The sequence below is a fragment of the Pinus tabuliformis genome, chromosome 4_2 (genome assembly GCF_031772625.1).
Source record: "Pinus tabuliformis cultivar Carrire ecotype Pingquan chromosome 4_2, CPIR1, whole genome shotgun sequence".
Lineage (NCBI taxonomy): Eukaryota > Viridiplantae > Streptophyta > Pinopsida > Pinales > Pinaceae > Pinus > Pinus tabuliformis.
Window position 1 is genome coordinate 953,733,747 of NC_142304.1, and position 288,358 is coordinate 954,022,104.

A 288,358-nucleotide genomic window follows, 5' to 3' on the forward strand; every position below is an offset into this window, starting at 1 on the left:
ATTTCGTGTTGTGGGCTTGCCTGCAACGGGTCGCTTTCTATCGACATCAGCACATTATCTAGAGAGATGACTTAGAAATCGTCAGTACCTTGAAGTCTGCATGCATCAATGGCAGGTTTCTCGCCTTTGACGACAGTTTACATCATTGACTTTCGATCGAAGGATTCCGTGACATGTTCGACATCAACCCATTCATTCGCATCTCATGGATTGTACTGGGTACTTTGAGAACCATTGACATCACTGGTGGTCTCTCTCACACTTGTTAACAGTTTACATCATTGACTGGTAATCAAGTGGTTTCTACCATGTTCGACATCAACTCATTTATTCACATGGATAGAATCGTACCAATTCGGGAAGTAGAAATGAAGACCCTGGATCTAGTTTCCACCATCCAGGCTGCGAGGAGTTTTGTATTCATTATATAGTAGACTAATCATAAACAGATGGCTGCGTCCATACTGTGTCTACATGTGTCTATGATTGTGATGTACTACAAAATCATTCCTGTATCAGAGCAGTAGTTAGATTGTTAGTTAAAGTTTTCAATCTGAGTATGGGAATGCCTACCTCAGCGATGATATCATCTTATATATGTATTTTGTGTTGAATATTTGCAGGTTCTGACCGGGCTCTCCACAAGATAATCCTTGAAATGATAAAGTACTTCACCCTTCCTAGATGATATAAAACCCTAATCTACTACAGGCTTCGCACTTTAGGGGGCAATCTGTTACACTAAAAAATGTCACCATGACTATTTGTAGTTAGTATGGCTCCATCAACTGTCATACTATCCTCCTTGGCAAGTCTCATGCCTCTGCTTTTCATGTCAAACTCCAAGAAAGAGAGAAAAGTCATTTAACTTCAATTATCTCTGGGTACGTAGTTTCTCTCAGCCTTACCTGCGTGTACGCAACCCAAGTTCACAATACCTGCGTACTTGTACGCTCTGTATGTAAAGGGGTGGGTGCGTACCCCTATAAAGGTCAAAAGGTGCGAGTTTCATCTTAAAAAAGTTACTTGTGGTCAAATCTAGAGCATTCTAGAAGATGGTTTGACGTGTATTGAGCGCCTCCGGATGGTTCATGCACCCCAAAGAAAGAGGAACTTATCCCATGAAGAGGGGAGCTATCCCATTGAAAGAGGGGCTTATCCCATTCATGGTCGACCTGATTAACTTCCTCCACAGCACTATAAATACATGCATTGGGCCAGAGGGAGGGGAGGTTGAAAGCTGAACATTCCTAAGGGTAGATGCTGCTGGAATTAGGACTTCCTTGTAGAAGCTTGTGAGGAGAGATTCCCATCCTTTCTTGTTTCATTTGGAAGTGGGTGAGCTGATCAAAGTAAAGGAGAACTCTTGTTGGACCCTGGGAGGGACCTGCACAACACCAAGGCTCAGGTTGTAATGGTTTCTTTTGTTTCCTATTAATACAAATAAGTCCATTCTTCTCAACAATTTGTTATTTATGAGTTGTTTCATATACTCCTTGGTCTGTATGTTAAATATGTTTTATTTTATGAGATATTCAGGTGCTATTTAATCGTTTGATTGTTAGTGAATGAAGGTTTCGAAGAGAAGGAGGAGCTCATCCGGATCGACAAGGCTGGACTACTACAACAACGTTGGACTACAGGTAGGATCTAAACACTTGATTTCTTATATGGTAAATGCATATTTAGAGAAGGATTGTTCTTAATTGTCTTGTTTGTCACTAGAAAGCCTTAAGCTTCTAGGGAGGTTGGTTTTGTCCGCAAAATCGACTCTTTCCGCATGACAAGGCTCAAGCACTAGGTGGTGCATACGAATAGTAAGGAGATGGAGAAACATTAGGGTAGACAAGTGGAGCAACAATTGGCCCTAATATCTGTTGATGCAGATGGGGATATGCATATGAAGTGTTGGGACCTCGATAAGAGTTTCCATGTGAAAGATTAGGGTGGGGATAGGTGTAAGATGAACTGTTGCCCCTTGGGGTTGACCATAAATCATTGGATATGGAGCATATGGTTGATATTGAGGGTGTGAAATTGATCCGACAATACCATCTGTGGAATGAGATACCCCCGATGAAGTAGCATCACCAAGCTGAGGTAGATCGAGAATGACAGTATAAACATATACTGATTGGGTGTAGATCAGGTCATATTTCAAAGCTACTTGGAGTGCATCTTCCTTAGACTAGGTGAAGTGAGAAGCAACATATTTAATAATGGGGGCCAAAAGTGATATAAAGAACTAATCCATAGAGATATGATCTTTGAATTTAAGAGTTTTACATATGATCCTCCTTCTACACCATTCTTGAAGATGGTCAAATAGGTGGGTGGCAGAAGTTTAATAGAAAGAGGTCAAGAGTTTGGTACTAGTGTCATATCGGATAGGTAATTGGAAATATGATAGAAAATATTTGGCTAGAGTCACGAAGGTGGTATGGGAGGCATGCAGTTAGTCCACAAACCATTTGGTAATAGCTCTAGTAAGGGTGCATTGGAATAAACGAAGATGAATGGAGTCTTCAATGATGGAATTGGATGAACAACACATATGGAATGAGCGAACATGATTTGTGGGATCTTCTCGAAGATTACCTTTGAACTTGGGTATGTTAGAAGGAATCTTGGTAGGTATGGTAGGCCAATGGGGGTTATGGAGAAGAGGGTTGTTGATGAGCTGGCTGAAATTAGGGAGGCTAAAACCAGCCATAAAAGGAAGAAATGGAGTAGGAGTGACCATACCGGTGGAGGTCCTACTTATGGGATTATGCGGGATACAACCTAGGTTTCCCGTACCCACGTTGGTTCCTAACATGGGGACATCACACGATTGGGAAGATGTGAAATCAAAGGAAGAACTGGACGAATCAGTAGAAGCATAGCTAGAATGGGGACTCGATGGGGGACTGGGAGGATGAACTCTAACTCGACAGGGAGGAGTAGTATGTCCTAACAAAAGTTGGGGGTGAAGGCCTCGAGTTCTCCGCGAAAAATTCCTAGGGGGAGAAATGATGTCAAGACAATGATGACTCTAAGGAATAAAGAGTTATAGGAGAAAAAGAGTAACAAACAACAAGAAAACACCTAGTTTAGTGGTGCCGAGTGTAAACTAACTATATTAATATGCTACTCTAATACAAACAAGAACTTCCTATCAAAGAAAAATACCTCTAGCCTATAGGTGGTCCAAATCCCCAAACAATTCTAAATGTACTATTTTATATGGCCTTCCAACAAACTTTTTAGTTGTTAAAGAGAGAATCCATACAGGCTGGTAGAATTTTTATTGTTAATGGAAAACCTGTGAGCAATTTAAGAAACCGACGTTTCGAACTAGCTAGGTGAGTCCATCATCAGGGCAATGAGAAACTTTTTAGTTGATGAAATATCATCCTCGCAAGAAGGGTTGTCCAAAGAAAGGTAGGGTAGAGAACCAATTTCTGCCCATAATCAGTCCTATAGGGTGTTTTCTTAAGATTGGTCACTACGGTTACCTTTGTCCCATGGTGGTGGTCGTTTCTTGAGCTTCTTGGTGATAAGCCGCTACATGGAACTCCCTGCCATGTGTTGGGTAGCCCCAAGGAGAATGATCGCACAATGACCTAGCCCAACCCCCTCTGAATCAAGTTTCTAATGCGTTCCCGATTTGAACCATGGGATGGTAAAGGATTTTAAGCTCCCTAATATGTCAACTTCTATGTCTCAATGTAAATGATTGATGGGTGTTATTGGAAGCCTATCCCACTGATCCTGTGCCTAAAATATACAGATTGTTTGGCCCTAATGCCTAAGTGGGCATAATCTATGTGTGTTAAATTATTAAGGTGTAGTGTTTCAAGTCTAGGCTTGGTGGTGTGTTATAGCATCATTCAGCACTCCTGTAGTTCTGATGCTCTAATATAGCCTTGGGAAACCTTTCCCATTCAAACTTGAACATTTATTAAAAAAAAAAATTTCAATTCCATACGCGACTCTGTCATTTAAAAAATGCAAACACATGCAGGTACCATAATATAGAACCTATGTACATAATTTAAAATATGAAAAACTAAAAATATATCCTATTTTTCTAGTGGAGTTTACAAGTTTCAACGAAATCCCACCTCCAGGAGCCAGAGGCCTAACTCAATCAACTGATTTCTAGTGTTATTTATACACCTCATGAGAAGCCATAATCATGGAAGGAGATAGGATATCGACATTAAAGTCATTTTTGTACCTAGATCAATTTTGATTTTCCCTCTACCTCTTGCACTCCCAGTCATAGGAGCCCCTTGTTTCCTACCATAGATGCTCATGTTCCATTATATGGCATCCTTTTTCACATTCTTGAGAGGTTATCTTTGAGGCTTAGGGTGGACAGATCTAGAGGAACATTTCGTTGGTTCCATGGTCAAATCAGGTTTTATCCTTCCACTACTATTTGTTGATATCAATAAAGAAGCTTTGTCTTGTTCCTGATATGTTATGATATCATGCTTTTTATGATTCATGTGTAATATATCATGATTTATATGTTTATACCAGATGATATAACATGTTTATTATGTTCTCACTTTGAAATACTCACTATATATATGCTTCTCTGAATTGTGTTACAGGTTTGATCACTTTGGACGAAGCAGAGGGTTTGGACCCTAGTGGATCAACATCAAACGTAGGACGGGTACTCTTCTCAAACCCAACTTTAGTGGTTTACATATGTTTCTTGCTTGAATGTATACTTCTTGTTGATATTCTGCCTTCGATATGTTGAGGTTGTTAACCCTTACCTTAGGGAATTTTTTCCTGCCAACACGGTGTTAACCAAGCTCATGTTCGCTTAGGGTGTGAGTGTGTGAAAATGATGTGTCAAGTGGATGAATTAATTGAGGCTTTTTTATGATGCAATGTGTTCCAAAACCTAGCATACTCAAGGGATTTGAAGGCGGAAAGGAAAAAACCAAACTCTATAGGGAGAAAAGGTTAAATAATCCAATCCAAAAGTGGTGTAAAATAATGGATCAGACCTTGAAAACTAGTGGCTGAAAATGTTGAAACTCTAGACTCCTGACTTAGCCAATCTCTATCTAAAAAGGTTGATGTGTACTATAAAACCTAGGGGGATTTCTCCTTCCTCAAAGAGAAAAAATAAGAGAATATAGGCCTAGGGGAGTCTCAGAAGGATATAAGAAACCCTTCCTGATCCACACACAACACTCTTAGAAATTTTAAGAAAATCTTGAAAAAATCCAAAACGTAGTTATTGACCTACAAATATTGCAGAACACATATATTTTGCCAAAAAGTGTGCTCTTAGACGTAGATTTGGGGCTAAAAGGTGTCTTTTACTCTTGGTAATCTTGGTTGGCATGTCTCACAAATATTTTCCCATCTCCTGCTCAGCTGGTACTTGTGACATGTAGAAAGACCCAGAAAACTACCAGAATTCGAAAATTTGATAGAAAAAGAAAAGAAAGCTATAAATAGAAATTGAGATGTTATAAATAGCTGCAAAAAACCCTCAAATTCACTGAAACTATAGTCATCTTGGAACTAAGTTACTTCCCCATTAGAGTCACCATTTGTTAGTAAGAAAATTCTTAGCATGTCTACCAAAAATACTTCACTTAAGCCACTAGTGACAAGTGACCCTAACAACAATACGTGGTTTCTTCGCTTCAAATTTGCAATAATAAAATGGGAAAAACCTGCATTAAAAAGATATATGTGATCCATAATAGCAAACAACAATAGAAATCTAATGTAATAACCCAATATGGAAATACATTTAAATGAATAATAATCTTTATTAATAACATCTAGTGAAGGAGATCTACAAAAGGGTCTACAAATCCCCCTTCATGGGATGGGTCCTTGATGTACTTGATGCTTCAGTGATCGATCCTCTCTCTCAATATGTGAAAAACCCAAAAAAGTATTTAGAACTCTAGTGGGAGCTCGAATGCAAGAAGACAATAACGGTGATGATAATAATGATCATGGTTAAGAATGAATGGAAAACCATCTTATTTATAACAAAGTATTAGGTTGATCTCAAAAATGGAATATAATAAATAATATTAACCAAATCAAGATCTAACCATTAGGAATACTTTATTATATTTTTTGGAGAGGAAAAAGATATTCAAAATGGAAAAATATCTTTATTTAGCAATAATTAACAAATAAAATGATTTATTAACTATTTTGCGAGGATTAAGAATGGTGTGAAATTGAAATAATTATTAAATAATGATTTAACAATATTTCAATAATAGAGTTAAGGAATAATAAATAAATAGTGCTTACTAAATTATTCTTAGGTGATTTAGTCAAAATGTGATGAGGAATAATTATCAAACAATGATTTAATAATTATTCCTAGAAAAAATTAAATAAATCATTATTTATTCAATTATTCTTATGGGTTTTTTTCAATTTTAATAAGAAGTAATTTAATAAAAATGGTTTACTAAATTATTTCACATGGTGAAATTGATTTTACTATGGTAAAGTTAATCCTACATGGTGTATTTCGATCCACCTAGTTAGAAATGGCTAGATGATCTTTTTCTGGTGATAACACTTTAGATTCCTTGTTTCACCCTATGGAAAGAATAACTGGTGGGTGGAGGTGGTTTACTTATGGATTCACTGTCTCTGTTAATTATATTGAGTAGTTGGTGGGAGGAGGTTTTTTAGCTTCTAGAGTCCTTATTTCAACTAGTACAATTGGTTGTATCCCTTGAGCAATCCTCCTCAATCTCTAGAATTTGCATGGGGGTGATTGACTACAAGAAAGGACATAGTGTAGACCAATCTAAGGTTGGGTGTAGTGTCATAGTCATAATCTCAGTTGCGAGACTTATTTTATCATATAATTGTTTCCTTGTGCTCTTGTACATCCAAATGTTATGCCTATGTCAAGGGGTTGATCCAATGCCCTGTTAATGTTATTTCTTATGTGAATGGACAATGCTATATCATGTTCTCATGAATGCTATGTATATGGCTAACATGTTCTTCAATGGCTAATTAATGCTCAAAAAATGTTGTTTTTGCTATGTGTTTTCATGGAAGAATGGGCGAATTCTAGTATGTGATATTGAGCTTATTTTATGCTAATTTCCAATTCATAACGACATATGATTTTTTGAGTTGATATGTGTTGGTAGATGGCATGAATGGTCTGAGTTGAAAAAATGACTAAATCATTATCTTAAATAATTTTTTATTTAAATCTAATATGAAATCAGTTGTATGTTGGGCCTTGGAAACATTGTATTAAGTTGAGGAAGGATAACTTACAGATGAGCTACAACGTTGTTTATTTAATTTATACATATATGCCAGCATAGGAGGAAGCATAGGAGAGATAGAAATAGTGTGACATATAATTATATATGTTTGCAAGTGAATATATGTATGTATGATAAAGGGGCTTCCCTTGTTAAGTGCAGGAGGAAGTACCAAAGGCTTGAAATAGGCTGTAGTAAGGTGTGTGTGTGTGTGTGAGGCTAGGGGGGTGGGGTGGTAAGGGCACTGGAAAATTTAACATTTTGGAGGAAAAGGGCCTTGAGCCTTGTTACGCCATACAACCAAGCACTACAACCAGGTGTTAAGGGCCCTTGGCACTTATGTAAATTGATGGCAAAGGATGATCATTTAATGGATGACAAGGATCTAATATCGGAAGCCACCCCATTTCCATGTCAATATGGGGGTGGGGTGGGGGAAGGGGGTTTGTGTTTTAATCATGACCATTGGAGCATAAGATTGCATCAAGGTTGTTGGTCAGGCGGAATAGAACCATGAGTAGGAATATGATAGTAGATCCCCCTACCAAGTCAATAAGGGGAAGGGGGGTTTGTGTTTATATATGAAATCTGGATACAATGTTGGGAATAGGATCCCCCAAGGACAGTTTTGGGGCTAAAAGCCCATGTTTTGGGTCAAGTTTTATAATAAAGTTATAAAGTCTCCGCATTTTGTGGTCACAGAGCGCGAAGGTGTCATGAGTCATAAAGGGTTGTCCACTCTTATTTTGTAAAGTGTAAAGTCGGCTGTAAAGATATACCCATTCTCCGCAGACCATGGGATTGTATAAAAAGAGCTAAGTAAGTAAGCTCTAAGTAGTTGTAGAGAAGTAAGAAGTCTTGAGCAATAAGGAGGAAGTCTTTAGAAGTCTAAGTTTCAGGTCTTAGCGTAGTTAGAGGCTCTGTAGCTAAGTGTGCAGAGGCCTAGGGTGGAACTTTGCAGTTGAGTGCGTGGGCCCCTGCAACTGTGTGCGCAGGGCAGATATATTCTGTAATTATCTAAAGATATCAATAAAGAGAAGCATTCTACAAATTCTATGTCTTTGTTTCCTATTAATTCATTATTGTCATATTGTGTATGAATTTCATTTACAATGCTTATGTAATGTGTGAAGGTATGTAATTATGTTGGTTAATTGAATGCAAGTAAGAATATCTGATTACGCAATGCTAACAATGATCGTTTAATAATATAAGCAAGACACTTAAGATAATTTGGGAATTTGCACAATACGCTACCCTAGCAGTGCCAAAGTACCTGAACCATAGATTAGGGTTGCGCGAAGGTCAATCACACCCTTTCACGGATGTACCAAAGGACGGAATAAAGGGCTAGAGAGACTAGGTCCTAGGACTTGGGGACCTACGCGAAAGTTAGAATAGAAGGAATAAACCAACATCATGACCATCTCAGGGTGCAGAAACTTGGTTTCAGCCTCCCCCCATACTGCTTCGGGTGAGACTTCAGTCCGCGCTCCGTGGGCTAATGCCGAAAGGGTGAGTAGTGTAGGGATTTGTTTGGCTAACTAACACTAAATCTGGGTCAAGCCCCATGTAGCCAACAAATGGTTCCGTTGTTGGGACCGGGATCTTCTTAAGAGATGTGTGATGTCGTATCATTGGAATCCAACTAAGAAAGAGATTGGAGACTAGTTGGATAGGAAGATCCATGAATTCGTGGCACAAGAGAACATAAATCTACGACTGATAAAGGAACAATGGCTGGACAGGTACCTATATATAGAAATCCATGAGATATTTTTCTGTTCCTTTCCAGTTGAGCTATACGAGTGGATCGTGAAGCTAGTGGATAACCAAGGAAGGTGGAGACTTGACAATCCTATTGTCTAAACCCCAGAGTTAGTACAGAGATTGGAAGCCTTTGAGGATAAGATCACCCGCGTTGTCGACCATTGGCTCGATTTCATCATAGGAGGATTTGTGACTAAGGTCATGGTTGATACCTTAGTTAGCTATAGCGAGGTGGAGCGACGCTTTTTGAAAGGTCTGCGAGGTAAGTACCTGAAGTACTTTAACACCTAGATTAAGATGTTATTGTTTGAAAAAAGGGTTATGCAGCTACCTTGATGTTTAGAGCTACGAAGTGGAAAGACTTATACGAATGGAGGAAGAAAGAGTCTTGAATATAGTCCATTGATTTCACCTCCATTAGGTGCCAAAGAGGGAATAGCACAGGCTTCTCTGTGAAGTTCTATTCAGTTAATAAGACAAGGATTCCTGCGATTGCCACCTCCACCCACACCACCCCTAACTTCACCACCATCACCTGCAACTTCACCCATACCACCACCACCTCCACTGTAGTTCAGCATCACAAACACAATGAAGCAACCACAGGGGCTTCACTTAATGAACCTTTGACATAGCACGTGCGTTCACGCCATATTAAACAATACCCTTAATTTGACTACATATTGGAAAATACCTCTAAAAATCACATTAATTAATCCCCTACCAATACAAACCCAATACACCTTCCCAATTTAAAAAACCCCTACTTCACTAGGTATTGCAGGTATCCATTTTTTCATTAACATTTTTTATACCCCTTTATATTTTTTCATTAACTTTGAGCTCCATTTTTTATACCTACCAATATAAAAACCCTTTACCCCCTATTATATGCTCAATGTATTATGTCATTTTTTCATCAATATATATCCCCCAATATGAATGCACGTGGTATAGTATTGCTCCCGCAGTGAAGCCCCCATGGAAGCAACCTTTGTTTAAAGGCTTGGGAAATGAGGACCCAGACCAGTTCTAGTTCATCGTGAAAGTTGTGTGGGAAGCTCGAGGCATCATGGATGATCACATGAAAAAGGCAACATTGGTTAGTGCTTTGCAGGATCGCGTGCTAACCTGTTACATCAAGTACTCTAATGATAACCGAAATGTTGGGGTGGTGGACATCCAAACTGCACTGAATAAAGAGTTCAATAGGCCTAAATATGAGGCACAGTCGATTTTAAGGTTCAAGGAAATCACGATGAAACTGGGAGAGACACCTTGGGAATTAGATCAAAGGTTGAAGTGTAAAATCTGCAAAGGTAATATGAACTTAATAGATGGAGAGTACTGTGAATGGTTCGTGGCTTCGCTCCTGCCACACCTAAGGGCCGCGCTATCACAACAGAAGTTAACGACTTAGGCAGAGGCCTTAGAGATTGCAATGGGACTGCATGAAACACCGATGGAAGATCCAAATTTGGGGGTTCAGTAGATCCTTGTGTAGTTGCAAAATCTTTGCCTTGAAATGCAAATCTTGGAGCAAGACAGGACAATTCGACCCGAGGTGTGCAAAGAGGTATGGTGCCTAAAATGCAAGGGTCAGGGGCATGACAAAGACCATTTCTCAGTCTTTATGAACTATATTGCACAAGGGGGACCAATGCCTTTGAGGCTGAAGGCCCAAGCAAGACCGAGCGCGAGGCCTACGTTGTGGTGCGCTATATGTCAGGTAGGAGGAAAACATACGACGAATAATTGTCATTTGCTACAGAATTTTGTACAGACACCGCAACAAGTGTTCTACAACTTCTGTAGGTCAGTAGGGCATGATGAGTGCAACTGAAAATGTTATGAATTTAAGATGGATAGAACACATGCCTATAGGGTTTAGGTAGAAACACGCCCCCCTGACCAGAGTACAAGGATGGCACGAACAGGCTTTCAAGGGCATGGACAAGCTCAAGGTGGGGGAGTACCTGGCAGAGGTTAGGGACATCTAATATACTACAATTATGGAGGACCAGGACACTACGCCTGTGATCACACTAGCCCAACGTGTCCATCGTGCAAATATTGCACTTTGTTTGATCATGAAATGGAGGACTATCCTACGCTGATAGTAAAGATACACGATAAAGGGGCACTGCCACCTCAGCCGACTCAGAACATACAGATGATGAGGTCTGAGCCTTCCGAAGAGGATCCAAATGTGAATATAGTACTCTTGAGTGGAATTGTAACAGGGGATGATAAAGGAAAGCAACCCGAAGACAGCGCATGGGTTCGCAAAGCTCCAATGAAGGAGGTTGAATTTGATTTGGAGTGCATGCGCAAAACGTTCATGGAAGCAAAGAAGAGCTTCGTTGAGGCCTCCACCTCAGGAAGCAAGGATATGCTTGATCAAGAAATGGACCCTTCTATGCTTACAACCTTCCTAGAGACCTGCATGAAGTTGATGCATGATAGCAAGGCCGTGAAGGGATTCCAGGAGCTTATAAATAGATCCGCCAGAAAAACCCCAGGTGAACCACACATGGTATGAAAGAGTGGTAAGCATAAAACAAGGATAGGACAAGGGATGAGACAGACCACACAGATAGGAGAGTATGAAATGGATCAGGTTATTTTGGATCTGGGGTTAGACGCGAACGTCCTACCGAAGTAGACTTGCGAACGTATGGGAAGACCTACGGTACAGTTGATCCAAGTGGATGCTGGTGGCCACCCACCTATCCCATTTGGACCTCCACAACTATCCCCTTCAGTTTTTCAGTTTCCTTAATTATAGTGCAGTTTACTATTTTTAGCAGTTTTTCGGGTCCTAAACTTCCGGAGTCATTTTGAGTCCCTAAACGATGTTTTTTGGGAAATCTACTGCCAGTGAGTTTTCTATCAAAAAATCATTTTTCTGTCATAGTCCTTAGAGATATCTTTTCAATGGGCTATCATGCACGTCAAATGGAGATAATATGACCAATTCGCGACCCCGAGAAGTTGGCCGTCCAACTCACCCCAACGGGGCCCACAAACTCTTGGTGTTACATCTCCTCGGGTTAGGGTTTTTGTTGTTTATGGTTTTCTCTTATTGTTCAATAATAAAAAGGCCCTTGAGCCTCATTGTAAGACAGTTCAGAGGCATGTAGCTGCCACATCGCTTCTCAGAGATAAGCTACCATCTCCCTAGCTGGTTTATTTCCCTTTTTGTTTGTAAGCATATTTTAATATTTTACAGTAATGAAATGAAGTATTATTTCCGCTACGTATTTGTCTTTATGGTTATCTCTATATTTTATTGCGTTCCTATTTAAGTTCGAATCAATGGTATCAGAGTGGTCTGCTTTTTCTCTTTTTTTCTTTGCATTTCCCCAACGAGGTCGGGATATAAGGAGTTAGGGCTTGAACTGGTCGAACCTTTGCAAGACCAACCTCGCAAATCTCGACGACCTCCCATGGCGGATGAGAAGAAAGATGAGGGGGTGGGAGATCCTATCAAAATCTTGCTCGAAGAAGCCCTCGAGCAGCAAAGGAATGCGATGATGGATAGCTTTGCGCAGATCCTTCAGCGGCTACCCAGAGGCGACGCATCTGCTTCCAACAACTACTCTGGAAATGCCACACCCTTTAAGGTACAAGTTAATTTTGAAATCCCCATCTTTGAGGGTCAAATAGACGCAGATGCCATAGATAAATGGTTAAATCTACTACATGGGTATTTTTCTGTTCATGAATTTTCAAGTCAGGAAAAGATTGTTTTCACTCTTCTCAAAGCAGCCCCCCACGTCAAAGACTGGTGGGAAACCTACTGCGAGCAGAAGGATGAAAGTACAGGCTCACTGTTTTCAGCCGCACCCACTTGGAATGACTTCCAGGATGCCATCAAGGAGCAGTACTACCCTATCAAAAGCTATGAGGACAAATACATCAAATGGACCACACTGCAGCAGGGACGAGACCAAGATGTGCCGGAGTTCACAAAAATTTTTCATGCCCTTCGCACACAATTGGGTATCAAAGATTCTGAGCTGCATCTGGTACTCAAATACCATGGCTGCCTACACAGATACATCCAGGAAGAGATGGAGTTCTTGAACATCTCCTCACTCGGCACAGCATATGGATATGCTGTCAAAATCGAGCAAAAGTTCAAACAGAAGAAGCGAGACTTTGGATCTGCAAATCTGAAGCCCAAAGGACAAAGCCAAGGTGGGGTGACCCAAGACAACCCCTCAAAACCGCAAGAAAAGAACACCACCACAAAGTTGAAGAAGGACACAAGAAAGTGGTGTGAGTTCCACAAGAGTCCCACTCATAACACAAGTGAGTGTTGGACCAAGCAGTCGCTGGTGGCCGAGTTGAAGGCTTCTGAATCAGATGCATGTTCTGACCCTGAGCCAGAACCTAACAAGGGGAATGGAAAAGGGAAGCAGATCATTGATGCAGAGCCCAGCGCCACTGTTGCCACCGCCAAGATCCAGAAAAATGAACCCAAAGATCCAGAGGAGGGGGAACATCTTTTCCACTCACAGATGTGGGTGAAGGGTTCGCCGCTGCAATTCATTGTCGACAGTGGTAGCCAAAAGAACCTCATTTCAGCAGAGGTCATGAAGCGGTTGGGCCTACCAACTACACCACACCCACACCCATACAGTATCGAGTGGCTTCACGAAGGACGAGATCTCAAAGTTCGCCAGCAGTGCCGCCTTCCCTACAGCATCAAACCCTTCACAAATGAGGTATTGTGTGATGTTACACCTTTGGATGTTTGTGACGTATTATTAGGCCATCCATACTTGTGGAGGCGACATGATGTGTATGAGTCAAGGCCTCGTGCTGTCATTATTTCTTTGAATAATTCATTATATAGGATACTAGAGGTAGCTCCACCTACCACCACCTCTTTGATCACTGTTAAGAAAGGCAACAAGCTCATCTCACAGACTAGGAAATTTATTTTCTGTCTGGTTCGCTCCCAAAGTAAGGGGAAGATCATTGCTATATCCATGACCCCTGCGAAGGGTTCCTCCACACAGCAGTAGCAACAGAGGGATACAATCATGACAGAACACAGGAAAAACTTCTCCTTACCCAGAGGGGTACCACACAAGTTTCAGGTGGGCGACAAAGTTTGTTTACATCTGCAGAGAGAGCGCCTTACCAGAACCCATCAAAAACGCAGACCACTTCGACATGGTCCTTACACCAGTAACAAGGCTACTGGAAACAATGCTTTAAGGCACAACATTCCTCCATTCCTTCGCTTGCACCGAGTGTTCAATGTGGACCATCGCCGACCATGCCTCCCACTAGTTCTGGACACATCAAAGATTGCAGAACAGCTCACCAGAGACCCAGCTCACCAGAAGCTTCCTCATCTCAGGGAGGAACTCAATGCAATGGGGACCATTGCTTCCTAAGGGGGGAGGAATGATCCAGGTGGATGTTGGCAGCCAGCCACCTATCCCATCTGGACCCCCACAACTATCCCTTTCATTTTTTCAGTTTCCTTAATTACAGCGCAATTTACTATTTTTAGCAGTTTTTTGGGTCCTAAACTTCCGAAGCCGTTTTGAGGCCCTAAACGACGTTGTTTGGGAAATCTACCGCCAATGATTTTTCTATAAAAAAAACGTCTTTTTCGTCGTATTCCTCAGAGAGATCTTTCCAACGGGATATCATGCACGTCAAACGGAGATAATATGAGCAATTCGCGACCCCAGGAAGTTGGTTGTCCAACTCACCCCAACGGGGCCCACAAACTCTTGGTGTTACATCTCCTCGGGTTAGGATTTTGGTTGTTTAGGGTTTTCTCTTATTGTTCAATAATAAAAATGCCCTTGAGCCTCATTTTAAGATAGTTCAGAGGCATGTAGCCACCACATCTCTTCTCAGAGATAAGCTACCATCGCCCTAGTTGGTTTATTTCCATTTCTGTTTGTAAGCATATTTTAGTATTTTACAGTAATGAAATGAAGTATTATTTCCGCCAGATATCTGTCTTTATGGTTATCTCCATATTTTATTGCGTTCCTACTTAATATTGGATCAACAGTGATCTCTAATTCAGTTAAGGATGGAAAATCAACAAAAGATCATCCCCATGGGGCGGCTGCAAGGGTTAATTGTAGATATTGAAGGTGCGAGCACGTTGGTTGACTTCGAAGTAATATAAATTATGGATGATAGCAACCCCTACCCTGCACTCCTTGGCATTGATTGGGCTACTGATATGAATGGGGTAATCAACATAAAGAAGCGAAAGATAATATTTGAGAAGAAACCGCTCTGTGTAATAGTACCCCTAGATCTTGTTGAAGGATCACTCTTGTTGGGTCGTTAATATGCCATTATTATTATCACTTTTCAACACTTATCCCACCCATTTCCACTATTCTTCATCATATCATTTGTTATAATTTATCATTTAAATCCATTTTATAAATGATTTATGCTCTTATGAATGAATATTATCTATTCTCCTTTATTTCTAATAAATTAATGATTATGCATTATTTTATCAATGATAGTTCTAATAAGTTGGTTATAACATTATTCACCATTTTTAGCCTCCAAGGTAACTTCCAGATTGAAGAATTGATTTTTAAATCTGCCAACTCAGAAATTCGCTGGTTTAATGAGTGATAGTTTTGCGGTTGAGATTCTGAGCAAATGAAGACGAATTTGAGAAATCCGGAACATGGGTTTTGTCCAGAACGGGCCCAATTAACTTTAATGAAGAACGTTTTGCCCAAATTCGGCTTGTACAGAGAGAAACGTAGGGTTCTTTGAGCACGATTTTCTCAGATTTGCTGTTGCGGCCGTCCTCCAAATCTCAGCTGCAAACCCAAATTCGTCTTGCTTTTGTTGAGAGATGAAAGGAAATATATTTTCTTGTTGATCATCTGGTTAGAATCAACCCAAATTTGTAAAAGAAATCATGTTGTAATTATCTATGTTATAACTGCTCTCTGATCTTTCTCTATTTAAATGAAAACAAAGATCAGAGAGGGGGAGACTTCAGGATGACTTTGGGGATTCGAATGATGGCGAATTGATGATTTGAATTAGAGATTCAGAAGCAAGGATTCATGATAGGATAGGAGGAAGGAAGGATTGTTTTATGTTGTAAGTCTCAAAGCTTCAACTATTGTAATGATTTCACTATTTAATGATTAATACATAATTTGGGCGTTGCTGTTCACTCTTTTCCTTCTGAAGTAACCCAGCAGCGTCCGCTGGCGGCTAAGGGCCCAGCCTCTGGTGGAGTACGCTGCTGCTGCTACTGTATATTATATTCTTTTGTTTTATGCGTGGTTTGCTTATCAGTTTTATTTGGTAATCTGATATGTTATATTATTTTACATCACAGCTCCGTTACATTTGATTTACTGAGTAATATTATTTCTGAAGACAGAACCGTTATATTAACTTTGCAACGCATTGCTGTTTCTTTAAATGCTGATATAAATGGTTTTTACAGGATACCGTTGCTATTCAATTATGGAATGACTGTGTTGTAACATTTGACCATTGGTATTATTGAATTCATCTTAGAAATTATATTTCCTTGCGATTGTTGAATCTATGAACGTTGCTGTTACATTCTAAAAGACAATCGTATTATTTATAACTAAGACTGACAAGTGGATTACCAAGATCAGATTACTATATTAGCGTGTTGCGTGTATATATGATTGATCCCTGCTGTTCCATAAAGTATATTCCATCCAGTTTGCTTGAGGAGTGAAGAGTGTTATTTCATAGCAGAGTGTGAGTAAGTTGGTTTTGACTCGCGAGATTTAGTTCTTTTGATTGCTGTTTCATTTACTGCTGTTCTATTTCCTTTTGCTACTTCATTTTACTTGCTGCCATTCCATTTACTTGCAATTGCTGCTTTGGTGTGAGAGAAGGTCTAAGGCTGTAGTGAGTCAGCAAGTCGCTGCTTAGCTCCCAGATCTTTGGTCCATGCTCTAATTTCCTTTCCATCAATTTCTAGAGGAATGAGTTATTGCTACTATATCCTCGATTGATGGTTGTTTGAATGAATGATTTAGTTTAGAACATTTCAGTTTCTTGCTGTTCCAATTAGATTTTGTTTCCAGCTTTCATTTACTTTTGTAGCTTTTAAGTACTATACTGCAAAACATTACTCTTGAGTAAATAGCCGCCTCAGACTGAGTACACTCTTGGAATAAAAAGTCGTCCCTGGGTTGATAATTAATGTGAAGGTAATTAGAGGTGAAAAAGACCCTTTTTATCGCTCCACAACTCTATACTGAACCAGTCCATGATTATGAGAGTGATGACGATTTGGATTGTATATATAAGGTAACAATGTGAGACCAAGATTAGGTAAATCCAACAGTGGTTGGACAAATTACATGGGATCACGAGAGTTCCTGCACCTTGGACTCTGATGAAGAATTAGAGCGCTGGCAGAATCGGTTACATGAAGTAACCACGCTAAGTTGTAACATGATGACTCGATCACTGCGCTGTGTCATTAGAGGTAAGAAATATGCCCACTTATGATGGCCTAAATGATGTAGATGTATTTTTGGACGCATTTGAGAGGGAGGTACCAGAAAAATAGTGTTTCCAAGCTTTCTACTGGGCACTGCGCGCTATGCCCGCAAGGTGGTGGGGTACACATAAGGGTATCTTTGATGATTGGAGTAAGTGTAGGAGGATGATGAGAACATGCTTTGGGAACCTGAAGATACGAATAACGGACAAGTATGACGGGAAGTATGATCCGCACGCACATTTGGCCAATGGGCCGAGGCTTATGGACCGAAGCCCCAGCCTGAATGGGTGCACTTGTTCTGTCACAACTTGGATGTCATCCCGATAAACTAGTACTTGGAAACAGAGCTCCGCCATAGTATAGGTGAATGGGATATTCTGCGCAAAGGATTCATAATGACATTCAGCTTTGATGACGGGTTTGACTGTCGAAATTTATGGAAGAACCTGTTATTGTTTTGAAACCAACATTTCGGACTAACTAAGTGAGTCCATCATTAGGTCTATCAAATGCAGGTTTGAGAAGAGAGAGCGTGGATGCTTGGAGCAATTAATAGTTGATCGTTAATGGTTTAACGATAATAATATTATTATTGGCTTCTCTTTTCTTTTTTTTAATAATTTATTAATAAAAATTATATGTAATTGATGTTATATATGTGTGTTGTTTAATGATGAGTTTTAATGTTTTTATTTATTTAATTTAATTAATTTATTTATTTACTTCTTTAATTAATTAATTAATTTAATTATTTAATTTAATTATTTAATTAATTAATTAAATCTAATTAATTAAATTTATTTATTTATTTATTTTAATGTTTAATTTAGGTTATTATATGTCGGTTATTTTTAATTTTATTTATTAATGTTTAATGTAGGTTTATATATGTGGGTTATTTTTAACACTATGTAGGTTGATTTATGTAGGTTATTATTAGGTGAGAGTATTAAAAAGAGTGAACTAGAAAATGATTCTTGTTATAGGATTAGGATAGTATTAATGTTAATATATGTGTTACACAAAAATATCGTCACCATGATTATTTGCAGTCAGTATGGGTCTATCATCACTTGTACTGTCCTCCTAAGCAAGTCTAAGACCTCAGCTCTTCAAATCAAGCTTTGGAAATGGGAGAAAGACATTAGAAATAAATGTAACTCTGGTTCCGCACTTTCTCTCATGGTCACCTGCGGTCCCGCACATTCTGTGTACAAAAGCTGCGTACCTACCCGCTCTGTTCCTAACGGTGCAGGTGCGGACCCCTGTGAAAGTCAAAAGGCGCAATTTTTATCTTAAAAAAATCACTTTGGGTTAATTCTAGAGTTTTCTAGAAGGAATTTTGACGTGGATTGTTCGCTCTGAGGTGGTTCATGCATCCCAAAAGAGAAGGAGCTAATCCCTTGACTAAAGGAGCTATCCCTTTGAAGGAGGGCTTTATCCCTTTGAAGGAGGACTTAGTAACTTCCCTCCATTGCACTATAAATACAGGCATTGGGGTGAGGACTAGGGAGGTTAGAAGCTGAACATTTTGAGGGTAAATGCTGGTGAAATTGAGACTCTTTGGTTGAGCTTGAGAGGAGAGATCACATACCTCTTGGTTCTATTGGAGAGTGAGTGAAACTTGTCAAAGTAGAGGAGACATCTTGTTGGACCCTGGGAGGAGCTTGTACAGCGTCAAGGCAAAGGTTGTAAGGTTCTTCTTCTGTTGAATTAATACAATCAAACTCATTTTTCTCAACAAGTATCTTATGTTATTTGTTTCATGGACTCCTTGACTATCATGTTAAATATGTTTCATGTAATTAGTTTTTCAATTGGTTTTTCAGGTGCTATTTAATTTGTTTGCCTTGTTTGTGTTTGCAGATTCGCGAAGAGGAGCTCATTTGGATCAAAAGAGCGAGGGCACCACAAGCTTGCATTGGAACGAGGTAGGCCCTAAAAACCTTTGTTTGCTATTGTTAATTGAAGCATATTTAGAGAAAGATAGTGTCTGGTTGGCTTGCTTGTCGTTAGGTCTTCTTTAGATTCTAGGAAGGTCTATCTTGTCCGCAAGATCGACTCATTCCGCGCGACAGAATGGCGACCATGCTGGGGATCAAACCCAGAATCTACAAAAATATCGTCACCATGATTATTTGCAGTCAGTATGGGTCTATCATCACTTGTACTGTCCTCCTAAGCAAGTCTAAGACCTCAGCTCTTCAAATCAAGCTTTGGAAATGGGAGAAAGACATTAGAAATCAATATAATTCTGGTTCCGTACTTTCTCTCATGGTCACCTGCGGTCCCGCACTTTCTGTGTACAAATGCTGCGTACCTACCCGCTCTGTTAATAACGGTGCAGGTACAGACCCCTGTGAAAGTCAGAAGGCGCAATTTTTATCTTAAAAAACTCACTTTGGTTTAATTCTAGAGTTTTCTAGAAGGAATTTTGACGTGGATTGTTCGCTCTGAGGTGGTTCATGCATCCCAAAAGAGAAGGAGCTAATCCCTCGACTAAAGGAGCTATCCCTTTGAAGGAGGGCTTTATCCCTTTGAAAGAGGACTTAGTAACTTCCCTCCATTGCACTATAAATACAGGCATTGGGGTGAGGACTAGGGAGGTTAGAAGCTAAACATTTTGAGGGTAAATGCTGGTGAAATTGAGACTCTTTGGTTGAGCTTGATAGGAGAGATCACATACCTCTTGGTTCTATTGGAGAGTGAGTGAAACTAGTCAAAGTAGAGGAGACATCTTGTTGGACCCTGGGAGGAGCTTGTACAGCGTCAAGGCAAAGGTTGTAAGGTTCTTCTTCTTTTGAATTAATACAATCAAACTCATTTTTCTCAAAAAGTATCTTATGTTATTTGTTTCATGGACTCCTTGACTTTCATGTTAAATATGTTTCATGCAATTAATTTTTCAATTGGTTTTTCAGGTGCTATTTAATTTGTTTGCGTTGTTTGTGTTTGCAGATTCGCAAAGAGGAGCTCATTTGGATCAAAAGAGCGAGGGCATCCACAAGCTTCCGTTGGACCAAGGTAGGCCCTAAAAACCTTTGTTTTCTATTGTTAATTGAAGCATATTAAGAGAAAGATAGTGTCTGGTTGGCTTGCTTGTCGTTAGGTCTTCTTTAGATTCTAGGAAGGTCTATCTTGTCCGCAAGATCGACTCATTCCGCGCGACAGAATGGCGACCATACTGGGGATCGAACCCAGAATCTACAAAAATATCGTCACCATGATTATTTGTAGTCAGTATGGGTCTATCATCACTTGTACTGTCCTCCTAAGCAAGTCTAAGACCTCAGCTCTTCAAATCAAGCTTTGGAAATGGGAGAAAGACATTAGAAATCAATGTAACTCTGGTTCCACACTTTCTCTCATGGTCACCTGCGGTCCCACACTTTCTATGTACAAAAGTTGCGTACCTACCCTCTCTGTTCCTAACGGTGCAGGTGCGAACCCTTGTGAAAGTCAAAAGGCGCAATTTTTATCTTAAAAAACTCACTTTGGGTTGATTCTAGAGTTTTCTAGAAGGAATTTTGACGTGGATTGTCCACCTTGAGGTGGTTCATGCATCCCAAAAGAGAAGGAGCTAATCCCTTGACTAAAGGATCTATCCCTTTGAAGGAGGGCTTTATCCCTTTGAAGGAGGACTTAGTAACTTCCCTCCATTGCACTATAAATACAGGCATTGGTGTGAGGAATAGGGAGGTTAGAAGCTGAACTTTTTGAGGGTAAATGCTGGTGAAATTGAGACTCTTTGGTTGAGCTTGAGAGGAGAGATCACATACCTCTTGGTTCTATTGGAGAGTGAGTGAAACTTGTCAAAGTAGAGGAGACATCTTGTTGGACCCTGGGAGGAGCTTGTACAGCGTCAAGGCAAAGGTTGTAAGGTTCTTCTTCTTTTGAATTAATACAATCAAACTCATTTTTCTCAACAAGTATCTTATGTTATTTGTTTCATGGACTCCTTGACTTTCATGTTAAATATGTTTCATGCAATTAGTTTTTCAATTGGTTTTTCAGGTGCTATTTAATTTGTTTGCCTTGTTTGTGTTTGCAGATTCGCGAAGAGGAGCTCATTTGGATCGAAAGAGCGAGGGCATCCACAAGCTTGCGTTGGACCAAAGGTAGGCCCTAAAAACCTTTGTTTGCTATTGTTAATTGAAGCATATTTAGAGAAAGATAGTGTCTGGTTGGCTTGCTTGTCGTTAGGTCTTCTTTAGATTCTAGGAAGGTCTATCTTGTCCGCAAGATCGACTCATTCCGCGCGACAGAATGGCGACCATACTGGGGACTTGATTGTTTTCTTTGTCTATACTTTGACTTGAGAAACTGTATTTTCTGTTTCTATTTTTGACTTGATGATTGTGGGATTGGCAGTATTTAGTTAATTTTGAGTTATTTTTTATTTTTCATAGTTTTGGGAGAGGTACGCACCCTCTGAGTTAAGCACAGTGCGTACTTGTACGCACTTTTGCTTTGTGCATAGAGCGTAGATGCACCTGTGTAAACAGGTTGCCTGCATACCCTGTCAAAAATTTGAAGAATTTCAAATTTTCCTCTTTTTTATCAGTTTAGGATTTGTTCATAAGTTTTAGCCATTGCCCAGACCTGCTTGTTCCCTGTCAAAAACTTTCCTTGGTTTAATTTCATTAGCATTAGGGTTTTAGGTGGAATTCCTAGGAATTTTGCTTGTCGGGTTTGTTTTTCGTTTTCGTTGTGTAGTGGCTCTGAGCTTAGAAGCCCTAGGGACCTCAGATTACCTTGGTGTCTACTGGTCTTCTTGTGAGTCTGACCATTTATGAAATCTCCCATTGTTGAGGAATTCGCTTTGAGTTTTCTCATTTCAAAATTTCGAAAAGCTTGTAGTTGAAAGTTTGGAATTTTCATTTTTACAAAAAGAAAACGAAAGATTGGTTGTTTTTTGACTAATTGTGATTCTGCATAAATTAGTCCTTAGCTCACATTTAGCTAAGTAAAACATCCTCAAAAAGACTTTTAGTAGGCTTTAACTTCAAGTAGCTTTTTATAGTTTGTAGCTCTCAAAGTTAGTCATTTTCATTAGTTTTGAGTGTCTTTTTTACAAAATATAAAAAAAATCTCTTTTGGAAAGTTTGTCTTTTGTAGTGATTGTTTGTTTTGAAAAGAAAAGGGAAATTTGTGTGAAATAGCTAGTTGTCTCGTTTTGAGTGCTTTGGAAAGAAAAATCTCTTCTTTTAATTTGTTTAATTGAGAAAGATTTGTGTTTACAAAGTAGTTGCATTTCTCAAACTCTTTCTTAAGTTTAGAAGTTCATCGAAGAGAAAAGATTGTTTAAATCATCCTAGGTGCATCTTTTTAGTGATTTCGAGTCGAGTCTTTACACCATGAGTTTCATCTCCGCCACCTCTTGACTTAAATAACAACCACTAAAATTAACGCTTAAAGTAAAATTCATCTAGTAACATTTTATTTCTAGGGCTCTGATACACCAACTTAGCTTAGGCTAGTGTCTTGGAGTAGGAGAGTAATTAACTCTCCAAGACAGTAAAAACAAACAAGTAGCTGTATCTTGTGGTAGGAAGAAATCCAATTGTTTCATTTATGCTCTGGGAAAGCTCCTCTTAAAGGAGAAGCACGAGATCGTGTCCGAACCAGTGTGGGAATCAATCCTTCCTCATTGGGAACGACACCAGATATTCACATATTAAAAATGATAAACCTCGGATTAACCATTGTCGAGGAGCCTGGGGTCACTTGTTGGTAAACCTTGGATTATGTCAAGGAGCCTTCAAGGGGATTGAGCTTGCTACTCTTCCCTTGCGTGCGTATCGGATCGTAGACTGTTCCCCCCGGTGTATTTGTCTCATTTGGTAGCCTTAGTGACCATGAAGATCCCACTGTACCTGGAGCAGACGTCGGCTAGACTCACTTGGATTTTCTGGGGGGTTCACTTCACTCGAGACGGTTAAAGTGGAGGAACTTGGTCCAGTCTATTCATTAAGTAGGTTGCTGGGGTAACTGTTCCAACCACCATTTCTGTACTGGATTCTGCGACGTTGGATTTCATCACCAACTAGTGTTTTCGGTCCGGAAAGATACTGTTTGTGTGTGTTTGATCTCTAGATTCTTTAGGCGTGTGATTCAAATTTGTTTGGTTCTTTAGAGACTTTAGGTGTTTTTCATTGAGATTTTACTTTGTTTACGTGTGAAGTAGTTAAAAGTTTTTAACTGTGGCTGAATTACCGAGACAGTCCCGTAGACTTCGGGGCCAGTCTCCTGAGTTTGTAGCCGTGGCTGATTTACTGAGGAAGTCCCGTAGACTTCGGGGCCGACCTCCTGAAGAATTCCCGAGCCATCTTGAAGGCTTGAAAGTCCTCGTAACTCCTAGTAGCAGTAAAGTTGGGTCACCTGAAGAGGGAGAGTCTTCGTTGGTTGTACATCCTGATTACCAAACTCTAGAAACAGGTTATAATCCTGAAGCTATTTCGGTTTCCGAACTTGCTGGTAGCGTTTCATCTACTAGTGATATACATGAAGAACCTGAGATATCTGAACCTGTTACTCCAACATCGGGGTTTGTCTCTCCAACTTCTAGTGGTCCTAATTCGCCTAGGGTAGAAAGAGTAATCACCAAAAATCTTCCTTCTGGTTTGATAGCTATTGAAGAACTTGCTCTGGAAGAAGAAGTAGGCATCCCTATCCCTGAAAATCAACCTGTTATTGATCTAAGGGAGCGTGAATCAGTTTTTTACAGTCCATCTAGGAGTACTACTTGGTATCTTTCTTTGATTAATTATTTGGAAAACTTAGTGTTAAGTTTTTCACCACCTCGTACTCCTTATCATCCTAGAGGTTTTTATACTCCTGTAAATATGTCAGGTCAGTCATCCATGTTTATTCAATCGCCTAAATCGTTTTTGTACGGCAGTCCTTCTGTTCCCTCTGGGTATCAGTCACTTTCTGGTACTTTTTCGGGAGCATCTCCTCAACCCATTGAACAAGGGTTATTCACTGGAAGCAATGGTGCAAAGCCATTGAGCGTAGAAGACATTCTTATGATGTCAGGTTCTATTCCCAATTCTCAACCTCAAGATGGCCAGTTACCGCCTGGGGGGCAGCCTCAATTAATGCCTGGGGGACAACCTCAAGGTACACAATTTACATCTGGGGGGCAACCTCAAGGACAGTACGTGCCTACGGTACAATACGTTCCTCAAGGTCAACCCCAGACTCAATATGTACTCCAAGGTCAACCCCAGTATCAATTTATACCTCAAGGTCAACCCCAGTATCAGTACGTGCCTCAGGGATATCTACCCCAGGGTCAGTACTCGAACCAAGGTTTCCAACCACCCCAAGGTCAATCTTATGTTCAAGGGACAGGAAATGTACCTTTCAATTATCAAACCTACCCTCAACCCGGTTATGGTCCTCAATATTCTCAACCTGTTATGGGTCAGTACCCCGGAATGAACATAGTGTGGGATCCATCGCAAACTCAACAGGTGTTGCAGCCAGGTGTACAGTTGTCATCTCAAACTGGACAACCCTTAGTTTCTGGTTCACCCCAGCAACTAGTCCAGTCTAACATTCAAACTTCTGTACCTTCGGTAGTTTCATAGTCTGGGCCTACTGCGCCTCGTACTCCATCTCAAGCGACTGCTGCAACTACCGCAACATCTGCTCCATCTACCCCACCTACTTCTGGAGTATCGACAGCTCTGGTTTCTACTGTTTCTGTATCTACTCCTCAGACATATTTACCACCATCTGGATCCACCATTCAAACTACGGTTCAGATGCCTGTAGGACAACCTGGTTTAAGTATGGTTGTCACCAGTCAACCTCAATTCACCTATCAACCATACCAGGGACAGTACCAATTTGGTTCTGCTGTCCAGCAGCCAGTTTATCAGTATCAACCGTATCCTGGGTACACTTATCAACAACCTCAGCAACCCCAGTACGGTCCGGTTAATCTTGGTTTTCCAGGAGGATACAATATCCCGAACGTGATTCCTATTCCTAGTTATCCTGGATATCCTCCTCCTGGGGCTGGTCTCATGACCCAAAGTTTTAGGGATCCTAATCGGCAGTTACCATTTATCGCAACTTTGGACTTACCAGACTTGTCGCGCCTAACGAATGATCCGATTAATTATCTTCCGTTTTGGACACCAATGCCGAATAAGTTGCCCAGTGACATTCCCAAGTTCGAAGGTAAATCTGGAGAGGACCCGTCGAATCCATCACAGATGATTCAATCTGTCTTAGACTTTTCCAGTGCACTCTGATTGGTCTCGCGGCCAAGTGGTACATTGAGTTACCACGAGGCACTTTTTATAATTTTAGTCAGTTAGCTACCTCATTTTTAACTCATTTCCAGTTGCCAGTCCGATATGACAATGGCACAGAATTGTTAACTTCACTAAAACAATCGACATCCACGTATATTTCAGATCATATTCATGAGTGGAGACGTCGACGACGTCTAGTGAAGGTATTCATTCCGGATCAAATCTTGGCTGAGTGGTTTGTAAAATCTTTGTTGCCAAGGATCACTGAAGATGTTGCTAAAGCTGGAGTTGTTACTGAGGAGCAAGTCATTGCTCAAGCACAGTACCTTGACTTGGTCTATACTTAGTCAGGTACGTTACATGAAAAGATCCCTGATCTTCCCAAGTCAAATCAAATCACTGCAGCTCCTTCGGGATCTCATGTCACTGACGGTATGATCGGTACGGTTAACACTAAAAGTAAGAAGAAGTCTTCCAAGAATTCTTCTCCTATCATAACCTTGCCTGATTCCCCGATAGGAGATTCTTCTGCAGAGGTTTCCGCCGATGTTCTTGTTGTAGAATCATCTACAGCTAAATCAAAATCTGGCGGGAAGAAGAAAGGGAAGAAGAAGAATAAAACGGACAAAAGTTCAAAGGAGAAACCTGAAAAGGCGGAATCCAATGATGAAAAGTGCAAACCTCGTTATCCGTGTCTCATTTGTGACGAAGAACATTTCACAAGAGACTACCCTCATCAAGCAGAGGTTGCGAAGATCGTCAAAGGTTCCCAAACTCCTGCTATTTTGAAGGATCCATTTCCAAATCAAGATAGCAAGATGATAGGTTCTTCCTCGAGTGCCAATGAAGAACCCATATTGATGATGTCCCATGTAAGGATTGCGACTCGATCGCAAGATTATGGCAGTAAAAGTCCTGTTGATGGCAAAGAAGCAGAATCTTATCATTCTAATCCATCAACCTCAGCTCCCGGTTCCGATCCACTACAGATCGAGAAACCTAATCCAGACTTAGTAATCAAACCGCCTGCCAAGGGTGTACTTCGAAGGTCAGCTTTCAATCCACATGCGAGAGTGGCTCAGAATTATAACATTGTTGAGGATTTAGCTGTTTCACCTTCAACAATGTCGGCTTTGGAAGTGCTGCAATCATGCCCAGCACAACGCAAATTACTTTTGTCGGCTATAGGAGCTGTTGATGTTCAGGACCCAAACCTAATAATATTTGATCTAGAAAATAGTACATCGTGTTTGCCTCATCAAATGGCTTTCCAGATTCTAGTGATAGTAAAAAATAGGCCTATTCATCGGACTGTAATTGATGAGGGAGCCTCAACGTGTATTATGTCGATACAGTGTTGGAGATCGCTTGGTTCTCCTTCACTAAATCAATCCCCGACGATTCTTAAGGCCTTTGATGGCCGTGGGTTTCATCCTTTTGGCATTCTACAGGATTTGCCTATAGGGGTTGAAGGAAAAACTGTTAGTCTAGATGTGGAGGTGGTTGATGCCCCTTTAGACTACAACCTTCTCTTGGGTCGAAGTTGGTCTTACACTATGACAGCGGTCATTTCATCGGTCTTTAGAGTCATAAAATTTCCACATAATGGAAAGATCGTAACAATAGACCAGCTGGCTTACTTTTCATCTGACCCAGCCTCTTCGGAGAGTATTCAACATGTTGGTAAAACGACTATCCCATATAAGGATGTTGGAGTAGGATTAGTTAAAGATGCCGGTTTACTGGAAACTTTTCCTTTTCCTCCAATCAACGCATCATCTTCATTTGCCACTATTCATATGATTACATCAGACATTATTTTTTATGACGATCCTTGGATCGTTCCTTCTGAATCTGAAATAGACTCATTTGGTAATTCCATGCCTTTGAGTCCATATGAAATGGCCTATGAAGTTGTGCAGTCTTTTGCCGACCCGTGTTCAACCGAAAATGACTTAATGAATGTGGTCCATGAGGAATCACTTTTCACATCAACCTCGGATTTAACTACGTTTTCTGAACTTGTTCACTCTGATGAGCAAATTTGTGAAATCCTATGTGTAGATGATTTACCATGGGAAGCTCTCCATCACAGATCTTCATTTTTACCTGAGGATGATCGTTTTGAAAATAATTTCTCATCAATCTTTACGACCGAGTATGTCAAGGAACCTCAGAATCCAATGAAACATCCCGATTCAGAGTTAAATTTGGGAAACATCTCTCGAACTATTCCCATTGACATTTCGGTTAAGCCCGGAATTGTTGAGAACATTCATATAGGTGCCTCGTGTACAGATGACAAAATCCAATTATATAAGGCCCTATTTCAAGAATTCCGCGACGTGTTTGCCTGGTCCTATGAGGAAATGCCAGGAATTGATCCCGCAATTGTTGTTCATGAGATCAAGACTTACCCGGACGCTAAACCCATCCGTCAACGTTTGCGTCAGATTCACCCACAAAAAGCTGTTACAATTAAAGCAGAAGTTGAAAAACTGTTGAAAGCAGGTTTCATTTATCCGATCCCGTTAACGGATTGGGTATCGAATATTGTTCTGGTTAACAAAAAACAGGGAACAATAAGAATATGCATCGACTATAGGGACATTAATCGAGCTTGTCCAAAGGACAACTACCCAACTCCTTATATCGATCAAATCATTGATGATTGTGCCGGCAGCGAGATATTTTCCTTTATGGACGGTTTTTCTGGATACAATCAAATCAACATTCTACCTGCCGATCAACCAAAAATGGCTTTTATTTGTCCATGGGGGACATTTTCTTATTGCAAATTACCTTTTGGGCTTAAGAATGCCGGAGCAACTTTTCAGAGGGCGATGTCTTATGCGTTTCATGACATCAAGCACATTGTGCAACCTTATCTCGATGACTTGCCTGCTCATTCACTACATCGATCTGATCACCTCGTCCACTTACGAGCAATATTTATGAGGTGTAGGCATTATCGTATTCGGTTGAACCCACACAAATGTGTCTTTTGTATAGAAATGGGTTGATTGCTGGGATTTGCAGTTTCGAAAACCGGCATTCGCGTTGATCCCTCGAAGGTCGAAGCTATTATCAATTTGCCTCCTCCTTCGAGTCTTTGCCAACTCCAAAGTTTGCAGGGGAAAGCAAACTTTTTACGACGATTCATTCCTAACTACGCTGAGGTTACAAAGGGTTTTACATGATTGTTGAAACAAAATACTCAATTTTCTTGGGATGAGATAGCTCAGAAATCTTTTGATGCACTCAAACACGCGTTGACCCATGCACCGTTGTTGCATCCTCCCAACTATAACCAGGATTACTTTTTGTATCTCGTCGCATCCCATTCCACCATTGGAATGGTCTTAGTTCAGGAAGATGAATTCGGAACGGAACATGTGATATATTACCTTAGTCGAACGTTAAATCCAACTGAGCTAAAATACTCACATGTGGAGACATTGGCATTGGCAGCCGTTCAAGTTGTCCAACGTTTTTGTCACTACATTTTACTACGTAAAACTACAGTCATTTTGGATTGCAACCCTATGATCTACATTTTGACCAAACAATTTCTAGGGGGAAAGTACTCTAAATGGATCGTTATCCTGCAGGAGTTCGATTTGGAATTTGAGAAATCCAAGTCTAAGAAATCTTTAGTTTTCGCGGAGTTAATGTGTGACTTCCCGCGTACTGACACGGAAACTGTGGCGGAGGAGCCCATTGCGGACGAATCCTTGTTTCTAATCAGTACTTTGGATCCGTGGTATGGGGATATCATCGTCTATCTCCAGACCCAATCCTTTCGGCCAGAAATTTCAAGGTCGGAACGTCGAAAAATTCGGTTCCACTCCCAACAATTCAAAATTATTGGAGATACTCTTTATCGTCGTGGGGCGGACTCTATTTTTCGACGTTGCTTAACTCACGAAGAAGCTGAAAGGGTTCTAAATGACTGTCACTCTGGGGCATGTGGCGGTCATATGTCTGGGTATGCCACAACCCAAAAGATATTGCGCGCTAGCTATTTCTGGCCGTCCTTGCTTTAAGATTGTATTACTATGGTCCGAAAATGCCACAACTGTCAAGTGTTTGATCGAAAGATGCGCGCTCCACCTGCTCCTCTCCACCCTATAATTGCCATTGGTCCTTTTGCTAAATGGGGTATCGATTTTATTACATGTAACCCTCACTCGGCCGAGGGGCATGCGTATATCATCCTAGCGGTAGATTATTTTACTAAGTGGGCCGAGGCGATGCCTACATTCGAAGCAGACGGCAAGACAGCTGCAATTTTCATGTTCAATCATATAATTGCTAGGTTTGGTGTCCCGCAAGCGATAATCACTGATCATGGGCGCCATTTTCGAAACGTTATGATGACAGAACTTACAGGCCAGCTTGGCTTGCGTCACGATAGCTCAACTCCTTATTATCCACAAGCTAACGGTCTGGTTGAGTCCATCAACAAAGTTTTAGTTATCATGATCCGACGAATCATTGGCATTCATCGGTCGAATTGGCACAACATGCTATTTTCAGCGCTTTGGGCGTACCGAACCTCAGTGAAAACATCAACAGGGTTCACTCCTTTCCAACTAGTTTATGGTTTGGAAGCTGTGCTACCCATTGAATGCGAAATCCCGTCACTGCAAATGGCCATCGAGTTACTTCCAGCTACTTCCGAAGAGGAAAAGCGTTTGTTATACTTAGCTCAATTAGATGAGAATCGACGTAATGTTGCATTGGCAATCGAGACTCACGCAAAACGTATGAAAGCTCAGTATGATCGAAATGTGACCCCTCGAAATTTTTCGGAAGGAGACCTAGTGTTATTGTATGATCAAGCTAACGATAAGTTAGGTGCTGGAAAATTCGTTCCTATGTGGCATGGGCCCTATGTTGTCAAGCGAAAGCTAGCCAAAGGGGCTTATGAATTGGTAGACTTTGATGGGGACTCTTTGGGTAAACCCAGAAATGGCCTTTACTTGAAGAGGTACTATGCTTAAAAGAATGGGTATGGAGATTTTTAGTTAGGTTAGTTTTTCTTTCTAGCAAGTGTGTTTTAGTTTAAAAAGTGTGCTTAGCTTAGAGAGTGTTTTTCATCATTATTCTGGCTTATCTTGGTTTTACTCTTGATATTGCAGATGTCGATGCCTCTTCAAACATACATTGGATTTGCTGATTGTGCTTGTCGTAGTACACAGAACATTTCTTCCGCAGCTTGGGTTAACTATTCACCCTCTGACGAGTTAGTTTCTATGCATGGGGTAAGCCTCGGTCAAACAACAAACAACATTGCCGAGTATAGTGCAGTGATTGAGTTATTATCTGAATCTATTTCATTTGGGATTCGGAGTTTGATAGTGAGGTTAGATTCTGAACTCGTTGTATTACAGCTTAATAGAGTGTATGCCATTAGAAATCCAGTGTTACTGAGATTATTTTTGAGAGTGCGTCTCTTGGAACGTGAGTTTGATTACATTGAATATCAGCATATTCCAAGGTCTTTAAATACATTAGCAGATGCAATTGCTTCTCGAATGTTAAGTAGACATTTGCAATAATCATACATGTAAATTTAAAAACATTTCATCACACATGTTTAACAAGATAAGCTGGCAATAGTGATATATATATAGGAGTGTGTCAAAAAATACATCGTCTTCGATCATAGGTTGAAAAACACCTTATGATCGACAAAAATGATAAGTACAAAAAACAAAAATGTCACATGTGCCCACAAAAGGCGATCATCCTATCACTGGTGATGATCTCTATAAGAAACCACTGCCCGAGCCACCTTACAAAGGAACCTCCTAAAAGGTCCCGGGACTCCAATCACATAGCGCTGAAGTCAACGAGGAATGTCGTCGATAGTAGTCTCAGGAATATCTCCTATCAAGTGCTCAAGATGACTCTCCAACTCGGCCAAAACCTCTACTGATTCGTCCTGTGGGGCTGGCGCGGGTGCAACTGGTTGCCTCCTCTCGAAAGGCCGGAGAGCGGCTGGTCGCTGTGGACCCACATCTGCATTTGAAATTTTTACTATCAGTTTTGAGACGATGAAAAATATAAAAAAAAAATTAAATAGGGAAAGTTGAAAAGGATTTTACCTGACTCGTCCCACTGCTCTCCTGGTGGAAGAACCATGTCTGGGTCACCACGGAAATCTATCCCAGCGTAAGGGAAGTCCTGAATGCAAAAAACCTGGTTTTCCAACCATTGGAAATACTCAGGTTTGAACCGAGCAACCTCTGTCCTCTCGTCCGGGTGACGGGCCATGACTGCAACCCATCGCATCAGTTTGGGCTCTCGAGGAAGCCCAGCTCCAACAGTAAGATGCTGTGGGATCAGCATAGGAACCCTCTCCAGGCCAAAACTCACGACCAAAGCCCCATGACCAAAGGTATTTAGTCGTCCGTTCTTGGCCCAGGTTAGTTGGCCTTTCACATTGGCCAGCACAGCATTGCACCAGTTGAAGATGGTGCCCTGAAAGCAATCAACTGCCATACGCATCTGGGATCTGGTGGAAACATGTAATGCGGCAGCTCCGCAAAGTCTGGTGACAGTAAATGCAATCACCATGAGCTCAGGACGGGATATGGTCTTTATGTCTATCCCTTTGTCTTTAGCCTGGCTGTGGCAGTACTCTAGCCGGAGGCTATCGACAGACTGGCCACCTGGCCTAGTCCCGAATAGAGTCAAGTCCTCGCCTCTCTTAGGCAAACCAGTCAAGAAATAAATGTCCTCCAGCTCGATTTCGAGCTGGTGTCCGCCAATGAAAAAGCACTGGTCCTGTACGCTCCACCTGTCAACCAGCCACTGTAAGAAATCTACCTGAGCCCTCATGCCAGGAATGGTCCAGAACTTGTACAGTCCGCATGCCCTCAAAGCATCAAGTGAAGGCTGATGATTCCATGCGGCGGTATCCACGTCCTCATGCTCCTGTTCTCGCCAATCTAGCATGATATATTCTCTACATCAAGTATAAATATTAATTAGATTGCTAGAAAACTTTTTGATTGGTCCATTTTTGAGGAATTTTAGGTTCAAAACCCTTGCTGCGGGGTACGCACCCTCCACGTTAGACACAGTGCGTGGGTTCGCACTTTGTCTACACGGAAGGCGCGGACCCCGAGCTTTTTCCCAATGGAGAAAAAGTCGGGGTCCGCGGGTCCACAATGGTAAACCTGCGGACCCCCGCACGCGGGTTTTGCGCCTAAAAACTCTCCCAAAAAAAAAATGAGGGGCTAAATAAAAAAACTAAATGGTTGAAAATGAAGAGTAAGGTGATGTGGATTACCTGGAGAAGACGGCGGTCGATTCTGACGGTTGGATTTTCCACAATCTTCACAGGAAGTTTTCTAAGCAAAAGCATTATTTTCTCACCCAAACTCAAACGGTAAAAATGAATTGACAAAAGCCCTTTTTATAAGTTTTTTGAGTAAATAAAACGCAAATTTGTTTATGTTTCACTTTGAAAAGGTATTTTGCAACGCTTTTATCCATTTCAAATAGGTATGAGTAATGTTTGTGTCTTTGTGCAGAATACAGGATTATTCAGGCGAAATCTATCATTTTCAACGAAAAACAAGTAGAGTCATCTTTAAGCTCTTTTCTGACTCCTAAAACATGAAAAGATTGCCGAGCGTTTCTTTTACACTCGTTAAAATGGAATTAAAAGACGGTCCACTTACAGCTCTTTTCTGGCCGTAAAAAACATGAAAAGATTGCCGGATTTTTGTCGTTTCAAATTCGATATTGGTTATGAAACGATGTGTCGTTGATCGCTTTTTTACTTTTTCGGGTTAGTGACACTAATAACGAAAAGTACTCCTTGGTCGTAAAATATCAAGCGGTTCTCTCAAGTATTATTTTATACTTTTTCGGACTTGGGAGACACAAATTTACGAAAAAGGTCAACCCTAGAGTTTTCTTAAGTTTTTTCAGACTCTCTAAAATTGAAAAATGCCGAGTTTCTCCTATACTGGACTCGTTAAAATTTCACAGTAAAGGACCTGTTCAATTACAAACAGGAACAAACCACTCCTTCTTAGGGTTCGAATTTAAACTAAGTTGGACTCATCCGAAGGATGAGCTTATAATCAAGAAAATGTTATCCTCCTCGAGCTTTTCAAAAATAAAGAGGTACTTGCCAGAAATGGTGGGGGAAAAGAGAGAAAAATGAGTCTGTTTGTCATACTTTGTAACCCCTCTTGAACACGACACTCTATTCACCTGGGTTGGGAAATCTTTTGCCTAACAGTTGATCAAACCACATTGAAAGTCTTCAGCCGGTTTCTGGGTATTAACTTTGGGTCAATTGTCACCAAGCCATCTGTCGTGTTGTTATGTGTTCAAGAGGTCACTGCCAATAAGCCATTCATTTGAAAAATATCTGTCATCCATCTTGACCATCCCTGAGTCAGTCCTTGCAACAAAATTTCTTCAACTTCATCTATGATTTCGTGTTGTGGGCTTGCCTGCAACTGATCGCTTTCTATCGACTTCAGCTCATTATCTAGAAAGATGATCTAGTGATCATCAGTACCTTGGGATCTGCATGCCTCAATGGCAGGTTTCTCGCCTTTGACGATGGTTTACATCATTGACTTTCGATCAAAGGATTCCATGATATGTTCAACATCAACACATTTACTCACATCTCATGGATTGTACTGGGTACTTTGAGAACCATTGACATCACTGGTGGTTTCTCTCACACTTGTTAGCAGTTTATATCATTGACTAGTAATCAAGTGGTTTCTACCATGTTCGACATCAACACATTTATTCGCATGGATAGAATCGTACTGTTTCGGGAAGTAGAAATGAAGACCCTGGATCTAGTTTCCATCATCCAAGCTGCGAGGAATTTTGTACTCATTATGTTGTGGACTATTCATAAAAGATGGTTGCATCCATACTGTGTTCACACGAGTCTATACTTATGATGTTTTACAAGATCATTCCTATATCAGAGCAGTAGATAGGTTTCTAGTTAGTTTTGATCTGAGTATGGGAATGCCTGCCTCAGCAATGATATGATCTCATATATATATATATCTTGCATTGAATGTTTTTACAGGTTCCGACCGGGCTCTCCACAAGATAATCCTCGAAATTATAAAGTACTTCACTCTTCCTATATGATAAATGAAATCCTCATTTACTACAGACTTCGCACTTTAGGGGGCAATCTGTTACACAAAAATATCGTCACCATGATTATTTGCAGTCAGTATGGGTCTATCATCACTTGTACTGTCCTCCTAAGCAAGTCTAAGACCTTAGCTCTTCAAATCAAGCTTTGGAAATGGGAGAAAGACATTAGAAATCAATGTAACTCTGGTTCCGCACTTTCTCTCATGGTCACATGCGGTCCCGCACTTTCTGTGTACAAAAGCTGTGTACCTACCCGCTCTGTTCCTAACGGTGCAGGTGCGGGCCCCTGTGAAAGTCAAAAGGCGCAATTTTTATCTTAAAAAACTCACTTTGGGTTAATTCTAGAGTTTTCTAGAAGGAATTTTGACATGGATTGTTTGCTCTGATGTGGTTCATGCATCCCAAAAGAGAAGGAGCTAATCCCTTGACTAAAGGAGCTATCCCTTTGAAGGAGGACTTAGTAACTTCCCTCCATTGCACTATAAATACAGGCATTGGGGTGAGGACTAGGGAGGTTAGAAGCTAAACATTTTGAGGGTAAATGCTGGTGAAATTGAGACTCTTTGGTTGAGCTTGAGAGGAGAGATCACATACCTCTTGGTTCTATTGGAGAGTGAGTGAAACTCGTCAAAGTAGAGGAGACATCTTGTTGGACCCTGGGAGGAGCTTGTACAGCATCAAGGAAAAGGTTGTAAGGTTCTTCTTCTTTTGAATTAATACAATCAAACTCATTTTTCTGAACAAGTATCTTATGTTATTTGTTTCATGGACTCCTTGACTTTCATGTTAAATATGTTTCATGCAATTAGTTTTTCAATTGGTTTTTCAGGTGCTATTTAATTTGTTTGCCTTGTTTGTGTTTGCAGATTCGCGAAGAGGAGCTCATTTGGATCAAAAGAGCAAGGGCATCCACAAGCTTGCGTTGGACCAAGGTAGGCCCTAAAAACCTTTGTTTGCTATTGTTAATTGAAGCATATTTAGAGAAAGATAGTGTCTGGTTGGCTTGCTTGTCGTTAGGTCTTCTTTAGATTCTAGGAAGGTCTATCTTGTCCGCAAGATCGACTCATTCCACGCGACAATATGAATGATTAAAATAATTAATTATATTTTATTTAGTTCTCAGCAAGGGTTTCCATGAACTACTTAGTTTAAGACCATCATCTCTGTTCATGTTGTTTGATGATTTCTCTATTTCAGTGGCTTCTTTCACCCTTCTTTTTAGATAATGGTCTTCTTTGTGAATTAATTTACCATGTTCCATGCAAATGTAGTGTGAGGAGGAATGTATAGTTCTTGACTGTATTGATGAGGTGCTACAAGAAGTGAAAGAAACAATATTTAGGATAACACAGGATCCTTTGGACCTGATTCAACCCGATTGGACTACTTAGCTGAGTCACACACTGGAATGCTATAATGTAACCACTGAAGAAGAAGATGAGGATCCACGAAAGATTAACATCCCTGAAACAGAAGATCATTGTGAGGTTGAGGGACTGCAGATTGAGAATGTTGATATAACTGTGCCACTAAAAACGAAACAGGTAAATATTGGTATGGAGGCAGAGCCCAAATTCACGAAGATTGGAGATTACTTGGATGACGCAATAGTGGATAAGGTCACTAAATTACTCCGTGAATACCAGGATTTTTTCCCTACCAAGTTTATGGATCTAAAAGGGATAATAGGAGACTTGGGTGTTATGACGATCACGTTGAAGCCCGAAACGAAACCAATTAAGCAAAGACCTTACTGTCTCAATCCGAAGTATAAGGAGAAGGTCCGCTTAGAGCTAAACAAGATGCTTGTGGCAGGCATCATTGAGACCGTAGAGGAATCTGATTGGATAACCCAATGGTGGTACATGAAAAGAAGTAGAAGGATGAAATAAGGATATGCATAGATCTCAAGAAGTTGAATGATTCTTGTGTACATGATCCTTTCCCGAATCTGTTCACTAATGAAGGCTTGGACAATGTAGCTGGCTAGGAAGCATATTCCTTCACTGATGGGTTCTCTGGGTACCATGAAGTAAAAATCATGCTGAAGGATAGGAGTAAAGTGACCTTCATGACTAAGTGGGGATGCTTTTAGTACACTGTAATGCCTTTCGAATTGAAGAATGTGCTTGTGATTTTTTCGCGCTTAGTCATTTTTGTGTTCAAGGAATTTATTCACAAGTTTCTGGAAGTGTACTTTGGTGACTGGACTGTGTTTAGGCTGGTGAAATGCTATTTGGAAAGTTTGCACCTAATGCTAGATACATGTCGAAGATACCAAATCGCGCTCAATCTGAAGAAATTCCTATTTTATGTTCCTTTTGGGACCCTGCTGGGTCATGTGGTTTGTAGATAGGGACTGATGGTAGATCTTGCAAAGATCGCAGTGATACTTAATTTAGAAGCACTGAGGAGTGTGAAACAGATGCATGATACACTAGGACATAATTGATATTATAGAAAGTTTATTAAGGGCTATGCCCAGAGCACCACGCCTATGGAGAAGTTGTTGAAAAAGGATGTCACATTCTGCTGGAATGAGGACTGTAAGAAAAGCTTGGATGTATTGAAAAAAAAGATGGTCACCTCACTAATTTTAGTCTTCCCGGATTGGAAGAAGGAGTTTCATGTACATGTCGACGTGTCATGTATAGTGCTAGGAGCAGTACTAACATAGGCTGGTGGAGGAGACTTGGACCATCCTATCGCATTTGTAAGCAGAAGGTTATCCAAGGCGGAGAAGAACTATTCCACCACCGAGCGCGAAGGGTTAGCCATGGTATACGTGCTCTTGAAGTTCTGACACTATTTGTTGGGTGGCACTTTAAGATGTATATGGATCATTCCACATTGAAATACCTGGTGAATAAGCTTGTGTTGGGGGGACGAATTTGCAGGTGGTTGTTATTGTTCCAGGAGTATGATTTTGAAGTAATTGTGAAGCCTGGATGACTAAATGCAGGACCAGACCATTTGTCATGCATCGAAACAGGGGGAGAGTCCACTAATTTGGAAGAGGGATTGCCTGACATGCAACTATTTGCAGTGCGTGTCGCAGATGGTCATTTTGAAGATATCATACACTTCCTAATGATAGGAACTGCCCCGAAAGGATACACCGTCTAGCAGAAGGAGTTAGTTGTGCACGCATCACACTTTTCTATGATTGCTGGGCATATGTACAAAATGGGGTCTCATGAAATATTGCAATGATTTGTACCAGAGTTGGAAAGGAGCAGTATCCTCACGGATGGTCATGGGGTGCTAAGGGAGGAAATTATGCAGGGAGAGTGACCGCACAGAAGATTCTATGCGCAAGGTTGTGGTAGCCAACCCTCCATCAAGATTCAAAAGATTACTGCAAAGAATGAGATGTGTTTCAAAGGACTGGTAAGCTGTCATGGAGGAATGAGTTTCCTCTAAATCCATAGATGATGTTACAACCCTTTGAGAAATGGGCGATAGATTTTGTGGGACCCATTCATCCCCAAGGAAAGAAGACAAGAGTGAGGTACATTATCACTGCAACGAAGTATTTGACTCGATGGGTGGAGGCAAAGCCTATGAATGATTACACAGGCATGACTACTGCAAAGTTCTATTGAGAATGCAACAAGATGATGGAGCTTAGTGGAAAGAAGTCGCCTTCACTAAGTGGGCCCGCAGGCTATTTTTGGCGCAAAGTCTATTTTTAGACTATGTCTATTTTTAGACATATGGATCATGGTCTATGAGTTGCAGTATGATATTTGTGGATGATTTGTCATGTTGGTAAAAATAGATGGACTTCTATTTTTAGACATATGGGCAGCTTTCTATTTTTAGACTGCCAGGCTAAAAATAGAACAGTTGAATATTATTGTCTCATAATAATATTTGGACTATAAACATTATCTTATCCTCTTGGAGCACTTTAGTTTGAGCTATAGATGTGGCACATGCAGCTTTCAGAAGGAAATATGCTTTCTTTGTGGGTCAGTTGAGCTATTCCATGCAGGACTTTAGTTAGAACTCATGTAGTCGAGTTTCGGTGGAGTTGATTGTGGAGTTGATGGAGTTGTGTTTAGTTTGACTTGGTTGAACTAGTTGTATTTTAGTCTAACAAAAGAATACAATAGTGATGAGTTATGTGAATTAAATATTAATTAATTCACTAATTATTAACTCATAAATCAACTGAAGAATACATCATTTAAGTCAGTGCATGTACAGTTCAGTGGAGACAGGTGTTAGAGGTTGAGATTTCTATCAGTTGTGACTATAGATGTGACTATAGTTGTGCATGAGATTTGCACATGCATGGATGGAGACTTCCCATGAGGCTTGCGTAGTATAACCAAAGGAATTCGATTTCACAGAGCGATTGATTCTCTTGCAGGATTGCGCTGTGGAGGCAGGCAAACAGTGGAGAAGATTTGAGGTTTCAGATCTGAGCTAGTTTGTGTGTAACAGGTGGAGATAGTACTGAGTACTTATGAGGAGCATTGTACTATGTATTGTTACATGTTCTCTATCATTATAATATACAGATAGTGTGGGGTTTTCAGCTGTATGCTTTCCGCGGGTTACATACTGTGTTAATGTGCGCATGTGATTGATGTTTCATTGTTTTTAATGCTGCTAAATTGATGATCAACGTAGAGGAGATTATGTATTGTGCATGTATTCCGCAATAGTGTATAATCGGGATAATCTCTGTGAATAAGTGATTAATTATTCAAAATTTCTACATGGTATCAGAGCTATTGATCATCAGATCTACTATTCAGAAAGTGTTTACATTTTATTTCTTCAGGCAGAGTCTGTAATCGGGCCAGGTAGCCTCTGGATTCATCCTTCCTTTGGAAGGTGAGATATCCGGTAAAAGCCCATACAGTCAATCTCTGTACGAGAAATACTTTATTCTCACGAATTTTAGATCAGAGGCGGTTGAGTTTGGAGCTGGTGGAATTCGAATTTGCAGCAGTGTTTTCTTGGTGTCAACGTGGCAATGTCTTTCAACGGATTGTGATTGGAGTATGCTCTTGAGGGCAGCTCGAACTATATTGCATGGAAGGACAGGATGGAGGCAATGTTAGATGATAATGGGCTAAAGGAGTTCATAGAGGCTGAGGTCCCAAAGCCTACTGATACTGTGCAAGTTGATGCTTGGCAAAAGAAGATATCAAAGTGTCGAAGGATTCTGTTGGAGGGCGTGAAGGATCACATTGTGTCCAGCCTGCATGGAAAGGCTTCTCCATACTTGATGTCGAAAGCGTTGACAGATCTATTCCAAAGCAAGAGCGATCAGAAGAAGCTGGCGCTCAAGGATAAACTCAGAAACATTAAATTCGAGAAGGGAGATAGTATGCCCAAGTATCTCACGAAGTACACTCAGTGCAGGGATGAGCTGGGAAGTGTGGGGGTGACTATCGATGATGAGGACTTGGTGAGCTTGGCTCTCCTTGGTCTTTCGAAGAGTTGGCACTCCTATTAGGACTCTATCAATGGTCAGGGGAAATTGCCAGGATGGGAGAGACTTTGATCAGATCTTGTGCAGGAGGAGATAAGGCGGAATACCAGGGACGGATCTTCATCAAAGGAAATTGATGAAGAAAATTGCGCTTTGGCTGCCAAAGCAAAGAAGGGGAAGAACAAGGAAGCTTCTCAGTCTAGTGCGAAAGGCAAGAAACAGGACTTGTCCAAGGTGAAGTGCTTTCGCTGTCACCAGCATGCACACTATGCCACTAATTGTCCGCAGAAGAAGAAGAACAAGCAAGCTGCTGGATCTACAGCAGGAGAGGCTCTAGCCTCGCAGTTTGAGCTTGATTTTTCATTGATCGCATGCTTGGTTTCAAGTGTGATGGGATCGGTATGGTTCTTGGACAATGGTGCATCTTTTCACATGACAGGAGATCGAGATTTGTTTCCTGATCTGGAGGAGAAAGATCTTGGAGTGCACATCGAGATGGGCGATGATGGTAGATACAGTGCGACCGGTATCAGTACCATTTCCTTTGAGAGGGAGTCTGGTAGACCCTTCGTATTGAAGGAAGTGACACATGTTCCGGGATTGAAGAAGAATCTTATCTCTGTGGCGATGTTAGAAGACAAGGGATATGATGTTGTTTTCAGCGAGGGAAAGGCTTTCCTACGCAGTAAGACAACTAGAGAAACCCGGAAGATAGGGGTTCGAGTGAGGAACCTTTATCAGTTGCATGTAGATGGCTATGCAGCAATGGCATGCAAGGCAAAAGGATTGGTGAGCCGGGATGATGGTGAGCTATGGCACAGGAGATTGGGTCACCTTCACCATGGAGCCTTGAAGATATTGCAGTAGATCACTACTGGGCTTCCTAAAGGCACTCTTGCGCAGTCAAATCAGTGCAAGGGGAGTACTTTGGGAAAGTTTGTGAAAGCCACCTTTCACGAGAAGGATAGTTGTGCCACGACAATCCTTGAGAGAATTCACACAGACGTGTGTGGACCTTTCTCAGTAGCTTCGACAGAAAAACACAGGTATTATGTGATCTTTGTTGATGATTTCTCTCGAAAGTGCTGGATCTTCTTCATGTAGAAGAAGAGCGAGACATACTCAAAGTTCTGTGAGTTCAAAGCACTGGTTGAGAAGGAGTCGGGGAAGAAGGTGAAGGCTCTTAGGAGCGACAATGGTGGTGAATACATCTCTAGCGAGTTCAAATACTTTTGCAGTGCAGAAGGGATTCGAAGAGAGCTCATAGCTCCCCATAACCAATAGCAGAACGGGGTTGTTGAGCGGAAGAACAAAACGATCGTGGGTGCTGCATGGGTGATGTTGCATGATCAGGGCCTACCCCTTCACTTATGGGAGGAAGCATGCAATACTGCAGTATATGTGCAGAACCATTGTCCTCATAGGATACTTGGCATGGATACACCCGAGAGGCTTATTCTAGTAAGAAGCCTGATCTTTCTCATTTGAGGATTTTTGGTGCTAACGTTTACATGCATGTGACGAAGGATGCCAGGAAGAAGTTGGAGCCGACCGCAGAGGTTGGGATTTTTGTGGGGTACACTGATACGCCCCACAACTATCGTGTGTATTTTCTAGACAGTGGCAAGACTGTTGTGCGACGGGATATAAAATTTTAGGAGGAGAAAGCCATGAAGTGTTCGCCTGAGAGGGAGCCACACTTGCATGCAAATGAGGAGCTATTAGTTCCTAAGGATGAGCTCCAAGACGTGGATCAGCCACAGGACGAAGTTCATGGAGTGGAAGAGACCACTCATGCAGTGCCAACCATCAGAGGGAAAAAGCGCTTGACAAAAGTTGAGCGACTGGGTCAAGATGCAGAGAAGGTTGTAGGACCACTTACAGCGCAACCCAGGCAGAGACAGTCACCTGATCGATACACTAGATACATGGCTCTTGTAAGAAACTGTGTTGTGACTGAGCTATCCTCTTTCAAGGAAGCTGTGGAGGATCCCGCATGGGTAGATGCCATGGTGGAAGAGTATGATTCGATTGTCAGAAACAGTGCATGGGAGATTGTCCCAAGACCTGAAGGGAAATCAGTGGTGGGTTCGAGATGGATCTACAAAGTTAAGTAGGCAGCTGATGGGAGTGTGCAGAAGTACAAGGCAAGATTTGTTGCTTGAGGCTTTTCATAGATAGAGGAGATCGATTATGAGGAGACCTTTGCACCTGTCGAAAGGTATTATTCCATAAGGATGATTCTTTCTCTTTCAATATAGATGGGGTGGCACATTCATCAGATGGATGTGAAGACTACGTTCCTCAATGGAGTCATTAAGGAGGAGGTGTACATTGAGCAGCCCGAAGGTTTCGAGATCTTCAACAGTGAGTCACATGTGTGCAAGCTCAAGAGAGCGCTGTATGGGTTGAAACAAGCACCACGTGCTTGGTACACACGGATAGACAACTATTTCACCGAACTTGGATTCTCCAAGAGTGAGGCGGATCCTAACCTATACCAGATTGTGGTGGACGGTAAGTTGCTTATCATTGTACTTTATGTAGATGATTTGATTCTAACAAGTGATGAGTTGTTGATACTTTCATGCAAGGATGATCTTGCTAAGGAGTTTGAGATGAAGGACTTGGGCCTCCTTCATTATTTCCTGGGATTGGAAATCTGGCAGCGAAGTGATGGACTATTTGTTTCTCAGGGTAAGTATGCTAGGGAGATACTGGAGAAGTTGAACATGCATGGCTGCAAGCCTGTTGATACTCCTCTTCCTAGAGGTTGGAGGAAGGAGGATGCCACTTCAGCAGAAGAAGTGGATGCCACTGTTTATCGACAGTTGGTGGGGTCGCTTATGTATCTGGTCAATACACGACCTGATATATGCTATGCTGTTAACCGGCTTTCACAAGTTATGGTTAAGCCAACCAAGCTCTTCTGGAAGGCAGGAAAGCATGTATTGCGTTATCCCAGAGGCACATCGGGATATGGATTGTGGTACAGACAGGAGGATGAGGTGAAGCTATGTGGCTTCATGGATGCAGATTGGGCAGGGAGCCCAACGGATAGAAAGAGCACATCAAGAGGGGTCTTCAGTATTGGGTCGATAGCAGTTTATTGGTACAGTAGGAAGCAAAGATCCGTGGCACTCAGTTCAGCAGAGGTTGAGTATATGGCAGCAAGTTTGGCTGCATGCGAGGCTATATGGATGAGGAAGATCCTGGTCGGGTTGTTTGGTTCTCACTTGGAGCCTACAGTGATTTATTGTGATAACCAGAGTTGCATTAAACTCTCGGCTAATCCAGTATTTCATGATAGATCTAAGCACATTGACATCAGGTACCATCATATCAGAGATTGTGTGTAGCAAAGAATCATGTTACTTGCATACATTCCAACGGAGGATCAGGATGCTGATATCTTGACGAAGGCGCTCACTAGGAGAAAATTTGAATACCTGATCCAGGTGGATGTTGGTGGCCACCCACCTATCCCATTTGGACCCCCACAATTGTCTCTTTCAGCTTTTTCAGTTTCCTAAATTGTAGCACAGTTTACTATTTTTAGCAGTTTTTTTGGGTCCTGAACTTCCAGAGCCGTTTTGAGGCCCTAAACGACGTTTTTTTGGAAATCTGGGGCAACATGGGTCCATGGACCCATGTTGCCTCCCAAAGTGGTAGTACTCGGATAGATCTTTCTAACGAGCTATCGTACATGTCAAACGGAGATCGTATGCCAAAGTTACGACCCCGTGAAATTGATGTACCAATTTACCCAACGGGGCCCACAATTTGGCGTTTCATCTTCTGGGGTTAGGTTTCGGGATGTGAAGGGTTTTCCATTGTTTCTCAACAATAAATAGGCCTTCGAGCCTCATTGTAACACAGTTCGGAACAATTCAGAGGCATGTAGCCGCCACATCTCTTCTCAGAGATAAGCTACCATCGCCCTAGCTGGTTTCTTTCCATTTCTATTTGTAAGCATATTTCAGTATTTTCCATTAATGAAATGAAGTATTATTTCCGCTGCATCTTTGTGTTTATGGTTATCTCTATATTTTGTTGCGTTCCTGTTTAAATCCGGATCAGTGGTATCAGAGCGGTTTGCTTTTTCTCTATTTTTCTTTGCATGTCCCCAACGAGGTCGGGATATAAGGAGTTAGGGCTTGAACTAGTCGAACCTTTGCAAGACCAGCCTCGCAAATCCCGACGGCCTCCCATGGCGGATGAGAAGAAAGATGAGGGAGCAGGAGATCCTATCAAAATCTTGCTCGAAGAAGCCCTCGAGCGACAAAGGAACGCGATGATGGATAGCTTTGCGCAGATTCTTCAGCGGCTACCTAGAGGCGATGCATCGGCTTCCAACAGCGACTCTGGAAATGCCACACCCTTCAAGGTACAAGTTAATTTTGAAATCCCCATATTCGAGGGTCAAATAGACGCAGATGCCATAGATAAATGGTTAAATCTGCTAGATGGGTATTTTTTTGTTCATGAATTTTCAAATCGGGAAAAGATTGTTTTCACTCTTCTCAAAGCAGCCCCCCACGTCAAGGACTGGTGGGAAACCTACTGTGAGCAGAAGGATGAAAGTACAGGCTCACTATTTTCAGCCGCACCCACTTGGAATGACTTCCGGGATGCCATCAAGGAGCAGCACTACCCTGTCGGAAGCTATGAGGACAAATACATCAAATGGACCACACTGCGGCAGGGACGAGACCAAGATGTGCCGGAGTTCACAAACATTTTTCATACCCTTCGCACACAGTTGGGTATCAAAGATTTTGAGCTGCATCTGGTACTCAAATACCGCGGCTGCCTACACAGATACATTCAGGAAGAGATGGGGTTCTTGAACATCTCCTCACTCGGCACAGCATATCGATACGCTGTCAAAATCGAGCAAAAGTTCAAACAGAAGAAGCAAAACTTTGGATCTGCAAATCCAAAGCCCAAAGGACAAAGCCAAGGCGGGGTGACCCAAGACAACCCATCGAAGCCGCAAGAAAAGAACAACACCATGAAGCCGAAGAAGGACAAAGGGAAGTGGTGTGAGTTCCACAAGAGTCCCACTCATAACACAAGTGAGTGTCGGACCAGGCAGTCGCTGGTGGCTGAATTGAAGGCTTTCGAATCAGATGCATGTTTCGACCCTGAGCCAGAACCTGACAAGGGGAATGGCAAAGGGAAGCAGATCATTGATGCGGATCCCAATGCCACTGTTGCCACCGCCAAGATCCAGAAAGATGAGCCCGAACATCCAGAGGAAGGGGAGCGTCTTTTCCACTCACAGATGTGGGTGAAGGGTTCACCGCTACAATTCATTGTCGACAGTGGCAGCCAAAAGAACCTCATTTCAGCAGAGGTCGTGAAGCGGTTGGGCCTACCGACTACACCACACCCACAGCCGTACAGTATCGGGTGGCTTCATGAAGGACGAGATCTCAAAGTTTGCCAGCAGTGCCGCCTTCCCTACAGCATCAAGCCCTTCACATACGAGGTATTATGTGATGTGACACCTCTGGATGTTTGTGATGTATTATTAGGCCAGCCATACTTGTGGAGGCGACATGCTGTGTATGAGTCTAGGCCTCGTGCTGTCATTATTTCTTTGAATAATTCATTATACAGGATACCGGAGGTAGCCCCACCTTCCGCCACATCTTTGATCACTACCAAGCAAGGTAGCAAGCTCATATCATAGACTAGGAAATTCATCTTTCTGGTTCACTCCCAAAATAAGGGGAAGATCGTTGCTACATCCATGACCCCTACAAAGGGTTCCTCCATGCAGCAGCAGCAGCAAAGGGATACAGTCATGACAAAACACAGGAACAACTTCTCCTCACCCACATGGGTACCACACAAGTTTCAGGTGGGCAACAAAGTCTGGTTGCATCAACAGAAAGAACGCCTTACTAGAACCCATCAGAAGCTCAGACCACTTCGACATGGTCCTTACAGTAGTACCAAGGCTATGGGGAACAATGCTTTGCAGCACATCATTTCTCCATTCCTTCGCCTGCACCAAATATTCAATGTGGACCATCGTCGACCATGCTTCCCACCATCACTAGACACATCAGAGATTGCAGGACAAGTTCAGCAGATGGAGGAACTCAACGCAATGGGGACCATTGCTTCCTAAGGGGGGAGGAATGATCCAGGTGGATGTTGGTGGCCACCCACCTATCCCATTTGGACCCCCACAACTGTCTCTTTCAGCTTTTTCAGTTTCCTAAATTATAGCACAGTTTACTATTTCTAGCAGTTTTTTTGGGTCCTAAACTTCCAGAGCCGTTTTGAGGCCCTAAACGACGTTTTTTTGGAAATCTGGGGCAACATGGGTCCATCGACCCATGTTACCTCCCAAAGTGGTAGTACTCGGATAGATCTTTCTAACGAGCTATCGTACACGTCAAACGGAGATCGTATGCCAAAGTTACGACCCCGGGAAATTGATGTACCAATTTACCCAACGGGGCCCACAATTTGGCGTTTCATCTTCTGGGGTTAGGTTTCGGGATGTGAAGGGTTTTCCATTGTTTCTCAACAATAAATAGGCCTTCGAGCCTCATTGTAACACAGTTCGGAACAGTTCAGAGGCATGTAGCCGCCACATCTCTTCTCAGAGATAAGCTACCATCGCCCTAGCTGGTTTCTTTCCATTTCTGTTTGTAAGCATATTTCAGTATTTTCCATTAATGAAATGAAGTATTATTTCCGCTGCATCTTTGTGTTTATGGTTATCTCTATATTTTGTTGCGTTCCTGTTTAAATCTGGATCAATACCACCGAGGTAGGATAGGGGTTGCTAATAATCCATATGTTGTTGAGAGGGAGTGTTGAGAATGCAACAAGATGATGGAGCTTAGTGGAAAGAAGTCGCCTTCACTAAGTGGGCACGCAAGCTATTTTTGGTGCAAAGTCTATTTTTAGACTATGTCTATTTTTAGACATATGGATCATGGTCTATGAGTTGCAGTATGCTATTTGTGGATGATTGGTCATGTTGGTAAAAATAGATGGACTTCTATTTCTAGACATATGGGAAGGTTTCTATTTTTAGACTGCCAGGCTAAAAATAGAACAGTCGAATATTATTGTCTCATAATAATATTTGGACTATAAACATTATCATATCCTCTTGGAGCACTTCAGTTTGAGCTACAGATGTGGCACATGTAGCTGTCAGAAGGAAATACGCTTTCTTTGTGGGTCAGTTGAGCTATTGCATGCAGGACTTCAGTTAGAACTCATGTGGTTGAGTTTCGATGGAGTTGATTGTGGAGTTGATGGAGTTGTGTTCAGTTTGACTTGGTTGAACTAGTTGTATTTTAGTCTAACAAAAGAATACACTAGTGACGAGTTGTATGAATTAAATATTAATTAATTCACTAATTATTAACTCATAAAGAAACTGAAGAATACATCAGTTAACTCAGTGCATGTACAGTTCAATGGAGACAGGTGTTAGAGGTTGAGATTGCTATCAGTTGTGACTATATATGTGACTATAGTTGTGCATGAGATTTGCACATGCATGGATGGAGATTGCCCATGAGGCTTGTGTAGTATAACACAAGGAATTTGATTTCACAGAGTGATTTATTCTCTTGCAGGATTGCGCAGTGGAGGCAGGAAAACAGTGGAGAATATTTGAGGCTTTAGATCTGAGCTAGTTTGTGTGTAACAGGTGGAGATAGTACTGAGTACTTGTGAGGAGTATTGTACTATGTATTGTTACATTTTCTCTATCATTATAATATACAGATAGTGTGGGGTTTTCAGCTGTATGATTTCCCCGGGTTACATACTGTGTTAATGTGCGCATGCGATTGATGTTTCATTGTTTTTAATGCTGCTAAATTGATGATCAACATAGAGGAGATTATTTATTGTGCATGTATTCCGCAATAGTGTATAATCGGGATAATCTCTGTGAATAAGTGATTAATTATTCAAAATTTCTACAAGTTCCTCTTTGACTGTGTACTGACGTGATTTGGGTGTCCAAATATTTTGATGGGTGATTGTGGTACGCACTTTTTGAATGAGAAGATCAACGTGCTGATGGAGGAATTTCAGGTATATCACCAAACGAGCATGCCTTATCACCCAAAAGCTATTGGGACAATGGAAGCATTCAATAAAGTGCTAGAAAATGTGTTGACCAAAGTTTGTAATGCTCAGTGAAGTGATTGGGACCTGCACATACCCGTAGTACTATGGGCCTATCAGATGACATGCAAGACGTTGACTAGACAGACAACCTTTAGGCTTGTATGTGGTGTTTAATAAATGATGCCCATGGAATACATTGTGCCTAGTCTACACATAGCATCACTCACGAGTATGATGGATCACGAAGCCCTAGAAGCAAGGCTCACACAACTAGATGAGCTTGAGGAAGAAATATTTCTAGCTAGATTTCATCAATAGTTCCAAAAGCAGTGCGAAAAAGAATGGCATGATTGGCACATTAAGTTGTGCACCTTTAAGGTAAATGACCTAGTTTTGTTATATGACAAGAAGTTTGATAAATTGCCAGGGATGATATTGTCTTCGAAGGACCGCACTTGGCGCAGGTTCTGTTGTTAAAACTCGAAGACTGGGACTTGGCTGACCATGAGAAGTTCCCACACTTCAAAACTGAGAAAATGATGTGCCGCATTATTGATACAACCACCAGGATGACCGCATTGGAGCTGCGGAGGTGGCTCAGAGGAGTGGACAAGGCAAGTCTGCTCAACTTGTTATGGGTACCGCAGTCCCGATTATAGTCTTGATCATCAATCAACTGCTATGCTTGGTGCATGATGGGTGTCTATGGTTGGAAGAGCCAATACCCATCACCGACAAATTGATCCATAGGATCACAAAGTTTCCCTACACATGAGAAAATTTGGCCATGATATTTGGCAGAAAAGGTGGTGAGTAGGCCCTTGCAGAGGCCATGAAGGATACGTTTAAGCTAGTGAAGAAGTCTCGTGGATATGCCATATATAGCATCAGTGACCCTACTGTAAAGGTGGCTACGCAGATTCTAGTAGCCAAGATGATGAGGAAGTGTCATGCCTATGAGGTGCCGATGCTTGTCGTCACGCTCGCACCCAAATGTGCCAAAGGACTCCAGTTCAATTGGGCAGAATATCTCCATGGTGAGTTCCTTACGAACTACTGCAAGGCACATGAGCTCAGAAAGATGTTCCACTATGCATGGCTCTTGCTGTCTATTGTGTTGGTAACATGGGAGCTGCAAGAGGACAATGATTTCCCTTCGGTCCCGTGAAATCTACCAGAAGCAGTGAAGTAAACTTCTCTATGGGTGACCAAGGATGAGTAGCGCATCAAGGACAGCAAGATATTCAAGATCTTGATGGAGATGAACATCCGCATGGCCTACGGTGTTTGCTAACCTATAGGGCTACGTGGAGTTTAAGGAATACTTTCACCATGTGTCGTCAGGGCATGGAAGGACCCTGCATAGACATGATATGACTTGCCTTACCTAGCAACGGATGATGTCATTGATGCAGTACTTAATCACTAGCCGGCCAATTGGCGCACTAGATCAGACTTGGTGGTGGGAGGGAGCAAGTCCATCACACAATGCAAGAAGGAGGATGCGAAGCTCAAGATGATGCAACTGGCTGAAAAGAGAAAGAAGGAGGCTACTGACAAGGCCCAAGCGCAGTGCAATTTTTCTCAGTAGACGGAGAATAAAACAGGTGGAACAAAGCGGGGCTCTGACAAAGGCGCGAAGTCGCCTTCACCCAAGACAGAAGAAGAGATAGATGAGCAGACAGAGCAGCACGGTGTGGACCCACAAGCGACATCCGCCCGCATCAAGCATCCATGGGAACAAGAGAAAGGAGGGTCAAAGAAGAAGTCCAAGGCCACTAAGACATCGTTGGACCTAATCACCCTCACAGAGGGCAACTTGAACGACATTGGAGACATGGTGTGAGATATCATCGTGGAGGCCCTATAACAGTTTGAGCAGCAGGAGCAACTAGTATTGGGAGCTATCTATACAGGTCTGTAGGAGCTGCAGACTCATGCGTCAAAGACTAGCACAGTGTCCACCAGACTTGCTATCGACACTTCAGAAGTTGCCGCGATGCTGCGCGCGAAGGCCTATAGCACGATAGTGCTGCCTGATGGAGCATTGACCACGGAGAATGAAGCTCACAAGCCCACTGTCAGTGCCCTCAAGGGAGTAAGGTTGAATCTGGTTGCGCTCCATAGTGAGACGCTCCACCTATTGCAGGATGGAGTGATTGCGGAGCTCAGGTCCCATGAGCACTGTGCTCTACAGGTGATCAATGAGAAGCAAATTAATAATGAGTAGATCACACTACAGCAAGACTCTACCATCACTGACATGATCGAGGTGACCGTCCAAAAATATCGTATACTTCAAGTCATGGAGGAGTCATGCTGAATGGCCCCAGAGTTCGCCATTCCAGAGGGAGAACCAGTCAAAGTGCACATCTGGAAGTTGGCTATAGGGGTGAATGATGCTCGTAAAAAATTGGCAAGGGTTCAATTGGAGTTGAACCACCAAATCACTAAATCACTGTTGAATGCCCAACATTCAACTCTGCCAAACATAAAGGAGCAACATGCAACCGCTGTCACAGAGGCAATAGTGGTAGTTGACAGTGCAGTAGCAAACTGCACACAACTCTTTGAACAGTAATTCGATGTCCTAACGAGCTTGTAGGAGGACCCTAATGTGTAGTGACTAGAGACAAAAGCATGCAAGCTGCAGCAGCGCTATGATGTGGTCAAAGGCACAATTCGAACCATCGCGCTCACACGAAGACTGGAAAAGTTGCAAGAGGCCAAGTAGCTAAAAGAACAGGTGAATGCAGCACAACACAAGGAAGTAGTGTTGAAGGTGCGACTTAAGCCCTCGCTAGATGAGGCTTATGCAGTTACAACCTCTATTGAAGGAAAGCTTGCGACTCTGTAAGAAACTCAGCAAAATCTTCAAGCTGACAGTTCAGGAGCAGTGACCGAGCAGATGGTTGAAGAATTGAAGCAGGTGGTCGCACAGTGCACTGCCAAGGTTGTGGTCATATAGGTCGAGCTAGGAGGTCTTCGTGCTAAGATCTTCACGCCTGTAGAGTGACTTCAGGGCGAGTCACGATGTTTGTGTTAGGGGAAGGTTGGGAACAAGACCACCCAAGGATAGTTTTGGAGCTAAAAGCCCATGTTTTGGGTCAAGTATTGTAATAAAGTTGTAAGGTCTCCTCATTTTGTGGTCACAGAGCACGGTGTCATGAGTCATAAAGGGTTGTCCACCTTTATTTTGTAAAGTGTAAAGTCAGTTGTAAATATCTACCCATGGTCCGCGGACCATGAGATTGTATAAAAAGATCTAAGTAAGCTTTAAGTAGTTGTAGAGACTTAAGAAGTCTTGAGCGATAAGGAGGAAGTCTTTAGAAGTCTAAGTTTTAGGTCTTAGCGTAGTTAGAAGCTCTACAACTAAGTGCGCAGAGGCCTAGGGTGGAAGTCCGTAGCTGAGTCCACAGACCCCTGCAGCTGTGTGCACAAGGTGGATAGAGTCTATAATCATCTGAAGATATCAATAAAGAGAAGCATTCTACAAATTATGTGTCTTTGTTTCCTGTTAATGCATCTTGTCGTATTGTGTATGAATTTCATTTAGAATGCTTATGTAATGTGCAAAGGTATGTAATTATGTTGGGTGAACTCAAGCAAGAATATATGATTACGTGGCGTGAACCATGATCATTTAATAAGACAAGTAAGACAGTTAAGATAATTTTGGAATCTTCAGAATACGCTACCCTAGCAGCATGACAGTACCTGAACTGCAAGTTAGGGATGCACGAAGGTCAATCAAACCCCTTCGTGGAGGTGTCGAAGGGCATAATAAAGGGATAGACAGATAGAGCCCTAGGACTTCGGGACTGTTGGGTTGTGTTATATTCTTTCCACGACTATCCCACATAGTTAATTGGGGGTTAGAGGGGGGGAGGTCACAGGGGGTTTGAGGTGTACCCATAACCCCACTCTATGGACCCTATGTTAGGATGGGCAGACCCACCTATGGGTTTATGCATGATTTTCGCACATGTTTTTCGGACACGAAGGTTTCGTTCCATGCCATTGGACACGATGGTTTACAGTCCATGGTATTGGATGCTTTGGCATGTATAAATATGTATTGTAACATTGAAAGGAATATAGTGAAAAATCAAGCTGGTAGTCCTGATTTTGGGATCCAGGGGAAAGTCTCTATGTATATGTGTTTTATGTGTTATTCTCTCGCATTATTTATTTTCTGTGTTTTAGAATTCGTATGCAGGTAATTTCAGTACCGGGTTAAAACCTACATTTCGTATCAGAGACATTTTGGCTTCAAGGGGACGCCTTTGTTGCTAAGGGGTTTCACTCGGGCCTGTGGTAGACCCTATTCAGTGGGAGATCTGCGAGATCAATTCTGTTGGTGAAAGAAGATGGAAAGCATTGGAAAGATAGAGATCGAGAAATTTAATGGTCAGAGTTTTGAGTTGTGGAAACTCAAGATGGAGGATCTGTTGGTGGATAAAGATAAATGGATCGCGGTAGATCCGGGTGCTAAACCAATGGATGTGTCTGATGAAAAATGGAAGAAGTGGGATTGGAAGGCAAAGAGCACAATACGATTGTGTGTCTATACGAGGATGGTCCCAAAACAGAAACAAAATTAAGTTATCGAGTGGGAGATCTAAATCTAGAGGGAGATCTAAATCTCTAGGAAAACCTGTAAAGGTGGTGTGCTGGAAATGCGGAAAGGAAGGGCACTAAAAAAGGCACTGTAAATCTAAAGCTCCTGACAAAGGAAAGGTATTTGATGATGCTCCTTTTGCAGAGGCGAAAACCACCTCAGATGAAGGTGGGGATATGTACTTGGCTTCTTCAAGTACACATGTAGATCATGAGGCATGGTTGATTAACTCAGGTCCATAATTTCACTTCACTGCCCATAGAGAGTGGTTTTGTCAGTATGAGAAATATGATGGTGGTGATGTCTTCTTAGGGGATGATAGGAAGGCTAGAATCATTGGCTGTGGAAAAGTAAAGTTGAAATAGGAAGGTGGAAGGGTTAGAACACTTCTAGGTGTTCTGCATATTCCTGCATTGGCTAGAAATTTGATTTTTGTAAGCAAGTTGGATGATGCAGGTGTAAAAATAGTGTTTGAGAAGGATACCTGCAAGATGGTTTGAGGAGCATTGGTGTTGATGCAAGGAGTTCAAATTGGAACTCTGTACAAGCTGCAAGGTAGCACTGTTATTGATGGGTGCAATAGCTCTGTGGTTCCCAAAAGTGGAGCAGAAAATCTAGTGGTCTCTGGAGAGAAGACTATGTTGTGGCATCAAAGGCTTGGACATATTGGAGGGCATTCAAATACTTCATGGTAAAGGTATGGTAGAAGGTATGAGTAATAGCTCTCTGGATTTTGATTTTTGTGAAAATTGTGTATATGGGAAGCAGAATCGAGTGAGTTTCCCTTCTGGTAGTAAGAGCGAAAAACATATTTTAGAGCTTGTGCATAGTGATGTGTTTGGACCTGTGAAGGTTCCATCACTGGGTAATTCTATGTACTATGTATCATTTATAGATGAATTCTCAAGGAATACATGGATGTATTTCCTTAAGAAGAAACCTGAAGTCTTTGACAAGTTTAAAGAATTTAAGGCTCTCGTGGAAAATCAGACAGAGAAGAAGATAAAGGTATTGAGAACAGATAATGGTGGAGAGTTTTGCAGCAAGGAATTTGAAGAATTATGTAAGAAGTGTGGCATATCATGACAGAAGACTACTCCATATAGACCTCAGCAAAATGGAGTTGCAGAAAGAATGAACAAGACATTGATGGAAAGGGCAAGAAGCATGCTCAGTGGTGCTGGGTTAGGACAGGAATTTTGGGCAGAGGCAGTGGATACTACATGTTACCTGGTTAATAGGTCACCTTCATCAGCGTTGGAGGGAAAGACTCCACAAGAGGTATGGACTGGTAAGAAACCCTCTCTTTCACATCTGAGGGTATTTATATGTGACGCATATGTACATGTTCCAAAGGAGAAATGAACCAAGTTGGATATTAAATCTGAAAGTGCATCCTTATTGGGTATAAGGATGGTTTAAAGGGTTATAAGCTTTAGAACCCAGTAACAAGCGAGGTTGTGTACAGCGGAGATGTGGTGTTCATAGAGGTGAAAGATGTTATTAAACATGAAGTCTAACCAAAGGAACCAGAGAAGATAGAGTTTGAGATAAAGGAGGAAGAATCAGACTCTACATCAGAGGAGGAATTAGAAGATGAAAAGAAACAAACTTCGAGTTTGAGAAGATTAGTTCAAGAAAGAAGGCAGCCAGAAAGATATAGTCCATCCGCTTTCTGTTTAAATTTTTCTTTATTGATTATTGATGATGATCTGAGAACCGTGAAGGAAGCAGTAGATTCAGAGGATGGAAAACTCTGGAAAGAGGCCATGGTTGATGAAATGGTATCTTTGTGCAAAAATGAGGCTTGGGATCTGGTGGAGTTGCCGGCTGGAAGGAAACCCATTGGCAGCAAATGGGTGTTCAAGAAGAAGACAAATGCAGAAGGAAAGTTGGAGAAATACAAAGCTCTGTTGGTAGCAAAAGGTTATTCCGAGGTGTTGGGAATTGATTTTGGTGATATTTTCTCTCCTATTTCTCAGGTAACTTCTATTATATTACTTTTATCTATTGTTGTTGCTTTTGATTTTGTGGTAGAACAGATGGATGTGAAGATAGCATTTCTTCACGGGGATCTGGAAGAACAAATCTACATGAAGCAACCTTAAGACTTTGTGGTGAAAGGTAAGAAAGAACTGCTATGCAAGTTAAATAAGTCTCTGTATGGGTTAAAATAGTCACCAAGGATGTGGTATTAGAAATTTGATACTTTTATACAGGGACTTGGCTTCACTAGAAGCAAAGCAGATCACTGTGTGTATTTTAAATTAATTGGTGACAGTGTTATTTATCCGGTCTTGTACGTGGATGATATGTTGCTGGTTGGAAATGACAAAGAAATTATCCAGGATTTGAAGACCCAATTGTTTTCTAAATTTTACATGAATGATCTTCGTGCTGCAAACTATATTTTGGGCATGGAAATTAAAAGAGATCAAGTAAAGAGGAAGCCCTGGTTAAACCAGAGGAAGTATGTTGAGACAATATTGTAGAGGTTTAATATGGAGGATAGTAAACCGGTGAAGGTTCCTATTCCTATAGGTGTGAGGTTATCTGCTGAACAGTGTCCCAAGGCACAAGGAGAGGAAGAGGACATGTCCCGTGTTCCATATGCAAGTGCAATTGGTAGCCCGATGTATGCAATGGTCTGTACTAGACTAGACATTGCACACGCAGTGGGAGTATTGAGCAGGTTTATGTCAAAACCAGTGAAGGAGCATTGAACAATAGTGAAGCGGGTTTTCAGATATTTTTGTGGAACTAGTGATTATGGTTTCTGCTACCAAGTGTAGATTTTAACCGCGTACAAAAATTACTTGCATACAAATTCTAAAACACGGAAAATATACAATGCGAGAGAATAACACATAAAACACACATACACAGAGATTTTCCCTTGGATCCCAAAACCTAGACTACCAGCTTGATTTTTCATTATGTTCCTTTCAATGTTACATTACATATTTATACATGCCGAAGCATCCAATACCATGGACCAAAAACCATCGCGTCCAAAACCATGGACCAAAAACCATCGCATCCAAAAAACATGTGTGAAAATCATGCACAAAACCATAGGTGGGTCCACCCAACCTAACGTAGGGTCCAAAACCAAAATTTTGCAGGGCACTACCTCAGACCCCATAAAGTGGGGTTACGGGTACACCTCAAACCCCCTGTGACCCTCCTTGCTACACAATCGGTGCAACGAAGGGGGGGCTCCGCCCCCCCTCTAAACCCCCAGTTAACTACATGGGCTAGTTGTGGAAATAATATAACATAACCCAACATTCTCATACTTGTTGTTTTATTTCCATAGGGGGCCAAAAACGAGCTTAGTCATTTTTCCAGCCTTGGAATGCCCATTGTTTCTCTACACCAAGAGAAATTTTTAGAGCTCACAGATTTTGGCAATCCATCTGCAGTATTCTTCAAAGTGTCAACCTTTACCAGCAACACCTTTTTGTCTTCTATCATATCGCTCACAAAGTGATACTGAACATCAATGTGCTTTGTATTTGAATGGTATACAGGGTTCTTTGCCAAGAAAATTTCACTTTGGCTGTCATAGTCTATCCTTATAGCTTCCTGTACTAACCCCATACTTGAACACAATCTCTGCAACCAAACTGCTTCCTTTCTTGCATGAGTGGCTGCCATGTATTCTACCTCTATAGTTGATAGTGCCACTACAGATTATTTCTTACTCATCCAACTGACTAAGCCTCCAAATAGGTTAAACACATACCCACTTGTAGATCTTCTCTGATCTAGATCTCCAGCCCAGTCTGCATCAACAAAGCCAAGAATATCCAACACTCTGTCCAATCCTGGTCTTCCTTGGTAGAACAAACCATAATCACCAGTCCCATGCAAATACCTGAAAACCTGCTTCACTGTTGTCCAGTGCTCCTTCCCTGCTTTTGACATAAACCTGCTCAATACTCCCACTCCATGTGCAATGTTTGGTCTGGTACAGACCATTACATACATCAGGCTACCGACTGCACTTGCATATGGAACACGTGACATGTCCTCTTCCTCTTCTTGTGTTTTGGGACACTGTTCAACAAATAGCATCACACCTATAGGAATAGGAACCTTCACCGGTTTACTATCCTGCATGTTAAACCTCTATAGTGTTGTCTCAACATACTTCCTCTGGTTTAACCAGAGCTTCCTCTTTGCCTGACCTCTTTTAATTTCCATGCCCAAAATATAGTTTGCAACACCAAGATCTTTCATGTCGAATTTGGAGGACAATTGGGTCTTCAAATCCTGGATAGTTTCTTTGTCATTTCCAACCAACAACATATCATACACGTACAAGACCAGATAAATAAAACGTCACCAATTAATTTAAAATACACACAGTGATCTACTTTGCTTTTGGTGAAGCCAAGTCCCCATATAAATGTATCAAATTTCTGATACCACATCCTTGGTGACTGTTTTAACCCATACAGAGACTTCTTTAACTTGTATACTAGTTCTTTCTTACCCTTCACCGCAAAGCCTTCAGGTTGCTTCATGTATATTTCCTCTTCCAGATCCACGTGAAGAAATGTTGTCTTCACATCCATCTGTTCTACCTCAAAATCAAAAGTAGCAACAACAGAAAAAAGTAATCTAATAGAAGTTACCTTGGCAACAGGAGAAAAAATATCACCAAAATCAATTCCCGGCACTTGGGAATAACCTTTTGCTACCATCCAAGCTTTGTATTTCTCCACCTTTCCTTCTGCATTTGTCTTCTTCTTGAACACCCATTTGCTGCCAATGGGTTTCCTTCCAGCTGGCAACTCCACCAGATCCCAAGCCTCATTTTTGTGCAAAGACGCCATTTCATCAACCATGGCCTCTTTCCAGAGTTTGCCATCCCCTGAATCTACTGCTTCCTTCACAGTTCTGGGATCATCATCAGTAATAGATAAAGAAAAATTTGAATAGAAAGTAGATGCACTATACCTCTCTAGCAGCCCTCTTTCTCAAACTGATCTTCTCACACCCAGAGTTTATGGCTCTTCATCTTCTGATTCCTCCTCTGCTGTAGAGTCTGATTCTTCCTCCTTTAGTTCAAACTCTATCCTCAGGTTCCTTTAGTTGGACTTCATGTTTAATAACATCTTTCACCTCTCTAAACACCACATCTCAGCTATACACAACCTTCCTTGTTACTGGGTTCCAAAGTTTATAACCCTTTAAACCATCGTTATACCCAATAAAGATGCACTTTTCTCCAACTTGGTTCGTTTCTCCTTTGGAACGTGTACATATGCATCACATCCAAATACCCTCAGATGTGAAAGAGATGGTTTCTTAGCAGTCCATACTTCTTGTGGAGTCTTATCCTCCAACAATGATGAAGGTGACCTGTTGACCACGTAACATGTAGTATCTACCGCCTCTGCCCAGAATTCCTGTCGTAACTCGGCACCACTGAGCATGCTTCTTTCCATTTCCATCAACATCTTGTTCATTCTTTCTGCAACTCCATTTTTCTAAGGTGTATATGGAGTATTCTTCTGTCGTGTTATACCACACTTCTTATAGAATTCTTCAAATTCCTTGCAGCAAAATTATCCACCATTATCTGTCCTCAGCACCTTTATCTTCTTCTCTATTTGGTTCTCCACCAGAGCCTTAAATTTTTTAAACTTGTCAAAGACTTCAGATTTATTCTTAAGGAAATATATCCATGTATTCCTTGAGAAGTAATCTATAAATGATACATAGTACACAGACTTACCCAGTGATGGAACCTTCACAGGTCCAAACACATCACTATGCACAAGCTCTAATATCTGTTTCACCCTCTTACTACTAGAGGGGAAACTCACCTGATTCTGCTTCCCGTATACACAATTTTCACAGAAATCAAAATCTAGAGAGATATTACTCATACCTTCTACCATACCTTTACCATGAAGTATTTTAAGACCCTTCTCTCCAATATGTCCAAGCCTTTGATGCCACAACATGGTCTTCCCTCTAGAGACCACTAGATTTTCCGCTCCACTTTCAGGAACCATGAAACTGTTGCACCCATCAACAACAGTGCTACCTTGTAGCTTGTATAGAGTTCCAATCTGAACTCCCTGCATCAATACCAGTGCTCCCTGAACCATCTTGCAGGTATCCTTCTCGAACACTATTTTTACACCTGCATCATCCAACTTGCTTATAGAAATCAGATTTCTAGCTAATGCAGGAATATGTAGAACACCTGGAAGCGATCTAACCATTCCACCTTGCAACTTCAACTTTACTTTTCCACGACCAACGATTCTAGCCTTCCTGTCATCCCCCAAGAAGACATCACCACCATCATAGTTCTCATACTCACAGAACCACCCTCTATGGGGAGTGAAGTGAAAGGATGCATCTGAGTCAATCAACCATGCCTCATGATCTACATGTGTACTTGAAGAAGCCAAGTACACATCCCCACCTTCATCTGAGGTGGTTTTCACCTCTATAGAGGACCCTCATTAGATCCCTTTCCTTTGTCAGGAGCTTTAGATTTACAGTCCCTTTTGAAGTGGCCTTCCTTTCCGCATTTCCAGCTCACCACCTTTACAGGTTTTCCTGGAGATTTAGATCTCCCTCTAGATTTAGATCTCCCGCTCGATGACTTATTTTTGTTTCTGTTCTGGGACCGTCCTCATACAGATAAGACATCACCATTTTGGCTCTCCATATTTTTCTGTCTCATCTCCTTCATCAGTATGGCTTAGACTATTTCATCAAACTGCAAGGCAATTGCATTGCTACCTATTGCAATAACCAGACTACCCCACGAATCTAGTAGAGAACACAACAAACTAATGCACTTATCTTCATCTAAAATTTTAATGTCAACAGATGCTAACTGACTTACCATAGTATTAAATGCGTTCAGATGCTCTATCACCGAGTCTCCATCTTTCATCCTCAGGTTATACAACTTTTTCCACAGGAATAGTTTATTCACCAGAGACTTAGATTGGTACAAAGTCCCTAACTTGTCCTACAAATCCTTCGCCATAGCTTCCCCTAATACATTCAACAATACTGAATCTGAGACACACAATCGTATTGTGCTCTTTGCCTTCCGATCCAACTTCTTCCATTCTTCATCAGGCACTCCCGTTGGTTTAGTAACCAGATCTACTGCGATCCACTGATCTTTATCCACCAATAGATCCTCCATCTTGAGTTTCCACAACTCAAAAATCTGACCATTAAATTTCTCGATCTTTCTCTTTCCATTGCTTGCATATTCTTTCACCACCAGAATCGATCTCGCAGATCTCCCACTGAGTAGGGTCTACCACAGGCCCGAGCGAAACCCCTCAACAACAAAGGCGTCCCCTTGAAGCCAAAACAACTCTGATACTAAATGTAGGTTCTAACCCCATACAGAAATTACCTGCATATGAATTCTAAAACACAGAAAATAAACAATGCGATAGCATAACACATAAAACACATATACATAGAGATTTTCCCCTGGATCCCAAAACCAGGACTACCGGCTTGATTTTTCATTATGTTCCTTTTAATGTTACAATACATATTTATACATGTTGAAGCATCCAATACTATGGACCAAAAACCATCACGTCCAAAACCATGGATCAAAAAACATTGCGTCCAAAAAACATGTGCGAAAATCATGCACAAAACCATAGGTGGGTCCGCCCAACCAAACATATGGTTCAAAACCAAAATTTTCTAGGGCGCTCCCCGGACCCCATAATGTGGGGTCACGGGTACACCTCAAACTCCCTATTACCCCCTCCCCCTGCTACACAATCAGCGCAACGAAGGGGGGGCTTCGCCCCCCTCTAACCCACTGGTTAACTATGTGGGCTAGTCATGGAAAGAATATAACACAACCCAACACCAAGGAAGACCAGGATTGGACAGAGTGTTGGATATTCGTGGGTTTGTTGATGCAGACTAGGCTGGAGATCTAGATCAGAGAAGATCTATAGGCAGGTATGTGTTTAACCTATTTAGAGGTGCAGTCAGTTGGATGAGTAAGAAACAATCTGTAGTGGCACTATCAACTATAGAGGCAGAATACATGGTAGCCACTCATGCAAGTAATGAAGTAGTTTGGTTGTAGAGATTGTGTTCAAGTATGGGGTTAGTACAAGGAGTTATAAGGATAGACTATGATAGCCAAAGTGCAATTTTCTTGGCAAAGAACCCTGCCTATCATTCAAAGAAAAAGCAAATTGATGTTCAGTATCACATTGTGAGGGATATGATAGAAGACAAAAAGGTGTTGCTGGTAAAGGTAGACACTTTGAAGAATACTACAGATGCATTGACAAAATTTGTGAGCTCTGAGAAGTTCTCTTGGTGTAGAGAGACAATGGGTGTTTTAGGGCTAAAAAATGACTAAGCTCTCTTGTGGCCCCCTGTGGAAAGAAAACAACAAGTGGGAGAATGTTGGGTTGTGTTATATTCTTTCCACGACTAGCCCACGTAGTTAATCGGGGGTTAGCGGGGGGGAGGTCATAGGGGGTTTGAGGTGTACCCGTAACCCCACTCTATGGGGTCCGAGGCAGAGCCCCAAAAAATTTTGGTTTTGGACCCTATGTTAGGATGGGCGGGCCCACCTATGGTTTTATGCATGATTTTCGCACATGTTTTTTGGACACGATGGTTTTCGGTCCATAGCATTGGACGCGATGGTTTTCGGTCCATGGTATTAGATGCTTCGGCATGTATAAATATGTATTGTAACATTGAAAGGAATATAATGAAAAATCAAGCTGGTAGTCCCGATTTTGGGATCTAGGGGAAAATCTCTGTGTATATGTGTTTTATGTGTTATTCTCTCGCAATGTTTATTTTCTGTGTTTTAGAATTCGTATGCAGGTAATTTCTATATGGGATTAAAACCTACATTGACTTGCGTGAAAGCTGGAAGAGAAGGAATAAACCGACATCACGACCATCTTAGGCTACAGAAACTTGGTTCCAACATCCCCCTATACTGCTTCGGGTGAGACTTCAGTCCACGCTCTGTGCACTGATGCCGAGAGGGCCATTAGTGTAGGGATTTGTTTGGCTAACTAATGTTGAACCTCGGTCAGCCTCCACATAGCTAACATACAGTCAAGCCTCAATGGTAATCAAATGGAGTCCAAGCAATTTCACTGAGTTTATTATAAGGGAGAACATGTTATTTGAAAGGGTTGAGGGGCTGGTGGGGTTGTCATGGATTTCATGGCATATGACATGGCATGGAGGGTGATGTGGTGCCATGATGGCATGACATGTGGCACCCAAGTCTGGAGTATGTAACATCAACCCAACCTAATGTTAGGAGAATGAATCCAAGAGGGGTGGAAATCAGATGTGTAACCCCCCTCATCCATACATCAAGGGGTCCACACATGTCGTTAATGTGGGTCAGATAAAACTCCGCCGTTGATCATGAGGTGCAGAACGAAGCATCAAATCCTCGAATATGCAATCCCATCTCCCCCATGATGTCACGAGGGGAAGGGGGGGTCACATATTGCAATCCTTGTTGTATATCTCCTTCATTGAGCGAGCATCATCCATCGAACAAAGTGGAAAGTACATTGTATAAAAAAATATAAATATATAGTTTACGGAGCCCCGAAAAAGGCTATTGTTGAATAGGTAGGAGCCACTAGATAATGATGTAGCCATGCCACATGGTGGTCTGGTAGGGTCATGAGTTAGCCAAGATATATATATATATATATATATATATATATATATATATAGTTATATATTACGGCATAGTATGGAAGCCTTGTGGTGGGTGATGTGACATGAACGGGTCGAAACATGTTAGTAGAAATTCCATGTAAGACCTAGGAAGGTGACTTAGAAGTGAAATAAGCATCCATGTGGTTGTTGGGCACTAAGTTGTACCTAAAAAATCAACTTAAACCTCTACACATTAAATTGTCAACCTAGGATTTCGTCTTTTTATTGCAAGGTTGTCCACACAGTTGGTGCAAGGGTAGTGTTGAGATTATCTTGATCTAAGTGAAACTAATAATAAGCAAATACTAAGTAATGAAAGGAACAACAAAAGCTATAGTGAAAGACTACTTACTTTATACCTCTAAACTACAATCAAACAGATAATAGAAATAAAGTATTAAGTTCCTATTCAGAATTCACAAAGCAATTCAAGTTGTTTCCTAGAGAATGATAAATTTGATAAAGGAACTAAAATGCATCTATAAGAAAAACACTAGGTCTTTGAAGATAAAAATTCACACTTGCTATGGAAAAGAATAACAAAAGATGATGTTGTGAAGGAAATCTCGTTTAACACTATTGGCTACAATTGCTTGTAAATAGTAATAGTAAATCTAGAAAACATTGATTTAATCTAAGAAATGATTAATCATTCAAAAGTTGAAAGTAATATGAAAAATAATACAAAGGAAGAAAATATTCATCCCATGAATGGGTTCACTATCACTGGAATTTAACTGCCTTGTAGTTAACCCAATGCACTAGCTTAAAATTGAATCGTTGAAATCTCTATTAACATGCAACAACAAATTACAAGATAAGTCTATAAAAACTCAAGACAATCTATTTCTCTAGTCTCGTTTCACAATTAATAGGGACAATTAACTACCTTACTGGAGCTTAATCCCACTTTAATATTACAAACTAATCCTAAATTCGAAATGGTAAAACTATCTTGAGAATTGGGAGATTCTCGAGATGCTTAATTCAAGCAATGAAATCTGCAAAGTCTTCCAAATGGTAAGTCATGATCCTCTTTTCAATTGTCTCATGTGTATAAGACGTTGATCCACGGTTAGCAGGTCACAAATAGATTGAATGGTTTCTTCATGGCTCGACCTTCCTCATCTATTCAAGGAGAAACAAACCACATTCGATATTTCCTATCCAAATATTGACCCAAATCATGAGTTAATGACATCTTCAAGATTCAAATTGATTCACTACAGAGGTGAAAAAAAAACAGTTATTAAATCCTTTCTATAACTCTTTAGCATTCAAATTATTATTATCTATGCTAGAAAGGTTTTAAAAAATAACTATAAATGAAATAAGGTGAAGAATTATACCAATTCTGAGGCCCAACATCACCCCCAAGCTTCCCTTTTTCATGGCGTCATGTAGATAGATGGTTGACATGAAGTAAGTTTTATAGAGTAAATTGGGTAGGGATATTCTTGGTAGTATAGGGATCAAATGAAGATAATCCCATACTCTGCTTATTGGAACTTGGAAATTTATGGAATTGAAGGGTTCTCTGTTCTTAATTTCATTAGGTGACATTTTCCATCTCTATTTATCAGCTCGTAAAGCTTCCACTCTAATATCCCCAAGATATTCCAATACTTACTGTAAGACATTGTTATGGATAGGTGCCAAGACAACAACAACGCCAAGATTCTCCATAAGATTCTTATCTTTAACTAGTGTACACAGAGGGATTTTTGTCTCTCCTCTCACCCAAAGGTTAAGGCCATTTTCTCTTTGTTGGAATGTATTATAATCTTTGGAAAAATTTATTGGATTTTTGGAAAATGAAATAAGTGCTTGAAGTTGTATATCTCCAATGAAAGGAATAGGGTTTTCATCTATTTGTTCCTCCAAAATGAAATTGTGCATATACAAGCCACACAAGAAATTATTTTTTATATCATCTTGTTGATGGAAAGAATTAACAAATTCAGAAATGCTATTGAATTCATAAGACTATCTAGACCAGATAGACTTGATGTTGACGATAAAATATCATTCCTGTTATCACTCTAAAATTTCCCTAGGGTTGTCAAGTTGTGTTTAGAGAAATAATAGAGGTAACCAGAAACCTACTTTTGAGGTCAGGATCTAGCCTTCCTAATGCTTAGAGAGGGCTTTCTCTTAATGATTTAACTTTTATGGATTAATTGATTTTAGCTAATTATTTAAACTTGGTTGGGTATTGATTTGATTTGGTGGTGGAATCACTGATTTCGATGGATAGATAAATGTCTATTTACCATTGGACCATGGAGTCCAAAATTCAAGAAAACAAGATTGAATCAAGTTCTAAAGATAGTGTTCATAGGGCAAGGTAGCTGAGTAAATTCGGATCTTTTAGGCTAGATGGTAGAGTGGTTTTCCAATCGGGGTCAGGGAGCAGTTAACGATTCCTCAAACTGGATAATGAGGGAAATGAAAGAGGTCAATCGAAACTAGGTAGAATTGAAGAATTCCCTACTGTGGATATTAGAAGAAAACATCAAAATGAATAACTATTCAAGACAGAGTGTACTTAAACAAATTTTGTAGTAACATTCCAGTTATTTCATTCAAATTGGAAAACATGTAAGTATGTGAAATACTTAATAAAATAACAATTTAACAAATGAAAGATACTTCACTAAAGTGGCCCAACACATGAATCTTGTAATGCAATGCCCTTATTACTCAGTCCAGTCTACTGACTTGAAAATGTTAGAATAAACCCTTACATTTTAGATCAATACAAGTATAGAAATGTTAAACAATCCACACTAAATACTTCGAGTTGTGAAGTATTTATATAAAAATTATTGCAAAATATCCTAAAACTGATTTAGGAATTATTCAAGGAAAATGAAATATCTTCATGCAAGAAGATAGAGACAGATATGTAACTGATGTGAGTTGTCCCTCTTTTATTGATTGCTGTTGGCTTTTCTTTGATATTATGTTGATTTTTCTCTCTTGCTATTTGCTTTCTCACTTACTCTCTTTTATACTGCCTTTCACTGATACTCTTTCATCTTTAAACTCTGTTACTGCCCTATTTTTGCTTTAACCTTGATTACTCTTTTACATGTTTTACTTTTAATATTCATAGTAAATCATTCAACTTTTCCCAAGACTATGCATCTGGTAATTTAATATTTACCATTATTCTATAGACTTCATCAGTTTCTTTGTATTTTGCAAAAGTAGGCTTGTTTATAAAGAGATGGTTTACCTCATGCTAGAGGTAAAAGAGGTTCTCAAAAGTTTGATAGAGAACTTTTACTTTATGAATCCCTTTCATGGAGGAATTGTTGGCTTGTTCCTTTGCCACTTCTCTAATTTTCTTATCATAGTCTTCATGTGCCATCAACCTATCATTAATCACCAATGGATTAGGTAGACCTTTCTGCCTCAAAGCATCAAATTTGACCATGAACCTAGCTATTGCTAGCTCCATTTTTTGGCACTTCTCCTCAAGCTATATCATCAGATTCCTTTTGGTGATTACCTTCTTTACCTCTAGTATGGTCTCAGTTCTATCAGCTATTCCAAGCTCCTGCAATTCATACTTGTTCTTTGAGTTAAGGAACTGGATTATTCTTGAGGCTTCTTCTGGCTTATTCCCAAGTTCGGCTCTTACCCTTTGAATTGCCTCACCAGCTTCTTTGACCAAATCATTCTACTCAAATATCACCTATATAGATGGCCAAATATCATTGATTGAGTCAATGATATTGGCCCATAAAAGTTGTTTTGCTTGGGCTAGTGGCTCTTTCAGTGTCAATTCTTTCTCTAACTTCTGTATCCTTTCATTCAATCTGTTTGACTTCTATGTTTCATTCTTATGCATGATTTGAGCTAGTTTCTTTTCATCCTTTAGACTTTTTATTTGTTCTTTAAGTCTATTTATTTCATTTGATCGGTTTACTTGCTTCATCACTAGGATGAGTTGCTACTATTGTTGAACCTATTGCTAACGTAGTTGCTGATGCAGTGGGAAGTGTTGTAGCTACTTGAGCTACTATGGCCACTGAAGCTGCCAAAGTAGAAGGAACTGCTATAGTAATTGTAGGAATAGCAATGATAGTAGCTACTTCCATGCTGGTCTATTTCTCCTGCACTAACTTATCCATCTCATTCTCCATTTGTTTTAATTGAGCATTTAACTGAAGAATGAGGTCCATCAACTCATCCTTTTGGCTTTGATTCTCTTAGAACTTCCTTGGTTCGTGGATGTTCAAAAGGAGGCAATTTTAGTTGCTTCTTCAATCCAACAATGTCTTCATTCTTATTTTTTATGAGCTTTTCTGTTACCTTGATGTCATTTGGATTATATCCAATCTCAATGACCAATTCTTCTAGTGATTTAATGATGTTATCCTTTGCTTGTGAGGATGCCTTCTCTAGTTTAAACTTTGCTATGATATTCTCTAGAAAATTTTGAAGTTTTTGTATACGCATAGCTTTGTTGGTCATTGTTGAGTATATCATTTCTCCTACTTGCTTATGAAACTCATTGTGATCTATAGGATGAATATTCTTGGCCAAGACTTCAAATTCTATATTTTTGTAATTTGCTGATGACTTAGGATGTTGTACTATAGGCTACAAAAAGGTCATCTACATCTTCCCTGTTTTAAGATCAAAATTTGAAAGTAACCTATTCTGATCACTAGGAGTCTGTTTGAAATATTGGGCATAGGTTTCAGCTTTCAATGCTTCATTTCTCAACATCATTTCTTTATAATTTTCCTTTATATCTTTTTATTTATCGATTGGTTTGCTTGATGATGAGACTTCAATGCTATGCTACTTTTGAATAATTTGAGTATTAGAGGTTGAAGGATGATGAGTTTCCTCTGAAACTGTTGGAGCTATATTCTCTTTAACCATTGTATCTGTACCAATGATCTCAAGTGTATCAACTGTCTCTTCTTGCTCATTTACAGGATTTAGCTTGGGCTTCTTCCTATACATAATTTCAAATCTGTCATCTGTTATATCCTTGTCTGAGCAAGAACCTTCTTCTCTAGTCCTTTTTTCATTTCCATCCTGTAGGGATGGAGTATGCAAAATGGAACTAGTATCCATCTGTTTCTCCATATTTATTAAGCTGTTTTCCAACCACTCTGACTGGTTGGCATATTTTTCAATCGCTGGCTTGGAATCATGCATAAAAGGGCTCAATTTAAACTTGAATCTCATTTTGTTTATGACACCTAAAGGATCATACTGCCATTTGAAACTATTATTGAACTTCATTTCTTGTAAACATTTTTCTGCTTCTTCTCCAGCCTCCCTATTATTGTAGATAAAAGGACCAACCTGGTTTTTTATTTTAAATTGTGTTTTCTTCCTGGCTAATAGAAAATTCACATCATCTGAGTTTATGATGTTCCTGATATACTCTAATGCAAATATCATCATTGTGAGTGTCAGGCTAGAGGCAACGTATACAGGCCAGAGGGCGCAGAGGCAGGAGTTACAGCTAATTTTAGGGACTGGGACCTGAGCTCTGATACCATGTCAGGCCAGGGTAACTCCAGAAATTAATGAGCGCAAGAAAGAACTGATAATTTTATTCATTAGCCAACTATTATTTATACATACATAAAACGGATCAGTTCATCTTCTAGATGACTGTCCAGTTCACCCATCCGTTTCGGATTAGGTGTCAACAGTGAGATATTTGGACAGCTTATAGGGAGTGAGTTGGCATCCATATACCCTAATTTCAGCGTGGTTCTAGTATAAATACCAGTTTCCTATTCTACTATGTTTGGACAACCCTAAAACTTTCTTTATCTCATCACTAATCCTCGGTTGATTTCTATTGCTTAGCATGTTAACCACTAGGTGAACAAATGAATCAATGAGCTCCTTGTAGCTGAAAACAATGGAATATTTTTGGACTAAGGGTGTCCAAAAGATAATAGATCTAGGATTTCCCTTAGTGTCCATCTTTTGAATGTTAACTGGAAACCTGTTTGATTCGAAATATAGGAAAATATTGAACAATACTGAAGAGTATTTGAATACTCTTTCATCTTGTAATCTGATCAATTAATCATGGAATCTGCCTGCTAAGAACTGGGCAAAATTGAAAACTGTAGCTGGAGGCTTTCCTAGGCACAAAATAAAAAGGAAAGAAAGTATAGGCTCATCTACATGTTCATCAGTGGTATATGCTAGAATATAAGACAACATGGTTACAATTTATCTATCCCTCTCAGAGAAAATGGTGGCAAAGTATGGAGGACTATTTGTAGGAATATGAGCCTCTTTTAGGATGAAAGTCTGAAAAATTTGAGATCTCTTGGGATGATCCAACTTTAAGTACAGATCAAGTAGGTTTTCAATAGAAAATGGGGTTTCATTAGGCTTTAGCTGGATCTGCAACATTTCATTTATTAACTCTGCAGTGATTGTGAACAAGATTTGCTGGTTAGGAGAGACTATGGCTCTTTGACTTGGGATATAGCAGAGTTGGCATAGGTGGATGATTTCAGGGAACTGGTATACCTGTGGGAATAAGTATTTGGGTAAATTTGATTCCCATAGATGAATGTCATCATTCTGGTTTAGGAATTTATATTTACTCCAACAGTGGAGTTTTAATAGATGGCTAGGGGAGGTTGTGTCTTTGATCTGGAAATCTCTATTAGCCAATGGTAGGTGGTAAATATCTAGGTGAGGGGTTTGCAGGGGTTTTGCATTCAGAATGCTTTGGGAAGCCATAGTTTTGTTTATTTTATTGAATTAATCACTTTATGGCTTAAGGAGTAGGGTTAGGACCTCTGGAATAGTGTGAAAGGTGAATACAGTCTATAGAAAAGGGTTTTTTTTTTTATGAACAGTGGCTTTGGTAAGGATTTTAATTGGTTTAATTGATTAACCGTTTTTTTATGCAAAACTTTAAGTACAAGCCTTCTGTTACTTTCAGAATACCTGGAAAATGAAGATTTGGTATGAAGACAGGTTCTATGGGGGCAACAGAGGCTTTGTGAGGCTTCAATGGTCTTTATGCTGCTTCAAATCAGAGTCTACAGTGTCTTCTAGTTGTAAATGGGTTAAAAATGTTGAATAGAGTTTTTGGGCTTTAGAATTGGTCGGCAGAGGTTCTTTGCAACAGAATAAGAGTAAAATAATGGAAAGGGTGGTTTTTTGGTTTTAAAACAACAATGGTTAACCTTTTGGTGTGGGATTAAGTTTGAATAGTAGGCGGTTTAGCTTACGCGAGGAGGCGGTATTATGGTTCATCGCACTGCTTTTGAGTGGTAGGTGGTATTTTTTCCGAGGACACGATATAACATGGGGCCACCACATAGAAAAAAGGTGGGTGGGGAAAACCGCGAATCTCGCGTGCTTTTGAGATATTAACAATCAGATTTGGGAGCACGGGATATGGGACATGAGCCATTGGATTTGGAGGTGGGTGATCGGAGGGTTATCGTGTGGCGGAGTTGTGAGGGATGAGTCGGGGTGTTGATTAGTGGGGCCCGGGGATAAATGATGCAGTGGGTATTAAATTAGAAGTGTGGACCATGGGTTATATGGTAGGAGTTATAACCCATGTGCTAAGGTTTTTAGGGATCAGCGATATAATATAGTGGGAGGGTGAAATATATAAAGCGGGACTATAGGCTAGGATAATATAAAGGGTTTGGGGAATACGAGAGCGGGTGTTAGAAAAAAAATTTAGGATAAGTTAAAAGGGTATTGGGGAGGGTTTTTCAATGGGCCCTGATACTTTTTAACTTTTTACACTTAGGATAAGGGGGTTTTAGTGGGTTTATAAGGGAAAAATGAGATGTAATAAGGGAAAAGGTAAAATGAAGGGGAAGGGATATTTTTTACGAGGGGAAATGAAGAGGGAAGGGTCCTTTGGAATCAAGAAGGGGAAAAAGTATTAGGGAATGAAATGTAATGAAGAGGTAATGAAAGGAAATTAATAATTTAGACATGTAAGGGGTTTAGTGAAATGAGAGGAAATTAGTGAATGAGATTTAGTATTTAGGACTAAAATTATATAGAACTTTTAGGGTAAATATCCAAATTAATATACAAATTTTTGTGAATGTCTTCCTTCTTTGATAATTCCTCCTGCACATGAAACATAGGATTAAGCATGATGAAGGTGCATTTGAGCTAGCAACCTTATGCATTCCAAAACCTCTTTTACATAACATTTATTTACCCTAGCATTTTCACTTCATTAATTGGGTGCATTTGAGCTTGCTGACCCTTTATTTCTTTTTCTTTGATAAGAAAACTATCTAATTCTAATCTTATAACTTCCAATGGCTCAGTTTGAATTGATGAGCTCATTATTATTCTCTACCTAACTACTGATCTACCAAGATTAAATAATCTGGCTAAATCTTTATTCTCTATCTATCAGCATGAAATTTAAAGCATGAATGAATCAAGATTAAACTATTTAACCATCATGGATTGTGGCATTTTTGACAAGCTGCACACAATCTTATTTTTGCAAGGCAAAGTAAAAAGTAGTGGCATTTGAATTTGCATCACTTTCAGAATCTATTTTTTTATCTCTTTTTGGTGGGGCTCATATTTTATTTTCTTTTTTGATCCTTTTCTTTTAGTCCTTGATTTTTATTTTAGGACTTACGCTCTTTACATTTTTTATTTTTAATATGGGAAAACATTTCGTAGAAAGCAAAAGTATGTAAAATATTACAAAACGAATCATAGCCAATTCAAAATTATGAATCCTATTATTGTAGGACCCTAATAGTGGCTCCACATGGGGATGGCATTTCTTAGTGAAATGTCAAGAACTTTAAGATCAGTAGCCTTTGAAACTTTGACTGTGCTTGCCTTGTAACTGATTCTCTATGATCTGCATTATTCATACATATGATGTTGCACCTTTCAAATCTTAGGGCCTTCTCTTCAAGCTTCAACCTCAAAAGATAATCATCCAATCCAATATAAACTTTGCAATGTTATGTACAATGAGAAAAGTAAACAAATGAACTAATGTTAATCTGGGGAAAGGTAATGCTTCAACATTCTACCATTGACTGGTCCACCTGGTAGATCTGTTCCATCTAATTGCTTCGATAAAAATTCATTGTTACCTCTGTAACTATAAATGATATAAGGGCCTTGCCATAGGAAATCAAATTTACCATGTTTACCCTTTTCTTCTCTTCTAGAATCCCATTTGAGTACTTTGTCACCTATGTAAAAATCATCATCTTTAGTTTTCTTATCAAAAATCTTTTTGATTTTATCTTGAATCACTTGGGATTTGACATAGACTTCTTCCCTGGTTTGCTACAAATGTATTGTCTGATTTATCCTTCTTTGGATACCATTAGATTCTACCTGCAGTTCTTGAATCAATTTCATCACTGGTACTCCGAAAGAGGATGGAAAAACAACATCCATTCCATATACTAGTTGATAAGGAGATGTACCAATGGACTTTTTTGTAGTGAGTTTGTTTGCCCATAAGGCATTAACCAACTTTTTGTTCCAGGTCTTCTTATTGTCTTCTAACACTTTCTTGATGATATTAATAGGGCTTTCGTTTGAGGATTCTAAAAGCCCATTGCTTTGAGGGTAATAGGTAGTGGAATGGCCAAGGGTAATGTGATATCTGTTACAAAAGTCTACTGTCTTCTTAGATTTGAAAGCGGTTGCATTATCTGTAATGAGCTTTTGTGGACATCCAAATCTTGAAAGGATAGTGTTTTCAACGAATGAGATGATGACAGAATCAGTGGCTTGTCTAGAAGGGATGACTTCTATTCATTTAGTAAAGTAATTAGTGGCTGTCAAAATCCATTTATGTTGGGTTGAGGAAGATGGGTGAATTTCACCAATGAAGTCTAGACCCCATTGCTGAAATGGAATTTCTCTGGAGATGGGTTTGATGGGTAATGGTAAGAGTTTCTTGTTTCCTTCAAATATTTGGCATTTGTGACAGGAGGTCACATATTTTCTAACATCTGCAAAAAGGGTGGTTCAGTAAAAACCTGCCCTTAAAATCTTATCAACAGTTGTTTTCTAGTATAGGTGTCCTCCACAATCTCCTACATGAAATTCTTGCATGACTTTGTCAGCTTCATCTTTTAATAAACAATTTAACAAAATGCCACCATTATCTTTCCAAAATAAAACATTGTTTATGATACAATATTTCATTGATTTCATTTTCAAGAATCTACCTTTAGTTCTGGATAAACTAGGAGGAACTTGTAAATTTAGTAAAACAAATATGATATTTGTATACCAAGGTGAATCTAAAAAATCTTCACTAATCTGTGGAGTCGGCATCTCTTCCTGATCATCTAGAGCACCAATGAAATTTATATCTAAGGCATGATAGTTTGATTTAGCCATGAGTTTAGCTAAACCTTGGCCTTTGATTTGTTTTGTGGGATTTATTTCAATATCATATTCCAAAATATTGGCAATCCATTTACGTCTCTTTCCATCAGGCCCATTTTGTGTTAGAATGTACTTTACTACTGAATTTGGAACATACACAATAATGTGTGAGTATAAAATGTACACTCTGAAATCCTTTATGGCTTTTACTAAAGCAACAACTTGTTTTTCCATTATCATATACTTTAGTGTAGCATCTCTCAAAGATTTGCTGAAAAATGCAATAGGTTGGTCATAACCCTGATCATTCCTTTGCAACAACACTGTTGCAATGGTGTGTTCTGAAGCAAAAGAAAAAATTATAAAATATTTTTTGAAATCAGTACTTATGAGGATAGTTGTTTTAGTAAGGGTTTCTTTGATTGCCTCAAAAGACTTCTTAGCCTCTACTGTCCACTTCAGTGTTGAATCTTTCTTTAACATGTTATTTAATTCTCTGATTAGTTCTTCTAAGTTAGAAATGACTCTTCTAAGAAAATTTATTTTACCTAAGAATGATTGCAATTCTTTAATGTTCCTAGGGTGACTGATGTTCAGGATTGCTTCTATTCTAGCTGGATCAATTATAATGCCCTCTTTTGAAATTATGTTTCCTAAGAGTTTACCTTCTTCTAGCCCAAAGAGTGTCTTTTTGGGATTTAAAGAAATGCCAAATTTTCTACATTTAATAAATGCTCTTCTTAAATGATCTAGATGTTCATTATCTGATTTGGAAAAAGTTGTGATATCATCTTGATAAACAACTAAAAAGTCGTCGATTTCTTTTTCAAAAGCTATGTCCATTGCTCTTTGGAATGTTTCTCCAGCATTCATCAATCCGAAGGACATTTTCAAATACACGAAAGTACCCCAGGGAGTGGTAAATGTAGTCTTTGGTTGATCCTCTAGTTGAACTAAGATTTGTTTGTATCCAGAAAAATCCATCAAGTAATGAGATTCTAGATGACCCTATCACCCTTTGGAGAATGTGGTCATTTTAGGGAGGGGATAGTTATCCTTTAGTGATACTTTGTTCAAGTTTCTGAAATCAACACAGAGTCTGATTTCTCATGTTTTATTTCTAGTGGTGACTAAATTAGAGACCCAATCTGAATATCTAATTGGTGCTATGATTTGTGACTCATACATCTCTTTTACTTCTTTTTCAATCAATGACATAAGAACTGGATTAATCCTCCTAAGCTTTTGTTTAAAGGGTTTCTGATCTTCTTTGATGGGTATTTTATGTTGAATAATGCTAGTGTCATAAGATTTGAGCTCTTCATAACTCCAGGAAAATGCATCTTGAAATTCTTTAAACAGACTTATGTATTTTAGCTTTTCAGTTGGAGGTAATTCTTTGGATAATTTAATAAGCTTAGGCTTTTCTTATGTTCCTAGGTTGCATTCTTCTATGTCTGATCTTAGAGGCTCCATTTTTGGTTTTCTAGCTACAACATTTGAATCAAACAAATCTGCTAATGGGATTAATCCCTTAGGAAAAAAGTTATTTTTAAGGTTTAAAATCTCAGAATCATCATTGACTATTTCTTCTATTTCTACTTTTTCTAAGTTATCTACTTCTACTTTAGTGAATTTAGTGGGTTTATTTACATCTACAACATTTATATCTATCTCACTATCTATGATGTCATCTATTGTACAATCAGTATCTATGTTACAGTTTTGGAATTCTCCCTCAACATTCATAAAATCATAGATTTGAGAATCTTGTGAAAAAATATGCCAATATTTCAGATTATCAGGTATAACAGGCCCATGTCTTACCTCTGCAATGTACTAGTGATTGGGCTGGAAAGGTAATGTGCAAGTGCTAGCAAAAGTAGCCAAACTTTGAGCTTGCATGTTTTGTTTACTAGGAATAACAACAAAATCAATTTCAAGAAGTTCTTTAATAAAATATAGAACAATTTCTCTGTATTGGCTGTCTGGGATTATTCACAGAATACTCCCATTTAATTTGTTTTATGATCAATTCCGAGTCTCCCATGATAGAAACTCTCTTGGCTCCAAGGTTTCTTACAATTTGAAATCCTAAGATTAAAGCTTCATACTCTTCCATGTTGTTTGTGCAGTTAAATTTTAATCTAAAGGCATGGCCTTCAGAATGATTACTTTACATGTTATGAATCCAAACTCTTGCACCTGCTCCTAATCTATTTACTAAACCATCAAAGTCTAGGTGCCACCTAGATTTATGAAATATATTGTCACTGTCAGGTTCTTTATGTTCTTGTTTTACAATTGTGTTATTGTCTTTTTCATTGTCTGAGTTACATAAAATGAAAGAATCCATATTAGAATGTACATAATAAATAGGATAGTTGTGCGGTTTATCTATACTACTGACCATGTATTTCATTAAATTTTCTCTATAAAGCTTTTTGGTCTGACTAAATACTGAAATTGTGGCATAAGACATGTCTAACTGTAGATATCCATGCAATTTTACTCCCCATGAGTGAGATAATAACATTCCATACTTTGGAGGGATATCAACAAATACAATATCCATGACAATACTCTTACCTGTGTATTGAACTAGAGTGACACAAGTCTTTTATTAGGCCCAGGCATTTAAATTTATTTGAATCAAAAGATAAAATATATTTGTATGGTCTGGTTATATCTAAATCCAATGTTTCCATGATTTCTTTAGGCATTAATTTGTGAGATGCTCCCAAATCTAACATAGCATTGTGTAAGATTTGATCACCAATAGTCAAGCTAATGTAAAATGGAGGGACACCACTTCTTTCATGTTTTCCATTTACCTCAAGACCAAATATTAACTCTGGTTGGTCATCATTTAGATTAATAGAGTCTTCTCCTTCATCTACATTCAGTGTTTCAGTGATTTTGGCTTTGTAGGAATCATTTTTTATCAATTCTATTAAAGGAACTAATATTTTCAATTTGGCAATTTCAGTTTGGATATTAAATGGACTCTGTGTTTTTCCTAACTGAATGATTTCTTGCTTGGAAATTGGAGTTTCTGTAGCCTTTTCTTTCTTAGATTCAGTTGGTAATTCAGTTTCTATTTGGGTGTCCACTATTTTACTATTTTCAATTTTTTGATTTGGAATAGTTTGGGAAGTAGTTGAAATCTGAATAGCATTTGAAGCTTGAGTATTAGTTGATTTTTGGACATATTTTGAAGTTTTAAGAGTAGCCGATTTTTGAATATTAGCTAAAGTTTTAACAACAGTATCTGTAATGTCTACAATTTTTGGACTAGCTGCAATCTTTGGAGTGAAAGTTTTTTGGGTTTCCCTAGAGAGAATTTGCATTACTTTGGTTGCAAGAGCTCCCATTGTTTTCTTAGTCTGAGTTTGGACAATTTTATTAGTAGGGGCTTCTGTTTTTTTCTTACTCATAAGGTTATATTGTTTATGAACTTCATTAATGGAAAATTCATAACCTTGTTTATAATCAAAGGACTCTCCAGATTGTAACTGTAATTGTTGTAACATGCATAATTCTTGTTCTTCTTGGGTGAGAAAAATAGTATTACCATCATTTATTCCCATTAAGTTAATCTAAGTGTCTTCATCTTCTTCATTTTGGTGAGAAATTTCAGCATAGCTTTCTTGGAAAGGTGGTCTAATCTGTTGATCAGGTGACCCTTCTCTAGAATTACCAATATTGGGATTTTTCCTAAAGTTTGGATTTCTTATTTGAGGACCTTGTTGTTGATTATCCCATTGTGGTTTTATTTCCATAATTTCTAATATATCCACTAACTTTTCTAAACTTTTAGCCAAAGTATCTATCTTAACATCTGAAGTGGATGATTCTTCTTTAATGATAACTCTCCTCTCATTCCTCATTCTAGCTCTTTTAGCCAACAAGTTAGCTTCTACACTAACTGCATCACTCTGCATCTATTCTAAGGTTGGAGGGTTTCTTTCTCTCAATTCATAAGACATATCAGTTTCAAAACCATCAAGAAATTTGATTAGTGCCAAGTTTAGTGGAGGTTTTATATCTTTAGGGATTACATTATAAATATTTTTAAACCTACTACAATAGTCTTGAACTGATTCATTAGGAGCTCTTCTGATGTTTTCATATTTAGACAATATTTGTAAAGTATTTTTCTTTCTTTCCCATCTATTGATAAAAAATCTATGGAAAATACTTAAATCAACAATATGGTCAGCAGGTAAAGATTTAAACCATTTCTTAACATCTCCTACTAGTGTTTGTGCAAATAATCTCATTTGTACATCTTCTTCGTCAATTTCATGTAATTCAAAATAATCATTCATTTTTTTTACATGTTTTTGTGCAGTATATTGACCAGTACAATAAAACTGAAATATTTTACTCTGGTAGTCTTGGGGCATGGCATGTACTTGAGCTGGCAAGGTCAAAGGAGCATATTTGGTAGCCATGGCTAAGATTCTAGCTTGGCTAGGAGGTAAAGTGGTAGTGCTTGAAGATGAACTTGAAGGGCTTACAGATGAGCTTGAAGTGCTAGAAAATGTAGTAGAAGTGCTAGAAGATGAACTTGAAGTATTTGAAGATGGAAATAAATCAAATTGAAGATCAAATGATAAATCAAATTGAAGATCCTCTAAGTTTGATAACTCTTTAGGAAGTGAATTTTCTTTGGTTAGCTAACTAATGCTTTCTTGACTTTCTACTTTATTGTCTTTTCTTAAGATTTTGTTTGGATTATCAACAATTATTGTAGGGTTTGGATCTGGATGTGCCCTGGTATAGCATGTTCTTTTGGAAGCCAAAATTTTAAATTTTTTAATTTTTTAAGGAAACCTTAGACAACCCTAAAATGGCCTTAAGGTGAAAAGATGAGACTTAGGATTTCCTTTAATGTTTATTAAATTGAGGATTGATTCCCCAGTATGGTCCCCATTATGTTATCACTCTAAAATTTCCCTAGGGTTTTCATGTTGTGTTTAAAGAAATAATAGAGGTAAACACAAACCTACTTTTGAGATCAGGAAATAGCCTTCCTAATGCTCAGAGAGGGCTCTCTCTTAATGAATTAACTTTGTTGGATTAATTGATTTTATGCTAGTTATTTAAACTTGGTTGGGTTTTGATTTGATTTGGCAGTGGAATCACTGGTTTAGATGGATAGATAAATGTCTTTTTACCATTGGGCCATGGAGTCCAAATGTCAAGTAAATAGGACTAAATCAAGTTCTAATGATAGTGTTCACAGTGCAAGGTATCTGAGTAAATTCAAATCTTTTAGGTTGGATGGTAGAGTGGTTTCTCAATTGGGGTCAAGGAGTAGTTAAGGATTCCTTAAACCGGATAATAAGGGAAATGAAAGAGGTCAATTGAAACTAGGGAGCAATGAAGAATTCCCTACTTTGGATATCAGAAGAAAACATCAAAATGAATAATTGTTCAATATAGAGTCTACTTAAACAAATTTTGTAGTAACATTCCAGTTATTTCATTCAAATTGGAAAATATGTAAGTATGTGAAATACTTAAGAAAATAACAATTTAACAAATGAAATATACTTCACTAAAGTGGCCCAGCACATGAATCCTATAATGCAATGCCTTTATTACTCATTCCAGTCTGTTGACTTGAAAATGTTACAATAAACCCTCAGGTTTTAGACCAATACAACTACAGAAATGTTTAGCAATCCACACCCACTACTTCAAGTTATGAAGTATTTATCAAAAAATTATTACAAAATATCCTAAAACTAATTTAGGAATTATTCAAGGAAAATGAAATATCTTCATGCAAGAAGATAGAGACAGATATGTAATTGATGTGAGTTCCCCTCTTTTATTGCTTGTTGTTGGCTTTTCTTTAATACTGTGATGCTTTTTCTCTCTTGTTGTTTTCTTTCTCACTGATTGTCTCTTATACTGCCTTTCACTAATAATCTTTCATCTTTAAACTCTGTAACTTCCCTGTTTCTGTTTTAAAATTGATTTCTCTTTTACCTGTTTTACTTTTAATATTCATAGTAAATCATTCAACCTTTCCCAAGATTGTGCATATGGTAATTAAATATTTACCATTCTTCTGTAGACCATTAGTTTCTGTGTATTTTGTAAAAGTAGGCTTGTTTGTAAAGAGATGTTTTACCTCATGCTGGAGGTAAAACAGGTTCTCAAAAGTATGACAGAGCACCTTTTCTGTAGGAATCCCTTTCATGGAGGAATTGTTGGCTTCTTCCTTTGCCACTTCTCTAATTTTCTTATCGTAGTCTTCATGTGCCATCAACCTATCATTAATCACCAATGGATTAGGCAGACCTTTCTGCATCAAAGCATCAAATTTTACCATGAACCTGGCTATTGCTAGCTCCATTGTTTGACACTTCTCCTCAATCTGTATCATCAGATTCCTTTTGGTGATTACCTTCTTTACCTCTAGTATGGTCTTAGTTTTTTCACCTATTCCAAGCTCCTGCAACTCATACTTGTTCTTTGAGTTAAGGAACTGTATTATTCTTGAAGCTTCTTCTAGCTTATTCCCAAGTCTGGCTCTTAGCCTTTGAATGGCCTCACCAGCTTCTTTGACCAAATCATTCTGCTCAAATATCACCTATATAAATGGCCAAATATCATTGATTGAGTCAATGATATTGGCCCATAAAAGTTGTTTTGTTTGGGCTAGTGGCTCTTTCAGTGTCAATTCTTTCTCTAACTTCTCTATCCTTTCATTCAATCTGTTTGACTTCTGTGTTTCATTCTTATGCATGATTTGAGCCAATTTACTTTCATCCTCTAGACTTTTTATTTGTTCTTTAAGTCTATTTATTTCATTTGTTTGCATGGACATATATTCCATGGATTTGATCAGTTTACTTACTTCATCACTAGGATGAACTACTATTGTTGTTGAACATGTTGCTGATTTAGTCGTTGATGCAGTGGGAAGTGCTTTAGCTACTGGAGCTGTTGTGGCCACTAAAGCTACCAAGGTAGAAGGAAATGTTGTAGTAACTGTAGGAATAGCAGTGGCAGTAGCTGCTTCCATGTTGGCCTGTTTCTCCTACACTAACTTATCCATCTCATTCTCCATTTCCTTTAATTGAGCATTTAACTGAAGAATGAGGTCCATCATCTCATCTTTCTGGCATTGATTCTCTTAAAAATTCCTTTTTCTATGGATGTTTAGAAGGAGGCAATTTTAGTTGCTCCTTCATTGCAGTAATGTCTTCATTCTTTTTTTTTTATGAGATTTTCTACTCCCTTGATTTCATTTGGATTATATCCAATCTCAATGACCAATTCTTCTAGTGATTTAATTTGGTTATCCTTTTCTTGTGATGATGCCTTCTCTAGTTTAAGCTGCGCTCTGATATTCTGTAGAGAATTTTGAAATTTTTGTACATGCAAAGCTTTGTTGGTCATTGTTGAGTATATCATTTCTCTTGCTTGCTTATGAAACTCAATTTGATCTATAGGATGAACATTCTTGGACAAAACTTCAAATTCTGTCTTTTTGTAATCTATTGATGACTTATGATGCTATACTGTGGGATGCAGCAAGGTCATCTGCATCTTCCTTGTTTTAAGGTCAAAAGCTAAAAGTAACCTATTATGATAACTAGGAGTCTGTTTGAAATATTGGGCATAGGTTTCAGTGTTCAATGCTTCATTTCTCAACTTGATTTCTTTATACTTTTCCTTTATATATTTTTATTTATCCATTGGTTTGCTTGACGATGAGACTTCAATGCCATGCTGCTTTTGGATAATTTGATTATTAGAGGTTGAAGGCTAATGAGTTTCCTTTGAAACTATTGGAGTTGTATTCTCTTTAACCACTGTATTTGTACCAATGATCTCAAGTGTATCAATTATCTCTTCTTGCTCATTTACAATATTTACCTTGGGCTTCTTCCTATACATAATTTCAAATCTGTGATCTGTTGTATCCTTGTCTGAGGAAGAAGATTCTTCTCTAGTCCTTTTTGCATTTCTATCCTATAGGACTAGAGTATGTAGAATGGAACTAGTATCCATCTATTTCTCCATATCTATCAAGGTGTTTTCCAACCACTCTAATTGGTTGGCATATTTTTCAATCTCTGGCTTTGACTCATGCATAAAAGGGCTCAATTTAGACTTGAGTCTCAGTTTGTTTATGACACCTAAAGGATCATACTTCCATTTGAAACTATTACTGAACTTCATTTCCTGTAAACATTTTTTTGCTTCTTCTCCAGCCTCCCTATTATTGTAGATAAAAGGACCAAGCTGGTTTTTAATTTTAAACTGTGTTTTCTTCCTGGCTAATAGAAAATTCACATCATATGATTTTATGATCTGCCTAATATAATATAATGAAAATATCCTCATAGGGAGATATTTGGGTAGCTTATAGGGAGTGAGATGGCATCCATATACCATAATTTCAGTGTGGTTTTTGTATAAATACCGGTCTCCTATGCTACTGTGTTTGGACAACTGTAAAACTTTCTTTATCTCATCACTGATCCTGGGTTGATTGCTACTACATAGCATGTTAACCAATGGGTGAAAAAATGAATCAATGAGATCCTTGTAGTTGAAAATAGTGGAATATTTTTGGATTAAGAGTGTCCAAAAGATAATAGATCTAGGATTGCCCTTAGTGTCCAGCTTTTGAATGTTAACTAGAATTCTGTCTGATTGGAAATATAGGGACATATGGAACAATACTGAAGAGTATTTGAATACTCTTTCATCTCACAATCTGGTCAATTGATCTTGGATTATGTCTATTAAGAACTGGGCAAAATTGAAAACTTTAATTGGAGGTTTTCCTGGGTAAAAAAATAGAAAGGAAAGCAAGTATAGGCTCATCTACATGTTCATCATTGGTATATCCTAGAATACAAGACAACATGGTTACAATCTATCTTTCCCTCTCATAGAAAATGGTGGTAGATTATAGAGGACTATCTGTAAGAATATGAGCCTCTTCTAGGATGAAAGTTTGAAAATTTTGAGATCTCTTGGGATGATCGAACTTTAAGTATAGATCAAGTAGGTTTTCAATAGAAAATGGGGTTTCAATAGGCTTTGGATGGATCTGCAACATTTCATTTATTGACTCTACAGTGATTGTGAACAAGATTTTCTGGTTAGGAGAGACTATGGCTCTTTGACTTGGCATATATCAGAGTTGGAATAGGTGGATGATTTTAGGGAACTGGTATACCTGTGGGAACAAGTATTTGAGTAAATTTGATTCCCATAGATGAATGTCATCATTCTGGTTTAGGAATTTGTCTTTACTCTAGCACTGGAATTTTAATAGATGGCTAGGGGAGGCTGTGTCTTTGATCTGGAAATCTCTATCGGCCAGTGGGAGGTGGTCAATATCTAGGTAAGGGGTTTGTAGGGGTTGTGCATTCAGAATGCTTTGGGAAGCCATAGTTTATTTTATTTTATTGAATTATTCATTATATGGCTTAAGGATTAGGGTTAATACCTCCAGAATAGTGTAAAATGTGAATACAGTCTATAGAAAAGGGCTTTTGTTATGCACAGTGGCTTTGGTAAGGCTTTTAATTGGTCTAATTGATTAACCCTTTTTTTAATTTTTGTGAAAAACTTTAAGTACGGGTCTTCTGATACTTCTAGAATACCTAGAAAATCAAGATTTGGTATGCAAACAGGTTCTTTAGGTGCATACGAGGATTTCTGAGGCTTCAATGGTCTTTATGCTGCTTCAAATCAGAGATTGTAGTGTCTTCTGGTTGGAAATGGGTTAAAACAATTGAGCAGCATTTCTGGGCTTTGGAGTTGGTCCACAGAGGTTCTTTGCAACAAAATAACAATAAAAGAATGGAAAGGGTGACTTTTTGGTTTTTAACCAACAATGGTTAAACTTTGGGTGCGGGATTAAGTTTGAATAGTAGGTGGTTTCAACTTACGCGAGGAGGCGGTATTATGGTTCATCGCACCGCTTTTGAGTGGTAGGTGGTATTTCTTTCGAGGATGTGATATAATGTGGGGCTGCCACGTAGGAAAAAGGTGGATAGGGAAAACCCTGAATCTCGTGTGCTTTTGAGATATTAACAATCGAATTTGGGAGCACGTGATATGAGACACGGGCCGTTGGATCTGGAGGTGGGTGATTGGAGGGTTATCGCATGGTGGAGTTGTGAGGGATGAGTCGAGGTGTTGATTAGCAGGGCCTAGAGATAAGTGATGTGGAGGTATTAAAATACAAGTTCGGACCATGGGTTATACAGTGAGGGTTATAGCACATGTGCCAATGTTTTTAGGGATCAGAGATGTAATATAGTGGTAGGGTGAAATATATAAAGCGGGACTATATGTTAGGATAATATAAAGGGTTTGGGGAATACGAGAGCGGGTGTTAGAAAAACATTTGGGATAAGTTAAAAGGGTGTCAAGGATGGTTTTTCAATGGGGCCCGATAAATTTTAACTTTTTAAACTTAGGATAAGAGGGTTTTACCGGGTTTATAAGGGAAAAATGAGATGAAATAACGGAAAAGGTAAAATGAAGGGGAAGGGATATTTTTTACAAGGGGAAATGAAGAGGGAAGGGTCCTTTGGAATCAAGAAGGGGAAAATATATTAGGGAATGAAAAGTAATGAAGGTGTAATGAAAGGAAATTAATAATTTAGACATGTAAGGGGTTTAGTGAAATGAGAGGAAATTAGTGAATGAGCTTTAGTATTCAGGCCTAAAATTGCATAGAACTTTTAGGGTAAATACCCAAAGTAATATACAACTTTTTGTGAATGTCTTCTTTCTTTGATAATACCTCGTACACATGAAACATAGGATTAAGCATGATGAAGGTGCATTTGAGCTAGCAACCTTATGCATTCCAAAACGTCTTTTACCTACCCTTTATTTACCCTAGCACTTTCTCTTCATTAATTGGGTGCATTTGAGCTTGCTAACCCTTTATTTATTTTTCTTTGATAAGCAAACTATCTAATTCTAGTCTTATAACTTCCAATGGCTCAGATTAAACTGATGAGCTCATTATTATTCTCTACCTAACTACTAATCTGCCAAGATTAAACAGTCTGGCTAGATCTTTCTTCTCTACCTATCAGGATGAAATTTAAAGCATGAATGAATCCAGATTAAAATATTTGACCATCATGGATTGTGGCATTTTTGACAAGCTGCACACAATATTGTTTTTGCAAGGCAAAGTAAAAGGTAGTGGCATTTGAACTTGCATCACTTTCAGAATCTATTTTTTATCTCTTTTTGGTGGGGTCCATATTTTATTTTCTTTTTTGATCCTTTTCTCTTAGTCCTTCCATTTTTCTTTTAGGACTTACCCTCTTTACATTTCTTATTTTTAATATGGGAAAACATTTTGCAGAAAGAAAAATTATGTACAATATTACAAAACTAATCATAGCCAATTCAAAATTATGAATCCTATTATTATAGGACCCTAATAGTTCCAATAAAAACAGAGCATAGTTTTTGGTTGGGCATCTACAAGAGAGGGCATCAAAGTAGATAGAAAAAACCTGCTTTGTCTGTTCAAGGTATTTCTCAAGCTAGCATTTTACAATCTTCACCCTCTTTTTTGTTGCTCTTAATTTAGCATAGATTTCATCTTCAGTGATCTTCAATGCTTTGAATTTCTACAACAATTCCTAATGCTCCTTTTGGGGCACCACCTCTCTTCGATATCGTGTCAAAGTTTCCTGTTGTTCTTCCAGATTCTTGTTTAAAACCTGAATGGTGGCATCTACAATTAGGGGAGTGTAAGGAGGTACAGGCTCTGTTTGTGTGCTTTTCGCAATAAAAATTGATAATTTTCTTTGACTACTCACCTAAACAGTGATCACTTTAATGCTTGATACATATGGGTTGGTATGTGTTCCTATGGTAACAACAAGAATTTCTTATGTCTGAGTTCCTGTGGAGAGAACAAAGTTTTTGGTTTGAGTCTCAACTATTTAGGTTTCTTTCTTTTCTTTGTTGTACCTCTGAGCCTTTTTGTTTCTTAACCACTTCGTTAGTTGTTGTACGTTTCTTTGTAGTTTCCTATTTTCTCTTTTTGGCAACTTTGCTTCGTGATTTATTTTCGTTCTTTTTCCAACAAGATTTTTGGTCTGGACATCTAAAGAAGAGGGAGAAACAGTGATAATCTCGTGCCTTTTAGTCACTACTTCCTCTGCTAAGGTAGTAATTTTAGGTTCTGTAAGGCCCTCATTAGATTGTGACATACTAGAAAAATCAATATTAATCCCCTGTTCCACATAAGATTGTAGAGTTGTTTCTTCTCGGGAAGAACAGGGTCCAATGATGGCTACAGTGGAGTCTATAGAATGGTCTTGAATAGGGGTATCTTCAGGGTCTACTGAGGACTCTAGAATGATAATAGCTGCTGAATTGGAAGGAGAAATAGGAGAATTGGGTGGAAAGGTTTGTTCTGGTGGATTTTCTGAACAACCTGTAGCTTCCTCAAAATTTACAGAACTTAAAAGGGTTCCTAGTCCTTCCAATACTTGGGCTATTTCCATTTCATGTGCTTGGGGGGAACCTTCTTGGTGAGTTTCCTATATGTCAGGAAGTCTCTAGGATTCACTTTCTTCCATTGGATGTAAAATAGGATCTGTGGGACTCATTGTCTTGGTTATTCTGACTGACCTTCTTTGTTTAGTAGGTAAAGAGACCAGAAGGGAAGCCACTCTCTTTTCTTCCCTGGTTAGATGTTTTGGAGCTGAGGTCTGGGCCTATTCTTGTGTAGTTTCTTCCCCTTCCATGTTGGCCTCCTCATTCTCTACTAACCACTAAGGTTCTTCAGTAGGTATTCCAATTTCTGGTGACCTGAGTGTTTCCCACAAATTTCTCTTAGCGTAGGTGTTATAGACATTTTTGTGCCTTACAGCTATAAGCATGAAATGTCCATAAACCAAGGGATCCTAAGTCCCTAAAAGTGTTGTTCCAGCTCCTAAAGAAACAAGGTCAACAAATTACAGCTTCTCCCAAAAGTTCTCCACCAGAAACTGCTCAGAACTAGTCAAATCAGGATCATTTCAACTGCTCCACTAGCTAGCTGCGTTGCAAAGCACCCAAGTACACTGGCTAGGTTCATTGCAATGCACTTGAATGCACTACCAGGGTTCGTTGAGCAGGAAATGACAAGTGGCAGAGTCATTCCACGAGGTGGAGAGACAATGGAAGCTTCCAGAATCTTCTCCAATGACACTTGCCTCACTGAATTCGACCAGTGATGAGTAAGAGGCTCTCAGTCTCCAAGTGGAAGCAAGAACTGACAGAGAGAAGCCACTAATCAATTCATGAGCTGACTCATCCTCTTTGCATACATCTATATATGGATCCCTCACTAAGAGATCCAGAGGCTAGAATTTTGTACATTGCAGAGAATTTCTGTTGGTTTTGAGATAGATATCAGAGTATTGGGTGATTTATGCTTTGTTGGAGGTGAAGAGGGGATTCTATGCTGGGAGGTTGATGCTGGATCAGGAATCATTGGTTGTAACTCCTCCTGGATCTTCTTGTTTTATCAATAAAACTATTTGAGTTTCTCCTACATGCTTGTATATCACTGATGTTTGTTATATTTGTATGTTTAGCTTAAATCTGATCCTAAGCTTTTTATGAACATAAATCCATGTCTTTGTGTAGTTTCCTTCTTCTGTGATCTTGCAGGAACTTGGTGATGCTGGGCAAGTAAGGGAGCAGGTAGCTGGAAGCTGTCAAAGAGAAAAAGGATTGGATCAAAGGACTAGCGCAAGACACAGGTTGGTTCATCCTATTCCTCTTCGTTTATAGTTCATAAAGGAGAATACAAGAGTAGTTTTCCCTGTTTGTTTCTGAGGTCTCTGTCACAACCCAGTGGGATAGGGTCGTTCTGAATAGACACTTTTCCCGATAACAAAATGGCGACTCTGCTGGGGATCGTGTCTAGTTAGTTTGTTTGTGCTTCTCTGATTGTTTGTTTCATAAACTTAGAAGTAGCGAATCGAACTGCATTTGCCATTTACAAATGCAAAGTAGACATCTGCTACTTCAATCCACTCACTGGATCTGTTTGTGATCTGAACAGTTGATTCACAAATGATCTGATTACCCTTTGTGATAGCTCTTAAACCTCTTTTAAATCAGGCCTCTAATTGTGCATTGTTGATTTCTTTTACTCGGCCAAAGACCATAGATTAAACTGCAAACCGTGACCCAGAACCCGGAGAGAATTCTCGTTTCTGCTCCAGCGCAGGCTCTGTGAAGAGACTCTGCATTTCAATGTAGTTCCCAAGCGGGCTACCTGCGTTGGAATTCAGTTTCTCTGTGTAGCAGGTGCGTTGATCAGCTTAGCCCTGTCTAGCTGAGGTTCTTTGCTCACTTTTTCCAGTTTTGCCTTTGATTTTTGCAGCCTGTGATCAGTGTGTGTGTCTGTTTAAAAGCCCCTTTTCTTTGCCTTAATTCCACCTCAGTTGTATAAAAGAAACTGTATTTGTTTTTGTGTGTTTGTTACGTCATTTACAGTTTCCCATTGCAAAAGTAAACTAGTCATACTGTTGTCCTTGGATTTAGATCTGTCGTAAGTGTCGATTTTGATCTTAGAAGAAAGTTTATTTGCTGTTGACAATTGATTATGCTTTTACTTTTGCATTTGGCTTGAATTTGTGAATTTCTAGTGTCGAAACAAGTGTTTATTTCAAAATCATAAAGTGTCGTAATCATCTCTACCTTTTGATTTCGAAAAGAAGCTTGTTTGTGTTTTTCACTTGAAATCGAATTCAAATTTGTACAACAACTTTCTTTTTAGGCATCAATATTAAGAAAGTGAAAAACAAATACATGCACATGTGCATTTGCATATTGACAGTCTGTTTGGCTTGATTTAGGAAAAGTGCATTTACAGTGTGCTCTTTGCTCTTTGAGAAAAGATTGTGTCTTTCTTTTCCCCTTGTAGCTAGGATTTTCATTGCTGAAAAGAGATAAAAGCTTGCTTATCATCTTTAGATTGCATTTTAGGAATTACATCTACATCTCGTGGTGAACCCAAAAGGCAAACTTCATAAGAAAGATCAACCTAAAATAAATTCAATGAACTTAACAACGCTTTGTAACTTAACGCACAACATTTAGAGGTCTAGGCTAGAGACGTATTCCGGCGTCGTAAAGCCTGGTAACTGTTGTCCTCACTGATGGTTGGGTGATTCCTCCACTTTGAGACGATAAGTGCCAGTACGGACTTGTGCTCTCACGTACCGTCGAGTATATATTGGGAGACCCCTATAGGCATAAAACCTTTATCCATAGGAAGCCGTGTCGGCCGCCCTACTGATCGCAATGCACCGAACACAGCATTCGGGAAGATTGACTGCGCACCCTAAAAAGTGTTTTGTAGTTTTGCGATTGGTTTGGTACTCCCTCCACCTAGACCTCCAGAGCAGTCCCTTTCGTTCCTTTTCAGACTCCTTAACGGAAAAGGTCCATCTGAGCACTTGTCACTTCAGGCTCATTAAAAATCGAAGGAGACTAGAGTCATCTTTTGTTTTTTCTCGACTCTTTAAAACTGAAAAAACAAGTTGTGTCAAAGCGTGTTAAAATTTATTTTAAGCGGAACATTCATACCCTTTTCCTACGTTGATTTTTGGGTTGAGAAAATGGAGCCTACCAACCAAGGAATTCCCCTTGGTGGAAATCCTAGTCCCTTCTCCTCTTGGGGAGATGTTGGTGCGCCCCATATGGCCACGTTGTCGCTTCCAAGACTGACAATTGGCTTGCCAGTATGGCTCTTCTCAACCAATGTCGTTCAGAACACCACTATTCCTGAACAATCGAATCAGCAATTAGACGAGTCCAGAGTTACCCACCAGCCTTCTACTTCCTCTAATTCTTCCTCTCCTCCTTCCTCTTCGCTTGATGGGACTGGTAAAGCTAAAAGCCAAGTTCCTAAGGAGAAGAAGGAAAAGAAGAAGAAAGAGAAAAAGAAGAAGGAGCCAAAGGCGAATGGGGGAAAACAAGCGTCATCTAACGAAAATCCACACACAACACCGACTAGGCCTAAATCGCCATGTGTCATTTGCAGAGGAGACCACTTTCACAGAGATTGTCCTTGCATCCCCCGGATACTAAGGGACTGGTCTCCTCGTCTACATAATCCGGTGTCATCAACCTCTGGAGATCATGTTGAAAGCACATCGTCAACTAGTGAAAGTGAAGCCCCAGGACAAAAAGGGAAAGCTAGATTTCCCTGTAAACTGTGCGAAGGCGACCATGCCCTCCACCGTTGTCCCTTCTTAGACGAAGCTAAAAGAGTTTTGGATGATCGTCTGGTTTCACCGTTACGACTTCCTCCTGGATATAGAAAACTCTTGCCGAGTCCGTCACTAGTTGAGAACCCAGCTGGCCTGCTCAGGTGGTCGGCTGAAGCACCTATCATTGAAGACAAACCAACTGAATCCATACCAGACAAAAGTCAAAAGGTCGAGGTGGCAGTTGACCCGGTCTTGCCTTCAGAGGTTTTATCTTCGGATGATACAGTCATTGAAGAGAATAAGGATGACACCGTCCAAATTCTCTTCATCAACACAGACTCCGACGAACATGGGGGCAATCCACCCATTCCTTTACCGCAGGAAGGAAGTTCGTCAGAGCCATACCCGGCCGTCTACTCGGTCCCACCTCCAAGCAACCTAGTTGTATCCTTCGACTGGAATGAACTAGGCAGACCCCGTTTGCCAGCAAGCATACCATTCCGAATTATCGTTCAAATATATAGAATGGTCATGGCTGGACCATCATTGATGAGGGGGCTTCTATGAGTATCCTTTACTCTATTGCTTGGAAAGTGCTTGGTTCACCATCGCTGTTGCCTAAAATGAGAAATCTGACAGGCTTTGATAAAGGAACCAGTCGACCTTTAGGGATCCTTCCCGATGTGCCCATAACATTGAGAGGGAAGACAGTTCGCATGAACGTCATGGTCGTTCAAGGACCCTTGGATTATAACCTACTCCTTGGAAGAGACTATATTTATTGCATGGGAGCCATCGTCTCCTCACTCTTTAGAGTAATGTTTTTTCCGCACGAAGGAAGAGTGGTCAAGCTCATGGACCAGCTTTCATTTCCCAGATCATGCATAGCAAATAGTCATATACCGTCCCTAAATGGTCTCTTCACACAAGAAATGTCTCAATTCCCAGTCCGTCCTCCCGATGAGCGTGAGTAATTCGGAGGGATATTACTGAAACCCAGGGGGCATGCGTCCTGGTCTGCTTTGGCAGGAAAACTTCGGGTATAGGGTAGGTTTCCGCGGGAGAATATGACTAGTCTGTACCCCGTCCGTCGGTGGAAGAGGGGTTATTCTAGAATAAGATTCTCTTGTCAAAGTTATGTGACTTGACAGACGGAGTCACTCGCCTTTGTCTATCTCGGTAGACATCGCCAAAGAAGTGTTTTGTTTGCACCGCGAATAGAACAATCTTTGGGTAACCTGTAAGAAGTAGGCCTCTCCTCATAGAACAAATGTTTTGTCTGCAAATTGAGGGGTAACTTTGAAACTCTGTTTTATACCTGGGGGCATGCAAACCTTTTGGCATGCAAGCAAGGGGTGGCTATTTATTTTTAAAACTTTTAGGACCTCTAACCCTTTAAACTCGTAGGACTAGTCGTCACCAAACTTGCATAAAGAAAGGATGTGGGGCAAAAATCTAAAAGTTTCCGTTTTTATATGAGACATTCTTATCATATGACTGGATTAATCGAGCAGTTTTAGCACATAGTTCAAGCTCATTAAAAAATAAACATAAGACCAAGCAAATGTTTCCACCCGCGTTTAAGCTCGTTAAAAAATGAACTATCCCCCCCGGTAAATAACCACCGTGAATGAAGCATTTTCAGCCATTAAAGCGTTGGTCGTGTTTGCACCGTCACCTCCACTTTTCCATTGGCCGATCATTCACCTCCATTTGATTGTTTACCCATTTTGAGGAACAGCTGCGAAGAGTGATTTCACTAGCCATCCTTGTGACATTGCCGTGATTGGAAAATTCCAAACCTTACCTGGAATCAGCTGCTATCCTTTTTATCACTCGTTCCTCAAAAGACGAGTCTTCTTTAAGCTCTTTTCATCTGACTCGTAAAATATGAAAAGAGTGTCGAGTTTTGGCCTTCCAGCTCGTTAAAGCGACAGGAAGTGCTATCCCTCCTTTAGATTTTAATCTTTTTGGACCTGAGGGATTATTGCACAAAAAGATCGAGCGCTTGTTTTGTTCGGCTCATTAAAACTATCGAAAACTCATCCCTTCTGTATTGTTTTATACTTTTTCGGACTTAAGGGATTAGATGACGAAAAAGGAACTTTGGAGTTACCTTTACATACCTTTCCAGACTCTCTAAAAATGAAAAGGACTGAGTTATCTTTGTCGTTAGACTCGTTAAAAAGATTAATAGCGACAAACTTGTCTTTAGGCGAGAACGAGTTTCACTATCACTAGGCTCGTTAAAACATAGCGATGGGTTTGCTCGAAGGGAAAATTATAGAACAAGCATATGTTATCCTCCTCAAGCTTGACAAAAATAAAGAGGTACTGGTCAACAATGACTGGGGAAAAATTGGGAAGAAAACTCAAAGAAACTTTATTGGTAGCAAGTCGCTCTTGAACATGACACTTCCGCTCCGTGCCAGAGTCAGGTTGGGTTGTTTCATTCACCGGTCACATCACCATGGTCACACCATACCATCCACATTTGGGGTAAATGCTACCAGTCCATCACATAAGTGTCACCGACATGTTCAAGAGAAGTCATCCAAAGAAGTCACCCGTGTCCCATCCACTACCATACATTATACTTCATTCTTTCATGACCGCCACCCTGAACCGTATATCACCAGATCGTTTTCACTTCCATCAAAATCATTTGCTCCGTTCCATGTCATTGATGTGGAATTCATTAAGGCCCTCCTTTTATGGATTGCTTCTTGTCGACATCAGCTCATTATCCAAGAAGTTGATCTAGGAACAACCCCTTCAGTACTTTGAAGCTTGCATGCCTCAATGGCAAGTTTCTCACTTCCGGCGACAAGTATACATCAATGACCTTCGACCGAAAGATTTTGCGTGGTGTTCGACGCCAAGTACTTTATTCACACCACGTGAATTGTACTGCAGTACCTTGAGGGTCATTATCATTATCGGTGATTCCTCTCGCGCTTGTTAACAGTTTACATCATTGACTGGTAATCAAGCGATGTCTTTCCATGTTCGACTTCAAAACATTTCTCACATGGATCGACTTGTACTTCGAGTGAAGATCGGACGAGATTGAAGACCCTGGATCTAGTTTCATCCATCCGGGCTGCGATATATATTCAGGAAAAATAAAGACATTGAAATGTACAACATTGCAGCACAGATGATCATCCTACCAAAAGGATGATGACTTCATCAGAATCATTAGTCTACCATCAGACGATTGTCTGTCCTATATACATGAAAATGAATTTATAAAGTTGAGCATGGGAATGCCCGCCTCAGCTAGATCATGAAAACAGTATGAAGATAATGTATTGTATTGTATCTTATTACAGGTCTCCTCCCAGCATTAGAAGAACTTTGGATCCTCCTAATAAAGCATTTCACCCGATAAATGACCTCATACTTTAGGGGGAAACTATTGTAGACATTTTTGTGCCTTACAGCTATAAGCATGAAATGTCCATAAACCAAGGGATCCTAAGTCCATAAAAGTGTTGTTCCATCTCCTAAATAAACAAGGTCAACAAATTACAGCTTCTCCCAGAAGTTCTCCACCAGAAACCGCTCAGAACTAGTCAAATCAGGATCATTTCAACTGCTCCATTAGCTAGTTGCGTTGCAAAGCACCCAAGTACACTGGCTAGGTGCGTTGCAACGCACTTGAATGCACTACCAGGGTGCGTTGAGTAGGAAATGACAAGTGGCAGAGTCATTCCACGAGGTGGAGAGACAATGGAAGCTTCCAGAATCTTCTCCAATGACACTTGCCTCACTGAATTCGACCAGTGATGAGTAAGAGGCTCTCAGTCTCCAAGTGGAAGCAAGAACTGACAGAGAGAAGCCACTAATCAATTCATGAGCTGACTCATCCTCTTTGCATACATCTATAGATGGATCCCTCACCAAGAGATCCAGAGGCTGGAATTTTGTACATTGCAGAGAATTGCTGTTGGTTTTGAGATAGATATCAGAGTATTGGGTGATTTATGCTTTGTTGGAGGTGAAGAGGGGATTCTATGCTGGGAGGTTGATGCTGGATCAGGAATCATCGGTTGTAACTCCTCCTAGATCTTCTTGTTTTATCAATAAAACTATTTGAGTTTCTCCTACATGCTTGTATATCACTGTTGTTTGTTATATTTGTATGTTTAGCTTAAATCTGATCCTAAGCTTTTTATGAACATAAATTCATGTCTTTGTGTAGTTTCCTTCTTCTGTGATCTTGCAAGAACTTGGTGACACTGGGCAAGTAAGGGAGCAGGTAGCTGGAAGCTGTCAAAGAGAAAAAGGATTGGATCAAAGGACTAGTGCAAGACATAGGTTGGTTCATCCTATTCCTCTTCGTTTATAGTTCATAAAGGAGAATACAAGAGTAGTTTTCCCTGTTTGTTTCTGAGGTCTCTGTCACAACCCAGTGGGATAGGGTCGTTCTGAATAGACACTTTTCCCAATAAAAGTAGGTGTACTTGGTTCAATTCTCTGACGGCTATTAGTTTTAGGATACTATGGCGGATTACCATCAAATATTGGTCTTTGGAATTTTTAAATATTACAACAGTCTCATGCAGAAGTGAATTTAAAAGGTAAGGTAAGTTTAGAGTTACCTTTTTCTTTAGTGCTGCCATCAACTTCAAGTGTCGAGGTTTGACCATGTCATATTGTCTACCATAGGTGATGTATCGTTACACAACACCTACCATTTCCTTCTAGGGTTTTTGGAAATGAAGCAGGGTTATACCCCTTACCTTTCCTAATCAATTCTTCTCTAGGGTCTGTGAAAAAAAATGTTGCGCTCTGTAATGGAGTATGTTTGTCAACCCACTTTTCACCTTCCATAGGAAGGCCTATGACTTCTGACAGGATTGCTTCATTGAACTGCACTTGCTTTCCCTTAACTATGGTTATCCCATTGCTAAAATTCTATGTGAATTCCAGAGCAATCGCATTGTCAAATCCCTGCAATCGGGAAAAATATTTTGTCCATCCCACCCAGTCCAAAACACTTTGTGCATGTTCAGAAACTCTCAATTGGGTTGGTTTGCTATGAATTGAATGACCACCCATCTCGGTTGTTTCTCAAGAAGTGATTTGGAGTTGCGTTCAACAGATTTTAGCAGGTAACAAGTGCAAGGAGTAACAATGTTCAACAATTACAAGTAACAAAAGACTTCCATGAATACAAGTGTTAATAAATAAAAATAATAGTTCCTACGATGGTTTAAACATCTTATCATATGTGTGGTTCTTCACCCCCCTAATGAAATTAAAGGTCGACCACAACCTTCAATCATGTGGTGGATGGCGGAAATAATTAACCAGATAGAAACAAATTAAATGCCATAATGGATGACCGTCAAAACATGAAAATAACAATGGAGACATGTGACGTGATTATAGGGTGCATTGAATGCTAAGATATGCTAACGTGACTAAATCTTCATGAGAATCAAAGCATGGGGATAGAATTAAAGCTCCAATCATGGCTAAGACATATTTGCACCAAAATATTACCAAAAGAAAGAAGTTAAAGATAGACTTGGAAACTTTTTAGAATTGCATTCCTGATATATGAAATTTAGAATAAATGATTGTTCACACATACTCGACATTACCACCTTTTTGATGTAATAAATTTCCATAATGGCTTGATGATCCTCCTTTATTATTGGAAAGGGAAGACAAGATAAAAAAGTGTTTATAAGGTGATTTCAGATATACTCCAATACCACAGGCATGGCCTCTGCTGCCAGTAGGCGTCCATAGCCTCGACAGGGTTTCCTTTTACCCCATTGATATGTCAGTGTTCCATTCTACTAAAAATGATTTATAACTTAATTTGTTGATTATCGGAAAAAGGTGAATGTATTGGTGTGGTGACTAGTTAGTAACAATGCCATTCACTAGATCTTAATGAGACAAGCAAATTGGCCTGTGATGATATCTCTTGTCCTTCAAGCCAAGTGTCGAAGGCCATTACCCTGGCTTCGTGACCAGAATGGTAATGTCACCTTATTAAGTCTTATGATCATGGTAGGTTGGCTCGTGATCAGACACCCTATCTTTTTTGTATAATTCTCTTCTTTAATTTGATTTGTTGGTAGTTTTTTCATTTCGTTATGATAAGAGATTAGTGAATGGGATGGCTAATCAACTCTTTAAGAGTTTAGGATGGCATAGAAAGTATTGTAATAATTATCCTTTTACTTTGTTATTTGCTTCCGAATTTTTTTTTTCAAGGAGATCACAGGACTATAAGGAAGATAAAAAAATCCTTTGGTGGTAATTGAAGAGATATATTATGAATAGTTTATATATTTACAATATCAATATTGTTAAGTTTTGATGAAGTTGAGAAGTCAAGTAAAATTTTCTCATATGGTAACGATTGGGACAACATAATTTTGTCACCATGATATCATAAAAGTGCTTCCAAATTGGAATAATTTCACCAGAAAAGTGTTTACCACTGAGAAAATAACAATAATAATGGAATGACAGTTGTGACTTAAGGGAACAACAACTGTGTCCAAGGGGAGCAACAATGGCTTCTTAAAGGAAAAAACACCGAAGGAACAACAACTGTGACCAAAGGAATAACAAATGTAATAAAAGGGAACAACAAGTTGCGATGAAAGGGATAAACAAGATGTGATGAAAGGGAACAAAGAATGCAACTAAGGGAACAACAATAAAGAAACAGTAGTTGAAACCAAAGTAACAACAACTGTGATAAAATGGAACATCAAGCTGTGGTGAAAGGGAATGACAACTACAACTAACAGAACAATAGTGAAGGAACAACAACTGTGACCAAAGGAACAATATCTATGATGAAAGGGAACAACATGCTATACGATGAAAGGGAACATTGACAACAAATAAGGGAACAACAATGAAGGAACAACAACTATGACCAAAGGAACAACAATTGTGATGAAAATAATAACAAACACTCCCCCTTATTTCATTACTATTACTATTATTATTATTATTTTTTATTTTTTTAACAAAACATAAATTTCATGAAAATATATACATTATGTACAAAATGAAAGGAATTTTGAAAAAAAAAATCAGCTAGATGTAGCTGCAAGGTTACCTCCCCAATCAGCTACGATCTGCAAATTGGAATCATTGCTTATCTGATGGAAAAAAATACTCTCGTGTAAGGAACTAATGATATAGGTGGAGTTGATGTCCATTAGCAAGAAAATAGATGCTAGAACCATCAATGGTAGTCAAGGTCACTGTACCATTGTCATAAACTTTGGTAATCTCATATGTTCCTAACCATCTCATCTGAAGTTTTCCTGGAAAGTCTCGAAACCTAGAATCGTAAAATAGCGCCCTGCCACATTTTTCAAAATTTTTTTTTTTAATAAGAAAATAATGCCATTTGGCCCTTCGCTCTTGAATCACATTTGTAGGTTACTGGGCCAATAAGCACATGTCATCCAGTTCATTAAGTTGTTGTAAACATTGTTTCTCTGCTTCTGTGAAATCCAATCCAACTTCTCTTGCATCCCTGAGAGTATAAATCTCAAATTCAATAGGAAAAATGGGATCCTTACCAAAAATAAGGTGGTATAGTGAATAGCGAGTAGTATTACGCCACGTTGTTCGATAGGCCCATAAGGCCTCAGGAAGTTTAACTGCCTAGTTCTAGCGGTTCGCAGATATTGTTTTTTGCCAAAATTGCCTCTAGAACCTTATTGGTACTTTCCACTTATCCATTTTCTTGAGGATGGTAAGGAGAAGTGACTTTGTGCTTAATGTGGTACTTTTGTAAAGTAGCAGAAATTTTATGAGCAGTGAATTGTGACCCCCCATATGTTATTATTTCTCTAGGCAGTCTGTATTGCATAAATAGTTCAAATAAGAAACTAATGACCGCTTCTTCTGTAGCTTTTAGAAGAGCTACTACTTCCACCCATTTAGTCACATAGTCTGTACAAACTAGGATGTATGCCTTCTGATTTGATGGTGGGTTAAAGGGGCCCACAAAATCCAATTCCCATCTTTCAAAGGGTTCTATTACAAATTGTTTCTATAGGGGCATCTCATCAGCTTGAGTAGGATGGCCCATTCTCTAACACATATCACAACTCCAGACATACTTTTTTCATCCTTGAATATCGTGGGCCAATAGTAGCCCATTTGTAGAAATCTATGCCTAGTCCGACGATAAAAAAAATGTCCACCATAGGGTTCATTATGACAGGACCTAAGAATGTTGTAAATATCATCTTCTTTGATGCATATGTAGATCTGAAAGTCATGTCCTGTATGAAATAGGTAACCATCTGTTATCACCAAAATAGGACCCTGATAGGCTGCTGATCAGACTATCTCAGTGTAACTATTTCAAACCAATCTTTTAGCTAAGGCTTAACCTCCTCAGCCTGAGACGGCTCTCTCAAGGGTTAATGATATTGATTAATGATAATATAGATGGCTAACTCTATCTTGTTTTTGTGTGTTTGTAGGTTGAAAAGATGAAGGCTTCTTACCATTGGGCTATGGAGTCAACAAGTCAATAAATTCAGTGGCAAGGTTTCTTGACATGAAAGCTGAGACAAATAAGGTTCTTAAACAAATACAATTCACTCAATAACATAGGTCAAAAGAGTCATTCCATTACTAAAGGAAGTCAGAGCATAGGGTTATGAATTTTGAGTAATAGTAATGAAATCTACTGCTGATGGTTCAAACGTGGTTTATGTTAGTGTCAGTCTTTCCAGCCTTCCTCCAGTGATCAAATATGCTCTTACAAAGTGATTTTGAAGTGTCAAGGTCAAATTTTGTCATTTCAGTGAGGCTTCAAGCAAAATTTGGTCATTAGGCATTAGGTCTAGGGTTTGCTTTCACACTTTTCAAAGTTGTCCAAATGTCAGTCCATGTCATCATTCAGCTGAGCCTATCATCATTCAGAGGGTTGCTATCATCATATTAGGTTCCATTGGGTCATGTTACACCTTATTCATGCTTCAGTTGTGCCTAGGCAAGGTCATTTCCCTCTCCTAGGGTTTTGAAGGCAATTTCTCTTGGACGGTCAAATCATCGGCAAAACTTGTATCTTGATGTTCATACACCTTCCCCTATCCTTAAAGTACCTTATCAAACACTTCCCATCCCTTAGATCCGCCAAATTCCTCATTTTTGCACAAACCCTAGTTTCTAGCTACAACCTGGCAATTTTCTAGGTTTGGCCTGTGTTTTGCCCTTTTGGACCCCTTCCCCTCACTCAATCTCTGAGATTCCACTTTCCCCTGCTTCCTAACATCCCTCCCCACTACCAAAAATTTCCCCAAGAATTTAGAAGCCTCTTATCCCCTTCATTTCGCTTCATTTCGACAAAATTCCTTGTTTCACACATCGGGACAAGTCGCACTCAAATGATGTTCCAGAGAAATCAAAGATGAATTTTGGAAAACTGAGAGAGGTTTTTGTCCAAAACATGCCAAGGAAGAAAAACATCCTTCACTTTTTTGCACAGGTGTCATGGTTTTAAATAAATGTCAAAAATACCGGCGCGAACGAAGGTGCTCCAAGGACGGTTGGCCAAAGCACAAAAACGAAGGAAAACGCCCGATCCACTCCAAATTTTGGCCAAAGCCTCTTTGACTGAGAATGGTACTTGATTGGGGACTCCCAGCCCAAATTTCAAGAAATTTGGAGAAAATTTTGTCATTTGTGAATTTTTTATGTCAAACACAGGTTTTCTCCATTAACGGGTCTCACCCCCCGCGCGACCCTTCATCATGGCAACTCCATTTTGCAAAAACTCAGCATTTCCAGATTTTGCATGAGAGGTTACATATGCTCATCAATGGACTTGAGATTTTATGAAGTTTTAGGCCTCCAGAAAGTCAAAAAACAAGCAAAAAATGACTTTCTGCCACATTTTTGAGTTGCAGAAAGCAGACTTGGGAGATTGCAATTTTGATAGGGCAAATGAACTCCAAATTCAAAAATTCCAGTTGGGTTGGAAAGTAGACTCACAGACCATTCCAACACGCCTACTCTTGCAAAATTTTGACACCTGAAAGTGCCCCAAAAGTGGCTCCAAAGGCGCGCGACCCGTCAGGCAGATTTTTCCAAAATGCACTGTACAGCTCAGAAAAACGTAGTTTGACCAAGTTTGACTTTTTGGGGTGAATTATGATTCTCTTTGATGTAATTATTGTACTTTTAAGACAATTTTACTCTTATGTAACACTTCTAGAAGATTCATTCATGAAAAGGCTAAATATTAAATGAATGAATTGGTTTCCTAGCTTATAGAGGCAAGTTGTTTTGGCTGCCTAGTTTGTAGTGCTTAGTTTAGAAGTGGTTGAAACAGCTCCTAGGATAGTGAGCTCGACCCATGGAGGCAGGGAAAGAGGTTATATCATCTATATTATCTACTTCCTTGCTCATTTTCATGGTTGGACTCTTGAGGGAGAAGCTATCATTGTATTATTTCACTGTATCTTTGCAATTTTTGGCTAAGGAAGACCAGGGTTTTGCAGTCCTCTTTGGGATTCTTGTGGACTCATGTGTTGATGGTGTGTTTCTCAATGTACTTGTAAGTGTGTTATGTAAATCATTTCCTTTCTTTTACTTCTGCACATTAAACAAATGAAGTGTTAAAGTAAGAATTCATGTCTGCCATGCTCTGCTTTTAAGTTTGTTTAATTTCAATGTTTTCTACTGTCTAAGGGGAATTCAAAGTTATTGTTTGCTCTCCTTGGCTCCTCACCTGTCATTCCTGATCATCCACCTCAATCAAAGGCATCAATACTGTCTCCTACATCGCCCCAAAGAACCCCCTGCAGAAACTGTGTCCAATCCCCGCACCCAAAATTGCCATCTCCTCAATTTTCCACCAAAAACCCTAAAAACCCCAAATCAACCCTTTTGATCAGTTTACTAGCCTAAAATTAGTGTTACCTTATTGGTCATCTCATCCATTGAAGATTTTACCGAGATAGACCGGTGAGAGCCCTCTCCTGCCCCGTAGGGCTAGCTACGAGGCTAAGTGGTTTGATGTGGCCTTGAGGTTTACCTTTCTCAGCCCGAGGTGAAATTTCAAGCGCTAACATAGTGGCGACCATACTGGGGAGAACAAACTTGTCTATGGATTGATGTGTTTGTTTCATAAGTCTTAAACGGAGCCTGAATTTATGCCAGGTATCCTTCGAAAACGCTCTTGTTTTACATCAGCGTTAGTAGATAAACGCTGCTTCAGTCAATCTCCGTGAGCTTGTGAATACAACACTTCATTTGCATTTTACGCCCAGTACATGTATCAAGTTCAGATCTGATTGTTGATGGTGGACACGATCAGACACTGACAAGGCTGAAATCATTCACCTAGCGACTCTTTTCACTGAAGAATCCAGCAACTTGTGCTTCATGGTGACTTCACTGTAGAGAGATCAGTAGCTTTGAGATTTTCAAGATGGATCAGATCGCAAGACGATATGCTCCCTTGAGCCGAGATCACATTCCAGGTTTTCCAAATAAAATTCCGAAGGTAGATTGGTCAAGGAATTTGCGTATATTTAACGATGATGGTAGGAAGGACGCTGCTCTACATCTGGTTAGATTTCACATGCATATTCGCAAATTCAAGGTCGATTTTCCTGAAGATTGCTTGATGAAGATATTCTTGGCCACTCTGGAAGGTGAAGCCCAATCATGGTATGAAAGTTTGCCGCCTGCTTGTATTTATTGTTTAAAGGATTTTCATGCTATTTTCATTGAAAGATATAAGGACTCTTATCCATCATTGAATTTAGTTCAAGACTGTTGCAAGCATGCCTATAGTTTTATTGAAATCCTTGAGAAGTTTTATGAAGATGATAATTTCATGGATGAAGAGATCATGGAAGCCTTGTATGAAAAGCCATTTCAGCAGCACATAGAAATCTTAGAGGATACTTGTCAAGATCAGCAGGTTGAAGATGGCCATATGGCTGTAATTGATGAAAGAGAAGAGCTTGTTTCAGATCTGCCCACAGAAGAAGACAGCGTGCAAGGTAGCCAAGATTCAATTTTAGAATGTAATGCAGTCAACTCAGCTATTTCAGATCAAAATTCAGATCATGGTGACCAAGAATACCTTGTGTTGAATCCTATAAAGAAGAACTCGACTGTTGAGATCAGCTGGCATGAAGAAAATGAAGTCACAAATCTAAGTGCTCCCACCTCACCGGAACTAGATCTTCATGAGGAGGTCATTCAGTCAGCTCATGAACAACAAGGTAAGATCTTTGCTCAAGCAAGTGAAAAAGTTTTTCTGCATGAATTTGTGGTAGACGATATAAATGATGATCTTGTGTTTCAAGGACCATCTGAAGTTTCTTCTCTTATGATTGATGAATGTAATAAGGAACATGATAACCTGGCCCTCATGTCATATACAAATGACCTACAGCACATTCACACCACAGAAGATCAAAACATTCAAGATTTCCTTTCAGATTCTTCATATGTTTCATGTGCTAAAATGTCTTTCCAAGAAGAGATCTGTTCATCCATTTGTTCAGAGTTTTTTGAAGCCCATGAGCGTACTTTTACTGAAGCACATGAGGAAGGCAGATCAGAAATTGAAACAAAGGACACCTTGATCTTTCAGCAGGAGGTGGCAATGGCAAATCTTCATTTTTTTTACGATCCTCTAGCAAGTTTGTTGCAGCCAGTAGTGAAAGTGTTTATTACAGTGTTTTGTTGCAGCCATGGTCAACTATGTTTTTGGATGCCCAGTGATAGGTTTGTACTGTTGACCAGAAGATCTAATCAGGAGAATCAATCAAGAAGGCATCTGCTTGATTGGTTGCATTGGCATTTTGATATAGTTTGATGTATATTGTCTTGTAAGAAACATAGGCGGTTATGTAATGCCATCAAGTTTTAAATTTTAAGTTCAGGTCTTGAGTTAGTTTGTTAGAGTCAAATTTTTCCATCATTTCAATTTGTCATCGAGTCGGTTTGAGTCAAGTTTCGGTTAAGTTTCAGTTAAGTTTCAGTCACTTTTTAGTCAAGTTTTCATTCAATAAATGTGTTAAAGGTTTTGTGTTCTCCGTTCAAAATAATGACTCCATTGCCCAATGATTGTAAGGCACTGGTCTGCTCTCCCAGAGGTCTAAGGTTCTTGGCACCTCCAAGGAGCTACCATCCCCATTGGAGCCAATGTTAGTGTCAGTCTTTCCAGCCTTCCTCCAGTGGTCAAATATGCTCTTACAAAGTGATTTTGAAGTGTCAAGGTCAAATTTTGTCATTTCAGTGAGTCTTCAAGCAAAATTTGGTCACTAGGCATTAGGTCTAGGGTTTGCTTTCACACTTTTCAAAGTTGTCCAAATGTCAGTCCATGTCATCATTCAGCTGAGCCTATCATCATTCATAGGGTTTCTATCATCATATTAGGTTCCATTGGGTCATGTTACACCTTATTCATGCTTCAGTTGTGCCTAGGCAAGGTCATTTCCCTCTCCTAGGGTTTTGAAGGCAATTTCTCTTGGACGGTCAAATCATTAGCAAAACTTGTATCCTGATGTTCATACACCTTCCCATATCCTTAAAGTACCTTATCAAACACTTCCCATCCCTTAGATCCGCCAAATTCCTCATTTTTGCACAAACCCTAGTTTCTAGCTACAACCTGGCAATTTTCTAGGTTTGGCCTGTGTTTTGCCCTTTTGGACCCCTTCCCCTCACTCAATCTCTGAGATTCCACTTTCCCCTACTTCCTAACATCCCTCCCCACTACCAAAAATTTCCCCAAGAATTTAGATGCCTCTTATCCCCTTCATTTCGCTTCATTTCGACAAAATTCCTTGTTTCACACATCGGGACAAGTCGCACTCAAATGATGTTCCAGAGAAATCAAAGATGAGTTTTGGAAAACTGAGAGAGGTTTTTGTCCAAAACATGCCAAGGAAGAAAAACATCCTTCACTTTCTGCACAAGTGTCATGGTTTTAAAGAAATGTCAAAAATACCGGCGAGAACGAAGGTGCTCCAAGGACGGTTGGCCAAAGCACAAAAACGAAGGAAATCGCCCGATCCACTCCAAATTTTGGCCAAAGCCTCTTTGACTGAGCATGGTACTTGATTGGGGACTCCCAGCCCAAATTTCAAGAAATTTGGAGAAAATTTTGTCATTTGTGAATTTTTTATGTCAAACACAGGTTTTCTCCATTAACGGGTCTCACCCCCCGCGCGACCCTTCATCATGGCAACTCCATTTTGCAAAAACTCAACATTTCCAGATCTTTCATGAGAAGTTACATATGCTCATCAATGGACTTGAGATTTTATGAAGTTTTAGGCCTCCAGAAAGTCAAAAAACAAGCAAAAAATGACTTTCTGCCACATTTTTGAGTTGCAGAAAGCAGTCTTGGGAGATTGCAATTTTGACAGGGCAAATGAACTCTAAATTCAAAAATTCCAGTTGGTTTGGAAGGTAGACTCACAAACCTTTCCAACAAGCCTACTCTTTCCCAATTGGGACACCTTAAAGTGCCCCAAAAGTGGCTCCAAAGGCGCGCGACCCGTCAGGCAGGGGCGCGCAACCCGTCAGGCAGATTTTTCCAAAATGCATTGTACAGCTCAGAAAAACGCAGTTTGACCCAGTTTGACTTTTTGGGTGAATTATGATTGTCTTTGATGTAATTATTGTACTTTTAAGACACTTTTACTCTTATGTAACACTTCTAGAAGATTCATTCATGAAAAGGCTAAATATTAAATGAATGAATTGGTTTCCTAGCTTATAGAGGCAAGTTGTTTTGACTGCCTAGTTTGTAGTGCTTAGTTTAGAAGTGGTTGAAACAACTCCTAGGATAGTGAGCTAGACCCATGGAGGCAGGGAAAGAGGTTAGATCATCTATATTATGTACTTTCTTGCTCATTTTCATGGTTGGACTCTTGAGGGAGAAGCTATCATTGTATTATTTCACTGTATCTCTGCAATTTTTGGCTAAGGAAGACCAGGGTTTTGCAGTCCTCTTTGGGATTCTTGTGGACTCATGTGTTTATGGTGTGTTTCTCAATGTACTTGTAAGTGTGTTATGTAAATCATTTCCTTTCTTTTACTTCTGCACATTAAACAAATGAAGTGTTAAAGTAAGAATTCATGTCTTCCATGCTCTGCTTTTAAGTTTGTTTAATTTCAATGTTTTCTACTGTCTAAGGGGAATTCAAAGTTATTGTTTGCTCTCCTTGGCTCCTCACCTGTCATTCCTGATCATCCACCTCAATCAAAGGCATCAATACTGTCTCCTACCTCGCCCCAAAGAACCCCCTGCAGAAACTGTGTCCAATCCCCGCACCCAAAATTGCCATCTCCTCAATTTGCCACCAAAAACCCTAAAAACCCCAAATCAACCCTTTTGATTAGTTTACTAGCCTAAAATCAGTGTTACCTTATTGGTCATCTCATCCATTGAAGATTTTACCGAGATAGATCGGAGAGAGCCCTCTCCTGCCCCGTAGGGCTAGCTACGAGGCTAAGTGGTTTGATGTGGCCTTGAGGTTTACCTTTCTCAGCCTGAGGTGAAATTTCAAGCGCTAACATAGTGGCGACCATACTGGGGAGAACAAACTTGTCTGTGGATTGATGTGTTTGTTTCATAAGTCTTAGACGGAGCCTGAAGTTATGCCAGGTAGCCTTCGAAAACGCTCTTGTTTTACATCAGCGTTAGTAGATAAACGCTGCTTCAGTCAATCTCCGTGAGCTTGTGAATACAACACTTCATTTTCATTTTACCCCCAGTACATGTATCAAGTTCAGATCTGATTGTTGATGGTGGACACGATCAGACACTGACAAGGCTGAAATCATTCACCTAGCGACTCTTTTCACTGAAGAATCCAACAACTTGTGCTTCATGGTGACTTCACTGCAGAGAGATCAGTAGCTTTGAGATTTTCAAGATGGATCGGATCGCAAGAAGATATGCTCCCTTGAGCCGAGATCACATTCCAGGTTTTCCAAATAAAATTCCGAAGGTAGATTGGTCAAGGAATTTGCGTATATTTAACGATGATGGTAGGAAGGACGCTGCTCTATATCTGGTTAGATTTCACATGCATATTCGCAAATTCAAGGTCGATTTTCCTGAAGATTGCTTGATGAAGATATTCTTGGCCACTCTAGAAGGTGAAGCCCAATCATGGTATGAAAGTTTATCGCCTGCTTGTATTTATTATTTAAAGGATTTTCATGCTATGTTCATTGAAAGATATAAGGACTCTTATCCATCATTGAATTTAGTTCAAGACTGTTGCAAGCATGCCTATAGTTTTATTGAAAGCATTGAGAAGTTTTATGAAGATGATAATTTCATGGATGAAGAGATCATGGAAGCCCTGTAAGAAAAGCTGTTTCAGCAGCACATAGAAATCTTAGAGGATACTTGTCAAGATCAGCAGGTTGAAGATGGCCATATGGCTGTAATTGATGAAAGAGAAGAGCTTGTTTCAGATCTGCCCACAGAAGAAGACAGCGTGCAAGGTAGCCAAGATTCAATTTTAGAATGTAATGCAGTCAACTCAGCTATTTCAGATTAAAATTCAGATCATGGTGACCAAGAATACCTTGTGTTGAATCCTATAAAGAAGAACTCGACTGTTGAGATCAGCTGGCATGAAGAAAATGAAGTCACAAATCTAAGTGCTCCCACCTCACTGGAACTAGATCTTCATGAGGAGGTCATTCAGTCAGCTCATGAACAACAAGGTGAGATCTTTGCTCAAGCAAGTGAAAAAGTTTTTCTGCATGAATTTGTGGTAGACGATATAAATGATCATCTTGTGTTTCAAGTACCATCTGAAGTTTCTTCTCTTATGATTGATGAATGTAATAAGGAACATGATAACCTGGCCCTCATGTCATATACAAATGACCTACAGCACATTCACACCACAGAAGATCAAAACATTCAGGATTTCCTTTCAGATTCTTCATATGTTTCATGTGCTGAAATGTCTTTCCAAGAAGAGATCTGTTCATCCATTTGTTCAGAGTTTTTTGAAGCCCATCAGCATAATTTTACTGAAGCACATGAGGAAGGCAGATTAGAAATTGAAACAAAGGACACCTTGATCTTTCAGCAGGAGGTGGCAATGGCAAATCTTCATGTTTTTTACGATCCTCTAGCAAGTTTATTGCAGCCAACAGTGAAAGTGTTTATTATAGTGTTTTGTTGCAGCCATGGTCAACTATGTTTTTGGATGCCCAGTGATAGGTTTGTACTGTTGACCAGAAGATCTAATCAGGACAATAAATCAAGAAGGCATCTGCTTGATTGGTTGCATTGGCATTTTGATATAGTTTGATGTATATTGTCTTGTAAGAAACATAGGCGGTTATGTACTGCCATCAAGTTTTAAATTTTAAGTTCAGGTCTTGAGTTAGTTTGTTAGAGTCAAGTTTTTCCATTATTTCAATTTGTCATCGAGTCGGTTTGAGTCAAGTTTCAGTGAAGTTTCAGTCACTTTTTAGTCAAGTTTTCATTCAATAAATGTGTTAAAGGTTTTGTGTTCTCCGTTCAAAATAATGACTCCATTGCCCAATGATTGTAAGGCACTAGTCTGCTCTCCCAGAGGTCTAAGGTTCTTGGCACCTCCAAGGAGCTACCATCCCCATTGGAGCCAATGTTAGTGTCAGTCTTTCCAGCCTTCCTCCAGTGATCAAATATGCTCTTACAAAGTGATTTTGAAGTGTCAAGGTCAAATTTTGTCATTTCAGTGAGTCTTCAAGCAAAATTTGGTCACTAGGCATTAGGTCTAGGGTTTGCTTTCACACTTTTCAAAGTTGTCCAAATGTCAGTCCATGTCATCATTCAGCTGAGCCTATCATCATTCATAGGGTTTCTATCATCATATTAGGTTCCATTGGGTCATGTTACACCTTATTCATGCTTCAGTTGTGCCTAGGCAAGGTCATTTCCCTCTCCTAGGGTTTTGAAGGCAATTTCTCTTGGACGGTCAAATCATCGGCAAAACTTCTATCCTGATGTTCATACACCTTCCCCTATCCTTAAAGTACCTTATCAAACACTTCCCATCCCTTAGATCTGCCAAATTCCTCATTTTTGCACAAACCCTAGTTTCTAGCTACAACCTGGCAATTTTCTAGGTTTGGCCTGTGTTTTGCCCTTTTGGACCCCTTCCCCTCACTCAATCTCTGACATTCCACTTTCCCCTGCTTCCTAACGTCCCTCCCCACTACGAAAAATTTCCCCAAGAATTTAGAAGCCTCTTATCCCCTTCATTTCGCTTCATTTCGACAAAATTTCTTGTTTCACACATCGGGACAAGTCGCACTCAAATGATGTTCCAGAGCAATCAAAGATGAATTTTGGAAAACTGAGAGAGGTTTTTGTCCACAACATGCCAAGGAAGCAACACCTCCTTCACTTCTTTCACAGGTGTCATGGTTTTAAAGAAATGTCAAAAATACCGGCGAGAACGAAGGTGCTCCAAGGACGGTTGGCCAAAGCACAAAAACGAAGGAAAACGCCCGATCCACTCCAAATTTTGGTAAAAGCCTCTTTGACTGAGCATGGTACTTGATTGGGGACTCCCAGCCCAAATTTCAAGAAATTTGGAGAAAATTTTGTCATTTGTGAATTTTTTATGTCAAACACAGGTTTTCTCCATTAACGGGTCTCACCCCCTGCGCGACCCTTCATCATGGCAACTCCATTTTGCAAAAACTCAGCATTTCCAGATTTTTCATGAGAGGTTACATATGCTCATCAATGGACTTGAGATTTTATGAAGTTTTAGGCCTCCAGAAAGTCAAAAAACAAGCAAAAAATGACTTTCTGCCACATTTTTGAGTTGCAGAAATCAGTCTTGGAAGATTGCAACTTTGACAGGGCAAATGAACTCCAAATTCAAAAATTCCAGTTGGGTTGGAAATTAGACTCACAGACCTTTTCAACAAGCCTACTCTTGCCCAATTTGGACACCCGAAAGTGCCCCAAAAGTTGCTCCAAAGGCGCGCGACCCGTCAGGCAGGGGCGCGCGACCCGTCAGGCAGATTTTTCCAAAATGCACTGTACAGCTCAGAAAAACGCAGTTTGACCCAGTTTGACTTTTTGGGGTGAATTATGATTCTCTTTGATGTAATTATTGTACTTTTAAGACACTTTTACTCTTATGTAACACTTCTAGAAGATTCATTCATGAAAAGGCTAAATATTAAATGAATGAATTGGTTTCCTAGCTTATAGAGGCAAGTTGTTTTGACTGCCTAGTTTGTAGTGCTTAGTTTAGAAGTGGTTGAAACAGCTCCTAGGATAGTGAGCTCGACCGATGGAGGCAGGGAAAGAGGTTAGATCATATATATTATCTACTTTCTTGCTCATTTTCATGGTTGGACTCTTGAGGGAGAAGCTATCATTGTATTATTTCACTGTATCTCTGCAATTTTTGGCTAAGGAAGACCAGGGTTTTGCAGTCCTCTTTGGGATTCTTGTGGACTCATGTGTTGATGGTGTGTTTCTCAATGTACTTGTAAGTGTGTTATGTAAATCATTTCCTTTCTTTTACTTCTGCACATTAAACAAATGAAGTGTTAAAGTAAGAATTCATGTCTGCCATGCTCTGCTTTTAAGTTTGTTTAATTTCAATGTTTTCTACTGTCTAAGGGGAATTCAAAGTTATTGTTTTCTCTCCTTGGCTCCTCACCTGTCATTCCTGATCATCCACCTCAATCAAAGGCATCAATACTATCTCCTACCTCGCCCCAAAGAACCCCCTGCAGAAACTGTGTCCAATCCCCGCACCCAAAATTGCCATCTCCTCAATTTGCCACCAAAAACCCTAAAAACCCCAAATCAACCCTTTTGATCAGTTTACTAGCCTAAAATCAGTGTTACCTTATTGGTCATCTCATCCATTGAAGATTTTACCGAGATAGACCGGAGAGAGCCCTCTCCTGCCCCGTAGGGCTAGCTACGAGGCTAAGTGGTTTGATGTGGCCTTGAGGTTTACCTTTCTAAGCCTGAGGTGAAATTTCAAGCGCTAACATACTGGCGACCATACTGGGGAGAACAAACTTGTCTGTGGATTGATGTGTTTGTTTCATAAGTCTTAGACGGAGCCTGAAGTTATGCCAGGTAGCCTTCGAAAACGCTCTTGTTTTACATCAGCGTTAGTAGATAAACGCTGCTTCAGTCAATCTCCGTGAGCTTGTGAATACAACACTTCATTTGCATTTTACCCCCAGTACATGTATCAAGTTCAGATCTGATTGTTGATGGTCGACACGGTCAGACACTGACAAGGCTGAAATCATTCACCTAGCGACTCTTTTCACTGAAGAATCCAGCAACTTGTGCTTCATGGTGACTTCACTGCAGAGAGATCAGTAGCTTTGAGATTTTCAAGATGGATCGGATCGCAAGAAGATATGCTCCCTTGAGCTGAGATCACATTCTAGGTTTTCCAAATAAAATTTCGAAGGTAGATTGGTCAAGGAATTTGCGTATATTTAACGATGATGGTAGGAAGGACGCTACTCTACATCTGGTTAGATTTCACATGCATATTCGCAAATTTAAGGTCGATTTTCCTAAAGATTGCTTGATGAAGATATTCTTGGCCACTCTGGAAGGTGAAGCCCAATCATGGTATGAAAGTTTGTCGCCTGCTTGTATTTATTGTTTAAAGGATTTTCATGCTATGTTCATTGAAAGATATAAGGACTCTTATCCATCATTGAATTTAGTTCAAGACTGTTGCAAGCATGCCTATAGTTTTATTGAAAGCCTTGAGAAGTTTTATGAAGATGATAATTTCATGGATGAAGAGATCATGGAAGCCCTGTATGAAAAGCCGTTTCAACAGCACATAGAAATCTTAGAGGATACTTGTCAAGATCAGCAGGTTGAAGATGGCCATATGGTTGTAATTGATGAAAGAGAAGAGCTTGTTTCAGATCTGCCCACAGAAGAAGACAACGTGCAAGGTAGCCAAGATTCAATTTTAGAATGTAATGCAGTCAACTCAGCTATTTCAGATCAAAATTCAGATCATGGTGACCAAGAATACCTTGTGTTGAATCCTATAAAGAAGAACTCGACTATTGAGATCAGCTGGCATGAAGAAAACGAAGTCACAAATCTAAGTGCTCCCACCTCACCGGAACTAGATCTCGATGAGGAGGTCATTCAGTCAGCTCATGAACAACAAGGTGAGATCTTTGCTCAAGCAAGTGAAAAAGTTTTTCTGCATGAATTTGTGGTAGACGATATAAATGATCATCTTGTGTTTCAAGGACCATCTGAAGTTTCTTCTCTTATGATTGATGAATGTAATAAGGAACATGATAACCTGGCCTCATGTCATATACAAATGACCTACAACACATTCACACCACAGAAGATCAAAACATTCAGGATTTCCTTTCAGATTCTTCATATGTTTCATGTGCTTAAATGTCTTTCCAAGAAGAGATCTGTTCATCCATTTGTTCAGAGTTTTTTGAAGCCCATGAGCGTACTTTTACTGAAGCACATGAGGAAGGCAGATCAGAAATTGAAACAAAGGACACCTTGATCTTTCAGCAGGAGGTGGCAATGGCAAATCTTCATGTTTTTTACGATCCTCTAGCAAGTTTGTTGCAGCCAGCAGTGAAAGTGTTTATTACAGTGTTTTGTTGCAGCCATGGTCAACTATGTTTTTGGATGCCCAGTGATAGGTTTGTACTGTTGACCAGAAGATCTAATCAGGAGAATCAATCAAGAAGGCATCTGCTTGATTGGTTGCATTGGCATTTTGATATAGTTTGATGTATATTATTGTCTTGTAAGAAACATAGGCGGTTATGTACTGCCATCAAGTTTTAAATTTTAAGTTCAGGTCTTGAGTTAGTTTGTTAGAGTCAAGTTTTTCCATCATTTCAATTTGTCATCGAGTCGGTTTGAGTCAAGTTTCAGTTAAATTTCAGTCACTTTTTAGTCAAGTTTTCATTCAATAAATGTGTTAAAGGTTTTGTGTTCTCCGTTCAAAATAATGACTCCATTGCCCAATGATTGTAAGGCACTGGTCTGCTCTCCCAGAGGTCTAAGGTTCTTGGCACCTCCAAGGAGCTACCATCCCCATTGGAGCCAATGTTAGTGTCAGTCTTTCCAGCCTTCCTCCAGTGATCAAATATGCTCTTACAAAGTGATTTTGAAGTGTCAAGGTCAAATTTTGTCATTTCAGTGAGTCTTCAAGCAAAATTTGGTCACTAGGCATTAGGTCTAGGGTTTGCTTTCACACTTTTCAAAGTTGTCCAAATGTCAGTCCATGTCATCATTCAGCTGATCCTATCATCATTCAGAGGGTTGCTATCATCATATTAGGTTCCATTGGGTCATGTTACACCTTATTCATGCTTCAGTTGTGCCTAGGCAAGGTCATTTCCCTCTCCTAGGGTTTTGAAGGCAATTTCTCTTGGACAGTCAAATCATCGGCAAAACTTGTATCCTGATGTTCATACACCTTCCCCTATCCTTAAAGTACCTTATCAAACGCTTCCCATCCCTTAGATCCGCCAAATTCCTCATTTTTGCACAAACCCTAGTTTCTAGCTACAACCTGGCAATTTTCTAGGTTTGGCCTGTGTTTTGCCCTTTTGGACCCCTTCCCCTCACTCAATCTCTGAGATTACACTTTCCCCTGCTTCCTAACATCCCTCCCAAGTACCAAAAATTTCCCCAAGAATTTAGAGGCCTCTTATCCCCTTCATTTCGCTTCATTTCGACAAAATTCCTTGTTTCACACATCGGGACAAGTCGCACTCAAATGATGTTCCAGAGCAATAAAAGATGAATTTTGTAAAACTGAGAGAGGTGTTTGTCCAAAACATGCCAAGGAAGAAACATCTCCTTCACTTTTTGCACAGGTGTCATGGTTTTAAATAAATGTCAAAAATACCGGCGAGAACGAAGGTGCTCCAAGGACGGTTGGCCAAAGCACAAAAACGAAGGAAAATGCCCGATCCACTCCAAATTTTGGCCAAAGCCTCTTTGACTGAGCATGGTACTTGATTGGGGACTCCCAGCCCAAATTTCAAGAAATTTGGAGAAAATTTTGTCATTTGTGAATTTTTTATGTCAAACACAGGTTTTCTCCATTAACGGGTCTCACCCCCCGCGCGACCCTTCATCATGGCAACTCCATTTTGCAAAAACTCAGCATTTCCAGATTTTTCATGAGAATTTACATATTCTCATCAATGGACTTGATATTTTATGAAGTTTTAGGCCTCCAGAAAGTCAAAAAACAAGCAAAAAATGACTTTCTGCCACATTTTTGAGTTGCAGAAAGCAGTCTTGGAGATTGCAATTTTGACAGCGCAAATGAACTCCAAATTCAAAAATTCCAGTTGGGTTGGAAATTAGACTCACAGACCTTTCCAACAAGCATACTCTTGGCCAATTTGGACACCTGCAAGTGCCCCAAAAGTGGCTCCAAATGCGCGCGATCCATCAGGCAGGGGCGCGCGACCCGTCAGGCAGATTTTTCCAAAATGCACTGTACAGCTCAAAAAAACGCAGTTTGACCCAGTTTGACTTTTTGGGGTGAGTTATGATTCTCTTTGATGTAATTATTGTACTTTTAAGACACTTTTACTCTTATGTAACACTTCTAGAAGATTCATTCATGAAAAGGCTAAATATTAAATGAATGAATTGGTTTCCTAGCTTATAGAGGCAAGTTGTTTTGACTGCCTGGTTTGTAGTGCTTAGTTTAGAAGTGGTTGAAACAGCTCCTAGGATAGTGAGCTAGACCCATGGAGGCAGGGAAAGAGGTTAGATCATCTATATTATGTACTTTCTTGCTCATTTTCATGGTTGGACTCTTGAGGGAGAAGCTATCATTGTATTATTTCACTGTATCTCTGCAATTTTTGGCTAAGGAAGACCAGGGTTTTGCAGTCCTCTTTGGGATTCTTGTGGACTCATGTGTTGATGGTGTGTTTCTCAATGTACTTGTAAGTGTGTTATGTAAATCATTTCCTTTCTTTTACTTCTGCACATTAAACAAATGAAGTGTTAAAGTAAGAATTCATGCCTGCCATGCTCTGCTTTTAAGTTTGTTTAATTTCAATGTTTTCTACTGTCTAAGGGGAATTCAAAGTTATTGTTTGCGCTCCTTTGCTCCTCACCTGTCATTCCTGATCATCCACCTCAATCAAAGGCATCAATACTGTCTCCTACCTCGCCCCAAAGAACCCCATGCAGAAACTGTGTCCAATCCCCGCACCCAAAATTGCCATCTCCTCAATTTGCCACCAAAAGCCCTAAAAACCCCAAATCAACCCTTTTAATCAGTTTACTAGCCTAAAATCAGTGTTACCTTATTGGTCATCTCATCCATTGAAGATTTTTCCGAGATAGACCGGAGAGAGCCCTCTCCTGCCCCGTAGGGCTAGCTACGAGGCTAAGTGGTTTGATGTGGCCTTGAGGTTTACCTTTCTCAGCCTGAGGTGAAATTTCAAGTGCTAACAGTTTACTCACATGATTCAGAAAAAACACAGTCATCTCATTACTAAAGGAAGTCAGATCATAAGATTATGAATTCTGAGTAATAGCAATGAGATCTACTGCTCAACACAATCATTCCATTGCTAAAAGAAATCAGAGCACATGGTTGTGAATTATGAATAATAACAATGTAATCTAGTGTTGGTGGTTCAAAGATAAAACATAGTCATATTATTGTTAAAGGAAGTCAGAGCATTAGATAATGAATTCTAAGTATTAACAATAAGATCTACTACAAGTAATTAAACTATCATATAGATCAAGAAATTATTAAACCCTATCTAAACTTAGTTTTGTTCAAGAAAACCTCTCTGTATTACTCATTGTATTCCTTCACATAAAGTAGAAGCTGGGCCAAAATGTCTCCAACCCTTTGCTAATTCGACCTCTTGCTTCGTGTATAGCTTTAAAACCTTGGATTCTATGATCCCCCATCAGAGGAATTTGAATTTTTCAGACCAGGATATAACTCCTCAAAACAAAAACTCTCTATACATTATTCATTCAGTTTGTTCATTGTTATATACAAGAGGGTGTGACTGTTCGGTTCATCTTCCGACTCTCTGTCTTCTCTATTATTTATTTACATTTACATTAATTATAGTTGTTCACCCAATCCTTAAGATTAGGTGTCAACATTCCCCCCTTAATCTGAAGGAGTGTTGGTGAGTCCAAGCATCATTCTGAATCTTTCAAGCTTTTCCCTTCCAAGTGCTTTGGTGAAGATGTCTGCAATTTGCTCATTTGTAGAACAATGGCGGAGATGAATTGTTTTGGCCTCAACATGATGTTGAATCAGATGATATTTAGTATTTATGTGCTTTGTTCGATCATGGAACTTTGGGTTTTTGGCCAACTTTATTGCAAATGTATTGTCAATCATGAGTGGAGTTGATTGCACTTGTTTTACCTGCAAATCTTCGAGAATTTTCCTGAGCCACACAATTTCTTTTGTTGCTTCAACCGCTGCCATGTATTCTTCCTCTGTTGTGGAATCTGCTGAGACTAATTGTTTGTGTGATCTCCAGGAGACAGCTCCTGATCCAAGACTCATAGCACAGCCGGAAGTAGATACCCCTGTTTCTTTATCTCCATCGAAGTCTGAATCAGAGTATCCAATCAAGCTGAAGTCACCCAGCTGTGTATACTTAATTCCAAAGTCTTGAGTTCCCTTCAAGTACCTTAGAACGCTTTTTGCAGTGGACCAATGTCACTCACAAGGCTTTTGCATAAATCTGGAGAGGATTCCAACAACAAATGAGATGTCTGGTCTGGTAGTAATTAGGGAGTTGAGACTTCCTACAGGCAGTCTATACTTTGTTGCATCCTCAAATTCTTTTCCTTCAATGGATGTGAGATTTAAGTTTTTTTTCCATTGGAGTAGTCAGAGGATTGCATTCATTCATGCCAAAAATGTTCAACATATCTCCAATGTACTTCTTTTGAGAAAGGAATATGGACTTTGGATGTTGAGTTACTTCAATACCAAGATAGTAATGAACATAGCCCAAATTAGTCATTTCAAAACCTTTATTCAATTCCTTCTTTATGGATGGAATGTAGCTTTCATTGTTCCTTTTCATCAAAATATCATCTACATATGCCATAAGATATACAACTATTTTGCCAGCCTTCTTTACAAACAAAGTTGCATCATCAAGATCATAATGTTTGAAATTGAGTTTCAGAAGATGCTTAGTTAATTTTTCATACCAGGCTCGTGGTGCTTGTTTGAGGCCATACAAGGATTTCACAAGTTTGCATACTTTATGTTCATGTCCTTTCACAACAAATCCTTTAGGCTGGGACATAAAAACGTTCTCTTTTAGATCTTCATTCAAGAAAGCAGTTTTTACATCCATTTGATGGACTTTCCAACCATTCTGAGCTGCTAGGGCAAATAGTGTCCAGATGGTAGCCCATTTTGTTGTGGGGGAAAAAGACTCCTCATAATCGACCCCTTCCTTCTGTGCAAAACCTTTTGCCACAAGTCTGGCTTTGTGCTTGTCAAGTGAGCCATCAGCTTTATACTTGTTTTTGTAGACCCACTTGCAACCAATTGTTTTGGTTCTCAATGGAGGATCAACAAGCTTCTAAGTTCCACTATTTATCAGGGCATCATACTCTTTTTGCATTGCTTCTTTCCATTCGTCATGAGAATCAGCTTCTTTGAAGGAAGTTGGTCCAAAATCTGTAGACAAATTTAATTCACAATCATAAGAAACATCCATATCAACAGGTGAATCAGAGTCATCTACATTATCTCCATTTTTTCTGATTTGAATTTCTGGTTCCTATCTTTCCAACCTCATCAGTATGAACACTTTCAAGTGTATTTGTCAGCCACTTTGGAGGACCTTTCTCAGATGGTGCAGGCTGCTCCGTTGACTAAGTTGGGACTGAATCAAGATTGAGTCTCCCAATTCTGTCAATCACATCACTTAAAGCATCATTTGTTGTTAGAGATTCATGCAGGGGAGAGAGTGCCTCTGAAGAAGATTCCACAGGTTGATCTAGTATAGGAATCTCCCCTTCAAGATGTGGAATCTGATTATCAAATTCTTGAAATGATTTTTCAGTTGTGAATCTATCCAAGTGATCAAGTTGCCTTTCAACAACATTCTCAGTTTTGGATGATTCAAGAAAGATTACATCTCTAGATACCACAAACTTTTTGTTAGTTTCATCATAGAGACGGTATGCTTTGGAGGTGTTTGAATACCCCAGGAAGATACATTTACGACTTCTTGCACCAAGTTTGTTTCTATGTACCTTTGGTATCAAGGCATAACAGGTGGAACCAAAGACACTGAGATGCTTTACCGAAGGAATGTTCCCGTACCACATTTCATAAGGAGTCTTGTTTCTAATAGCATTAGATGGACATCTATTCTTTATATAGACAGCACATAGAACAACATCAGCCCAAAACATTACTTTTACATTTTTGAAGAAGAGCATGGAGCGTACCATATTTAAGATTTTCCTATTCATTCTTTTAGCTACTCCATTCTGTTGGGGATTATAAGGCACAGTTGTTTGATGTTTGATCCCATGTTGGCGAAGATAGTTTTCAAATTCATTTGAAGTGTATTCTTTTCCATTATCAGTGTGAATAGAGCCAATATGAGATTGTGCATCATTTTCAATCCATGCATGAAAGTTCTTGAATGTTTGAAAAGCATCAGATTTGTTCTTCAATAAATATACCCAACACATTTTGGTGTAGTCATCAATAAATGTCATCATATATTTATTTCCATTTGCAGAAGAGATAGGCATTGGACCACATAAATCTGAATGAATGAGTTGAAGTTTTCTATGTGCTCTGGAATATGAATCATGAAAGGGTTGTTTTCTATGCTTTCCTAGAATACAACCATCACATTGCTTAAGTTTCCTAGGAATTGTAGGCAATCAAGCAACACCATTTTTCTTCAACAAGTGGAGGCTATCATAGTTCAAATGTCCAAATCTAGCATGCCATAATAAACTTCATGGAAGTGTACCTTCTTCATAATGAGAATTGTATGAAAAATGTTGTGCACGAGCAAAGGTACCTTGCAGCTGGAGGAGCCTTTCTTCTTCCATCCCCCTCATGACAAGTGAGTGGTCAGATGATTTTCTCACCTCAAGCTTGCCATCAAACATGTGAATGGAGTGACCTTGCTGACGGATGTGGACTAAGGATAGCAAGTTTCTCCTCAGCTGTGGGAGATATAGAACATGATGCAGAAGAAAGTCTGGAAGACCAGGAAATTTAAGCCTGATTGTGCCAAGCCCTGATGGCTTGAGTTTTGATTGATCTGCAAAGTATACTACTCCAACATTATCAGTGAATTCTTCAAAAAATATATTTTCTATGAGTCATGTGGCAAGTTGCTCCTAAGTCAAGCAACTAATCATTTTTCTAAGAAGCAAGTGAAGCATTAAATAAGTCTTCAATTACTCCAATATTACATTGTGCCACAACATAATGAGCTGATTCAGGTGCTTTACCTTTGTTTGTGTCATTAGTTTTACCTTCCTGTTGGTTTCTTTGCTACTCAATTTTATCCCAAGGTATCTTGCATGTGGAGGCATCATGTGATCCATTTCGTTTACATCGTATGCAGTGCAAATATAACTTTTCTCCTTGAGAGTGTATACCTCTGAAATATCTTCCTCTTCCTCTTCGACCACCTCTTCCTCTAGAAGAGTCTTCAGCAGGATTCTTTTCTTTATGAGCAAGTCACACAACCTCTTCAGAAGATTCAGGGGTTGTCTTCTTTTCGAAAGCTTTCTCTCTTTTAGCAAATTTTTTCATAAGAAAGTCAAAGGTAATATCTTTGAGATTTCCATTTGCTTGCAATGACTCAAGATAATTAGAGTAAGTAGGATAAAATGCCTTGAGAAAAGAAATCAGAGGAATATCCATTTCAACCTTAATGGCTTTAATATCATGCATTATTGATTTTACTTCAGATTCCAAAGAAAGAGGATCATTATTTTGTAATTCAAGGGTGAAGAGTTTAATCATGACTTGAACAATTTCAAGTGTAAAGTGTGAGTCATAAAGTTCCTTCAACTTTTATAATGCTTCAAATGCAGTTGAAAATGGTTTGATGTGTTGACTCACCTCTTCACTTACAGATGCAACAATCAATGCATATGCTTTGCTATTTTTGTTCTCCCAGATGGCGAGTTCTTTATCAGAGGTAGGTTCAATTGGATCCTTGTCTCCTTCTTCAACACACACTCCTTTCCAAAACTCATTAAAAATGAGAGTGTGTTGGAGTTTCCTCGACCATTCAGGATAATTTTCTTTTCTGGTGAGAGTTATTCCCACAATAGATATGATTGCATGCATATCGAACAACATAATACTTTAGCATTCAACGTTCAACTGAATACTGGAGTCAGAGTCTGACTGTAACTGTCTATGGCAGTATTGAACAGTGGATGGTGAGTGACGGATGAGCAGAGGATGAATGACGGATGAGTGGAGAAATAATTCAGAGGAGTACCGTTGATGGTGGAAGATCAACAGTTATCAGAGTCGAAGATCAACGGTTATCGGAGTCGAAGATCGACGGTTATCGGGGGTGAAGAAGTCCAATCATTAACGATTATCGGAGAGTGGTTTTAGGGCGATGGGTGAAATATCATGCGGGCTCAAGGAAGTAAGTGGTTTAAAGTAGGGAGCATGTGATTCCATAGAGCGGCGAACATGTGGATCAGAGGAGTGAGAAGAAATCGCTTATATCGCACGTGAAACGGTCGAGCATGTTGGTCGTGCGATATTGATGTGGGCCATTAGATATGAGGTCAAGAGATCTATGGTCGAGGTTGATCGGAAGGAGAGAGAAAAAGGTGTGCATATCGGGTGGGTAACCACTATGCAACTAATGCACTCGATATCACTGTCAGCTATTGGATCTGAGGTTGGAGATCAACGATCGAGAATGAGCCCGTAAAACCTTAGGAATTGTGTCCGAGTGGGGTCCGGTAAATGCATCAAGCGATAGGAAAAGAATGGTGAATTGGTGAAATATGGTGAATATGTCAAATGATGGTAAAATATGGTAAAAGTATAAACAATTGCATGTTGTTCTTCAAACGAAAGGGCAACAACAGAGAAAATCACGCTATTACAACATTATTCAACACAACAACAAAGTATTCAAATGATGAGCATTCGCAGAGATCTGACAAAGATGTCAGCCTGCAAGAGATGCGAAACAGAGAGTGAAGGAGTTAGAAATTTAAAAGGGAGGCCAAAAATGGTACCTGCTCTGATACCATGTCAAACGAAGACATAACTCCTCAAAACAAAAACTCTCTATATATTATTCATTCACTTTGTTCATTGTTATATACAAGAGGGAGTGACTGTTCAGTACATCTCCCGACTCTCTGTCTTCTCTATTATTTATTTACATTTACATTAATTACAGTTGTTCACCCAATCCTTAAGATTAGGTGTCAACAGAATTCCTATCCTAGAAACCTATTCTAACCATAAAACAAGCTTATTAATTACAAAATGACAACTTGACTGTCTTTGAAGAGTCCTAATTCAAGTAGGACGAAAACTCATAAATATACTTCTAACAACCTTATCTAGTCTTGAATTAATCCTTTGCCACCTGCAACCTCATGAGGTTGAATTTGGTGATGTCTCTAGCCTTGTTATGAACCCTGCTGTTCCATGACCTAACTGCCCTGAAAACCAGGAAATCTGTTTTATGCAATTATGACTCTACCTTTATTGATGATCTTCAAACCTTTTTGCTGGAAATTTTGAATTTTTGAGACAATTGGTATGTGTTATCACTTCCATAGAACCGTTCCCTTCCACTGCTTTGTTCATCTCTATTGTAGCTGACCTTCAGACTTTGTTAGTTGAATTTCAAAATCTTCAATTTGCCTCTTCAGCCCTGAAAAATAGGTGTTGAGATAGAGATTTTATCTCCTTATCCAAAATGTATTTTGAGAAACTGAAGGAGGATTTTAGAAACCATTCTGTCTTGAACAAAAACCTCTCTTGGTTTTTTGCAATACCTCTCCTACTTCCGAGAAACTATATTTGAACATCATGTATAAAATTGGAAAATTCTTATTTCTGAAAATATGGCTTCAAATAAAGCCTTCTATCTCCCAACGGGTAAAACGTATGAAAAACATGAAATAGGTTATTATAGCTGGCGATTTTATGAAGATAAAACACCTTCATAATTCTAAAACACTCTTTCATGTGGCTAGAAACTGATCTTGAAAACGACTGCTAAAACTAGAAAACAAAGTTCCTCTCAGTAGTTTCGTAGCGCAAGTTAAACCATCAATTTCTCCCACCTCATACTAAATTTGAAGAAAATGAAAGAGGTTTTTGTATTTATGTATGTTAGGAATAAAAAATTCTTTCACTTTTAGGAAATGAGTTTTCAATTGCTCAGGAATACCCTTGGAAGATGACTGCTAAAAACAAGGAGACAGAGTTCCTCCTTTCTAGGGTTTCATCCTTATGCTTGTCTTTGAATCCTTCTGCTAACAAAATTGACCCCTTAAGACATGTGACATGTGTTCTATCATCCTTGGAACCGTGCTCTTCTACCTGTACAAAAAAATGAAGCCCCTGAAGGAGCATAAAGAAGGTTGATTTGGCCGCGCTACGAAACTGTCTGCTGTTTTCGTAGTGCAGAATTTTTCCTTTGTACATATCTTTTAACCCTTTAGTTTTTCCTTCCTTGAGTCTTAAATTTTCATTGGTGATCTCCTCACACCCTCCAGTAGCATCATCCTCCAAAAAACGAATTGTTTCTTCCCTTTGAAATTTTAGCAAAATACCAGAACTGCACCTACCACAGTTTCGTAGTGCATCTAGTGTAAATTCAGGGTTTTGCACTACGAAAACGACTAGACAGTTTCGTAGCGCGTTTTTTTTTTTTTTTTAAATGGCTAAACACATGACTTTCAAAACATGATATGGGCCCCATAAAGTGTGAAACAAGGTTGTTGAACTTTATTTGATGATGGAAATTAGACTATAACCCTATGACTTAGACTCTAGAAACATAAAAATGACTTAATCCCTATCTAACACTATGACTTAGGAACAAATGTAAACTGTCCAAGTTTAGAGAATTTTTTGGGTGATAAAAATGGCTCTACTAGGGATAGTGTGCCCCAATGGTACACTAAGAATTGGTAGCTCCAGTGCTGCTGTCCATCCTTCAGAATAAAACTCTGAAATTCTGCCCAATTTGCTCCCCAAACTTTAATGATTTCTGCAAGGACTCAAACTGCAACTGTTAAAAAAAATGCTCAGTCAACCTACCTTGAGCTTATTCACACACTCCTACCTACCCTATTAGCTGCAATCTCCATTTGTAGCTCAAGGAACATAAAACTTCCAATGAAGCCAGTCATTGATCTAATCTGACACTTGAATCTCTTGGTTGTGCTTGAAGCAAAAATAAACATGATACTAAAATAACCAAGGCAGCATGAGATATATCTGATCTTCATAATGGAAATATAGTTGGAAATCTGGACTATAGAACTTTTCCATGTAGCCAGCTATAGGATCAAAAAACACATGGTAAGTTTGATGTTTCTTGTGATATTCCACAGCTTTCGACAACTCACCAATACTTTGATCATCTACATAAGGATTCAGATGTGTGCTCTCAAACTGCTCCTCAAATTGATTTTCAAAAATAATATATTCTTCCTAAATCTCGAGAGAGAAAGGAAGCAACACCCTCTCTTTGTATTTTGCCATAGTAAGCTTTTGAAAATTATAATCATGATCATGAAGAATATATGATTGAATTTGACCTTGTAAATCTTCAATGTCTTTCTCAATGTTCTTAGCAACTTCATCCAAAAATTTCATCTTATCGTCTGTCTTGCACTCAAATGATTTTAGATAAGAAGACAAGGACAAAGAAAAATTTTCATCTATTTCTTCATTAATATGATCATCAATCCATTGTTTGAAACCATGAATTGAAGGAGAGTTTGCCACCAACTCTGTTCTGTCTATCCATTCCTCCAAAAACATAAGCCAAAATTTTGCAAATGACATAATAGATTTGACACGAAAGCTTTCAATCCACTGTTTACATTTCCCTTGAAATGAATCATAAAACAACATAATGCAAACATCCTCATGTTTGACTCTAAGAAGCTTGGTAAATCACAGAAATCTGATATATGCTTCAAAGTTAAACTCAAATCTTCTCCATTGAATTTTGGACCATTCCTTGAAAAATATGTATCCTTGGGAAAATGATTTGGGAAACCATGAATTTCTGAAAAATTTATACATGCATACCTTGAAACAAGAATGGAAGCATCTAAGCTCTTCATAAGTTCAGTATAATCACCATAAATCTATGAAATTTGAATTCTTCAACAATGGAGTCGCCGAGGTAGTTTTGCTGCCTCAAATAGATTCTTGAGCTCTCGCTACCTTCAGAAGTTCAGCTTCTTGATTTTTGGAATGAGTAATCTTCAGACTCTCGGCAGACACACCAAAATGTTATCACAAAATATGGACCGTGATAGGCTTCTGATCAAACTATCTTAGTGTAACTATTTCAAACCAATCTTTTAGCTAAGGCTTAGCCTCCTCAACCTGAGAGGGCTCTCTCAAGGGTTAATGATATTGATTAATGATAATATAGATGGCTAACTCTATCTTGGTTTTGTGTGTTTGTAGGTTGAAAAGGTGAAGGCTTGCTACCATTGGGCTCTGGAGTCAACAAGTCAATAAATTCACTCACATGAAAGCTGAGACAAATAAGGTTCTTAAACAAAGACAATTCACTCAATAACATAGGTCAAAAGAGTCATTCCATTACTAAAGGAAGTTAGAGCATAGGGTTATGAATTCTGAGTAATAGTAATGAAATCTACTACTAACAGTTTAAAGGTGGTTTACTCACAAGATTCAGAAAAGACACAGTGATCTCATTACTAAAGGAAGTCAAAGCATAGGATTATGAATTCTGAGTAATAGCAATGAGATCTACTACTCAACACAATCATTCCATTACTAAAAGAAATCAGAGCACATGGTTGTGAATTCTAAATAATAGCAATGTAATCTAGTGTTGGTGGTTCAAAGATAATACACAGTCCTCTTATTGTTAAAGGAAGTTAGAGCATTATATTATGAATTCTAAGTATTAACAATAAGATCTACTACAAGTGATTAAAATAATATATATAGATCAAGAAAGGATTAAACCCTATCTAAACTCAGTTTTGTTTAAGAAAACCTCTCTGTATTACTGATTGTATTCCTTCACATAAAGCAGCAGTTGGGCCAAAAAGTCTCCAACCTCTTTGATAATTTGACTTCTTGCTTCATATATAGGTTTAAAACCTTGGATTCTATGATCCCCCATCAGAGGAATTCCAATTCCTATCCTAGACACCTATTCTAACAATAAAAAAGGCTTATTAATTACAAAATGATAGCCTGACTGTCTTTGAAGAGTCCTGATAAAAGTAGGACTAAAACTCCTAAATATAATTCTAACAACCTTATCTAGTATACAATTAATCCTTTTCAACCTTCATCCTCATGAGGTTGAATTTGGTGATGTCTCCAGCCTTGTTATGGACCCTGCTGTTCCATGACCTAACTGCCCTGAAAACCAGGAAATCTGTTTTCTGCAATTATGACTTTACCTTTATTGATGATCTTCAAACCTTTTTGCTGGAAATTTAAACTTTTTGAGACAAGTGACATGTGTTATCACTTCCATAGAACCGTTCCCTTCCACTACTTTGTTCATATCTGCTGTAGCTAACCTTTAGTCTCTATTAGTTGAATTTCAAAATCTTCAATTTGCCTCTTCAGCCCTTAACAAATAGGTGTTGAGAAAGACCTCTTATCTCCTTATGCAAAATGTATTTTGAGAAACTAAAGGAGGCTTTTGGAAACCATGTTGTCTTGAACAAAAGCCTCTCTTCTTTTTTTCAATACCTCTCCTACTGCCTAGAAACTATCTTTGAACATCATCTATAAAACTGGAAAATTCTAATTTCTGAAAATATGTCTTCAAATAAAGCCTTGTATCTCCCAACTGGTAACACTTGTGAAAAAATTGAGATAGGTTAATGTATCTAGAGATGTTATGAAGAGAAATATCCTTCCAAATTTCAAAATTATTTTGCATGTGGCTAGAAACAGATCTTGAAACAGACTGCTAAAACCAGAAAATAGAGTTCCTCTCAGCAGTTTCGTAGCGCAAGTTAAACCATCAATTTCTCCCACCTCATATTGAATTTGAAGAAACTAAAATAATTTTTTTTAGTTCAGTATGTTAGGAATTAAAACCTCTTTCACTTTTCAGAAATGACTTTTCAATTGCTCAGGAATCCTGTTGGAAGTTGACTGCTAAAAACAAGGAGACAAAGTTCCTCCTTCTTATGGTTTCATCCTTATGCTTGTCTTCGAATCCTTCTACTAACAAAATTGACCCCTTAAGACATGTGACATGTGTTCAATCATCCATAGAACCTTGCTTGTCCACCTGTACAAAAAAAGCCAAGCCCATGAAGGAGCATAAAGAAGGTTGATTTCGCTGCGCTACGAAAATGTCTGTTGTTTTCGTAGCGCTGAATTTTGCCTTTGTACATATCTTTTAACCCTTTATTTTTTCCTGCCTTGAGTCTTAAATTTTCATTGGTGATCTCTTCACACCCTCCAGTAGCATCATCCTCCAAAAACCATCTATTTCTTCCCTTTGAAATTTTAGCAAAATACCAAAACTACACCTGTAGCAATTTCGTAGCGCATCTAGTCTAAATTCAGGGTTTTGCACTATGAAAATGACTAGACAGTTTCGTAGTGCGTTTATTTTTTTAAAAAATGGCCAAACACATGACTTTCAAAACATGATATGGGACCCATAAAGTGTAAAACAAGGTTGTTGAACTTTATTTGATGATGGAAATGAGACTGTAACCCTATGACGTAGACTCTATAAACATAAAAATGACTTAACCCCTATCTAACACTATGACTTGGGAACAAATGTAAACTCTCCAAGTTTAGAGAATTTTTTGGGTGATAACACCATCTATCGAAGAGAATCATGCACTGCACTAAACAATAAGTTTCCTATCCCGGGGTGGCAAATGTGCTGGTAGTTTTCTTACTGCCAGGTAATTGGCCCAATCAACATACTAGGGTGTCTTGATTATGAAAAATAGGTGTTCATCTAGAAATTGATCTTCCATTGGTAAAGGATCAAATATTTTAGGTACATTAATCATAAAATATGCAAAGAGATTTTCCTTTCCTAGGCGATCCTTTATAGTAATGTCGAACTCCTGCAATAACAACAACCATTGAGTTATTCGACCATTGGTAATAGGTTTATTAGCTAGATATCTAATGGTAGAATGATCAGTATATAGGAAGACTAGATATCCCATTATATAGTGATAAAATTTATTAATAGAATACACAACAACTAAAAACTATTTTTTCGTCACTATATAATTTAGCTCTGTCGGTGTAAGATTATTGCTAATATAATAAATGGAATAATGCTTTTTGTCTTCTTATTGTCCTAGGACAACTCTTATCTCTATGTTTGGTGCATTTGATTAAATGTGGAAGTGTAAATTCTAGTTTGGCCCTCTTAACACGAGGGCTGTTGAGACCAACTTTTTAAGTTCTGCAAAATCAAGATCGCATTTTCAGTCCATTCGAATTCAACATTTCCTATAAAAAGATACAGTGGTACTCCTATATTTGAAAATTTTCCTATAAATATGCGATAATAACCGGTATAGCCAAACAAACTACGTAACTCAGTTCGTGTATGAGGAGTAGGAAATGTAAGAATTACCTCAATCTTTACTAGATCCACTTGAATACCTATAGAATAAATGTAATATCATAGAACTACACCTTAGGTCATCATCGTATGACATTTTTAATGGCTAAGGCATAATCTGGTAGCAATACATCATTCAAGAACCTTTTCTAAATTCTATAAGGCCTAGTCAAACTCATTACCGTATGGAGTAAAATCATCCATGTACAACTCAAGTCCCTCACTAATTAAATCAAAAAAGATAGACAAAATTTTCCTCTGGAAGGTGCCTGGTGCATTGCACAACCCAAATGGTAAAACTCTATATGCAAATGTTCCCCAAGGGCAGGTAAATGTGGTCTTATCCTGATCTTTGAGAGAAATTTGAATTTGATTATAACCACTAAAATCATCCAGAAAGGAGAAAAATTTCTTCCCAACAAGAGTGTCAAGGACCTGATCTACAAATGGAAGGGGGAAATGGTCTTTTTACATAGCCTTGTTCAATTCTCTATAGTCCACACAAATTCTCCATTTACCATTTTTCTTAGGGACAACAACTAATGGTGAAACCCACTGGCTGTCTGAAATAGGATATATAAAATTAACATCTAGGAGATTTTGCAACTCTTGTTTTACTACATCCCTAAGGTGTGGATTTAATCTTCTTTGAGGCTTTCGAATAGCACGAGCATCTTTTTCTATATAAATGTGATAGGTACATAGTTGTGGATCAATTCCCTTCATGTCAAAATATTCCCAAGAAAAAGCCTATTTATATTTCTAGAGAATCTAAATTAACTTTTTACGTTGTTGATCATCTAGATCGGCATTAATATTCAAAGTTTTACCAAGTTCAATTTTGATGGGAATGCTATTATGGACAACAGTCGTAGGTATATGGTCATTATTCAAAACCTCTAGTGGATCTTCCTGGGCCTCATTATCAAGCATGGCTTTTAGCATTTGACATGTTGGATTCCCAATAATAGAAGGTTTGTTAATAAAGCCATTAATTATATCGTTCTTAGTTTGGATTTTAAATACAAGGGATTGATATAAGGTAAGAGGAGAGCACAAGTTTTCATCCTGATATTTTGGTGGAAATAATTGTTAATTTTTTATAGGTCGGATGGGTTTAGCAGGTGGGTATAAGACAAGATTTTATAATGTAGCTAATTTTGTAATTTTCATATTCCCTATCCAACATCCTATATATGTGTCTGTAGTTTCCAGCCATGATCTCCCTAATATCAATGGATGCCCATCCAGTCTATTTTTGGGATTGATAACTAGAAATTCCATTGGGTACTCCCAAAAATCTATAGAAACAATAACCTCTTCTAGGCTGCTCTCTGGTTTGACTACCAATTTGTCAGCTAGTTCCAACATAGCGGAATTTAGTTTTAAGGCTATGATCCCAAGGATACCATAGGTTTCTACAGTCAATATGTTTATAGCAACTCCTAAGTCCACCAGGGTATTTGGGAAATTGCGACCCTGAATTTGAATAGTGACTACTAGATTCCCAGGGTCATCATATTTGATAGTTATCTATTTCCCTAAGATAAGGTCAGAGAGTGTCCCTAAGACATGCACTATAGGAGGGTCTTTGGGTTTCCTCCTAGGATTTTTGACACACAATTCTTTAATCATTTTAGCATAAATTAGAACATCTCGTATATGTTGGAGAAGTGGGATTTTTATGCATAAAATTTTAATTCCCCTACGAGATCAAAATAAAAATAAACTAGTGGTTTAATACTTGTGAGTCTTTTGGGGAATGGAGGAGCAGAAACTATTTAGTCAAAACATCAGGTGCCTCTGTTTCAAAAATGACTGAAGTCGGAGAAATACATTCTCCTAAGGGATGCTCTTCTATGGGGTTTTCATTATATTCCTGTTATTGATCGAATTTATTATCTTCTAGAAAGATAACTCATCCAGATCTCATCTGCAACTCATTACATTCAAGAGGGTTGTATTCATGATTTGAACTTTCAACGATCTCCAAATATTGGACAAGCCTATTGTTCGGATTGGGATTCGGCTGAGAAGGTAATTAAGGACGCAGTGGAGGTTGAGGATTTGGGGGCAATTGAAATGGAGCTTGTAATGGTGGCTGTGACTAGGGTAGCATTCTAACAGATGGGTTGACTAGTCCCGTAGCACACTGCCAATTTACAGGCCACATTGGTCCACGTGCAGATGAATTTGTCCATTGTGAAGGATATGGATTGTTTGCTGGATTTGGCATGAAGGTGTAGAATATTATTGATTTGGACACATAAGTCTAGTAAATGGCTTACCTTCCTAGGGTGGTGCAGAGTCTGATCTAACATTACCAACTGGCATGAAAATTTGATCTAGGAATCTGCTTTTGATCATATTGTCCAGAATAAAATAGAGAAGGGTCCTACATCATAATTGAAGGGTGAGTCTACCATTTTTTTCACTTTTTCATAAGATATGTTGGCTCTAGATCTTCCTCAGCTTCTTTGAATACAACTTTTAATCTAAGGAGTGAGGGACATCGCTCTGTCAAATGATCTTTAGTGAAAATAACACATGTTTCAATCATATCCAATGGACACTCTCTACGGTTGTGATTACTCTGATAACAAGGACAGAAAATAGCCAAATCTTGCTCTACTTCACCTTATTTTATCTTGGCCTATATGAAATCCAACTGTGTAGTCAATGTTATGAAAATATCAGTTTTAATATCTGCTCAAGTTACACCTCCACCTGCAGTCATGTTTGTCCTACTGAGAGGATCTCGAATTCCAAATCTAGTTCGTGTACTTCCTCGCGAGCACCTAATACATAGTTTAATAATATCATCATAATATTCCTTGGAAATATCACCTTTCCCCATTAAATTAAGTGTCTCTATCCACTCATCTTTCATTCCCTTAATTAAAGCAATTTTCAATACTTCTTTGGGTAAAGTGGTGTAAGGTGATCTTTGCAAGTTATATTGAAATATTTCAATGTATTCTTCTAAAGTCTCCATATTTTTCCATCATTTTAAAAATTTCCTCTCTTAAGTCCCTAGATCGTCAATAATAATAATTTTTCATTTCATCCCATGAATTTATAGTACCGCCTCCTAGTCCCATAAACCAACATAGAGCTACTCCCTTCAAGGTAGAAGGAAACAATTTTAGTTTTTATGGGTCAATGGTATAATCATAACCTCGACATAGGACATCGAACTCAAACAAGAATGCATCAGGGTCTTCAGAGGTCATTCCATGAAAATTTGGGATATTTTGTAATGAAATGGCTTTCATTGGTGCACTGGCTAGTGGATTGACGATAGGGTATTCTATGGTTGAGGTTTGCATTTGTGGTGCTGCCTTTTCCATTTGGTTAAAAATCAGCTAGTAGTCTTCAAGAATTCCGTGATCAGGAGGTACTATCTATGTTACGGAAATTTTTGTGCCTAACAGCATTAAGCATGAAATGTCCATAATCCAAGGGATCCAAAGTCCCTAAATGAGTTGTTCCTACCCCTAAAGGAACAAGGTCAACAAAAGACAGCTTCTCCCAGAAGTTCTCCACCAAAAACAACTCAGAAATGGTCAAATCAGGATCAATTCAGTAGCTCCACTAGCTGTCTGCGCTGAAATGCAAAGTCTGCACTAGCTACTTGCACTGCAACGCAGGTAGAAGCACTACCAGGGTGTGCTGAGCGGGAATTGACAAATGGCAAGTTCATTCAACGAGGTGGAAAGACCCTGGAAGCTTCCAGAATCTTCCTCAATGACACTTGCCCCAATAAATTTGACCAAGTGATGAGTAAGAGGTTCTCAACCTCCAAGTGGAAACAAGAACTGACAGTGAGAAGCCACAAGTCAAAACATGAGCTGACTCATCCTCTCTGCTCACATCTATATATGGATCTCTCACCCAGAGGTTCAGGAGGCTGGAATTTTGTATTTGCAGAGAATTGTTGTTGGTTTGAGATTGAGATTAGTACATTGGGTGATTTATGCTTTGTTGGAGGAGAGGAAGGGATTCTTTTGCTGGGAGGTAGATGCTGGATCGGGACTCACTTGGTTGTATCTCCTCTTGAACCTTGTTTATCATATCAATAAAGCTACTTGAGTCTCTCCTATATGCTTGTATTTCAATGATGTTTTGTTATATTTGCATATTTAGTTTATATCTAATCCTAAACTAGTTATGAATGTGAATCTATATCTCTCGTGTAGTCTTCTGCTCTTGTGATCTTGAAGGAACCGTGTGAAGCTGGACCAGTGAAAGGGCAGGTAGCGGGAAGCGAATAAAAGAGAGAGAGAGATTGGATCGACAAACTAGCGGAAGACACCGGTTAGTTACATCCTTCTTTCTCTATTTGCATCTCATAAAGAAGAGTACTCAGATAGCTTTCCTTGTTTGTTGCTAAGGCACTATCACCTCTTAGAGTGGGATAGGGGCATTCCGAGTTGGATACTTTTCCCAACAACAAATTGGCGACTCCACTGGGGAAAGTATCTTGTTAGTTTATTTGTGTTTCTATTGCTATTCATTTCATAAACTCAAGAGTGCCGAATCGAACTGCATTTGCTATTTACAAATGCAAAGTAGAGATCAGCTACTCTAGCCCTCTCACTGGGCCTGTTTATGATCTGAGAAGCTGATCCACAAGTGCTCTAACAGCCCTTTGTGATAGATCTTAGTCCTCCTATAAATCATCCTCCTAATTGTACCTAATTGATAGCTTTTATCCGGCCAAAAACTGTAGATCAAACTGCAAACCGTAACCCAGAACCCAGAAACAACTCTCATTTCTGCTTCAGCGCAGACTCTGTGAAGAGGTTCTGCATTTCAACGCAGGTCCCGTGAAGGCTACCTGCGCTGAATGTCAAATCCTCTGTGTTAGGAGTGCGCTGATCAGTCTTTGCCTTGTGCAGCTGTGGTTCCCTGCTTCCTTTTGCTCAGTTTCATCTCTGTTTTTTGCAGCCTGTTATCAATCAGTGTACCTATCTGAAACCCCTTTTCTTTGCCTCAATTCCACCTCAGTTATATAAAGAAACTGTATTTGTTCTTTGTGTATTTGTTACATCATTTGCAGTTTCCCATTACAAAAGTAAACTAGTCATACTGTCGCCCCTAGATCCAGACCTGTCGTAAGTGTCGTTTTGATCTTAGGAGTGAGTTTGTTTGCTGTTCACAGTTGATCTAGCTTTTACTTTTGTCTTTTGGTTTGAATTTATGCATTTCAAAGTGTCGAAACAAGTAAATCATAAAGTGTCGTAATCGTCTTTTTGATTTTGAAAAGGAACTTGTTTGTGTTTTCACTTGAAATCGAATTCAAATTTATATAGCAGCTTTCTTTTTAGGCATCAATATTAAGAAAGTGAAAACAAATACATGCATATGTGCATTTTCATTTTGACAGTTTGTATGTTGATTTAGGGAAAAGTGCATTACTGTGTGCTCTATGCTCTTTGAGAAAAGATGGTGTCTTTCTTTTCCCTTTGTAGCTAGGATTTTCATTGTTGAAAAGATATAAAAGCTTGCTTATCATCTTTAGACTGCATTTAGGAATTGTATCATACATCTCGTGGTGATCCAAAAAGGCAAAATTCTAAGAAAGATCAACCTAAAATAAATTGAATGAACTTAACAACGCTTTATAACATAACGCACAACATAGAGGTCTAGGCTAGAGACGTGTTCCGGCGTCGTAAAACCTGGTTACTGGTCGCCTCACTGATGGTTGGGTGATTCCTCCTGAGAGACGACAAGTGCCAGTACGGATTGTGCTCCCACGTACCGTCGCGTATATATTGGGAGACCCCTATAGGAATACGACCTTTATCCATAGGAAGCCGTGTCGGCCGCCCTACTGATCGCAATGCACTGAACACAGCATTCAGGAAGATTGACCGCCCGTACCCTAAAAAGTATTCTGCGGTTTTGCAAGAAGTTTGGCACACCCTCTACCTAGAACTCCAGAGCAGTTCCTTTTGGCCTTTTTCAGACTCTATAACGGAAAAAGTCCATCCGAGCATTTGTCACTTCAGGCTCGTTAAAACATCAAAGGAGACTAGAGTCATCTTTAGCTTTTTCTCGACTCTTTAAAATTGAAAAAGCAAGTTGTGTCTAAGCGTCGTTAAAATTTATTTTAAACGGAACAATCACCCCTTTTTCCTGCATTGGTCTTTAGGTTGAGAAAGATGGAGCCCACCAACCAAGGAATTCCCCTTGGTGGAAATCCTAGTCCCTTCTCCTCTTGGGGAGATGTTGGTGCGCCCCATATGGCCACATTGTCGCTTCCAGGACTGACAATTGGCCTGCCGGTCTGGCTCTTCTCAACCAATGTCGTTCAGAACACCACTATTCCTGAACAGTCGAATCAACAATTAGACGAGTCCAGAATTTCCCACCAACCTTCTACTTCCTATAATTCTTCCTCTCTTCCTTCCTCTTCGCGTGACGGAACTGGTAAAACTAAAAACCAAGTTCCTAAGGAGAAGAAGGAAAAGAAGAAGAAAGAGAAAAAGAAGAAGGAGCCAAAGGCAAATAAGGGAAAACAAGTGTCGTCTGATGAAAATCCACACACAGCACTGACCAGGCCTAAATCGCCATGTGTCATCTGCAAGGGAGACCACTTCCACAGAGATTGTCCTTGCATCCCTCGGATACTAAGGGACTCCCCGTTTGCACAATACGGTGTCATCAACCTCTGATAGCCATGTTGAAAGTACACCGTCAACTAGCGAAAGTGAAGTTCCAGGACAGAAAGGGAGGGCTAGACCTCCCTGTAGACTGTGCGAAGGCAACCATGCCCTCCACCGTTGTCCCTTCTTAGACGAGGCTAAAAGAGTCTTGGAAGATCATCTGGTTTCACCGCTACGACTTCCTCCTGGATATAAAAAACTCTTCCCAAGTCCTTTGTTAGTTGAAAATCCAGCTGGCCTGCTCAAGTGGTCAGCTGAAGCGTCTATCATTGAGGATAAACCGACTGAATCCATACCCGACGAAAGTCAAAAGGTCAAGACGGCAGTTGACCCGGTCTTGCCTTCAGAGGATTTATCTTCCAATGATACAGTCATTGAAGAGGATAAGGATGACACCATCCAGATTCTTTTCATCAACACAGACTCCGACGAACATGGGGGCAATGCACCCATTCCTTTATCGCAGGAAGGAAGTTCGTCAGAGCGATATCCGGCCGTCTATTCGGTCCCACCACCAAGCAACCTAGTTGTGTCCTTCGACTGGAACCAACTAGGCAGACCCCGGTTGCCAGCCAGCATACCATTCAGAATTATCGTTCAAATATATAGAATGGTAATGGCTGGCACCATCATTGATGAGGGGGCATCTGTGAGTATCCTTTCCTCTATTGCTTGGAAAGCGCTTGGTTCGCCAATGCTTTTGCCTGAAATGAGAAATCTGACAGGTTTCGATAAAGGAACCAGTCGACCTTTAGGGATCCTCCCCAATGTGCCTATCACATTGAAAGGGAAGACCGTTCAAATGAACGTGGTGGTCGTTCAAGGACACGTGGATTATAACCTACTCCTTGGACGAGACTATATATATTGCATGGGAGCCATCGTCTCCTCACTCTTTAGAGTAATGTGTTTTCCGCACGAAGGAAGAGTGGTCAAGCTCGTGGACCAGCTTTCATTTCCCGGATCACGCATCGCAAATAGTCATATACCATCCCTAAATGGTCTCTTCATGCAAGAAATGTCTCAACCCATGGTCCGTCCTCCCGATGAGTGCGAGTGATTCGGAAGGATATGACTGGAACCCAGGGGGCATGCGTCCTGGTCTGCTTGGGCAGGAAAACTTTGGGTGTAGAGTAGGTTTCCGTGGGAGAATATGACTAGTCTGTACCCTGTCCGTGATTGGAAGAGGGGTTGTTCTAGAATAATATTCTTTTGTCAAAGTTATGTGTTTGGCACTCGTTGTCACTCACCTTTGTTTATCTCGGTAAGCATCGCCGAAGAAGTGTTTTGTTCGCTGCATTGATAAAACAATCTTTGGGTAACCTGAAAGAGGTAGGCCTCTCTCGGTAAAACAAATGTTTTGGCGGAAAATGAAGTAGGGGTAACCTTGAAATCATACTTTATACCTGGGGGCATGCAAACCTTTTGGAGTGCAAGCAAAGAGCGGTTATTTATCTGTTTTTTGGATTAGTCGTTTCCTAACTTGCATAAAGAAAGGAATCCAGAGCAAAGCTTTGTAAGGCGCAAGCTCCATAAAAAATGGAATCTTGAATGAGATATTCTTATCTTATGACTGGAATCGAGCAGTTTTAGCGTATAGTTCATGCTCGTTAAAAAATAAACATAAAATTGAGCAGTTTTAACACATAGTTCATGCTCATTAAAAAATAAACATAAGATCGAGCAAGTGTTTCAATCTGCGTTTAAGCTCATTAAAAAATGAACTTCCCGGTAAATAACCACTGCGAATGTAGGGTTATCAGCCATTAAATCCTTGGTCGTGTTTGCACCGTCACCTCCACTTTTCCATTGGCCGATCATTCACCTCCATTTGATTGTTTACCCATTTTGAGGAACAGCTGCGAAGAGTGATCTCACTTAGCCGTCCTTGTGACACTGCCGTGATTGGAAAATTCCAACCGTTACCTGGAATCAACTGCTGCCTGTCTCATCACTCGTTCCTCAAAAGACGAGTCTTCTTTAAGCTCTTTTCATCTGACTCGTAAAATATGAAAAGATTGCAGAGTTTTGGCCTTCCAGCTCGTTAAAGCAACCGGAAGTGCTATCCCTCCTCTAGATTTTAATCTTTTTGGACCTGAGGGATTATTGCACAAAAAGATCGAGCACTTGTTTTGTTCGGCTCGTTAAAACTATCGAAAATCCATCCCTTCTGTATTGTTTTATACTTTTTCGGACTTAAGGGATTAGATGACGAAAAAGGAACTTTGGAGTTATCTTTACGTACCTTTTTAGACTCTCTAAAAATGAAAAGGGACCGAGTTATTTTTATCGTTAAACTCGTTAAAAAACATTAATAGCGACAAACTTGTCTTTAGACGAGAATGAGTTTCACTATCGCTAGGCTCGTTAAAACATAGCGATGGGTTTGCCCGAAGGGAAAATTATAGAACAAGCATATGTTATCCTCCTCAAGCTTGACAAAAATAAAGAGGTACTGGTCAGAAATGACTGGGGAAAAATTGGGAGAAACTCAAAGAACTTTTATTGGTAGCAAGTCGCTCTTGAACATGACACTTCCATTCCGTGCCTGAGTCGGGTTGGGTTGTTTCATTCACCGGTCACATCGCCATGGTTTCACCAATACCATCCACCTTTGGGGTAAATGCTACCAATCCATCACACAAGTGTCGCCGACATGTTCAAGAGAAGTCATCCAGAGAAGTCAACAGTGTCCCATCCACTACCATACATTATCCTTCATCCTTTCATGACCGCCACCCTGAACCATATATCATCAGATCGTTTTCACCTCCATAAAAATCATTTGCTCCGTTCCGTGTCATTGATGTGGGATACATTAAGGCCCTCCTTTGACGGATCGCTTCTTGTCGACATCAGCTCATTATCCAAGAAGTTGATCTAGGAACACCCCCTTCAGTACTTTGAAGCTTGCATGCCTCAATGGTAAGTTTCTCACTTCCGGCGACAGGTATACATCAATGACCTTCGACCGAAAGATTTTGCGTGGTGTTTGACGCCAAGTCCTTTATTCACACCACGTGAATTGTACTACAGTACCTTGAGGGTCATTATCATTATCGGTGATTCCTCTCGCGCTTGTTAACAATTTACATCATTGACTGGTAATCAAGCGATGTCTTTCCATGTTCGACTTCAGAACATTTCTCACATGGATCGACTTGTACTTAGAGTGAAGATCGAACGAGATTGAAGACCCCGGATCTAGTTTCATCCATCCGGGCTGCGATATATATTCAGGAAAAATAAAGACATTGACATGTACAGCATTGCAGCAGATAATCATCCTACCAAAAGGATGATGATTTCATCAAAATCATCAGTCTACCATCAGACGATTGTCTGTTCTATGTACAGAAAAATGAATTTATAAAGCTGAGCATGGGAATGCCCGCCTCAGCTAGATTATGAAAGCAGTATGAAAAATAATGTATTGTATTGTATCTTATTACAGGTCTCCTCCCAGCATCAGAAGAACTTAGGATCCTCCTAATAAAGCATTTCACCCGATAAACGGCCTCATACTTTAGGGGGTAACTGTTACAGACATTTTTGTGCCTTACAGCATTAAGCATGAAATGTCCATAATCCAAGGGATCCAAAGTCCCTAAATGAGTTGTTCCTACCCCTAAAGGAACAAGGTCAACAAAAGACAGCTTCTCCCAGAAGTTCTCCACCAAAAACAACTCAGAAATGGTCAAATCAAGATCAATTCAGTAGCTCCACTAGCTGTCTGCGCTGAAATGCAAAGTCTTCACTGGCTACTTGCACTGCAATGCAGGTAGAAGCACTACTAGGGTGCGCTGAGCGGGAATTGACAAATGGCAAGTTCATTCAATGAGGTGGAAAGACCCTGGAAGCTTCCAGAATCTTCCTCAATGACACTTGCCCCAATAAATTCGACCAAGTGATGAGTAAGAGGTTCTCAACCTCCAAGTGGAAACAAGAACTGATAGTGAGAAGCCATAAGTCAAAACATGAGCTGACTCATCCTCTCTACTCACATCTATATATGGATCTCTCACCCAGAGGTTCAGGAGGCTGGAATTTTGTATTTGCAGAGAATTGCTGTTGGTTTGAGATTGAGATTAGTACATTGGGTGATTTATGCTTTGTTGGAGGAGAGGAAGGGATTCTTTTGCTGGGAGGTAGATGCTGGATCGGGACTCACTTGGTTGTATCTCCTCTTGAACCTTGTTTATCATATCAATAAAGCTACTTGAGTCTCTCCTATATGCTTGTATTTCAATGATGTTTTGTTATATTTGCATATTTAGTTTATATCTGATCCTAAACTAGTTATGAATGTGAATCTATATCTCTCGTGTAGTCTTCTGCTCTTGTGATCTTGCAGGAACCGTGTGAAGCTGGACCAATGAAAGGGCAGGCAGCGGGAAGTGAACAAAAGAGAGAGAGAGATTGGATCGACAAAGTAGCGGAAGACACCGGTTAGTTACATCCTTCTTTCTCTATTTGCATCTCATAAAGAAGAGTACTCAGATAGCTTTCCTTGTTTGTTGCTAAGGCACTATCACCTCTTAGAGTGGGATAGGGGCATTCCGAGTTGGATACTTTTCCCAACAACAATCTAGGAAGGAGGAATTTGGCTAATGTTCAGCCCTTGAATGGGTCTCACAACACTATTTAAGTAAGGGATTTCACGTAATTTCCCTGCAACAAAGGTTGCAAGAGTTTCAGGTTCCGAAAATTATGGGTTTGATTCACTTTTTTCACCTTCACCCTCTTCTAAATTATAAGAATTACCCTCTAATTTACTAGAATGACTGAGGTGTCTAATGGGTATACATTGAAAACTTCTTTCAGGTCATTCAGTCTTATCGTGAATCTCAGCATAAGCTACAGTAGATGATCCTGCCACTCAAGGGGAAATAGTAGAGACCTTCTTGGATATTGTTCGGCGACCTACTGAAGCTTGAGATTAAGGTTTCCAAATGATTTCATCTATGAAGGTAGCTCTTCTAAGGAAAAATAGACCTTGTGTTTTTGTGGTTTTTGAAATGGGTTTTGAATCTATAACTTCTTGATTTACTGTCCTATGATTTTTCCTAGTCATGCACATTAAACAATTGTAAAAGTATCGGTTGAGGGTAGGAACTAGCACAAGATTTTTACTTAGTGCATGCGTAGATTTGTACCTTCCATATTTAATACCAAATCCCATAGGGATACATTTAAAAAATTATTTGACAACCTCCCCAAGAACTCCAAAATGTTTGTCACTAAGTTGTTCCTATAGAATCAACATAAACCTCTACACATTAAATTGTCAAATTGGGATTTTTTCTTTTTATTGCGGGGTTGTTTGCACAGTTGGTGTAAGGGAAGTGTTGAGATTATATTAGTCTAAGTGAAACTAATAAGAAGAAAAGACTGTGAAATGAAAGGAACAAAAAAATCTTTACTAAAATAATACTTGATTTCTACCTCTAAACTACAATCAAACTGATAACAAAAATAAATTGTTAAGTTCCTATTCAGAAATCATAGAGAAATTCAAGTTGTTTCCTAGGGAATGATAACTGTGATAAAGGAACTGAAATGAATCTATCAGAAAAATGCTAAGTCTTTGAAGCTAACAATTCACACTTTTTGCGGAAAACAATAACAAAAGATAATGTTGTAAAGGAAATCTCGTTTAACATTATTCGCTACAATTGCTTGTAAACAGTAACAGTAAATCTAGAAAATAATGATTTAATATAAGAAACAATTAATCATTCAAAATCTGGAAGAAAGATGCAATAATAATACATAGGAAGAAAGTATTCATGTTAGGACTGGGCCCATGGTCACTAGAATTTAACCACCTTGTAGTTAACTCAATGCACTAGATTAAAATTGAATCATTGAAATCTCCATTAACATGCAACAGTAAATTACAAGAGAAGTCTGTAAAAACTCAAGACAATCTATTTCTCGAGTCTCGTTTTATAATTAATAGGGAAAATTAACTACCTTACTGGAGTTTAATCCTACTTTTATATTACAAAATAATCCTAAATTCGAAATGGTAAAGCTATCCTGAGAATTGGGAGATTCTCAGGATGCTTAATTCAAGTTGTGAAATCTGCAACGTCTTCCTTAGAATAATAGGCCATGATCCTCTTTTCAACTGTATTCTGTGTATAAGATGTTGACCTATGGTTAGGAGGTCACAAATAGATCGAATTATTTCTTCATGGCTCAACCTTCTTCAACTATTCAAGGAATACCAATTAGCATTAGATATTTCCTGTCCAAATATCAACCCAAATTGTGAGTTAATGACATATTCAAGATTCAAATTGATTCACTAATGAGGTAAAATAACAAAACATGTATTAACTCCTTTTTAGAAATCTTTAGCATTCAAATTATTATAATCTATGCTTGAAAGGTTTGGAAAAATAACTATAAACTAAGGAAATAAGGTGAAGAATTATACAAACTCCAAGGCCCAACATCACTCCCAAGCTTACCTTTTTGCATGACTCATGCAAAGAGATGGTTGACATGAAGTAAGGTTAGAGAGTAAGTTGGGTAAGGATGCTCTTTGTAGTGTCTGAATCCATTCCTACTTCTGACTTCCTGGAATGCTACAAACTTACCTACTTTTGTTAGCTCATACTCAACTTTATAGTCATCTAGAGGGTACCAAATTATAGGGCATTGTACCTACATCCAAGCTAGTTGGGGCCCTCTTCTAGGACCAAATGAACATAATCCCATACCCTGCTTATTGCAGCTTGGAAATTCCTGAAACTGAAGGGTTCTTTGTTCTTAATTTCATTAGATGACATTTTCCATCTCTATTTAGCAGCTCGTAAATCTTCCACTCTAATATCCCCAAGATATTCCAACCTTGATTGTAAGACATTGTTATGGATAGGTGCCAAGGTAACAACAACGTCAGGATGCTCCATAAGCCTCTTGTGTTTAACAAGTGTATGCAAAGGGATTTTTTGCTCTCCTCTAACCCAAAGGTCAAGGCCATTTTCTCTTCATTGGAATGTGTTATAAGCTTTAGACCACTTTTTTTTATTTCTAGAAAATGAAATAAATGCTTGAAATTGTACATCTCCAATGAAAGGAACAAGGTTTTTGTCTATTTGTTCCTCCAAAAGGAAATTGTGCATATACAATTCACACAAGAATTATTTGTGTTATCATCTTGTTGATGGAAAGAATTAACAAAATCAGAAAAACTATTGAATTCATAAGGCTGGTCAAACTAGATAGCCTTGATCTTGAGAAAAAGATATCGTTCCAATAAAAACAGAGAATATTTTTTGGCTAGGCATCTACACAACGAGGCATCATTGTATATAGAACATACTTCTTTGTCTATTCAAGGGCTTTCTCAAGCTATCCTTTTACAGTCTTCACCCTCTTTTCTGTTGCTCTTAATTTAGCATAGGTTTCATCTTCAATGATTGTCAATGCTTTGAATTTCTACAACAGTTCCTGATGCTCCTTTTGGGGCACCACCTCTCTTTGATATTGTGTCAAATTTTCCATCTTCTTGTTTAAAACCAAAATGGTGGCATCTACTATTACAGGAGTGTAAGGAGGTACAAGCTCTATCTGTGTGCTTTTGTCAATAAAAACTGATAATTTTGTTTGAGTACTCACCTCAACAGTCATCACATTAATGCTTAATACATCTGGGTTAGTCTGTGTTCTTGTGGTAACTGCAAGAGTTTATTTTGTCTGAATCCTTGTGGAGACACCAAAGTTTTTGGTTTGAGTCTCAAATTTTGATCCGTACTTAAACAGGAATGCAACAAATTACAGAGATAACCATAAACATAGATATGCAACGGAAATAATACTTCATTTCATTAATGTAAAATACTGAAATATGCTTACAAATAGTAATGGAAATAAACCAGCTAGGGCGATGGTAGGTTATCTCTGAGAAGAGATGTGGTGGCTACATGCCTCTAAACTGTGTTACAATGAGGCACGAAGGCCTATTTATTTTTTAGAAATAATGGAAAACCCTTAACATTCCAAAACCTAACCCTAGAAGATGAAATGCCAAACTGTGGGCCCCGTTTGGGTAAATTGGTACATCAACTTCGCGGGGCCGTAACTTTGGCATACGATCTCTGTTTGATGCGTACAATAGCTTGCTAGAAAGATCTATCCGAGAACTACCACTTTGGGAAGGGAAACATGGTGCAGGGACCCATGTTTCCCCTAGATTTCCCAAAAAACGTCGCTTAGGGCCTCAAAATGGCTCCGGAAGTTCAGGACCCGAAAAACTGCTAAAAATAGTAAGTCGTGCTACAATTAAGGAAACTAAAAATGTTGAGAGAAACAATGGTGGGGGTCCAGGTGGACTTGGTAGGTGGCCACCAAGATCCACCTCGTTCATTCCTGCCCCCTTAGGAAGCAATGGTCCCCATTGCGTTGAGTTCCTCCATGAGATGAGGAAACTTTTGTTGAACTTGGTCCCTGGTGAGCCACTTGCCGTGGTGAAGGAGTTGTCCTGCTTTGACAACTCGATACAGCTGGATATTCTATTGGCGAGTGTTCTTGATCTGTGTGTCCATGATCTGATCAGTTGCAACTTGTCCCATGCAATCTGGATTTAATTTTGTGGGTGTGAGTTGTTCTGCAATGTCGGATGTGTCTAGCAATGGTGGAAAGTATGGCCGAAGGCGGTCCACATTGAACACAGAGTGCAGGCCAAGGAATGGGGGAATGTTGAGCTCAAATGCATTGTCTCCCATAGCCTTAGTAATGGTTTAAGGACCATGTTGGAGTGGTCTCAGTTTCCGATAGGCTCCAATAAGACATTCTTTCTTCAAATGCAACCAGACTTTGTCGCCCACCTGAAACTTGTGTGGCACCCGATGTTGATCATGCCGCTGCTTGTACTTGGCATTTGATTTCTCCAGAATGTCACGGACCTACTGGTGAATATGTTGGATCTGCTCAATGAAGCTGGTTGCCTTTTTTGTTTCGAACTGGACATGAGTCGAATCTATGTGAGTAGCAACAAGTGCCATGGCCACAGCAATGGGGCATAGTGGCTAGAATCCCAAGCCGACCTGAAAAGGGTTATGGCCAGTCGAGCTGTGAAGAGCTCGGTTGTAGCTGTACTGAACATAGGGGAGGCTCTCGTCCCATGTGCATGGATTCTTTGAGTTATACATGCGCAGAATGTGCACAATCATCCTATTGACAACCTCTGTCTAGCCATCAGTTTGAGGATGGAAGGCTATGGACTTAGTGAGTTTGGTGTCCAGCATTGACCAGAGACTGGACCAAAACGTACAAAGGAACCGATTGTCCCAATCTGAGATGATAGACTATGGGATCCCAAAGTGCACCCACACTCGTTCAAAGAAGAGTTTAGCAGTGGCTTCTACTATGATATTCTTCCTGCAAGCCACCATAATGGGCATCTTCGAGAACCTGTCGACGACCACAAAAACATAGTCATTTCCATGCTTAGTGGAAGGAGGGCCTGACATGTAATCCATGGAGATGGATTCCCAAGGTCGACTAGGGGTCAGTAGCAGGGCATAGAGGCCTTGCTTCTTGATGGTCAGTTTGGCAATGGCACAGGCAGTACATGATCTGATGTACTTCCCAACATCCTGTCGAAGATTCGGCCAATAGAAATACTTTTGCAGTACTGCCACCATTTTCTTGACCCTGAAATGCCCAGCAGCCCAACTATAGTGTGCTTCCCAAATCATCTTGGCTCACTCGCTTGAAGGAACACAAAGGTGACTCAGGTAGCATAATAGGGCATGCTGGAGGTGAAAATCTAGAACATGCCGACCCTCTAAGAGTGTCTGGTATGTGTGGCTGAATTCTAGGTTGCTTTTGTAGAGAAGTGGCCAATTAGAAGTCTCATACCCACAACAGTTGAGCACAGTGGTTATCCCCATGATCGGTTGTCGACTGAGGCAATCTGCAACATTATTGGTGTTGCGCTTCTTATACTTGATATTCAAATGGAACTGTTGCAGGTATGTTGACCACTTCTGATGGCGATCATTCTGCACTTTCACTTGGGTCTGTATGAACTGTAGGGGTCGGTGGTCTGTGTGGATGACTGTTTCCTTCCCCAAAATGTAATGCTTCCATTGTCGACAGGCCTGCACAATGGAATACATCTCTTTATCATAAGTGGGATACTTCCGGACTGTGTCTGAAAGTGTTTCACTGTGATATGCCACTTGATGCCCATGTTGAGTAAGGATTGCCCCAATAGCATAGTCAGAGGCATCTCTCTCGACCTCAAATGGTTGTTGTAAATCTGGTAACGCGAGCACTGGTGCCATGCAGAGACAATCTTTCAACTCTATGAATGCCTTCTGTTTAGATTCAGACCAAAAGAATTTTTCTTTCGCTCCTCCCTTGGTGACTTGACTCAAGGGCCAAGTGATATGGGAAAACCCCAACACGAACTTGCGGTAGAAGTTGGCAAGACCTAGAAGGCTGCAGAGCTCTATCAGAGTGGTTGGAGATGGCCAATCTTGAATGACTTGGATCTTGGCTGGATCCACATGCACCCCCTGTTCATCAATAATGTATCCTAGATACTGAACCTAGGTCATGCCAAAAGTGCATTTCTCCAAATTGGCACATAGCTTGTGTTTCCTCAGTGTTTGGAGAACCTGTCAGATGTGGTGGAGGTGCTCTTCCCAACTCTGGTTGAAGATAAGAATGTCATCCAAGTATACCACTACAAATGAGTTGGTGAATGGCCACAAGATGTCATCCATTAGCCTCATGAAGGTTGCAGGAGCATTCGTCAATCTGAAACGCATAACCAACCATTCGAAAAGGCCCTCCTTGGCTTTGAAGGCAGTCTTCCACACATCAAAGGGTTCGATTGGTACCTAGTGATATCCTGACTTCAGATTGATCTTGCTAAAATATTTCGCCCCCTTTAGTTGGTCCAGGAGGTCATCAATCCGCAAGATCGGGTACCTATTACAGACAATGATCTTGTTCAGTGCCCAATAGTCAATACAGAGTCTCCAAGTCCCATCCTTCTTCTGTACCAACACGATCGGGCTCCCACAAGGTGATGAACTTGGACAGATGTGACCTTTCTGTAGTAGCTCCTGAATCTGCCTCTTGATTTCATCATTCTCCAGAACGAAGTGCCAATAAATTAGTCCATTGGGTAGCGGTGCACTTGGGGTCAGATCGATGGAGTGCTTGACCTGACAGAGCAGAGGAACCCCTGTGGGGGAGGTGAAGACATCCTCGTACTCCTCCATGACCTTGTCCATCTATAGTTTTCGTATAGAGGGGCCTTGTCTAGAGGCTGTGGCTACCATCTTCTTCTTTCCTTGAGGGCGTATCATCAAGAAAACAAATTTCCTGGTTTTGGAAATGAGCTTACTACATTGTTTTGTAGTAACCAAAGAGATGGTGGTAGGCGGTGCTACGTCTGGTATCCTGTACAACTTATTTCCCAATGTAATAATAATAGCACGGGGCCTTGATTCATACATAGCATGTCACTTCCACAAGTATGGTTGTCCTAATAATACATCACAAACTTCAAGGGGAGCAATGTCACACAATACCTCATCTGTGAAGGGCTTGATGTTGTATGGAAGGTGACACTACTAGCTCACGCGAAGATCCCGTCCTTGGTGAAGCCACCCAATGGTGTACGGTTGTGGATGTGTTGTGGTCGGTAAGCCCAACCGCTTCATGACCTCTGCCGAAATGAGGTTCTTTTGGCTCTCGCTATTGACAATGAACTGTAGCGGGGAGCCCTTTACCCACATCTAGGAGTGGAAGAGATGCTCCTCCTCCTCTGGATCTTCGGGTTCATTTTTCTGGATCTTGGTGGTAGCAACAGTGGCATTGGGATCCGCATCAATGATCTACTTCCCTTTTTCATTCCCCTTGTTGGGTTCTGAGTCAGAGTTGGAACATGCATCTGATTCTGAAGCCTTTAGCTCAGCCACCACTGACTGCTTGGCCCGACACTCACTTGTGTTGTGAGTGGAGCTCTTATGGAACTCACACCATTTTCCTGTGTCCTTTTTTGGCTCCACGGCGCTGTTCTTTGCTTGTAGCTTTGGCAGGTTTTCTTTGGATACCCTGCCTTAGCTTTGTCCTTTATTCTGTGGTTTAGGGGAACCTTTCCCTTGCTTTGGATTCGCAGATTCAAAGTCTCGCTTCTTTTGTTTAAACATCTGCTCGACCTTGACGAAATATCGGTATGCTGTGCTGAGCGAGGAGATGTTCAGGAATTCTATTTCTTCTTGGATGTACTTGTGCAGGCAACCACGGTATTTGAGTATCAAATGCTGCTTCGTATCCTTGATACCCAACTTTGCGCGAATGGTATGGAAAAGATTGGTGAACTCCGGCACGTCTTGGTCCCTTCCTGCCGCAACATGGTCCACTTTATGTATTCATCCTCATAGCTTCCGACAGGGTAGTACTGCTCCTTGATGGCATCCCGGAATGAATTCCAGGTGAGTGCGGCTAAAAATAGTGAGCTCGTACTTTCATCCTTCTGCTCACAGTAGGTTTCACACCAGTCCTTGACATGGGGGGCTACTTTGAGAAGAGCGAAAACAATCTTTTCCCGACTCAAAAATTCATGAACATAAAAATAACCCTCTAGCAGATTTAACCATTTATCTACGGCATCTGCGTCTATCTGACCCTCAAATATGGGGATTTCAAATTTAACTTGTACCTTAAAGGGCGTGGCATTTCCAGAGTAGCTGCTAGAAGCCGATGTATCGCTTCTGGGTAGCCACTGAAGGATCTGGGAAAAGTTGTCCATCGTCGCATTCCGTTGTCACTCAAGGGCTTCTTCGAGCAAGATTTTGATAGGATCTCCTGCCCCCTCATCCTTCTTCTCATCCACCATGGGAGGCTGTCGAGATTTTCGAGGCTCGTCTTGCAAAGGTTCGACCAGTTCAAGCCCTAACTCCTTATATCCTGACCTCGTTGGGGACATGCAAAGAAAAACAGAGAAAAAAAGTAGACCGCTCTGATACCACTGATCCGAACTTAAACAAGAATGCACAAATTACAGAGATAACCATAAACACAGATATGCATCAGAAATAATACTTCATTTCATTAATGTAAAATACTAAAATATTCTTACAAACAGTAATGGAAATAAACCGGCTAGGGTGATGGTAGCTTATCTATGAGAAGAGATGTGGTGGCTACATGCCTCTAAATTGTGTTACAATGAGGCTCGAAGGCCTGTTTATTGTTGAGAAACAATGGAAAACCCTTAACTTTCCAAAACCTAACCCTAGAAGATGAAACGCCAAACTGTGGGCCCCGTTTGGGTAAATTGGTACATCAACTTCCTGGGGTCGTAACTTTGGCATACGATCTCCATTTGACGCGTACAATAGCTCGTTAGAAAGACATATCCGAGCACTACCTTTTTGGGAAGGGTAATAGTGGTCCATGGACCCACGTTGCCCCCAGATTTCCCAAAAAATGTCGTTTAGGGCCTCAAAACGGCTCCGGAAGTTCAGGACCCAAAAAACTGCTAAAAATAGTAAGTTGTGCTACAATTAAGGAAACTGAAAATGTTGAGAGAAACAATGGTAGGGTTCCAAGTGAACTTGGTAGGTGGCCACCAAGATCCACCTGGATCAAATTTTCTAGTTTCTTTCTTTTCTTCGTGGTACCTCTGAACCTTGTTGTTTCTTAACCACTTCTTGAGTTGCTGCACTTTTCTTTGTAGTTTCCTATTTTCTCTTTTTAGCGACTCTTCTTCTTTACTGATTTTCATTCTTCCTTTTCCAACAAGAATTTTTGTTCGAACATCCGAAGAAGAGGGAGCGGTGGAAATAATATCAGGCCTTTCAATCACTACTTCCTCGGCTGAGGTAGTAATTACAGGTTATGTATAGCTCTCATTAGACTGGGGTATACTAGAAAAATCAACATTAATCCCTTATCCCACAGGATATTGTAAAGTTGTTTCTTCTCAAGAAAAACAAGGTTCCATGATGGTTGCAATGGAGTCTACAAAATTCTCTTGAAGAGGGGTATCTTCAAGGTCTCCCAAGGACTCAAAAATGAAAGTAGCTATTGAATTGGAAGGAGAAATAAGAGAATTGGGTGGCAGGGTTTGTTCTGGTGGATTTTCTGAACAACCCATGAATTCCTCGAAATTTATAGAACTTAAAAGGGTTCCTAGTCCTTCCAATACTTGGGCTATTTCCATTTCATGTGCTTGGGGGGAACCTTCTTGGTGAGTTTCTTGTATGTTAGGAAGTCTCTGGGATTCACTTTCTTCCATTGGTTGTACAATAGGATCTGTGGGACTCACTGTCTTGGCTATTCTAACCTACCTTCTTCGTTTAGTAGGTAAGGATACCATAAGGGAAGTCGCTCTCTTTTTTCCCTTATTAGTCATTGCGGAGCTGAGGTCTGGGCCTGTTTGTGTGTAGTTTATTCCCCTACCATGTTGGCATACTCATCCACTACTAGCCGCTTAGGTTCTTCTGTAGGTATTCCAATTTCCGATGGGACCTTAGAGTTTCCCTCAATTTATTTCCAACATAGGTGCACTTGGCTTAGGTCTCTTACAACTATTAGTTTTATGAGAATATGGTGGCTTATCACCAAAGATTAGTCTTTGTTTTAATTAAATCTTACAACAGTCTTGTGCAAAAGCGAATTCAAAAAGTAAGGTAGGTTTAGAGTTACTTTTTTCTTTAGTGTCACCATCAACTTCAAGTGTCGAGGTCTAACCACATCATATTGGTCGTCGTAGGTGATGTATATTTGCACAACTCTTGCTAGTTCCTTCCAGAGTTCTAGAAATAAAGCAGGCTTATACCCCTTACCTTTCCTAATCAATTCTTGTTGAGGGCCTGGGAAAAACAATGCTACACTCTATAATAGAGTATGTTTGTCAACCCACATTTTTCATTCCATAGGAAGGTATCTCACTTTTGATAGGATTGCTTCATGGACCTGCACTTGCCCACCCTTAACTATGGTCATCCCATTGCTCAAATTTTGTGCTAATTGCAGAGCAATCACATTGTCAAATCCCTACAATCGAGAAAAACATTATGTCTAGTCCACCTGATCCAAAATATTGTGTTCCTATTTGGAAAATCTCAATTGGATTGGTTTGGTGCGAATTGAAGGACCACCCATATCAGTTGTTTCTCAAGAAGTGATTTGGAGTTGCATTCAACAAAGTTTAGCAAGTAACAAGTGCAAGGAGTAACAATATTCAGCAATTACAAGTAACATAAGAGTTCAATGAATATAAGAGTTAACACATACAAAATAGAGTTACTATGATGGTTTAAATGTCTTATCATATGTGTGGTTCTTCACCACCCTAATGAAATTAAAGGTCGACCATGACCTTCAATCATGTGGTGGATGACAGACATAATTAACTAGATAGAAATAAATTAAATGCCATAATGGACGACCATCAAAACATGAAAATAGAAATGGAGACATGTGACATGATTATAGGGTGCATTGAATGTTGAGATGCGCTAATGTGACTAAATCTTTGTGAGAATCAAAGCACAAGGATATAATTAAAGCTCTGATCATGGCTAAGACATATTTGCACCAAAATATTACCAAAAGAGAGAGGTTAAAGATAGACTTTCCAACCTTTTAGAATTGCATTCCTGATATATGAAATTTAGAATAAATTATTGTTCACACATACTCAACATTACCACATTTTTGATGTAATAAATTTCCATAATGGCTCGATGATCCTCCTTTATTATTGGAAAGGGAAGACAAGATAGCAAAGTGTTTATAAGGTGATTTCATATATACTCCAATACCATAGGCATGGCCTCTACTACTAATAGGCATCCATAGCCTCGACAAGGTTTCCTTTTACCCCGTTGATATGCTAGTATCCCATTCTACTAAAAAGGATTCATAACTTAATTTTTTGATTATCAACAAAAGGCCATTGTTCTGGCATGGTGACCAGCTAGTAACAATTCCATTCACTAGATCTTAATGAGACGAACAAGTTAGCTCGTGATGAGACCTCTTGTCCTTCAACCCAAGTGTCAAAGGCCATTACCCTAGCTTGGTGACCAAAATGGTAATGTCGCCTTATTAAGTCCTATGATCATGGTAGGTCAGCTCATGATGAGACCTCCTATCCTTTTGGTACAATTTTCTTCTTTAATTTGATTTATTAGTAGTTTTCTCATTTTTTATGATAAGAGATTAGTGAATGGGGTGGCTCATCAACTCTTTAAGAGTTAGGGATGGCATAAAAAGTATTGTAATAATTATCCTTTTAGTTTGCTATTTTCTTCCCAAAATTTTATTTGTCAAGGAGATCATAGGACTATAAGGAAGAAAAAAAACTCCTCTAGTGGTAATTGAAGAGATATATTATGAACAGTTTATGTATTTACAATATCAGGATTGTTAAGTTTTGATGAATTTGAGAAGTCAAGTAAAATATTCTCTTATGGTAATCATTGGGACGACATAATTTTGTCACCATGATATCAGAAAAGTGCTTCAAAATCAATATAATTTCACCAAAAAATGGTTACAACTAAGAAAATGAGAATCATAAGGGAACGAAAACCGTGACTTAAGGGAACAACAACTATGTCCAAAGGGAACAATAGTTACGGAACAACAACTGTGATGAAAAGAACAACAACCGTTTGTCCTTATTTCATTATTATTATTATTATTATTTTAGCGAAACATAAATTTCATGAAAATATATACATTATGTACAAAATGAAAGGAGTTTTGAAAAAAATTCAGCTAGATGTAGCTGCGGGGTTACCTCCCCAATCAGCTACGATCTGCAAATTGGAATCATTTCTTATTTGATGGAAAAAGGACTCTTATGTAAGAAACTAATAATATAAGAAAAGTTGATGTCCATTAGCAAGAAAAGAGATGCCAAAACCATCAATGGTAGTCAAGGTCATTGTATCATTGTCATAGACTTCAGTAATCTCATATGGTCTTAACCATCTCATCTAAAGTTTTCTTGGAAAATCTTGAAACCTGGAATCGTACAACAATGCCCAGTCACCTTTCTAAATTTTTTTCTTTTTAATAAGGTGATCATGCCATTTGTCCCTTTTCTGTTGAATAACAGTTGTACGTTGTAGGGCCAATAGGCACATCTCATCTAGTTCATTAAGTTGTTGTAAATGTTGTTTCTATGCTTCTGTGAAATCCAATCCAACTTCTCTTGTAGCCTTGAGAGTCTTAATCTCAAATTCAATAGGAAAAATGGGCTCCTTACCAAAAACAAGGTGGTATGGTGAATAGCCAGTAGTATTATGCCACGTTGTTCGATAGGCCCATAAGGCCTTAGGAAGTTTAACTGCTTAGTTATAGTGGTTCACAGATATATTTTTTGCCAAAATTGCCTCCAAAACCTTATTGGTACTTTCCACCTGTCCATTTTCTTGAGGATGGTAAGGAGAAGTGACTCTGTGCTTAATGTGGTACTTCTGTAAAGTAGAAATTTTTTTATGAGCAGTGAATTGTGACCCCCCATATGTTATTATTTCTCTAGGCAGTCTGTATCATACAAACATCTCAAATAAGAAACTAATCACTGCTTCTTTTGTAGCTTTCAGAAGATATATTGCTTCCACCCATTTAGTCACATAGTTTGTACAAACTAGGATGTCCACATTCTGATTTGATGGTGGGTTAAAGGGGCCCACGAAATCTAATGCCCATCTTTCAAAAGGTTCTATTGCAAATTGCGACTATAGGGGCATCTCATCAGCTTGGGTGGGTGATCAGATATTGATCCAAGACCTTAATGATAACTCAAATTTCAAAGTGTTCGAAAGAGTGTCGAACCTAAGCGACCAGATAGATCTCGTCCCTAATTCCGGCACCATGAGTGGTTCGAAAAACCGATACCATATAAAGGAGTAATTGCATTTTGGAAAAGTCTAGTAAACTACAATTTATGGACATTTGACCAAGATTAAGTGCTAAACCTTTCCTTAAGTGCCTTTCTTAAAAGTGTGAATTAAAGCATGTGGGTAGTATATGGAAAGTGGAAACTAGTATCTCGCATGCCCTAAAGGTGGGAAGTGGTATTCCAAAATCTCCCTGGATGAAAATCTCTATGAAGATGAGTTCCTCAACTTCTTTGTACTATTCCATTGGCTTCAGAAGGTTCCAATTAGCCTAGCTAGCCTTTTGTTTCCTTCTCTCTCTCTCTCTCTGGCTCTAACTCTGGATGAAAACTACTCCTGGAGTGCATTTAATCAATATCCCGTAGGGATACTCCACCAAATTTGGTGAACTTCACCTAAATCCAGTTAATCTTAGCACGTCCACCTAATTTTAGCTGCTCCACCAAGCTAACCATCGGAGGTAGCCATTATAATAACTTTCTAGCACATATATGGAGCGATTAATCCTCAGTGGTTAGGGATAAGGCTGGCGATCGTATTAATCGACAATCATGTGGGACTATTTACTTAGCAGAATCTCCACCATTTTTCAATCCCTTTCGATCCTTCTTTGACTTTCCCTTTTATCAAGCACTTCAATCTGTGCCATTGATCTCACTTCTCCAAATGCAACGGATATCACATTGTCCGCTTACCAACTAACCTGGACAATCTCCACCATCAATCTGTCCCATCCAATCCAATGATTATTGCATCACCTACTCGCCAACTAGCTTGGCCGACCACCACCATAGATGTGACCCATCTAATCAAATGGCTATCACACAATCTTGCATGAAAACTTGCACGACCTATATCAGGTCGAAAGCGCGTGAGAAAAGAATTTTTCCCTTGCTATGTGTCACCCGCTAAGGGTAATCGTGTGAAATTTAGGAATATCACTTCCCACCTTTAGGGCACGCGAGATACCAGTTTCCACTTTTCGAATACTACCCATGTGCTTAATTCACACTTTTAAGAAAGGCGCTTAAGGAAAGGTTTAGCGCTTAATCTTGGTCAAATGTCCATAAATTACAGTTTACTCGACTTTTTCAAATTGCGGTAACTCCTTCATACAGTATCAGTTTTTTAACCGTTCATCGCACTGGAATCAGGAAGATGATATCTATCTGGTCTCTCAAGTTTGACACTCTTTCGAATACTTTCAAATTTGAGCTATCATTAAGGTCCCAGATCAATATCTGATCACTCCTCCCCATTAGGAATCCTTTGGACCCCAAAAGGCTGATATATTGATTTATACAGTAGATGAGAGTACAATACCCTCTTCTTTTTAGCCTCCATACACTTGCCTTGCATGGCTAGTGCCTTTGAACCAAAAATCGAAGGTAGTCAACACTTCCCTTCCTGGATGCGCTTATCCTCCTGTTAAAAACTATCTTCCTTGAACTCATTCAGAATTTCTATTGAGAAGTTTACAAAAGGTAGATAAACATCACTTCCTTGATCATCGACCCAAGGTGGCTCAAACAAACATGAGATTACATCATAAATTCATCCATACTCAACTAAAATTTTCTTATGTAACAATGAAAGCATATTTTACTGGGTCAAGAAGTCAAACCACTTCTTACAAAGCCACTTCTATGGTGACTTTTGTTGCTGCAAGTCTTCTTCTGACATCTTGTCAAAAACAACATAATGCAAGAAAAACAACTTGACAGCATAAATTCACATCATGTGAATCATCATGTTCGACTAAATCACAAGCCCACAAAAGCATAACTTTTCAAACAACTGACTCTCCAAGTCAAGCATGTACAAAAAGAACTTGACGATTCTTTTTCAAAGTAGAAATAATTCCACCTCTTGTGAAACACTTCATCATTATCTCCCATTTTCAATCCTGGAGACAAAGTCAACTTTTCCAATTCGTTATGACATTGCATGCATGTTTAAGCAAAGCAATCGACCATCAAGTCAATTATACATGCATGTTCAAATACAATGAAATCATGAACATTCATTTGTTCATACATACCATTCTCATTCATGTATTCCATTATTCAACTTTCACTCAAGAACAATCATAAGTGCAAGATCCTCAATCAAATGTACATGTACTTACAAAGCTGAAATGAACATAAATTTGCTACAATAAAGCAAGTCTCATACTCAACATTTTCATTCAACTTTTTGGTAAAACCCTGCAACTTGCATTCCATTGGCAAAGAAATGTATCAAATTAAAATACATGCAACCTTAATTGGATAAGAACTCTAACCATTTCTTACCAATCCACATCAAATGTGCTTCCTTTATCTACACATTGACATCAACATGTGAATCATCCTGAAACACATCAATTATCGAAACTTCATTTCCATTCTTGCCATTCTCTTTTTCCACCTTCTTCAAATTTCGTGGAAGCATTGTTGGATCCAAAATCCAACACTTTTCAGCAATATGTCCTTGCTTATGGCAATAAGTGAAACACATATTCGTCCTATTTACAACATAATTTTCAATGTCCAATGGACCTTTCGCTTCTTGCCTCCTTTTATTCAAAAGTTTCCTGTATGTGGCCATTTTCTTCCAGCATCTAGAAACACTATGGCTAACCAAACCACAAAAGGAACATGCAATTTTTTTCCAATGCTTATGTGGAAATTTACCATGTTTAACATAATCAAAAGAAATGTTATTGAAATCAGATTTATACCTTCCTCTTTCACCTTTGCTGCCTTCATGAGAAGGTGAATCGAATGAAGAAGTGGCTCCCTTCGGAACACCATCTATCTCTTCAATGATTTTAGAGCTTTCACAACTCTCTTGTTCGAGTGCATGCTTATGAACACCTTCTTCTTGCAAAGTATGTTTCAAATAATTGCATTCCCTATGAATACAATCTTTACAAGCTTGAGGTAGAGAACCTAAAATGAAACTCCTTCTAGGAACTGTTTCAATTGTCCTCATGGCTGCTTTGGAACTTTCTCCATAAGATTGTCCATAGCCAAGACCCCGATACTTAGGCCTTTCCTCAACCATTATTGGCTCAACTATGCCTTGTGCATGTTTTCCCAATCCTTTTCCTTCATAGCCCATTTTTGACATCAACTTGGACCTTATACCTCTTGTATGTTTTTCAAAAGAACCAACATAAACATTGTTAGAGGAAATTGAAGACAAACTAAGATTGTTTACCTCTTCTTCAAACTGATGCTTGACTAAGACTTCTTTGGAAACAAGGAGCTATGTCTCCAACTCATGCATCCTTTCTAGGTTCATATTTGCAATATGAAGTTGGCTCTCCATTTCCTGTAATTTTTCAAAAAGCAAATGCTTCTCTTCCTTCATGGAATTCAACTACTCTCGAATTTTGGTGCTCTTCCTTTCATCTTCATACATTTGTTTCACCATATCCATCATGATGGACAAGTCCTGCTTCATGTCTTCATCAAAGAATCTTATGAAGGGGAGGATTTTGAAAACTCACTTGTAGAAGTTGTGATTATAGAAATGAACAAAATAACTTCAACAAAGTTCACAAAGCTTTCAAAGAACTAATGGTTGTAGAGTCAAACTCTTATTCAAGCAGGGTTTTGCAAACAAACCCTCTTGTGCTTCAAGGGTTTCCTTGAGGTCCTTTGGGTAAGGAGAATGCCTTCAACCCTTGTTCCTTCTTGTCCTTTCCCAGACTTAGCTATCAGTAGCTTTCTCTTCACCTTTGAAAACTTAAACAATAGTCAGTTTACAAACAGTGAAACAGTAAAATCCTTTGTACTGTTTAAACACATTTCAAGTCAAACAAGCAACCTCTTGCTCTGTCAATCAAGAAACTTATTGATATGTCAATCAAGCAACTAGCTGTGATACCACCTAATCTGAATGGGGGTTTGACAACTTGTTATGCTTACAAGAACCTCCCACTCAAAGATTGACAAATAAATGATCTAGCTTATATATGACATTTGCGGAATTAAATACTTCAAACATGTGTATGTTGTTTGTTTTTAACTATTTAAATGATTTAAGTCCATTTTTGTCAGCTACTATTAAAAAAATATAACAGCAATATAATGCAACAAATAAACAACCACACATAGCAACAAATTTAATCTAGGAGTACACCCAAATACTGTGGGCCACGTCTCCTTGAGCTTTTGTCATCTTGACTTGGCCCTTTGGGATTATGGCAAAGTTTCTTTTACAAGTTCCACACTTAACTCTAAAGGTTACTAAACTGAACCAATGGGCTTAGAATACCATCTATATCCCTGTCATGGCTGTCATCACTCTGCAAACAAATTTAGGCTCCCTTAGACTTGATTCCTTCATACGGTATCAGTTTTTTGAATTGTTCGTGGTGTCGGAATCAGGAAGATGAGATCTATCCAATCACTCAGGTTCGACACTCTTTCGAACAATATGAAATTTGAGCTATCATTAATGGTCTAGTTTAGTATCTGATTAGGTGTATGTTTTCTTTTAAATACTTGAAATAGGTGGATAAATACTTGAAATAGTCGTATGTTTTCTTTTAAATTTTTAAGTGCATTAAGTCCATTTTTTTTTGCTAATATAAAACACATATAATAGTCATATAATGCGGCAAATAAACATCAACACATAACAACAAATTTAATCTAGGAGTTACCTCATATATTTGTTTAACTGAGTGGGAGGTTCTTGTTAGCATAAGAAGTTATCAAACCCCCATTTCAGATTAGTGGGATGACCCATTCTCTAAAAGCTATCATATCTCTGAACATACTTCTTTGCATACTTGAATATCATGGGAAAATAATAACCCATCTAGAGTACTTTATGTCCAGTCCTAAGATCAGGGAAATGTCCACCATAGGATTCATCATGACAGGCCCTGAGAATGTCATAAATCTTGTCTTCTCTAATGCATCTATAGATCTGAAAGTCAAACCCTATATGAAATAGGTAACCATCTATCCAGGAGAATCATGCATTGCACTGAACAATAAGTTTCCTATCCTAGGGTGGAAAATGTGCTGGAAATTTTCTTGTTGCCAGGTAATTGACCACATCAGCATACCAGGGTGTCTTGATTGTTATGGAAAGCATGTTTTCATATATAAATTGATCTTCCACTTGTAAAGGATCGATTGTTTTAGGTACTCTAGATAGAAAATTTGTAACGAGAATTTCCTTTTCTTGGTGATCCTTTATAGTAATGTCGAACTCCTACAATAGAAGAAACCATCAAGTTATTCGGCCATTGGTAATAGGTTTATTAGCTAGATATCTAATGGAAGAATGATCATTATACAAGAATATTGGATATCCCATTATATAGTGACGAAATTTATTAATAGAATACACAACAACTAAAAACTCTTTTTTTGTCACTGTATAATTTAGCTCTATCGGTGTAATATTCTTGCTGATATAATAAATGGCATAAGGCTTTTTGTCTTCTTCCTATCCAAGGACAACTCCTATCGTTGTGTTTGATGCATCTGATGAAATGTGGAAGGGTAAATTCCAGTTTGGCCCTCTTAACACAGGGGTTGTTGAGACCAACTTTTTAAGTTCTGCAAAAGAAACATCACATATGTCAGTCCATTTGAATTCAACATTTCCTATCAAAACATATAGTGGTGTTGCTATCTTTGAAACAAATTCTATAAATATGCGATAATAACTAGCATATCCAAGGAAACTGCGTACCTTAGTTGGTGGATGAGGAGTAGGCAACGTAAGGATTAACTCCATCTTTGTTGGATACACTTGAATACCTATAGAAGAAATGTGTTGTCCCATAACTACACCTTCGGTTAACATCATATGACATTTTTCATGGCTATGGCATAATCTGGTAGAAATGCATCGTTCAAGAATGTTTTTTAAATTTTGTAAGGCCTGGTCAAACTCGTTACCATATGGAGAAAAATCATCCATGGCAACTCAATTCCTTCACTAATTAAATCAGAAAAGATACTTAGAATTTCCCTCTCGAAGGTGCCTGGTGCAATGCACAACGCAAATGGTAAAAATCTATATGCAAACGTTCCCCACGAGAAGGTAAATGTGGTGTTATCGTGGTCTTCAGGAGTCATTTGAATTTGATTATAACCACTAACCCATCCAGAAAGGAGCAAAATGTATTCCCAACAAGAGTGTCAAGGACCTGAACTACAAATGGAAGGGGGAAATGATCGTTTTATGTAGCCTTGATCAATTCTCTATAGTCCACACAAATTCTTCATTGATTGTTTTTCTTAGCGACGACAGCTAATGGTGAAACCCACTAGCTATCTGAAATAGGATATATAAAATTAACATCTAAGAGCTTTTGTAACTCTTGCTTTACTACATCCCTAAGGTGTGGATTTAATCTTCTCTAAGGATGTTGAATAGCATGGACATCCTTTTCTATATAAATGTGATGGTACATAGTTGTGGATCGATGGTCTTCATGTCAGAATATTCCCAAGAAAAAGCCTGCTTATATTTCTAGAGAATTTGAATTAACTTTTTATGTTGTTGATCATCCAGATTGACATTAATATTCAAAGTTTTACCAGGTTCAATTTTGATGGGAATGCTATTATGGATAATGGTCATAGGTATATGGTCATTATTCAAAACCTCTAGTGGATCTTCTCGGGCCTCATTATCAAGCATGGATTTTAGCATTTGACATGTTGGATTCCCAACAGTAGAAGGTTTGTTAATAAATCCATTAATTATATCATCCTCAGTTTGGCTTTTAAATGCAAGGGCTTCATCCAAGGTAAGAGGAGAACACTATTTTTCCTCCTGATATTTGTACATAAATAATTAGCAATTTTAAATAGGTAGGTTGGGTTTAGTAGGTGGGTATAAGACAAGATTTTTGACAGTAGTTCCTTTTGTAATTGTCATATTCCTTGTCCGACATCCTATATATGCATCTGTAGTTGCCATCCATGGTCTCCCTAATATCAGAGGATGCCCATCCAGTCTATTTCTAGGATTGATAACCAGAAAGTCCACTGGGTACTCCCACGAATCTACAGAAACGATAAAATCTTCCAGAGTGCCCTCTAGTTTGTCTACCGATATGTCAGTTAGTTACAACATAGTGGAAGTTGGTTTTAAAGTTGTGATCCCAAGGAACAATGTAAACTTTGAAACAGGAACTATAAAATCAAAATGGGATCTCTAGCTAAAAAATCCCCCAAAACCATGAAAAATCAACTCGAAAATGATAATTGTTGATGCTGGAATAACACTTTTTTTTCTAGTGTAAATTTTCAACGTTTTTTAAAAATGGCAATAAAAACCCTTTTTTTGGGCAAAATTTGTCCAAAAAACAACCTGAAAGCAAAAAGTGTTGATGTGTTCATGTTGAAATAACGTCTATTTTTCTTTTAAGGATAATTTTTCAACATTTTTATATAATGTCGTAAAAGTTTTTTATTTATTTATTTTTTTTTTTTTTTTTTTTTATCTATTAGACTAACCTAAGTACCTAGGGAGATTTGAACCGGTGACTTGTCGCAAGGAGTGCCTTAACAGTGCACCCATTCACCGTCAATCCAAAGCCCCACGGGCTTATGTCGTAAAAGATTTTATCATGGCTCTGAAAAACATTTAATTTTCAAAAGAATAATGAAACATAAATTTAAAAATTAAAACAATGAAAAAAAACAAAAAAAAAGGTTAAAAAAATTAATAAAAAGTAGATATAAATATTTAATTAAAAAAACATAGAATTAAAAAAATGACAAAAAAAATCAAATATATGAAAAAGAAATTAAAACAAAACAAAACAAAATTAACCCAAAAAAGATAAAAAAAATTAAATCATAAAAATGTTTAAAAGGAAAAACAAAATTAGCCTACAAAAGATAAAAATTAAAAATTAAAAAATATAAAAAAAATATAAAGGAATAAATAATAACAAAAACTTATTTTCAAAAAACACGATGAAAGAAAAAAAAATAATGAAAGAAACACAATTAAAATATAAATATAAATATATATATATATATATATATATATATATATATATATATATATATATATATATATATATATATATATAATGCATCAGTGGACAATTAAAGGAAAAAAATACACATTTATAAAAACTAGTAAAAAAAAAAAATTAACTTGAAAATAAAGAAATCATTGAAAAAACATTAATTTTTTTTTTATGAAAATACATTATAAAAAATAAATAAATTTTAATATATAAACAAAATTATAAAAACAAACAAGTTATTAAAATACTAAAGAGAAAAAAGATAAAAACAACAAAAGAAAAATATACAATAAATGATAATTAGTATAAAAGAAGATATATTAAAAAAAAAGTGTCATCTTCGGGCCCTTGGGCTGGCTCAATCTGATTCTGAGAATCAGATTGAGCTCGCCCAGGGTCACCCCCCCCCGCCAAAAGCCCCTGGGCAAGGCTCCTGTCTGATCCTGAGAATCAGACGAGAGCCCCACCTAAGGGACCGGGCGGGTGCGATCCTGAGCGGGCTCAATCCAATTCCAAGGATCGGATGAGTCCCTCACCCGATTCTCAGAATCGGATAGAGCCCAACAAAAAGCCCAAACAAACCTAATTTTTTTAATGTTTTTTAATTTTTTATTGTATATATATATATATATAGATAATAATGTTTATTTTTATTTTATTTTTTACATATATGATTTAATTATTTTCACATTTATTTGGTTTTTTATTATAAATATATATATTTTTTTAAATTGCTTTTTTTTTTCAACATTTTTATATTTATATAACTTTTTTTTTCTTGTTTTCAATTTATAATTTTTTTTTTGCATTGTTATTTTTTTATTTTTAATGGTTATTATTATTATTATTATTATTATTATTTGTGTAAGATTTTTATTGTTTTTTTAAATTCTATGTCAAATTTTTAATTTTTTCTTTTGCTTGAAATATGTGTTTTTTTTTATTATTTTTTTTTTTCAAATTTCATCATTTTTTAGATAAAATTCATAAAATTTGTTATTTCTCCTAATTTTTTATTCAAGTTTTCTGTAATTTATTTTCATTTAATGTGGATTTTTAATGAAAATGTCCTAAATACATATTTTTTTAGTTATATCTATATGCAAAATGTGTATTTCTGTTGAGTTTTTTAAATCATTATTTTTTAGTCACAATTATTTTTTGTGTATTGAAATATGAATTAACGATACATAAATATGAAAAAAATTATAATCTCAAAATATTTATTTATTTATTTTTTTAAACTTTGCAAAAACAATAAATTTTCATTATAAGAAGATAGTGAAAAGGAAAACAAAAAACAAAAAAATGAAAACCCTTAAAAACCAAATTTCTAAGGATGAAAAACATGAAGAGGAATAAGAGAATTTGAAAAATGGTTAAATAATCAACATTTAAAAAAATAGTCCACACGTAATACATTAGAAAATTTAAAGTGTTAAAATAAGTCCTCTGAAGAAAGGGGTTGATGTCGCATCAACACTTTTCAAAATGAATATGAAAATCATTGAAATTTAAAAACAATTGTTCATACTTGATACATAAGAAAATTTAAATTGTCAAATTTTTTTTCAAAAATAATATATATGTATTCTGCATCAACACTTTTCAAAATCGGTTGTTTTCTTTCTACCTCAAAAGAATCAGTAATCCTATTAGTTCCCCGTTTCAAAGTTTACATTTTTAAGGATACCACATGTTTCTACAATCAATATGTTTATAGGAGCTCCTAATTCCACTAGGGTATTTGGGAAATTGCGACCCTGAATTTGAATAATGACTACTAGATTATAAGGGTCATCATACTTGACAAGTATCAATTTCCCTAAGATAAGGTCAAAGAGTATCCCTAAGACGCGGACTTTAGGAGGGTCTTACCGTTTCATCCTAGGCTTTTTGACACACAATTCTTTAATCATTTTAGCATAAATTGGAACATCTCGTATATCCTAGAGGAGTGGGATTTTTATGCATAAATTTTTTAATTCCCCTACAAGATCAAAATCAGAATAGACTGGTGGTTTAATCACTGTGATGCTTTCAGGGAATGGACAAGCATCAATTGTAGTTTTAATGGGGTCTTATTGTTTAGTCAACACATCAGGTTCCTATGTTTCAGAAACAGCTACAGTCAGAGCAATACGTTCTGCTAAAGGCTAATCCTCAATTGGGTTTTCATTATATTTTTGTTCTTGACTTAATTTATTATCTTTTGGTTAGATAACTCATCCAAATATCATATGCAACTCATTACATTCAAGAGGGTTGGATTCACGATCCAAACTTTCAATGATCTCCAAATATTGGACAAGCCTATTGTTTGGATTGGGATTTGGCTGAGCAGGTAATTGAGGACGTAGTGGAGGTTGAGGATTTGGGGGCAATTGAAATGGAGCTTGAAATGGTGGTTGTGACTAGGGTAGCATTCTAACATATGGGTTGATTGGTCCCGCAAGACGCTGCCAATTTTGAGGCCACATTGGTCCTTGTGTAGATGAATTTTCCCACTGTGAAGGATATGGATTGTTTTCTAGATTTTTCCATGAAGGTGTAGAATATTGTTGATTTGGCCACACATATCTAGTGAATGGTTGATTTGCCTAGGGCAGTGCAAAGCATGCCTTAGATTGCCAAATGGGATTAAAATATTGTTGGCCTTGCCATGTTGATTCAGGAATCCACTGTTGAGCATATTGTCCAGAATAAAATAGAGAAGGGTCATGCATCATACCTGAACATCGAGTCTATTATTATCGACGTTGTGCCATAAGATACACTTGCTCTGGATCTTCCTCAGCTTCATTAAAAACAACTTTTAATCTAGGGAGTCAGGGACGTCACTCTGTCAAATGTGTTGGCATTATGATATAGGTATTGTCCTTGATGGCCACTCACTCAGAGGTCAGTTCAGATTTAAAGGAAACTCACATTGTAACAGGTCAATTCAGAGGTAACAGAGAGGTAATGGGGCATTGGTACAGAAGAACAGGAAGTTGGAACAAAGGTTTATTGATCAGAATCAAGAAGTTGAAGGAAGAGGATGTTTTAAGATAGTTTAAGTTGTATACGTAGGTTCACCTTGTCAAAGCGGCGTATATGCACAGGTTCACTGAACAAAAAGAGCATATATGTATGCACGCACTTTGACAAGAGGAAAAGCACGTATGGGTTGGAAAATCAAGGAAATTCAAGATTAAATAATACTAATGATAAATACCATGGTATTAGCCTACAATATTAATTAGAATAATGACAATTTGATCTCGTCCAAGAATACCACAGGTTCTGAGTATTGTTTTAGTCCGAGGTATTAAGAAAGGCCAAAAACTATATGAGGAGAAGATCAAAGCGCCAAGTGTGTAAGTGAAATGGTTTCTCAGGAATACTTCTATCTCAAGTATACTTTATGTTGCAGGGGCTATGATTATGATATGATCTGAAATATTTTGTGCACCTTGAATTCAATGTTGGATCAGGATTGTGAGACCTGAAATGACTTATCATTGAATGATATGATATTGGTTGGGCTAGATCTGATTGCTTACACATGTTTTATTCTTTAAATGCCATGTTCTAGGTATGTCTGAAATTTGGAATAAAATCGAAGTTGTAAGTTAGTATTTGCAGATATATATGTTGGTTTTCCTTAGTAAAGGTGCATATACACGTTGGTTCATAGCTTCCAAGTAGCGTATAAAAAAGAAAATCCTGCTATTCAGAAATGACCGATCTATCTGATCAATGTTGTTGGTTTACTGCTGCCTATCAATGATGTCTTCTTAGATATGAAAGTAGAACTTAATGCATAAGGAGATTGAGTCTAATTGATTGATTGATTAAGTGAGAAGGGTGATCTTTGTTGCTAACTGTCTAGATCTTTGTAATTTGATAGTAGATGTTCAAAATATTACTTGTTGGTACAGATTTGATTAAGAAGTTATTATGTTTTAGTAGTTTTTGAGGTATACGTAGGTTTTGTTAAAGGAAGTAGCATATACATGCAGGTTACATTTATTAAAGTAGTGTATGCATTTTGATGTATGAGTTTTGAGGTTGCAACTGGTTCTGAATGATGATGCAAGTATCTTGGTTCAACATAGCGTTCTTGTGACAATGATTTTACTGTTCAGATTGACTGATTATTGGTTGATGCAGTTATTATTATAGAGTTTGAGCTCCAAAGTTTTTGATGGGTCCAATACGACAATTTGATGAAGTGAGGCCTTCATATTGTGTTGTTGTGTACCAAGAGCATCTAGTCTGAAAATTTATGAAAAGTGGTCCCTAGAGGAAGAGCGAAGGTCGTAGACTTCTGTAGGCTGGCGCCTATGTTCTAGTAAACATATCAGCTAGTACAAGAGCTAGGAGGTTGTATCTTCCTTCTAGTAGAAACTAGAGAATGCGAGAAGGTTGTAGCCTTCTACAAGTGGGTGACTGTGTACTGGTATGGTTATGCACCAGTACAAGATTATAAACATATTTTCTTTATATTAAGAAGAAGAGAAAGATGACAGCATCAGGTGGTTTTTCTCCCGCAGTGGGTTTCCACCTTAAATCTTGGTGTTCATGTGTGTTTCTTATGTGTGATGGTTTATTATGTTATTATTGCACATAGTTACTGTATAATAAAGTACCGATGCAATGATTAAGGATCAACATATGATGAATTAATTAAATCATAATTTCTATGGGTATACACTAATTTATTTAATCATAGTTGCATGCACACACAAGTTCACTTCACTGATGTAGCTTATATAAATCTGATTGGGAAATTAAAAATTATTGAATTGTAAATATTGATTTCTTGCCCCCCTCTCAGTACTATTTCCAACAATTGGTATCAGAGCAGGTCCTTTAGAAGAAGCTTGATCACTTGAAGGGAGATCTTTCAGGATGAAAAATCACGAAGGCATGGGATCTACTAGACCACCAATCCTCAATGGGAACAACTTGGTATACTAGAAAATAAGAACCAGAGCCTATCTTCAAACGCTTGGATCTGATGTTTGTGAAATTGTGGAAGGACGATACCAATTTCCAGCAGCAATACCTACAGATACAACAGGTAAGAAATTATATGAAAGCAATTCCAAAGTAGTCAATACTTTATTGGGAAGTCTGTCTGAATCATAATTCGTCAAATTCATGCAGCACAAGACAACCAAAGAGATATGGGACAAAATCATTCAGAGCTACAAAGGAGACTCCTAGGTAAAACATGCTAAACTCGAAACTCTCAGAATTCAGTATGAAACTCTTAAGATTCATAGTGATGAAAGTATTGCTAGCTACTTTTTATGTGTAGATGAGATTGTTAATTGTATGAAAAATGTGGGTGAAGAGATAAAGGAGGCTACTTTAGTAGAGAAAATTTTGAGATCTTTGTCTTCTATATTTGAGTCAAAAGTATGTGCCATAGAAGAAAAGTAGGATCTTCAATCTATTCTTGTTGTTCAACTTCATGGAATCCTAACTGCCTTTGAAATGACGAAAGGAAGTCCATCAGATATGAGAGAAGCCACTTTCAAAGATTCAGTAAAGGGAAAAGAAAAGGAAAAGCACAATGAATCGGGATATATTTCAGAACAAGAAGATGAGGTAAACTTTGTCAAGAAGATTCAATGGGGTTCTGAAAGATTTAGAGGTAAGCTACCATTCAAATGCTTTGCTTGTGGTATATTTGGCCATTATGTTGCAAAATGTCCTCATAAAGATAATCATGAAAAAGGAAAGGAATCTGCAAAAGGAAATAGAAAAAAATTTATTAATAGAAGAAGTTACTATATTCATGAAGATAGTGATGGATTATCTAAGAGTGATGAATATGAAACTGAATAAGATTATAAACTACTCATGGCTTATGACAATGATGATTTTTTGGATGCCTTAGAAGAGGAAGACTTTTCTCAAGAAATCACTAAACTCAAAATCTACTTGGAAGAAAAGAATATGATCATAGACATGTTGACACATCAACTCACTAAAAGAGAAAAGCACAATGAAAAACTAGAATGTGAATTTGTGGGTCTAAGAAAAGAACTTGAGAAGAAAAAATCTCTTAATCTTAGATTTGCTAAAGGATCAAAAAATTTAAATGAAATCATCAAGGTTCAACATTCTCCTCTTATAAAGACTGGTATTGGATATACTGAAGAATCATCCCAATCACAAAATCCTTCAGCCTCCACCAGAAGCTATCTTGATGTAACAAAGACCAATGAACATTGTGTCAACCATCAACAAAAGCCTAAAATTACTCATCCGGTAAATCATGCTCAATTTACTCCAAGAATGAACATCAATAGAAGCATCAACCAAAAGGTAAACAATACCAAAATATTCTATGATCACAAAAACATCTTCAATGGAAATGATTTTCATGCCATAACTTTGGGCATAAGGTTGCTTAATGTGTTGCTTACAAAACTATCATGACTAGAGACACATGAAATCAAAGGAGTGTAATAGGAATCAAGAAAATTTCTTATAATAACTTTTCTCCTCTTGAAGATGAAATTGAATGTTCATTTTGTAATAACTTTGGTCATGAAGAATCTGAATTTAGGAGAAAATTTCGGCCAACACTTCAGAAGGAGAAAACATCATAAAATTCCAAAGTATGGAGAAAGATAGAATTTCAATGAGAAATATGTGGCATAGCTTTGTTTGCACAAGGACAAGAAAATTAGTGCTACATTGACAACGGATGCTATAAACACATGACAGGTGATAAAGAGAAACTTCATTCTTATAATTCTTTAGAAAAGGAAAATAATGTCTCCTTTGGAAATGACAGACCAATTGCATTAAAGGTAAAGGTTCAGTTTATTTCAAAGAAAAGGTTAAAGCTGGAAATGTCACGTATGTTGATGGTTTAAAACATAACTTGTTGAGTGTCAGTAAAATGTGTGATCAAGGAAATGAAGTTGTGTTTTGATCAAATGGATGTGTGGTTCATGAGCTTGATACAGGAAAGACCATAATCAGAGGTACAAGAACTCCAAGAAATCTATACATACTAAAAGGAGGACAAAAACAATGAAATCTAAGAAAAATAGATGAAAATTGGTTATCAAATAGAAGATTGGGGCATATAAGCTTTTTTTAAATAAGAAAAGCATGTAGGCTCAGGGTGGTTCGTGATCTTCAAGATATCAGCATCCTAGAAAATGTTGGAAATAATACTGAGAGGGGAGGGGGGGTGAATCAGTATTATCAGATCAGTAAAACCTTTCAACTTTCATACTCAGAAACATATACGCTACTTCAGTGTACCAAAACCGCGTGTATACGCGCTTTCTCCAAAGGCAACCCGCGTGCAGATCCAGAAATAATTACTTATACCTTCGCTGTCAGATCCGACCCTTGCCAAGTGTCCCGAACAGATAACTCGCAATACTAGATCTTCTCACTTCGTCAGACACACCTTGCTTACCTGCCTTTGCCTAATGATCTTCTCCTTATATAGCCTTAGGCCCTTCACAATACCACGGTCCAAAACCATAGTAACACAATACCATCAACTTCAAAACTAGGGATCGACACGTCCGTCGAGACACCATGATCCAAAACCATAGGCACAACTTCCAAGGACTAACCTCCACGGACCAAAGGTACGTTTTCACATGTACGCGCTTTTACTGAAGCCAACCTGCGTGTATACGCTGATTTTCCTTAATGAACCTGCGTATATCTCTTTCTTGTCCTGTTGTACTAAGATCTGTCCTCTGATTAAGTTGCCATCACTTGTACCTTGTTTTGAGTGAGTTGCCATCAAGGACAACACTTGTATCATAATGCCAACAATCTCCCCCTTTGGACTTGATGGCAACCACCACACCAAGTCACTCTCCCCCTTTGACATCAAGGGCAAAGGGCGGACCAAGATATTCTCTTCTTTGGCATACCTTCTGCTGTCCATACTCCCCCTGAGTACATGCTGAAGTTTCTGATTTGGCTCCCCTTTGTATATGCCAAGTTGTATCAATCCATCCATGCTCCCCCTGAGCAGATGCAGGTTCTAAGACCAGCAATAACTATCATAAATGATCTGTACCATACGCATAAGCTTGCAATACCATTCCTTTGATCAAACAACAAGATGTATCATTTAGTTTCATCAGCAACTTCTAACCATAATGCCAACAATGAACTATTTGAAGTATATGCTCCCCCTGAGCGTGAGCCAACCATGACTGAACCATTTCCTAAGTCTGTTCTTCTGCCCTTTATGCTCCCCCTGAGCTTGAGCCAACCATGACTGAACCATTTCCTGGGTCTGTTCTGCTGCCCTTTCTACATATACGCGACTTTGCAGCCTGTAACTCGCGTATATACGCGACTTTTCTTCATTATATCAGCGTATGCAAGATGGAATACTGAAATTCATCACTTTCAGATTCCCCTGTGTCTGTTATGTCAGCTGACTGAGTTATGCCACACCTTTCTGTCTCTGTCTTCTTCAATTCCTGGAACTGTGATGATGTATGGTCCTGTTGTTTTGAATTTTGAAATCTGCTCCTGCATTCCCTTGCTTTATGCCCATATTTTTTGCATGTATAACATCTTAAATATTTCATGTTCCTTCTATCGCAATCAATTGCTTTGTGTCCATATGCATTGCAGGCAAAGCAATATCCTCTGAAATACCTGGGATGCGATGATCTTTTGTAATGGTCTTGAACCATTCTACTTCTACATCTGGCTGCAACATGTCCAAGATTATGACATACATAACATTCAACATTATTCAGTGGAGGAAATAATCGTCTATCACGTCCATAGTTAGGAGTAAAGGATCTTCCTTGAGGAATTTCTTTCCTTGGTTGTTCCTTGTTGAGCATTTCAGATTTCTCATTAGAGTTTCTTGCCTCACCTTGTGAACTAGATTCACCTTCAACATATTCATGAAAACCAAGACCAGTTTTGATAGCAGGAGACCTTTGACTATTAAGAATATCATCCAAGACTTTAGTACTATCTTGAAATCGTAAAAGCTTATCCTTTTCTTCTAGTTTACCTTTCAAGATATTTACCTCAACTTGATGTTGTTCTTCCTTTTCCAGATACTGATTCCTTAGGTCTTCTTCAGCTTTTCTTCCTTCTTCCACTTGTCACTTTAGTTTGATGACTTCATGTTCTTGATCTTCAAGAGCTTCTCTGTTCTGTTCTCTTGATTTTTTAAGATCTTCTTTTAGAGAGAGGATCTTTGATTCAAGTCTCTGAATTGTTATGCTCTGCTCCTTTACTATATCCTGCAATTGCTCTCTTTCTGGATTAGCCATTCTGATGGATCTTTTCCTTCAAGCGATTAAGCTTCCTCTGAAGGACCTGCTCTGATACCAATTGTTGGAAATAATACTGAGAGGGGGGGGGGGTGAATCAGTATTATCAGATCAGTAAAACCTTTCAAATTTCATACTCAGAAACATATACGCTACTTCAGTGTACCAAAACCGCGTGTATACGCGCTTTCTCCAAAGGCAACCCGCTTGCAGATCCAGAAATAATTACTTATACCTTCGCTGTCAGATCCGACCCTTGCCAAGCGTCCCGAACAGATAACCCGCAATACTAGATCTTCTCACTTCGTCAGACACACCTTGCTTACCTGCCTTTGCCTAATGATCTTCTCCTTATATAGCCTTAGGCCCTTCACAATACCACGGTCCAAAACCATAGTAACACAATACCATCAACTTCAAAACTAGGGATCGACACGTCTGTTGAGACACCATGATCCAAAACCATAGGCACAACTTCCAAGGACTAATCGCCACGGACCAAAGGTACGTTTTCACATGTACGCGCTTTTACTGAAGCCAACCTGTGTGTATACACTGATTTTCCTTAATGAACCTGCGTATATCTCTTTCTTGTCCTGCTGTACTAAGATCTGTCCTCTGATTAAGTTGCCATCACTTGTACCTGCTTCTGAGTGAGTTGCCATCAAGGACAACACTTGTATCATAATGCCAACAGAAAATACGATTTGTCAAGTCAGTAAGAAAACCAGACTTCATTTCAATGAAAAACAAGGATTAGCAAGTAAGCCTCTTGAAATCATCCATACTCATTTGTGTAGACCAACAAGGAAAAAGTCATCTCGTGGAGAAGAATACTTTATTTTATTCTCTGATGATTTTTCTAGAATGTGTTGGATAGGTCTAATAAAGCATAAAGATGAAGCATTTGAAAAGTTTAAAGCCTTCATATATTTAGTTGAAAATGAATAAGATCAAAGAATAAAATGTCTCAAATCTGATCGAGGGGAAGAATTCATATCAGATGAATTCTTTAATTTTTGTGAACATGGAATAAAAAGGCAGTTCTTTATTTCTAGAAATCCTCAACAAAATGGCGTAGTGGAAAGAATGAACTGAGCAATTCAATAAATGGCATGAGCTATAATTGATGAATCTGGAGCTCCTGCCACCTTCTGGGGTGACGCTGCATTTGCTGCCATGACTATTCTCAACAAAGCTAATGTTCGGGTAAATAGTGATCAAACTCCATATGAAATATGGTATGGTAAGCCTCCTACTGTAAAACACTTTAGATTTTTTGGAAGCAAATGTTTCATTAAAAACACTGATGACAAACTTGGTAAGTTTGAACCCAGAACAGATGAAGCAATTCTTCTTGGTCAGTCATCTAGAAGTAAAGGATATAAATGTTATAATAAGAGACTTCGAAAAATTGTTGAAAGAATTGATGTAGTAATTGATGAAGCATGCAGAAATCTGAAACAGATGAAATCAACAAAGGAAGATGACAATGAGGAAGACAGTAAATTCTTTCTCGTATCAAATCAAAATGATATAGAGGGATAAACAAATGAAGCATTAGAAGAAGATATAACTGACAGGGAAAAGACTCCATCCAGGTATGTTCAAAAGAATCATCTAGAATCTCAAATTCTAGGAGAGAAAGGGTCTGGAGTACAGACAAGAAGAACTCTTACATGAAATTCCAGTTACTTAGCATTACTATCATCCATAGAACCACAAAATTTTAATGAGGCTAGAAAAGATGAATGTTGGGTCAAGGCCATGGATGAAGAAATTGACCAAATTGAAAAGAATGATACTTGGGAATTAGTTCCTAGACCTCATGATAAAAATGCTATAGGAACAAAATGGATATCTAAGAATAAGTTGAGTGAAAATGGAGAGGTTATTAGAAACAAAACAAGACTAGTTTGTAAAGGGTATGCTCAACAAGAAGGTATAGACTTTGAGGAAACATTTGCACCTATTGCCAGACTTGAAGCCTTACAAATGTTTCTTGCTCTTTCAAGTTTTAAAAAATTCAAAATATATCAAATGGATGTAAAATCATCTTTTCTTAATGGAGATTTAGAAGAAGTTTATATTGAGCAACCAGAAGGATTCATTCTAGGAAATGATGTAAAACTTGTATGCAAGCTCAAAAAGGCTATATATGGTTTGAAACAAACTCCAAGGACCTGGCATTATTGTCTTGACAAATATGTACAAAAAAAAGCTTTCACAAAAGGATCTGCAAACAACAACTTATACACATAGATTGAGAATGATAAACTGCTAATTATTGTTGTTTATGTTGATGATATCATCTTTGGTAGCAATGAAGAATCTATGAGTCAGAACATTGCTTCGGTTATGCAGCAAGAATTTGAAATGTCCTTACTTGGTGAACTTATTTTCTTGGTCTACAAGTAAAACAAACCAAAGATGGTATTTTTCTTTCACAAACTAAATATCTCAAGCAGATTCTGAAGAAGTATGGAATGGAAGATTCTAAACCAGTATGTACTCCAATGATAATAGGATGCAATCTTAGTTCTAACGATGAATCACCTACAATGAATCAACCATCATGCAAATCTATGCTTGGAAGTCTACTTTATCTAATAGTTACCATACCTCATATCATGCATGCAGTAGGAATTATTGGGAGGTTCCAAGCAAAAACAAAGGAATCACATCTTCAGGTTATAAAAAGAATATTCAAATATCTTCAAGGAACTCATGACTTTGGTCTATGGTATCCTAAATATACATATCTCACTCTTCATGCATATATAGATGCAGATTAGGCAGGAAATGTTGATGATCGAAAAAGCACTATTGGAGGTGCATTCTACATGGGATCAGGGTTAGTGTCCTAATTCAGCAAGAAACAAAGTTTGGTTGCCTTATCTACAGTTGAAGTAGAATATGTGGTTTTTGCATCTTGCCACATAGAACTACTTTGGATGATGCAAAAATTGCAAGATATTCAAATCACATGTGTTCCACCAATCTCCATTCTATGTGATAATACAAGTGCCATCAGTATTTCAAAAAATATAGTCATGCACTCCAAGACCAAGAACATGTCCATTAAGTACCATTTCTATCAGAACAAGTTCTTGAACAAAAGGTTAAATTGGAGTATGTTCCCTCCAAAGAATAGGTTGTTGATATATTCACAAAATTGCTTCCTAGAGAAACATTTGAATGTCTCAAGCAAATGCTGGGAGTAGTTTTTGCATCATCCTGTTGTTAAATCCAATTTTTAGGAGAAGGTTCCTATACACGGGTTTCATGAAGGACAGTTGCGTATATACATGAGTTTCAGTGACTGCAGAAGTGCATATCTTTTTCTGATACAAAAACAGTGGGTGAGGCTCTGATATGGGTGCTTAGTCTCACATTGATGATTACAGTCTACTCATATTCTTTATTCATTGATTTTTACTTGACTGATGAAGATGCCTTGATGAATGATTTGTTGACAATGCACAAGTAGCATAGGTTCGGGGGGAGAATTAGCCTTCACAAAACATTCTGCATTATTGGAATTATGGTTGTTGATTTTAGCTATGGTTTCAGATATTCATATCAACTGTTGCATAGGTCATGTAGAGATCTAGGGTGTAATATGTCTCCTTATGTATATTTTTGAATGAGTCCTATTGGAAATATGATGTGATTTGTATCCTCACTATGCATGGGAAGGATGATGTAATAATTGCTATATTTCAGTCATGTACAAACAATTGGTATATCCCCACTTGGTTGGGTGGATGAGTGAAATTTGGTGTATCCCCACTTGGTCTGGTGATTGATGTAAGTATGAGTCATTGGTCTTAGGGAGTTCATACTCACTTAGTTGAGTTATATAGTCATGTTATTCTTTTGAAAAATATCTCTGCAGACTTTGCATGTACTCAAGGGGAGCATGGACAACATAGTGTATCTCAAAGGGGGAGAATCTCTTGGTCCACCCTTTTTCCCTTGATGTCAAAGGGGTAGAGTATTTTTGGTGTTGCTTGATATCTCTAACAGTTTCTATAGCTTGCGGTAATCAACACCAATATGGTTTCCATCAAGTCCAAAGGGGGAAATTGTTGGCATTATGATACAGGTATTGTCCTTGATGGAAACTCACTCACAGATCAGTTCAAATTTAAAGGCAACTCACATTGTAAAAGGTTAATTTAGAGGTAACATGGCATTGGTACAAAAGAACAAGAAGTTGGAACAAAGGTCTATTGATCAGAATCAAGAAGTTGAAGGAAGATGATGTTTTAAGATATTTTAAGATGTATATGAAGGTTCACCTTGTCACAACGGCGTATACATGTAGGTTCATAGAACAAAAAGAGCGTATACATATGCATGAACTTTCACATGAGGAAATGCGCGTATGGGTTGTAAAATAAAAGAATTTCAATATTAAAGAATACCAAGGGTCAATACTATGGTATTAGCCCACAATATTGAGCGGAGTAACAACTATTTGATCCCATCCAAGAATACCACAGGTTCTAAGCATTGTTTTGGTCCGAGGTATTGAGAAATGCCAAAAACTATATAAGGAGGAGAAGATCAAAGGGCCAAGTGTGCAAGTGAAATGGTTTCTTAGGAATACTTCTATCTAAAGTATATTTTATGTTGCAGGGGCTATGATTATGATATGATCTGAAATATTTTGTGCACCTTGAATTCAATGTTGGATCAAGATCATGAGACTTGAAATGACTTATCATTGAATGATCTTATATTGGTTGGGATAGATTCGGTTGCTTACACATGTTTTATTCTTTAAATGTCATGATCTGGGTATGTCTGAAGTCTGGTTCATAGCTTTCAAGTAGCATATACAAATGAAAATCTTGTTATTTAGAAATAACTGATCTATCTAGTTAGTGTTGTTGGTTTATTGTTCTCTGTCAATGATGTCTTCTTAGATCTGAAAGTAGAACTGAATGCATAAGGAGATTGAGTCTGATTGATTGATTAATTAAGTGAGAAGGGTGATATTTGTTGTTGACTATCTAGATATTAGTAATTTTATAGTAGATGTTCAGAATATTACTGGTTGGTACATATTTGATTCAGAATTTTTTAAGTTTCGGTAGTTTTGGCGCTATACATAGTTTTGGTTAAAGGAAGTAGAGTATACATTCAAGTTGGGTTCATTAATGTAGCAAATGCATTCTGATGTATGATTCTTGAGATTGGAGCTAGTTCTAAATGATGATGTAGGTTTTTGGGTTCAACAGAGTGTTCTGGTGACAGTGATCTAACTATTCAGATTGACTAATTATTGGTTGATGCAGTTATTATTATAGAGTTTGAGCTTCAAAGTTTTTGACGGGTCTAGTATGAAAATTTGATGAAACGAGGCCTTCATATTGTGTTGTTGTGTACCAAGAGCATCTAGTCTGAAAATTTATGAAACATGGTCCGTATAGGAAGAGAGAAGGTCATAACCTTTTTTAGGCTATTGCCTATGTTCTAGTAAACATATCATCTAGTACAAGAGCTAGGGGGTTGTAGCTCCCTTCCAGTAGAAGTTGGAGAATGAGAGAATGTTATAGCCTTCTGCAGATGGGTGCCTACGTATTAGTATGAGTCTACACCAGTACAAGATTGTAAATAGATTTTCTTTATATTAAAAGGAAGACAGAGATGACCTCACCAGGTGTTTTTTCTCTCGTATTGGCTTTCCACCTTAAATCTTGGTTTTCATGTGTGATTCTTGTGTTTTATGGTTTATTATGTTATTACTGCACATAGTTACTATATAATAAAGTACTGATGCACTGATTAAAGATCAACACATGATGAATTAACTAAATCATAAGTTCTCTAGGTATACGCTTGTTTCTTTAATCACAGTTCTGTGCACACACAAGTTCACTTCACTGAAGTAGCTTATATAAATCTGATTGGGAAATGAAAAAATATTGAATTGTAAATACTGATTCATCCCCCCTATCAATATTATTTCCAACAAAAATGATCTTTAATGAAAATAGCACATGTTTCAATTATATCCAATGGACACTCTCTCTGGTTGTGCTTCTTCCAACAACGAGGACAAAAAATAGCCAAATATTTCTCTTCTTCGGCCTGTTTTTTCTTGACGTGTAGCAAATCCAAGTTAATTTTTATTTTTCTCAAAATATAAGTTTTTAAATCTTCTAAAATATCATCGATCTCTGCTCGAGTTACACCTCCGCCTGCAGTCATGTTGGTCTTGCTAAGATGATTTCGAATTCTAGATCTAGTTCTTGTACTTCCTCACGAGCCACAAGCACTTGGTACACAGTTGAATAATATTATCATAATCTTCCTTGGAAATATCACCTTTCCCCATTAAATTAAGTGTCTCTATCCACTCATCTTTCATGCCCTTAATTAAAGAAATTTTCAATACTTCTTTGGGTAAAGTGGTGTAAGGTGATCTTTGCAAGTTATATTGAAATATTTCAACATATTCTTATAAAGTCTCACCATCTTAAGTCCCTAGATCAGAAATAATCCTAATATTTGGTAAAAAAAACATTTTTCATTTCATCCCATGAATTAATAGTACCACCTCCTAATCCCATAAACCAACAATTTCAGTTTTTGTGGGTCAGTGGTATAATTATAACCTTGGTATAGGACATTGAACTCAAACAAGAATGCATCAAGGTCTTTGGAATTCATTCCATGAAAATTTTGGATATTTTGTAATGGAATGGCTTTCATTGGTGCATTGGCTAGTGGATCGACTATAGGGTATTCTATGGTCGAGGTTTGTGTTTGTGGTGTTGCATTCACCATTTGGTAAAAAATCTGCCAGTAGCCTTCAGGGATTCTGTGATCAAGAGGTACTATCTGAGTAGGAGGAACTTGGTTAATGTTCATCCCTTGAATGGGTCTTATAGAAATATTTAAGTTAGAGATTTGAGGTGCTTTCCCTGCAACAGGGGTTGCAAGAGGTTCAGGCTAGGAAATTTGTGGGTCTGCTTCACTTGTTTCACCTTCCCCCTCTTTTAAATTACAAGAATTCCCCTCAAATTTACTAGAATAATTGAGGTGTCTAATGGTTATATCTTGAAAAATTCATTAATATCCTTTATAACTATTGTGAATCTTAGCATGAGCTGCAGTAGATGATCCTTCCACTCAAGGGAAATAGTAGAGCCCTTCCCTGATATTGTTCGAGGACCTACCGATGCTTGAGATTCATATTTCTGAATGATTTTTTCTATGAAGGTCATTCTTCCAAGGCCAGAATGACCTTGAATTTTGGTGCTTTTTGAAATGGGTTTTGAATCTATAATTTCCTTATCTACTATCCTGTGCTTTTTCCTAGTCGTGAACACTAAACAATTCTAAAAGTATCGGCTGAGGGTAGGCATGGGCACAAGATTTTTACTTGGTGTGTGCGTAGGTTCTTACCTTCCATATTTCATTTGAAATCCCATAGGGATACATCTAAACATTTCTTTGACAACCTCCCCAGTAATGACACCAAAATGTTGGGCACTAAGTTGTTCCTAAAGAATCAACTTAAACTTCTACACACTAAATTATCAACCTGGGATTTCGTATTTTTATTGCAAGGTTGGTCGCATAGTTGGTGCAAGGGTAGTGTTGATATTATATTAACCTAAGTGAAACTAATAAGAAGCAAATACTAAGAAATTAGATGAACAACAAAAGCTTTACTGAAAGAATGTTGACTTTCTACCTCTAAACTAGAATCAAACTGATACCAGAAATAAATTGTTAAGTTCTTATTCATAAAATCGTACAAAAATTCAATTTGTTTCCTAGGAAACGATAACAATGATGAAGGAACTAAAATGAACCTATTAGAAAAACACTAAGTCTTTGAAGCTAACAATTCACACTTGTTGCAGAAAACAATAACAAAAGATAATGTTGTAAAGGAAATCTCGTTTAACATTATTCACTACAATTTATTGTAAACAGTGACAGTAAATCTCGCAAAACTGTGATTTAATCTAAGAAACGATTAATCATTCAAAAGCAGAAAGTGAGATGCAATAATAATACATTGGTAGAAAATATTCATCCTAGGACTAGGCCCATGATTACTGGAATTTAATTGCCTTGTAGTTAACTCAATGCACTAGCTTAAAACGAAATCACTGAAATCTCCATTAACATGCAACAGTGCATTACAAGAGAAGCCTGTAAAAACTCAGGACAATTTGTTTCTTCCATCTCATTTCACAATTAACTAGGACAATTAACTACCTTAATAGAGTTTAATCCTACTTTTATATTACAAAATAATCCTAAATTCTAAATTGTAAAGTTATCCTAAGAATCAAGAGATTCTCAGGATGCTTAATTCAAGTAGTGGAATCTATAACATCTTCCTTAGAATAGCAGGTCATGATCGTCTTTTCAAACATCTTATTCACATAAGGTGTTGATCCACAGTTAACAAGTCACAAATAGATTGAATGATTTCCTCATGGCTTCACCTTCCTTAGCTATTCAAGGAACAACAATCAACATCAAATATTTCCTGTCCAAATATCGACCCAAATCATGAGTTAATGACATCTTCAAGATTCAAATCAATTCACTAATGAGGTAAAATATTAAAACAATTACTAACTCCTTTCTAGAACCATTTAGCATTCAAATATTATATTATATGTTCGAAAGGTTTGAAAAGCTAACTATAAACTAAGGAAATAAGGTGAATAATTATACCAATTCCAAGGCCCAACAGTGGGGACCATGTGGGTACTAAGTGGGAGGCCAAGATGACTTGGCAACATTTAGTAGGAAAATATTCAAATAGTCATAACTTGAAACCCATGGACCAAATTGAGGAAAATTTTATATCATTGGAAAGGTCTCAATGAGACAAACACAATGGTTCTTTCGAATTCTTGTTTTGAAAAAGTTGAAAAGAGTGAAAATTTCAGACCTTCTCTACATAAGTTGTACCTTAGAGGCCGAATCAACATATTAACCATATCCTTCCATCCCTAGTGTGGCCTATGGGTGTAAGGGGGTGTTTTATAGAGTGGTATCAGAGCCAAGTTCAATTGTGGACCTTTGGAGATCAAATGAGGCCTTAGAGTAGTGTGATAAATCTTAAAACCTTATGTTGTGTGGGTTGATGTTTTGTGCTAATTGGTGCATTTGCATTGTGATACATGCATATAGCATAGTACCGATGATTTTATATGCTTCTATTGATATTGATGTACTAACTTGAAGTGTATTGTTTTAGCTAGCCTTACACCAGTAGATCCTCAATAATAAGTGAAGGTGATGACTAGGTTATGCATTTGAATTTTTCTTAATCTAATAGTTGTGTGTGTGTGTGTGTGTGATAGCACATAAGAAGACACTAACAGATAAAAGAAATGAGGACTAATATGGTGCATTACAACACTGATAGGTCACAACATGGTTATGAGAGGAAGAATCGGGGGGAAAGAAAGGAGACCAAGGTTCTCTTAACTATATGGATACACATAGAAGCTTAAGGGATAAAATAAGGAGTTTCAAGGATGGAAATGAAAGGATTGTCAAGGAACAAGAGAGGAAATCAAAGGTGAATGTAGTCATACTACAAACCATCGCAAAATTATAGAGGAAAAATAAGCATGAGTTGGGGGCCAACCATAGAGCCAAGTAGAGTTCCACAGAACAAGAAGAAAAGACTAATGGAGCAAATGAAAGAAAATACAAGAAAATGCATAGGTTTTCAGTGAGGACATCATAAGAGGAGATACTCAATTAGATACCTCGGAAAAGAGGACAAACCACAATGAGCAACGATCTAGTAATGTTCATAGACATTGTTTGGTAATTTAATTGACATTAAATTACTACATAAATTATTGATCAAGGCTTGTAAACTGATGAAGTCCTTATCGTTTAAGAAATTCCTAAACCAAATTGAGATATATTTATGTACATATTCTACTTAGAATTTATTAAAACAACTATCACTCTTGCATAAAGTAAATATGTCACACTTAAGAGAAATGAAATCAAAATTATTGCACTTGCTTAAGATAAATAACACACTTTACTTGAAGGAAACATCACACTTGCTTGAAAAAAATATCACACTTTTCTTGAAATAAATATCACACTTGCAAAATGAAACTAAAATTATCACATTTGCTCAAAACGAAGATCGCACTTGCAGAAATAAAGCTACTCTAAAATAGAAGACTAAATAATCAAACCCAAATTACATTGAATAGAAAAGAAAATTAATCTAAAATTTCACACTTAATACAAATCGAAATCTTCTTCACTCAAATGTAACTTAACTCGGATGTAACTCAAACTATACTACAAATCCTAAATCTATCCACACTCTGTCATACTACTTTCCTTGTGCATAAGAGATCTCGGCTCACTCATTCATCCTACAGTAAAATGATTAAACAAATCCTACTTCAAACTCAGTCCTAAACATTCATTCAAAATCGAAATTGGATAGTCAGATGGACTAATTAAACACTATATAAAATGAAACAACATGACTTCTTCAAAGAATTGTATACATTCTTTGAGATAACGCACATCAAGGGTATGAAACCAGAAAGAGTTTTTATAACTATAAAAATGGGTTCAAAAATAATATTTAGGTATTTCTTTTATCATGCTGAGAGGTAGATTTATAACCTCTATCAATAACTGTTTTGGAGCTTTTACGAGCCTATCTACTCGAATGAGACTAAAAATAACATAAGGAGATAATATGACATGATTTTCTCATGATTTTCTATCAGAGAAGCAAATCATGAGGCTAAATATATTCTTCCATTAATTTCCTCACCCGCCTGCTTCAACTTTGGCTCCTTCTTCGTTGGTTGACTTTTGTGTTGACTGGGCTTATACAGTGTTCTTATCATCCATCTAAGTCATGAAGATAGGTAAAAATCGTTATGCTAGCTAGTATCCACCAGTCCATATGTCTCATTCCTCGACTGGAGTTCTAGAACCCATCGAAGGTTTAACTATGCTATAGAATCAATCATTGGCCGCAGAATTGGTGCAATTCAGTAGCTTATGCCAATATTGAGTTAAATAATAAGGAACAATGAAACCTATGAAATAAAATATGTTTAATTACCTATAATTTCCGTGAACCTTGTAAAATTATGCTCAATTAGAGTTATTAGAGTAAAAAAGGAGTATGGCGTGTAAGAAGGTCGTCCAAAAGAGACAATTTTGGGCTTCAACATTTCCCCACATAGAAGACATTGCAAGTCCTCATGCACAAAATTTCAAAATTTGTAATCCTTCTTTGTTACTAAGCTTCTTCAAAGGCCTGAGCAAGAACATCTAACTTAGTTCTTCATGCTTTCCTAATATTGACTCCTACCATCTTTGGTTCCTTCATCAAGATCCTATTCTGCAAACTTATGACCTTTTTCTTAAGAATTTTTTTTTAGCCTTCAATTTCTTATTTTTCTCATACCATAAGCCAAGATGTTACAAGATGTTACAATTTTTAGTTCTCTTGACTTCATTTTTTACCTTTAGTCTTTCATGTTCTGGCTTCAAATGTTTATTTAATACCTCCAATTCATATATTTCCTGCATAAGATTGTTTACAATTTGGGGTTCTTCTGGAGGATCAAAATGAATTCCTTCACTTAAAATTTATTCTCGGTTCAAGGATGATTCAACAATGTTTCTTTTATCTCTTTCTTCCATAGATTCTATGTAGTTTTATATTTCTTGCTGGACATGATCAATTTCTGGAGTTCTCCTAGCTAGACTTGCAACTGGTGATGGAACTCTCAGTTCCTCTTCTTCTTCTTAATTGATTAATTCTAGATATTGTTGAGACTGTGCATGTATTGGTTGGTTAAGCCTTGCATTTATTCATATAGTTGATGGTGATTTTTTAGTATTGCGAGGACGCTTTTTAACCTTTTCTTATTCTATTTCTCCTTTTGATGTACTTTCACTTTTATTGCTAGTTGTCTTTATTCTAACATTTTTCTGCTTAAGAGTTTCCAACACACTTACAAGAGGGACTTCATCATCAAAATACTAATCTTGTTCTTTTTACTGTGTAAGTGAGTTTTCCTTAGGGTTTTAGGGAAACTTGCTTCTACTCTTTCTGGTTTTATTACTACACTCTTCTTGTTCAACTTCTTTGAAATGAATTCTTATTAGAAAATCTTCCTAGTTTTCCCTTTTTCTTTTAAGATGGGCTTCAATTAAAATTTTCACTAACCCATGATGGTACAAGGTATTGTCTATGAACTATATTTTACTCTTAATGTTTCCAACCATTTTTCTCAAAATATGAAGCCGGAAGTATTGTAAGTTGGTTTCATAACCATCAAGAAAAGCCATCATCAGGTGAGCATGGTAAAAGAACATGTTTCCAAACCTACCTTCACAAGTTATGAATTTTTGAATAATTAATAGAAAATTTCTCCATTTAGTCTTTAAGGATTTTACTGGGATTCCCTTCTTAAAGACATATATATATATATATACATACCTAGATTTTTATGGAAGACTTCCCATTCTTTCTCCTTAATTTTCGAGTTATTAAACCATATTTCCCTGATTATTGGTAATACGGTAGCTTCTACTACAACTAACTCTATCATAGCCAATTTAATGTCTCCAATCCCCAGTTCTATACCATCATATGCCCAAGCAAATGATTCCATAACTTCTTTATCATGCCCATCAAAATTTTCAACAAATCCTAATCACTGCACTTGCTGCAACTTCTATTTCACCTATGGGTATCCTTCAAGAAATTTAGCCCCATTCAGTTATGAGCGTACAATGACTCCCATGCTAAAGAACTCTTAGTCCCTAATTTCTCTTTTTGATAGGGTTATGGAAGGATTTTTATTATTAAGTAGGTCAAAGAGAACGAATTTGGGTAATAGGTGAGGTGCTCATGACAATGGAACAAGGGGGAGTGGAATGGATATGATGCAAGGAATTATGATGGTATACAAAGTAAGTGGGATGATATTCAAAAGGAAGGGATTAAGTTTGAATGATAACAAAGATTTCATATTGAATTCATATCCTTTTGACAAGATATAGATATTTTCATTAGAATGAAAGTCATGTTGTAATGAGGGTAATCATTATACAAAATGGTGGTACCAATAGTCATTCATCTATTTAATTTCATAATTCAATGTTTCTCCCTTTATTATCTAACTAATATTTACACACCTTCTATATTGCCTTACTGATTTTGGATTTTTCCTTTTGTAGGTTGTACTCAGGTTGCTTTAGCTATGATCTTCATTCAATTTTCGTTTTCCATGATCTTCATTTTCCATAGTTTCAATCTGTCAAGTAAACTGCAGAATTCCATGAGAGTTGCAGATTATTGACAATTTTGTAGCTATCTCATTTTTCAAAAGAGGAATAAAATGAAATGGGACAAGAATAAGGAATTAAAAATAAAATCTATGTTGTCAAGAATTCTTGCTTTTCAACTTAGATTTTATGTATAAACATTCCAACAATGTTGGTTTTCATGTTTATACAAAAAAAATATTTTCATTTCCTTTTTTAAGAAAGTAGAAGGCTAGTTGGAGAGAAAGAAGAATTTTCCTTGACCAACTTCAAATCAATATTGTCTTTCATAATTTCTATGAACTCTTCCTTTGTTAATAGTTTATGATATATTTGTAATCTATGACCATTTACAAGGAAAGTTAATTTTTCTTCATCAATGTTTATGATTCTAACTCCTCCATTGTCAAAGACAGTTTCAATCTCATAAGGATCAAGCCAATGAGTTTGAACTTTTCGTTGAAAATCATTAAACTTTGAATAAAAAAGAAATTCCCAATCACCAGGCTCAAATTTCTTTTCTTTGATAAACATTTCATGCCTCCCGGGTCTTTATTGTTGGACTATATTGGGTCTATGAATAGAATCTTGTCGTATCTCATCAAGTTCATTCAATTTATCCATTCTTTGTCTTTGGGCTTCTGATAAATCAAGACCCAATTTGGTTTTTGTTTTTAAAGTATTTATCTGGAACTCAATGGGAAACAAGACTTTCTTTCCATAAACAAGTTCATAAGGAGTGTGTCCTGTTTTGCTTCTCCATGTTGTATGATATGCCCATAAAGATTTTGGAAGCCTTTCTACCCAATCCCTCATACGCATATGCACATTCATGGTAAGAATCGCTTCAATTAATTTATGGATAGATTCAACTTATCCATTTTCTTGTGGATGATATGGAGTAGAACTCCGATGGTTGATTTTTCATTCCTCCATTATCTTCTGTACCAACTTGGATGTAAATTGAGTACCTTGATCTATCACAAGTTACCTTGGGACACCAAAATGAGTGAAAATATCCTCAAAAAGAAATGAAATTGTAGTGTTTTCAGTAGCAAACAGAAGTGCTTTAGCTTCTACCCGTTTTGTGACATAATCTGTACAAACAAGAATGTAGCTTTTATTTCTTGATGGTGGATTGATTGGACCAAAACAATATAAATCCAATTTCTCAAAAGGTTCAATAACTACTGGAGGTTGTAGAGGTATTTCATTTGAAGAAACATCCTTTCCCATTTTTCAACAACTGTCACATATCTTAACATATTCTTTGGCATCCTTAAAAAGAGAAGGCCAATACTATCCAAAAAGAAGGACTTTATAGGAAATTCTTTTATCAATGAAATTTCCTCCACATGGTTCACCATGACAAGATTTTAATACCTCGAGTACTTCACCTTCTCTAACACATATTCAAATGATTAAGTGAAGTCTTATTTTGTACAATTCTTCATTTATCCATGAATATGATTCACTAGTTTGGATAACTTTCTTTTTCTCTTGAGAAGACAAGTATGATGGTAGCTTCCCTATAACCAAATAATTAACAATATCTGCAAACCAAGGTGATTTAATAGATAATGCAGAACGATATTCATAAGGAAAAATATCTTCTACATGAACATCTTTATTATCATTTTGGATTCTAGATAGAAAATCAACAACTGTGTTTTTCTTTCCAGGTCTATCCAAAATAGTAATATTGAATTCTTGTAATAACAATAACCATCTTGTAATTATTCCATTAGTAATTGATTTATTCATTAAATATCTAATTGTAGAATGATCTGTGTGAATGAAGGTTTCATAACCAGTGATATAATGTCTGAATTTATTGATGGCATGTACAATAGCTAAAAACTCCTTTTCTGTTACAGTGTAATTCAACTCTGCATGGGTCATAATTTTTCTTGTGTAGTAAATGGCATAAGGATTTAAATATTCATTTCCTAATATAACTTCTAAAGTTGTATTGGAGGCATTAGTTTGTTAAGGGATAAATTCCCCTAGCGTCTTGGGTTGATACTCTAGCAAATTGGAGGTTATATACACAGAGAAACACACATTCCACATAGCCATGATGGTAATATAAACAAACTAAATGAAGAGAGTTGCACCTGGGGGTCCTTTGTTTGGGAAGATCCAGGTAGGGTCCAAACCCTCTTACAGTTCCTTTTGCTCCTTCAACCTGCAAAACAATCAATTCAAGAAAGTACAGCAGTATATGGACCAAGCATCATAAAGAAATCATCTTCATAACATATTGAAAGGTAGTTAGTTATACAATTAAAACAACCATTCATATGTGAATCATAACATTGATATCATAAACATGAAGAAGATTTATATCAGGAACAAGACAAGTGTTTCTTTTATTATAGATAACTAAAGTACAGAAAGGAATGATTTCACCTGAGTCATCCTTTCGCAGGCTCCAAGCGGAACCGTCCTCCAGATTCGTCTAGTCTCAAGCCTTCAACAAACTCCTTCCATGACTTACTCCATGATATCTCAAGTAGTAGAAAGACATCATAACACAAGGAAACAAGGGTTTCCTATAAATGGGGGAAGTGCTGGAAGCACAAGGATCTTCAGACTTGGTCAGGGATAATCTCAGCAGAGTGATCTTTCTCTCTCTTCTCTCCTCTCTTAGGCCTTCCCATTGAAGCCTTTTTATACTTCTCCCAAAGTAGTTTTTTAGTTGGGAATTCGTTGGGAACAGTTGGGCCATGGGCACTAATAGGTAATCAACAGGTAAAACCTGTGATCTATGCTCGAAATTAAGAAGATTTAACTTTTTTTTAAGTGTTTTAAGACATATATGCAGGTTGGGTATACACAGACCCACGTACACACGCATTTAGCTCAGGGCAATGTCACGTATAGGGAGTAAAACACTGTTTTTTAAGTATTTGGACCAAGTATGGAAGGAGGGGTTGCCCTAGGCCATGAGTGTAGCATCACAAACATCAAGAGTGAGATTTGGAGCTATAACAGATGCCCCCTAATATATGAGGTCAGAAGGGGTACATGATGGCCGAAATATATTATGTAAGTACATGGAAAAGAAATCTGTCAAAAACTGAGAAGGACTTCACCAAAGTTTAGCCTACCAAGCCACAAAAGGAGATAAAAAAGAAACACTGTCTGAGGCGGGCATACCCATGCTCAGAGAAAGAAAAGCATGTCCACATATCAAGTACAAGCAGATCCACTAAGTACACAAGTATAAAAGACTGGAAAATACATAATGGATCATTTGATCATGATCGAACAAGTACATGTCTAAATATCACATATAAGGATGTCAATGATGCTGAAGGATGAAGCGGATCACTGATATCAAAGACTGATCCCAAAAAGTACCAAATGAACATGATGGAGTAAAATGGTACTACACTGCAAACTCAGGTGCCAGCATATAGAATGTCACCATGAATGACTGCAACATATAAGGTGGAATGGTATCAACTAGCAGCAACTGGAGCAACTGTCAAGTGAACCAATGAATGCTGATACAACCTGAGGTCTTCACCAACCACCGTGGTACATTTCTACACCATGGGAATAAATGATCTGAAGTTGATCATGTGAGAAATCATTTGATTACTGATCATTTATGTATACTGTTAACAAATGCAAGACTACTCATTGATAATGATAATGAGCATCAAGGTACCCAGTACAATCTAACAAGTGCGAATAGATGAGCTGAAGTCGAACACCTGTAAGAATCTATCAATCAGGAGACAATGATGGTTTCCCACTATCGATAGCGAAGGATCTACCACTAATGACTGCAAACCCCAAGGTACTGCCAAATGGACTCTAGATCTTTACCCCAGAGCAATGAGTCATAGTCAATAGGGAAAGATCCGCTAGAAGGAAGGCATTAAGGCATCCTTCATCAATCTAGTGCGAGTGTAACCCGTAGGCCAATAATGTGGAAGGAATCGAATGAAAAAGATGTAGTAACCCGACCGAAGCACGTTTCCAGTGTACACAAGATGTGGCTAGCATACGACAGAAACCCTTTGAACCAACCAATAATGAAAGCTGACACAGAGGCGAGGTATCCACCAATAGGGTCAAATGGAAACCAAGGTACTACACGAATCCCAATGAGTGATAATGTAAGCTGATGTTCAACATGAGGGAAACCACTCAGTCAAAGACCCATGATACTGATCGATGCTAAGCACAAGGTGACCTATCAATAATGAAAATAGGGCCAGGGTGTAGCTCTAGGTCTGTCCTCAAAGCAAGATTTCGTCATCGATAAGGACAAGACCCGCCAACAAGAATTCAATGGTGACCTTCTCAAACCGGCACGAGTAAAGGACCAATATAGCTGATGTGATGATAGATAAGTCACTGACAACCAAGGATGGCCGACTGAAAAATGAGTCAAGAGACACCGTAGAGAGGCCAACTCAGGTTAACTTCCCTTGAAAAAAATCATGACTCAATGTGACTATGTGGTAGCATATGATGACTCTGTATAAGCTCGTTGTGCAAGAGGCACGAACAAACCCTCCATATGATTGGAAGAGATAACCAATCAGGGGAGAACTGACTCAATAACAAGGTTAAGGCATACCTAAGTCAAACTAAATCCTGCCCAAACGGAGGAGACTTTGTTTTGAGTGCTTTGCTCAAGGGTGACACGACTGACTCTAGCTACCAACAATTAGTGGAAATATTGTCCTATTCCTACTCTTTTTGGAATATATAATTTTTTTGTCTTTTTCTTTAAGCTAGAAAAAGAATAAAAGAATGTTATAGTATAGTGGAAAGAACGAGCATCGGTGAAGCAGATGATCTAGTTCCTGGGACTAGAACAATCCTATGCTTAATGCAGGGAGGTGAAAACTGGTCAAAGACACTAAAAGGTGTGTTCCTTCCATGGGTCAAGGTGTGTCAAGTTGCAGAAGTCAAGGGCATGCAAGTTTAATTTTGCAGTCGTCATGGTCAAAAGTTGGCTTAAACACGAGTCCAAGTGAAGTCGGATCAAGGCCAAAGGGTGCAAATGGTCAAAATGCAATGCAGTAGTACAACTCAACACAAAGGAGCCTTTAGGGTATAAGGCCAAAACGAAGCGAAGAAGCAAAGATGAATGAGTCTTCATCACATAAGTCATGGTGGGACTACAGAGGACTCCTGAGCCTACTTAGATCGAAGCAGCATGGGCAACAAATGTCAGTGAGAAAATCAATTTAAAAATCGGTGAGTGAAGGTGGTTTACGAATCATAACATGATGGGATCGACCCTATGGCAAGTGTATCGACAAATGGAGGCTAGTATGCATAGTGCAACGGAAAAATGGCTTCCCTAACCTATATGCCAGTGAGAAAATGAAACCTGCCATGACGGGTCAGCAGTCATGGAACCATCTCGAAACTATTGAAAAAATGTCCAAAATGTCCTGAAAATCAAACCATTCTTGACATTCCAAGCTTCCAAGTTAAAAGTTACATGAGACCAAATGAAATCAAGTTTTGAAAAAATTTTGCATTTTCAAAGCCTATAAAATAGTTTTTGGACTCACCATTTTCACCATTTGAGTTTGAGAGCAAAGGAGTGGAGTGAAAGGAGCAAACTTTTCCATACGTAGAATTCAACCATTTAGATTCTTCCAAATTCACCAGGTAACCCTTAAACTTATCTTGTATCCAATTGTGACTAGTTTTAGAATTTTTAATTTAAGTTTTAGCATTGAATTTTTGTAAAAAATTTCCTCGCGGCATATACGCGGGTTGGATATATGAAACCTTCATATACGCAGGCCCTACACGTGACTGCGTGTAAAACAGACCCGCGTATACGCCGCAAAATCTTCAAACTAAAAAAACTAATGGTTAAAATTCATTTTTTCTTCAGGATGCCAGTGACTTGGAGAGAAAGAGAGCATGCCATAGTGGATGATTAGGTTATGAATGATCCTAATGCTTTGAATTCCTTACGGGGATGTGGTTTGCTAAAGTTCTTCAAAATGCCAAATATGAAAGCAAACACTCGCCTGCCTGAAATGCTCATTCACTATTGGAGCATCGAGGATGACGCATTTATGATTGACCAGATGCCACTCAAGATAGAGGTTGAAGACATTTATTTCATCACAGGCATTTCTCAGAGCGGAGAGGTGGTACATTCGACGGGCAGATCACGAGGCAGTCTCTCAATCGAGGACTATGTCCATATATACTACCCAGGACATCCAGAGAAGATTGGAAGTCAAATTCGAATCAAACATGTAGAGAGTTTATTGCTGAGGATAATCCTGTTCACCATAGCTAGAGTGAACAGATCAGCTTCTTTGCACCAGGCATCATGGCTAGCCATGATCTTGGTGGTAGACTGTCTGACCACTGTATTTGACTGGTGTACTCCTCTTCTAGCCAGCCTGAAAACTAGCTTACCTCTTTCAAGAAAGGGCAGACCAAAAACTTCAGATATGGAACCATTTTGTGCTCTTTCTTCTTTGAGAGGGTCCCTGCACTTTGTCCTAGAGTACCAGTTTCAATCAGCACCCCACGAGATCCACGCATGGGCAGGTGGGCTGACTTGATGAAACGTCTAGGAGGTGGGGACGTCCCGCAGACTGCATTCGATGATGACTTCTTCTCCTGGTGGGAGTAGCAGATCATTGATGTAGATGACTACCCTTATGCTGGGTTGGACTTTTGAGGAGATCCCGATCTTTTATTACCACCGACCGCAGCATGGGGTGTCATAGGTAAGTGTTTTTTGATTTTATGAATTTTTTTTTTTTTTTTCAAATATAATAATGAATTTTGAAAAATATTTTTTATAGGATTCAAATGACTAATATGATGATCATGTTCCAGATATTGGGCCGGTACGACCAGATGGGTTCCCACGGCACAGACGTCGCCGCCAAGGGGCCGAAGAGGCAGTTGCAGACACAGAGTGACTTCTACACACAGTTCAGTGGCACTTGGTGAGACTAACTCATCAAGTACCGATGGAGGTCGTAGAGGATCTCCTTGTAGAGATGCAGCATCATGTGGTTGGCATGCCCCGAGACTGGGTTCACACTCTTAGGCCTGTGGCCAATGCAGTAGTTTCCTACTTAGCCGCTCATCCTGAGCTGGGGCATTAGATGTACTGGACATGATTATGGGCATTTGAGTCCCAATTTTGTATATTATTTTGGACACACTTATGTAGACTCGAGATGTTTTATGATATATATATACAATTCGACTTTTTGATGCTTGATTTTATTGTGATGAATGACTGATGTGCCAGTCTAATGCTTGATTAGCGATAGAATCGGCTAACCAATTATGGGATCTTGGAATGTGCAAACATGGATCCCTTACCCGATAAATGTTATTCAATTGTGACACTATCAATTGTGAATCAAGATAAACTACCAATGAATCTATTTCATAAGAATTTGCTTTGGATAGTAAATTAATGACGGCAGTATACTCAGCCATATTATTTCAAGCGAGACCAATGCATACTCCCCTTGACACCATCAACTGACTAGTTGGATAGTAGAGTACCCAAGCTATGGAAGCGAGGTTCCAAGTGTGCCGACTAGCACCATCGGTGAATCCAAAATAGACCAAGTCATCCATCAACACCTACCACAACAGACCAAAAAGTGTCGATATCAAAAAACCCTCGATGAGATATGTACAAATATACAAAATGTACAAAGAAGCCATTGCCTAGCTGCTACTTAAGCAAAGAAAGCTAAGCACAAATCTGAATTATTTTTCCAAAGCGACAATTACTAATAAGTTTCTTTTCAAGACAAAATGAGGACAATGACAACACTTTGCGATTTGGAATTGAAAACTTGCTTTCGACACTAGAAAAAACTGCTAATTCAGATCAAATACAAGAGTAACAGTGTAATCAACTATCAAGAAAAATCAGATTCTCTTCTATGACTGAAAATGAAACTTGCAACACTTTCAAATCAAGAAACAACAGTACAATTACGCTACTTCTTTGTAAAGGAGAACTGAAAATGACTCAAAAAATACATAAAAACATTTACAGTTCTTTGCACAATGGAGGTGGAATAACAGCAAGGAAAGGGGTTTCAAACAGAGGTGTATTGACTACAGGCAGCAAAACTCCTGAATAGAGCTGAAAAGAATGAACACAGAAACCAAAATTTAGGAACAAGGCCTTGTCTGATCAGCGCACCTGTAACACAGTGAAACTGAAATGCAACACACTTGCTACCCTCGGGAAGTGCGCTGCATTTGAAGTTCAAAGAACAGACAGTGCGCTGGACCAGGGACAAGACTTTGATTGGGTTCTGGGTCACAATTTGCAATTCAGTTCAGGGATTTTGGCCGAGCAAGTGGTAATCAGTAAATCAATCACAGGGGTAGATCTAAGGAGGTTACTAGAGCCACCACAAGGGCAATTAGAGAGCTTGTAAATCAATTGTTTAATTCATAAACAAAACCCGGAGATAGACTGAAGTGGCATTTATCTACTTTTCATTTGCATAGAAAATGCAGTTCGAAGGCTACCTGGCTCAACTTCAGGCTCCGTCTGTAAGTTTATAAAGTAAACAAATGTATATAAACAAACAATCTACTCGGTCCCTAGTGGAGTCGCCATTTTGTTACCGGGAATAGTGTCTATGCAGAGCTGCTAATCCCACTAAGGCTGGTAGCTACCTTAGAAACAAACAAACTAAAACTACTTTCGTTTTCCTTTATGAGAGATAGATGAGAGAAGAATAAAGGAGACCAACCTCTGTCTTGCGCTTGGTTCCTTGCTCGATTCCTCTCTCTTCTGATAGTCCTTTGCTACTTGCTTTCTTGTATACCGAGCTTCACAAAGTACCTATAGAATCAAAGTAGCATAACACTATACGAGAACATAGATCTATTATCATAAGCAATATAGGATCAGATGTATATTAACCACACAAATGCATAAAACATCAATCACACAGGTGTATGGAGGAAAACTTGAATAGATTTATTGATAATCAAGAAAGAGCCAAGAGAATTACAACCAATTGTTCTAACCCAGCATCATCCTCTCAGCAAGAAGCCCTTCTTCACCTCATGACAAGCTTAGATCACCCAACCCTATGATATTGCACCAAGAAACCAGAAACACTTCCTTACAAGATACAAAATTCCAGCCTCTGGATCTCTGGGATGAGGGATCCATATATAGATGTCTGCAAGGGAGGTGAGTCAGCTTTTGAGATTTGATTAGTGTCTTCTCTCTGATAGTTCTTTATTCCACTTGGAGATTGATGACCTCTTACTCATCCCTGGTCGAATTCAGAGAGGCAAGTGTCACAGGAGAAGTTTCTGGAATATTCCATGCTCCTCCACCTTGCGGATTGACCCTGCCATTTGTCCCTTCTCGCCCATTGCACCCCATAGAAGGGCTTTTTGACATGAATCACACCTACTGTGTGTATTTAGGTGGGATGCAGTGCACTTTGCCTATGGAGTAGGTGAAATGGTCTAGGTTTGACCAGTTCTGAGTAGTTTTTCATGGAGAACTTCTGGGAGAAGATGTAATCAGTTGACCTTGTTCTTTTAGGGGTTGGAACAACACTTTTAGGGACTTAAGAGCCCTTGGTTTATTGACATTTATGATTGGGGTTGCAGTGCCCAAAAAATGTCTATAACAGGTTACCTGCACCCCCCAAACCCCCTGTGACTCCCCCCCGCTACACAATCGACAAAACGAAGGGGGGGCTCTTCCCCCTTCTAACCCCCCAATTAACTATGTGGGCTAGTCATGGAAAGAATATAACATAACCTAACATTCTCCCACTTGTTGTTTTCTTTCCATAGGGGACCACAAGAGAGCTTAGTCATTTATCCAACCCTGCAACACCCATTGTTTCTCTACACCAAGAGAACTTCTTAGAGCTCACAGATTTTGTCAACGCATGTGTAGTATTCTTCAAAGTGTCCACCTTTACCAACAACACCTTTTTGTCTTCTATCGTATCCCTCACAAGGTGACACTAAACATCAATGTTCTTTGTCTTCAAATGATATGCAGGGTTCTTTGCCAAGAAAATTGCACTTTGGTTGTCACAGTCTATCCTTATAGCTCCCTATACTAACCCATACTTGAACACAATCTCTACAACCAAACTACTTCCTTGCTTGCATAAGTGGCTGCCATGTATTCTACCTTTGTAGTTGATAGTTCCACTACATATTGTTTCTTACTCATCCAATTGACTGCGCCTCCAAATAGGTTAAACACATACCCACTTGTAGATCTTCTCTGATATAGATCTCCGGCCTAGTCTACATCAACAAAGCCGTGAATATCCAACACTCTATCCAATCCTAGTCTTCCTTGGTAGCACAAACCATAATCACTAGTTCCATGCAAATACCTAAAAACCCACTTCACTGCTATCCAATGCTCCTTCCCTGGTTTTGACATAAACCTGCTCAATATTCCCACTACATGTACAATGTATGGTCTAGTACAAACCATCGTATACATCAGGCTACCGATTGCACTTGCATATGGAACACGGGACATGTCCCCTTCCTCTTCATGTGTCTTGGGACACTGTTTAGCAAATAACTTTACACCTACAAGAATAGGAACCTTCATCGGTTTACTATCCTGCATATTAAACCTCTGCAATATTGTCTCGACATACTTCCTCTGGTTTAATCGAAGCTTCCTCTTTGTCCAATCTCTTTTAATTTCCATGCCCAAAATATAGTTTGCAACACCAAGATCTTTCATGTCGAATTTGGAGGAAAAATGGGTCTTCAAATCCTGGATAATTTCTTTGTCATTTCCAACCAGCAACATATCATCCACATACAAAACTAGATAAATAACATGGAGGTCAAGCTCAACTAGAATGTGAGCCACCGCCCATGAAGTATCCACCTTAAAGTGCTCATTAACATCTCAAACGTTCCAATATTGTTGCCAATAGCTTGAAAAACTTCCATCGACGAAAGTTCTAAAGCTAGCTTTTTCACCCAAACCAGGTGAATGGTTAGCCTCTCTGACCTAGTGTCAAAGCTAGGCATCCATTTATCCAAACAGAATAAAACGTCATACACCGGTCTAACTCTTTCTGGAACCGGATGATCTCCATCTAAACCTAGGACTGGAAATGGGACTAGGAGCTCTAGTTCTTCGGCTGAATAAACAATGGGAACTGTATATGCTTCATGTGGATCTACTGCTGGAATTCTTGCTCATGCTGATGCTACTGAAACCGGTGCATAGGCTCAATACACTCAATCTCGAATGGGTAGCGATGCCAATGATGGCGGTTCAACTTCAATGGTGGATTATGGGTAAACAACAACTGGGTCAAGGTAAACTACTACTACTTATGCATCGTGGTGGGACTTTGACTAGGTTAGCTGTTGGATCATTCACCGGTTAGCCTGTTCCGATTTCTTTACCAGGCATTCCTAGACCTGTTCCGGCTTCTTGGACATTAGGGTAGTTCGGCTTTATGTATTTCCCAACATGTTCCAAGGTTTGGTACATTCCCCTTGTTCCGACTTTTAGGACACCTCTAGTCTATCCTGGCCTGTTTCGGGGTTTTGCGCATACTACTTTTTTCCAACATTTCAACAACCCCGCTCCTAATCAAGTAGACCCTACCAACCTGAATTAGGCAGGAACATCCCGATCAGAATCTGGTGGAACAACCCAATCTGAATCCTGAGGATCTACCCTATCAGAATGATACGGAACTACCTGATCAGAACTAGTCTAACAAAACCCCCGGTCATAGTTACAATAGTGGAAAACACCGAGCCACCTTCAGGAGTCAGGAGTATTGTTGAGTTCTGAGCCAATCCTTTCGCGGTATAGTTCGTCCAATTCCAATCCTCTTTAGAACTCTTGGCTTGCCTTGGTCTTCTAGCCAAGTATTGGTATCAGTGTGGTAGGGCTCATTGGCTTGTGAGTGGTAGGGCTCAGCTCATCTAAGCCAAGTATGGGATGGGTAGTATTGGTAGATAGGAAGGAAAGCCCAGTGTGTAAGCGGTTGCATTTTACCTAATTTCAATGCCAACTAATATGTTAATTTAAAATACACACAGTGATCTGCTTTGCTTCTGGTGAAGCTAGGTCCCTGTATAAATGTATCAAATTTCTGATACCACATCCTTGGTGACTGTTTTAACCCATATGGAGACTTCTTTAACTTGCATACTAGTTCTTTCTTACCCTTCACCACAAAGCCTTCAGGTTGCTTCATGTAGATCTCCTCTTCCATATCCCCATGAAGAAATGTTGTCTTCCCATCCATCTGTTCTACCTCAAAATCAAAAGCAACAACAACAGATAAAAGTAATCTAATAGAAGTTAGCTTGGCAACAGGAGAAAAAATATCACCAAAATCAATTCTCGACACTTGGGAATAACCTTTTGCTACCAACTGAGGTTGTATTTCTCCAACTTTCCTTCTACATTTGTCTTCTTCTTGAACACCCATTTGCTGCCAATGGGTTTCCTTCCAGCCGGCAACTCCACCATATCCCAAGCCTCATTTTTGTGCAAAGATGCCATTTCATCAACCATGGCCTCTTTCCAGAGTTTTCCATCCTCTAAATCTATTGCTTCCTTCATAGTTCTAGGATCATCATCAGTAATAGATAAAGCAAAATTTGAACAGAAAGTAGATGTATTATACCTTTCTTGCTGCCTTCTTTCTCGAACTGATCTTCTCACACTCGGATTTTGTGGCTCTTCATCTTCTAATTCCTCCTCTACTATAGAGTCTGATTCTTCCTCCTTTAGCTCAAACTCTATCTTCTCAGGTTCCTTTGGTTGGACTTCATGTTTAATAACATCTTTTAACTCTCTGAACACCACATCTCGGTTGTACACAACCTTCCTTGTCACTAGGTTCCAAAGCTTATAACCCTTTAAACCATCCTTATACCCAACAAAGATGCACTTTTCAGATTTACTATCCAACTTGGTTCGTTTCTCCTTTGGAACATGTACATATGCATCACATCCAAATACCCTTAGATGTGAAAGAGAGGGTTTCTTACCAGTTCATACCTCTTGTGGAGTCTTATCCTCCAACGCTAATGATGGTGATCTGTTGACCAAGTAACATGTTTTCTCCACCGCCTCTGCCTAGAATTCCTATGCTTCTTGCCCTTTCCATCAAAGTCTTGTCCATTCTTTCTGCAACTCCATTTTTCTCAAGTGTGTATGGAGTAGTCTTATGCCATGCTATACCACACTTCTTACAGAATTCTTCAAATTCCTTATTGCAAAACTCTCCACTGTTATCTGTCCCAAGCACCTTTATTTTCTTCTCTGTCTAGTTTTCCACCAAAGCCTTAAATTCTATAAACCTGTCAAAGACTTCATATTTATTCTTAAGGAAATATATCCATGTATTCCTTGAGAAGTCATCTATAAAGGATACATAATACACAGATTTACCGAGTGATGGAACCTTTTCACATGTCCAAACACATCACTGTGCACAAGCTCTAATATTTGTTTAGCCCTCTTACCACCAGAGGGGAAACTCACCCGATTCTACTTCCCATATACACAATTTTCACAAAAATCAAAATCCAAAGAGCTATTAATCATACCTTCTACCGTACCTTTACCATGAAGTATTCAAAGGCCCTTCTCTCCAATATGTCCAAGCCTTTGATGCCACAGCATGGTCTTCTCTCCAGAGACCACTAGATTTTCTGCTCCACTTTCAGGAACCACAAAACTATTACACCCATAAACAATAGTGCTTCCTTGTAGCTTGTACAGAGTTCCAATTTGAACTCCCCGAATCAAGACTAGTGCCCCTCAAACCATCTTGCAGGTATCCTTCTCGAACACTGTTTTTACACCTGCATCATCTAGCTTGCTTACAAAAATCAGATTTCTGGCTAATGCAAGAATATGTAGAACACCTAGAAGTGTTCTAACCCTTCCACCTTGCAACTTCAACTTTACTTTTCCACGATCAACGATTCTAGCCTTCCTGTCATCCCCCAAGAATACATCACCACCATCATATTTCTCATACTCATAGAACCACTCTCTATGGGGAGTGAAGTGAAATAATGCACTTGAGTCAATCAACCATGCCTTGTGATCTACATGTGTACTTGAAGAAGCCAAGTACACATCCCCACGTTCATCTAAGGTGGTTTTTGCCTCTGCAGAAGGAGCATCATCAGATCCCTTTCCTTTATCAGGAGCTTTAGATTTATAGTCCCTTTTGTAGTGCGCTTCCTTTCCGCATTTCTAGCACACCACCTTTACAAGTTTTCCTAGAGATTTAGATCTTCGTCTAGATTTAGACCTCCCAATTGATGACTTATTTTTGTTTCTGTTCTGGGACCATCCTCGTACAAACAAGGCATCACCATTCTGGCTCTCCATATTTTTCCATCTCATTTCCTCCATCAGCAAGGATGAGACTATTTCGTAAAATTGCAAGGTAGTTGCATTACTACCTATTGCAATAACCATACTATCCCACGAATTTGGTAGAGAACACAACAAAGTGATGTAATTATCTTCGTCTAAAATTTTAAGATCAACAGATGATAATTGACTTACCACAGTATTAAATGTGTTCAGATGCTCTATCACTGAGTCTCCATCTTTCATCCTTAGGTTATACAGCGTTTTCCGTAGGAAAAACTTATTCACCAAAGACATAGATTGGTATAAAGTCCCTAACTTGTCCCACAAAGACTTCACCGTAGCTTCCCCTGATACATTCAGCAATACTGAATCTGAGACACACAATCATATTGTCCTCTTTACCTTCTGATCCAACTTCTTCCATTCTTCATCAAACACTCCCGTTGGTTTAGTACCTAGATCTACCACGATCCACTGATCTTTATCCACCAACAGATCCTCCATCTTGAGTTTCCATAACTCAAAACTCTGACCATTAAATTTCTCGATCTCTATCTTTCCACTGTTCACCATCTTCTTTCACCACCAGAATTGATCATGCAGATCTCCCACTGAACAGGGTCTGTCATAGGCCCGAGAAAAAACCCTCAGCAACAAAGGCATCCCCTTGAGGCCAAAATAGCTCTGATACCAAATGTAGGTTTTAACCCCGTACAGAAATTTCTTGCATATGAATTCTAAAACACAGAAAATAAACAATGCAAGAGCATAACACATAAAACACATACACAGATATTTTCCCCTGGATCCCAAAACTGGGACTACTAGCTTTATGTTTCATTATCTTCCTTTCAATGTTACAATACATATTTATACATGCTGAAGCATCTAAAACCATGGACCGAAAACCATCGCGTCCAAAACCATGTGTGAAAAATATGCACAAAACCATATGTAGGTCCACCCAACCTAATATAGGGTCCAAAACCAAAATTTTCCAGGGTACTGCCCCAAACCCCCTGTGACTCCCCTTGCTATGCAATTGGAAAAACAAAGGAGGGGCTCTGCCCCCCTTCTAATCCCCCAGTTAACTACATGGGCTAGTCATGGAAATAATATAACACAACCCAACATTCAAGAATTCCAAGTCGAAGAAATACTTATTATTTTCTAAGATAATGTGTGATATCCCTTCCCTTGATGTTGAATCTACATCTGAATATTTTATCCCAGACTAGCCATTGTTCTTGATCTCGTCATCTGACCCATGGTATGGATATTTTCTTATTTATCTCCAAACCCAATCTTTCCATCTTAATACCTCTCGCTCAGATCAGCGATGTATCTGGTTCCAATCCTGGGACTATGTGATTATCAGCAACACCCTTTACTGTCGTGGTATCGATATGATCTTACAAAGGTTCCTCACTCTTGAGGAGGCCAAGAAAGTCTTGAATGAATTCCACTATGGGGTATGTGTTGGAAATTTATCTAGCTACACTACCATGCAAAAAACCTTACGTGTTGGTTACTTTTGGCCCACCATTTTTTGTGATTATATCCTCACATTTCAGAAATGTCATGCGTACCAGATCTATGATCGAAGATTCCACACTTTGCCTCCTACTTTGAATTTCTTTGTCTCTGTTGGTCCCTTTGCAAAAGGGGGCATCAAATTTATGAAATTTAACCCTCACTCAACTGAGGGGAATGGCTACGTTAATTTCGTTGTTAACTACTTTACTAAGTGGGTCGAAGTGATGCCTACATTCAATAATATCGGCAAAATGGCTGCGTACTTTTTCTTCAATCACGTGATTGCTAGGTTCTTTTTTCCACAAGGAATAGTAACGGATCATGGGATGAACTTTCGAAATCATATGATGACCAAATTAGGTGCCAAATTTGGACTTTCATATGAAAATTCTACTCCCTGTTATCCTCAAGCTAACGAACAAGTTGAGGCAATTAACAAAGTTCTTAAGACCATGCTTCAATGTATGATAGGATTCAACAAATCACACTGGCACTTGCTTCTCTTTTCTGCCTTGTGGGAATATCGACCATAGTTCGGACTGCTATGGGTTCACACCCTTCTAGTTGGTGTATGGTCTTGAAGTGATCCTCCCCATCAAATCTGAAATTCCATCGCTGAAACTAGCTATCGAACTTCTTCTTGTGAATTCTATAGAGAAGGAGCATCTTTTACATCTGACTCATTTGCATGAAACCCGACGCAATTTCATGTTAACCAATGAAGCCCATAAAAGATGCATCAAAGTGCAATATGACAAAAGTGTCAAGCTTAGAATCTTCTCGGAAGGAGATCTAGTTCTCTTATATGATCAAGATGTCAACAAGTTAGATTGAGGAAAGTTTGAGCCTATGTGGTTGGGCCCATATTTTGTCAAGAAAGTCCTTGCAAAAGTGGCTTATGAGTTAGTAGATCTCAATAGAGTTCCATTGGTGTAGCTTACAAATGGGTTGTACCTCAGAAAATACTATGCTTCATCCCATGCATGGTACATTTTGTACATAGTGTCTATAGGTGTGTTGAGTGTGTTTGCTGTGTGTTTTTCAGAGTTTCTCGTGGTTTCTGTTGATTATGTTTACTTTTGGATTGCATATGTAAACCTCTCTCGAACCATATATTGGTCATGTTAATGGTGCTAGTCGTAGTACTCAAACCTATCCTCCGTAGCATGGGCTATCTTTTCTCTGAATGGCGAGCTAACTAGTATGCAAGGGATTTGCATTGGTCGCTCAAATAAGAACATCACTAAGCATAGCACAGTGGTTAAGCTACTTTTTGATGCTATTTCACATGATATTTGATGTATAGTCATCAAGCTTGACTCACAGGTCATAGTACTACAACTCATGAACATCTATTCAATGAGAAATCCCACCATCTTTTGCATGGTTTTGAGAGTGTGTCTTCTAGAAAGACATTTGGATTTCATATGATATGAACATATTTCTAGAAATATGAACGCACTAACAGATTCCCTAGCTAATTTTGTTTTATATCGACATTTTCAAAGAATGTAAATAACTTTCATAGCATCATATTGAAAGAATAATAAGAACTAACAAACACTGTATATATATATATATATATATATATATATATATATATATATATATATATATAGATATATTAAGTTTGGTTTTACAAAATGATTGCCCTGAGACACATATGGCTACATCATCCATATAAAAACTACATGAAAAACATATAAATAGACAAATCAATGGTCCTTATGATAAAATGACATTACATGAGTCGTCTTGCATAGTAATCAACCAATATGACTAGGCACTCCGATTGTGTGTCATTGAAGTCACAATGGAAGTTGATTAACCACGATCTCATAAATCCCATGTGTCAATCCTTCCACATGGCGCTCCACCTCTAATTGGATATTTGCTACATCTTGATCTCGTAGTGCATCTTTTCCTACCGCAATGACCTTTAGTGGTCCCACTACCTCCTCCTGTGGCTATCTCTCTATGCAACGAAGATATTTAGCTCCCGTTGGTCAAATAGGTCTAATGTTTGCATGAAAACATCAAATAGTTTAGTATCAGACACATAAAACAAAAAACAAAAAAAAATCGTAAAAATTTCAAAAACTTAATGGTCGAAGTATCTTACCTGAAACATCCAATTTCTCACCCTCAAGCAACTCAAGCTCAGGATCATCACGAAAATCCATTCCTGTCTAAGGATAATCATCAATGATGATGAACTACCTACATATCCACCCAAATAAGTTTGGTGAAATGTTGATCGTTGATGGGCCTGCATGTTAGCTCATATGGTCTACCCACCTCCTCATCCATGGGGTCCTTGGATCGATGGGCTCAAGTAAAAATTTTTGAGGCTACAATAGTGGCACCCATTCTAGAGAAAAAGAGTCTAATATCACTCCATAGCTTAATTTCTTCAACTTCCCCTCCTTTTCTTTAGTAAGTTGTTCCTTCAAAGTGACCAAGACACCCTCACTCTAGTCGAATATTGTCGGCTCTAGACATTTTATCCCATACTATATGTAAGATCCCTTCACTACATATAGTGTCTAGCTGCCTACCAATCTTGCAATAATGAACAAGATCATTCTTAAAGGTAATTGGGTTACATGCTTTATGTTGATCTTCCCATATCTAGTAGGAATATCTCAAGGTCTGCAATAGGTAGCGATATAGTCTTTCACCATCTCGCTGCCAATTCTTCCACTTAGAAGAGCGAGGGGGGCACCTCCATTTGAAAATCATGTCAAAAAGTAAATATCCTCTACCTATATCTAAAGAATATTCTCCCCAAACTTGAATGCTTATGCTTGAAGGTTCTCATATTAGGAAGCAAAAAGAATCTCAATAACCCACAATTTTTGAGTGCCTCGTTGGTAGCAGGGTAGTTTATCACATTCAAATTTTTCTCCTCATGTTCTCTTTCTCACCGAACGAATTACATTTTGTGCCAATCAGTACCTAAAACATCAACAAGGGATCCATTAGGCTCTTTCCCATGCAAAAGACTTGCCACAATTTGAGGCAGAACTTAGAAACAAATTAGGAAAATGTGCCCAACACACCCCAGGAGTGTCTACCAAAGTGTTGCAACTCTACCTGCAATGTTTCCTAGCCTAGGTGCAACACATATTTTGACATGGAGGGGGTGTGTTGGTCCCAAGGAATTTTTTACGAACCTGAGGGACCTTAAAACCTTAAACAATGTGCATGAAAAAAAAAACATTGACCATATAAAGATCGAGAAAGGTCTCAATTCCTACCTAGAAGCGACGACACTTAACATGCTTCCATGGATTGACTACAATCAGTTGTAGAATATCAAGGGAGAAAGGGCTCCAAATACTCACTATTGAAGGTAAAATGTGAGATGGTAAAAATGACAAGTCATTTTGAATATTTATGGGTGTTTTCTCATTATGTTATTCATTTTTAGTGTTTTGACCTAGATATGTTTTTTTACTATGAAATGGGTGTGTTTAATCCTTCTTGTGGTGCTTTAAAGAGGTCGACAACTGTTAGCAGGTTTTAATTATGTTTTGAACAAGTTACTTTGACCAAATAGTATACGTTTATCTCTTTTTCGGGCTCTTTAAACATTCGAAAAAGGAACCCCCTGGAGTCCTCGTTCAGCTCTTTTCAGACTCCCAAAATATGAAAATATTGTCGAGCACTTGTATTTCTGAACTCGTAAAAGTAAATGAAAAGACATCTACTTAATATAAGTTTAACCCTTTTCCCGATGAGATATACGAACTATGAAAAAGGAATATCTTAGTAAAAAATGGCTAAGAGGTCCTCTTGGGTATTGTTTTCTACCTTTTTGTACCTAAGGGACTACTTATGAAAAGGGATTTTTGGAGTTTTCTTTTTGGCCTCTTTTTCAAAATCTCTAAACATGAAAAAATGCCAAGTTTTACCTTCATTGGACTCATTAAAACATCAAACAGGGATGGACTCGTCAATCGTGACGGGACTGAACCACTTCTTCTCAGGGTTCGTTAAATATACTAGGTGGGATTCATCCTATGGATGAACTTACAAATCAAACAAATGTTATCCTCCTCAAGATTGTTAAAAAATAAAGAGGTACTGACTAGTATGGTTGGGGAAATTGGAAAAACAAGGGATTCCATTTTTCTAATGGTTGTGAGTCACTCTTGAACACAAAACTCTTCCACTTCATTTCCATGGTTGTTGGGTTGGGTAATATGCTTGTCTTTTGGTTATCATACCATTTTCAAAGCCTCCATTCCAGTTTTGGGTCAATAATGCCAACTCCATTCAGTGTCACTGGTGTGTTCAAGAGAATTCATTCAGTTGATCTGCACTACAATACTCTTAAGCCTTCATTTCATGTTTTCCCTTCCTAAACTAGTTCCATATCAACATCATTTTGATAATTTTGTCTCAATCATCATACATATTTCATTTCGATGATGATAGATATATCAAGGTCCTCTTGCAATGGGTCGCTTCCTATCGACATTAGCACATAATTCATGAAGTTGAATTAGAAACACGCCTCGGTACCTTAGTTCTTTCATACATCAATGGAAAGTTTCCTCACTCTTAGCAACAGGTTTACATCATTGGCCTTCAACTGAAAGATTATGTGTGGTGTTTGACATCAACTCATCCATTCACACCATACAAATTGTAATACAGTACCATGAGAGCAATTAACATCATCGGTGGTCTCTCTCACGCCTGTTAACGACTTACATCATTGGTCGGGAATCAGATTGTGTCTACCATCTTTGACTCCAACTCATTAATTCGCATGGTTAGACTCATACAGTAATTGGTTGTGTGAATGAGATAGAAGACCCTGGATCTAGTTTCATCCATCTGAGCTGCGATTTCAGGATTATACAAAGATCACAATGTATGATGGCCATGATCATATAGACAATCATCCAGTCATGGGTCCACTAGTTACATCTATGGACACATCTTTTGATCATTATACATGTTATGTTATCTTATGAGCAGAGTATGGGTATGCCTCCCTCAGAAAGAAAAAAAAAATGTCATGTTGAAAATGTATTGTAACATATGAAGCTCACTGGTTTTCCTTGATCCCTACTTGTCACAACGTAAAGCACTTTAGTCATCAGTCATCATATCTGACTTTGCGCTTTATGGGGCATTCTGTTATAGGCCATTTTGTCACATTTGATTAGTGAGCCCTCTAATGGGATCAATCAACATCCTATTCTCCCTTGTCACCATCTTGCACAAATCCCTAAGCATGTACCTTTCATTTCCCAAAATTGTAGCCCTAAACTACATCATCTGAGCCAATTTAAGGACCAATTCTCCCTGTAATCCTACTGGGGTGCATTCACCAACATGTTACTCTAGCGTGGCTTGTGTTGGTCACTAGCAGGTTGCTCCCCTTTCCACTAGAATTGGTTCTAGAAATCCGGGAGAATGATCGGGAATCTGGAAGCTTCCTCTTCTAGGATTTTTCAAAATATGTTACAACTACTTACCTTGGATAAAACATTCAGATCCTATCCATCCCTACATTGGAGTTTTCACCACTTATCCTTTTATTATATCCTTCCATAAAATATGTATCTCTTAACCTATATTGGTAATTGGATAAGGACTCCCAACTTACCACACTTCCCTATATATTCACAGCCTTCTATGTGGTTGAGGGTTGGATTTTGGAGAGTGATTATGCCCTTATGCTTCTATTGTGAGTGGTCATCATTCCATGCATTTAGGGTAATTTGAGGTGCATATTGTGACAAGGAAAGGATAAGTCAACAGCTTGGAGGAGCTCTTCTATAAGATTGACTGCTACTTATGGTTGTAATATCCTTCCATTTATAATAATGCAAACAATTCATTATTTTCTTATACGTGATGTTGTTATTTCACTTATTTCAATACCATGTTTATCTATTGAATGAAGTACTTAGATGATATTGCATATATCGTGTAGTTTCTTGGCTTGTGTTATCTTATTGTCCAAGTTCAAATTTTGGAAATCGAAGCTGCAATTGGAGCTTCCAAGCTGAAGAAGGAGCGAATCATGCAAAGGATTCGACGTAGGCCTCACTCCATCATCTATTTTTTCTAAGGAAAAACATTGTGTTCCTTATCTCTCTGTTTTTTTAGGTTAGCCACCAACCTAGGGGAGATACTTTTGTCTGCAATCATAAATATTGTATAACACTATGGAACCAAAAAACTAAATTAAGGGATATGAGTTACCTCTTAAATAGAAATAAGGCTTAGCTAGAATCATACAATTCAGGATAAGGATAATAGATGGATAAAACAATGTCAAACCATATTGAAATCATAACATCTCTCAAGTCCCAAGTTTTAGGCTAGTTCATAATCAATCAATCCCTTGTTATCAATTCAATTCATAAAATATTAAAATAGGGTTAACCAGCAGTTTTCTTACATTTCAAACAAAATAAATAATGAAACATGTCTTTCACAGTTGTAGAGTTTGTTGGGTGTTGTAGGCATGGACCACTTTAGAATAATAAAATTTCATGCTTGGTCAGCTTAGCTATAACGCGACAATTTCAAGGGCTTTCTTACATTTCAAACAAAAGAAAAGACATGTATTTTATAGCTGTAGAGTTTTTTAGTGTTGTAGGTATGGACCACTTTAGAATACGAAAACTTCATGGTTGGTCAGCTCATCTAGAACGCAGCAATTTCAGGAGATTTATGGATTGTCAAACCACATGGCAAGGAAATATGAAGCACTATTTTTCTCACAGGTATCAATTTTCTATGGAGAAGGTAATGTATGGAATATTTTAATGTTGCATCAACTAACCTTTGCCTTGTAGGGTTGACAAAGTCTAAAGTTGATCCAGCTGAAAAAGTTGCAACCAAAATGATGTTAGCATTATGATACAGGTATGACACAATTGTTGTCCTTGATGACAACTCTCTCAGATGAAAGATCACAGTATAGCAGGTAAACAGCAAGAATGAAGAAAGAAAGGAATATGCAAGTTCACTATATACCAAGTCGCGTATACATGTAGGTTCACTATATACAAAGGTGCATATAACGTACACACACACTTTCACAGAGGGAAAGGTGCGTACATGTTGGAAAACTAAGTTTTGGTCTGTGGTATTTGGACCATGGTATTTTGGTATTGGTCCATGGTATTTGGTCCGAGGTATTGACCCCAGGTATTGGGTCCAAGGTATTAGTCCTACGTGGTTTTGGACCATGGTATTGAGAGAGGCTTAAACCTATATAAGGATATGAAGATCATTAGGCCAAAGGGTAAGTGTGCAAGTATTGAATATCTGATGAAGTGTGAGATCTAGTATGCAAGTTATGGATTGGTGATACTTTGCTTGATCTAAGCTAAGGATGCACCTATGTGGTTGATGATGGATGATGGATCAAGACCTTAAGGTTTGGGATGTATTATTATTATGTGGTTTGATGATGGATAAACTAGATCTGAATTACTGACGCATATTTTATTGTATAACTGTTATGATCTGGGTATGACTGATGTCTGGTATAGCTGCAAAGTTATGAGTAAATATTTGCAGATCTGTACGCGGGTTCACCTTGGTAAAAGCGCGTATACAGGCTGGTTTGGCTGATCAAAGTAGCGTATATAGTATGAAGTATGATATTTGAAGTTGTAGTTGGATCTGGCTGATGTTGCATAGTTCTGTGTTCTGCTCTATGTTTTGGTGACTATGATTTGTTGACAGGGTTTCAGTGATTCAGTTTTGGGTGATTCAGAGATGTATGATGCAAGTGTAGCTGATGGTTATATTGTAGTGGTGATTGATTTTGTGATTCAATGTTTTTTATGGGTCCAGTATGAAAATTGGATGAAACGTGGCCTTCAGATTATGGTGTTGTGATCCAGGTGTATCCAGTCTGAAAATTTATGAAACGTGGTCCCTGGAGGAAGAGTGAAGGTTGGAGCCTTCAGTAGGCCGGCACCTACGTATTGGTAAACATATCGGCTAGTACAAGAGCCAGGGGGTTGGAGCTCCCTTCCAGTAGCAGCTGGAAAATGAGAGAGGGTTGTAGCCTTCTGTAGGTCGGCGCCTACGTACTAGTAAATATATCAACTAGTACAAGAGACAGGGAGTTATAGCTCCCTTCCAGTAGTAGCTGGAGAATGATAGAAGGTTGTATCCTTCTACAAGTGGGTGCCTATGTACTGGTATGAGTCTATGCCAGTATAGGATTTTAAATAGGTTTTTCTTATATTAAAGAAAACATCAGCAGGTGGTTTTTGTCCCACATTGGGTTTCCACCTTATATCATGGTGTTCATATGTGTTTCTTATGTGTGATGATCTGTTTTGTTTTTACTACACCTAGTTACTGTTTATATGGTTAATGAAGTTATGATGCACTGATTAAAGATCAACATATGATGAATTAACTGAATCATAAGTTTGCTGGATATACGCTAGTTGCCTTAAACATAGTTGCATGTACATGCGAGTTGCCTTCATTGAAGTAGCATATATAAATCTGAATATGGAAATGAAAAGTTATTGATTTGCTAATACTGATTCACCACCCCCCCCCCCTCTCAGTATTATTTCCAACAAATGATTTTGTATAGAAATAATATGGATTCTATAGAGTATGGTACCAAGGTGGATATGTTTCCCATGCTTACCTATCTCGGGAGAGAGAGAAAATTACAATATACCCTTGTTTACTAATTATTTCATCAGTTTAATTATATTTTTCTTTATTACACCAAAGGATTTACCATTATCATAATTATCAGAGTTGATCGATTCAGTTTGAACCCACTAGTTCAAAAAAAAAATCATTTTGGGAAAAAAATGTCCTAAACCAACTCTCTGAACTCGTTGGTTGTATACAACCTCTGACCTATGTGCCAATTTTTCCACCAAAAATGGGTCTAGACCCTAAACCCTATCCTTACTCTATTTAAAAACACCATCCATCCCTCCTCCTAATATTCCCTTGTTTTATAATTAAGCATTGATTAACATATGAAGAATTTAAAGTTGTAGCAAAGAACACTGATTTTGAGCAATGTTGGCCATGATAAGTGCTGATTTTGGTGGATAAATTTATCTACTTTAACAGTCTACATTTTTTATACAATCTTGGAGGAGATTTGATAGTGGATTCTTGTGCCCATTTAAAGATATCTAAAAAACCTTCTAACCCTCATCTCTTAGACTATATATTTGTCAGGGTCTTTGTAACCAACCCTGGCATGTCACAATATATCCAGATATTTTGGTAATCATAGTCATCAAGAAGGAATATGGATGTTAACATAGTTGAGGTACAAGAATGTATATACCTTACACTATGTGGTCAATATAAATATTTATTTCAGTAATTTGATATGTGTGTTCATATATGTACCTTATGAATTGCATACATTAATGGTAGACATCTTTAATTGCAATAGTGGGAATTCATCATTCCCTCTCGATTGATAGAAACTATGAGTGACTCGACCACAAAACATATATATATGCACCTTTAGAAATGTATTATGGTACCTTGAAGTTCATTTATGGTTACAAAATATGAAACAACCACCATTGTCATCATAATTTATCTTTCACTACTTCAACAACAATAATTATTTTGTCTGGATATAATGTCAACACAACATCACTTAACTCATTCTCAACAACATACCACCAAATTTCCTTTGGTATGGTTCAAGACACATAGGTTTCAAATCCCCTCTCTCATGAGTACCAATCTTATTTCTTACTAAGACAAATGGTGGTAAAAAGGCAATTAGAAGTTATTTAACTAAAGGTATGTGAAATCATAATGAAAACAATGATAATTTGGTTGCCTATGTTTTTGTTTGGATCACTGACATCATACCTAGAAATCACTTCCCACTATCCCTTTGATCAATAGGGGGAGAAGTCATTCGAGGGAAGGAGACCTTGGAATGGAGATGAGGGGGTAGTCGACTCAAGAATCAGAAATAGGGGGGACATGGAGGGAGACTTCGAGAGAGGGATATTTTGCAAAATTAGAGCACATGGAGAAAGGGAGAAGGGCCATGCCTGGAAGGATTGAGGAGACCTGTAAAGGTGGTAGATAAAAAACAAACGCCAAGGATGGAGAAGGGCTAGATGGCAGAAAAATCGATGAGACAGTGAAAGGGCCTAACTAACTGGAGGTGAGGGGTGACAATAGAAAAGGGAAATAGTGGAGGATGACGGGGATAGGGAACAGAAGGAAGCAACAGGAAGAGCACGGTTAGGAAGTAGAGAGGATTTTAATATTTGTTAACAATCGAGGTACTGATCTGGAAGACCAGTCACACAAGAATAGGATCTAGCTTGGATGAAAAGGTGTCAGTAGGGATATAACTAAATCAATAGCATCACATGTTAGTACCATAAAACTATAGATAATTTTTTTCCTTAATAAACCATTACAGTCTTTATTGTTGTGTTTGATACTGAATGGAAGGATTTAGCATTATCGAGTCTTTTTCTGTGAGAAATTATTGTTGACTATGTGCCTACAATCATTGCATGTGCCTACAATTACTGTCTGTGTTTGCATTTAGAATTTTTACTATGAATTTTCACAGATGGTCAACCCATAATACCCTTATTTTTTACAAATGCGTTAACATGTCAAATATAGGGTCAACATATGTATTTTTAAGCTAGAGTAAAAAATCGAGATAGACCCATTGTGTTCCAAGTTCACTGACCCTTTAGTTAACTTCATCACCATGTCTATGGGAATCCTCCTTGATAAGCTTGTAAGAGCTATATGATGAGATCACTTTATAGTGATCAATTTGAAGAAGTTAATGAAGTAAGCTCAATGTGGGGACAAGTCTTTGGAATCCCAGAATAGAGTTAGGGTGGAGAGCCATGTCTCTAGAATCCCAGATGCCTAAATGGTGAAGGCATTGATCTCTAGACCCACTTTCTAATCAAAGGTTGGATGCATTGACCTCTAAAGTCCCTGGTTTCACATTAGGTGGAGATATACATCCCTAAAACCCTTTATATCTCCTTGGCTATACATTGGGTGGTATACATCCCTATAATCCCTTACCAAATATATCCCTGGAGTCCCACAGAGTTCTCTGGAAATTCTGTGTGCTAGCAGGGTGGAGGTGGAACAATCTCTCGAATCCCTAGCCTAAAGATTGGGCCTAGTTTCAAGTTAAAGGGTGGCACTTCGCACAAGAATATGTTAGTGGTTGGGAGGTGATTAGGAAACTTGTCCCTGTGTCCATTTTGAGGTGTTTCAATGTCCAAGATGGTAGAACAGCATCACAAACCATGTGTTCTATGTTACCATAGTCCTTAACTATTTCCCATAATGAGGAACCATGTTGCGTACCTACTGAGTTATTTGATAACCAAGAATATTTTGGTACAATCTCGGCTATAAGGTAAATCATAATCATAACGAGATGATGTTTGATCATACCTAAATGTGTAAATATACCTAGATAGTTGTTATGTTATTCTTATGTGCTTGTGTATGGACCCTGGGTGAATCAAGGCCAATCCTTAATGCATACAACCCAGGAGGGTTTTTCCTTGTAATTTTAATTCATAAACCTTATGGTTATTAACTATACATACCATTCAAACCTCAAGAGTTTAAGCAACATAAGGTATCCTATGCCCAATTTCCCACTGTGGCTTCTTGATGCACTTTCCGAGGAAAAGAGTGATGGACATTGCTCATCATAACTTGGTTCTTCCCAGATTTCCATTCTCCAACCTGGATGGGTGCCTCTGCCTCCTAAAGTGTTGTATACCATCATTTGCAGTAAGGAATGTAGGGAATTTTGTTTTGGCTCCTTTTCCTATTTGGATTTGAATGAGGGCATGAAGTCCTAAGTAGCTTAACAACTATCTCACCAATGCCTTAAGATACGAGACTCGAATACATGTAGTTTTCAAGTGTTGTAGGCATATAGATGTGGAATTTCAGATTTTGATTTTACTTGCAGTAATTGTGCTTCGATACTATGAATGCCTCAAGGTGAATAGATGTAAAAGGGTAGGAAATTGACACAACAAAGTATGTGAATGGAATTGTTCATTGTTGCATGGTTTCTAGTGCTGATATCTTTATAGAATTCATTGTACTATTGGTAACTTCAGGCTGCACTTTTACAAGTGGCCCATTGATACATAACTCATCTCAAGTTGTTGATTCTTCCTTGTAACAGTTTCTCATTATTGATGTTAAAAATATCTCAAGGAAAAAATGATACACAACACAATATATTAAGTCAATGGCATGGTGGAATTGTTGATGTTTGTATGATTCATAGTTCGGATACCCTAACAGAGTTCACTATAACTTGTTGATGCATATCTTACAACCATTCTTTTTTTTTTTCTAATACATGCAAGCTCAATATATGTTCAATGAAAATATCTAGTAAGTATAATATGTAAATATTTTAATGTTCTCATATGAAATGTGCATGCTTCTTAGACATTTTATACTCTACATTGGTGTAAGTAACAAAACTTGTCAAGTAATCAGGAAACTCATTGAGTCTACTTCGCTTGTCAGGAAAATCAGTAGCTCACCTATAACTCAACACATATTTGAGCAAACTCGATAAGCCTCTTACATATTCTTACATTCTCAAGCCTTGGAAATCACGATTTTGTCCAAACTCATTGTTGAACATGACTAGGAAACTTAGACATGATATTCACTAATTAATGATTAACCTTTTATATTCCTTTTGTTAGTATTTATTTTATGTTGTTCAGTATGTGGCCCCCAATAATAATGGTGTGCTTCAAAATTATCAACAAATCATATTTGTACTTTTGGTTCCTGTGTGTGACAGAGATGACTGCAGGACTATAGTGCAGCACCAGTTAAGCTTCTATAAGGCACTAACTTGTAATTTATTTTTTAGATTCTTAATTTATGTTTTCAGGTTTACTTCTCTCTCTTCATTTGCTTGTAATTCTACTCCCAACCCTTGAGGAACCCCCTCTAAAATGGGGATCTCCTTTTGCAGATTTTCTAAGTGCCTAGATCTGATTGCAACCTCTTCATTGAGGGATGCTTTTTCTGATTTCCAAACAAACATCTCCATCTTCAAATGTTTTAGATATGTACAAGCTACCAATGCCACAATGGAAAGTAATTTTTTATCTCCTTCGACATGTAAAAGTTTTTTTTGAAGGTATTTTAGTTTCTCAACAATAATATTGTATAGTTTCATGCTTTCAGCATTTGTACTTTCTGATTTCCCCCTTGCAAGATCAGGTACATGAAGCAGTGACTTGACCAATAAAATGATCCCACTAAGATATCCATACATTAAAACCCTTCGGTTTATTCTTTAAGTTCCAAAAGAACTTGATAACTTCATTACAATTTGGTTACTTGAGATGATAAAGGTTAAGCATAAAAGTGGATGATTAGATAGGGTAGGTTCTCCAACAACTAGAACATGCCTTCTTCCATTGTAGTCAAAGAATAAGGTTCCAAATGAACTTGATAAATTCATTACAAAACAGTTTCTTAAGATGATAAAGGTTAATTGGTTGCATAAAATGATTAGATAGTGTAAGTTTTCCAACAACTAGAACATGCCTTCTTCCATTGTAGTCAAAGAAAAAGGTTCTATCAAGCTGCCTCAATGCTATTTTATTTCTTTTTTTGTACCCTTGATGACATTTGGATAGGTGACAATCCCTCCATGTTATAAATGGTTTCCAGACAACCACCTTGTGGCTAGAGAAAGGTGGAGAGGGAGAGGGAATGTCAAGATAGAGATGGCGAGACAATGAGAGAGAGTTTCAGATCTCATTGCCCAACCAATCCCACATGAACACTTTATCATTTGTCTCATTGTAAGCATATATATTGTCTTTCCCTAAGGCTTGGCCATCTAAATCAATTAATGTCCAAAATAGGTGTTATTTTGAACTAATGTCATAACCAATGACAACAATGGCCAACTTAATGGATACCAACATCATAGACAATCTACCTTCCATTAACTGGAAAGAAAACAACATTCGACCAAATAACTGGAAGGGTTGATTACAACATTAACCCAACAATTTCAACTTCTTGCAAACAAAAAATATAATTTAGAGACAATTTCATGTACTCTTCGTACAATGGATTTATGATAGAGCTCTGTTATACCTTGAAATTTCCATGGTAAGACATTCATTGTGAGCTTCTAGCATGAAAATCCATTGCCCCCTCATCCTAGGTCCTCAAGGGAGTGAAATGCATTTTTGAAATTTCACATTGTTCATTTCGATGGGAACCAATCATTTAGGGTTTTTATCGTTAGTTTCTTTTGAGAATATTCCATATTAGGATCTTGATTTAGAGTTATGCTTTCTTCCCATGGTAGCAAGATTCTTTGTAATGATATTAGGGTTAGGCTTCGAGGATGATTGAGCTTCTTGGATTTGTGGAGATTTTCCCTTTTATACAACCTTTACCCACACTTCATTTATGTTGGAGGGTGAGGACATGGATTCTTTGCATTATACATTCTAAGTGGCATGAGCTTCTACATTTCTCACCTTGGTCTTTAGAGGGTTCTTCTTAATTCTGTGATGTGGGCTTGACCCCTAAAGCAAGGGTTTGTGAGGTTGATATATACATTATTCAATGAATAAATTTGTCCCCTTGGATTTACACAAATTCCTTTAGGTCTTCAGATACATTCATTATGAGACAAACTCTCTTTTGGTATTTCAGGTTAATAAATCTCATGTCTTGTGGCATATAAAATTTCCAATTTGTGCAAAAATGTGTTCTAGGAAATTTGAGAATTTCATAGGTAACCTTGGGAATTCTACCCATATTGGGCAGTATGGTTAGGTGGCTTTGTCCAGTGAAATATTTTCATGCCAATCAACAATGACAACTAGGGTCTCATGATAATCTATGGGCCATGAGTAACCACTTGATGGCAATGACTTTCTTACACAGTGTGCATGGTTATGCATATTTAGTCATTGATTTTCTAGGCTTCCTTAATCTATGTCATAATCATGGACTTGGGAATGGTACAACTAAAAAAATAACTAAAAAGGGTACATTTTGAATGGTTATGCATATGCAACCATAGGTTTCCTAGGCTTCTTTAATCTATGTCTTATTCATGGACTTGGGCATGATACCACTAATAAAATAATTGAACAGAGTGCATTGTTTCAAATTATCATAGAAATAACATACTCATTATCTGAAATGACAATATTAGATTGTGGGTTGTTCATTATAATGGTCCCTTGTGTTCCTCATGGTTGGCTCGGAGAGCCACTATTTCTACCAGTGTGACATTGTCTAAAACCAGTAAATGTGAAGAGATGACTAGTAATTTTGTCTTTAACAGGAGTCAGGCTGCATTTAAACATTAGGAAATCAGAAATACAAACCCTTAGCAAAGTCAAACTTACATTAAGATACATCTTTTGTACATAAATAAACTATGCGAGATAGAAAATTTTCCATGCAAATTGTGATATGGCAAGGCAAACAATTGCATTGCTATCAGTATATTTCCTCATTGGGTTGAGAATCCATGTTTGACTATAAATGTATTTTGTTGTGAATTTAAGTTGTTGGGCTGGCATACATCTCAACTCCATGAGACCTCAGTTCTGGACTTATCCCACAGATAGTACTACTACTTCCTTTTTGTGTTCCATTACCATATTCTTTTTTATGATCTTGAGTGTTCATCTATAATGTTGATATTGAGTTGGGGCCTTGCTTTTATATCTAGTACCTATTTTTTTTTCTTTCTTATCACATTATGCAAGGATGATGTTTCATGCATTACTCATGTATCTATCATTTTAGCTTACTATATGAATTTAGTGTAACCTGAGGTGCTTCTAGAGATGCTTATTGTTGATTTACCTTTTCACTTCCATCCTATTTGATTTACCATTTTCATCATTTGTTGGAAATAATAAATTTATCTCATCTTACATAGAATTAGGTCTAAAAAATGAGCTCTTTTGTTGTTTTATTAGGGTTCTGAATTGTTTCTTTCACTTATCAAGTGAAATATGATTCTATCATGTTATATTGAAGAATTAAAATTTTGATCTCACCGATAAAGCACCATCTTGTCTCTTCTCTCACCATTGGTATGGCACTACGAGTTGTCCTTTATGCTCTGTGTAAACCATTGGATTCTAAGGTTGCACATTATATTCAATATATAATATTTTAACGTATTTCAATGTCAATAAAACTTATCTTAAAGTACTCATGATTGGCTATTTACTTTTGTTTGTAGATGTTCTCCTTTGTCTTCACAACTCTTGAGCAATTTAGGTATCGACTAGTAGAATGGCCACAATACTACAATCATATCATGCAGATATCGCATGTGCAGAATGCTCATCTAGAGTTAGTTGAGTTTATTGATAGGGCTCTTACCCTTGCTTCATCTAGCTAGCCAGAATAAAGTGGAGCGAAACCTACCTCTACAGATCAAAACCAAAATTCCATGTCCTTGCCTTCTGATACCAATGACGTAAGTAAATGTGCATAAGAGAGTATAATTGTTTTTATTGACATATTTAGTAGACATGGGCATTGGAATCTTCCCAAATCAGCTTCACAACCTTTTGGATCATATCTTGTTCTTGATTTTAGAGCTCTGAGGCATCATGGAAGTCAACTGTGGGTCCCACCAATGTTACGAGAATCGAAATTAACAATAAATTAATGAGGCAAAAGAGCGAAGAGTTTTAATCGAATCAAGAGATGGAGAGCATGATATCACATGCCTTTACTTTGGAGCAGCTTTAAAATTTCTTTAGCTTGCTTCATTGTTGGATTCTTGTAAGTCTCATATGTAAATATTTTAATGTTCTCATATGAAATGTGCATGCTTATTAGACATTTTATACTCTACATTGGTGTAAGTAACAAAAATTGTCAAGTAATTGGGAAACTTGTTGAGTCTACTTCGCTTGTCAAGAAAATTAATAGCTCACCTACAACTCAACACATATTTGACTAAAATCGAAAATCCTCTTACATATTCTTACATTCTTAAGCCATGGAAAGCACGATTTTGTCCAAACGCATTGTTGAACATGACTAGGAAACTTGGACATGATATTTAGTGATCAATGATTAACTTTTTCTCTTCCTTTTATTAGTATTTCTTTTCTGTTGTTTAGTATGTGGCCCCTAGTAATGATGGTGTACTTAAACATTCACAACAAATCATATTTGTCCTTTTGATTCTTGTACTTAACAGAGATGATTGCAGGATTGTAGTGCACACTCGTTAAGCTTCTATAAGGCACTAGCTTGTAATTTATTTTTCATATGCTTAATTTATCTTTTCAGGTTTACTTCTATCTCTTCATTGGCTTGTAATTCTACTCCCATCCCTTGAGCAACCCCGTATAAAATGAGGATCTCCTTTTTCATATTTTCCAAGTGCCTAGATATGATTGCAGCCTCTTCATTGAGAGATGTTTTTTTGATTTCCAAACAGGGATCTCCATATTCAAATGTTTTAGATATGTACTAGTTTCCAATGCCACACTAGAAAGGCATTCTTTAACTCCTTTGACATGTAAAATCTATGTTTGAAGGTCTTTTAATTCACTACAAGAAAAAAGGACATTAGTGAGGGTCATGCATATGGTGGGCCTTTAAGGTTCATCACTAATGTTGCATATGGTGACAGTCCTTAAAAAAGAGTTTTTGTAAGTGCATATAGTAAGGGTCCTTTAATGTTTGTCACCAAATCCATTTTCAATGACACTTTTGGTGACAAATGTTAAACACCCATCACTAATTCTCTCTTTGGTGACACTTCTTGTGACAATCTCTTATTGGCCCTCACCAATTCTCTTTGGGTTACTTTTGGAGACAGTCAAAAAATGTTTGTCATCATTGATCATTCCAATGAGTTTTTTATGACACTATGTGACTGTTGCTATATTTTTTGTCAAAAGATAACAATTTAAGACCATTGTTATGGAGTATTTTTCATTATGTGTCTAAGGCCATAGTGGTTAGAGTCAATCAATTTGTTAAGAAGTAATTAGTGTGTATCATTTCCCTCAATTAACGTGAATATAGTTTTCCTAGGAGTCAACACATGATTCATCTCTGTTAGGTTTATTATCTAGAAAATTCCCTTTAGATGAAGTTCCACTAATGTGTGTAGGAACCATATTATTTAATACATAATCAATATCAGTCAATTCTATTAATGTGAGAGACCTAGTGCTCCTAAAAACTCCTAGCACACCTTGACATGTTTTGGCACACACTAACATTCCTTGGCACCTCACAAGTCTTGGAACATCTTTGTACCTATAACAACTTGTCATGACTAGGATGCCCAAGAACATCGTTGGCATGCCCTAGAACAACATGGAAGTCCCCTAACATGTCTTTGCATGCCCTGTAGTCCTTAGCATGACCTGAAACACCTTCGCATGCATTGATATACATTAGCACTTGGTACGCATTAGAACTTCATGTGTATTGGAACCTATTGTTAGTGTACCTAGCATGCCCCTTTTGAAAAAGGTAAACTCCTCACTCATAAACCTCTTATGCATTCATTTCCTTGCATTTTAGCTTTGTTCTCCCTTTTATTTCCTTGACACTCCTTGACACATGTTGGCACACCTTAGCACCCTACAAATCCTGTCATGTGTTGGTGCAGAAATAGCAACAGGGTCGAGACACCAGTTTTAGGAACATGGACCAACAAGGCTCTGATGTAGTCTAACACAATGCCGACATTTTCACCTTACCCATAAAGGGTAAGGTGTCTCACCCAAAGTGTATTGCAACTTTAGTTAGATGGGGGTTGAGATATGGTATTAGGGAGAATCATATTAAAGAATCAAGAACAAAGAACATTGAATCATTCTACAAGGAAGTCAGATTGCAACAGGCCATATATATTGTAACAGAGAAACTACTTAAAATATGTTCTTACATAAAAAATTTAAAGAACTAGAATAACATGCAACTAACACATAATGGTCCCAATAGTAGTATTCATCCTTTAATTGAGTGGTGAATACCTTACATTAGGTACAGGGCCTCTTGTTCAACACATAAGACTCAACAGAACAATACACAGGCTTATGGACTAATAGAGATAGAGTAGTCTCATAGCTCTGTAACAACAATGGTAAAAGCATCATCAACAAAAACAACCATTTCTGATTCTCCTTTATACCTTTTGAATCATATCTATGTGCCAACTTGTACTTCCAGTTCCTTTTGAGGATATCCACCTTCTCCCTTGCTTGGATGTATCCATTCCTTGGATGTCCTTGCTCTTTCCCCACTCAGTTGTACATGCTCATTCCTACCATCCATCGGCAACTTCCAGTCTTCCATGAGTTCCTTCCTCTTTCCTTAATGTAATTATCACAACTCTCCAACAACCATTTCCACCCCTTGTCGCCATCATTTTGACTTTTCTCCAAAACTTCTTAATTCCTCCAAAAACAATGGCCCCAATAGGCCCCAACCACAGTCCATTGACTTTTCCCCAAGTCAACCTTTGTTCAACGTCACCGGTGTTGTTGATGCTTATATTGTTGATGATGCTTCTATTGTTGCTTCCTCTTGGTTGGCCTCTTTAAAGGAATTCCCTAATTTAGGGATAGACTCGATGGCCACCTGGTAGAATTGGGTGTACTCATTGAGCATTGTCTGCCATAGTTATGTAATTGCAAACACCTGTCCAAGGCATTCCAATGTTGTGTCAAACTTTTGTTGGGTTGGCCATGCCATCAACAAGGAATTACACTATGTATCGATGTCATTTCTTAACTGTTTTAGTGTCTTTAGGTGTGTTTGAGTCAGGGGGCATAGGTCTCAGAGTATCTGCTTTGTCTTGGATGAATCATATTCTATATGTTGAATGTGGGCCTCCATAGAATCTATCTATGCCCTGATAATGCTCAATTTGTCTTTATCTTTAGTGTTCCTAGCATCATTAAGGATCTGACTAACCCAACTGCAGAGGGGGTAGACAGGTTGGTTTTTATTCACAAGGTAGCCTGACCAGTTGTGAACTTGTTGCAGTAGGGTTTAGGCATAATTTGCGACATTGACAATGGAGTCTTTAAGTCTAGATGCATCAGTCATATTCTATTCTATTTCATTTGCATATGTCATGGGAGGGTATGACAATGCACTTATTATTGCAGTGAGGTTTTTCTTGAGGTCTCGGTTGGAATATATTAAATCTTTGCACATGAATTGGACATGGTCACATCATTCAACCAATGCACAATCTAAAAAGTCTTCCAAGGCATTGGTCACAACATCAAAAATTGCAGGCCACAGTACTAGGAAATTTGTAGTGATTTTCTCTAGCCACCATTGAAGTTGTTGCTTATCTTAGCAGAGGTGACCATGTTATGTTGTGAGTGTGGAAATGTTTTGTTTTTCTTCATGCTCTATAGTTAAATCATTGTGCAACACTGTGGACCTTTGTGCAACTAAATGAATAAAAGTAAATAACTGGGTTGAGGCCTAGCTCTGGAGATCATCCTAGTGCATAGTGGAGGGATCTGGGAATCGACTCTACAAGGGCTTCCCACTAGTGATGGACTTCTCTGAGTGTCTATGGGAAGAGGTAGCATGTTGTTACGATTCATTCAATGGGGGAGTTGCTTGGATGGAAATAGGGAATGCTCGAATTGAAGGAAATAGATGAAGTGGTAGTGATAGTGAGTTGATAGTGGTGGTCAGTGTTTGGGTAATGGTTGGTCACGTGCTTAGTAGTGGACCCAAATATAGCACTAAAGAAATCATGGAAGTGATGATGACTTCTCCGCTAGAGACTACTGTGATGCACTGGACAACAAAGTCAACCTCCATGTCCATCTCTGATCCAAACAATGAGCCAAAGGGTATAGTGTCTAAAATGGTGGTGAATGTGGATGTTGTATGCAATGATGGATTGTGTGAACTAGGTGACACAACTAAAGTGGAGGGTGGGATTTCTTGAAGGATGGGTGACGTGGTATGGGATTGGGGTTCTTTAACCTTGAGATTGACAATATGACTAACCATGGTTGATTTCTACTTTTTAGCCTTAATGGGATGTTTGGTAGCCTTTGAGCCACAATATTTTGGGATGGTAGGGTTGTACTGTGAATGGGGTCCTACTACTCAGAGTGTAGAAATTAGAGGAGTAGTAATCAAAGGATCATGTTGTCTTAAACCTTGAAACTCAGCAAATGTGGAAATCGAACTTGTTGAGACCAAAATGTTGGCAAGGGTTTCTTTCAAGGACCTCAATTGTTTCTTTAGTTGTTTAATGACCGATTGCAGCTCCTCCTCGGCCAAGCATTTATGGAATCCACAATTGTTTCTCATGGTAGTGGTTGGGGTACCATCCTGACAAAGAAATAGATTTTTATCTTCCACAATCTTCCCTGCAATTCCTGTCCATGAACCGACCTCTATGTGGAATTCTTCAGCGATCAACATGAACTTTTAGGGCCACATCTAGAAGGTGTGGGGGTGAATATAGTACAACCTCACTCAACTGCACCCATGACTAACACAAAAACAAATCTATGATGAATATTCATCAAGTAGGGACCTCAGAACTCTTTCCATAGCCTTGATTACTTCCAGCATTTTCTTATACCAGCCACTTAAGGAAGCCCCATTTATTTCCTTGTTGCTTGGGTCCCCCAAACTTCTCCAAGGTGTGTACCTGAGGGCTAGAGGTTGGTCTTCAGTGATGGGAGCTAACTCATGACCCTCTTTTACACAACATATTGTCACTGTCCTTGTACTCCCCATTCCTTGAACTTGGAGGACCTCTACAGTGAATTCTGCATGCTTTGCCTTCATGAAGAAACTCCCATTGTGTCCCTCTTCATGAGAAGATCATTTCCCTTTTGCACCATTTCCCCTTAAACTTCTGTTTTGCCCAGTTTACAAGACCAACACTAATGGAATTTGTCTTCCCTGTGCTGATGTATAGAGATTAGCATTACTCCTTGCGCCAACCGGAGTGATTGAGTTGTGTTCCAGTCATGTCGGTCTTGTTATGGAAAGTTTTTTAAATTACAGTTGAAGCTTCCAGCTCTAGAAGCTTCGTAATGGAAGTCTGGTAAATGGTTTGGCCGAATGGGGTCGAGGATGATAGTTTGGGCTCCTTTCCTATATAATTATGGAACTACCTCAAGGGATAAGTCCTTCTCCCATGAGAAGAGGATCCATCTCCCATCCATATTTCCTATATAAACCTCCCTTCTTCACAAGCAAAAACTAGTTGCAGTCATAGCTTTTGGTAGAGTGTTAATGCTATTTTGGTTTGGAGTATACAAGCAAGCTATTACTAGTTGTAGCTATCTAGTTATGTGAGGGAGAAGTGTGTTCTGGTTTGGAGTGAAGCCTAAAGGGAAGAGATTTAAAACTATTGTTGTTTGAAGCCATCATGGAATGCTAGCAGAAGTGTGTGGGAACTTGGTCTTGTTAGAGGAACACTGCAACGTCAAGACAAATGGTTGTAATCTCTCTTTGATATTAATATATGCAACTATTGATTGATTTCCTACATGTTTTGTAATATTACATATTCATGGCTTAATGTTTCTTGACTTGTTAAGTAGGTTGAATTGCAATTTGTCTATTATTATGTTTGTTGTTTGTTGTTGTTTACTTGTTTTAGGAGCTTGACGAAGGAAGCGAGAGATAGCTAGAGCAAGCAAGCGAGGACGTCATCAAAGAGGATAAGCGACCAAGAGGTAGGCTGTCTTGTTTGATTCTAACCTAAGGAAAGCTTCCATAGAATGTACCTGTAGTGGCTAGACCCATCATCGGGCTAGAGGAATTCATTCGTGTTCGCACTTATAATTTACTTCACCACAAATTGGTGACTCCAATGGGGATCCCAATCCTTTTGTTTGTCTTGGATTTCATGATTTCGTGAGAAATTATCTAGTTTCACATTTTCCCTTTGGTTATTTTTCTTTTCTCCTCTTTACTGGTATGTCTAAAATTCATAATAGCATATATGGTCCCTATTTTCAAAAAGATTTTATTTTTCCTTAGGTACCTCTATCGGTGTGCTTAATCCGCTGATAATCACGCCGACCAAACTCTTGCACTTGTTGTCAGCTAGGTAGTCACACTGATGCCTATAAGTGAAGATTTGGGCTTGACCCCAATCTTGGCCAGTGTGTTGTACTCTTGTGGTTTTGACCCTGTATGCCTTTTTGTTCGTTTTCTCCCTAACTAGAAGGATACTTTTCATTTGGTTTTGTTTCCTTGTTGACTTGTCATCTTTCTACTTGATTGATTGAGTCATTGAGTGGCCAACAACACTAGGGCATCTGGTCGGTCGTCCATTCAGCAATTTGAGAACTCACTAAGTCAGGTTGTAGGTGTGCTTACTCTTTGCATTTTGTTTTGGTCCTTTTTATGACTTTGACCTCTTTTTTTTACAACTTTGAAAAAGTTTCATTTACTTGCCTAAACATTTCTTTTCCGGCATAGATTACATTGTTGGTCTTGTGTTTGGTAAAGTCGGTGTTTCATTTATATGAATGAACTTCTCTTCTTATGTTTTCATCTACTTGAAGAGCTTATTGTCTCAAAAACATTTTCACTGAAATATTTTATGCGATGTTAGTGTCAGTCTTTGAATCCTTCCACCAGTGATCAAACATGCTCTTACAAAGTGATTTTAGGGTGTCAAGGTCAAATTTTGTCATTTCAGTGAGTCTTCAAGTAAAATTTGGTCACTAGGTATTAGGTCTAGGATTTGTTTTCATTCCTTCCGAAGTTTTCCAAGTGTCAGTCCATGTCACCATTTGAATGAGTGTACAATCATTGAAAGAGTTGTCATCATTTTTTCATGTTCCAATAGGTCATTTTACACCTTGTTGTGCTTCAGTTGTGCTCAGGTAAGGCTCATTTCCCTCTCCTAGGGTTTTTGTTTCTGAGCAAGAAAAAATGAATTTGGGAAAAGTAAGAGAAGTTTTTGTCCACAATAGGCCAAGGAACAAAAACCTCCTTCACTTTTTACACAAGTGTCATGGTTTTAGAGAAATGTCAAAAATAAATTTGCCTCAGGAGGGTTTCTTCACCTCTAGAGTGACCTTGGTAAAATCAAGATTTCGCCTAGCCTGGTTGGCCAAATGACTTTCTTGATGAGTCCAATAATAACTAGACACAAAGATCTTTCCAATGAGTTATTAGGATCTCAATTTAGAGTTGAGTAAGGCCTTCAAAAGTTGACTTCAATATCACTCTACATTTAGGCACCCCCATTTTCCACATTTTGACCAGTCTTGGAAGATTTGACTTTTGATAGGGCAAATGAACTCCAAATTGGAAAATTCAAGATGTTTTGGAATGTAGACTCAACAAGCGTTCCAACTCAATATGCCATGCTCAATTTGGACACCGGGAAGGCCTCCAAAAGTGGTATGAAAAAGGTGTTGCGCATAGGAATAGTGGCGCTGCGCATTGGATTGGTGTTGCGCATTGGATGGTCTCTGCCAGTGAAAAATAACAAGGGTGTTGCACATTGCATTGGTGCTATGCACCTATTAGAGGGCACTGTGCACCTATTGAACCCTCCCAAAACACTTCCAAATCACCTCAAATTGCCTCAAATCTTCAAGTTAGCCTTTTACAAGTAAGTGAATTGATCCTCCTTGCTGAAGAAGTGCTTTTGCACGAACTTTTGTTGGCCTTTGCTCAAAGAAATCAAAACCCTAGTGTGCACTGTTCACTTACTGTCAAGGTTCATTTGCTCACTATTCATCAAGTTTTATTCATCCATATCTGCTATTGGTTCCTAAAACCTCATACACTACATATTAAAACCCTACCCTCCATATAAAACCCTATCCTATATACATCTCATTCCCACACATAAACTCCTAAACCCCACCCTTCATACAAAACCTTACTCACTCCCCTAAATCGTACTTACTCCCTAAATCCCATTCTCACTCCCATTCACTCTCACCTACTCATCCTAAAATATCTTCATACTCATCTTTCATCCATCCACCCTATCTCATCATTCACCACAAGTGTTCACAAACAATGAAAAAGGTCAAGTGACTAGGCAGTGAAGAGGCAAGGCTAGAAGACAAAAGGCAAAGGAAATTGAGAATCCTAGGGAGATTTGTCTTGAGTGGGTTAACATACACTTGGAGAAGTTGATTCAGAGGGTTAACAGAGAGAAAAAATTCTTCGCCACATGGCCTATCACTGCATGACCCGGAACAAAATCTGCAACATAAGAATAAGGAAGCTTAAGGCTAGGTTGAGAAAGGCCTTAATGGCCAATGAGGAGCAAGACAAATTAGGAATTCTTAATGATGCCTCCTTAGCTCATCATAGTAGTGCTTGAGGGTGTTTTGTACCAAATTTGGGGCAATTTTCAAATTTTGAAATTGGAAAAACAGGAATTTCCAATAGGTGCATTGTGCTTTTGATGAGGACACTATTTTGGAAAATGGCTTGCATATTTGGATTCAGCATCAAAAAATAAGCAAACCTAGAAAGTTTGAGAAAATTTGGGGAACATCTTGGCCACCAAAAGGGCAAAAAAAACCCAAAAAATGCCCTCTCTGCCTCGTTTTTGACCAACAAGAAGCAGTATTGGGAAAATCAAATTTTGGAGTGGCAAATGACCTCCAAATCAGGAAATTCAAATTGTTACAAAAACTAGATAGGCAGGGCTTTCCAACAAGCCATATTGGGCTTGCTTTGGATGAGTGGAACACCTCCAAAACTGCCTCTGAAGTGTCACTATGCATTAAATCTGTGGCGATGTGCATTAAATGAAGTTTTGCCCGTTTTGCTAGAAAAGTCAAATTTTTCCTAGTTTTCTCTATAGTTGACTTTTTCTCATCCTCTTGGTGAATTTGGCATGGTAGATGATGTAACTTGATGTAATTATGGATGTAAAACACTTGATAGGGTAGATACATCAAGTCAAAGGTGGTTTTGAGCTGAATGAATTGGTTTCCTTGGTTTTATAGGTAAGTTGTTCCACTGCCTACTTTTGTGTTCCTAGTTTAGATATGGTTGAAATCACCCCACTTCTCATGGATTCGACCCCTGATGGATAGCTTAGATTGTTTTTAGACCTATATGATGTACTCTTTCAGTCATTTGTAAAGGTTGGACTCCTTTGGAAGTGGTGCACTCATTGTATACTTGTATCATCAGGTTGGCAAGGAATAAAACTAGGTTTTTACAGTTGTTTTTGTGGGATTCTTGTGATATTGAGTTTATGTATTGTTTCTTCTTTGTGATGAGTTTTTCTGATGTTTTATATGTATCCACATTTCTCTCTCTCTTCTAAACTAAATGAATCAAGGTGAATAGACAAAATACACTAATTTACAATGCTTTGTCTTGGGAATGCATTTGGTTTTCTGTGTTTTCAATAGTTTGAAGAGGATTCATGTTCTTCATGCCCTCTTCAACTCCTCAACAATCTAAATCTAATATCAACCAATTACTAGTACATAAATCCTTTGTCTACCTCACCCCACAGAACATGTTTATATTCGTGATTTAATTTCCCGGACTCAACCTGCCTGCTCCATTTGATCCAGCAACAAAACCTTCAAAAACAACTGAAAACCCTAGAGCTACTATACCTAGCCTAAGATCTAATTTCAATTCAGTCATCTCAAGTTGTAATTGCAGTCATCTTAACTGATATTAACAAGGAGAGAGCCCTCTCCCGACCTGGTAGGGCTAGCTACCAGGTTAAGCATGGTTTGTGGTTATCTTAGGATTGCCTCCCTTTAGCCTGAGGTCAATCTAGGCTCTAACATGGTGGCGACTCAACTGGGAAACGTAGTTTTATGTTCCTCAGGGAAATGTTTCAAGTTTAGATCTGGTTGTTGATGGTGGACAATGATTAGACATAGGAAGGCTGAAATCATTCACCTGGCGACTCCAAATTAGTTTCGAGATCAGATCCAAGGACTCCACTAGAGGATGAACCTGGCCAGTAGAAACATGAAGGGACAATATGGAAAGATCAGGTATTCAAGTTAGAATTTCATCCAAGACATTATGTTCTTTGTTATAAATTATTTCTTCTCTTTTCCCGAGAATGTCAAGAAGGCTTTACAAAGTATATTGTATTCCAGAAGAGATTCTAGACCTGCATTTGATTCTTTCCCTTTGAAGATTGTGAATACAAAATGTTCACATGCCTTTGATCTTGATCAAGACCCTTCTTCTGAATCTTATGATGACCATCTTCAAACTGATGAGCCTAAAGAGACCAAAACTGATTCTACACCTTCTGTACATACTCCTATACCTTGTAAAATTCCAGATTGATACAAGCCTCTGATTTTACCTCCTATATTCCATTCTTTCCCTAAAAACCATTACCTATATCTACCAAGATTTGATGGTGAATGCGACAACATCATTGCAGATATATATGTACTGAATTTTGAGTCTTTTCTTGACCTTTTTGAAGTTGATGAAGAGGATGTCAATATTAGGCTTTTTGCTCTTTCTTTGCAAGGCAAAGTCAAGAGTTGGTTCAAAGCCCTGCCTGATGTGGGCATCTTAGATTTCCAGTAGTTTGTCAAAGTTTTCCTTGATAGGTGGGTGGTTAGACAGAACCCTTTCTTGATTATAGAAGAGTATAACCAGCTGAAATATAGCTAGGGGAGACAGTATAACAGTTTTTTGCCAGGTTTAACCAAGTCTATTTTTCAATGCTAGTTAATATAAGACCTCCTCCTGGATCCGCTCTCTTACACTACCCGGATGCCTTTGATTCAGAAATGAATTTTCAGCTGAGGGAAAGGAAACTTGCAACACTTGAAGAGATGCAAAACAACGCAGTAGATGTAGAGGCTAATTTGCTTATCAGAAGGGCAAATTTGAAGGAAGAAGAGATGAAAAACATAGATCCAGAGGAATCGACATCTTTAGAGGAAAAGCTCGACATTTTGGTAAGTGTAGTGGAAGAGATGATGCAAAAGATCACCACAAGGAATGAATATGATGTACAGGACCATGCCTCACTGATTGAAGAAGAAAAAATGGCTGATCCAAAACATTTTCTTTCTTATCCTAGTTGTCATAGATCTGATAATGATTGTTTTATGGATCGGGTTACATAAGAGAGATATGTTGATCTGACATGTATTCTTGATGATGTGTTTTATACTGATGATTTGCCTAAGCTTGATCAGTATGATGTTGATGATTATGTTCTCCAAATGGAAGCTAGTTTTGCAGAAAAATTAGCAGCTGGTTTGTGGGAGGAGGAAGTTCACTTGCAGCAGCTCAAATACAGTGATAAGCCATTGTATATTAGCTATGGAAGTGATGAGGAAAGTGCAGAAAATTTTGAAGTAAGTGAAGGATCTTTGCCTTTTTGTTTTACTTCATTTCAGTTTGTTAGAGACAACTTTCATGCAATCAGAAATCAATTGTCGACAAGTTTTGATCTGGATCATCTTGAGGGCAATGAAATCCTTGTTCAAGACTTCTCATATCGAGATTTGCAGCCACCAAATGACATTGATTGTCAAGTTGTATATGAAGACTTGGAAGCTAGAACATATGATCAAATGATGCAAGATGATTCCGTACCTTTCTGTTTTGAATCATTTCAGTTTTTGAAAGGAAATTTGCATAGTATATCTTCAAATGAGCAGCCTGTAGAAAATCGTGCAGTCCCATTGGAATCAATGGAAAATGGGTTGCAACTGTATTTTCAAGTTTTTCACAATCCAATAGCTGATTTGTTGGATGATGTTTGCAGTCAAAGCCCTTCTCCATTAGCTACCTGTGAGCTTGAAACAAGTATTGATACAAACTTGATCTGGTTTCCGGTTTCTTTGTCATTATCAGCAGGAGTCTCATCACAAAGCTTAGATGAAAGTTTGCATTCATGATGTGAGGAGAAGAAAATTAATCCATTGGATGAGCTAAGTCCCAGTGTGCATGAATTTCAAGATCCTTATGCAGTATTTTTGGAGGCAGATAGAGAATCTATATTATTCAATTTGGGAAAATTTGGATCTGTTTACAAGTTTTCATGGGAGTTGCCTTTCAGTAGTTCTCTCTTGTCGTTCATAAGAAAACACTTTTGGAGAATGCAAACAACAGCCAAAATGCTTACTTGGTTTCATTGGTTATTTCAATTCACTTGATCAGGTGATGAATGGAACAGTTATAGTAGGTTTTATTGAATAAGCTCCATTTTGAGCATATTTTCTAGTTTGTCAGTTGTGTTTTAGTATTGAGTTAGTTTCAAGTCAGCTTGTGTCTTTGAGTCATCAGTATTCAATCGTGTAATTTTAGTTTGAGATTTTGACTCCATTGCCCAATGGATAAGGCTACTAGGTCTATGGTGTTCTTGGCACCTCCAAGGAGCTACCATCCCCATTGGAGCCAATGTTAGTGTCAATCTTTGAAGCCTTCCTCTAGTGATCAAACATGCTCTTACAAAGTGATTTTAAGGTGTCAAGGTCAAATTTTGTCATTTCAGTGAATCTTCAAGTAAAATTTGGTCACTAGGTATTAGGTCTAGGATTTGTTTTCGTTCCTTCTAAAGTTTTCCAAGTGTCAGTCCATGTCACCATTAAAATGAGTGTACCATCATTGAAAGAGTTGTCATCATTGTTTCATGTTCCAATGGGTCATTTTAGACCTTGTTTTGCTTCAGTTGTGCTCAGGTAAGGCTCATTCCCCTCTCCTAGGGTTTTTGTTTCTAAGCAAGAAAAAATGAATTTGGGAAAAATGAGAGAATTTTTTGTCCAAAATAGGCCAAGGAACAAAAACCTCCTTCACTTTTTACACAGGTGTCATGGTTTTACGGAAATGTAAAAAATAAAGTTGCTACACCTTTGGAGTGACCTTGGTAAAATCACGATTTCTCCTAGCCTGGTTGGCCAAATGACTTTTTGGATGCCTCAAATGATAACTAGAGATTGCTACACCTCTAGAGTGACCTTAGTAAAATCACGATTTCTCCTAGCCTGGTTGGCCAAATGACTTTTTGGATCCCTCAAATGATAACTAGAGACAAATCTCTTTCCAATGAGCTATCATGAGCTCAATTTAGAGTTGAGGAAGTCCTTCAAAAGTTGACTACAATAGAACTCTACATTTAGGCACCCTCATTTTGTACATTTTGACCAGTCTTGGGAGATTTAACTTTTGATAGGGAAAATAAACTCCAAATTGGAAAATTCAAGATGTGTTCGAAAGTAGACTCAACAAGCTTTCCAACGCACTATCCCACGCCCAATTTGGACACCGAAAAGGCCTCCAAAAGCGGTCTGCAAAAGGCTTTGTACATAGGAATAGTGGTGTTACACATTGGATTGCCGTTGTGCATTGGTTGGTCTCTGCCAGTGCAAAATAACAAGGGCACTGCGCACCTATTGGAGGGCACTGCGCACCTATTGAACCCTCCCAAAACACTGCCAAATCACCTCAAATTGCCTCAAATCTTCAAGTTAGCCTGTTACAAGTAAGTGAATTGATCCTCCTTGCTGAAGAAGTGTTTTTGCATGAAATTTTGTTGGCCTTTGCTCATAAAAATCAAAACCCTAGTGTGCACTGTTCACTTACTATCAAGGTTCATTTGCTCACTGTTCATCAAGTTTTATTCATCCATCTCTACTATTGGTTCCTAAAACCTCATACACTACATATTAAAACCCTACCCTCCATATAAAACCCTATCCTATATACATCTCATTCCCACACATAAACTCCTAAACCCTACCCTCCATACAAAACCCTACTCACTCCCCTAAACCCTACTTACTCCCTAAATCCCATTCTCACTCCCATTCACCCTCACCTACTCATCCTAAAATCTCTTCATACTCATCTTTCATCCATCCACCCTATCTCATCATTCACCACAAGTGTTCACAAACAATGAAAAAGGTCAAGTGACTAGGCAGCGAAGAGGCAAGGCTAGAAGACAAAAGGCAAAAGAAATTGAGAATCCTAGGAAGACTTGTCCTGAGCAGGTTAAAATACACTTGGAGAAGTTGATTGAGAGGGTTAACAGGGACAAAAAAGGCTTCCCCACATGGCCTATCACTGCATGACCCGGAACAAAATCTGCAACATAAGAATGAGGAAGCTTAAGGCTAGGTTGAGGAAGGCCTTAATGGCCAATGAGGAGCAAGACAAAGTTAAAAATTCTTGTTGATGCCTCCTTAGCTCATCATAGCAATGCTTGAGGGTGTTTTGTACCAAATTTGGGGCAATTTTGAGAAAATTTTGCAATTTTCAAATTTTGAAATTGGAAAAACAGGAAATTCCAATAGGTGCATTGTGCTTTTGATGGGAACATTATTTTGGATAATGGCTTGCATATTTGGATTCAGCATCAAAAAATAAGAAAACCCAAAAAGTTTGAGAAAATTTGGGGAAGATCTTGGCCACCAAAAGGGCAAAAAACACCCAAAAAATGCCCTCTCTGCCACTTTTTTGACCCACAGGAAGCAGTCTTGGGAAAATCAACTTTTGGAGGGGAAAATGACCTCCAAATCAGGAAATTCAAATTGTTCCAGAAACTAGATAGGCAGGGATTTCCAACAAGCCATCTTGGGCCTGATTTGGATGAGTGGAAGACCTCCAAAACTGCCTCTAAAGTGGCACTGTGCATTAAATCAGTGGCGTTGCGCATTAAATGAAATTTTGCCAATTTTTCTAGAAAAGTCAAAATTTTCCTAGTTTTCTCTACAGTTGACTTTTTCTCGTCCTCTTGGTGAATTTGGCATGGTAAATGATTTAACTTGATGTAATTATGGATGTAAAACACTTGATAGGGTATATACATCAAGTCAAAGGTGGTTTTGAGCTTAATGAACTGGTTTCCTTGGTTTTAGAGGCAAGTTGTTCCACTGCCTACTTTTGTGTTCCTAGTTTAGATATGGTTGAAACCACCCCTCTTCTCATGGATTCGACTCCTGATGGATAGATTAGATGGTTTTGAGGCCTATATGATGTACTCTTTCAGTCATTTGTAAAGGTTGGACTCCTTTGGAAGTGGTGCACTCATTGTATACTTGTATCAGTAGATTGGCAAGGAATAAAACCAGGTTTTTACAACTATTTTTGTGGGATTATTGTAATATTGAGTTTATGCATTGTTTCTTCTTTGTAATGAATTTTTATAATGTTTTATATGTATCCACATCTCTCTCTCTCTTTTAAACTAAATGAATCAAGGTGAATAGACAAAATACACTAATTTATAGTGCTTTGTCTTGGGAAAGCATTTGGTTTTCTGTGTTTTCAAAAGTTTGAAGAGGATTCATGTTCTTCATGCCCTCCTCAACTCCTTATTAGTCTAAATATACCATCTCAACCAATTACTAGTACATAAATCCTTTGTCTACATCGCCCCACAGAACATGTCTGTATTCCTAATTTAATTTCCCGGACTCAACTTGCCTGCTCCATTTGATCCAGCAACAAAACCTTAAAAAACAACTGAAAACCCTAGAGCTACTATACTTAGCCTAAGATCTAATTTCAATTCAGTCATCTCAAGCTATAATTGTAGTCATGTTAACTGAGATTGACAAGGAGAGAGCCCTCTCCCGAACTGGTAGGGCTATCTACCAGGTCAAGCGTGGTTTGTGGTTATCCTAGGATTGCCTCCCTTCAGCCTGAGGTTGATCTAGGCTCTAACATGCGAAAAGCTTGTTTTGTTGTTTCATGAAAAAGTGTGAAATTCTAGCTCGTTGCATCATTATTTTATGATAACTTGCATCATTAAAAGACTAGAATTGCATTGGCATTTGAAAAAGGAAGAGAATTTTTGTTTTTGAAAGGACTGGTAGATAAGTGCTTGTCAGGAAATGAGGGATTGGAATGCATTTTTGATTAGTTTATTTTTTTGAAAAAGTAAAGTAGTGAAAGATCATTTCATTTTAAGTTGCTTGATTGTTTGCATTTGATTGAGTAGTTTCTACCCTCTGTAATGTAGGCATTTCATCGAATTGAAAGGGTCTTGTCTCATTTAGTTGCATTTAAGGTTTTTCGAGTAGAATCGCTAAGACCTGAAAATTGAAACCTAACTCAAGATCAACTCTAAAATGAATTCAATTAAACTAAGGCTCATTTGACATTAATGATCATATCTAGAAGGTCTAGGCTAGAGACGTGTTCCAACGTCTTTAAACCTAGTAGTTGTCATTAGCTTCGACATTAGGCAGTGCCAGTACGGATTTGTGCTCCCCGTCTCGTCGAGTATATAACGGGAGACCCCACTATGCTGCAATCCTTTTATCCCTAGGAAGCTGAGTCGGCAGCCTTAAAAATGTGATACATCGAACACAGCATTTGATGAGATTGCCTACTCTTACTTCTTGGTTCACTGGGAGGTGTTCTGCAGTTCACGGTTGCCTAGTAATCCTATTTACCTAGATCATCCAGAGCAGTCATTTGATGTTTTTGACTCATTAAACTTAAAATATCATTCGAGCACTTGTCCTTTCGAGCTCGTTTCTAATTGAAAGCGATAGAGTCATCTTTGTCTCCTTCTCAACTCTTAAAAAATGAAAGAGCATCAGTCTTTTATACATCTTAATAATTGATTTCCAATGATCCAAAACACCCTGTTAGTCTCTTTGGCCAAATCATGAGTTTCCTTAAAAAGACATTTTAAAGCCTTGAAGTTGTTTGTTCTGTCGACTAAGACAAGGTCATCATGGTTGAACCATCTCGTTCACCCAATTCCTCTTCCTCTCCTCCATTTGAAAGATTGTCTGAGGAACCATTTCCTGAGTTACCAAAGTCACTCGAGGACCAAAATGTTGAACTCACAATTGTTTTGAGTGTTCAACCATTGTCATCTCGTTCTTTGCCTACTTTCGATATAAGTTCATCTGCTGATCTTGGCCTGGAATCTCCAAACAATCCCGTTTGAACTCTAGAGAACTCGACGACCATTGACGGTCAGCTTGGACTAGTTATCTATCCTCTGAACCCTCTGTTTGATGTTGTTGAGATATCACCATAGCATCCTTACAGTCCGTACGACCAGCAGGGTGTTCCTTTAGAACTATCCCCCAGTACTCATTCGGACATTCGTCGTCGTTTGTTTTCAAACATGGAACCCAAAGGCGATGCTCCAGTCACATCTCCAGATGAGTCCGTAGTTTCTACTCCACACACCATTGAGGGGGAAGAATTTCAATTGCATTTTCCTCCCGAGGGTTTCCCTTTTTCGGAAGGTATTCCTACTAGTTTGCCACCCAACTATGTGTCTTTGGTGCACTTGGTTTCAGGTACACCTAGTGCCTCATCAATTTACCACCATCCTGTATGGGCATCAGGCATCAGGCCTATGTCAAGTCTGTTCGTTACGAACACTACTTCCCAACAGGTTGTTACTTCACTCCCAATGTAACCCACTATTCTGAATATTCTTGTATCATCGATCCGTGTTACCTGTCAGTCAAAGTCGACAGTTTCAAAGATTGACACTGTAAGTTCCTCCATCCCGCTAGTCAGTGGCCAGATTATGCCACCACCTAGGGGCAGAACCTGAATATTTCTATGGTGTCAGGTGCCACTAATGTGAGTGGTTCAAAAGCTCACATGCTTGGTATAAACCAACCTTCATCTGGTATTTTTATAACCCTGTTGATCTTACTGGATCAAGAAATGCCTAGTAACAACAAGTTTAGAATCTCATTGGTCAGTCTAGATCGAGCAATGTTCAGTATCAGCAGCCCTATGGTGCTCAGGTCCAATACCAAAATCCTTACATTCCATATGGTTCTCAAGGAATGGTTAATCAACCTTACATCATCCAATTTGGGCAATACATCCAGCCTGGCTACAGCCAGATTCAGTTTGGTAATTTTCCAGGCACTATTCAAGTACCCTTGTAACAGCAAGGACAACCTCTACAACAACAAGGGCAGCCTTTGTTACCTCAAGGGAAACATTTGTTGTAACAAGGGCTCTCCATGCAACAACAAGGGAAAATTATCCCGCAGTAAGGTCACCTGCTGATGAGCCCCAAAAATGGATAATATGGGCTCATTCAACCTCCTAATTCGACTTAATCCACCATTCTCATTATTTTATTGCATGTTTCTGATTATATTTATGCTAATAGAGTGAATTGGGTTAGTCATTATGCCAACAAATCTAATGGGTGCTTTGGGCAAATTTTTAGTCAATTTGGAGACAAAATCAAAGGTTTTAATGAGCACTTGGCAGCCAAATTCGTGGAAGAACAAGGGAGAGGATTTGTAGGAAGGTGTCTCCTTCATTTATGGGCCCTTACCTCGAATTCTCCACCATCAGCTCGGATTTCAAGGGCCACCAAATCAATTATCACAAGGGCAGCCGAGCAAGTGCTAGTAAAAGTGTTGTTAACTACAAGTTTTGGCAGCCGAGTTCCTAAAGTTTAGGAGGGCTGTTGGGGTCCTCAATTTGTATAAATAAGAGGGCTTAGGGCCTCATTTCAGTTAGTCACTTTGTAGGCATAAGTTAGCTAGTTTGTAGTTCGATTTTAGTCATTTTTTAGGCAGTAGGTTAGCTCTACATTTCAGCACATTTTCAAGTTTTCCTTGTGGACAGTTTTTGGAATGTAACTATTCTTTTGATCAATAAAGATGAATCCAGCTTTGCACAAGCTCTAAATCTCTCTTAGGAGGCTGTACCTCGTGGGGTTGGGCCGATCTCAAGTGCCCAGTACCTCCTTTGTTTACCTTTATGTGTTTTTGCTGCATTCTCAAAATAAAATCTGCTATTTAGATTTAAATCTTGTTTTGTTTTTTAGGTTACTTTTCATGATTAAAAAGGATTTTGATGTTTAGATTGAGTTGATAGGTTGTTAACAGGGAAAAGCTTCAAAAAAGGGCCATCAAGCACCTCTGATTTCACCTCTCCCTCAGTGGGATCAGGAGCTGGGATCAAGGTGACCTTGCTGCCAACAAAAACACTAACATTGCTTTGCCATGCAATCACTAGTGTTTGATTTTCATTTGTATAAGTTGGTTACCTGTTCAGATTTTTGCTTGCTTAGTTGCATAAGTTATTATACATGGTTTCATTGCAGTTTAAACTTCTGTTCATTCTCTTTACTGTCAGCTAGATCAGATTAGGTCAATGTAACTAGGTCTTTGATTTTACAAGTCTTCGTTGGTTCAGTTGGAAAAACAACTTGCAAAGCACCTGTACCACTTCTCTACCTGCCCATACTCCATTAAACCCATCTGCTCCATCCCTCAACTCAGCTTCTTGCCTTACGTTTGCCATTTGCTCACATAACCCTAGTTTTTGTGCAACATTGCTTCAGTCCTACTTGAACAAATCCAGCCATCTACATCTATCCTCAACTCCATCCACCAAGTCCTGGACCACCTCCAACCCTTATCCTACCTCCATACCCACTCCTTCATCTTTCTTCCTCCATCCATCCTCCAAAATCCCATTTCTGAACATCCTGTAGAAAAATTACAGACATCCTGTAGAACCCCTGCACACTTCCTATAGAAGCTCACAAATGAGGTTTCTTGATAGCCAAACTCTGTGAAACTCTCTGGAAGGGTGTTAGGGACCCCTTAGGCCCTCTCTAAACCTTCCTGACCTCCTCCAAGCATTTCCTCTCGCCAATCCACCTCTGCACAGTCAAAAACAGTTAAATCGCATGCATAATAATTCTGCCAACTTACTCAAAAATACAAAAAGATGTTTTTTTCAGATGTTACTGTAGAAGCAGCTTAGACACATGCATATTACCTTCCTAGAAGTCAATGGCATCTCTTTCAGTAGCTTGCATCCTCTTTCTTGCATCAGTAGGGCTAGCTAGTAAAATTAGGGTTTGCTAGGGTTTGTGTTTCCTTTCCGCTTTCAGTTTCTTTCTGCAAGTAGATTAGCCTCCTTTGAGTTAGCTTTCATCCATCAGTTAAAAATCTTCTTCTAAGAGCACATAGAAGTTGGCTTAAGCTCCTAGAGGACTTGTGCCAGCTGATCAAGTGACAGTCGTGGCAAGAGCTAGTACTTGTGCATACAGCACCGTCGCTTCCAAGTTTGTTACGAACTATCGGGTTGATAAAATTAAAGGAGGTAGTTCTAGAAGTTGCAGCATTATTGCTGCAATACTGGATCTCACCACCCTTTTTTGCACCGTTGCTGGGGAAGCATCAGAGTATTGGTGATTGCTGCTTTTCTTCTATTTTCCACTACAACCTTCTGCTAAGTAGTTTATTTCATTTCAATTCCGCAATTTCAATTCTGCAAGCGTAGATTAGCATTTCAATTCTGCAAGCGTAGATTAGCATTTCAATTCCGCAATTTCAATTCTGCAAGCGTAGATTAGCATTTCATTCCTGCAATTTCATTTGAGCAAAATAGATTAGTCCTTTCCTGCTTTCATTTCAATTCCGCATTTTCATTTCAGCAAGATAGTTAGTTGCAGTTCAATCTATTTTAGTTTTGTAGGTACAAGCAGAAAAAAGAAAAAATCAACCAAAAAGATTTCCTTTCATGCCTTGTAGGAGTAGAGATAATTCAGAAAAATGATTGCACAACACCCCCACTGCTTCACACAGCCAACCTTCTCTCTTCTTTGATGGCTGTGATTAAAGAACCCTTAGGTGGACAGCAAGACATATTTGAAGAACCTCAAGGGAAGAAGAAGAAGAAAACATTCCTCTGGAGCAAATGGCTACAAGCAGCAATGTTGGGAGCAATACCTTATCCAAAAACGAATTTGCAAATCAGATGGAAGATTTCAAGAGCGATATGAGGCAGTTTCTTACCATGCAACTAGATACCTTGCAGATCCAAAGGAAGCAAGAGGAAGCCAAGAGGGCTTTGGCCATATTTTGTCCTAGGTGCACTAGAAAGCATCCTAGGAACGAATGTCCATTGCACTCCATAGAAGTGTGTTTTGTCTATGAAGAAGACCATCCAATGAATCGGTGCCCTTCTTTGCCTAGACTTAAAGCTGCATATCAGAGAGCCAAGGGAGCCACTGAATCACTCTATTATATGAACCAAAGGAGGCCACATGGACCGATACCTTACCAGCAGGGAATTCAAGGGACATCCCAGACCTATTATGACCCCTATCAAGCCACTTCCATGCCTTCTTGGGGTCCCCTTTCTCATCCTTCCTGTTCCACACCCCCTCCTTGGTCGTATCCTCCTCAATACCATGCTTCTCCAGTTGCTGATTCGTTTCACTCTTATGCTCAGCCACAGCCTCAGTGGAATGCACCTCATCAAGGGTGGAGGCCCCAGTATAACTCTCCTCCCGCTCATTTCCCTCCACCACCTGCCCAACCACAACCCCATCCACATCCATCTAAAAAATACACCCCCACTCAACTACCCATACCACCATTTCCAAACCCGCACATTGGAATAGCTCAACCCAATTACAAAGCTAAGGCACAACATGTCCAAATGACTCCTTTTGAGCTCGATGATCTTCACCATAGCTCAGGAAGAGTATTGCAAAACAGAGATTATATTGACAACATTGAAGGACCAAAGGCAAAAGAAGATTCAAAAGAAAATATCAAAGAACCATGGGCTGCACTTGATGAAGAGAAGGAATCAAAATCAGAGATCGAGAGAGTTCCCTCATGGTTACCATCAAATATTCCATGTATTCAAGAGAAAGATCAGCAAAAAGAGGAAGATTAGAAAGTCATGGTAGAAGGTGACATGAAACATGATCCAATTTAGCAAAAGGATCGAGGATATTAGAGCTATATTGAGATATGGTTTCAGAGGATCACTAAGTTGTAGCGGTACTCTCTTCCTCAACTATGTTTGATCCCTTCAAAGTCATATCATTTGGTCTCTGAGATCTGGATAGCTGTCAAAGCATGCATTTCAAGCCTCCACATCATTTTGTCTCTAATATCGATGTGCACATGGCTCCATTGGAAGTATTCTTACACTTAAAAATGATTTTGTTTTTCAAGTAGGGTAGGGTAGAGAAAAAAAAGAAAAAAGAGAAGAAAGAGAAAAAAATGAAAATAAGAGGAAAATAAAAATCTAAGGTGAAAACCTCCACGGAGGCACCTTAGATTGGCTCACTGATTGAAAACCTCCATGAGGCGGTCAATGGGTTGGAAAGAAGAGAAAATAAAAAGGGAACAAGATCCCTGGGTGAAAACCCCCCTTGGAGCCGCCCAGGGCAGGCAATTAGGATGAAAACCTCCATGAGGCGCCCTAGTTGTTTTTCAAAAAAAGAAAGAGAAAAAGAAAAAGAAAAAGTAAACCTAATTTCCATTGAATAATTGTAGGTTGTGAGAAGGACATTGCAGGTCAGGGGGATCACTCAAAACAAAGACAGAGAGAGTTTTGTGCCTTCTACAGGAAGTTATGTGTCTTCTATAGGAAGCCTACAAACAAGCCAAAATTGATCTCTGAAGAGGACCTGAAGGCCGGGAATCTGTCCATGAGGCCTGCAAGCATCCATGTTTCCATCCCTCACCCTTCTCCATCATTTTTTCCATCTCATTGTGCTTCTTTCCTCAAAACTACGTGTTCTACAAGAAGTTCCTGTAGAAATTACAGGATTTCTATAGGAAGCTAGAAATGGATTTCAAAAAGGTAGTTTGGCGAACATGATAGCTTCTTCAAGGGTTCAGAAGTCCTTCTGCAATCTTCAAACTCCTCCTCCATCATCTCCATGCTTGCATCACAGCCCAAGCTCATTTTTTCTACCATGAAAAAACTTGCAGAATGCTTTGAAGAAAAAATACATAGAACAGAATTTGTTTTTTCCCTAGCTTGAAAATCGTGCATCCATTTGCAAAACTGTTACAGGGGGAGTTGTATAGGGACGATGGCAACATGCCCGAGCAATTTCAACCAATTCTGGTGCACGGTTTCCAAGAAATTAGCCTCCATCACCTTCAGCCATTTTTGCATTTTCTCCATATCCGTGCATCCATTTCAAAACCTGTTTCATGGGGAGATGCAAAGGGGTGATAGTAGCCTACCCAAGAAGTTTCAACCGATTCTGATGCACTGTTTCCAAGAAATTGATCTCTGTAATCTTCAGCCATTTTCCATTTTTCTCAAAATCTGTGTATCCATTGATTGCAATTTTGCTATGGGAGGTGCATAATGATGAGAGGAACATGCTCAAAAAGTTTCAGATCGATCCAATCTATCGTTCGGGAGAAAATTCAAAAACAAGTTTCGGTCCTGTGAAAATTCAACAGTAGCAGCTTGAGGGTGCAAGTCTGAACGTGGAAACAAATTCCTGCAACTGAGATCTGGCCAGAGGATACCTGCACAAGAAAAAATAGCCATGAATCAACCACCAAGCCATCATGCAACCACAGAAACCAATGCATGCAGCAAATGAAAGGCCACAACACCTCACAGCAACCATTCGACTTCCAGGTACGTGACTAAAACTCGTTCCTCTGATTGCATGAATGTAATTTGAAAACTGCGTGAGCAATGAGATGGTTGTGATTAAAAAAATCGGTGGCCAGCTAACTGGCCACCCTCATCCAGTTCAAACAGTGCTCGGTGGGTCAAAATGACATGTGTGCTCAGCCATCTCAGGAGGAAATCTGGAAATGGGTAGTGGTGACTGTTTAGCCTTCAACGTAATTGATGGGAGTGATCACAGGTAGGAAACATGATGTTTCGTGACAGCACTGCCATCTGCATGGGCCAGCGCACATTTTTTCCACCTCACCATGAATCACGCAACAATTAAATGCTCGATTGAAACTCACAAACTGTTGTTCATTTGCACTTGCAACATCCTCAACTGAAGTATGCACCAAATGATTAACTAGTCATCCTCCACTGGTTTTTCTACCTGTCTTCGAGATTCTGCTACGTATCGAGCTCGCTCAGGGGCGCAGGGGCGTTCTACAGGAAGTACGGTATATTCTTCCGAAGCAAAGAAGCCCGAGTTTTTCTTCATTAAGTTTGGAGCTTGAAAAGAGGTAAGCTTAGGAAACTTCTCTACATATGATATTTATATAAGGTGGAGGATTAAAGACACAATATTGGGTTGAAAGAAAGGAAGTGAAGCTTAAAATACTGCCCGTGTTTTTTTTCCTTCTTTGGGTTATTCACAGTCTCTCTGTTTTCTTGCTCTGCATCCAAAATATGTTTTTTTCTTTCTCACATTCTTCTGAAAAGAGAGATGCAACCATAGGAACTAAGCCTATGTGAAAGAATGAATTTGCAAGATTGTCCACTTTCTGAAAGAAAAAAACTATGTTATTTGTTCTCTGATCTGTAAAAAAATAAAAAAATAAATTGATTTCTTTCCAAAAAACTAAGAAGCAAATTCAGGTTGGAAAAGTTTGAAGAGAGAAAAAATTGGAAGTTGTTGTTGTGAAAAACACAAACATTCCAGGAGTAGTAACAAGTTTACAAGAGGGGCAATGAGCTGTCTTTTTAGAAGAAAACATGGGTTTTGCAAAATTTCTGGCTTCAAGAGAAGAAGAAAACAAACAGTTTTATTTGTTGCATGTTTATGCAAAATAAGCGATGCAATTCTAGTGAAGAATCAAACCCGAAGAATGTGAAAAAACCAATGATGAGGGAGCACAAATCATTCAAGCAAAGGGAAAAACAAAGGAAGAACAGAAAAGAAAAAGACTACAGCAGAGAAGGCAGAAGCTAAACAAGATGAGAAGAAAGCCAAAACAAAGCGTGAGGAAGCAAGCTAACAGAGGCAGAGAAGACAAAAGAAGAGGGAAAAAAAGGAGGAAGAGCCACATCCAACCAAGAAGACCAAAACAATTGAAACCGTTTCTACAAGAAGCCAGAAAACAGTCAGCACAGGACTTTCTACAAGAAGTCTGGAAAAAGGGCAACATAAGGAAAAATCGTCAAAAGAATCGATCACGATTGTGGACACCCTAGCTACACAAAAGGAGAGGTCTCCCTCCAAGGCATCCATCACCTATGAACGAGGAAGCTCAAATACATCCACCTGGAGAGAAAAAATGAAAATGTTGGACACAAAGGCCTCTCTACAGGACGCTGAGACAGTTCTACAAGAAGCTGCGAATTCTCTAGGAAAAGGAGCACAGGCAGTGGGAAGAAGCAGAGAGAAAAGCATGGTTTCATGACCGAGAAGAGGACATCACTTCAGAAGCTTGGCATGACAGGGAAGCCACCAAGGCCATCAAAGAATAAGAGCTAGATTAGTTGCTCAGAGGATGAGCAACACTTTCAATAGGGGGGGTGATGATGAGCCCCAAAAATGGATAATTATATGGGCTCATTCAACCTCCTAATTCGACTTAATCCACCATTCTCATTAGTTTATTTCATGTTTCTGATTAGATTTATGCTAATAGAGTGAATTGGGTTAGTCATTATGCCAACAAGTCTAATGGGTGCTTTGTGCATATTTTTAGTCAATTTGGAGACAAAATCAAAGGTTTTAATGAGCACTTGGTAGCCAAATTCGTGGAAGAACAAGGGAGATGTATAAATTTTGAATAATTTAACACATATTCAATAGAGATTATCTTGATCATGTACTATTGCGGAATACATACACAATACATAAGCTCCTCTACGTTGATCATCAATATAGCAGCATCAATGTTGTTGGGAAAAGTATCCAATACGGAATGACCCTATCCCACTCTAAGGGTGATAGTTCCTTAGCAACAATCAAAGCAAAGCTATCTAAGATTTCTTCTTTATGAGATGTAAAAGAGGGGAGAAAGAGATCCACTAACCGATGTCTTCCGCTAATGGTTGATCCAATCTTCTCTCTTTGCTGCTTGCTCCCAGCTCCTTGCTCTTTCACGGGCCCAGCTACACCAAGATCCTGCAAAGTGACAAGAGAGGGAAACTACAAGAAGCATACATTCATAACTGATTCAAGGATTAGAATAAATCAAATACACAAGTATAACAATACATTATTGAGACACATGCATATAGAAGAACCTCAAATGCTTTATTAATGGAAGAAAGTAATGTTCAGGAAGTGATACAACCATAAGAGGCCCAATCCAGCATCACCTTCCCAGCAGAAAGAAATCTCCTCTTCACCTCCTTCAAAGCAAATCACCTCAATAGTTCTAGACTCAAACCAACAGCAATTCTTGTTGGAAATAATACTGAGAGGGGGGGTGAATCAGTATTATCAAGCAATTTACCAAATCTTCCTTATTTGATCTTTTGAATTATTCTTGCATATCAGTACCATAAAATAATGAGCATGAATAAAGAAAATAGACAGTTACACCAAAGAACACAAGATGTAAGGTGGAAACCCAATGCGGGAGAAAACCACCTGCTGCAATATGTCTCTATCTTCTTTCAAGAAATTCCTTTTACAATGATTTTGTACTGGTGCAGTCCTTTACCAGTACGCAGGCTGCAACCTGCAGAGAGCTACAACTCTCTCTCGTTTTCCAGTCTCTCCTGGAAGGGAGCTACAACCCCCTACTTCTTTTCATGAAGAAACAAATGATCAACAAGTATACAACAGATACAGTCCACTACAGATATCAGTAATTACAGAAACAACCCAGAACACCTTATGAACAGAAATATACAGTCAACAGATCATCTTAAGACAGGGACGCATATTTTCTTTCTGTGACCTGCGACTGGACGCAGTCTACCTTCCACTGTTCTGCGTGCCGACGCACTGTTTCTCTATGCTTTGCTGCGACCGGCGCACCCAGCAGCACTATCGCGCCGCGTCTTTCGCTTCAGAGACGCACCCAATAACACAGTCGCGCCGTGTCCCTTGCCTCAGAGACGCACCTGAGCTTTTACTTCACTGCGTCCCGGCGCACTTGCTCTTCACTGAACCTGCGTCCCTTCAGATATAAGAAATATGAGGACTTCAGAACCAACCCAAACACTCAGATCCACAGATCTGATCATGCGCCATAGAGATCATAGTCCATTAGAAGATTCGCCCTTATAGATCTAGACTAGATCTCACCAAGAGATGTTCAACCAAGATGATGCTCAATCCAAATGAACTCCTTTGCTTTATATAGGCAAGCTTCTCCCCAAAACATGGAACAATACCACGAGCCGACACCATAGAAACACAAAACCGTCGGCTAGATACCACACAAGAAACCCCCACGTGCATTTCTCTGCCTTGAAATGTGTGCACTGGGCGGACGCACCTCCTGAACGGCTGGCCTGCGTCCCTGGACGCGGGTTCTGTATGGTATACCTGCGGGGACGCACGTGCTGAACATATTTCCTGCGTCCTTCTTGATTTATCACCTGAATGGGTTTGCCATCAAGGACAACACCTGAATCATAATGCCAACAATCTCCCCCTTTGGACTTGATGGCAACCACATAATCTTCAGCTTCATTCTCCCCCTTTGACATCAAGGGCAAAGGGTATGCTCCCCCTATGCTCATGCATCTCCAGATTTGTAACCAGAAATCCATCATGAAGGAGATAGAGACATATTGCAGCTATTTCCAAGATCTCCTTCTCCATAATGCCAACAATGCATTATGTGCTCCCCCTGAGCCTATACCACCAATAGGAAGATGATCAACAGTAAGATGATGCATCAACAACCCCCAGCTTTTGCCTGAGGTATTCAAAAGTGTCCCTGGGCAACGGTTTGGTGAAAATATCAGCAACTTGTTCCTTAGAAGGAACATACTCCAACTTGACCTTCTGTTCAAGTACTTGTTCCCGGAGAAAATGGTAATTGATTGGTATGTGCTTGGTTTTTGAATGCATAACCGGATTCTTTGAGATGCTGATTGCACTTGTGTTGTCACATAAGATAGGAATAGGAGGTGTACAAGTGATGTGATAATCCTGCAAAGTCTGCATCATCCAAAGAAGTTGGGTGCAACAAGAGGCAGCAGCAACATATTCCGCTTCAGCTGTAGACAAGGCAATTGAACTCTGTTTCTTGCTGAACCAAGATACCAGTCTGGAGCCCATAAAGAATGCACCGCCACTTGTGCTTTTCCTGTCATCCACGCTTCCAGCCCAATCTGCATCTGTGTAAGCATGAAGAGTGAGATCTGTATCTCTAGGATACCATAGGCCATAATTTTGAGTCCCTTGAAGATATTTGAAAATTCTCTTCACTGCTTGAAGATGAGTCTCCTTTGGATTTGCCTGAAATCTTCCAACTATTCCAACTGCATGCATGATGTCTGGTCGGGTACCTGTCAAATATAGTAAACTTCCAATCATAGATCTGTAGGTTGGTTGATGTACTGCTGCAGATTCATCATTTGCACTGAGACTACATCCTGTGACCATGGGTGTACATACTGGTTTTGCATCTTCCATGCCATATTTCTTCAAAATCTGCTTGAGATACTTGGTTTGAGATAAAAAGATTCCTCCTTCCTTCTGTTGGATTTTCAAACCAAGGAAATATGTCAGTTCTCCTAGCAAGGACATTTCAAATTCTTTTTGCATGACTGAGGCAAAGCTTTGACTCATAGCTTCTTCATTGCTGCCAAAAATAATGTCATCTACATACACAACAAGTATTAGCAATTTGTCATTTTCAACTTTTATATACAGATTGCTATCTGCTGAACCTTTTAAGAAACCTTGTTGATGAAGATATTTGTCCAACCGGTAGTACCAAGCCCTTGGAGCTTGTTTGAGACCATAGAGAGCCTTTTTCAATCGGCATACAAGATTTGGATCATTTCCAAGAATGAACCCATCTGGCTGTTCAATGTACACTTCTTCTTCCAAGTCTCCATTCAAAAAGGCTGATTTCACATCCATTTGAAATACTTTGAAGTTCTGAAAACTTGAGAGAGCAAGGAACATTCGGATGGCCTCAAGTCTTGCAACAGGAGCAAAAGTTTCTTCTAAGTCTATTCCTTCTTGCTGCGCATACCCTTTACAAACGAGTCTGGCTTTGTTTCTAATTACTTCTCCATTTTCATTCAATTTATTTTTGAAGACCCATTTTGTTCCAATAACATTCTTATCTTTTGGTCTAGGAACCAGCTCCCAAGTGTTGTTCTTTTCGATTTGCTCAAGTTCTTCATCCATTGCTTTCACCCAACATTCATCTTTGCATGCCTCTTTCACATTTTGTGGTTCGGTGGAGGAAAGTAATGCCAAATAGCTTGAAGCTTCTGCAACTGTTCTTCTAGTTTGTATACCTGCTTCTTTTTGTCCCATGATCTGAGATTCTGGATGGTTCTTCTGAACATATATGGATGGAGTCTTTTCTTCTATTCTTGTCCGTTCTTCTGCTTCTTCGTGAGATTCTTCTTGAGATTCTTCTTGAGGTTCTTCTTCTTCATCATTCTGTCTTTGAGGGTAGCTCTCATCTTCTTCGATGTCTTCACGATGTATTTGCCTAGGAATATATGCCTTTTCATCAACCACTACATCAATGCTGTCAACAATTCTGCCAAGTCTTTTATTGTAGCATTTGTATGCTTTGCTATGTGGAGAATAGCCAAGAAGAATGCCTTCATCTGCTCTAGGATCAAGTTTGCCAAGCTGCTCCTCAGTATTCTTGATATAGCATTTGCTCCCAAAGATTTTGAAGTGCTTTACCGAAGGAGTTTTACCACTCCAGAGCTCATGAGGGGTTTGAGTGCTGTTCACCCGGACATTTGTCTTGTTGAGAATAATAACCGCAGTATGTGCAGCCTCACCCCAGAAGGTTGCGGGGGTTCCTGATTCATCAAGCATAGCACGAGCCATTTGTTGGATTGTTCTGTTCATTCTTTCAACAACTCCATTTTGCTGAGGCGTTCTAGCTGTAGAGAATTCTCTCCTTATCCCATGTTCATCACAGAAATCGAAAAATTCATTTGAAGTAAATTCCCCACCTCTGTCAGATCTGAGGCACTTAATTTTGTGACCTGATTCATTTTCAGCCAAGGCTTTGAAGGTTTTGAATTTTTCGAATGCTTCATCTTTGTGCTTCATAAGTCCTAACCAAACAAACCTAGAGAAATCGTCAATAAATAATATCAAGTATTCCTCTCCTCTAGGTGTTCTTTTTCTGAATGGTCCACATACATCTGTATGTACTAGCTCAAGAGGCATGCTGGCTGATCCTTCTTTCTCTGGAAAGTTAGTTCTGGTTTGTTTTCCAAACTGACATGATCTGCATATGGTGTTGTCAGGAATTTTGATATCTGGAAGATCGCGAACTGCCTGATATTTGCAAGCTTTCCTTATTTGTGAGAAGCTTAGATGTCCCACCCTTCGATGCCATAACCAGTGCTCTTCATTCTTGCTTAGATAGCATTGTTGTTGTCCTTCATCAAATATGTATAGATTATTTGGAGTTCTCTTTCCTTTGAGAACTGTTTTACCTGTATCAAGATCACGAACAAGGCATCCATTTGATCTGAATATAACCTCGGTTCTTTGATCACACATCTGGCTGACACTTAGTAGATTATGCTTCAATCCATCAACAAACAAAACATTTCCAGCCTTAACATCTTCTTTTAAAGGAGCAATACCTTTTCCTTTTATAGTTGCAGGAGTATCATTTCCAAAAGAGACTTTCTTTCCCTTTTCTAAATTAGAATAAGACTCAAGTTTTTCTTTATCACCTGTCATATGCTTCGAACATCCACTGTCAATGTACCATAGATTTTCTTGTCCTTCTGCATAAAATGCTATCCCACATCTTTCTGTTTGAGGTTCCTTTATTCTCCATGTTTTGGCGCCTGAGGCTTGCTCCTTTTTCTGTTCTTGTACCTTTCTTTCCGGAAACCTGCTTCTGCATTCAAAGTCTTTATGTCCAAAATTATTGCAAATAGAACATTCAACTTCATTTTCAAGAGCTGAAAAGTTGTTATAGGTCCTTTTTGTAATCCCTGTCATACTTCTTTGTTTTTGAGCTTCCCTAGTCATGATTGTTTTATACGCAACACATTGAGCTGCTTTGTGACCAAAGTTATGGCAAGAAAAGCATTGTCCATTGAAGAAGCTTCTGTGATTATTGGATCTACCAGCCAACTGATTGTAATTTCTATTTTCATCTATTCTTGAACCAAATTGAGAAGATTTTACCTGTGGCTGGTTGTGGCTTTTGTTCACCCTTAAGCTGGATTGCCCCTGATAGTTTCTGTTTGACATTTGTCCCTGCTTTACCTGATGATCTTCCTTGTGTTCTTGCTCATTTCTTCTTGCTGCATCAAGATAACTTTTTGAAGTGGATGCTTGAGAAGTTTCTCCATTATAGCCCAAACCTGTCTTATTTATGGGAGACCGCTGCACACTGATAATCTCATCCAAAGTTTCAGATCCTTTGACAAACTTGAGATTAATAGTTTTTGTTTTCTCAATTTCTTTTCTAAGACCAACAATTTCACCTTCTAATTTTTCAAGATGTTTTTCCTTTTCATCAATTTGGAATTGTAGAGTATCAATAATCATGTTCTTTTCTTCTATGCATCTCTTGAGTCTAGTAATTTCATCATAAAGGTTATCCACATCTACAGCATCCTCATAATCATCATCTTCAAATGCCATTAACAACCTATATTTATTACCTTGTTCATCTTCATCATTGTTTGATAAGCCATCACTATCTTCATGGGTGTAGTAGCTTTTCTTATTTGCGCTTTGTTTCTTGTTCCATCTAACTGGTTCCTTTCCTTTATCCTTATAAGAGCATTTTGCAGCATAATGACCTACTCTTCCACAAGCAAAGCATTTGAAGGGTAGCTTACCTCTGAACCTTCCAGAACCCCTTTGAAGATTTCTGACAAAATTTGATTCTTCTTCCTCTTCTTCTGGATCATGGCTTGCTTCATAGTAATCTTCTTTGCCTGATGCTTTAAAAGCAGCCTCCCTTCTGTCTGATGGTCCTCCCTTTCTCATTTCATAAGCAGTTAGAATTCCATGTAGCTGAGACATAGTGAGAACTTTGAGATTTTCCTTTTCTTCTATTGCAGATACTTTAGATTCAAACTTGGGGGATAATGATCTTAGAATCTTTTGAACTACTATAGTCTCTTTTATTTCTTCACCCAAATTTTTCATACAATTAACAATCTCATCTACCCGAAGAAAATAATTAGCCACACTTTCATCATTATACATCTTGAGAGTCTCATATTGAATCCTGAGAGTTTGAAGTTTAGCTTCCTTTACCTGTTCATCTCCTTCATAGCTAGTGATCATTTTGTCCCATATCTCTTTTGCTGATTTGAAGTGCATGACCTTCATGAATTCTGTTTGGGATATACTTCCTAATAGAGTACTGACTGCTTTTGCATTTGTTTCATATGTCTTTTTCTCAGCTGGATCTGTAGGAGTAGCTGAAGGAAAAGCATAGCCTGTTTCTACAATGTTCCAAACTTCAGTACCAAGGGATTGAAGATATGCAGTAACTCTTACCTTCCAATAATTGAAGTTTGTCCCATCAAAAACCGGTGGCCTGATTGATGCTTCTCTCTCGTAGTTGCTCATGATGAACGATCTACCTTCAAGCGATCAAGCTTTTCTGAAGGACCTGCTCTGATACCAATTGTTGGAAATAATACTGAGAGGGGGGGTGAATCAGTATTATCAAGCAATTTACCAAATCTTCCTTATTTGATCTTTTGAATTATTCTTGCATATCAGTACCATAAAATAATGAGCATGAATAAAGAAAATAGACAGTTACACCAAAGAACACAAGATGTAAGGTGGAAACCCAATGCGGGAGAAAACCACCTGCTGCAATATGTCTCTATCTTCTTTCAAGAAATTCCTTTTACAATGATTTTGTACTGGTGCAGTCCTTTACCAGTACGCAGGCTGCAACCTGCAGAGAGCTACAACTCTCTCTCGTTTTCCAGTCTCTCCTGGAAGGGAGCTACAACTCCCTACTTCTTTTCATGAAGAAACAAATGATCAACAAGTATACAACAGATACAGTCCACTACAGATATCAGTAATTACAGAAACAACCCAGAACACCTTATGAACAGAAATATACAGTCAACAGATCATCTTAAGACAGGGACGCATATTTTCTTTCTGTGACCTGCGACTGGACGCAGTCTACCTTCCACTGTTCTGCGTGCCGACGCACTGTTCCTCTATGCTTTGCTGCGACCGGCGCACCCAGCAGCACTATCGCGCCGCGTCTTTCGCTTCAGAGACGCACCCAATAACACAGTCACGCCGCGTCCCTTGCCTCAGAGACGCACCTGAGCTTTTACTTCACTGCGTCCCGGCGCACTTGCTCTTCACTGAACCTGCATCCCTTCAGATATAAGAAATATGAGGACTTCAGAACCAACCCAAACACTCAGATCCACAGATCTGATCATGCGCCATAGAGATCATAGTCCATTAGAAGATTCGCCCTTATAGATCTAGACTAGATCTCACCAAGAGATGTTCAACCAAGATGATGCTCAATCCAAATGAACTCCTTTGCTTTATATAGGCAAGCTTCTCCCCAAAACATGGAACAATACCACGAGCCGACACCATAGAAACACAAAACCGTCGGCTAGATACCACACAAGAAACCCCCACGTGCATTTCTCTGCCTTGAAATGTGTGCACTGGGCGGACGCACCTCCTGAACGGCTGGCCTGCGTCCCTGGACGCGGGTTCTGTATGGTATACCTGCGGGGACGCACGTGCTGAACATATTTCCTGTGTCCTTCTTGATTTATCACCTGAATGGGTTTGCCATCAAGGACAACACCTGAATCATAATGCCAACAATTCTTTACATTCACAAGATTCCAGCCCCCTTAGACCTCATGAGAGAGATCTATATATAGGAGTTTTGGAGAAAGGATGAGTCAGCTTGAGGCTGGCATGAAGCTGACTAGTGTCCTCTCTCACTTCAGTTATTATTCAGTTCTTGAGTCCACTTGGAGTTTCTTGCTTCCACTTGGAGATCTAGACCCTCTTACTCATCACTAGTCGAATTCCTTGATCCAAGTGTCATTTTGGAAGCTTCCTGGGCATTGACACCTTGAGGAATGACTGTGCCACATGTCCAAACTCGCTCAGCACAAGTAGCCTTCTTTGCAGTTGACATTCAACGCAGGTAGACAGTGGAGTAGTTGACATTCAGCGCAGATGCTCAGTGGAGCAGTTGACATGATCCAGAATTGCCTTGTTTTTGAGTAATTTTCAGTGGAGAACTTATTTGGATTGCTGTGGTTTGTTGACCTTGTTCCTCTAGGGGTAGGAACAACATGTTTAGGGACTTTGGATCCCTTAGATTATGGACATTTCATGCTTCATGTTGTTAGGCACAAAAATGTCTATAACAGTTGCCCCCTAAAGTATGAGGTCGTTTATCGGGTGAAATGCTTTATCAGGAGGATCCGAAGTTCATTCAGTCGCTGGGAGGTGACCTGTAATAAGATACAATACAATACATTATTTTTCATACTGCTTTCATGATCTAGCTGAGGCGGGTATTCCCATGCTCAGCTTTATAAATACATTTTTCTGTACATAGAACAGGCAATCGTCTGATGGTAGACTGATAATTTCCTGTTGGAATTATCATCCTATGAGTAGGATGATCATCTGCTGCACATGTCAATGTCTTTATTTCCTGAATATATATCGCAGCCCGGATGGATGAAACTAGATCCGGGGTCTTCAATCTCGTCCGATCTTCACTCTAAGTACAAGTCGATCCATGTGAGAATTTCTTGGAGTCGAACATGGAAGGACATCACTTGATTACCAGTCAATGATGTAAACTGTTAACAAGCGCGAGAGGAATCACCGATAATGATGATGACCCTCAAGGTACTGCAGTACAATTCACGTGGTGTGAATAGAGGACTTGGCGTCGAACACCACGCAAAATATTTCAGTCGAAGGTCATTGATGTATACCTGTCGCCGGAAGTGAGAAACTTGCCATTGAGGCATGCAAGCTTCAAAGTACTGAGGGGGGTGTTCCTAGATCAACTTCTTGGATAATGAACTGATGTCGACAAGAAGTGATCCGTCAAAGGAGGGCCTTAATGAGTCCCACATCAGTGACACGGAACGGAGCTAATGATTGTGATGAAGGTGAAAACGATCTATGAAATATGATTCAGGGTGGCGGTCATGAACGGATGAAAGATGATGTATGGCAGTGGATGGAACACGGTTGACTCTTTCTGAACAACATCTCTTGAACATATAACGACACTGATGCGATGGATCTGTAGCATTACCCCAAAAGTGGATGGTATGGCGAGACCATGGTGATGTGACCAGTGAATGAAACAACCCAACCCGATGTGGTACGGAGGAAAAGTGTCATGTTCAAGAGCGACTTGCTACCATTAAAGCTTTGAGTTTCTCCCAATTTTTCCCCAGTCATTTCTGACCAGTACCTCTTTATTTTTGTCAAGCTTGAGGAGGATAACATATGCTTGTTCTATAACCTGCCCTTCGGGCAAGCCCATCGCTATGTTTTAACGAGCCTAGCGATAGGGAAACTCGTTCTCGTCTAAAGACAAGTTTGTCGCTATTTAGTGATTTTAACGAGTCTAGCGACAAAGACAACTCGGTCCTTTTCATTTTTAGAGAGTCTGAAAAGGTACGTAAAGTTAACTCCAAAGGTCCTTTTTCGTCATCTAATCCCTTAAGTCCGAAAAAGTATAAAACAATACAGAAGGGATGAATGTTCGATAGTTTTATCGAGCCGAACAAGGCAAGCGCTCGATCTTTTTGTGCAATAATCCCTCAGGTCCAAAAAGATTAAAATCTAGAGGAGGGATAGCTCTTCCGGTCGCTTTAACGAGCTGGAAGGCCAAAACTCGGCAAACTTTTCATATTTTACGAGTCAGATGAAAAGAGCTCAAAGAAGACTCGTATTTTGAGGAACGAGTGATAAACAGGGATAGCAGCAGATTCCAGGTACAGGTTGGAATTTTCCAATCACGGCAGTGTCACAAGGATGGCTAGGTGAAATCACTCTTCGCAGCTATTCCTCAAAATAGGTAAACAATCAAATGGGGGTGAACGATCGGCCAAATAAAAAGTGGAGGTGACGATATAAACACGACCAAGGCTTTTATGGCAGACAAAGTTTACATACACAATGGTTATTTACCGGGATGGGTTCATTTTTTAAAGAGCTTGAATGCGCCGAAACACTGCTCATTGCTTATGTTTATTTTTTAACAAGCATGAAGTCCGCGTTAAAACTGCTCAGATCTTGCGTTTATTTTTTAACGAGCATGAACTTTATGCTAAAACTGCTCGTATATACCAGTCATAAGATAAGAATGTCTCCTTGAGATAACGACAACTTTTAGATTTTTGCCTCACATCCTTTCTTTATGCAAGTTTGGTTACGACTAATCCAAAAGCAGATAAATAACCGCTCCTTGCTTGCACTCCAAAAGGTTTGCATTCCCCCAGGTATAAAGTACGATTTCAAGGTTACCCCTCAATTTGCAAGTAACCAGGAAAGGCATACCTCTTTCAGGTTACCCAAAGATTGTCTCGTTAATATTTCAAACAAAACATTTCTTCGGCAATGCCTACCGAAATAGACAAAGGTGAGTGACCCTGTTCCGTCAAACACATAACTTTGACAAGAAAATCCTATTCTAAAACAACCCCTCTTCCTAGACGGACGGGGTACGGACTAGTCATATTCTCCCGCGAAAACCTACCTTATACCCAAGGTTTTCTCTGCCCAAAGCAGACCAGGATGCATGCCCCCTGGGTTCCAGTCTCATCTTTCCAAATTACTCGTGCTCATCGGGAAGAAGGACCGGGGGTGGAGACATTTCTTGAGTGAATAGACCATTTAGGGATGGTTCACGACTATTTACGATGCGTGATCCAAGAAATGAAAGTTGGTCCACGAGTTTGACCATTCTTCCTTTGTGTGGAAAACACATTACTCTAAAGAGTGAGGAGACGAGAGCCTCCATGCAATATATATAGTCTCGTCCAAGGAGTAGGTTATAATCCAAGGGTCCTTGAACGACCATCACGTTCATTTAAACGGTCTTCCCTTTCAATGTTATGGGCACATTGGGGAGGATCCCTAATGGTCGACTGGTTCCTTTATCGAAACCCGAGAGATTTCTTATCTCAGGCAAAAGCGCTGGGGAACCCAGTGCTTTCCAAGCAATAGAGGAAAGGATACTCACAGATGCCCCTTCATCAATGATAGTGCCAGCCATTACCATTCTGTATATTTGGACTATTATTCTGAATGGTATACTGGCTGGCAACCGGGGTCTGCCTAGTTGGTTCCAATCAAAGGACACAACCAGGTTGTTTGGTGGTGGGACCGAATACATGGCCGGATATGACCCTGACGATGTTCCTTCCTGCGATAAAGGAATGGGCGCATTGCCCTGATGTTCATCAGAATCGGTGTTGATGAAAAGAATCTGGATGGTGTCATCCTTATTCTCTTCAGTGAGGGTGTCAGCTGAAGATGAATCTTCAGTGACGGTGTCATTTGAAGATGAAACTTTTGAAGGGAGAACCGGGTCAACTGTCGTTTCGACCTTTGGACTTTCATCCGGTCTGGATTCAGTAGGTTCATTTTCAATGACTGACGCTTCAGCCGACCACTTGAGCAGGCCAGCTGTATTCTCAACCAACGAAGGACTTGGCACGAGTTTTTTGTATCCAGGAGGAAGTCGTAACGGTGAAACCGGACGATCTTCCAAAACTCTCTTCGCTTCGTCTAAGAAGGGACAACGGTGGATGGAGTGATCGCCTTCACACAGTCTACAGGGGGATCTTGCTCCTCCTCTTTGTCTTGAACCTTCACTTTCGCTGGTTGACGGTAAGCATTTAACATGGCTATCAGAGGTTGATGCTCCCGAACTGTGCAAACGAGGGGACCAGTCCCTTAGTATCCGGGGAATACAGGGACAATCTCTATGGAAGTGGTCTCCTCTACATATGACACATGGCGATTTAGGCCCGGTCTGTGCTGTGTGTGGATTTTTGTCAGATGCCTTTTGCTTGCCCCCAGTCGCCTTAGGCTCCTTCTTCTTCTTCTCTCTCTTCTTCTTCTCCTTCTTCTCCATGGGAGCTTGGCTTTTGCCGGCTCTACCTTGCAAAGAGGAAGGATTGGATGAAGAGTTATAGGAAGTAGAAGGCTGGTGGGCAGCTCTAGACTGATCTAACTATTGACTCGACTGTTCAGGAACCGTGGTGTTCTGAACTACACTGGTTGAGAATAGCCAGATTGGCAGGCCAATTGTCAGTCCTGGAAGCGACAATGTGGCCATGCGGGGCGCACCAACTTCTCCCCAAGAGGAGAAGGGACTAGGATTTCCTTCATGGGGAATTCCTTGGTTGGTGTGTTCCATGTTCTCAACCTAAAGATCAACACAGGAATAGGAGGTGATTATGTTCCGTTTAAAATAAATTTTTAACGATGCTTTAGACACAACTTGCTTTTTCACTTTTAAAGAGTCGAGAAAAAGCTAAAGATGACTCTAGTCTCCTTCGATGTTTTAACGAGCCCGAAGTGACAAATTCTCGGATGGACTTTTTCAGTTATAGAGTTTGAAAAAGGCCAAAAGAAACTGCTCTGGAGTTCTAGGCAGAGGGTGTGCCAAAATTTTCGCAAAACCACAGAATACTTTTTACGGTACGGGTGGTCGATCTTCGTGAATGCTGTGTTCACTGCATTGCGATCAGTAGGGTGACCGACATGGCTTCCTAAGGATAAAGGTTTTATTCCTATAGGGGTCTCCCGATATATACGCGACGGTACGTAGGAGCACAGTCCGTACTAGCGCTATCGTCCCTCAGGAGGAATCACCCACCTTCCACGAGATCGACAGTCACTAGGCTTAACGACGCCGAAACACGTCTCTAACCTGGACCTCTATGTGTTTGCGTTATGTTTCAAATCGTTGTTATGTTCATTCAATTCATTTTAGGTTGATCTTGTTTAGCAGTTTGTCTTTATGGATCACCACGAGATGTATAGTACAACTCCTAAATGCAGTCTAAAGATGAGAAGCAAGCTTTTCTATCTTTTCAACATATGAAAATCCTAACTACTGAGGGAAAAGAAAGACATCATCTTTTCACACAGAGCATAGAGCACACAATAATGCACTTTTTCCTAAATCAACATGCAAATTTGTCAAAATGCAAATGCACAATGCAGGTATTTCTTTTCTCTTTCTTAATGTTGATGTATTACAAAAAGAAAGTTGTTGTATAAATTTGAATTCAATTTCAAGTGAAAGCAAACAAGCTTTTGTCCAAAATCAAAAGACACCTTAAGATTTACTTGTTTCAACACTAGAAATACATAAATTCAAACCATATGACGAAAGCAAAAGCTCAATCAGCTATGGACAACAAACAAACTTACTCTTAAGATCAAAACGACACTTATGACAGGTCTAGATCTAAGAGGCCACAACAAGACTAGTTCACTTTCGTAATGGGAAACTGCAAATGATGTAAGAAATACACAAAGAACAAATACAGTTTCTTTATACAACCGAGGTGGAATAGAGGCAAAGAAAGGTGGTTTTAGATAGGTACATTGACTGATAACAGGCTGCAAAAACAAGGATGAAAACTGAGCAAAAGACACAAGGAACCACAGCTGCACAAGGCAAGGACTGTTTCAGCGCAGGTCTAACACAGAGGTTTTGACATTCAGCGCAGGTAGCCTTCACGGGACCTGCGTTGAAATGCAGAACCTCTTCACTGGGTCTGCGTTGAAACCAGAACGAGAATTGTTCCGGGGTTTTGAGCTACGGTTTGCAGTTAAAATCACAGTTTTTGGCCAAATCAAAGCTATCAATCAAGTACACACTAAAGGATGATTCAAAGGAGGATGAAGATCTATCACTAAGAGCTGTTAAGAGTCCTTGTGGATCATCTCTTTAAATCATAAACAGGCCCAGAAACTGAGCTAGAGTAGCTGCCCTCTACTTTGCATTTGAAAGATCCAAATGCAGTTCGATTCGGTACTCCCTGTGTTTATGAAATGAATAGCAAAAACACAAACAAACCAACAAGATACGAACCCCAGCGGAGTCGCCAATTTGTTGTTGGGAAAAGTATCCAATACGGAATGACCCTATCCCACTCTAAGGGTGATAGTTCCTTAGCAACAATCAAAGAAAAGCTATCTAATATTTCTTCTTTATGAGATGTAAAAGAGGGGAGAAAGAGATCCACTAACCGATGTCTTTTGCTAATGGTTGATCCAATCTTCTCTCTTTGCTGCTTGCTCCCAGCTCCTTGCTCTTTCACGGGCCCAGCTACACCAAGATCCTGTAAAGTGACAAGAGAGGGAAACTACAAGAAGCATACATTCATAACTGATTCAAGGATTAGAATAAATCAAATACACAAGTATAACAATACATCATTGAGACACATGCATATAGAAGAACCTCAAATGCTTTATTAATGGAAGAAAGTAATGTTCAGGAAGTGATACAACCATAAGAGGCCCAATCCAGCATCACCTTCCCAGTAGAAAGAAATCTCCTCTTCACCTCCTTCAAAGCAAATCACCTCAATAGTTCTAGACTCAAACCAACAGCAATTCTTTACATTCACAAGATTCCAGCCCCCTTAGACCTCATGAGAGAGATCTATATATAGGAGTTTTGGAGAAAGGATGAGTCAGCTTGAGGCTGGCATGAAGCTGACTAGTGTCCTCTCTCACTTCAGTTATTCTTCATTTCTTGAGTCCACTTGGAGGTTCTTGCTTCCACTTGGAGATCTAGACCCTCTTACTCATCACCAGTCGAATTCCTTGATCCAAGTGTCATTTTGGAAGCTTCCTGGGCATTGACACCTTGAGGAATGACTGTGCCACATGTCCAAACTCGCTCAGCGCAGGTAGCCTTCTTTGCAGTTGACATTCAACGCAGGTAGACAGTGGAGCAGTTGACATTCAGCGCAGATGCTCAGTGGAGCAGTTGACATGATCCAGAATTGCCTTGTTTTTGAGTAATTTTCAGTGGAGAACTTATTTGGATTGCTGTGGTTTGTCGGCCTTGTTCCTCTAGGGGTAGGAACAACATGTTTAGGGACTTTGGATCCCTTAGATTATGGACATTTCATGCTTCATGTTGTTAGGCACAAAAATGTCTATAACAATCAATAACAATAAAACATCAAGAGCATTCACACATTAACACAGTATGTATCCCGGGGAAAGCATCTCGCTAAAAACCCCACACTATCTGTATATTATATTGATTGAATCATGTAACATTACACAGCATAATACTTCTCACAAGTATCTCCTCCTCTGTTACACACAATACATCTCAGATCTGATCTCCAAATCTCTTCCACTGCTTGCCTGCCTCCACTGCTCAATACCTGCTCAAGAACTAATGAGAATGGCTTACCAAACTCGTTTTTCACCTGCAAAATACTCACTCACTCTTAGTTGGACGTGAGCAAAGGCTATAATGTGGGCAAATACGTGAGAAAACTCATTGGCATACTCAATCCCTTTATTGTGCAAGATCTCGTGCACAACTATTGTCACAACTGATAGCAATCTGATTCTCTACCACCTGTCCCTGTTGAACTGAACATGCACTGACATGCAACTGAGTTAAATGATGTATTCATTAGTTGTATTATGAGTTAATAACTTGTGAATTAATTAATAACTAATTCACCCAACTCATCTCTAGTCTATTTGCCAATTAGACTAAATACAACCAGTTTAACAAAGCTAAACTGAACACAACTCCATCAACTCCACAATCAACTCCACCAAACTCAACTGATTGAGTTCTAACTGAAGTCATGCATGCAACAACTCAACTGACTCATAAGAAAAGCATATTTCCTTCTGACAGCTGCATGTGCCACCTCTGTAGCTCAAACTGAAGTGCTCCAAGAGAATAAGATTAAGTTTATAGTCCAAATATTATTGTGAGATAATAATATTTGACTTTTTTATTTTTGACTTTGATCACTCACACTGTGATCACTCACACTTTCATCAAAAATAGAAGTCCATCTATTTTTTCCCAACTTGATCAATCATCCATAAACAGCAACCTGCAATCCATAGACATGATCCATATGTCTAAAAATAGACATAGTCTAAAAAATAGACTTGTGCCAAAAATAGCCTGCGGGCCCACTTAGTGAAGGCGACTCTTTTCACTAAGCTCCATCATCTTGTTGCAATCTCAACAGGAGAGGATTTGTAGGAAGGTGTCTCCTTCATTTATAGGCCCTTACCTCGAATTCTCCACCATCATCTTGGATTTCAAGGGCCACCAAATCAATTATCACAAGGGCAGCCGAGCAAGTGCTAGTAAAAGTGATGTTAACTACAAGTTTTGGCAGCCGAGTTCCTAAAGTTTAGGAGGGCTGTTCGGGTCCTCAATTTGTATAAATAAGAGGGCTTAGGGCCACATTTCAGTTAGTCACTTTGTAGGTAGAAGTTAGCTAGTTTGTAGTTCGATTTTAGTCATTTTTTAGGCAGTAGGTTAGCTCTGCATTTCAGCACATTTTCAAGTTTTCCTTGTGGACAGTTTTTGAAATGTAACTATTCTTTTGATCAATAAAGATGAATCCAGCTTTGCACCAGCTCTAAATCTCTCTTAGGAGGCTATAGCTCTTGGGGTTGGGCCCATATCAAGTGCCCAGTATCTCCTTTTTTTACCTTTATGTGTTTTTGCTGCATTCTCAAAATAAAATCTGTTATTTAGATTTAAATCTTGTTTTGTTGTTTAGGTTACTTTCGATGATTAAAAAGGATTTTGATGTTCAGATTGAGTTGATAGGTTGTTAACAAGGGAAAAGCTTCAAAAAAGGGCCATCAAGCACCTCTTATTTCACCTCTCCCTCAGTGGGATCAGGAGCTGGGATCAAAGTGACCTTGCTGCCACCAAAAACACTGACTTTGCTTTGCCATGCAATCACTAGTGTTTGATTTTCATTTGTAGAAGTTGGTTACCTATTTAGATTTTTGCTTGCTTAGTTGCATAAGTTAGTATACATGGTTTGATTGCAGTTTAAACTTTTGTTCATTCTCTTTACTGTCAGCTAGATCAGATTAGGTCAATGTAACTAAGTCTTTGATTTTACAAGTCTTCGTTGGTTCAGTTGGAAAAACAACTTGCAGAGCACCTGTACCACTTCTCTACCTACCCATACTCCATCAAACCCATCTGCTCCATCCCTCAACTCAGCTTCTTGCCTTACGTTTGCCATTTGCTCACATAACCCTAGTTTTTGTGCAACATTGCTTCAGTCCTCCTTGAACAAATCCAGCCATCTACATCTGTCCTCAACTCCATCCACCAAGTCCTGGACCACCTCCAACCCTTATCCTACCTCCATACCCACTCCTTCATCTTTCTTCCTCCATCCATCCTCCAAAATCCCATTTCTGAACATCCTGTAGGAAAATTACAGACATCCTGTAGAAATTCCAGAACATCCTGTAGAACCCCTGCAAACTTCCTGTAGAAGCTCACGAATGAGGTTTCTTGATAGCCAAACTCTATGAAACTCTTTGGAAGGTTTTTAGGGACCCTTTAGGACCTCTCTAAACCTTCCCAACCTCCTCCAAGCATTTCCTCTCGCAAATCCACCTCTGCACAGTAAAAAACAGTTAAATCGCATGCATAATAATTCTGCCAACTTACTCAAAAATACAAAAACATGTTTTTTTCAGATGTTACTGTAGAAGTAGCTTAGACACATGCATCTTACCTTCCTAGAAGTCAATGGCATCTCTTTCAGTAGCTTGCATCCTCTTTCTTGCATCAGTAGGGCTAGCTGGTAAAATTAGGGTTGGCTAGGGTTTGCGTTTCCCTTCCACTTTCAGTTTCTTTCTGCAAGTAGATTAGCCTCCTTTGAGTTAGCTTTCATCCATCAGTTAAAAAGCTCTAAGAGCTCATAGAAGTTGGCTTAAGCTCCTAGCGGACTTGTGCCAGCGGATCAAGTGACAGTCGCAGCAAGAGCTAGTACTTGTGCATACAGCACCATCGCTTCCAAGTTTGTTACGAACTACCGGGTTGATAAAATTAAAGAAGGGAGTTCCAGGAGTTGCAGCATTATTGCTGCAATACTGGAGCTCACCACCTGCAACAACCGTAAGGTCAATCCTTACAACAGTTGTAGCAAGCTGCACAGTAGAAAATGCAATATGCTCCACACAACTCTCAACCCATGTCCTCACAAGGACAACCTCTGCAGCCCTAGGGAAAAATTTTATAACCGCAAGGCCAACCCTTGCAACAACAAAACCAACCAGAATAGGAGCAACCCTTGTACACATATCAACAAGGTCAACCCTTGTAGGGGTAGGGTCAAGGTCAAGTCGTGTAACAACAAGCCCAAAATCCTCATGCCCTAGGTCAACAGGTTCAAAACTCTGTTGGCCAAGGGAATTAGGTAAATCCCTACATCCAAGGGCAACAAGCGTATCAACCTTATGACCAAGGACTGCAGGTCCAGAATCCTCTTGTTCCGGGACAACAGGTTCATCAACCATATGTTCCAAGACAACAGGTTCCATATCCATATGTCCAAGGTCAATAGGCTCAACATCCTTTTAACCCATACGTTACTTATTAGCAACATATGCCTAGACAGTTTCAAGCTATTCAAGGTCAAAATCCTCCCTATGGTCAAGGTAATCCACAATGAGGGCAGCCTTAGATGCCATATGGCCTAAATCCCCCACTGTGGGGCCAAGATCCTTACCATCAGGTATGGGCTCCTCCCTATGGGCCCGCTTATTGACCTCCCATGCCTTTTAACACTCAATTACCTTTCTTGGCTACACACGAGTTTCCAGATGTATGATGCCTTATGAATGATCTGATCCTTCATTCGCCGTACTGGCCTCCGGTGTCATCCAAGATACCAAGTGATTGCCCAAAGTTCGATGGGAAAGTTAAAGAAGATCCTCAGGCCCATGTGATGACATATCACCTCTAGTGCTCATCGAACTCATACGTGGATGATTCCATTCTTCTTCATATTTTCCAATGAACCCTCACAGGTGTTGTAGCGAAATGGTAGATCGGGCTACCTCAAAGTACTTACCATGACTTTAACTCATTATCCATGGCCTTCCTCACAGATTTTCAGTTTCCGGTTTGCTATGAAACTGGAACCTATTATATCACATTGCTTAAGCAAGATACCGTGACACACATCTCCGATCACATCCATGAATGGAGACATAGATGTCACCTGATCAAATTTGAGGTTGTTGATGAGTTGCTCAATGAATGGTTTACCAAATCATTCATAGCCCTAATTTCTTGTGACATAGCTATGGGTGGATGCGCTACTGAAGAGTAGGCCATTGCTCATGCTCAGTACTTGGATCTGGTTTACTCTCAGTCTGGCACTTTATACGAGTTACTACCCAATGCTCCATGGCCATCAACCGATCCCGCAGCGTCAAAGTCACCAATTGTTCCTCCCATTGATGGAGTTATTGGTTTAGTACCCTAGACCCCTACTAAAACTTCTTCCAAACAGAAGTCGATCTCAAATTTTGTACGTAATAGTTCATCTCGGAAACCACTTGGCCCTAGTAAAATCTCAGAGGTCCATGTTATCCAGTCTACCGCAGAGGGAAAATCCTCGAAAGGAAAAAAAGAAAGGCAAAGGAAAAGCTAAAGTTGATGCCCCGAAATAGGGTCCTCCCAAATCATCTGTTGGCAAATCTTCGCAATGGAAACCTAAGTATCCCTACCTCATTTGCGAGGAAGATCACTACACTAAGGATTGTCCTTGACGATCCGAACTTAGTTGACTGCTCAAAGGGACCCCTGTTGTCCTCAAAGAGTCATTTTTGTCTCAGCAGACCCAAGTGGTAGACCACCCTGTTATAGACATTTTTGGGCACTGCAACCCCAAGCATAAATGTCCATAAACTAAGGGCTCCTAAGTCCCTAAAGGTGTTGTTACAACCCCTAAAAGAACAAGGTCAACTGATTACAGCTTCTCCCAGAAGTTCTCCATGAAAAACTACTCAGAACTGGTCAAAACTGGACCATTTCACCTGCTCCATAGGCAAAGTGCGTTGCATCTCACCTAAATACACACAGTAGGTGTGTTGCATTTCAAAAAGCCCTTCTATGGGGTGCGATGGGCGAGAAGGTACAAATGGCAGTGTCAATCCGCGAGGTGGAAAAGCATGGAATCTTCCAGAAACTTCTCCTGTGACACTTCCCTCTCTGAATTCAACCAGGGATGAGTAAGAGATCATCAATCTCCAAGTGGAATCAAGAACTATCAGAGGGGAGACACTAATGAAATCTCAAGTTGACTCACCTCCCTTGAAGATATCTATATATGGATCCCTCATCCCAGAGATCCAGAGGCTGGAATTTTGTATCTTGTGAGGAAGTGTTGCTGGTTTATTGGTGCAATCTCATAGTGTTGGGTGATCTAAGCTTGTCATGAGGTGAAGAAGGGCTTCTTCTTGCTGAGAGGATGATGTTGGGTCAAAACATTTGGTTGTAACTCTCTTGGCTCTTTCTTGATTATCAATAAAGCTATTCAAGTTTTCCTCTATACTCTTGTATGATTTATGTTTTATGCATTCGTATGGTCAATTTACATCTGATCCTAGATTGTTTATGATAATAGATATATGTTCTCATATAGTATTGTGCTGCTTTGATTCTACAAGTACTTTGTGAAGCTGGGTATACAAGGAAGAAAGTAGCAAAGGACTATCAGAAGAGAGAGGAATCGAGCAAGGAACGAAGCGCAAGACAAAGGTTGGTCTCCTTCATTTTTCTCTCATCTATCTCTCGTAAAGGAAAATGAAAGTAGTCTTTACTTTGTTTGTTTCTAAGGTAGCCACTAGCCTTAGTGGGATTAGCAGTTCTTCATAGACACTATTCCTGGTAACAAAATGGCGACTCCGCTGGGGAGCGACTAGGTTGTTTGTTTATCTACATTTGTTTACTTTATAAACTTACAGACAGAGGCCGAAGTTGAGCCAGGTAGCCTTCGAACTGCATTTGCTATGCAAATGCAAAGTAGATAAATGCCGCTTCAGTCAATCTCCGGGTTTTGTTTATGAATTAAACAATTGATTTACAAACTCTCTAATTTCCCTTGTGGTGGCTCTAGTAACCTCCTTAGATCTACCCCTGTGATTGATTTACTGATTACCACTTGCTCGGCCAAAATCCCTGAACTGAACTGCAAACTGTGACCCGGAATCCAATCAAAGTCTCGTTCCTGGTCCAGCGCACTGTCTGTTCTGTGAACTTCAAATGTAGCGCACTTCCCGAGTGTAGCAGGTGCGTTGCATTTCAATTTCACTGTGTTACAGGTGCGCTGATCAGACAAGGCCTTGTTCCTGAATTTTGGTTTCTGTGTTCACCCTTTTCAGATCTATTCAGGAGTTTTGCTACCTGTAGTCATGTTGAGGGCCCGGAAATCAGGTCGACAACAAGGGGGATACCCACCCGGTTCGGAACTTGGTTGGCAGCTCCTTGTCCATTTGGTATAGCGGGTCCGACTGGGGATAATGGGACCAGTTTCCCAATCTAAGGGGTGTGTGTGTGTGTAGAGTTTGATGATGCTGATCTAGAAGTATTATTTAAGCTAATTTAATTCTAACTTCTAAACTGACTCTATGCTATTGTAATCTAACAAAAACAACACATCTAATCTACGCTAACCCGGGGTATATTTCTTCTATTATGCGTTCCAAAAAGATTTCGAACAATAACTGGTAATAAAGATCATTCAGCTATCATAAGAATAGAAATCAATTAAGATAAACCATTCTGCATAAGAAGTTAGGCAAAACAGTTGTGAACAGCATATCGCATAATAAGTTATTCATATGTCAAACACAAATAAAATGACTCCACCGTACAGAAGTGCCAAATGGTAACCCACACATTCATATATTAACATATAAACAACTAAAACTGCATATCACTCTAAGAATATAAGCAGAAATTGGTCAAGAGATAAAAGTACCATTTATCACTGATTTCACTCACAAACTTCAAGAAATAACGATTTATCTCTACTTGTTCCAATATCTACTAAGAGTACAGAAGTGCAACATCAGTAGCAGACATTAAAATGCAAACATAAATAAATCTCGATCCATCCATTTATCAAAACCTCCTCTGAGGGTGCAGAAGTGCATGTTCCGAGGACAAGTTTTTTGACAAATTTCTGGACCCTTCTCTAAATGCATGAGAAGGGTTAAAATACTACTTCCTAATTCTAATAATAGTATTATTACAAAATTTAGGATGCGGTTTTCAAACGACCGTCCTTTTTCTAATCTAGTTGAAGGAAAAAACAACATTCTAAATGAAGTCACTTATGAACTTGGTCCTTAAAGTTGCAAGTGTTCAGCATAGGCTTGAGAAGAGTCGGCTGACTGATTTCTGCGCTGAGCTGGGCTACGAAAACGGCATCTACGAGAGCTGGCGCTACCTTTTCGGCTGCGTTTGTAATGCATTTCACCGTCATCCATTGGTTGTGCGGTTTAACCAAGTACGTCCAGTAACATTCCCAATTCAACCTAGACAATGCTTGGATTGCTTTCCCTTTTGCCTGCGCTTTCTGCCTCCATTCTGTTTCCAGTTGCGACTTGTTTGGTAGGTACCCCGGGGTGGTCTCTACAATTAAATTGGCCCTGTGTAAATTCTCATTTACATAGTCGATAAGAATACTTGCTTGAGCTGCCGCTGTCTCTACTGCTTGCTCCGCCTGCCTGATTTGATCGTCCCATTTATTAAAGAGCAACTCCTTATGATTTTCATTTATCCTGGGTGCACCTGCCCTTTTTCCTTCATCATCATCTTGCCAAGTCAAATATTCTATCACCCTCTTGTCATTCTGATCATAGTCACTCCGCAAGTCCACCACTTGACTGGTGATTTTGTCGCTCAGCTCACAATAGTGCCTCCACTGTGATATTTTACGTCCCAACTCTTCCTGTTGCTGCAGTAGTTGCTCGTTCAAGCCAATAGATTCTGAAATGAATTCTGCCAGCTTGGGCTCATCTTTATGCATTTCTTGTAAAGTCTGCAATTGTTTTTCTTTCTCTTCGAGACTCCTTTGATAGCCTATCTGCATTTGTTGAAAGTCTTCCTGTAGTTTCTCGAGCTGTCTGGAAGCTTCAGTGTTAGTGTTGGCTTGTTGCAACTGTTGTTGTAGTAGCTGTATATGATTTTCTTGTTCCTTCAATAGTTGCTGAACTTCCGAGGCCTTGTCAATAGTTGCAGAAGCATATGCTCCTGCAATCTGAGACAGCTTCGTGAGATTTTCAGTCGGATTATTATTGGGGTCTTTCCATAAGACGTCCAAATGTTCAGCATCTTGAGATAGTGTATTCTATAGTTTTCTTTTCTTTCTCTGTCTCCTTACAACTACTTTGTGTTGGGGACTATAGAATACATCCAGTGGGGGAATTTATTCTACGTTAAGTAGAAGCTCTGAAGGTGGAGCGATAGGAAGGTGTTCTGCTTCTGCGGCACTACTGACTATGGTCGAAACCACTTCTTGCACCACCTGTGTATTATTCACAGGTGTTTTCGGGGCTTGCCCTTCAAGATTGATCAATTCATTGAAGGTTTCCCACTCTTTATCTAGCTCTGTTGTGACAAGTGGTGCTTCGATGATAGGAGGGGGGAGATTCCTTGGTGGGGAGGCGATAACTTGCTGTTGAGACATTGCACTTGACTGAGGTGTATCTTTGGTTGTTTCTTCGTTTTTTCCTTGGTTGTGAACAGACTCTTCAGGATGCTTAGATACTTCTTGCACGGCGTTGGACTTAGATCTGGAAGTGCTAGAGTTTTCACTGAGGCTGATGCTTGGAGTTGGTTCTCTAGCAGGCAGTCGTAGCTTCTCTAGCGGAATACTGGCCAGTCTTCTTTCTCTGTATAACGTGAATTTTTGGAGGTCACCTGGAGACAACCTCGACTGAGCTTTGTTATAGACATTTTTGTGCCTTACCGCATTGAGCATGAAATGTCCATAATCCAAGGGATCCAAAGTCCCTAAATAAGTTGTTCCTACCCCTAAAGGAACAAGGTCAACCAAAGACAGCTTCTCCCAAAAGTTCTCCACCAAAAACCACTCAGAAACAATCAATTCAGGATCAATTCAGAGGCTCCACTAGCTGTATGCGCTGAAATGCAAAGGTTACACTGGCTAGGTGCACTGCAACGCAGGTAGAAGCACTACCAGGGTGCGCTGAGCGGGAAATGACAAATGGCAAGCTCATTCAACGAGGTGGAAAGACCCTGGAAGCTTCCAGAATCTTCCTCAATGACACTTGCCTCAATGAATTCGACTAGTGATGAGTAAGAGGTTCTCAACCTCCAAGTGGAAGAAAGAACTGACAGAGAGAAGCCACAAGTCAAAACATAAGCTGACTCATCCTCTCTGCTTACATCTATATATGGATCTCTCACCCAGAGGTTCAGGAGGCTGGAATTTTGTACTTTGCAGAGAATTGTTGTTGGTTTGAGATTGAGATTAGTACATTGGGTGATTTATGCTTTGTTGGAGGAGAGGAAGGGATTCTTTTGCTGGGAGGTAGATGCTGGATCGGGACTCATTTGGTTGTATCTCCTCTTGAACCTTGTTATCATATCAATAAAGCTACTTGAGTTTCTCCTATATGCTTGTATTTCAATGATGTTTTGTTATATTTGCATATTTAGTTTATATCTGATCCTAAACTAGTTATGAATGTGAATCTATATCTTTTGTGTAGTTTTTCTCTCTTGTGATCTTGCAGGAACTGGGTGAAGCTGGACCAGTGAAAGAGCAGGCAGTAGGAAGCGAATGAAAGAGAGAGTGATTGGATCGACAAACTAGCGGAAGACACCGGTTAGTTACATCCTTCTTTCTCTATTTGCATCTCATAAAGAAGAATACTCAAATAGTTTTTCTTGTTTGTTGCTAAGGCACTATCACCTCTTAGAGTGGGATAGGGGCATTCCGAATTGGATACTTTTCCCAACAACAAATTGGCGACTCCGCTGGGGACAGTATCTTGTTAGTTTATTTGTGTTTCTATTGCTATTCATTTCATAAACTCAAGAGTGCCGAATCAAACTGCATTTGCTATTTACAAATGCAAAGTAGAGATCAGCTACTCTAGTCCACTCACTGGGCCTGTTTATGATCTGAACAGCTGATCCACAAGTGCTCTAACAGCCCTTTGTGATAGATCTTAGTCCTCCTATAAATCCTCCTCCTAATTGTACCTAATTGATAGCTTTTATCCGGCCAAAAACTATAGATTAAACTGCAAACCGTAACCCAGAACCCAGAAACAACTCTCGTTTCTGCTTCAGCGCAGACTCTGTGAAGAGGTTCTACATTTCAACGCAGGTCCCATGAAGGCTACCTGTGCTGAAGTTCATATTCTCTATGTTGAGGGTGCGCTGATCAGTCTTTGCCTTGTGAAGCTGTGGTTCCCTGCTTCCTTTTGCTCAGTTTTCTTTCTGTTTTTTGCAGCTTGTTATCAGTCAGTGTACCTATCTGAAACCCCTTTTCTTTTCCTCAATTCCGCCTCGGTTGTATAAAGAAACTGTATTTTTTCTTTGTGTATTTGTTACATCATTTGCAGTTTCCCATTACAAAAGTAAACTAGTCATACTGTCGCCCCTAGATCTAGACCTGTCGTAAGTGTCGTTTTGATCTTAGGAGTGAGTTTGTTTGCTGTTCACAGTTGATTTAGCTTTTACTTTTGTCTTTTGGTTTGAATTTATGCATTTCAAAGTGTCGAAACAAGTAAATCATAAACTGTCGTAATCGTCTTTTTGATTTCGAAAAAGGAACTTGTTTGTGTTTTTCACTTGAAATCGAATTCAAATTTGTACAACAGCTTTCTTTTTAGGCATCAATATTAAGAAAGTGAAAACAAATACATGCATATGTGCATTTGCATTTTGACAGTTTGTATGTTGATTTAGGGAAAAGTGCATTACTGTGTGCTCTATGCTCTTTGAGAAAAGATGGTGTCTTTCTTTTCCCCTTGTAGCTAGGATTTTCATTGTTGAAAAGATATAAAAGCTTGCTTATCATCTTTAGACTGCATTTAGGAATTGTATCATACATCTCGTGGTGATCCAAAAAGGAAAACTTCTAAGAAAGATCAACCTAAAATAAATTGAATGAACTTAACAACGCTTTGTAACATAACGCACAACATAGAGGTCTAGGCTAGAGACGTGTTCCGGCGTCGTAAAACCTAGTCACTGGTCGCCTCACTGATGGTTGGGTGATTCCTCCTGAGAGACGATAAGTGCCAGTACGGATTGTGCTCCCACGTACCGTCGCGTATATATTGGGAGACCCCTATAGTAATATAACCTTTATCCATAGGAAGCCGTGTCAGCCGCCCTACTGATCGCAATGCACTGAACACAGCATTCAGGAAGATTGACCGCCCGTACCCTAAAAAGTATTCTGCGGTTTTGCGAAAAGTTTGGCACACCCTCTACCTAGAACTCCAGAGCAGTTCCTTTTGGCCTTTTTCAGACTCTATAACAGAAAAAGTCCATCCAAGCATTTTTCACTTTGGGCTCGTTAAAACATCGAAGGAGACTAGAGTCATCTTTAACTTTTTCTCGACTCTTTAAAATTGAAAAAGCAAGTTGTGTCTAAAGCGTCTAAAAAATTCATTTAATCCGGAAACACACTTTCCTCTTTTGTATTTTGGTTGATCTAGTAATCCGCAATCGTGGAAGAAAGTCAATTGAAACTTCGTCGTTCGCGGAGGCTTACGAGTCAACCGTCTTTGTCTCCAGAATCAAAAACAGTACAGACAAAGCGAACTCGTTTAACCAGTTCGAAATCTCCTATCAAAGTTAGAACAAGTGTTCCAACATCATCCGAGATTCCGGTTACTCCAAACATTTCTGGAAACCCTACCTCTATAGAAGAAGTTCAACAGCCACAGAGGGACAGTGATACTGATCCTAGTCTGAGAGCAAATACTTGCGTTACTGAACTAGTTCCATCTGCAACTAGTTCAGAGAATCTTGCTCCTCAAACATCTGTCGCTGTCGATTCAACCCCTTCTTCGGCACCAGAAATATTTTACGGACCTGACGGTCTTCCCCTTCCACTTGGTTTGATTGTGATAGAGGAAATTATAGAAGATCCGCAAGCAAGTACTCCAACACATTTTGGAGTCGGGGTCACTCTATTTCCTTCGACATCAGAAGTTAGTCTACCACCAGTGGAAGTTCCTGTAGAATCGCTAGGCAATCTATTGGACAGACTCAAAATTTCTGAACAACCGTCAACATCTAGGACTGTGTCAAATGACACAGCGACAGTAGAACTCCCTGCCGTCACTCCGACAATGTTTGCCGGCGTACCATCTGTCCCGACTAGCTCACAACCGCTAGAAGGAGTCCATCCAGGGACTATTTCGACAGTGTGGTCCGTTCCTGTTTGTTCCTCCGGAATAATATCCGGCAACTCTTATGTTGAGACTCGACAAATTGATCCATTTGGAGGTCAATTTGGGCCATCCAGTCCCCAAGGGCAAACAATTCCCTTGAGTTCCGGATTACCACCGTATGGGGGGCAGTATGCCCTTTCATTACCCCCTCCAGGAGGATATCCATACGGGAGTTCTCAACAATATTCAGGTTATACTGGAGTTACGACAAGTGGTTGGGTACCTATACTACCCCAACAACCAAGAGTTGTGTATTCTATGCAACAATGTGTACCTATGTCAAACATCCCGACAACACCAGCTATTGTAACAGTGTCACAAGTTCAAATGATGCCTGTTGTATGTCCACCTCAGATTTCTCAGGTTGTAATGCAACAACCCCTTGACCCTGTGACTCAACCACAATCGCCAACTGGTGGGGCGACACAGGTCCAAACGGGTACAATTACCCCACATCTTGGTCCAACGGTTAGTATAGCACAACAGAACATGGCTTCACAACCGTGGCTGGTGCAATACCAACAACCACAATTCCAACAAGTGTACCAAGGTTCTGAGCAGCAGATCTTTGCGAACAGCGGACAACCGTACATTCAAAACGGTCAAAATCAACCACTTTACGGTGGTCATGTCCACCAACCGTATCAGTCATACCAACATCAACTACATTATGCTGGTATGCAAAGGCCAACTGCTCAGGCAATTCCATCGTATCCTGGGTACGCTTCACCTAACCTGAATCAACAGTTACCATTCGTGGAAACTTTAGAGTTACCCGATTTACACCAGTTAACAAATGATCCAATTGCTTACGCCCCTTGGTGGCCAACGATTCCTCACAAACTTCCTTCAGATATTCCTAAATTTAATGGAAATCCAGGTGAAGACCCATCGAATCACGTGATGACATTTCATCTGTGGTGTTCATCAAACACCCTAAACGATGATTCGATAAGGCTTCCCCTTTTTCAGAGGACGTTAACGGGTCCAACGACAAAATGGTATATTGAATTGCCTAGAGCTTCGTTCGACAATTTCAGCACCTTAGCCACGACTTTCTTAACCCATTTTCAATTACCGATAAGGTATGAGACAGGAACGGAAATCTTAACCAACTTCAAACAGACAACGGCCACTCACATATCTGATCATATACATGAGTGGCGACGTCGTCGTAGGATGGTAAAAACGTACGTTCCCGATCAGCTATTAGCTGAATGGTTTATCAAGTCGTTACTTCCTGCCATAACGGAAGATGTGGCGAAGGGGGGAGTCGTAATGGAAGAGAAAGTTATTGCTCGTGCACAATATCTAGACTTGGTCTATACTCAGTCTGGCATGCTCTACGACAAAATACCTGACGCCCCTAGACCGGAATTCTCAATTCCTCCTCCTCCTAAATCAAATAATGACTCTCATGCAGGCGATGGTGTGATTGGCACGACAAACGCGAAATCGACAAAGGCTGCCTCCAAGAAAGCCCGTAAGATTTCAGATCAAAATGCAAAAGATGAAATTCTTGCTTCGGAAGTAAATGTCGTATCAGCAGATAAGGGCAAAGAAACCAAACAACCAGGAAGCAAGAAGAAACAAAGCAAAGGGAAGAAGAAGAAACAAGGAGAGTCATCTCCTGAAAAAACTTCTTCGAACCCTCCCGGAGATAGGAAACCCCCCGCAGGGTGTCACATATGTGATGAGGATCATTGGACCTCAAAATGTCCATACAAAGCTGAGCTTAAAAGATTCTTTAAGAGTTCGCAAACCTCAGCTGTATTAACTGATCCGTTTCTGAATCCAAGCACAAATCTGGTTGATAGTGGAAATGCTTCCCCGTCGCAAGTGCTAATGTTGTCGATTTCCAAGCAACATAATGATGCTTTGATTTCGACAAGGAACAAAGATTACGGGAATCCGCAGCTGTCGAACGACAAAGGTAAAGATCAACCAAGTAGTTCGACAACAACTTCGACAAAAGTTGTACCACCCATCATTCCTAAATTAACAATAAAACCGCCAAAGGGAGTAGTACACAAGTCGACATTTAATCCTCGCGCCAAAGCAGCGCAGCATTATAACATAGTGGAAGATTTGGCCCAATCGCCATCCGCTATGTCGACTCTTGAAGTACTACAAAATTTTCCATACCAAAGGCAGGCTTTGTTATCGGCCATTGGTGGGGTTGATCCTAAGGATTCCAATCTTGTATCCTTCGACCACAAAGGATACGATCCTCAGTTACCAGCTCAACTAGCTTTCCTTATTCAAGTGAAAGCCCTCAACAAAACTGTTCACCGAACAATTATTGATGAGGGGGCATCTACATGTATTATGTCGATGAGTTGCTGGAAAACTTTAGGATCTCCAACCTTGTCGCGATCTTCGACGACATTAAAAGCATTCGACGGAAGGACATATACCCCATATGGTATCCTAAATAACTTGAAAGTTGAACTAGGGGGAAAAACAGTAGAAATAGATGTTGAAGTCATCGATGGAAATCTTGATTACAATATCTTGCTAGGAAGACCGTGGATATATGCCATGGCAGTTGTGGTGTCGACCTATTTTAGAAAGATCGCATTCCCCTTTCAAGGGGGGATTACGATCGTCGACCAGCAAAACTTCCTCCCCAATGGTTCACAAGTTACAGGAAGCATTCCCATGATCCATGGAAGCCCCCATTCACTTGAGAATATCGGAGTAGGCCTACTAAAAGATCCTATATTAATGGGAACTTTCGCTCTTCCACCTCCAATTGATTTGGCGGAAGTAGCGTCGATAGGTACCTGCAATATGATATCTTCCACGAAGATCTCAGAAGACGATATCAACATGGATCATGCAATGGTTTTTCCCCCAAGCCCAATAGAAATATTGTAGCAATCAATGTTTCGGGCATGGGAGGCGAACCCAAATCAATGCTCATCAAGCGTTTGGGTAGATAGGTCTAGAGAATATGGTACCCCTTTAGATCCTTGGTCGAGAGTGCATGGAACCGACGAAGGAATTCTACAATCAATGTTGATTGAAGGGGCACCATGGAATGATTGCCACCATCGTTCCCTTCTTCCAGAATATGAAGAAGATACTCAAGATGACCTTTATCACCCTTCAGTCTTTGAATTCCTATCAAATACTGTAAATACGGTGGATTCCGAGTGAAACTTATCCAATATTGAAGAGACTATAGCCATAAATATCTCGACTAAAACGAATGTTGTAGAGAATATTTATGTCGGCAAAGGTTGTTCTCCTTCAGAACTGGAAATATATAACGCTCTTTTTCGCGAGTTCAGAGATGTCTTTGCTTGGTCATATGATGAAATGCCAGGCATTGACTCGAGTATCGTTGAACACGAAATTAGGATGTATCCAGATGTCAAACTGGTACGACAACGGCTCAGGCAGGTGCACCCCAAGAAAGCCGCTGCCATTAAGGCAGAAGTTGAAAAACTTCTCCATGCTGGTTTCATCTACCCGGTTCCTCTAACCGATTGGGTATCGAATATTGTCCCTGTTATGAAGAAACAAGGGACAATTAGAGTGTGTGTCGATTATAGGGATGTAAACCAAGCTTGTACAAAAGACAACTACCCTACACCCTTCATCGACCAAATAATTGATGAATGCGCCGGATGTGAAATCTTTTCATTCATGGATGGATTTTCCGGGTATAATCAAATAAATATCCGCCCACAGGACCAGTCAAAGACTGCATTCATTTGTCCGTGGGGCACATCGGCTTATCGAAAATTACCCTTTGGTTTAAAGAACGCAGGGGCGACGTTTCAGAGGGCAATGAATTATGCCTTCCATGACATCAAGAACATCATTCAACCATACCTCAACGACCTTCCGGCTCATTCGCGAAAGCGGACTGATCATCCGCAGCATTTAAGAGCGATATTTCTACGTTGCCAACACTACAAGATACGACTCAATCCGCACAAATGTGTATTTTGCGTCAGTTTTGGTCGTTTACTTGGCTTTGTAGTCTCCAAGGATGGGATTCGTCTCGACCCTTGCAAGGTCCAGGCAATCATCAATTTGCCTCCACCCTCGAATTTGCTTCAGATTCAGAAACTCCAAGGGAAAGCAAACTTTCTGAGGAGGTTCATTCCAAATTACGCAGAACTTGATAAAGGTTATACACGTCTTTTGAAAAAGGAGGTGCCCTTCGTTTGGGATCAGGTTGCGCAAGCTTCCTTTGATGCTTTAAAGGATTCCTTAATAAAAGCATCATTAATGTATGCCCCCGATTATCAAAGAGATTTTAACCTGTATCTGGCTACAGCGGATACAACCATTGCAATGGTTTTAGTTCAAGAAGTCGACGGAATTGAACACCCTATATATTATTTAAGTAGAAACTTAAATGATACAGAAAGAAAATATTCTTATGTTGAAAAACTAGCGCTTGCAGCTGTTCAAGCGATTCAAAGGTTTCGACATTATGTCCTCTTTCGGAAAACTACCATTCTGTCAGATTGCAACCCCATGACTTATATATTGTCGCGACAGTTGCTGGGGGGAAAATATTCAAAATGGATAGCAATCCTTCAAGAGTTTGATCTGGAATTTGTAAAATCCAAATCAAAGAAAGCTCTAGTTTTCGCAGAATTATTGTGCGATCTCCCATCGTCGTCCAACGATGAAACATCCGAAGAATCAATCGTGGACGAGAATTTGTTTATGATATCTACAAGCAATGAGTGGTATGGAGATATAATAATTTATCTCCAAACCCAAAAGTTCAAGCCAAATACCTCTCACTCCGAACAAAAACGTATACGATACCAAGCAAAAGACTACATGATCGTCGGTGATACGCTTTACCATCGTGGTATCGATACAGTTCTGAGGAGGTGCCTCACCCATGAGGAGGCCGAAAAAGCCCTGAATGAGTGTCATTCAGGTGCGTGTGGGGGTCATCAATCTGGATATGCTACAGCACAAAAAATCTTACGAGCAGGATACTTCTGGCCAACCATGTTCAAAGATTGCATAACCGCAGTCAGAAGTTGCCATGCTTGTCAAATTTTTGATAGCAAAACCAGAAGACCACCCGCACCTTTACAGCCAATAGTTGTTGTTGGGCCTTTCGCCAAATGGGGCATCGATTTCATGACATGTAACCCCACCTCGACCGGGGGCATGGGTATATTATAGTCGCCGTTGACTATTTTACCAAATGGGCCGAGGCGATGCCTACATTAGATAACACTGGTGAAACAGCTGCCCTTTTCTTTTTCAATCATGTAGTCGCCAGGTTCGGCGTACCACAGGCTATAGTCACAGATCATGGATCGAATTTTCGCAATCACATGATGATTGAATTAGCTGCCAAGCTAGGGCTATCTCACGACAGCTCTACTCCGTATTATCCGCAAGCCAACGGACAAGTTGAAGCGATCAACAAGGTCCTGAAGCGTATGTTGCAAAGGATGATCGGGGTTCACAAAAGAAGATGGCACCTAATCCTGTACTCAGCCTTGTGGGCTTACCGAACATCAGTAAGGAATGCGACCGAGTTCACACCTTTCCAATTGGTATATGGCCTGGAAGCAGTCTTACCAGTCCAGTGTGAAATCTCGTCTCTTAAACTCGCAATCGATCTCCTCCCCGGAACTTTAGAAGAAGAGGCCCGTTTCTTGGAATTAATCCAATTGGATGAAACCCGTCGTGATGCCGCTTTGGCTAACGAAGCCCATAAGAAACGAGTCAAGACGTAGTTCGAAAAAAATGTCAAACCCCGTGTCTTCTCAGAAGGTGACTTGGTCTTGCTTTACGACCAAGAATCCGATAAATTGGGAGCAGGTAAATTTAATTCTTTATGGATGGGCCCCTATATTGTTAAACGAGTGTTAGCAAAAGGAGCCTACGAGTTGATGGATTATGACGAAATTCCACTGGCGCAACCTCGTAACGGGTTGTACCTCAAGCGTTACTATGCTTAAATAGTAACCAATATGCTTTTGTTGTATTTTGTTTTTGTTAAAGTGGTTGTTTTGGTCGAGTAATCCACCTTTTTACATTTATTGCAGATGTCGAACCTTTTGGAGACATGTGTGGGATATGCCGACAGAGCGAGTCGTAGTTCGCGGAACCTGTCTTCCGTGGCCTGGGCCATTTTTGATCCAAGCGGCGAGTTAGTAAGTTTCAGAGGTGTATGTATTGGTCAATCAATGAATAACATCGCTGAATATAGCGCGTTGATAGAACTGCTCTCTGATGCCATCACCCATGGTATACGCCGACTAATCGTCAGGCTAGACTCACAACTTGTAATACTACAACTCAATGGTATATATTCCGTCCGCAACCCAGCTATTTATCGCATGTTCCTAAGGGTTAAGATTTTGGAAAGACAGTTTGATTTAATTCAATACCAACATATTTCCAGAAATTTAAACACATTAACCGACTCATTAGCAAACTATGTGTTAGATAGACATTTGTGACATTTATAAAAAGAAACACATCATCAATGTTGTACATATGGATCATATAACTCAACCAGAATAAAACCCCGAAAATCAAATTATATATATATAAGCTGTTTATGGTTTACATATAATGTTCTGTAACCAAGACAAAATCGGTCGCATGACCCAAAAACTCAAAAATGCTAGGGGGCACCCTAGTCTAGTGATGCTCATGATAGCACGTCACGGCCTGTGCGATCATGCGTAAGAGACGAGTCCATCGTCTAGGCACACCAGTAGTATGCCGCTGCAACTGTAGAGGTAACTCGTCGATCCTCACATTTGGAATGCCGAGAGTAAGGCTCTCAACCTGCTCCTGCACAGCTGTAAGGGTCTCGGCCACATCAAGGTCACGAAGAATAACCCTCCCGGCAGTCTCCCCTGCTGGGGCAGCGGCTGGCGCTCTCGGGCGAACTGCTGGACGAACAGGACCAACATCTGCAGGCACACATGAGTTTGATTAAAGTCTTGATAGAATAAAGCACAAGGACATTATGAATAAAAACAGTAAATAGTGATATGGTCGAAGATTTTACCAATAGCGCCCCACTGCTCGCCATTCGGCAGTACCAAATCCGGATCACCCCGGAAGTCCATGCCAACATATGGATACTCGGAATAGACCATCTCCTGACGCTCAAACCACCTGAAGAAGGTATTAGAGAAAGAAATCTGAGATTGATCGGCATGCCTAGACATGTGATCAACCCATCTCTGCATGCGTGGTTCAGTAGGAGAAGGCAAGTCGAGTGCAATGTACTGTGGCTGCATCAGTGGTATCTTCTCCAAAGCAAAGGCGGTCAAAATAAAACCAAACCCAAAGTTCTTCAACTTCCCGTCCTTTACCTTGGTCAACTGAATTTTCATCTGAAGAAGTACTGCATCACACCAGTTGAATATTTTCGGTTGGAGGCACTCCAAGGCATGCTGCACATAGGATCTGTTGGCTACATGAAGAGACGCACTACCGGCCATCCTACCAATAGTGTACAGGATAGACCTGAGGGACCTGTCAGCAACCTCACGGATAACGATCTTGCCATCTTTACTCGGCTGAGATCCTTCCCTGCAATACTGGCAGACATAATCTCTCACAGAGTCACTCCCTCGGGCCGAACCTGACAAAGAAATGGGGGCACCCCGCCTCGACAAGCCAGTCAAGAAGTAAATGTCTACTGCAGTCAAGGGGATAGATTTGCCCCTAATCTGGAATACTTGGTTGATAGGATCCCAAGCATCGAGCAAATACTGCAGTAGGGAGATCTGCTGTCTCATGCTAGAGATACGGAAGAACTTCAGCAGGCCACAATTCCGCAGCGCGTTCACTATGACAGGATCATGTAGGGAAATCATGTCCTCTTCTTCATGTTCTCGTTCTCGCCATGTAAGGGTCATTTTGCTCCAATATCTCTGAAAAACAAACATGGACCGAGTTAGATCCTGGATTTGATGAGAAACTGGCAAAATTTTCATCAAAAACTGTGCAACAAAACTCTTTTTCTGCGCCCAGCGCACCTGCCCAGTGTTCCACCTGCATTGAAGGTCAAACTGCCTTCATGCTGCTTGACATTCAGCGCAGGTTTTGAGTGCATTAGGTGCACTGATGGCAGAGCGACCCCATCAAACCCTAGGGGCTCAGAAAAACAGGGAATCAAGCACAGAATGCAGAAAGGAAACCATGAAATGAAAGAGCTCAAGTTTAGCTCCTACCTGGTCCAGACGGCGCCAAGAATCATCCACAGAATCTCCCAAAATCAGCTGATGAAAATCAAGGGGGAAGAGGCACCTCCAAAGCTCCAACAAACCAAGTTCAAATGAAATGGTAAAATGAGAGGTAAAAACACCTTTTAATTGCTTTTTACGTAGTTCAAAGTGAAATATTAGGGTTTTAATCTTATTTTCAAACAAATGTTGTTTATTTCTGACTAGTTTGATGCAGCAATTGAGGGTGTAGTACTATCTTTGAAAAGGGCAGAGCTAGTTATGGTAAAAAATCAAAATTAGACCATGTTATCGAGCAGTTTTAGCACATAGTTCATGCTCGTTAAAAAATAAACATAAGATCGAGCAAGTGTTTCAATCCGCGTTTAAGCTCGTTAAAAAATGAACTACCCGGTAAATAACCACTGCGAATGTAGAGTTATCAGCCATTAAAGCCTTGGTCGTGTTTGCATCATCACCTCCACTTTTCCATTGGCCGATCATTCACCTCCATTTGATTGTTTACCCATTTTGGGGAACAGCTGCGAAGAGTAATTTCACATAGCCATCCTTGTGACACTGCCGTGATTGGAAAATTCCAAACCTTACCTGGAATCAGCTGCTAACCCGTTTATCACTCGTTCCTCAAAAGATGAGTCTTCTTTAAGCTCTTTTCATCTGACTCGTAAAATATGAAAAGATTGCCAAGTTTTGGCCTTCCAGCTCGTTAAAGCGACCGGAAGTGCTATCCCTCCTCTAGATTTTAATCTTTTTGGACCTGAGGGATTATTGCACAAAAAGATCGAGCGCTTGTTTTGTTCGGCTCGTTAAAACTATCGAAAATCCATCCCTTCTATATTGTTTTATACTTTTTCGGAATTAAGGGATTAGATGACGAAAAAGGACTTCCGGAGTTAAATTTACGTACCTTTTCAGACTCTCTAAAATTGAAAAGGACCGAGTTATCTTTGTCGTTAGACTCGTTAAAAGCATTAATAGAGACAAACTTGTCTTTAGACGAGAACGAGTTTCACTATCGCTAGGCTCGTTAAAACATAGCGATGGGTTTGCCCGAAGGGCAAATTATAGAACAAGCATATGTTATCCTCCTCAAGCTTGACAAAAATAAAGAGGTACTGGTCAGAAATGACTGGGGAAAAATTGGGAAGAAACTCAAAGAACTTTTATTGGTAGCAAGTCGCTCTTGAACATGACACTTCCACTCCGTGCCTGAGTCGGGTTGGGTTGTTTCATTCACCAGTCACATTGCCATGGTCTCACCATACCATCCACCATTGGGGTAAATGCTACCGATCCATCACACAAGTGTCGCCGATATGTTCAAGAGAAGTCATCCAGAGAAGTCAACCGTGTCCCATCCACTACCATACATTATCCTTCATCCTTTCATGACCGCCACCCTGAACCATATATCATCAGATCGTTTTCACCTCCATCAAAATCATTTGCTCCGTTCCGTGTCATTGATGTGGGATACATTAAGACCCTCCTTTGATGGATTGCTTCTTGTTGACATCAGCTCATTATCCAAGAAGTTGATCTAGGGACACCCCCTTCAGTACTTTGAAGCTTGCATGCCTCAATGGCAAGTTTCTCACTTCCGGCGACAGGTATACATCAATGACCTTCGACCGAAAGATTTTGCGTGGTGTTCGACGCCAAGTCCTTTATTCACACCACGTGAATTGTACTGCAGTACCTTGAGGGTCATTATCATTATCGGTGATTCCTCTCGCGCTTGTTAACAGTTTACATCATTGACTGGTAATCAAGCGATGTCTTTCCATGTTTGACTTTAGAACATTTCTCACATGGATCGATCTGTACTTAGAGTGAAGATCGGACGAGATTGAAGACCCCGGATCTAGTTTCATCCATCCAGGCTGCGATATATATTCAGGAAAAATAAAGACATTGACATGTACATCATTGCAGCAGATAATCATCCTACCAAAAGGATGGTGATTTCATCAAAATCATCAGTCTACCATTAGACGATTGTCTGTTCTATGTACAGAAAAATGAATTTATAAAGCTGAGCATGGGAATGCCCACCTCAGCTAGATCATGAAAGCAGTATGAAAAATAATGTATTGTATTGTATCTTATTACAGGTCTCTTCCCAGCATTGGAAGAACTTCGGATCCTCCTAATAAAGCATTTCACCCGATAAACGGCCTCATACTTTAGGGGGAAACTGTTATAGACATTTTTGTACATTACAACATTGAGCATGAAATGTCCATAATCCAATGGATCCAAAGTCCCTAAATAAGTTGTTCCTACCCCTAAAGGAACAAGGTCAACCAAAGACAGCTTCTCCCAAAAGTTCTCCACCAAAAACCACTCAGAAACAGTCAATTCAGGATCAATTCAGAGGCTCCACTAGCTGTCTGCGCTGAAATGAAGAGGTTACACTGGCTAGGTGCACTGCAACATAGGTAGAAGCACTACCAGGGTGCGCTGAGCGGGAAATGACAAATGGCAAGCTCATTCAACGAGGTGGAAAGACCCTGGAAGCTTCCAGAATCTTCCTCAATGACACTTGCCTCAATGAATTCGACTAGTGATGAGTAAGAGGTTCTCAACCTCCAAGTGGAAGCAAGAACTGACAGAGAGAAGCCACAAGTCAAAACATAAGCTGACTCATCCTCTCTGCTTACATCTATATATGGATCTCTCACCCAGAGGTTCAGGAGGCTGGAATTTTGTACTTTGCAGAGAATTGCTGTTGGTTTGAGATTGAGATTAGTACATTGGGTGATTTATGCTTTGTTGGAGGAGAGGAAGGGATTCTTTTGATGGGAGGTAGATGCTGGATCGGGACTCATTTGGTTGTATCTCCTCTTGAACCTTGTTATCATATCAATAAAGCTACTTGAGTTTCTCCTATATGCTTGTATTTCAATGATGTTTTGTTATATTTGCATATTTAGTTTATATCTGATCCTAAACTAGTTATGAATGTGAATCTATATCTTTTGTGTAGTTTTCCTCTCTTGTGATCTTGCAGGAACTAGGTGAAGCTGGACCAGTGAAAGAGCAGGCAGTAGGAAGCGAACGAAAGAGAGAGTGATTGGATCGACAAACTAGCGGAAGACACTGGTTAGTTACATCCTTCTTTCTCTATTTGCATCTCATAAAGAAGAATACTCAGATAGTTTTTCTTGTTTGTTGCTAAGGCACTATCACCTCTTAGAGTGGGATAGGGGCATTCTGAATTGGATACTTTTCCCAACAACAAGCTTCCCACAAAATTTCTTGGAGCGAACTCTTATTCTGAAACAGATCATCAAACAAATCTTTCTTTCCAGAGAACACTCTTATATTGACATTCGTTGTGAATTCTTGGGCCACATCATTTGGGTCGAATGGCCTCACTAGGAATTTAAATAATTGAAGACACATCACATTCTCCACTTCGCCAAAAGCGTGTCCTACATCGAACAAAGAGAAGGCCCCACAAGTTACGGGAAATTGAGGCCATATGGCCTTCTTCTTGTCCTTTAGGTCTTTGGTTAGGCCGCCTTCGGAACAGGTTTGATAAGCGATTTCCCGAGCCAAAGGCTTATCAGGGACATATAAGGGTAGGACATGTGGAGGTACAGTGCTTCCAAAAAATCTAATGTAAGTAAACCATTCTTCCCCGAACCATCTTGCGACGGGGATGATGTCAATTTGGGCCTCGGAGAGCACCTTGGGGGTTCTTTATCATACATCATTCTATATAGGGTCAAAATAAGCCCATGGCAAATCTGGTAAAAGTGAGGGGAAAACTGGGAATCCCATAATACCTTATGATAAACATGGATGGGTAATGGGTCTTGGGTAGTCCATTTCCAACCCATAATAGGGAATTCAGATACAAGACAAACAGAATCCATAATATATGCAGACAGATAAAAAGGAGGATAGACCCTTTGAGACAAGGATCTCTTAGACCGGTAATTGAGAACAGCCGTGTATAGAGTATCAGAAAGGATTTTAGCCCAATCTAGGATGTCGGCGTGAGTGGCAGCATCAATTAATGGTAGCCATTCAGATGAAAACTTATTGATATCCGGCATCCCAAATAACCTACAGAGCATGGCCGCAGCAAAACACTATGGAGAGGTGAGAGAACCAGTGTTGTACATACCGTTTTTATCCCTTTTTAGCGGCTCGTCTCTTCCAGACCATTCTTTAGTGGTGTCTGATAGATCTGGATTCTCCGCCGTGAACTTATTAACAAATTGTGCATTATAGGTCGCTTGGGGTTCTGGAAGATGATACATAAGCTTCAAATCTTGCGCAGCAAACGATCCGACGAGCCCATGTCCATGAACTTTGAATTGTCTGTTGTTCAAGTCTGCATCATCCAGTATCCACTTGATCATGTCTGTATATGGTAGAATTTCGGGTCTTACCGCTATTCTGTGAAGGAATGAACATGCTAGGTCCTCTAAGGACGCCTCAGAAGAGCGTGGTGCACCTGCGACAGCAGCAACCTTCATTATTCTAGGTTTTTCCTCTTCTAGCAGCCTGTATATGCCTTCCCATGTTGATATCCCTGCGTCTCTATTACAGGCTGTGTCTGTGTACAGGGGCGCCATCTCCTTAGTCTTCTCCCTTGCTTCGGAGCCTTGAGCTTTATTCTTCTTTCCCATTTCTCTTTTCGTTTCTGTCTGAGTCGTCTTAGCTCTTTGTTCCTGCAGATTACGAGTGAAATGGAAATGACTGATCCAAAAAGGTGATGGGAGAGTTTTAAATGCAACAGATCAATCAAACATGCCACCTTACGTGAAGTAAATCTCTAGCAAGTCACGCGTCTTTAACCCATTTAATAACTGACAACTAATTCATTTACTATCATTAAAAGCGCATAATTTCGGGTCAGATTATGGTAAGTGGCTTTTCTTTGAATGACGTGCCCGAAGGATTCGTACTGGAGTGATTTATGATTTGTTGACGTAACCTCGCATGCCGCGCAATCGCTAATCGCATCATCGCAAATCGCAAGGATGTAGCATCGCAATGATCGCTAATCGCATCATCGCAAATCGCAGAATTTTGATGTTTGTCAAATCTGTTGCTCATTTCTGCGATATGCGATCTAGCGATCGAATTTATCGCAGATCGGTGAATCTTTAAGCTTTTCTTTATGGGCGCTACTTTGTTGCGATGCGATTTTATTGTTAACACGAGGATCGTGTGCATATCAATTTTTAAAGAGAAATGAAGATATTTCCCATCCTTTTGCAACGCAACTTTGAAGATTTTCTTCTCATCATAAACTTAGGCTTAAAATATCCAAGAGGCTTTTCATAAGCATATGATTGTAACCTCAAGAAGAAACTCTTGCTTTTCCTAAAAATTAACTAAGGGTCCCCATTCATTCAAGTATCTTGGTTGACACTTAAATGAACTAGGGGGGGGTGTTGCTGGCCACAACAATTGGCGATTCACTTGGGAGAACCAGTTATCTCTGATTTTCTATTGACGCTTTCAAACTCCTGAAATTTTTTTTTCCAGAAAACTTGAATTTTATTATAAAAAGATAAAGCAAATGGCACTTCAAACTGTCAATGACGTTTTGTTTCAACCCCTTTCTATTTCAATTACTTGCATCCTCAGTTTGTCCTTGCATTTAAATCAGTCATTACTTGGTCTTGTAAAACATAAAATAAAGTCTTCCCTATGTAACAGCTTTTTTAAATATGCTCCTTTGTCGCAGGTAGAGCCTCTGCTGCCAGCAGGCGTCCATAGCCTCGACAGGGTTACCAATTACCCAACAATGATCCTTTATCCTGCTTAAGGTTATTTACAACTTCTTTAGAGAAAAACCCCTTTTGACACTTTTTTTTTTTTTTTTTTTTTAATTCTCTAAAGAACAATGTCTTGGTTTGGTGGCCAACTTATGACACAGTCATTCACTTGATTTATACTTTTGCTGAACAAGCTAGCTCGTGATGAGACCCTTTGTCTTTTGATTGCAACAATCTTGAGTCGTTGCCCTGTTTTGATAGACAGTATTGGCAAAGTCAGCAAGTTATAATATCTGTGATCATGATAAGCCGGCTCGTGATGAGACCTCTTATTCTTTGAGATATAGTGTCTTTTTGGATTGTTCCTCTGAATGCTGCGATTTCCTTTAGCAGGGAGGAAGTCATTATTTTTCCTTAAGAAAGCTCTGGACGACAATGATAGAGTTGTTTGGTTATGGCTGTTTCTACAGAGAACCTTTATTTTATTATTGATACCTTTCATTTTACTGACATAAAACAATTTCTTTACTGAGGTAGCTTTCTTCAGATTTCTTGGAGTTGAAACTAGCATCATATCCGGGTTAAAGTTCTAGTGATAATAAGCATCAAGTTTCTAAAAGATTTGTTGTTCATAGAAGTAGAAGTTCAAAATCTTTGACAGAAAAAGGTGCCTTTAGTAAATGTCAAATGCCGTTAACCAAAGCAAGTGTTATTATGGAGAAAGATATTTAACGCAATGAGAGGTAGATATTTCCTAGGGTTATATACAGAATAGGTATAATTTTTCCTATCAATTATCAAAAGCAAACCTAATAACTTAGCTAAATTACTCTTACTCCTATTCTAGCTATATATAGAAAATGGACTATGTGAAATGATATTTCCAATGGAACCATCTATTCATTTTTATTCCTAGCCTTATGAAACTTTCAAACGTCAGTGTAAAGAACCAACTTTTTCTTGGACCATAAATGTTGGCTGTGGAATAAGAATATATAACCTCAGCTGGAATTATGTCTGATTTTCCTTTCTCATGAGAACTTCTTTCCAACTGGATACCTATTGGATCATAAAAATTAGGATGAATTTCTGTTATGGATTGATGATCTCGTAATAGGAAGGATAACAAGTTAGGTTGTGAAGATGATTTATTAGTTTCAATGGCTCGTAACCTATTGTTTGTTAATGCTAAGATTTTAGTGATTTCGTTTGAAAGGAAAGTTGCCATATATAAATCGCTAAAACATAGTCTATCAAAAGTTTGAAAATTTAAAACGAAATCCAATTTTGTACAAAATGAGTGCAAGTGGGAAAGAAAGGAATGACTATTTGTACAGATAGTGTTACAGTACAACTGGGATTTACTTGTAACATCTTGCTCCTCACAAGAACTGGCCGGGTCTTGTAAATCAGGAGATGAGTTATGAGTGCGAAGAGGTATGGAGCTTTCCTCATGATATGAATCATAGATCGGGGTATTGCCTTGGATGGTAGAATCATGAAAATGATCTTTTACTTTGAAATGAGGGTCGACTGATATGATTTCTGATTTAGGATGTTTCTCATTATTTGAACCTAGTTAAGTTACTTGGGATAACTCAACGACATCATCGTTGTCAAAGTAACTATCACAAATGATTTTACAGATTTCCCTAGGCTTCTCTTTTTCATTATATATTTTCAGACAAGGGAGGTCGAGCGGCTCTTGTTTGACATTGGTCAAAGGATGTGCTAAAGCTGTCTCTTTATCTTGAAAACCTAATGATGAGTCATTTGAATAACCCTCTGTGTTTTTTGAGATATCTTTAATATTGAGAGGGGAGAAATTATCATCACTAAAAACATCGGGATAAAGAGAAAAATGCGAATCTGGAACAATGCATTTGAAAACATCATAAAAAAAACTTTGTTCATCAGATTCATCATAGACATCGAGCTTTAGATCATACCTTTGTGCGCTGACACTTTTTGAAAGAGAAACAATTTGCTGTTCTAACCTTGGCATCTGCATTCGTTGATTTGTAATGATATTGTCTGACTTTATATCCGAGTCATCTCCTAGTTCCAAGGTAGTTTTTTTTTTAGCATTCTCGTTTTTGTCTTCTGGTACTAGAGCATGCATGACTCCTAGGCTTTGCAGATTTTCTTCATTATGGATGATTTGTGTATTCAACTTGGAATCTTCATTCATATTAGAAGAAAATGAAACAAAGGTTGAACTAATTTCTGCTTGATCAGACATAGGAGGTAGGGAATACTCATCATAATCTGAAGATTCTTCATCCGTGAGCTCACTCTCAAGATCATACTTTAGACATTTAAGATGAAATCGCATATTAAAATCCCTCACGGATTCGTCTTGCTTTCGTAGATAATCAATTTCATCATATACCTGGTCGTAGTCATAACAATCAAATTCCAAAATGAAAGTTTTGACAAATTGGTCCCAGCTGTAAATTGATGCAACTGGGAGGGTTCTGCACCATTTTCTAGCTTCCGCTGTGAATGTAAGAGTAAAAATCCTGGACAAAACGCCTTCATCAATTCTATGAATATCAGAACCTGAAACTTTTTGAATAAACTGAAGGGCATGATTAAAGGCAGAAGAATTATTCTTACCATTGAATTTTACCTGAGACAAGAGTCTTACCACATCTGGTGGAGTGTTGGAAGAGGTAGGAACATGGATGCAACTCCAAATGGGAATTTTATGAGTAGCCATCCTGATTCAAATTTTACAATTTGGAAATCATTCCAACAGACACTATGTTCAGGCCCTCCTTCTAGTGCCAAATATGTTGAGGGCCCGAAAATCGGGTCGACAACAAGGGGGATACCCACTCGGTCCGGAACTTGGTTGGCAGCTCCTTGTCTGTTTGGTATAGCGGGTCCGACTGGGGATAATGGGACCAGTTTCCCAATCTAAGGGGTGTGTGTGTGTATAGTTTGATGATGCTGATCTAGAAGTATTATTTAAGCTAATTTAATTCTAACTTCTAAACTGACTCTATGCTATTGTAATCTAACAAAAACAACACATCTAATCTACGCTAACCTGGGGTATATTTCTTCTATTATGCGATCCAAAAAGATTTCGAACAATAACTGGTAATAAAGATCATTCAGCTATCATAAGAATAGAAATCAATTAAGATAAACCATTCTGCATAAGAAGTTAGGAAAAACAGTTGTGAACAACATATCGCATAATAAGTTATTCATATGTCAAACACAAATAAAATGACTCCACCGTACAGAAGTGCCAAATGGTAACCCACACATTCATATATTAACATATAAACAACTAAAACTGCATATCACTCTAAGAATATAAGAAGAAATTGGTCAAGAGATAAAAGTACCATTTATGACTGATTTCACTCACAAACTTCAAGCAATAACGATTTATCTCTACTTGTTCCAATATCTACTAAGAGTACAGAAGTGCAACATCAGTAGCAGACATTAAAATGCAAACATAAATAAATCTCGATCCATCCATTTATCAAAACCTCCTCTGAGGGTGCGGAAGTGCATGTTCTGAGGACAAGTTTTTTGACAAATTTCTGGACCCTTCTCTAAATGCATGAGAAGGGTTAAAATACTACTTCCTAATTCTAATAATAGTATTATTACAAAATTTAGGATGCGGTTTTCAAACGACCGTCCTTTTTCTAATCTAGTTGAAGGAAAAAACAACATTCTAAATGAAGTCACTTATGAACTTGGTCCTTAAAGTTGCAAGTGTTCGGCATAGGCTTGAGAAGAGTCGGCTGACTGATTTCTGCGCTGAGCTGGGCTGCGAAAACGACATCTACGAGAGCTGGTGCTACCCTTTCGGCTGTGTTTGTAATGCATTTCACCGTCATCCATTGGCTGTGTGGTTTAACCAAGTACGTCCAGTAACATTCCCAACTCAACCTGGACAATGCCTGGATTGCTTTCCCTTTTGCCTGCGCTTTCTACCTCCATTCTGTTTCCAGTTGCGACTTGTTTGGTAGGTACCCCAGGGTGGTCTCTGCAATTAAATTGGCCCTGTGTAAATTCTCATTTACACAGTCGATAAGAATACTTGCCTGAGCTTCCGCTGTCTCTGCTGCTTGCTCCGCCTGCCTGATTTGATCGTCCCATTTATTAAAGAGCAACTCCTTATGATTTTCATTTATCCTGGGTGCACCTGCCCTTTTGCCTTCATCATCATCTTGCCAAGTCAAATATTCTGTCACCCTCTTGTCATTCTGATCATAGTCACTCCGCAAGTCCACCACTTGACTGGTGATTTTGTCGCTCAGCTCACAATAGTGCCTCCACTGTGATATTTTACGTCCCAACTCTTCCTGTTGCTACAGTAGTTGCTCGTTCAAGCCAATAGATTCTGAAATGAATTCTTCCAGCTTGGGCTCATCTTTATGCATTTCTTGTAAAGTCTGCAATTGTTTTTCTTTCTCTTCGAGACTCCTTTGATAGCCTATCTGCATTTGTTGAAAGTCTTCCTGTAGTTTCTCGAGCTGTCTGGAAGCTTCAGTGTTAGCGTTGGCTTGTTGCAACTGTTGTTGTAGTAGCTGTATATGATTTTCTTGTTCCTTCAATAGTTTCTGAACTTCCGAGACCTTGTCAATAGTTGCAGAAGCATATGCTCCTGCAATTTGAGACAGCTTCGTGAGATTTTCAGTCGGATTATTATTGGGGTCTTTCCATAAGACGTCCAAATGTTCAGTATCTTGAGACAGTGTATTCTCTAGTTTTCTTTTCTTTCTCTATCTCCTTACAACTTCTTTGTGTTGGGGACTATAGAATACATCCAGTGGGGGAATTTCTTCTACGTTAAGTAGAAGCTCTGAAGGTGGAGCGATAGGAAGGTGTTCTGCTTCTGCGGCACTACTGACTATGGTTGAAACCAATTCTTGCACCACCTGTGTATTATTCACAGGTGTTTTCGGGGCTTTCCCTTCAAGATTGATCAATTCATTGAAGGTTTCCCACTCTTTATCTAGCTCTGTTGTGACAAGTGATGCTTCGATGATAGGAGGGGGGAGATTCCTTGGTGGGGAGGCGATAACTTGCTGTTGAGACATTGCACTTGACTGAGCTGTATCTTTGGTTGTTTCTTCGTTTTTTCCTTGGTCGTGAACAGACTCTTCAGGATGCTCAGATACTTCTTGCACGACGTTGGACTTAGATCTGGAAGTGTTAGAGTTTTCACTAAGGCTGATGCTTGGAGTTGGTTCTCTAGCAGGCAATCACAGCTTCTCTAGCGGAATACTGGCCAGTCTTCTTTCTCTGTATAACGTGAATTTTTGGAGGTCACCTGGAGACAACCTCGACTGAGCTTCCTGCAAAATTTCTTGGAGCGAACTCTTATTCTGAAACATATCATCAAACAAATCTTTCTTTCCAGAGAACACTCTTATCTTGACATTCGTTGTGAATTCTTGGGCCACATCATTTGGGTCGAATGGCCTCGCTGGGAATTTAAATAATTGAAGACACGTCACATTCTCCACTTCGCCAAAAGCGTGTCCTACATCGAACAAAGAGAAGGCCCCACAAGTTACGGGAAATTGAGGCCATATGGCCTTCTTCTTGTCCTTTAGGTCTTTGGTTAGGCCGCCTTCGGAATAGGTTTGATAAGCAATTTCCCGAGCCAAAAGCTTATCAGGGACATATAAGGGTAGGACATGTGGAGGTACAGTGCTTCCAAAAACTCTAATGTAAGTAAACCATTCTTCCCCGAACCATCTTGCGACGGGGATGATGTCAATTTGGGCCTCGGGAGAGCACCTTGGGGGGTCTTTATCATACATCATTCTATATAGGGGCAAAATAAGCCCATGGCAAATCTGGTAAAAGTGAGGGGCAAACTGGGAATCCCATAATACCTTATGATAAACATGGATGGGTAATGGGTCTTGGGTAGTCCATTTCCAACCCATAATAGGGAATTCAGATACAAGACAAACAGAATCCATAATATATGCAGACAGATAAAAAGGAGGATAGACCCTTTGAGACAAGGATCTCTTAGACCGGTAATTGAGAACAGCTGTGTATAGAGTATCAAAAAGGATTTTAGCCCAATCTAGGATGTCGGCGTGAGTGGCAGCATCAATTAATGGTAGCCATTCAGATGAAAACTTATTGATATCCGGCATCCCAAATAACCTACAGAGCATGGCCGCAGCAAAACAATATGGAGAGGTGAGAGAACCAGTGTTGTACATACCGTTTTTATCCTTTTTTAGCGGCTCGTCTCTTCTAGACCATTCTTTAGTGGTGTCTGATAGATCTGGATTCTCCGCCGCGAACTTCTTAACAAATTGTGCGTTATAGGTCGCTTGGGGTTCTGGAAGATGATACATAAGCTTCAAATCTTGCGCAGCAAACGATCCGACGAGCCCATGTCCATGAACTTTGAATTGTCTGTTGTTCAAGTCTGCATCATCCAGTATCCACTTGATCATGTCTGTATATGGTAGAATTTTGGGTCTTGCCGCTATTCTGTGAAGGAAT